At 42.8% G+C, this 243793-nt stretch overlaps 10 protein-coding genes across 29 annotated transcripts in view; 7 read left to right on the forward strand and 3 right to left on the reverse strand.

Annotated features, from left to right (window-relative positions):
- The window catches only part of CTNNBIP1 (catenin beta interacting protein 1), a 21704-nt gene extending 5907 nt beyond the window's left edge, over window positions 1-15797 (reverse strand). The window contains exons 1-5 of one of the 2 annotated variants that reach the window (XM_021537803.3): window positions 15710-15782; window positions 10135-10327; window positions 5311-5400; window positions 2226-2346; window positions 1659-1749 (exon numbers count right to left, since the gene is read on the reverse strand). In XM_021537803.3, the coding sequence (XP_021393478.1) occupies window positions 1659-1749; window positions 2226-2321 (187 nt within the window). In that variant the 5' untranslated portion in view covers window positions 2322-2346; window positions 5311-5400; window positions 10135-10327; window positions 15710-15782. Of the gene's footprint in view, window positions 1-1658; window positions 1750-2225; window positions 2347-5310; window positions 5401-10134; window positions 10328-15709 lie in introns of both variants that reach the window. The other variant, XM_021537804.2, reaches the window with a different exon arrangement.
- A 3074-nt stretch (window positions 15798-18871) lies between these two features.
- On the reverse strand, window positions 18872-27833 carry LZIC (leucine zipper and CTNNBIP1 domain containing). Of its 6 annotated transcripts, none has more exons than XR_013341142.1 (8): window positions 27049-27102; window positions 26331-26472; window positions 25230-25365; window positions 24610-24708; window positions 23865-23960; window positions 22107-22188; window positions 20890-21199; window positions 18872-19544 (listed from the first exon to the last, which is right to left on the reverse strand). XR_013341142.1 is itself a non-coding variant. In XM_077788099.1 (8 exons), exons 2-7 carry the CDS (start codon window positions 26429-26431, stop codon window positions 21141-21143), a joined length of 573 nt encoding a protein of 190 aa, XP_077644225.1. In that variant the 5' UTR covers window positions 26432-26472; window positions 27049-27102; the 3' UTR covers window positions 18872-19544; window positions 21137-21140. The 6 variants fall into 6 exon arrangements, 5 of the variants coding, with proteins under 5 accessions (XP_077644225.1, XP_021393476.1, XP_021393471.1 ...); XM_077788099.1 differs by having other exon boundaries at window positions 21137-21199; XM_021537801.3 differs by lacking the exons at window positions 18872-19544; window positions 27049-27102 and adding an exon at window positions 27793-27833 and having other exon boundaries at window positions 20809-21199.
- On the forward strand, window positions 27106-33149 carry NMNAT1 (nicotinamide nucleotide adenylyltransferase 1). Of its 2 annotated transcripts, none has more exons than XM_021537794.3 (6): window positions 27106-27167; window positions 27747-27882; window positions 29484-29658; window positions 30056-30239; window positions 30407-30549; window positions 30925-33149. In XM_021537794.3, exons 3-6 carry the CDS (start codon window positions 29541-29543, stop codon window positions 31341-31343), a joined length of 864 nt encoding a protein of 287 aa, XP_021393469.2. In that variant the 5' UTR covers window positions 27106-27167; window positions 27747-27882; window positions 29484-29540; the 3' UTR covers window positions 31344-33149. The 2 variants fall into 2 exon arrangements, with proteins under 2 accessions (XP_021393469.2, XP_021393470.2); XM_021537795.3 differs by lacking the exon at window positions 27106-27167 and adding an exon at window positions 27481-27505.
- A 605-nt stretch (window positions 33150-33754) lies between these two features.
- On the forward strand, window positions 33755-35460 carry RBP7 (retinol binding protein 7). The gene is made up of 4 exons (XM_021537759.2): window positions 33755-33847; window positions 34347-34525; window positions 34777-34878; window positions 35216-35460. Exons 1-4 carry the CDS (start codon window positions 33775-33777, stop codon window positions 35264-35266), a joined length of 405 nt encoding a protein of 134 aa, XP_021393434.1. The 5' UTR covers window positions 33755-33774; the 3' UTR covers window positions 35267-35460.
- Window positions 35461-38571: 3111 nt separating this feature from the next.
- On the forward strand, window positions 38572-72746 carry UBE4B (ubiquitination factor E4B). Of its 2 annotated transcripts, XM_021537806.2 has the most exons (29): window positions 38572-38736; window positions 44670-44856; window positions 47436-47571; window positions 48103-48190; window positions 49169-49313; window positions 49874-50102; window positions 50556-50960; window positions 51812-51925; window positions 54112-54253; window positions 54740-54840; window positions 55531-55645; window positions 57194-57277; window positions 58781-58837; window positions 59197-59313; window positions 59427-59525; window positions 59975-60088; window positions 60578-60776; window positions 60986-61124; window positions 63127-63226; window positions 63942-64069; window positions 64426-64524; window positions 64914-65149; window positions 65844-65970; window positions 66262-66406; window positions 67464-67598; window positions 67996-68187; window positions 70360-70534; window positions 70994-71140; window positions 71457-72746. In XM_021537806.2, exons 1-29 carry the CDS (start codon window positions 38713-38715, stop codon window positions 71513-71515), a joined length of 4038 nt encoding a protein of 1345 aa, XP_021393481.2. In that variant the 5' UTR covers window positions 38572-38712; the 3' UTR covers window positions 71516-72746. The 2 variants fall into 2 exon arrangements, with proteins under 2 accessions (XP_021393481.2, XP_021393480.2); XM_021537805.2 differs by lacking the exons at window positions 50556-50960; window positions 51812-51925 and having other exon boundaries at window positions 38577-38736.
- A 2605-nt stretch (window positions 72747-75351) lies between these two features.
- Window positions 75352-153516, forward strand: KIF1B (kinesin family member 1B). Of its 10 annotated transcripts, none has more exons than XM_021529815.2 (49): window positions 75352-75574; window positions 80556-80737; window positions 93974-94050; window positions 95157-95336; window positions 95689-95754; window positions 96531-96709; window positions 97364-97475; window positions 97602-97679; window positions 97844-97909; window positions 98666-98683; window positions 98846-98921; window positions 99216-99294; window positions 99584-99726; window positions 100864-100905; window positions 103246-103457; window positions 104471-104550; window positions 104916-104991; window positions 107375-107454; window positions 108799-108905; window positions 109359-109442; window positions 109606-109786; window positions 110166-110238; window positions 121278-121374; window positions 122154-122302; window positions 122510-122688; window positions 124149-124286; window positions 124995-125243; window positions 129753-129871; window positions 131515-131600; window positions 131743-131872; window positions 132193-132352; window positions 132955-133045; window positions 133575-133693; window positions 134217-134272; window positions 136883-136991; window positions 137588-137654; window positions 138416-138500; window positions 138762-138867; window positions 142144-142258; window positions 142795-142928; window positions 143448-143509; window positions 144195-144340; window positions 144593-144832; window positions 145247-145318; window positions 145887-146008; window positions 146767-146916; window positions 147245-147437; window positions 148011-148129; window positions 148898-153516. In XM_021529815.2, exons 2-49 carry the CDS (start codon window positions 80632-80634, stop codon window positions 148938-148940), a joined length of 5451 nt encoding a protein of 1816 aa, XP_021385490.2. In that variant the 5' UTR covers window positions 75352-75574; window positions 80556-80631; the 3' UTR covers window positions 148941-153516. The 10 variants fall into 10 exon arrangements, with proteins under 10 accessions (XP_021385490.2, XP_021385493.1, XP_021385496.2 ...); XM_021529818.2 differs by having other exon boundaries at window positions 103324-103457; XM_021529821.2 differs by lacking the exon at window positions 124995-125243.
- A 703-nt stretch (window positions 153517-154219) lies between these two features.
- PGD (phosphogluconate dehydrogenase) lies at window positions 154220-163718 on the forward strand. Its single transcript, XM_021529825.1, has 13 exons — window positions 154220-154424; window positions 154733-154808; window positions 155239-155418; window positions 155554-155619; window positions 156667-156785; window positions 157783-157852; window positions 158209-158343; window positions 158759-158948; window positions 160773-160903; window positions 161377-161510; window positions 161834-161933; window positions 162854-162976; window positions 163405-163718. The coding sequence occupies exons 1-13, from the start codon at window positions 154417-154419 to the stop codon at window positions 163522-163524; spliced, it is 1452 nt and encodes a 483-aa protein (XP_021385500.1). The 5' UTR covers window positions 154220-154416; the 3' UTR covers window positions 163525-163718.
- A 1190-nt stretch (window positions 163719-164908) lies between these two features.
- CENPS (centromere protein S) lies at window positions 164909-167092 on the forward strand. Its single transcript, XM_021529828.3, has 5 exons — window positions 164909-165064; window positions 165150-165273; window positions 165619-165652; window positions 165876-165942; window positions 166683-167092. Exons 1-5 carry the CDS (start codon window positions 164909-164911, stop codon window positions 166836-166838), a joined length of 537 nt encoding a protein of 178 aa, XP_021385503.2. The 3' UTR covers window positions 166839-167092.
- A 1013-nt stretch (window positions 167093-168105) lies between these two features.
- DFFA (DNA fragmentation factor subunit alpha) lies at window positions 168106-172002 on the reverse strand. Of its 2 annotated transcripts, none has more exons than XM_021529892.1 (6): window positions 171816-172002; window positions 171461-171622; window positions 171215-171345; window positions 170251-170440; window positions 169722-169876; window positions 168106-169066 (listed from the first exon to the last, which is right to left on the reverse strand). In XM_021529892.1, the coding sequence occupies exons 1-6, from the start codon at window positions 171910-171912 to the stop codon at window positions 168863-168865; spliced, it is 939 nt and encodes a 312-aa protein (XP_021385567.1). In that variant the 5' UTR covers window positions 171913-172002; the 3' UTR covers window positions 168106-168862. The 2 variants fall into 2 exon arrangements, with proteins under 2 accessions (XP_021385567.1, XP_021385568.1); XM_021529893.2 differs by having other exon boundaries at window positions 168960-169207; window positions 171816-171990.
- Window positions 172003-172185: 183 nt separating this feature from the next.
- Window positions 172186-240777, forward strand: PEX14 (peroxisomal biogenesis factor 14). 2 transcript variants are annotated; one of them, XM_021529830.2, is made up of 9 exons: window positions 172186-172241; window positions 176186-176233; window positions 204470-204554; window positions 225970-226092; window positions 232144-232229; window positions 232855-232957; window positions 234201-234298; window positions 237423-237514; window positions 238937-240777. In XM_021529830.2, exons 1-9 carry the CDS (start codon window positions 172206-172208, stop codon window positions 239400-239402), a joined length of 1137 nt encoding a protein of 378 aa, XP_021385505.1. In that variant the 5' UTR covers window positions 172186-172205; the 3' UTR covers window positions 239403-240777. The 2 variants fall into 2 exon arrangements, with proteins under 2 accessions (XP_021385505.1, XP_021385504.1); XM_021529829.1 differs by having other exon boundaries at window positions 172194-172259.
- The last annotated feature ends 3016 nt before the right edge of the window (window positions 240778-243793 follow it).

A 243793-nucleotide genomic window follows, 5' to 3' on the forward strand; every position in this document is an offset into this window, starting at 1 on the left:
GCCAGCCTGCAGCACTTTAAGGAACAAACAGAAACCTGCAGGTCCATGGCAAAGCTCTCAGAGTGCTCAGGCAGCCACTCATTCTGGTTTTCGGGACAAAATGGGGATGTGAAGTTAGCTTTGTGTCTTTTGTGCCTGCTGGAGGAAAATGGCTCTAAAGATACATCAGGGACACCCTGTCCTAGGAGGAACAAAAGGCTGTGAAATCCACTGAAGTGCTAACTTGGTGTAAGTTACTCCCTAAATAACACCTCTTTTTGTTGTCATGTAAGACGAGCTGCGTAAAGGAAAAAAGAAATCCTCCAGAGGAGATTCAATGAAAACAGAAAAGTAGGGGAGAAAATTCCTTTAAGCAATCTCGGAGCAACAGAACAGCGAGCTGTGGACTTGCAGGAGTTTTCCAGCACCAGGCAATGCCATCTAGTGGAGATGGGATCTCCCTTAGGGTGGCACATCCCACACTTAGGCCATGGTATTCCCATACTCAGGAATTCCATACTCAGCCCTTCCTGTTTCACCGACCCCAGGACCCAGCAGAGGGCACAGGCAGCAGCAAGCAAGGAGCATTATCATCACTGACTGGCAGAAACCTGGAGGGATTGCTAAGGAAATCAAAGTCCTGAGCAATAAAGAAGCAATAAGTAGCTCCTGTCTGTAGAGCACACTACAGTTTCAGCACCACTATCAGTTCCTACAGATGGTAGATTTGTCCCCTGGCAGGACTTCTGATTTTATCATCTTTTCTTAGCCAAAGTGCAGGTAATTCAGCATTGATTTCACTGGGAAAAATGTAACTTTTAAGGATCATGCTGGAAAATGCCAACTGCAGCTAAGTCTCTCTTAACTGAATGTGTCCACCTCAGTTTTTGACAAGAAACAAGAAAATTCTCACTTTAGACTGGCAGAAAAGCTGTGTATTCTGGCTCAGAATTCTTCAAGCATATCCACTTCCATCAGCCCCCAGCTATGCAAGGAATGAGCACAGCAAGTTTGTGCAGGTTGTGTTTGTAATGGATTTCTACATGCCTCAGATCTATACTAAATTTCTGCTCAGATCTTTCTGGCACGAGTCTCACAATGTTCCTTCAATTCCAAACTGCACTTCATGAACGTGATCTGGCACAAGGGCTGTGCAGGGGAGGGAGAGGAATCCAGTAAGAAACGTTCAGGTTCAGAAGAGATTAGTGGGCTCAGAGCAGCTCCACACAATTGTTTACCAAGACTTCTGCAAAGAATTAACAAAATCAGCATATCCCAGCCTGCAGGATGGGTTTCAGCAGGTGGCAAACGATTCTGGACATCCAGGAGCCTGCAGGTGCTGTTTTCTGAGGCTGCTGGCCCAGGGCAAGCAACTCCAGGGCAGAGGGAGGGCACAGGGGGCACTGGGCAGCACTGGGAGGGCACTGGGGGAGCACTGGGCAGCACTGGGGGGTACAGGAGGCACTGGGCAGCACTGGGGGGCACAGGGGGGTACAGGGGGCACTGGGAGGGCACAGGGGGCACTGGGCAGCACAGGGGGCACTGGGGGACACTGGAGGACACTGGGAGGGCACAGGGGGCACTGGGAGGGCACTGGGGGAAGCACTGGGCAGCAGTGGGGGGCACAGGGGGGTACAGGGGGCACTGGGGGACACTGGGAGGGCACAGGGGGCACTCACCCTGGTCGATGGAGTGCTGGGGCAGCTGGCTCAGCTGGCTGTTCACCACTCCCGCGTACGTGCGCAGGAACTCCTCCTCGCTGGCCGTCAGCTGTGGGCACAGAGGTGACAGAGGTGACAGAGGTGACACCCGAGCACTCAGCAAAGCAGAAGCCACCCCAGCTCCCAGGGACAGGCACCACAGCACCTCTGCTCTGCTCCTCACCACCTGCCCCACCCCTGACTTGTGCACCTCGAGCACCAGCAGGGACACAGCAGCCAAATGGGACATCAGGAACTCACGGGTAGGTTCAGTGCCACCTTAAAGCAACTGCTTTGCTTGGCTCCTTTGCCAGTAATGGAGAACTTGAAATAATTTATCTATATATGGTAGTTCCAGGCATCACAAGCCTGATAACATGTAAGTAAAAATCAGTTGTGTTCAAGTGATAACGGTTAAATCCAGGATGGCTCAAACAAATCAGCATTAAAGCCAGACCATCACCTGCCCATCTCAACAAGCACTACCCCAGTTAGTCCAAAGTTTCCTGAAAACCCACAAAGGGTGGGCTACAAAGTGCATCTTACGTTTGATCCCATCTTCCTGAGCATGAGCAGCACCCTCACTTTCTGCTGAATGTACATCTCCTCCGGACTCTTTCCGGGGACGCCCTCACGGTTCATTCCCCTCCTGCCAGCTCCTGATTTCCTGCAGATACAAAATCAGCAAAACAAACTAGAACAGCCAATGGGGTCTCACAGGAAATGGAGGAAAAGTTTCATTTGCAAAATACCTGTTTTTCACCAGTGGGTAGATCACTGAATATCCTGGGAGAGGGAGGAATCACATCCTTCCCCAGAGAAACCCTTAAAAATGTCAGCAGCTAAACTGGGCCTACAAATGCAACTGAAACATTCACAGAGGCTCCTGTTCACATCCACAGCTCATTATCTGTGGTTACATTACTGCATGAGTAGAAAAAGAATTCTAAGAACTAGATGAAAGAACCAGCCTGACAGAAAAGTCCGTGGCTTGGGGGTTTTTCCATAAATAAGCACAAGCAGAATGAAAACAGGATGCAAAATGCACAGCCATCAAGCCCACAATGGCTAAACAAAAGCTGTGTGAAACCTAAACTCTTAAGTCTTTCCCCTTTTTTTCTTTTTTCCTTTATATATCATATGAAAAGGCCACTGCGTCACTGTAAAAGTTATTAAAATTTATTAAATTATTTTGGAGACAAAGCATAACTAAGAGGATCAGGGAAAGAGTATCATTTAAAAGGTGAGTTTTTGCTTCTTATTTAAATAAAAATAATTATGTTACGGAATAAACAGACTGTGCCATCCAAATTCTATAGCACAAAGCAGGATTACACTATAATATGAGTATCTGGTAATTATTTAAGTTCCACAACAGGGTGTTTACCACGACAAAAAACAAAACAACGTTCAGGCATTCTCTTCAGCTACTCTTAAAAATCACCCTGAACCATGTTTATTTAGTCAACAATAGTAAAAACCTTAACCTGAAATGTAAAAAATAACGGTGCTTCAAAGAACACACAATTCCAGCAGCACCACAAACAGACCCAAACCTGAGCAGCACTGGGTGGAGAAGAAATGCAACCCCTGAAGGGACCCCACAAGGGAGATGGAGAGAGACAGGAGTGACAGCACAAGGGGAAAGGCTTCACACTTATGGAGAGTGGGTTTAGGTGGGATATTGGGAAGAAATTCTTCCCTGTGAGGCCCTGGCACAGGTGCCCAGAGCAGCTGTGGGCTGCCCCTGGATCCCTGGCAGTGCCCAAGGCTGGACACTGGGGTTTGGAGCACCTGGGACAGTGGGAGGTGTCCCTGCCAGGGCAGGGGTGGCACTGGAGGGGTTCTGAGGTCCCTTCCCACCCAAACCATTCCATGCTCCCATAAGTGGATGGAGGTGTGGCCCAGCCACTCCTGCATCACACACACATCAGAGAAGTGGCTCCAAAACAGGTCTTCAACAGCTTTCCACTGCCAGAACTGGGTCTGGTCCTGCACCAGCCTATAAATGTGATTTCCTGAACCTCAGTAATGAAGGGAACACACTACACAAGGCTTGCATAGGGAAGGCAGTATCCCAGCAGGTTCAAACACAGTTTTCCCAGTAATGCTGTCCTGCAGTCATTACCAACCTCTCCTCTCACTTCATTTCCATTATTACTTTTAAGGGAAAGTAATCTGGGTGTGGAAACCGTTTAAAATTACACAGAGGCCCTCCTGAGTGAGTCAGAAGTAATGCAAACTTCAGCAGCAGCTGCTGGGACAGGCTTTGCCACCCACATTACTGAGCATGGAGATAACAGCAGTAAAAAGTGAGAAAGATCCATCACCAGTCCTCCTTGTTTAAGTGGGAAGAGTTGATTTGCTATAGATGGCTCTGCTTGGAAACCTGCAGCCTGTACATGTGCAAGGTGATGACTGTTGGGGCTTTTTATACAACCAGCAAACAGCTCTCTGAAGGGGGAATAAACAATCCCATAATTTTGCCTAGTGTCAACTCAAGTAAGTAAACTGGATTATGCTAGGTATATTCTCCACAGTGCAATTTACTGAGTGCTAACAAGGGATGTCAATAGTAAAGCAATGAGCAAAATAAGATAGTGAGCAAGAGACATTAAGTTATACACGTCCAGAGACTGATAAAACAATAAACATTGATCAAGAAATCCAGTCAGTCTGAAAGGTAGGGACTGGTTCTTAGTATTGTAAATACATTTAAAAAAATATTGTACTTGAAAAGTGAAGCTGCTGAAATGCAGGAAGACATCTATTGTTTAAAAATGAAACAAAGTGGATGGGATATCAGTAGGTGGCACCATCCACAAGCACCAAGAAAATGCCACGGCTGCCCCCAAGCCAATAAGGATGACCTCACTTCAGCACTGCTCTGCACATCACATACTTCCTGGTTTGGTTACTATTCATTGTTTTCCACCATTACTATTAATTTCAAGAATTTAAAAAGGGGTGATGGGAATTCCTATCTAAGCCTGGCTCTTCTGAAGTAACCTTCAGCCAAGATGGGTTTGTCATGAAGCCACCTATTTAACAGGAAGGATAAAAATCCTAAAGCCCATTCAGTGAATGCTTCACGTAATTAGGAAGCAGCATGGGGGGGAAAAAGCACTCAATATGGCTCAAAAAATATGTACAGAGAGGTAAAATTAAACTTTCAGAGCAACAGCACTTTGCTCTCCCTGCACCACACAACTACCCTGCCACCACAGCTCTTCCTACTCGATGACATCGAAGTGGAAGGATAAAGGTCAGACCCCAGCATGAAAATGTGCACATATCTCTGTTTTCTTGTTACATAAAGCTTTCAGAAGACACAGTTTAGGATGACAACATCACCCAGCATATGCTACATGAGAGAATTTCCAAACCCACATACAAAGCTGCTCCATGCCCAGAAGACAGCATGATCCACATTTGCAAATGAAGGACTGAAAAATCTTTTCAAAATACTTACCAAGGTTGTTCTCTCCAGAAAGCTACATTAATATGCTAGACATTATGAAACACTCCTTAAGCAGCATTTCCCTGCCCCCACAAATCTTTCTGGCTCATGGATGAGTGGTCACTGCCCCATCCCCAACCAACAAAACACCAGATTTCTGTGCTAACGTACCTGCTTCTAGAAACCACAGGAGATCAGATAATCCACGTGTGCAGTTCTGATCAGAGACTGAAGCTGGGAAAAATGTAGGAGGGAACTGCCCTGTGAAAACAAATGAGCAAAGAATTACAGAACATACCCATCTGAACCCCAGAAAGATCCTTAATTCAACACACCTTCACTCCCAGTCTGCTCCAGAACACATTCTAGGTAAAATTCAAAAAACTGCACCATTGTCTGGAGCTGTAAACATAAGAACCTTCTTATGTTTAAAGTTTTTAAAAATCAAGCTGTTTTTCAGCTGCAAGATTTCCACCCTGACCATACCAGTGACATTTCCAATCACTTGAGGATGAATTGCATTCAAGCTTTGCATTCTTGAGGGAGCTTTCAGCACAAAACCCAACTGATACATCCTGGCCTCAAAGAAGTAATGGGATCTCAGCTGAATTTCTGGGAATGGCGTCCTGGATGCCTGGCACTGCAGGAAGAGAGGCCAAAGCTGGTGAAGCCATAGAGAATGCACTATCAGATCTGGAACTGGTCTCTCCAGGTAAGGGTGAGGCAGATGTGCAGAGCCAACAGGAATATTTGGGCTGCCTGTGCTTACCTCTGGCAGCTAAACCTGGATCTACTCCCCAGTTTTCCATTCCTTTCTCACAAAAAAGACTGACCCCGCATTTCAAAAGCTGCAGTGTTAGTCAGAAATGCCTGAATTCTTCACTAAACTCTGTTAAAAGACTAAATGCTTCAAGCTTGTCCTGCTGCACCCAACACACTGCAAATGGACATAACTGGGTCACCTAATTCTCCCTAGTTTGCCAGGCACAGGCAATGAAATTTAGTTCTCATTTATTTTTAAGATGATTCACATGACAGAATAATAAACAACAAAGATCTATATATTACAGCCAACACTGCCAGCCCAGCTTTGCCAAAGCAATAATCTGAGTTTGCAAACACTCCCTCCCCTTCCCCAGCAGCACAGAAAGCTGTCCTGCAGTCCAGCACCTCCCTCCCCACGCTGCCTGCAGTGGGCTGGGTGAGGATCCCAGGAATTCCTTCAGCTCAGCAAGGCCCAACATGTGGACTGGGCAGAGCCAGGAACGCCTGACATGCCCATCTGTCTCCTTCCACAGCCTGTGCTGGGCTGGGGAAAGCTGTGCAGCCCTGCCCTGGCACACCAAGCACGAGCAGCACCTTCCCACTGACCCTGGGGATTGGAGCTGCAGCTCCGGCAAGGCAGGAAGTCAGAGATCAGAGGAAGCCAGGCATGGCTTTGGAATGAGCAGCTGGAGGTACTTCTACACCTAAACACACCTGGGCTACTGTGCAAGGGCATTACCCAAGTAATGTAATAGCTAAATACTTCCAATTTTCCCACTAGCTTCCTCACATCTCCTCACTGTTACTTGTTCTGAAAACTCTAATGAAAATAAAATATATTTCTTCCCAAAAATGAATTAAAAGACCACAGTGGCTTTCTCTTTAATCACCAACCCCAGACACAACAGTACATAATGAAAAAAATACTGTAACTGCACTTAGCCTTCCCTTTTATTCTTTTTTCCTAACTAGGTTTAGAACATCGGCTATCGGGGTTTCACTTCAAAAAAATGTAGACAGGAGAAATCTGTACTCAGTCTCAGTTTAACTTGTCTGTTTTACCAACAGATGGAAACAGCTCCTCAGGAAACTCAAGCTTCACCAGCAAGAACTGTTTTGACTGAACGCCTTCAGAAGAAGATTCCGACACACAGCAACTGAAAATTAAAGATTTGTAGCTCTATTTCCTTCACTTCCACCTACACTGGTATGAATTCAAAACCTGGAAGGGACTTTCTGCTGGACAAAGCCACAGATCAGTTCATAATTAAGAACTCTTAAATTCTTCTGACTCCCCTCCTACCATATTTTTAAATAAACAAACATTTCACATCTCAACAGAAAAAGAGACATGCTTAAAAATGCATCTTTATAAATTTTGCATAAATGAAATTACTTAAGCATCCCATTCAGTTTTAAAGCCATGCTTATTAAATGCAATGAGAAAGCAACATGAGCTTTTGTTCCTTCAAATTTCATATTCCCCCTAACACTGTAGTCCTCTGTAATGCTGAAATTCCTAATGACAACATTTTACTGGTATGGGAAAACACAAAATGCAACTGAGGAATCTGCACAGCCTAAATTAAGGGGGCAGAAAATAAAAAGGCAGTAAGCTGTTGGAAAATGTAGTATTTTACATATTTAGTCTTAATAATTTAGGGTACTTAGAGCAGCCATCTGGCAAGTTCTTTAAAGCCTAAGTCACAGCTGACTACCTCTTTAATATCTTGTAGCATTTCCAGTTATAGCCAAAAGAAACCCAACAGGAGTTAGTTCAGCTACAATTTATTTTTTTGTTGAATCTGACTAGTTCTGTTCAAGGCAGTGAAAACCCTCAATTAATGGGAAAGGATTGTAAAGCCCAGTTAAGGAGTTCAGGTGAATAAACCCAAGCACTGCAGGTTCCCTTTGCTCCACACAAGTGGAGTTCAGAGCAGCAGGAAGGGTCCCTTTGACTCTCTGATATCTCTGCTACCATTAGCCAAGGTTAAGCCATTCCCCTCCACAGCCCCACCACGGAGCACTTCAGTGCCTGAGCACGGTCACACTGGGAAGCTTGGAAGTGCAAGGGGATGCTGCCCCTCACTTAAGCCTTGCTAATTTTCAAATGACATTTTTCAGAGAACAGTTAGAGCCCTAAAAACCTTCCAAGCTGGAGCCAGAAACCTGAAGTCAGGAACCAGAGTCTGCAAAAACCCTGCTACAAATTTCCCTCTAATTCATTCTGACTCGTGACCTTCAGTCACAGGCAGCTGGAGACTGGATTAATTCCCATCTCCAGAGGGATACAATGAAGAATTCATAACAGCTACCTATTTATAGGTGAACAGTATGAACTGAAATATTTAATATGGGTTTTTTTTGTCTTCGTTTCTATGTTCAGTCCTACCTTTTAGCTGACTTCAGAATCTGAACCCAGTGTCAGATTTAGTTTAATTTACTGCTGGAACTCTCAAATGTGGTAGGTTCACATCTCTTAAATGTCAGATTTAAATTTTTAACGAAACACTACAGTCTCCTTCTTGAAGGAGGACAGGAAACAGCCCCAAACACTGCCATTTATTCATGAAACATTTATGAACACAAGCAGGGGTTTTTCTCCCCAGTGCTGGAACACCTTTCAGAGCTTCAAAATGGACTTCAAAAATAGCAATGAAGTGCATTCCATAGAGCTTCCCGATATACCAAAACAGTTCTTACATCAATGCTCAAGCTGACCTAAAAAGTAAATTTTAAAAATCCTACTAGCATAGTCATCACTTTAATGAAATTAAAATTGTCTCCTGACCTTCAGGCACACACAAACCAGATGATTTCCCCCTGTTCCCTCAAGGACAAGACACCTCTCACATCTCATACAGCTAAAAGAGGCAGCACAGGGTTTTAGGTAGTTCATGTCAGTCAACTTGAAGCCTCTGAAATTAAACGTAGTAACAGCAACAAAACCTGAAAAAAAGCCTTTCATTTCACAAAGGTATTCACACTTCAAAGTTGAATGTGTCAAAAATTCTTTAAGAAGTGACACTACTTTATAAAGAGCAGTTTACACACAAATTATTGCATCCTAGTCCAAGAGACAGCTCCAGCAGAATGCTGCAGTTCTTTACTCACAATGGTCACCAACAGCTGGATGGACACTGCTGCTCTCCTCCCAACCAGGGGCATCCTTCACTGAGGCTCAGGCACCTCTTCTCCTATTTAAAACAAACCTACAAATCTTCTAGGCAGGAAATTAGGCTCTAATAACAGATAGCCTACAATTTAATTACTAGGTAACCCACTGAAGAATTAGTGCTAAAAAGTGTTCAGCATCCATCATTAAAATAGAACAGTACAGCCAAGCCTTGTAAGGATCTATCTGTCAATATTTTATTTCAGAAACAGAACATTTCTGGAGAAAATTTCAGTGCCATTTCTGAGTCAAACTCCCTGTGCTGGAGTGACCAACTTCTCCCAGTCCAAGCACACAGAAATGCTGGGTGCATTTAACCTGAAATGGCAGAGAGCACACGTGGTGGCACAGAAAGGCTTCCTCTCCACTGTGTGTGCACATATGTCTAAGTATTTTATAGATATATTTATAAGCATTTCTCTGGTACCCATCAACATAGGATCTACAGCCAGCCAGGTATTAATGAGAGCTCTCAATGTGCTGCCCTGTAATCTTTACTGACATCTGAACATCATTATTGACAGGTCAGACATTTCACACTGCAAATGCCTATAAATCTGTTAGAGAAGAAAGATTATGGCTAACTAGATTTTTTTAAAAGCAATTAAAATGTGAGCTGTTATTAGGTTGGTGACTATTTAGCATTTTTGTATTTTGCAAGAGTGTATCAAAGTACATAGTTAGGACCAGAAACTCTCAGATTAATAGTTCTTTATTACCAAAATTGTGTAACCATTGGACAGCAACATGAAATAGTGTTCTGGCCTCATACATCAATAAAATCTGCTGTAAAATGTGATAAACACAGCCCTTATGTCTCCTAGTTATCTTGCCTCTTTAGGAAAAAAAGAACCAAATTTCTGTGCTGCTTTCCCCATGGACGCTCTGAACAACGAAAAAAAGCAAAGAAGAGGTTTCAGTTCTGAATCAAGGCTTAATTTTCAAAACCATTTAAAGAGATCTATTATTAATAGCTCTTGCTGTGAGTTGAACTAAGAATTAATGGCTCTTTATCTACTGTGGCCACATGCCTCGATCACGTCTGTGGTACTAACCAGAACACAAACTCTGCCTCCTCAGTGATCCACGAGCAGCAGCAAGGTTCCTGGATAACATGGGCAAGAGACTTTTGCTCCTAAGACCTTCATCAAATAATAATCCACGAGACTTTTCCTAGATAGTGTTCCATAGGTTGGTCTCAGTAGAGTATGCCAAGCATGCCAGCTTCTCTCTTCTCTGAAGGACTTACTAGAAACAAAAAGCACAAGAAAAGGATTTTTGTTCCTTTCTTAGGTCACCAAACAAGACTGTGAAACAAGACTGTGCTGCAAAAATATCTGATGGACAGAGGAGGGAGTAAGGAAAAAAGTCCTTGTCAGTTGACTTTTAACATTCACTAGTTTAAAACAAATTCCTAATTACACACCAATTTTACCACAGACATTTTGCTTTCCCTGTGTTTTGGCCAAGTGGGATTGCAAGGAAGGAAATCTTGCCTTCAAGAGACTTCGTATTTCTCAGGAAAATGGAAGCCACTTCCTTCCTGCCTAGCCACAATTCTGAATGCTACCTTAATTCTGTGAGCTGTGACATAAAGCTGCAGGTCAGTGGTCTGGCAGCTGGAGAGTCCCTTCAGCACTGAACAAATACACGGGGCTGGAGAGAAAGAACCCAGGGACTGCAGGGGCTGAGGGTCCCAGCGAGTCCCCATCGCTCCTGGGACTGAGCAATTCCTGGGCACAAAGGAACAGTCACAGGCCAGACAAAACACACGGATGTTAAAGGCAACCACATGTAAAAATATTAATTTAGATTAATCAACCTGCAATACGTAACGACAGTAACAACAGGAGTTAGCCCAGAGACCATTCACAACAAAGCTCGAGAGTGGCTGATTCTCACACAAGTTAAAACCACTGCAAGATCCCAGATCACTGCAGGAAGCTCCCAGGAGCAGGACTTTAAGGCACAATGGGCAAAGAGAATGACTGAAGAGCAGCCAGATTTCTGCCAAACCATAAGCACAATTAGATACACCTCTATTATGGTTAGCTGCTCAACAAAAGGAAGGAGCTGATTGCAGTTACATCCAAAGCTGCAGCTTCCAAGAGCAAAGAAATGAATACATGAAAAACAAGGGGCCAAAACTGTAGTGCCTCACATGTGCTGTTTCACACAAAGTGCTTTATTTAAAGATTAAAATGTATTTTGTAAAAGTTCGTGAACTAAGACTCTTGACAGTGAAACAGCAAGAGAATGGTTGCAGCTTGATGTGAATTGTGAAAGGCTTATTTTACCAAGTTCATTGTAGCTGCTGACCAAGATTTCAGCAATAAAAAGTTCTGTTTAGCAAAACCTGCTGTTTCTAACCTCTGAAGTTAAGCAAAATCTTTCACGAATTCCACATAAACCAACGAGTATTATTTGGCATCTACAGACATTCCTGAAAAAGGCAGCTAAGAACATGTGAATGCTCCTATTTTTCTCAATTTGGCATCAGCTCTTGAAGTTAATTATAATGTAAGTGTTATTGCTGATTGGTTTTGCATAAACATTCAGTTAACTATGTTTATCTTGAAGTCTGATATTGCCTCCCCTGACCAACTGAGCAAGCTGCCAAGGCACAAAGAAATTTCCAGTTTTCTACATAAGATCCAACACACTCAAAGTCAGGTAACACCATTAAAATAACATTAAAATGGCACCAGGCACCAGAGATCCCTGCAGCTGCACTATCCCCTCCTCAGTTCTACAAAAAGCCTTCCTTCAGTAGTTCACCTCAAGCTGTTTCAGGATTTATATTCCTCCTTTACAGCCATTCTGCTGTAAAAATTTAGGTCACATTTCCTTTAAGGATGCACGTCCATGTGTACTTATTTAAAGCTCAAGGAAATTAATTAAAAGCTCCTCACTGACTTCACTGTGCATTGAATCAGGACCTGGATGAGTTCAGAGGCAAAACAATTACACTTTAATTAAACATCTCCACCTTCATGTGAAGTAGTCAACTAATTTTATGGAAGGATGAACTGAGTCAGAAGGTTTCTAAGCTTGGTCATGGTCATAAACAGAGTTGATTACCTAAGTTGTTTCCATATTTTTTAGCTGCCCTCATAACACAGAGAAAATGGACTTGGTGAAAAATCAAATAAATTCTTGGTGTATTTGCATGGAATAAAACAGAACATCCTGAAACAAGTGGAATGGTTGTACAAATATACTGACTCCGCCTCTGTTCCCCAATCAGTAGCTCATTTAGTCAGTCACAGGAATTCAAATAGTGCAAGAAGTTGAAATTATTCGGGTTTTTAAAATATTTTAGGCTGTTTGCATTTAAATAGCATTAATGATTATATCTATCTTATTTTTGAAAACAGAAATAGGCTTGGCAGATTTGATACTTGTAAAACCTTGGATGTATTTACCGAAAAGCAAGAAGTATGACTCCACTTTCTGAATTCAGACTGACATTTAAACCATACAGAAGCTCTGTAAAATTCTGTCAGATCACCAGCAGTGAGCAGAAACAAGAATGAGCTTTCCTCACTTTTTCTAGCATTTGTTATATAATGCTTCCTCAACTAAGGCTGAAAAGAAATCTGAGAGTCAGGAGAGTGTTCTCATTCTAGTACTAACTAATGGGTTTTGGTTAATTTGCTGATCTCTGATTTCTTCTCACCTCTAGTTTTGCTCCCTCTGCACTCTCATGCCAATGGAAGCTCATGGACAGAGCACAGCTCTTCAAAGGGAAAAAGATCTGTAAGAGTCCTCCATTCTCAGAGATGTAACACCGAACAAAGTGGTTTGGGATTTTTTCCCTAAATGAAGTTACTTGGTGAAAAGTTTTCAGCACATTTCAAACTTATTTACGTATCATTTCTCCCTCGTACTTAGAAGCAAGATCATTAAATTACCAACACTGGATGTAGTGACAATCCAGTCAGTGTTTTTGTTCCAATAATTTATATCTTGGGTGCACATCACCATCAAAACTGGGACTAGTCAGTCACACAATAGCTTTAGCCCAGAACATAAACATTTGGCACATTTGCCAGGATTGCAATTTTCCCAATCACTTCTGCACAATACGCCCAATGCTGTGGTGCAGCTGGAACAGCTGCCTCTGTCCTTGCTGCACTTCAGCAGGAAATCCAATCTGATGACAGCTTGCAGTAAAAAGTACAGTTTGGCCTGTGTGTGTACAGAAATATTTCTGATAACAAATCCTTTTTTTATGGAAAAAAATTCTCCTGCAAGTTTCTCCCGGCATCCCCAACAGCAGCCTCCAAAAGCCTATTGCCTTTCTGTGCACAGCACTTGGGTGGATGTTTGATGCTTCAAACTAGGTCAGATGCTCAGGAGGGTGCTTTGTAGTCAACAACCAACAACCAAGAAAGTGAAATACTTGGTAAAAAACATAAATGTTTGTGTTGGTTACAGATGACAAACATTTTGGAGAGGAAAAACTTATATTAAACACATATAAAATAGATCTATTTCTGACAAGCTGTTTCCGAGGCAAAGCATCAACCTTGAACAGTTTAACCACATCAGGCACTTTTAGGTGTTAGCTCTGTTTGCCCATATGCAGCTGCAGGATGATTTTTAATTTTTGGCAGCAGATACATATCACAGTCATTGTTAGTAATTACAAAATCTAGGTTTTATATCTGTTCACTTTTGGTTTTGTTTAGAAAACAACACAAATTATTTTGGAAACGTCTCTCTCCTCTCGCAAAGTGAAGCGCTCTCAAACCCTGGATGGGGAAAAGGACGGAGGGGAGCAGAAAGTGATAGAGCCACAGATTTCCCATAAAACTGGGATTCAGGACTTGTTTTCCAAAGATTCCACAGGATGTTCTGTCCCGTGACACAAGCAGTAACTGATTTGTTCAGAGAGGGACAGAGGCTCCCTCCCTGCCAGGGCAGCCCCAGCTCTGCTGCTGGCACAGGGATTGGCACAGGGCTCCTGCCAGCCTGGGAGATGGTTCCCCTGCTGAACATTTCACTGCACTCCCACCTGGATGGCAAGAAGAATCCTGAAAGCACCTTTCTGCCCTGTGTAACTTTTCCATAACTTGTTGCAAGGCTTACAATGAACTAAAAGAGAAAACTGCTTTAAAGCAGATTTGGGTCCAGCCCCTTACCAATTAAGTTTTTTCAAAATGGCCTTTGCTCCTGCATATGTTCAGTCCTACACATTTCTTCATAGATTTATTATTTCTATGTACCACATCAACTAGGACAGCACAGAGATCCCCAACAACTCTAAATTACACTGAGGGAGCTGCTTGTTTCTCCCAGGATGCCAAAGATACAATAACTGAGGATGCTGTTTCAACTAAGGGCAAAGTGAAGCAACAGAAACATATCTGAAGTACACCTGTCACCATTTTCCAGATTATCTTTTTGTCAAGGCAAAAGTAGCTTGTAGTTTGGTAGGAAAACCAGTCTCTATTTTTAAAAGAGTAATACGTAGCTTTCTGTATGCACCCTCACCTTGAATGCCTGTACTTTCAGAATAAACCCCACTGAAGTACATGTTTAGCCTCATTTTTTCACCATTTACATGGAGGTTCTCCTTTAGCAGGCTATTTCACATCACACATGAACTCCAAAAATAACCAAGGCCAAAAGAAATTGAAAGCCTGTGAGTTCAGCAGCCAAAAATATAAATATAGTATGATTTTGTAAACGTATTGAAAAATATGTTCTTAAATTTTTGCTAATGATGCCTCTCACCATACTGGAACCAGCTTAGATGAAGACTGTGAACTAGCACACCTAACTTGCCTCCAAAGTCTGCCAGAGTTTGGCGTTTTGTTTTTTTTTAAATCTTCACATCTGCAGAATGTCTCACGCTCATCTCACACAGCATCAAAGCTCATCCTGTTCAACATGCCAAGATGAGGAGTGGACAAATAAAAGATGATATACAACAGAGCAAAACATTCTCTTCCTGAAGAGAAAGCAAACCCGAGCCTGTGAGGCAAACCTGCCCGGATGAAGCAGACCTGGATGTTGAGCAGAAACGAGGATCACGTCTCATCTGTCTCTGATACATTCTGATCCGGAGGGTGATGCTGTCCCTCTCTCAGTATCTTCCCAACAGGTAAAAAACTAACGTGTGCCAACAAATACTGTCCATGTAAACTGAAAGTTACCCTCGGAGGCTCTAGAAACCCGATTTTTAGCCACTGTAGGATTCCCCCGGGGAAAGCCCTTTACTAAACGCAGTCCGGGAGGCGTTTCGCAGGCGAGGGCCGGGCTGCCGAGAGCATCGCGGGCACCGGGGCTCCCCGCGCGCGGCCCCAGCGCTCGGCGGCACCTGCCGCCCCTCCGGGCCCAGCGCCCCGCGGCAGCTCCCGGAGCGCCCCCGGCTGCCACGGCAGCGCGGGTGGGACACGGGGAGCGGGGCGCCTCGTGACGCGGGGTGACGGCAGAAAACGGAAAAGGCACCTCCCGCACCTGGCCGCGGGGCAGGGCCTGCCCGGGGCCGGGCGGCACCGCGGAGCGCGGAGCGGGGAGGCCCGGCCCGGAGCAGCCCGGCCCGGAGCGGCCCGGCCCGGAGCAGCCCGGCCCGGCCCGGAGCCTTTGTTCGCGGCCGCGCACAAAGGGCACCGCGCTCACCTGGTGCGGGGCCGGCGGCCCCGGCGCTCCGGCGGCTCGGGCGGCGGCGGGGCGCGCTCGGCACGGGCGGGCGAGAGCAGCGGAGCGGAGCCGAGCGGAGCCGCCGCCGCCTCCTCCTCCTCCGTCGTGACTCACCGCGGCGGCCCGAGGGAGGTGCCTGGGCGGCTCCGGGGGAGGGACCCGCCGCGTCCCGGCGCCCAGGGCAGCGGCGGCGCCGCAGGCAGCACCGAGAGCCGGCCGGGAGGAAGGGGCGGGCAGCGGGGCAGGGCCGCGCCGGGGAAGGGGCGGGCGGCGCCGGGGAAGGGGCGCGCCCGCGGGGCGCCGGAGCCTCTCCGCCGGGACAGCCCGGCACGCACTCACCTGGGAAACGTCCTCCGCAGGAGCCGGGCTCCCGCGGCTCCTGCGGGCCGGCCCGGGCCGCCCGACATCCATCGCAGCACGGCGCGGGCCGCGGCTCGGTAACACTGCGCTAAGAAAGTTAAAGACACTGCGACATCCAGTACAGCCTGAGCCAATTCAGCCAATGCGGAAAATGCCAACCTCCAACTAGAAAAAGTGGTCATTTGGTCATTGAAGCGCTCCAAAACAAAGTAATTCAGCCAATGCGGAAAATGCCAACCTCCAACTAGAAAAAGTGGTCATTTGGTCATTGAAACGCTCAAAATCAAAGTAATTCAGCCAATGCGGAAAATGCCAACCTCCAACTAGAAAAAGTGGTAATTTGGTCATTGAAGCACTCGAAAACAAAGTAATTCAGCCAATGAGGAAAATGGCAACCTCCAACTAGAAAAAGTGGTCATTTGGTCATTGAAGCACTCAAAAATAAAGTAATTCAGCCAGTATGGAAAATGCCAACCTCCAACTAGAATAAGTGGTCATTTGGTCATTGAAGCACTCAAAAATAAAGTAATGCTTCACCTACACTGACTGAAGAACAGTAAAAGCCTAGTGAACACACAGACGAATTAATTAAAACTAAAAGCCAAAGAAGACAACCCACCAAAGGCTCCTCACCCTGCTCCATCACTTATCTGTGTTATGGTTTCCCACTAGGTTAACAGCAATCCCGCTTCCTTACAGGGTGCATTGGTGAGGCCAGCAAGGTAAGTACAAAATTCCTGGAGATGAAAATGCTTTGTGAACCAAGTGTTACTTAGTAAAATGCATCTGTTTTCCACTCGGTATTTAACTTAATTGCATAAAGATAGTCACAGTAATGAAATAGGTGGCACTTCCTTTAACAGCTTGATACTTAATGACATCAAAGTCCAATGCCACTGAAATCCAAACCCTGCTGCCAGCTAATGAAGGGCTTAACATGAAAGCCTCTGCAAAGAGCAAACCCAAGCCTCTGACAGGAACAGGAATGGTGCAAATGTGCTGGGATCTGAGATCACTGGCACATACCCACAGCACAGCAGGCAGTAATGATTATTAATTATTTAAGAAAAGAACATAAGAGCTCCAGCATAAGCTGAAAAAAATATGCAGAAGCATTGCACAGGGATCCTCCAGTTGGATTACTGTTAATTAGCACAGTACATGAGTCTGAGGGAAAGATCTAAAAGCATCTTATGCTAGTGGGAGCATATAATTAAGCCATCATTTGCATTCTTGCAATAGTATGAATTTCCTTACTGATAACATCATGGGCACAACACCATTTTATGACTAAGTACTGTCTAGCTCTCCTAATTCAGCTGGCTGACTGTACAGCGGTGCAATGCAATCTTACACATCATCAATTTAACATCCTGCATTTATTTAGGAAGGGTTTTAGCAGGGAGACATAATACAATGCTTCCTCTAGCCTAGGAAAAGTTTAGATTTATTGTCTTAAAACTGAGCTCCTATCCCACCTTAGTTTATTCCCTTCAAGCTTACCGAGATGTTTAGCTATCAAGCAAGGTGACGTCTTGCCATCAGTCACTTGTATCATCATTAGACATGATGGATGCTCAAGAGGCCTCTCACCTACGCTAGCTCTGCAAGAGATAGAGTAAAATATTGTTCATGTCTCATGGGAATGCACGGAGCTTCCCAAAGCACACAGAACCTAGAACTGCACGTCATCAAATCCATTACCTTCCCAATCATCACGCTGCTTGACCTAACCCTCAGCAAGGGAATGTTAGAAGTTTAATTATCTAAAAGTTAAGTCTAACATTTTTACAAGCATTGTATAAAGACTTGATATTATTTAACAGAAATCTATCAGATTAAATGGATTTTTCATCAGCTTCTAATCTCGTTTAATAAGGCTGCTGTTTATTCTAGGAAGCCAAAACTTCACAAAACCTTTTCTTCCAAATCCCTGCTTGACTTAGAAAAATTTTCTCAATTCACCCTGTACTTCCTGATCTCCATTTCTTTCCTAATCAGCTCTGAAATTCATTTAGGATTCCTTCACAGCACAACTGCTTCCACCCTCCAAGTCCCTCTGTACTTGTTGGCTTCCCCCTCTCGTTAAGGACTTCCAGCAGCATGTGCACACACAATCCCTGCTTTCATTATCCATGATTCAACCACACACAACAATAATGAAAACTCTTTCTCTCCAAGATGTGTGTGGTACCCAATGAAGGGCTAGTTTTTAGTTTGGAATCTCTTTTTCTTTTGTTAATCTTTTATATGTCAGAATTAATCTGATAATTCAAATCCATCAAAATCATGTATCCATCCCATTTCAGCCACTAATGATACAGCCTGAACTGCCTGGCCATAGGCTGTCCTTAGCACAGAGCTCTCTATCAAAATGAACTTGACTTTTACAGGCAAAGTAGCATGAGAAACTAAGGGATCTCTTAAGAAATCTTGTAATATTTCTTCAACACTAAGGTAACTTGCTATTTTCCCATTCAAGATCAAAGAAGGGAAATAACACAAGGAGACAAAGATAGAAGAAAGAGAGGCATAATATTTGAAGCTTCAATTTTCTAACACTTTTTCTTTCAGATCAGTACAATCACTGAATTCACTCTATAGAGAAAGAAGATTAAAAAAGGAGGTTATATACGGCCAAAAAAGGACTCTGGGAACTTTGTTGATGTGTTTAAAGCTACTGTACTTTACAGTTCTTATTTCAGAAGTAAAATGATAAACAAAAAACAAAGCACTTTTAATCTTCAAAGCAATGTATGATCAATAACAACTTCACAGCACTCGGTATTTAAGGATCACAATCTGTATTTTACTCCAGAAAAGAAAGATGTGTACAGAATGAGTGATCTGCCTGGGTCCAACACTGAACTGGGGATGGAACTCACACATCACAAGCTTGTTTGTTAAACACAAACCCATGCTTTCATTTAGCAGTTGTTCTTTTGTTATCAGTTTTTATTTGAGGAAATCATTATTATAATAAATAATTTACTTTTTTTCCCAGCCCTGCAGAAACATTTAAAATGGTGGTAGAGGTACATCCCAGGATTATTTAGCAAAATATTTAGGACAACACACCAATTAACTTACTATGCCTGAAATCAATCTATTTCAAGAGGTTACTTAACTCTCTGTGAGGGTCAACACATGAATAGCTTCACATCAGCAGCAGCTTCCTTGTTAAATCACATTTATGGTCAGGGCATTCTGCAGGACAGCCAGTCTCTGGGCAGAGCTCTGATTTCTGACCCTTCACAGCTTCTGAGAAGAGAAGTCTGATCCAACACACTGAATCTTGCAATACTGGTACTGATCTCAGTCTCATCTTTGTCCATCCAAACCACCAGAGATCCTTTCAACAGCAGAAGCAGCAGGATGTTGGAAAGCTGTCCAGTCAAGGATCAATTTAATTGGAATGTTACAACTGCCCGCAGTACAGGTATTTGCAAAAATCCTGAAATATTTACAAACCAATTTTAAAAAGTTTCTCCTGGAAACTTGCACCTCTCAAACTACAAGGAAAAAGATTTACATGTCATTGTACTGTAAACTTTTTCTGAGTGCTGAGAAATTTAATTTACATAATAATGCTGCAAGCAGGCTGGGGGTGTATGGGGAGAGAGTTCCTTAGCACCAGTAATGAGCAGAAAGGAAAAGAAGGCAGCTCCAGTCCCCACAGACTGTTTTGCTTCCCATAATTTCAGAGTCTAATAACGCCTTTTAATAAGCTGCTCCCAGCTATGAAGCTGCAATCAACCTTTGTCAGAGAACACAATGCTGTCCCAGACAGGAAAATAGTTCTGCTGGCATGGACAAAAGACCCCTCCTCAATAAAGGCTTTCTAATAACAGGGAGAAAGAAGTGCTATCAGTGAAAAACAAATTATGTTATCTATATCATGTATTCTTTCATTTCTTAAATGCTAGATGTCAGAAGTGTATCTGTTAAAGCAAAATACAGTCTAGAAACATATTTTCCAGTCCCAGTTCACAATTAGACAAACTTGCTAATTTATAGGGTATTTATGCCTTGTAAATGCACTCCAAATGATGACTGACCACGTTAATTTTCTGTTTATAGTCAATGCCACCCACTTAATCTGAGCTAAAAATTCAACTACATGAGATTTCAAATCCTCCTAAGCCAAGTTTATTCAGGATCCAGTGGAGACACAGACCCTCTCCTCTCCAGAGCACCACCACTTGAGATTGAATAACCCTTGCACTGATCACAAAATGTGAGCTTTCCCCCTGCTTTTAAAACTTGTTTCTACTTGCAAGCTATTTCATGCCCCCTCTGAAGTAACAGCAGTGTGCAGTTATACACCAGAGCTGAAGGAAGAGCCAGAAGAGCATCTCATTGCCATGTCCTATCAATTCCTGTCCGTTCAACACACAAGGTTAAATGACTCCAGAAGCCTCCCCACAGGGCTGCCATTGTCCTCAGTCAGGGCTGGGACATAAAGTGCTCATTCATGTGCACAGCAAACAAGCAACCAAGGGCCAGTGATCAGCATCCAGGCTCATTTTGGGTCTTCTGCAAACAGTTTGTAGAAAGATGGCATTTCAATAAACTACATCCATTTTCCAAAGCTTCATTGCTTTCCTAGCACAAACTACTTAGTAGGGAGTCCAGACAAAAATTAAGACAATGTGAAGAATCACCCAAAAAAACCCATTAGGACCACTTCGTAAAAAGATCTTCTTGCTACAACCACATGCAAAAAGATTAAGTTTTAATAGAGAAATACACATTCAGAAAAGTTCCAAACAGCTGACTCTTTCCAAAGACAGACATACCATGCTTTTGTTTTAGAGTTCCACTTAGTGTTCAGCCTTAGAGCTTATATTACTTAAAGGGTAGAGACACCAAGGTTCCAAAGTGCACTTAAGGCTGTTTACTTCATATCTTCTGGTTATGGACCCAAGAGATTTAGGGCTTGGGTTTTTGTTTTGCTTTTTTTCAACATGTTAGAAATAGAAAAACCAAATGCAGTATGACTGAAATCCAATGCTTCTGATAACTGGAGACACAAGCCTCACGAACCTCTTCATTGTTTTGCCTTTTCTACTTCAACACTTGCAAGAGCAAAGACTTTGTCTCCTGATCCTGAGGGGGAAAAAGCATTTTCAATAAGCATTAGTGGAAATTGTCAATTACCTTATATACAATTTAAATAAAGCAAAACATTTTGAGATCCAAAGAAATCAAACCTACATGTGAAAACTAGAACACTTGACCCACACAGACTTGCCAGGTCTAGAGCAGCCATGTCCTGCTGGGCCTGGCTGGGATGGAGCTCTCTTTTCCCCAGCTTCTCCTGCAGAGCTGTAATTTGTGTTTGTAGCTGGAATGGTGTTGGTGACACCCCCCCACACAGAGCTACTGCCCAAGTCCCCTCTTGAAGGAAAGGGTTCTCACCTTCCTTACCCTTCCAGGGAGGGCAGAGCTGAAAGGTAGGGCACCCACACAGTTTATTTGTACCCTGAGTTAGTCTGGCATGTTCCTGCCATTCATAGCTCTTTCATCCCAGTTTCAACTACTACTACAATGAACTGTCATGCTTATTTAATGCCTTTTGTAACTCAACTCTTGATCTTGTCAACACAATCAGAGGTATGACAATCATGGCAGGAAAGTGCTTTAAAGCAGTATTTTGACAATGTGCCAATAACTGCCAAATTCTGTGCATCAAGCAGAGGACATGGCTCTCCTGAAGAGAGTATTTAATGCAAAAAAGATCTGTGTTTATTTCTAAGAGCAGCATCTCTGCTTGAGACAGACTATTCAAGCCTTCAGCATGATGGACACCCTTGGCATTTCATGGGTGTTTAGCACTGGATTTATTTTTCCTCATAACACTGTATCAGAGTTTCATTGTTATTAAAACATATTAACATTTAATGGCATGAATCTCTTGTTCATATATTCTCTTTCATAGGGGAACCAGACATACTTTTATTAATCAGTGTTCAATGAGGCAAAGGAATCAGAAGTTACAAGAATGAAAACTTACCAAGGTCAGTGGAGACTCTCTCAAACTGGCTCAGGGCTGTACCAGCATTTGTTGACAAGAACATCTCATCATCACCAGTGAGCTAAATCAAAAAACGCCACAACTGTGAAGCTGATACCTCAACTGTGCATATTCCCGCCATCTACATGAGCTAGGACAGATTATAGCAATTGTCCATTTGCAGCTTTTAAGTGGCAGTGTAATCTACCATACTGAAGCCTGAAACAAAAACAGAAGCACTGAATTTTCCCTCCCTGGGTCCTGTCAGCCCAGGCAGGACAGCATGTGCATGCAGACATGCCTGCACACGCCAAGTTTCAAGTTGATTTCCAGTGATCATTTTTTATTAAAAGGTCATACTGTACCTGTGTACCTGAACTGTGCCAAGTTGTCAATAACTTTTTTGTCACATGGTCAGTACGGTAATGAACTAAGATCTAAGCTTAATTCCTATCATCTACTGAGGAAAGCAAAAAAAAGCAGTTACGGCCAGCTTTGACCATGTTTAGAACCACTGACCTAGAAATGGTTCTCTTCCTTTACAGTGACATTTCCTCATGTATATTTTACTTTTATGTACGTGCTCTGATGCCTTGTGACAGATGCCCATAAAATATTTACAATAATGAAGCAGTAACCTACATTTGGAAGGTTCAGATATGCTAAGTTAAGTCATTTAATTAGCCTCAGATACACATCTTTATTACAGCAAAGCATGTGTGTCAAATTCTTCACAGTGTTTGCGTCAGTTTATTTATTAGAAATATAAAAATCAGGCACAGATATTCAGGAAAATATATTACTTACCTGGCTTTGTAAGCAAGCATACAGGTACTTAACATTTTGCAGTGTTGTGCAGACAAACACGCAGTATTTGCCATCATTGTTCACATCCAGAGCAGATGTGAGACCCTGTCCTAGCAAGCCCTCTGTGCAGCAGGCTGCTGATCATTTAAAAAGATTAAGAGGACAGGTCAGAGTGTGGTGAAGGGGTGACGTTGTGCTCCAAGAGGATTAGATACCTTCATGCATTCAGTTAACAATCTTAACTAGCCTTTACATATTTGCAAAACATTTTTTTTCCTCTGATACTCAAGCAATAAAATATTGGAAAAGCCTTTGCTTTAGAAACTACTCGGATTGCAGCTCCTTTAAGTACTGCACTTGATCTTTTCCATTACATTCCTTCATTTTCTAAAAAAGCTGAAGTACAGAGATACTGTACTATGTTTTCTTCATATACCATCCACAAAGAGAAGTAACTTCTCTTCCTCCCTCTGGTGGCAAACCCAGGGCTTTTTCTGCCAGTGATGAATCACTGAGAAAACAATGAATTTATCACTCATTTCTCCAATTTATTTTTCTCATACCCAGGCACAATCAACACTATAAAAGTGAAGCTGGATACAGGTCAGAGGTCTCGAATAGCTCCTGATGAACTGGTGATAGATGGCCAATAAAAGACTTGTTTTGTAGCTTTTATAAATACCATCACCTTGTACCAGCTGGTGTGTGATTCATGCACACAGCCTACTAAAGGAAGTATTAAAAGTAGAAGCAGCCATATAGGAAGGTACCAAACTATTTGATACGTGTTCGGCTTCAGAAAGTTTGGCATTAAACAGAAGGACATTTATGTAATATAACAGCAAGTTGCATTTTATCGTTTGCGTATAAAATTGTAATTTCTTATGTTAATTATTTCTAATTCCTCCTAAATAGGCAGAAAACTACTCACCTATCATACCAACCCCTTACCTTCTCACCAAGCTTTCTGAGGGCAGTCAGGATTTCCAGTTTCTGTTGGGTGTACAGGTCTCGTGGCAACTTCCCAACCATTAAGTCTCTGTCCATCTGTACACCAGGGGAGCAAAAGTCAAAATATATAAGGTTCCCATTATTTTACCTGAAACAACAGCATAAGAAATGCAACAGCCTAAAAATACAATCAGTAGTCACAGACCCACAGCAGTAAGGGACAGAGCTATCTATGATTTGAAAGATGTCTGAAGTTTTTCTGTACATTCAGCAAATACTCTTTACCGCTAACCTTAACTCACTTGATTTCTCCAAACTTGGATCTCTTTTTATCAAAGAATGATAATAATTTAAAATTATGTATTCACACATGACTGGTATATGGAGGAATCCCATTTGATTTCACTTTACCCGGATCTTCAGTTTAGATCTCTGAAACATTGAGTGCACTCTCCATCCCTCAGTACAATCACAAAATTTCTATCTGCAGTTTCTCAGTTCACTCTGTTAATCCCATTTTTGCTTTGAAGCAGGAAGATAGAAGATAATTCAAGAAATACATATGGTTGCCCCCATTGCCTCAATAAACATTTAAAACTGAACAAATACTGAAAGAGAACTTCTCCGACTCTTGGACTTTACGACCGCATTTTCCAGCACACTCAGTGCTTTCCTTGCAATCATTACACACTTGAATCAGTCTGCCTCAAATAAACAGCTTTTGCAGTAAAACAGAAGCTTTCACCTCTGCCAGCCTTGTCCTCAATTGCCTCGGCTGCTTCTTTGCAAACATTCTAATCACTTCTGGAGTTTTAAATGCTTGGCTGATGGCTGCTTGTATTGCCTGCAAGGAGAAGAGTAAGAATGACCAGGACTAACAGGAATCACAAAGCACAGCAGCAGGACAAGATTAATGAGGGCTGGAGAGCATCATCAGTACCCTCTGCATCATTTGATACACATAGCTCATAGCCATGGAAGTGAAATTTTTTCACTGGTTATTTTTCACATGGTTACTTTTTCGTAACCATGGAAGTTATTTTTTTTTTTTAAATTACCTTTATGGAGGGCTTAAAGAATCCTCTAATTAATGTAACTGGACTGAGAAAGAGCTGTGAAACTTTTCATTACTGTCCAGGTCTTAATCTCCTGTTAAGGCTGTAATTCATCAATGGATTTTCTTCCCTTTTAAAATGAAGACACCTATCCAAGTTTTTTACGTATACAAGTGTATTAAATTAGGAAATACATTATTTACATAGATCTAGATTTCACATAAAAATTATTGTGAAGCACTTGTATCTACTTGGTGTTTCATCAACTCCAGGAAGAATATGAAGTTTTTTAGCAACACATTGTCCTTACCAGTTGCATGCCACTGAGCTCATCCACCAAAGTCATATCTCCAGACATAATCTTCTTCAGGGAGTCATTGAACTCACTCAGCTGCTCTAGAGTTTCTTTTTTGGTCTCTTCGTACTCATCTGCATCCAGCTCCTCTCTAGGGAGGAGCCAAGAGGACACAGTGATTCACAGGATCCAACCCGAGACACCCCATGGGGCACAGGCAGCACCGAGGAGTTCAGTTCTGCAGCCTGCTCTGCTCCTGCCCAGCTCCTGCCCTGCTTGGGTTTGCACCCTCCCAGCCACTGCATGGTTCTGCACACACTGGTAATAAAAAAGCCCTAGTAATAAACGAGATACCCTACGCCCTGAGCAGTATTTAGAAGTATTTTTAGATCTCAACAAAAATTGTCTTGCCCAAAGCTGCAGTGAATGAGATTATCTGAGAAGCCTATCTCCTCACCCAAAGCCATCTACTTAGGGATAACTGATCCTGCTGCCTAAACCTTGCCCAATTCCCAGAACAGTACCACCACCCCTGAGCAGTTCTAATTGCTCTTGAAAAAGATACGTACTGCTTGGACAAGTTAGAACTAGAGTCAGAAAGCATCTAAACACAGGGTGTTTAAATGCAACTACTGAAAGAGATAAAGTCCAACCTTCTTGATAATTCACTGTCTCAAATTGAATCAACACACAGAAGACTAATAAAAAAATCACATGAAAAGTTAGACAAACTAAAAAGTAAACAATGCAACCCCCCCCCCCCGGCACCTATAATTGTAAGATAAACCAGAAGAGCCACAAAATCAATGCGTTCACTCCTATTAAAAATCCCATAGAAAAATTGTGATTTTTGTCAACAGCTATTAAAAGTCACACTGAAATATAGCATTTCTAAGAAAATACCGAGTATTTCTGCTTGCATTTTTCTCAGATATATAAAACAATCTTAATAAAGGCTTTTAAAAGTAATTTTACTGACACCAATTTCCTACCTAATTTAAAAACAGAAAGCCGCAGCAAAATACAAAAATCAATAAGCCTCCCCCCAAGATTTTTGAAAGGTAGCACTCAAAAAAAAATACTACCATATAAGAGGAAAGCAACTATTTTTATTACCTGCATTCTTCCAGATCTTGAAGTTGCTGCATTAATCTGTCCAATTGCTCCTCCAAGTTTTGTTTTAGTTTACTGGTCTCTGTTGTTCCTCTTGAAGCCATTTTCTGTTTTCACATGAAAATGTTGTTTTTACATGACACTCCTAAGAGAAAGTACAGTTTATTGTTTGTATCAACAACTTAAAACGTATTTAAAATGCTCTAAATATTAAAATTATGCAATATCTTGCTGATGGAATATTTAATCACAACACCCGAATATCCTTGCAGTGGAAATACAGAAATGTCAGGCTGGGTGCACAGAATTATCTTCACAGCAAGAGGCGGTTCACCAGGGAACTCCAACAGGCACAGCACATAAAATCAAGCGAGTGTCAAATCAAGCAGCAACTACTGAAACACAGAGGCCCCGCTATATGAAACAATAGGTTCGACTCCTCAACGGCCCTTGGAACGTGAGGCAGCCGGGTGCGGGTGTCCGGCAGCAGGGAGAACCAGCGCTCCGGGGAGCGTCCCGGGCGGGCAGAGCGCCTCGGCCAGCGGGGCCATCCCGGCCCGCCGCGCTCGGAGGGCCCGCGGGCCTCCCTGCGGAGCGGGGCGAGCGGCCGGCGGGAGGGCAAGGCGGAACTCGGGCGCTCCCCGGGCCCGCCTGCCCGTTCCCCGGCCGGGCTCGGGCCCCGCTCTTCCCCCTCCGCCCGCCCGGCGCCGGGCCCCCTCACCCTCAGCCGGGCAGGCCGCGTCAGGCCGGGCCCCTCCCGCTCCTGCGGCGCCGCTTCCGCCGCGCCCGGGCCAATGAGCGAGCGGCCGCGCGGGCCCGGCCGAGCGGGGACGGAGCGGGGTGAGCGGGGACAGAGCGGGACGGGAACAGCGGGGACAGCGGGGACAGAGCGGGGACGGGGGACAGCGGGGGAACAGCGGGGACAGAGCGGGGACAGAGCGGGGTGAGCGGGACGGGAACAGCAGGGACAGAGCGGGGACAGAGCGGGGACGGGGGGCAGCGGGGACAGCGGGGGAACAGCGGGGACAGAGCGGGGACGGAGCGGGGTGAGCGGGACGGGAACAGCGGGAACAGCGGGGACAGAGCGGGGATGGAGCGGGGTGAGCGGGACGGGGAGCAGCGGGGACAGAGCGGGGACGGGAGCGGGGACAGCGGGGGAACAGCGGGGACGGAGCGGGGTGAGCGGGACGGGAACAGCGGGGACAGCGGGGACGGGGAGCGGGGACTCAGCGGGGACAGCGGAGATGAGCGGGGCCCACGGGGATGGGCGCCGGCGGCGGGGACGGCTCGCTGTGCGAGGACCGGACCCCCGTGCAGGCCCGCGGGGACGGAGAGCTGCTGGTGGGTGTTAGTGAAGCGGCCAGCGGCGCCCACGTCGTGCTTGTGTTCTATATATACCGATATATAAACATTTGACAGGTATTTGTCTCTGAAACGTAAATGAGATTGAGCAAAGTGTTCTTACCTGGCCATCCCCGGAAGGTGACTGGCAGGCTGGGCTCCAGAGCCATCCTAAGACCTGCTATAGGCATATTTTGATGTCTTATATTGCAAGGTGAGTTTATGAGGCAATGATTGCCTGTTTCTATAAACTGTAAAATGAGGAGCATGAAAAGGGACACTTGACTAACTCCCGAAAAGGCACTCTATATTTCCATCTTAAATTTTTCTGGTTTTTGCACTTTTTTTTCCAAGGAAAAAATCAACCTTTTTCAGTTTTGCAGCATGTGTCACTTTGTTGAAAGTAGGATTTGTGCATTACAAAATCAGTCTAATTCCTCTCCTCCCTGTTCCCATAGTAACTCTCCTGGCCGTGCCCCTGTGAAGGCTGCATTTCAAGTACCACCAGCTGTTCCACTGCTGAGCTACTCTGCAGTAATGAAGAATATTTTAAAAGTTTGTGAAACTATTGAAAGCACAGAAAAGTACTAGCACTTACAAAATATGAACCCTTGCAAGAGTTCCTTTTATCCGCGGGCTGTTTGATGTTAGGACACAGTCACTGTTACAAGGTTTGGCTGTGATGGTGTCTCAGCACTGTGGTTGCTGTGAACATCACTCAGCCTCTCTGGAAAGGAGACACAGTGTGAGAGTGACCTCGTGGGATTTCTCCAGGTGGTGATGTTGCTGTAGAAACAATGGCAGATAATTCTGTGTTCCTCAGGGTGTCTCAGACATCTCACAAACAGCAACAGCCCATTGCAGCTCTCCTTTGTTAGGCCAGATGTGGGAAAACATCTTGGCAAGCTAGAATATTCTCAGGAAAGAATACAGAAACAAAAATGTGTGTGAGGTGCGAGGGGAAGTTAAATGATAAATAGTGAAACTTCCTTATTTTCAGCAATTCTTAAGTAGTTTTCTGAAACTGAAGCTCAGAATTGGAACAGAACTGTGGTATTTTAGAAAAGGGGATAACCCTCAGTATTTAATTGCAGCTTTTACTAAACTGTAAGTTCTATTCTCTCACCTTTTCCACTGGTACACCTAACACTTGCTGCAACACAAAGGAGACTGACTTCTCATCTTTAGTCCATATCACTCTCTTCCCACATATCATGCTGAATTATATAAATTACCCCCTTTACATTTTCTGTTTCAGAAAATGTAAATCCCAAATGAATAAATATTGATGCTGTTCTCCTTCAGAATTTAATACAACCTAATATGTGACACAACCTTGGTTTTACAGATCATGGTGGAAAGGGTCACTGTAGTTTAGAATAGCAACACTAGGAATGGTCACAGGATGTTCTATTTCTCCCTATAAGCACTAGAAGGAAGTTACTTAACAAGAAGGAAGTTGCCTGCTCACGTCTCTTGGCAGTTGATTGGCACTGGCATCTTAAAAAAGGTGCAAAGTTCTAATAAAGTTTGTCCTGCAATCAGGACAGATAATCTCTCCAAATTAAGTTTAAAAGCATGAGCTGTGTTTCTTCAGAGTGGGCACTACGCTGTCCTCTCTGGGCAAGTAGCCTCTTTGCAGTGATTTCATATTTTATTCACTTAGAAATTGGACAAGGAGGTGTCACATGAACAGTCACAGGCCAGGTTGATGGAAGAAAAATACAGCATTCAATTCAATCTTGAAATTTTATATTCTGCTTATTGGCAGCACAAGTAAGTAACAATATCTCTCTCTTATCCCATTTCTTGTAGTGGCTGGTACCTGGCACCAACACTGTCCTCTTGGCTCTGTGGCTGTGAGCAGTGGCAATGGAAGATCCTGACAGGAAGACTGAAGTGGTGCTGCTGGCCTGTGGGTCCTTCAATCCCATCACCAACATGCACCTGAGGCTGTTTGAGCTGGCTAAAGACTACTTCCATGAAACAGGTAGGATGGTAATTTATATCATTCAGAATAGATTTGTGACTGTGACAGATATTTAGCAAATGCTAATTAGATATTGAAGCTGATATGTGTTTATGTCTTATACAAAACCATGTAGGCCATTATGAGAGAACTCATTTATGTGTTGCTTATTACTGATTTTAATGAGCTAAAACACAGAGTTTATAGTTAATAGAAATATATCTTTCTAATACATCTTACTTAGTGCTCCATTGTGCTGCCCTGACAGTGCAGGAGTGTCCTGTATTTTTCCACAGGGCTGGCTATCAGCTGCCATTGCACTGCATAATGGTTATGTCACAGGTTAAATACAATGCAGGGGAAATAACATCTGCTCAACCACTTCTCATGTTCTTGTGTGCTATGTTTTTTCCCACAGGAAAATACAAAGTAATCAAAGGCATAATTTCACCAGTGGGTGATGCATATAAGAAGAAAGGTCTGATCAGTGCAAATCACCGAGTGACTATGGCAAAACTGGCTACAAAAAACTCAGATTGGGTGGAAGTTGATGATTGGGAAAGCTGCCAGAGCGAGTGGCTGGAAACACTCAAGGTTTTAAGGTATTCTTCAGCCAAAGTCTAAAAAGTCTCATGAACCTATAGAAGGATTAAGGATGGTGTTAACTCTAACAAGTTGGGATAATTGCAGAGAGAGGTTCTTTGGTAGGCCATACTATCCCAATTTTTTCCTACATCTTTAAAATACCTAAAATACATCTGTTTTGCAGGTATCATCATCAAAAGCTTTTATCTGCTGATGTCACTAATAGTCTGCAGCATGTGCCCATAACAAAGCTGGGACGAAAGAGAAAACAGGAACCAAACAGGCATGAGCCCGTTAAAAAGAAAAATCAGAGTCCAGTTGTAAAAAGTTAAGTCTGTTTGCAAATTAGATGGTTAATGATCTATGTTATTTCAAGAGAATTGCACCGATGAGTAACTTTTATGGTAGCTCTTGGTTCTGATGTCATTCAGTAACTTTATTCCCTTAGATTCCACAGCATAAGGCATTAGATCCCTTTAAAGAAGGGACGCCCATAACCTTTATTCAGAAAAATCCTGTGTTATGGCTACTAATTATAAATTAGATACTCTGAATCTTTTTTTTTAATTTCATTCCATTCTCTCATCTTAACCAAAGATACAGAGAGAGAGGGAGCCAAGAAATTAAATGTCCCTGTCAAGTTTGCTGAAATCTGCCAAGCCCCAAATGAAGCCCTATTTCTCATTTAATTTTCTCTTCAAGGTGTCCCACAGGTTAAACTGCTTTGTGGAAGTGACATGTTGGAATCTTTTGGAGTCCCCAATCTGTGGAAGTTGGAGGACATCACTGAAATTGTGGAAAAACACGGCCTTGTGTGTATCAGTAGGGCTGGAAACAACGTTCAGAAATTCATCTACGAATCGGATATTTTGTGGAGACACAAGAATAACATTCACCTTGTGGAAGAATGGATCACAAATGATATTTCCTCCACCAAGATCCGGAGAGCCCTGCGGAGGGGCCAGAGCATTCGTTACCTGGTGCCTGACGTGGTGCGGGTGTACATCGAGAAGAACAGGCTGTACAGTCCCGAGAGCGAGGACAGGAATGCGGGGGTGGTCCTGGCTCCCTTCCAGAAACATGCCAGTGACCCTAAGAGCTCACAGGCGCTGAGCAACTGACTTACTGTCTGCTGTGAAAAAAAACACATTTCACTACAGGAAAGTGTGTTTTCTAGGGGCTGCTTGGGGGTTTTTCTTAGGTAAATAGTGGCCTAATACTGTACACCTATAGTTAGTAATGATGTTTGCTGGACTCGGTGATGGGACCTGCATAACTTTTTTCAAGTGCAGTAGTAAGATTTTTCACTTTTTAATGCTTTGTCCCAGTGCACTGAAGTGAGTATAAGAATTCAAATTGGTACGTGAAAATTGCAAATGTGTAAGCAAAACAAATGAAAATGTTCTCATTAGTTTTAAGTCAAACTGCTCTGCTATTTATAAAACAATAACACAAATATTTTAAATAACTTACAGTGTCTTAACAAAGTTATCTGATTTCAAGATGTACCATTTACTTAGAGTGAATCTATGTAATTTTTTTTTTTGTCAACATGTGGTTTACCTCAAAAAAATTATTTATCTCTATCCTAGAAGGGAAGAATTTCCTCCTGGCTGAAGTGGTGCTAGGTATAGCATGCTTTGAGCTGCTTGCCTTTGAGATATGCAGCTGCTTGTTTGCTGTCATGCAGTGTGCTTCCAGAAATGTCTTGTACTTTACTTTTCCATTCATATTTCCAGAGCTATAATGTTAAGCTCAGTATTGTTTCTGATGGAAGGACAAACCTACCTCAGGAACTGGTTTAAAGCAATTGATTTAATAGATAGAAATTAATAATAGTGTCATTGCACTGATTTTCAGACACTTGTCCCTTTATTACAAATAATACATTTCTTTCAAAAAATAAAGTTTATTTTACTTTTGAGCCATAAGTAGAATATAATTATATATAGCCAGAATTGTTTTCTGTTACTAGTGAGAAAGTGGTAGGATATCAATACTGATCATAAGTGAAATATTTTTCTTTTCTAGAAATCTGGTTTTGAATCTAACAGTGTATTGTCTATATTATGTGAACCTAAGCTAGAGAGGTACTGTGACTGTTGTGGTGATAGAATTCTACCTCCTTTTATTTGATGCTATCTCATTTTTGTTTGTGTTATGTGCCTTATTAAGAATGCCAAGGTTTGCAAGCCACTTCTCATGAATCAACAACTTTTTAGAGGTCTTTGTGTGAGGTTTGAGTACTGATTTACAGAAAGAAGGGCCACATGCCAGACTATCTGCATAATTTAAATTAAAATGTTATATCCCGACTTTGGCACAGGATTTACCTAGTGCTGACTTCTCTTTGCTTGCAAGAGTCAGTAGTATTGCAACAGTGCTTTACTACCATAACCTCAGAACACCAAATTGTGGGTGAAATGTTACTATTTGAGTGGAGAGGAAACAGTAATTTTCATTTCTCAGTGCCGTTCTTGTTTTAGTGTAGGTTAGAGAACAATATCCAGCTGCATACAGGAAAGAAGCTTTGACGTCCTGAGTTCCTACTCACATGATTCTGTGAGTCATATGGATCAAACTGCCAGCTCCAAAAATGGAGCTAAACTATGGGGAAACTTCTTTGCAAAATATTATCCTTCTTATGCAGCCTAACACAAGTCAGTAAATAAATAAATGTAGTAGTATAGGTGTGTGTCCTCACCTCTAAATCCCTTATTTCCTCACTTCAGATTCCCTGAGTCCTTTCTCTTCAAAGTCAAGCATTTTTTATTCACTTTTTCAAAACAAATTGCTGGGTCCTCAGGGACTTCTCTCACTTTGCTGAAGGTGAAGTCCAACACAAGCTTACCTGCTGTGTCATGTGCTCTGCTGCCTGTGTGTTGTGCCACATGTGTAGCATCTAATAAAGCATCAGTGGGAACAGCTCCTTTATCAGCTCTTCTTTATGTGTCAAGAACAGAAAGCCAAGGCAGGAGCTACATGTCCTATATACACAAGATCACTTTTTGAATTCTGTTTACTACTCACTCCAGACATAAACCAACATGATATAATTCTTATCTCTGTGCCATAGGTATTGCTTTAAAATTTGTTGATATAATACAATCCACAGTTTAACAGTCCATCCATGTCTGTTCAAGTACAGCCTGTCTTCACAGGGGTACATCACCTTTTTGACAGATACCTGGATTTCAGATCTTAAAGCTCAGATCTAATAAACTTGCAGGAAATCTTAGTAATGACAGAATCAGTTCCTTTAAAGTATACAAGATGGGGAAAATGGTTTAAACCACTTTTTTGCTTGCATTGTGGCTCTTGGGCTGTTGACATTTGCTCCACACGAAGATTTCAGACACGATGAACTTTTCCCTCCAACACAGCTGGAGCCATTCTACAGATACCCTCTCACCCACTGGCTCAGCAGTAGCACCCTTCCCCTCCAGCAGAAAGGTCCTGTGATGTAATCCCACCCACAGGCTGCCCTATAAAAGACCTGACTAGAAAATTACATTTGCATTTTTGACTGGATCTTCCTTCTACTGTCTGGCAATGCCTGTGGATTTCAGCGGAACCTGGAACCTTGTCAGCAATGACAACTTTGAAGGTTATATGGTGGCCTTAGGTAGGTGAAATTACCTGTTTCTGTCCTTCCTCCCTTCTCCTTTAGGGGTCTTCTTGAATTTTAAGGACTGCCCTTCATTTCATCCTATTTAAGGTATAGAATGCCTTAAAGAGAGTTGTTGATTCTTTCACTGCCTTTCCCTGACAGAGGATGAGAATAGACACTCACCTCTTGCTAAGTGGGGATAAAATATGAAACCAAGTTTGGGTGTCTCTGTGGGGGAAGCCAACTGTCTCCAGGAGTCTTCTGGCTGAAAGTCCTGAAAATGTCGCATAGGAATTGTGCAACAACTGAGTACACTGGTTTAAAGAGGACAACTTACTCTTTGTAATATGCAGCTTTAAACAAAGCAAAAGGTTCCAATAAAACAACAAAATGCTGCATAACAGTAAAGTCAAACTACTGTAAGAAATGCTTCTGGTAGTAATAAAGGTTAATTCCAGGCTGCCAGAATTGCTGGTGATAAATACAACTCTGATGTTTCTGCCTTCTGTCCAAGGTATTGACTTTGCAACACGCAAAGTAGCAAAAATGCTGAAGCCTCAGAAAGTGATCAAACAAGACGGTGATTCATTCTATATCCATACCACTAGCACATTCAGAGATTATTTGCTTGAATTCAAAGTTGGAGAAGAGTTTGACGAAGATACTAAAGGCTTGGATAACAGAAAATGCAAGGTAAGAGGGAATATATGAGGCTGTGAGAAAATTAAGATGCCGTGATCAATCCAGATAATTGAGCTGAAAGTTTTTCAATAATATTTGTGGTGCAAGACAGCACTAGGAGCCTGAGTTACAGACAAGGAGTGTCACTTTCACTCGGGCAATATCCAGGTCCTCTTTGATCCAGGAAAATACACATTTTCTGCAAATATCTTGCAGAACTGAGACAGACATGCAGAAACGCCTTTTTGTTTCCTGTTCTATAGAGCCTCGTTACCTGGGAAAATGACAAACTTGTCTGTGTCCAGACTGGTGAGAAGAAGAACAGGGGCTGGACTCACTGGCTTGAAGGGGATGACCTCCACCTGGTATTGACTTCAGATTTCTACTAATTCTATCTCCATATGGTGAAAATTTGATTTATAATGTGGCCATGGTGTGCATATGCCTTCTAGCTGTGTAGGATGTGTAATGGATGGTACACTGTGAGCACATTCTGCTTTGAAACAGCTTCATTGTTTCACTGTCACATGAAGTTAGATTAGAATGTTAAGTGTAAGTTATTAGCATGGCCAGAACGGAGGCAAATGATCTATGTTCAGTTTTGGAAGCAGTTCCTTTGATTGCTATAGATATCGATACTCTTGGGTTTTCTGTTTATTTGTTTTTGGTTTTTTTTTGTTTGTTTGTTTGTTTGTTTGGTAGGAGCTTCGTTGTGAGAATCAAGTCTGTAGACAGGTCTTCAAGAGAGCTTGAGTCTGAGTGGTGTGCTGGGTCCTGCCTGCAGGGACAGCTCTGCACAGGAGCCTCGTGTCCTGTGAGGGCTCCACGGCCAACAACTGACTCCTGTACCTATGAACCCCAATGATCTGAAGTTTCTGGCTCAGGAAATAAGTCTGCTGTTGCCAGTGTTAAAGGTCTGATTTTTGCTAATAAATGCCCCAAACTAGTCTTGAGTACCTTGATTTTCAATATGTTTTTGGAGGGAAAAAAACCAACGCAAAACATAAGTGATGAGGCCTGGGTCTCTAGGTAATCAAAAGTCAATTAAAAGGAGAAAACCTGCCAATTCTAAGAGGCACTCAAAGAGGCAAAAAAAAAAAAAAAAAAAAAAACCAACCAGGGGAAATGGGTTGCTGATAGAGAAGGGAAGATAACAAATAATGAAGCCAACAAGAAAAGGTATTATTTTATTTTTCAAAATGCTTCTCTTTAAGGTGTAGACTACTTTACTTGCTTATGTCTTTCACGCTGTGCTATGAGGCGCCATATTGTGCCAGAGCTGCTTTGTTCTCAAAAATAATTAAGTTGAGCTTACCAGAGGAAACAAGCCTGTAGTCAAATCCCAGAACCATGAAGATAGCTCTGAGTGATCCACAAAGATTCCAGTCTGCAAAATAATTGAACTGTGTAAGCACATATACAGAGGGAAAACAATGCTGATTTAGTTCAGTTTTGTTTGCATACAACTGTTAATTAGATTAAATGTTTTTCTTTATGACCGTGTGCATATTGCATAGAAAAGTTTGTCTTGTGTGAACATATAAGTTGTCAGATAAACTAGGTAGTTACAAATTAAATGAGTTGCTGCATATATTGTAGAAGAACGTAGCTTAATCTTAGTAACTTAATTACTTCATATGAAAAAAATAGTCCCTGACATTTTGAAACCACCTTTCTGATATTTCTTACCCGTTCAAAATGCTTAAAGCCACCATCAGAGTCAGACAAAAATCTGTTGAAGCATGGAGGTCTTTTGGTTAGATTGATGCCCTCCCCTAATTACTAGACTTGTATAAACTTAGCCTGGTTTCCCTAATAAAAGCAAAAGACTAACAGCCTTTATTCAGTTAGGGAAATGTGGGGCCCAGCAGTAAAATGCCTGGTGTTTATGCTGTGGATCCTGACAGCGTCTTCCTTCTGGAACTGAGCGGCTTCATTTGTTTGAAAACAAAATTGCTGTTAGTAGAAATCACAAAGTGGGGCAGCAGCCCCGCTCGCATCGTTAACAAATGCAGCAGCAGAGTTTTCTGTGCCACGGGATGGCGCTTCTGCAGCGTGCTGCTCCCTCGCTGAACTTGGCAGGGTTCAAGGGTTAAACACGCAGATATCCTCAAACTGCTTCCAAGCTGCGCTCTCCAGTAAAAGCGCTGTCAGACGCAGTACAGAGAGGCAGCAATGACCTTGAAGGACAAGAACAGAACTCCCCAAAGAAGCACTTGAAGGGTTTTATTCAAAGGTGTTTCAGACCACTTCAATTATCTTAAAAAAAAATCCCAAGGAGATAAACACAAAATGAAGTGTAATCTAAAAATCAAAGGTAACAATGTACATCTATAAAAAGACCGGGATATATATTATGATCCAAGTATTGGTTTCCTTTCTGAGCACCCTGGTTAAGTCATCAAAATATTTTGTCCAAAAAAAAATTAGATCAATAAAGTACATTAAAGATGTATATGAAGACACAAGGCCAGATACCTTACCTGCCTCATCTCTGCATTTAAAAATGAATCAATTCTACTGCTATATAATTAATTGCAGCATGGATGAAAATATGTCCTAATAGCTCATATGGATCAGTTTAGTTCCATCTTGAGAACATCCAGCTTTTACGGGATGCTGTCCCTTGCTGACTCAAATCACAGTGCCCTGTGCACGGCTCGCTGTTCAGGTCATATTATTAGCGACTGTTCATCCTGAGCTAAAAACTTGCTGATGCAACCCTCAGTTCGTTTATCCTTTGCCAAAAGAGCAACTTTAAAAAATTATTTTCTCTTTCGTCTATGTGTATAATAACTCAAACAAGATGAGATGGGGGTGAACCTTTAATATACTTACATGTAAGCTGGCTGTTCTGTAGCTGAGTTTCATTTCGAGTGCGAGGGAAAAGATTAATGTCTTCCAGAAATACAGTATTTTGTGGTATAATGAGGGAATTGGGCACAGGAAAGTTTGTAATAAGGAAAAAAAAAATACTTCATGTTCAAACTACACTTAGAAAAGGCTGAGACCAAGCGCTCAGTGGGGTGTTGGTATCTTATTTTTTCCTTGGTATATTACTCAGCTGGCAACAATTAGATTTAGATCCTGTGAATTCTCAATGACTCGTCACTGAGGAGGGGCTAATATTTATGGGCCCATTAGAGAGGGAAGGCTTCAGCAGCTTGACCCTCCCTGGGATCGCTGCGTCCCGGAGCGGCAGCTGCTCCCTCACGAGCCGCGGGGTCCCTGACGAGCCCCTCATGAGCCCCGGGGTCCCTCACGAGCCCCAGGGTCCCTCACGAGCCCCTCACGAGACCCCCGGGGTCCCTGACGAGCCCCTCAAGAGCCCTGGGGTCCCTGACGAGCCCCCCGGGGTCCCTCACGAGCCCCTCAAGAGCCCCTCACGAGCCCCGGGGTCCCTCACGAGCCCCCCGGGGTCCCTCACGAGCCCCTCACGAGACCCCCGGGGTCCCTCACGAGCCCCTCAAGAGCCCCTCATGAGCCCCTCACGAGCCCCTCAAGAGCCCCGGGGTCCCTCACGAACCCCTCACGAGCCCCGGGGTCCCTCACGAGCCCCCCGGGGTCCCTCATGAGCCCCGGGGTCCCTCACGAGCCCCTCAGGAGCCCCGGGGTCCCTCACGAACCCCTCAGGAGCCCCGGGGTCCCTCACGAGCCCCCCGGGGTCCCTCAGGAGCCCCGGGGTCCCTCACGAGCCCCCCGGGGTCCCTCACGAACCCGTCACGCGCCCCCTCCGGGCCCGCCTTTCCCGGGCCCCGCCCAGGCCCCGCCCCTCCCGCCCCTCGGGCCGCTGCCATTGGCCGGCGCGGCGCGCGCGCGGCCCCGGCGTGCCCGGCCCCCCGCGGGGTCACGTGATCCCCAAGATGGCCGCCGCCGCCCTGTTGTTTTGATGAATAATCTCTGCGCGGGGCAGCGGCCGCGGGCGGGCGGGGGCCGGCGCCGGGAGCTCTGAGGGGCGCGGGGGCACCGGGAGGGCGGCTTCCCCTCGGCCGCGGCTGCAGCTGAGGCGCGGGCGGGCGGCGGGGAGCGGGCCGGGGGCGGCGGTGCTGCCGGCGGGCGAGGCGCGGCGTGGTCGCCCCGGAGATGCCCTTGTGAGGCGGCCCGGGGGGCAGCGGCGGCAGGAGAGCGCTGCCTCGGAGCGGCCCCGCGGCGGGGCGGAGGAACGCGCCCCTCCTCCGGACACCATTAAGAGGAAGGCGATGGAGGAGCTGAGCGCGGACGAGGCGAGTGCGCGGGGCCGGGGCCCGAGGGGCGGGTGGGCCGCGGGGAGGGAGGGGGCGCCGGGCTGTGCTGGGCCCCGCTCGGACCCCAGGGTGTGCAGGCAGCGAGTCTGAGCAGCTCTGCCTTCGCCCCGTGGCTGTGCTCCGTGTTTTTCTCTTTCCTCCTGTCCCCGGGCTGTCCCTGACCCGCGACCCCCCGGCTCGGCCATGGGGACGGGTTGCTGCTCTCCTGGTTAATTGTTTATTCTCTGCTTCCATCTGCTAGGTAGCCTTTGTCTGCAGCGTGTTCCCCCTCTGTGTCAATGTTCTTTGTGTGTGATTTGAAACACCCAACCTTTTAGCATAGTAGAACACTTGAAATTTTGCTTCCCTAGACTCTTTGCTGAGAAGCAAGATGGGTGTGTTCGTGGTCTTATATTTAGTATCATTTCTTCTTGAAGCAGCTTGAATCAGGCTTCTCAGTTTTCCACTGTTTCCTTTGATTTTCTTTATTTTTTCAAGCTCTTCGTCTTTCACTCAAGAATTTTAGTGTTATGCTGTAGTTGGCAAATACCTATAATGTATATATTCTATTCACATAGAATAAAGTAAACTATTCCTTGTTTCTTTCTTTTAAAGGATGCTGTTTCCCTATTTTTTAAAATAGAATAAGGTCTTATGTTTTGCCCATATATTAGAGGATTTCCAAATTAATTATTTGGGTTCTTATAGCAGGATCCAGGGAGTTTCCCACTGATCCTGTGTAATCCTGGAATGAAAATGTATTGTATTGGACCTGCTGCAATACAGGCTCAGTGCTGTATTTATATTCCAGGGAGGATCAAAAGAAGTTATTTTTATTCTGTCCATATCTTATAGTGGGATTCTAGAGCAGGGTGGCTGCTGTTGTCACTCAGATTTGTATTCCAAAAAGTTGGGATGTTTTTGATGATGTTCTCTGTCACGATTTAGCAATCCTGCTGTGTTGCATCATGATCTAGGAGAAAACACTTTGTGCTGTTTACTTGATGAAGGTCCTCATAGTCTGTGGAAGCACTGAGAAAAGGAGAACAGCTCCCATGTTAGGAGGAGTGGGATGGGACACTGGTGGTGTAAGTCTACTGTGGAAGAGGGTCTCCAGTTTTACAGGTGTGTTTCGTGAGTACTTTGTTTACATGCAGTTCTTCTCATTGTTAAACTGCCCTGATGCTGAGGTGTTTTGTGATTAATTTCAGAATTATTCAACCTATGTAGGCTTATTTGTGTCACTGCCTCAGCACGTTACTGACATCATCAAAACCACTGCATCATGGATCTGAGGCTGCAGGAAAGGAGTTCTCCAGTGAGGACTCATCCACCTTTTTGGCCAAATGTTTGTCTCGAGCAACTTTTCCACGTCTTTCTTGTCCAGTTCAGCAAGGACCAACCCATATGGTCTTTTAGGTGATTGCTTGTGACAATCTTTTATCATTTTTAAAGGAGTCACGGTGTCACTTCTTGTTATTAATGGGTCGCTCACTGAAAAGTCAGAGCCAAGTCAATTTTAATTTTCCTCCACATCTCCCCTTTACTGTTACTTGGCATGATGGGCCTGGATCAGACTATACTGAAAAATAACCTTCTGGAAATATATTAAAGGTGACTTCTTCAGATTCAGGCTTTTTTTCAGGCAATGACTGGAGGTGAAAAAATACTTAATGGAATTTTAATTGCAAGGCTCTAACAGATAAGGTTATCTTCTGTTATCAAGCCATAATTAAATATAACACTAACGGGTTGCAGCTTAAAAAGAAGAGATATACAATTGATCACACACGTTTTTTAGTTTCAAGAAGCTATTTTCCCCTCTAATTAACAGTGTCTCTCCCTGACATTTCTTGGTGTTCGCTTTGTTAATGCACTAGAAGTTGTAATTTGTTACAGACCATAGTAAAATTTTTAGGAGGAGGAGGAGAGAAAGAAATTTCCTTCTTAGTATGTGAGTTTTGGCACAGTAGATAGCACAAGATGAGAACAGGGACTTCACAGAAAAAAAGTAGAATCCAGCTACATGTAGCATAACGTGGGAAAGAATGATGTGAGTTTGTCATCTTCCAACATGGGCGTGATTTTTGAGTAGCATTTTCTGAGAACATGACCACTATGACCAGAAAAATGGAGCATTTCTTAAACCAGTTTAACATGCTCTAATGAATACAAGAAAAAGAAAGCTATCAGTTCAAATTACCATTTATTGTACAGATTTGGAACTCTTCCCCATTATGGTTGAGCAGGAAATTTCTTTACAGTCTCATTAAGCAATTGCCACTCTAACAGATACTGATACATGTTTTTTATAATGGGGAATGTGTGAGCCTGAGGGACTAGTATTCCTGGTTGTATCTTTATTACCTGGTGCCAAATTAAATTATCAGTCAACCATCTTTAGCAGGTGCTCTTTTTTTACATTTTTTGTTGTGGTGCATGCAGATAACAGCTTTTAAGAAGTCAATTTAGATCAAAAATGTGCTTCTGAAAACTGCTGTTTATAGATATAGTCCAGATGTGTCCAGCAAAAACTGTACTAGACTCTGCTAGTTAAAAAAAAATGTGCCTTTTCCATTCAGCCAATTAGGTTTTTCTTAAATTAGGCTTTTAAACTGTGTGTTCTGGAGCTGTGCTCTGCAGGGAAGATGGGCTGTGGAGCAAGCAATGTCCATGTAATAGTTAAGACTGAAAACCTTGTCACTATTAGGTAACATAATGGCACACAACAGCTTTGTCATATGTCACTGGTTCAGGTCTGAAATCAAGGGTTTGGGATTATTCAAATACCCTAAACTTCCCTAAAACATTGTTTGAGAGCCCCAGCTTTGTGCTGCTGGGTGGTAATTTGGGGCGTCATTCAGTCTGAAATGGGAACAGGTTATTGGAGGGAACTCCCACACTTCTGAGCTGAGATTTGGGGTCTCGTTTGTCCTTTGCTGGGCAAACAAACTCTGTCTCCTGAGTCCCCAGCTGTGTCCTCAGCATAAAGCCCATCTTCCCTCCTCTCCCTGCTGTTCAGCTGGAAGATACAGGGAATTAACTGGATAGAATGTGTCCACCAATTTTATACCATCTTTTCAAACTCGGCCTGTACTTGGCCTTTTTAGCATAGTATTTCTCCTCTTTTGTCTCTTACTTAAGACTTCCTAATTTTCAGATCAAACTTTAGATTCCTGTAATCATTTTATATAAGCGTGGAGGAACATGACAGCTTGGGGTATCCAAGAACCAGATCTGTCCTTTTACATGTGCTCCATGTACCCTCAGTTGTGAAAGCTGTAGCTGTCACTGGTAAAAATATTAAGACTCGTTTGTTTATATTTTAGCATTACTTTGTTCAGCAGTAAGGAAGGTAATTGTAATTTACCTATCATCCTTAAAGGGGCAGGGAAAAATATTGTATTAGTTTTTATTGCAATATCCTAAAGCAGCAGAAATCTGTGCAGATTTCTTGTTCTAGGCCCTCTTCAGACTATTTTGCAGGGCAGGTTACAGTCTGGGGGACTGGTCCCTAAGAAAGGTGGGTGCCTGATGGACTAAGAGTGACAGATACAAGGCAGAAGATTTGTCTGAGTGTCCTCCTGTTCAGCAGTGCTGACTGCAGCTGGATTTGCTGGGACTTGGGCATGGATCTTGCCTGGGAAGAGAAAGAATGCCAATTGCCACCAGTGTCCTCAGTTACCTGCCTGACACTGGGAGAGGATGAAGGGGGGACCTTGTTTGACTTATCAATTGGACTAGACTTGTGAATTAATTAGTAAATGTATTGGGTTATCATCTCTGTCTTTTTCTCCTCACATATATCCTTCCTTACATCTGATTTGGATCTAGCTAGCATTAAGCTCCCCTATTTTGCTTGACAAGGAGGAAGGATTAGAGATTTTATTCATAGCTATTTTTTTGAGTCTTAAAAAAAATTTAGCTGCCTTCCATGTTCATGTGGTGACACCTGTCGTGGAGGGAGATGTAGTTCCAGACACTGTTTTCCGACAGTTTTTGAAGTCTGATTTAATTTGACCTGTTCTTCTTCCTGTTGGAGTAGGTTTCACAGGCCATTAAATGATACAGGAATGTACTGTAGACATTGACTTGACACAAATCTTTTGTTCACTCTTTCAGTTGCCTGGCAGTTCTTTAGGACTATGAGCAGGAGTGAAAACTTTTAAGTTGTGTGCAATGCTTGAGTGTCATAATACAAAGAGAATAACAGGAATTGCTGATTTTTGCAGGGAGTTTACATCCTCAAATATGATACTTTTATCTGGGGCCTGTTTCAAGGCAGAGATGTAAGCTTTGGACCCAGATCCTGTAAGGCAGCCTGTGATAATAAATGATATATTTTATGATTTTTGTTTATGTGAAGCTTAAACTATTATAAATCTAATTTTATATGTTTTATTTTGTCTATTTCTCATGTATAATAGTAGTGTTATGTGATCACATACTAGTTTTAATAAGTAGGTTCATAGCATTTTTTGTAGATGGATTTTGAAGGCAGATGCTTCTCTGTCTTAAAAGGAACATGCAAAAACTGTTTTAAAAATTCTTTATGACGGACTGCCTCTAGGTGATAAGGGGATGTTTTTCACTCTGTCTTGTCTTGTCAAGTTGCTTCTGTCCAGCACACAGGATGCGTGCTCTTGGTGTTGTAGCTCTGTTTTGGATTAATTTGGACAGTGGTGGTCTTGAATAACTTTCAACTGGACCCTCTTTAGTGCGGCTGTGTTGGTATCATGTGGAGTGAAATTAAAGCAAAGGTCACATTCATGTTGTCCCTTTTATCACATTAACATGGTTTGTCAAGTGCCAAAGTAAATGGGGAGGACTGTTGCAGGTTTTGAAATTGCTGAGCAGTAAACATTAAACTGGTCTTACACAACCCCTCGAGGGACAAACACAGCATTCCCAGTGCAAATGGTTTTCCAAGGCAGCAAATACATACTTAATATTTGAACATGGAGGGTACTGTAGTGCTGTGACACAGAGCAGAGGAAGGGCAGCCAGCCCAGCTGCACTGAGCAGGCTTCAGGTAAGGCTCCAGTGTCTGCCTTTGCAGGAGACAGAGTGGTTCACTGGGCTCCTCTCCATGGCAGGGGGATTCACTGGGCTCCTCTCTGTGACAGGGGGGTTCACTGGGCTCCTCTCTGTGGCAGGGGGGTTCACTGGGCTCCTCTCCATGGCAGGGGGGTTCACTGGGCTCCTCTCTGTGGCAGGGGGGTTCACTGGGTTCCTCTCCATGGCAGGGGGTTCACTGGGCTCCTCTCTGTGGCAGGGGGGTTCACTGGGTTCCTCTCCATGGCAGGGGGGTTCACTGGGCTCCTCTCTGTGGCAGGGGGGTTCACTGGGCTCCTCTCCATGGCAGGGGGATTCACTGGGCTCCTCTCTGTGGCAGGGGGGTTCACTGGGTTCCTCTCCATGGCAGGGGGATTCACTGGGCTCTTCTCTGTGACAGTGGGGTTCACTGGGCTCCTCTCTGTGTCAGGGGCATTCACTTGGCTCCTCTCTGTGACCATGGTGCTCACTGGCTCCTCTCTGTGACCATGTACTCACTAGCTCCTCTCTTGACCATGTACTCACTGGCTCCTCTCTGTGACCATGGGTTTCACTTCTCTCCTCTCTGTGACCATGTACTCACTAGCTCCTCTCTGTGACCATGTACTCACTAGCTCCTCTCTGTGACCATGTACTCAGTGGCTCCTCTGTGTGACCATGTACTCACTGGCTGCTCTCTGTGACCATGGGGTTCACTTGTCTGTGTGACCATGTACTCACTGGCTGCTCTCTGTGACCATGGGGTTCACTGGCTCCTCTCTGTGACCATGTACTCACTAGCTCCTCTCTTGACCATGTACTCACTGGCTCCTCTCTGTGACCATGTACTCAGTGGCTCCTCTGTGTGCCCACGTACTCAGTGGCTCCTGTCCCCGCAGATCCGGCGGAGGCGCCTGGCGCGGCTGGCGGGGGGCTCCTCGTCCCAGCCCAGCACCCCGCTGACGTCCCCGCAGAGAGAGACCCCGCCGGGGCCGCCGGGCGCAGCCCCCGCGCCGGGGCCCTCGCACAGCCTGGGCCTCCACGTGCACAGCATGACCCCAGCTACCTCTCCCATCGGGGCATCAGGTAGGCTGGCAGCTCCCGGCTGCTCCTGCGTGTCTGTGCTCATTCCTCCCTCAGCTCCTCGCTGTGTGCTGCTGCTCCTGCTCTTACTGAAAGGCATTTTCAGAAACGTTGCAAAACGGTGAAGCAAGCTGCTTTTTGTTTTAATTTCCCAAGCAATAAGTGGTTTTCCAATTATTCCATTTACAGTTGTTTTCCAGGTGTGAGTAAATTCATGGCATTTACAATATGGGTTACCGGAGCTTGAAAAAGTTTGTAATAAAGTTTATTATTACACAATATTATGGAAAATCCCTTTCAAGTCTTGCAACACAGTTTCTATTGATTGGTTTCTAGCAATCAGTCTCAAGTTAATTTTTGATTTTTAGTTGCAGGCAATCAGCAGAATTAAAAATAGCAATCTGTGACTGGACATTGTCAGTGTAAGAATAAAGTATTTGCTTGCTGCTTGGTATTACTTTGCTAATTTCACTATTTACTGGAGGGAATGCAAAAAGGATATTTAGAAATTGTATTTATTTCAGAAGATGCAACAAATAACTGATCTGTTAAAATCATACAAATGCAGCAAGCAGGGGAAGTTGGGAGGCTTGCTTTATACAGAGTGCAAGACAAAATTAATGTATTTATACCACATTTGACCTGACAGCAATTAATTTTGATTTCAAATTATCTGACTTAGAAATCAGGACAAATTGGCATGTTTCCAGTATTGTGATATTTATCTGAAAACTGAAATTGTTTTGCCTGTTGTGATACTAAGCTTAGAGGTTCTCAAAACCATCCTAAAACAAATGTCAAGATGGTTCTAACCAGGTTTCCAATATGATTTCTGACAGTTTAATAAAAATAACATTTTTCCAGTGGTCGTTGAGCTTGCAGAATTCATTAGCATTTACCTATTTGCTTCTTGAATTTTCTGGTTTTCCCTTTGGCAGCTAGAGTATTTTACAAGCTTAAATCTTTTAGTTTAATTACAGTGCTGTTCAGAAATACCTAGAAGTGACTCCTTCCTGCTTGTTTTGTTTCCTTGCATCCAAAGCAGGACAGAGAAAAGCTATCAAAAGCATTTCCCGAGATAAACTCATTGCAGATGGAATTTAACACTCTGTATTGTCCTCACGATGAAAGGCAGCAATGCAGAAGTGGAGGTGACTTCTTTTCCTTAAGAACAGTGCAGAGTTCCCTCAGCCTGTGGTTACATGACTGTTTTAATCCACCTGAGGTCTGACTCTTGCTGAAAGGAGTATTTGTTCCTCTGCTGTCCATGGCAGCTGTGTGATGAGGGGAATCGTGGGCTTAATATAAGTGAAAACTAACCCAGGAAAAGTAAATGTTTAATTTTCAAACAGAAGAGGTCCTGATCCGTCCTAAGGCACAACTCTGGATAAACAAAACTGGCAGCAGAGCAGGAGGTGTGGAAATGTGTACCTGGAGGTAGAAATGCTCAGGTATTGGCAGACAGCTGTATTGAGGTTTGAAGTGTTCAGACAGTGAAGACCTTGGAGATTTCTGTTTTGAGAATTCCCCATCACATCAGGGAAAGAGCTTTGGTTAAATTGGGGAATGGATCAGGAAAAAAATATTCATAATGGTTTATCTTGTGTGTTTATGTAGCATAAGTGAATACTTGGCTAATGCTGTGTGGTTTGCAGCAGTTCCTTTCAGCAGCAGACTGAAGTGACTGCAGAAGATTTTAATTCATTTGGACACACAGAGAGCAGCTCCAGCAGAATAGTGTCCTTGTAAGCATCCATTGTTCTAAGGAGTTGCCTGGCATGGTGAGATCAGACATAGGAATCAATTTCATGGAAAATACCATTATTTTGTATGTATTTTGACAGTACCTTAGAAAGCCTAAAACCAGTGTTATCAGTGACAACTGGAACTTTAGATGTCAGGTATTTTATTGTGTACCTGAGCTAGCAAAGTAGAGATGCAAGTAAATTCTGGAAGATCTATATGAAAAGATGCTAGGTTGAGGAGGGCTGTTAATGAGTGCTGCAGCATCACTGTTAAAGTACATTTTCCTGGCTGTAAGAGTAAGACCCCCAGGGAATGCAGAACAATGCAGTCCTTTGCCGTGGTGGGTCCTGTTTGCTCTGGTCTCTTTTGTCCACTGACTTAGTTAGATTTTCTTTGGGAAGAGGGAAGAGGAGAGATGAAGAACTTGAAATATTTGTTGCCCCTTTGTAATTGATGATGTAACTCCATTGTAATGGCCCAGTGTTAAGTCCTGTTCTGATGGGACAGTCTTTAGAGGGGCTCTGACAATGTCTTAAGGCAGTAGACACAGCAACCTTGTAATAGATCAGTTTTTATAGGAGTGAATCTCTGAGCACTTCATGGATGCAAGTTTATCTTTGTTTGATGCAGGTAAGCGTTCCTACATTGGTGCTGCAAGGGGAGGTAGAAAATGTGATTATCTGTAGTCAAATGTGGTTATTAACTTTTATTTGCTAATGCAGTGCTAAGAATGGTTAAGAGCTGGATTGAAAAACAGTATTTCCTCTCCTTTTCCATCCAAATAATGCAGTGCCTTCTCACTGCTCACAGTAATCGTGGTGGTGCCTTTTCTTTAGGAGTAGCCCACCGAAGCCAGAGCAGCGAAGGAGTGAGTTCCCTCAGCAGTTCTCCATCCAACAGCCTTGAAACCCAATCTCAGTCCCTCTCTCGGTCTCAGAGCATGGACATTGATAGTGTCTCCTGTGAGAAAAGGTAAAAAATACAGCTTGTAACAGCTACCAAATGTGGCACAATGCTGGTGTTCAAACCTCTAACAGGACAAAGCTCTGCCCTCCCCACTCCCAGGTGTGTTAATGCAGTAGGGTTAATGCTTAAAAATCATACACTGATTAGACCACTGTAATGCTTTCTCTAGCCTGGTTTTAATGGGTATTCGTGACCTAAAGTGGTGGAAGACAACACATTATCTTAGACATTAACAGATAAGTGTGTCTGGTGGGGATAATTCTGCTACTCTATTTAAAAGAAAAGGATTGTGGGATGTGATAGCTGTGTAGTTTGTATTGGCTGCTGAAGAAATTTAGAACTCTAATGTAATATGAGAAACATTTATCAACCAGTGATTTTAATTGCTGTTTGTGCAGTGCTTTCTCTGCTGCATCTGCTTAAGATGACACTCTTAAGATGACATCTGCTTAAGGGGACACTCAGTCAGCATCTTACAGAGGGCTGCCTGCAACTTTCTACAAGTTAATGGGCTTTTTGTCTTATTTCCCCTTGCAGTATGTCCCAGGTAGATGTGGATTCAGGAATTGAGAACATGGAGGTTGATGAGAACGATCGCAGAGAGAAACGGAGTCTGACGGACAAGGTGAGTCTGGGTTGTGCTGCCTGGAGGAGGCATGAGCTCAGTTCCCTCCTTATATTGAACACATACTTTTGAGAGGGTGGAACTAATCCTGGAACTAGCCCTCAGGTGTCATCTGCAAACAATTTCTTCACTGCATTTTCTCATTAAAATTTGCCTGAAGGGAAAAAAAAGGTCAAAACTTCCAATATCAAAGCTGCATTTTGATGTCTCAAATTGGTTTGCAAAAGATATTTGAAAATGGAAGAAAATTATTTGGTCTATATTCTATTACAGAGTGAACCATTAATGCCCACATCAATTTTTGAATACACAGTAGGCCTGATGAAACATTTTTTAAGCAACCTTGAAGATTGTTGCATCTTACTTACATAGCGCAGGGTGGCCTACTCACAGAGTACTGCTTCAAATGTATGCTATGTATGCTGGAGTAATGTTGTGTAATAAGGTTCTCTTCTGGATATTAAAAGAAAATCTGTAAGAATTACCTATCAAGTTTTAGAGAGATGGCAGAACCCTTTAATGTAGAAATAGAAAGCAAGTACAAAGCTCTAATCCACTCCTCAAATTGTCCTTTCTGTCATTTGATTTTAAGGCTGATGTGAAATAGAGCCATAAAGAAATGAAACATCAGTTTAGTGAAGTTTCTACCACAAACTTTGCAGTGCTCATTAGATGTCTTTGCTCTTTCTGCCGTGTCAGTAATAAGGTCAGTTGGTAAAGCCTGGCCTGAAGCCACAGCAGCAGTGCTGCCACAGGATCCTCGGGCATCCCGAGCTGCAGGCAGGCACTCACAGCCTCCCCTGGGCACTGTGCAGCCTCCACTCAGTGGAGGGACACTCCTCCACTCAGGGCTGGGGGAGCAGGGAAGGGAGATCAAACCTTAGGAGTTAAGCTGAAGCCTCTTAACAAAGATCTGTACCTGATTGTACATGGACTAACACAAGTGTAAATCAGGTGCTGATTGTTTTGTTCCCCCAGGAACCTCTGTCGGGGTCGGAAGTGTCGGAGGAACAAGCTCTGCAGCTGGTCTGTAAGATCTTCAGAGTCTCTTGGAAGGACCGAGACAGAGATGTCATTTTCCTGAATTCACTTTCTGCCCAGTTCAAGCAGAACCCAAAGGAAGGTGGGTTCCTGAGCAGGAGGCACTGGCTACTTCAGTTTATTTTTTCAGAAATGTTTTAGTGAATTAAAGGATTGTCTTGTATCACAGTAGACATCTACCAGTTAATTTGATAAGCCAAAATTTCCTGATTATTTTATGTAATAGACTATATAGTCTATGTTAACTGTAAGACATACCAAAACAATTGTTATTTTGTGTGTGTGGGGTATGTGCATGTTTTGTTTTCCTTTCTTTGACACAACTTGCCCAGCTCAACAGCAGGGTGAGAAAATGTGAGTGGAACACACAAGACAACTTTAATAACTGACTATAGGAGCTTTAAGTCATCTATGATCTTCTGTGTTTTCCATAAAGGCTGTATTTTTTGTAGCTATAATTCCAGAACTTAGGTTAATATAGACAGTGATAATTACAGATGTGTCAGTGCATTGTTTTTGCCAAAAACAATGCTCAGTTCACAGAAGTCTGCTTCTGTCCTTTTTTCCTCTGCTAATACTTACACCTGACTCCTGTGTAGATGAAGACTGAGGTGAGGGTATTGATTCTTTTCTTCTTAACAGTGTTTTCAGATTTTAAGGACTTGATCGGGCAGATTTTGATGGAAGTGCTGATGATGTCCACCCAGGCAAGGGATGAGAACCCCTTTGCCAGCCTGACAGCCACCTCCCAACCCATTGCTGCAGCTGCCCGCTCTCCTGACAGAAGCCTGATCTTAAATATGGGCTCCAACCCTGGAAGCAGCCCCATGTTCTGTAATGTGGGCTCCTTTGGTTCCAGCTCGTTGTCCAGGTGACTTCTGATTGTAACTGAATGCTGATTTCACTTGAATTGGTAGACTAGAAGAGAGAAAAGGGCATAGAAGTGTCTCAAGAACAATAAATAGAATGGATTTTTAAAGTTTTTCAGTCTTTTTCATGTGAGTGTCCCTCCATTTCACCATTTTTGATTACACTGCTGTGGCTAGGAATATATTTAATAGATTCAAGCCATGTAACTGTTTTCTGCTGAGAAGTGTCCCTAACTCGCATCACGGAGGCCATGATTTTTAGAAGTGTGTAGATTGTGACACAGTTTTATTGAACAACAGTAGAAAAGAATAATGTGTGTGAGCTGCAAAAATATTGCTGAAGAGTCATCAGAAGGGCAAGAATTTCTCTTGCTCATTTTATCTTCTTCACCCTTTTTCTGCATATCCTAAATTGTTGCTTTTTTTTTTTCTTTTTCCCCCCGTAACTGGTTTAGTCTCTATGGGACTAGTCCAGCTCCTCCTACCAATTTCACAAGCTATGTACCAATGACTGGTTCATCTCTTACCCCACCAGCCAGTTCAGTTGCCACCCCAGCAGTGGCTCCCATTTCTGTCAGCTCTCAGCTGCCAGCAGCCAGCCCCTCGTGGACGCAGCCTTCCTCTGCGCGGTACCGCCCCTACACCGTGGCCCATCCCGGAGGCTCTGCTGCCGTCCCGCGCTCCTTGGGCATTTCCATCCCATCTAGTTCTCCAAGTCCTCCAGCCCTGGCTGCTGGCCCTGCAGCCATGCCACTCATCCCATCCAGACACAGGCCCGCAGCAGTGGTTCCACCTTTGTTTGCCGCTTCGCCCGGTGCCTGGCGCAGGCAGCCTTCCTTACAGAGCAGGATTCCTCCTAGGTATTGCACAAGAGCAGAGTGAGTTTGGTGTGTGCTCTGCAGGGTGTGGCATCAGCCTGCAGTATGGAAGAACTTACCTTTGTGCTGAACTCACCCTACTCACCCCGAGTTGATTTCTGCCTTTGGGTTTGTGCTAATACCCTGACTTGCTAACCAGGTGTCTTTGACCTGCTTGTGTGCCTTTGAGGTGTGATGTAATTACTTTAAAGGCAGCAGTATGGTTTTGATTTCTTCCTCTTCGTAGATCCATTCCAGTTAAACTATAAGTTTTCAGTTCAGTTGCTGCTGCTGGATGGTAAACCACATAAAAAAAAACTCCAGTCCCAAAATCAGCTTTCGTGGTAGGCCCTTAGTTAATTTGTTGAATGCTGTTACTTGCTGGACTGGCTTGGATTTGATTCCCTGGTGCATAGATTTAAATTACAGATCAGCATGTTTCAGAATGCCAGGATAAGTACCACTGCTTTTTCTCTCTTGGCTGTTCCTGGAATCCCTTGTTCCTGCAGGAGGGAGAAACAAAGAAACAAGATTTTGAGACCACAGCTTTAGAAATGTAGTATTTATTATTCAGTCATGTCTAAGCATTCCACTTTAGACATAATTTTTATTTGGTCTCCAAAGTTCCTTGTTCAATTTTTGAGTTGTAAATGTGTGCTGTTTATGATACCCGAATAACTTCTTGTAGTGTAACAAAGCATGTTAGTGTGGTCCTGGTTTTTCTAACATGGAGTTACCTGTTGTCTGCACGTTTAGAGAAGATGATTTTTGACAGACCTAAAAGAAAAGCTACCATTTACTTTTTCTCCTGGCTTAAAAAAATCTCATAGCCTTTTCCATTTTTGTTGTGGTAGTTTATACGACAACCCTTTCTCCCTCCTCCTTCTTGCTGTTTCTGATGTGTCTGAGGACAGTAGTGATGAAGAAAATGAAGACGATGATTTTTCTTGTGTCCAATTTGGGTCCAGGTATTGAAGAAATAGAATGTAACCTGCATGTTTGGTTGTTTAGGAACTAACAGCCTGTGTAGTGTCAAGTGATCTTCAAAGTAATTTGGGGAGCAACTGAAGCCGAGGATGTGTCCTGGCTGGCTCGTTAAGTTGGTGTGTAAACATGTGTAATGAGTGCAGTTAGCTCTCCTTTGGAGACATGACTAAGGGAAATAAATGTTCATCATACAGTCTTCTATGCCTAATGACCGTGGTTCTGAGATGTTTGAGTGGAGCTTCTCTTGGGCTGTGTGACTAGAAGGAACAGTATTCGCCCTTGGCTGTAATTTTACATCATGTGCATGTTTTCCTATGAAAAACTGGAAAATGAGAGCAAGGGTTAACATGCACCTTCCAAGTGCCATCTCCTCTTTTCTACTTCAGTCTGATTTCAGGAGAGTGAACTTGATAACACAGCTGTAGGGGGGCTTTGTGTATGTGGAATTTAGGATTATTTTCTCCACTGTTTTGTTTAGTTTATATCCTGTTGGTGACTCAATCCAAATGTTGGATTGAGTTGCCAAGCTTTGGATAGGATTTCTGCTGTGCTCCTGAGGTTTTAGTGTGTTTATTGTGTCCTGGCATTTTGCAGACAGCAGTAAGTTGTTAGGCTGTAAACACAGTGGCTGAACAGCTATGCAACAACTGGCATGCTGAAAACACCAAGGCATTCAATGTGTGTGAAGGATGTATGAGCTTTGTGTTAGAATAGTAGGAGTTATGGCTGCAGTGAAATCTTTAGCAGAACGACTGTAGAACTAGTAGATTTTCATATAAATTTATGTTCTTAAAAGAGTATTTATTAAGCTGGATGTGAGAATTCAAGAGATTTTAAAAAGAGACCATTAAAAAACCCTCATGTGCATGATTTTGTGGTTACTGAGCACCGTTTCAATAGAGCTGTGTTTTACATGGGCTAGTTTTAATTGAATAACTGAAAACATCTCTCTGCAAACAGATTGCTGCCATTAGAATGTTGTGTTTCTAAAGCATCTGGTAGCTCAGCATGTGAACAGTAATAACTTTTCCTGGATTTATTGGTTGGACAGTAAAATTTGCACAATAGATTTGTATGGCTCGATTATAGAAATGTAAATTACTTTACAGTTTAAAGGAAATTACAGTTCTGACAGTTTGTAGTTTAAAATATATTTTTAAAAGCTGCATTTAAGGAAACCAGTAGTCTTATTTTCCAGTTTAAGATCTGGGCTTCTAAATTGGTCTTCATTCAAATCTGTCCTGACTGTACACAGACTTTTCTTTGAGAATTGCAGCAGACCATCTAAGTCATTGCTATTTTTTAGATTTCCTTTACATGCAGTGAATATATCATGTCTCTAATCTCTTCTGTTAAACGAAGATGTTGTTTTTAATTAACTTTGTCAAGCATTTTGTTGAGATGACAAGTCTGAGATTCAGAGTTGTGGGTCTGTTCTCACTTTTGTGTTCAATTTCTCTCATCTCAAGGATGGTTTTGGTGGTGTGGTTTTCGTTTTTTGTGTTTACAATATCAGTGTTTTCCCCACTGAGGCTGTGCTACTTAATGAAATTATGTATTTTACTGAACTGCAATGAACTGAGTTGAAATGAAGTGGTCTAGAATGAGGGAGTGTCAAAAGCAGCAGCAGCTTGCATGTATTGCCTCTGTTGTATTGATTCTTCTTCCTTAGAGCACCAACAGTGGTTGTGTGTAGCCCTGTCAGCCCAGGTCTCTTCTCAGCAGTGGGAGGCTCCTGCCTCCTGTGGTTTGGTGGTGTTAACAGGATTTTGACATTTCTGCCATTCTGAGTGTGTCGTGGAAGGGTTGTGGTGTCCTGAGTGTCAGGTGGCACTCAAAGGCCGTTTGTTTTCTTTGCTGCATTGTGAGACCAGGATTTACTGATTCCCGGCAGAGTTATGCACCTTGTGGCTGTCTTTCAGGCACTGATTTAAAAAGGCATTTACAGCTCTGAACTTCAGGGCTAGACAAGCTGTTACGTGGAGAGCTCTCCATAGATCACAGCAATGACCTGAATTATCACAGAAACTACCCGAATCACTGAGCCATGTGTGTGATGAGATGGAGTGTTCAGAGCTTTGGCAGAGGAGTGTTCATGAATTGTTTGACTGTGCACAAGTGAAGAACTTACCTAATGCTTTGTGTCTGCTTTTTGTGTGTTTTAAAGTGTGGGAGGCTCTGGCAGCTCGAGTGTTTCCGATTCCTGCAGTGACCACTTCACCATTGAAAACTGTAAGGAGACAGAGATGCTGAACTACCTCATTGAGTGTTTTGACAGGGTTGGAATAGAGGAGAGAAAAGCACCAAAGGTATGTTTCAGATGAGTGAGATTGTGTCAGTGCTGTCACAAACACTCCTCTGACTCATTAGTGGGGAAAGTTGGTGGGAATGATACTTTTTCTTGATGGCTTTGTTGTAGAACTAGATTTATTGAATTTACTGACTCTTATTAATTCATCAAATTTGTGATGCATATATTTTATTTCTTAAATAAGCACTCTTAGAAATCATTCTTCCCCTTTCAATCTACTACATTTTATCCAGGTTTATTCCATGCAAAACATTTTTGTGAGACCAGCTCCCTGTCAGTGTTCTGTCCTCTACTCCAAGCTTTTGCTTCTGGGGAAAAAACAACCAACCAATGCTATTTATATATAATCTTGAAGGTTTTAACTGGAGTAGTTTTAATCTTAGTGTGCATATTACATTTATATTGCACAAATACATGTATGGTCTTTCCTGTGTGTTCTGTATTTAATTTCTGATTTGTATTAAAATAAAGTTATTTTTCTCAGATGTGTAGCCAGCCAACAGTTAGCCAGTTACTGAGCAACATAAGATCTCAGTGCATTTCACATGCTGCTTTGGTGCTACAGGGATCCTTAACACAACCAAGGTAAATCCAGCCGATGTTAATCATGAGTTACTGGCCCAGGGTCCTTTTCTCCTTCTGAAGATTAGAGAAGAAAACTAAGATCAGTTATTGGAGCAGGAGAATTATGTGCCAGAGGAATAGTTTGTTGCTTTACAAGTGATGAGTTGGTGGGGAGCAGTTTGAGTGCTTTATAACTGCATTTGTGTAAAATCAGCCAGGGTGATGTGAACAGTTTAAATGGGAGATCAGGAACTGAGAAGAAAAGAGACACTTCTTTCAAAATGCTAGGAAGTAGTTAAAAGTGATGTTAAAAGTAAGGATTGCATTAATTCAGAAAAGACTAATGGTATGTTCTATTCTAATCTGGAAAAACCCATGTAAAAAAATGCTGTTCCTTCACCAGTTGAACTGAACAAAAGGGTTTTTTTTTAATTAGAGTGTGTAGAAGGAGCAAGCAATTACCACAGAGAAGCTGTTGTTTTCTTCCAGCCTCGTTAACTGAAGTGTGATGCTGGCAGCAGCATCTGTTAGAGAATAACCTTTCCCCAAGTAACTTGAGCAGGCAAGATTAGTTACTTCTGAAAGGAATAGATGTATCCAGACATTGATAATGTGCTTACAGACACATCCTACATGTGACTGCTCTGACGTTTTTGCGAATACTACCGCAAATAATCAGTAGATTTTTTTTTTTTTTTAATACAAATTAAGGTCATTGCAGCAGCAGTCTCTTCTGGTACCATATATGCTATGTAGGAATCTCCCATTTGGCTTCATTCAAGAGTTGGTGAGAACAACTTACCAGGATGAAGAGGTGTTCAAACAGGTAAGGCATAGGTCAAAAATCGCTGTAGCACATGGTTTTATAGTTCGCAGTATCCAAGAGTGGATTTCCAGACATTTAGTCAGTGTCTTGTAGTCCTCTATCCATTACCTCCAGGGCTAGCAGCCTGTTAAAGCAATTGGAGTTTGGTTTTGTTCTTTTTTTAACTCATTTAGCAGTTTGTGAAAAGGGCTGACTTTCAGTAGTTGCTGGTTCTAAGTATTAAAAATGTATTTGCTAATGAGCAGCGACACTAATGTAGGAGTGGACTACTTGGAATGTGTAGGCATATATTGCAAGATTGATGTTGATTTTCATCCTTTTGTACAAATTCCTAAAAATGTACGTGTTAAGACAGCAATTGTCTGTAATCCTACTCAGATTTATGGTGTTTTCCATCTTGCAATATTTACCTTTCTTTGCATCTTTAATAATTTGTATGTAGGGTGTTAAGAGCACTTTACAAATCCTAGTCCATGTTTACAGAGAAAATGACTGAGAAACATGAGATGGTCTGTTCTGTGTGTCAGAGTAGCTCACTGAGATGAAAAATAATTAAGATACAAAACTAGCAGACTTCTAGACTGTATGCTTAAAGCAGATCAGTAAGATTATAATTGTCTGTAGTTAGCACTCCCATAGTATGGTGTGATTTGACTCTAAAGGGGCCTTTGAAATGGCATTTGACCCTTCCAGTTTTGCAAAGAATGACATTAGATAATTTTTATCTGTAGCGCAAGTAATTGTTAATAATTTATGTTTTTGTCTGGACTCCTTTTAGTAGAGGTTCATGTAGTTGAAAGTACATTTAAGACTGACAAAAAGCAGTTGTAAAGTGCTAGAGGTCCTGTCCTGGAGAAGAGAAGCACTCCTGAAGCTGAAGCACATGGCCATCTGTATAAGTGCTTTCCTGGAATATGTTTTAATAACATTTTTTGTCTCTTCAGAGGAGCAACACAATATACTTTAAAATTCAGTGGGACTCCTGTTGTTGTTGTTTCAAAATTACTATGGGTTTATTTTGTGAGGGTGCAGTTGTCAGAACAGTGTGATCGGGACTTACTAAATGGGTGTAATTACTTCTGATTAATAAGTTCCTGTCAAGTCACTTCCTCTTTCCTAACAACCCTTGATTGCTGCTTATTATCTTTGCCAACTTACACATCATGCAAAATTAGAGCTGTATTATTGTCCCAAGTGTACAGACAAATAAACTATTCCCCATTTGGGCAGTAGGTTGTTGGACACCTGTACAGAACCTGTGTTATCATTTGTGTCTACAGCACAGAGAACTTGCTTGCAGAGAAGATGCAGGGAACTCAATGGAGCAACACCCTATTGCTTAGACTACAGCAAACAAGTTGAGTTTTAGCTTTGAATACTCTCTAAAGCCTTCAGGCTTAACTGATACAGACTTTTAAAAAAGAATCTTAGTTTTTGTTTTGTGTGAGTTGCACTATTTGAAGAATGAACAGGCATTTCATGTTTTGTATGGCAACAGAGTAATTCGATTGCTTCCTGTTCTTGAGTAATTTACTTGTGTTTTTGCAGATCTTTATTCCCATCTTACAAGGCCTGGCTGTGGCTTCCAAAGAGTGCTCCCTCGATAGTGACAATTTTAAATATCCCCTTATGGTAAGGACTGTCCATTTCTAGAAGCAGTTTCTTTATGTTCACTGATAACATGCAGATTCTAAGCAAGATAACACTTCAACATTTTGGGAATTCTTTTTGGTTAGTGGATTGCTATTAAACTCTGACAGAAGATTAATGGGGCATGAGATGTGTAAAGAACATTAAAAATTCAGTAGAGTGTGAGGCCAATAATGTCTTAAGCTTAATGAAAACTACTTGTATAGTAGACTACTCAAATGTTTGTATGTATTGCTTTATATAAAATTTCCAAATGTATGAATATCATAATGCATAACTCTAATACTCTGGATGGCTATAAAATCCCAATAAACTCCTCTCCATTTAAGTCTGGGAAGTAACACCCAATATCCATACCATTGTATGTTTAGACTCAACTTCTGTATGTGAGGAAATTCAAATAGGTTGCATTAAACCCCAAATTATTTGGAGTTTTTCTACTGAGCAAAATATCTTCACATTACTTGGCTAAAAAGCTGAGGGGTTATTTTTAGTTCTAGGTCTGCTTCCCTTCTACTACTTTTATTGACAAAACAAACCAGTCTTTTGCAAAGTGTGTTTGGCCACCAAGGAGCAAGTTGGATTCTTGGTAAATTGAGCATTGCCAACTTAACAGCTTCAGAACCTTTTAGGATCTTCAGTGTATGATGCCAAAAAAGGCGGTTTAATTCATGCTTAGGAAATCAGCTGGACTGGGGTGCTGCAAATCAAACTGCTTAAGTAACTCCGGTACTTGGCAAAAGTTAATTTTTTAAATTTTGTTATCCTCCCAGTCTGTGAACTGCTACAAATTTGGCTGTTGGCTGCAAAGAAGGTCTACTTGAAAATGAGTCTGTGTTTTCCTTATCTCTGGTTGGCACAGTGTGCAACAAAAGGGTGGAATAGTAGTCACTCACTGTAGTGTAACTAAGACTGAGAACATGTAACACAGGACAAGTGGGACAGCCAGCAGTATCTTTGTGTTTCCAGAAATCTCTGTTATGACTGCTTGCTTCTTTCTGTGCTGCAGTTGAAAGTGAGCTGGAGATCTTGGATAGGATTCTTTGTTCCTGGGTTCTGTGTTCATCTGACGTTTTTCCACTCTGGTTCAGAAGACAAAGGCCTTGGTGTATGGATTAAACAATTGCTCTATTTATTATTGTTACTAGTTTTAATGGGGCAGGTCAGGAGTCCAGTACAGGCATTGTCATGTTTGAGCAAACAACAATTTGCACAGCTAATCCTTGAAATAAGTGCAATAATTTATTATCTTGTGAGACGTGTTGGCTTTTTTGAGGCAACTTGAAGCAGATGTAAAAGCTAAAATGGGAGCAGGGTGTGCTTTAGTTCTCTTTGGACATCTTCACTGTCATTGTGAAGTTTTTCCACTGCACAGCAAGGAAGGTTCTGGTCTTTCAGCAGTCTGTCATAGTAAGCTTATTTGTTGCAGACAGGTTATTTAAGAATCACTCAAAAAAAGTAATTTTTACTGGGATTTCTTTATAGGCACTATGCGAACTTTGTGAAATCAAGTTTGGGAAAACGCACCCCATGTGCAGTTTGGTGAGTGTCTCCAGTTTGAGTTTTTTCTAATTAAAAGAACCATTTCACTTATTTTGGTGTTGTACAATCCCTGTTGGTAATGTTCTCCAGAACTCTAAGTAAGAACTACTGGAGCCTCTCATGCAAAACAATAGTTTAAATTAAGCTGGTAGAGGGAGTCCTTTACCCTGAGAATTTATTAAAGCTGGGACAAACATGAGCTGCTTGAGTTGCTGGAATACTGAGCAGATGGTTCCATTTTGCCATCAGCATGACTGAGTGTTGCAGGTTCGAGGGTGTGTGGCAGACATTGGAAGGTGACAAAGCAGGATGGCTGACACAGCAGCTTTGAAGAACTTGGCTGTTTCTCCTATTTTTAGGTTGTCTCTTTGCCCTTGTGGTTGCCTAAATCTTTAAGCCCAGGTGCAGGAAGAGAACTGCAAAGACTTTCCTACCTTGGAGCCTTCTTCAGTCTGTCTGTCTTTGCTGAAGATGATGTAAGTGTCACAGAAGGATGTTGACAATAGCATGATGGGGTTCTTTCATTGTGAGGGTTTTTTACTGCCCCAGAACATTTCAATACATTTGCCACTATTCATCTTACTTTCAGAACAAAGTAGTTGAAAAGTACTTCTCAGGGCCTGCCATTACTCTTGAGAACACCCGGGTTGTTAGCCAGTCCTTGCAACATTACCTGGAATTAGCAAGGGTAAGTATTTTCATTCCTTAAAAAAAATGCATAATATGTGGGGTTTTTGGTCTTGACATAGATGAAGAATATAATGTAAAAAAATTAGCTTCTGTCTTAAACCACAAACCTTTCAGGACATGGCTGAAATGAATTGGGGAAAAAAATTAGAGTGCTACGAGTATTTCTCTGAGGATGTAAGCCAATTCAGAAAATATCAGATCAGTTAGTCATGAGTTACAGATCATGTTAAAGGATGAGTAAGTACACACTGTGTTAGTAGTGTGTTGCACTACTGTTGTATTTACATCTTTGGTTTAACTAATGTCATAACTAACACATGCATATAAAGGTGGTGATAAGACTATAACAGAAGTTTTACTGAATTTAGTGGATTTTGTAGAACACAAAAATACAGACAAACAGAAAACAGGACTGTGATGCTGAGAGGTATTTGTTTGCAATTGCAGCAAGAGCTGTTCAAGATCCTGCACAGTATCCTGCTGAACGGGGACACCCGGGAGGCAGCTCTCAGCTACATGGCAGCTGTGGTCAATGCCAACATGAAAAAGGCCCAGATGCAGGTAAATAAAGGGAAATGCTCTTCTTCTGATTCATCCAGCCACAAATAGCACTGGATGGCTCATGCAGTGGTGGTCTGGAATGGAGGACAAAAGAATTTTGAGTGCCTGCTACCACAGGCAAGAAGCCCTGCCTTCTTTGTTTCAATACATTTTCAAACATTTCTGAAATTAATCTGTTTTACCTATTTAAACAGTTTATTTCTTCTCTTAGAACTGAGATGTCACTTCATTAACAGGGTTTCTGTATTACATGTTCAAAGCTCTGTACTTGCCCTGCCCCATTTCTGAGAGCATCATTCCAACTGACTGTTTACCACACTGCTTTCCCAGCTGGTAAAGTTCTGGGCTTTGTATGGTGTCTGTAAAAGGAGCAGTGCAGACAGGGAATGGCCTGGCTCCAGTGAAACCTCAGGGATGGGATTTTGGCATTGTACATCTGCCTGTACTTCTCAGCTCACGTCCTCAGCCCTTTGCTTTCTCACCCCACAGACAGACGATCGTTTGGTGTCCACAGATGGCTTCATGCTCAACTTCCTCTGGGTACTGCAGCAACTGAGTACGAAGATAAAGCTGGAAACGGTTGATCCCATGTACATATTCCATCCCAGGTGTCGAATCGAGCTTCCCACAGATGAGACAAGAGTGAAAGCAACAATGGAGGAGGTTGCAGCCTGGACTGCTGAGCTTTGTTAGTACTCTTACTGAGATATGTTAAGCTTTACTGTGCCTTCTGATATGGAGGCACTTGATTCCAGCAAATAATTCCCTTTTCCTAAATCCCTTTTCTTGATGCTGTCTGCTTTGCCTCGTTTTGAAGAAAGTTGAATTCGAGGTCTCACCCTAGATAAGGCAGTTCATTTTAAAATTTATTCACCTGTACTGTTTTCTGTTTTCCAGACAGGGACCCGTCTCCGTTTTCTGAGCCGAAGTTCCCAACGGAATGTTTCTTCCTCACCCTGCACGCGCACCACCTGTCCATCCTGCCCAGCTGCCGTCGCTACATCCGCAGGCTGCGCGCCATCAGGGAGCTCAACAGGTTGGCAGCAGCTGCTGGGGGTGCTCCCACCAGGCAGGAATCAGATAAATAAAGGAAATGACAGTGACAATCTAGGTGAAACTGGTGCTGAGTACAGACCCCCTCAGCTTTCTGGTACTCTGCTGCTTTGAGCCCTTGGGAAATTTGGGTGCATTGGGGGACTGTGGCTTGAATCAGGAATTTGGGTAATAGTAAGATGGAGGGTATTGGTTACACAAGACAGCTCCAGTTGGTGAGAAGATGATTCTATTTGAAAGATAATATTTGAAAGATATTCCTCAGAACAATTTAGGATTCGTGGCACTACTTAACACTGTTCATTATAACTAATCTCTGGTGTGGTTGGCAGGATGTGGGCATCAGTGCCTCAGGCTCTCTGGCAGAGCTGGAGGAGTGTGTGTCTGATAATCAGGTCACTGTGCAGATGACTTATGGTTTCAGAAACAAGACATTGTGAGTTGTGCCTGTTTTGAACATCCCAGAAGATACTTACCTTTTTCCCCTCAGCTTCTGAAACAGAATTTGTCATACTCTCAGGACAGGGGGAAAGAAGTCTTCAGCATTGAAGGCTTAATATTGTTCTCCATATGTAATTCAGCATATGGTTTACTGTTTTCAAAATGATAAATACATTATGGTGTTAACATGAAGATACTCCTGTTTTCCATTTCTCTTGGCATAAGCCCAAATAGACTTTTACAGTTGCTAAACCTTAAAGAATACTCTGTTAAAATTAGAACAGATTTTTGTATCATCAGTATTTTCCATTGTTTATAATTGCACGCATTGCAATTTGGTAAATGTTCCTTGGCAGTAATGCCATGAGTTCATTACAGGATTTTTGGACTGCATTTGAAATGATTTCATTTTTAAAGCATATGCAGGCCAAGAACCTGGGAAGCAGCAGAGAGCAGAGCAGGAAGACCCAGTATATGTCAAAAGAAAAACTATTTTCCTATAAACAGCCTGTGGATTACTTGTAAAAAAGCCATATGTTGGCTTGAAAAAGGAATTGCTGCTTTTTCCTTATTTAGAATTGTTTCACAGGAGTTGCTGATGCAGCAGGCTCCATCCAACGGTGCAGAGTGAAGAGCTCTTGGCTTTACTGACAGCAACAGGAGCTTAGGCTTCAGCATTTTCCATGAATTGCTTAGTTGCTTGCAACACTGGAAATATCTTTACGTCTTGTTAGTAAAGAAATTACGCTGGATATTTGTCTGCTGTAGGCAGAGATTGACATGGAAGAGAATTTGTGTTTAGAGAAGGGATGAAAAGGGACTGTGTTCATGCAGTTCAGTGTATGAGATTTGTTCTAATCAGCTGCACGTCCTGAAAAGGATTAAGATATGTGAACGCATGGATTTTTTAAATGCAAATGGTTGTGTGTAATGTGCATTTAAGTTCTCTTTTCTGTGGGGCAGCATAAGAAGGTAGGTAAGGAAGGGGAGGAATATCAACCCCCTTGACCTTCTGGTCCTACTGTTCACATATTGAAATCCCCTACACACCTGAGTTTTCTTGGGAGTGAAGTATGAGAAGTGTAGAACAAAACCAAAAGAAATAATTTGCAGTAGTAGAAAGGGGGAAGATACACAGGATATAGACCTGCAACTTTCTTGTTTCTAACAAGACTTTGTGCTGGGCACCTTTTTCTTCCTTAGCTGATTTGTCTTCCAGTTTCCTTTTTGATACTAGAAGATGAATGAACTCTGTCTCATTGATGGAACCATAATTTTCTTGTGTTAAGGTTTAATTTTCATGTGTGTTGGAGCTAGTGTATGTGCTGCCTCCGAGTTCTGGCTGTGCAGGTGTTCAGTCTGCATTTACAAAAGCAACTTATTTGTCTTGTTATGATGATGGATGATTTCTTTGAAAATCATCAGTTTTTTTCCCCACTTCTCTGTATTTCCTTGGTGTTTATCAGATAAGTCAGTGAAATGCCTTGTGCTGGCAGCACATTTACCCTCTGTCATGATAACCAGTTCCTGCATCTGGTTTTCAGGACTGTTGAAGATTTGAAAAACAATGAAAGTCAGTGGAAGGATTCTCCTCTGGCCACCAGGCATCGAGAGATGCTGAAGCGGTGCAAGACACAGCTCAAGGTTTGTAAGTGATTCAATTCTCAGCTACACTTCAGTGGGCTGTGTGTGTGTTGACTTTGTGTCCCAATGTTTATGTACAGCTTCTATCTTATGCTGCTTGAAAACGGTGGGTTTGAACCTCTGACCCCTGAATGCTGCATTGGATGGTGGTCATGACAGAATATAACATCAGTGATGAATTTAAGATTCACAGGAACACCAATAAGAAAAATCTGTGTTTTTTAATTGGAGAGAGACCAAGCAAAGGGACTGGGCTTTGTTCAGGTGTAGCTGTGTGTGCACAGTCCATGCACAAGTAGGAGTACTCAAGTCACTGATCTCACACAGAATTCCTGCAAAGATGAGTAAGCTGGATTGCTCTGTTTTTTGAAGGCCTGTTCTGCTTAGATCTTCCTCAAAGAAATTGGCACAAATGTTTTGAGCTGTAGCACAAAAATGGGTTTAATCACACGTTTTCCCATTTTGATAAATTTGTTACTTCTTTCATTGTTCTGATAAAGCTTGTGAAAGGCACATCTGTCCCTGCAACTCTAAATTGTATTTTACTTGCTGTGTTGGGGTTTATGTGCCCTATTTTCTTGAAATAAGAGTGTAGTGTAAGAATAGACCATTGTGTAATTGTCGTGATTCACAGATATATTGATTATCTTGAAGAGGCTTCACATTTCTTTATGCTGTCTTGCCCTGGATTAATTTTTGTGTGCATGTTCTGCAGAAACTGGTGAGGTGTAAGGCTTGTGCAGATGCTGGTTTGCTGGATGAAAACTTCCTCAGGAGATGCCTGAATTTCTATGGCATGGTGATTCAGCTGATGCTTCGCATTCTTGACCCTGCCTATCCCAAGTGAGTGTCAGGTTTATCTGTGTAAATTGTATCAAAGATATTGCAGATCATGTTGGATGGCTCACTGAATTTAGTAGTTCTAGAATTAGTTTAATTTACAATGTCTGCATTGTTATGGGGTCAGTGGCATGCATCCTTGCATGGAATATTTCTGTTATTCAAGAGTTTAATGTTCACTTGGGTTGGGGGGCCCCCTCAGGTATGTTTGGTACCCTTGAAGTACTGACACGGAGTTCTGAACAGTCAGACTCTGATTCTTATACAGGGTTCCCATGGAATAATTCTGTAAGTACATGACACTTCCTGCTTAACCCTGCTGGTTTACTGTCTTGTTTCTTGTCTCTTCTGTTTTACAGCGTAAAATTGCCTTTAACTCCTGAGGTTCCGAAAGTATTTGCATCATTGCCAGAGTTTTATGTAGAAGATGTTGCTGAATTTTTATTTTTTATTGTACAGTAAGTAAAGTTATATTTGAAGGAAAATTGTACTACCACTTGTCCCTTTAGCAGGTGGCACATGCATAAATTGAGGGTGAAAAAGTAGTTTTCTAACTATCTGCAGTTAATGTTCTGGTTATTAACAGCAGCCATAAGGTTATGGCATGGCAGCATAGCTGCAGCTATAATGCACAGATGGCACCAAGGTCCCTTCTAAACTAGATTTTTCTTGGAAGAAACTTGAAAGTTTTTTGATTCTCTCCCCAGGAATTTTCTTTATGGTTTTCAGTGAGACCTTTTGATCTTGTGATATGCTAAATCATCACTAGAATAAGATTTTTTAAAAGCCATAGCTTAGAAGTAGAACATTAGGCTTGGGGGTTTTAATTTAGTTTTCCTGCTTCCAGATATGCTCCTCAGGTGCTGTATGAGCCCTGTACTCAGGACATAGTGATGTTCCTTGTTGTGATGCTGTGCAACCAGAACTACATCCGAAATCCTTATTTAGTAGCCAAGCTGGTGGAAGTGATGTTCATGACAAATCCAGCTGTTCAGCCCCGGACACAGAAGTTCTTTGAAATGATTGAAAATCACCCTCTCTCCACTAAATTGTTAGTCCCCTCCTTGATGAAGTTTTACACAGGTAAGTGCTTTGTCTGTAGCTCACTGAGTGCACAATAGTATTCCAAGCCCAGAGACTCTGTTAGCTGCTGTAGCTATTAAAAAAAAATCCAAACAAACCAAAACACCCCAAAAACCCCCAATAGATCTTGAGTCTTGTGAAGATCAGGCTGTTATGCTCAGGGATTGAGGCAAATAGAATGTCCTTTCACAAGCTGTTGTGCACTCACAAGTCCAGCAGTGTGAATTGATGATACAATTGTTTTTGTGGTCTTTAGATTCCAAAATTAAAGCTTTTTCTTTGCATTGTATCCAAAGGAGTATTGGAATTTTAGAACTCCTTGTTGTAGTTGTGCTAGTCCTGTAAATTTGAATGTTTCAGAAGAGTTTTTGCACCCATAACAAAAACAAGTATTTTTGTAGGCTACCCGAGTTTTCTTAGTGAGATTTTAGACTGTGAGATGAAGAGTAGAATAGAACAGAATGTTTTGGTTTCTGGGGGTTTTTCTTCTGAAATGAGGCTGGGTCTAGATTGGGAAATATATAGTGTTGCTTCTTCTAATGGGAATAAAGATGGAGACTTCTGAACAGGAATTGAATTTCATCTCTTAATGTTTCTCTGGGTGCTTGAAGCTCATCACATTGGAGGCAGTAGGAAGAGGTGTCTTGCCAGAGAATCCTGGTGGGAAAGTTTTGGGATCTGTTCTCTTTTCCAGATGTGGAGCATACTGGAGCCACTAGCGAGTTCTATGACAAGTTTACAATCCGCTACCACATCAGCACCATTTTCAAAAGCCTCTGGCAGAATATAGCTCACCATGGTACATTTATGGAAGAGTTCAAGTGAGTAAGAGGTTGTGTGAGGCAGTTTCCTCGTGCAGGCTGCTCAGGAGGGGGTCCGAGGAGCTCGCTGCCATTGGGACTGGGAGATTCTGCTTTCTGTTGTATCTTACGTGGCAGCCCCTTCCAGTACAACTGGGGTATTTCTAAACTGAGCTCTGGACACCACCATCAGCTTGGCTTGGGGAATGGGATCCCTGTTGGAACTGTGCAGTGCAGGAGTGTTGCTGGGGTTGCAGGCTGCTCTGCACACCCACCTGCTCTGCCGTGATACCTGTGTTTCAATGTTTTCAGCTCTGGGAAGCAGTTTGTGCGCTACATCAACATGCTGATAAATGACACAACTTTCTTGCTGGATGAGAGTCTGGAGTCCCTAAAACGTATCCATGAAGTGCAAGAGGAGATGAAGAATAAAGAGCAATGGGACCTGCTGCCCAGGGTGAACAGAGCTGTTTTTCAAAGTGCCCTTTACTTTTAATTCTTCAATACAAGACCATTAAAAAAACTTTTTTATAAGGAACAGCACCAAAGAGCTGCTTATGAGGAGCAGTTCTCAATGCTTTTTATGGCCATGGTCACTCTGGATGACATTTTGCAAAACCATCATTCTGCCTAGTTATGTTGTAGCTGGCAAAGAGAGTGGTGTGAAGTAGAAATAGTATAAAATTTCAAATTACTGTGCACTTAATTCTAAGTGGAGAAAAAGACACTTTAACCTTCCTGAAGGAGGTTTGGGAAGATGCTCGCCAGTTGAATTGACTTCAAGGAATAGAAGCTTCTACTCTGTTAATGCATTGGTCCTTGGTAGATTCGATGCAGACAGTTATAGTCCTGTACCTCAGAGCTTGGCCTGATTAAACAGTAATTGTGTGTGTTGACCCACCAATGTCAGGCATTTCTATTTTAAGGTTATTGATTTAAAAAAAGAAAAAGCACAAGAGGAAAAGCTATAAAAATCTTGTTTATTAAAGATATTCTGGTTTGCTCTTCTGAAGCCTTTCTTCCTGTCTCTGCCTACCAGCAAGGTAAAGCCATTGCTGTAGTTACAAAATGGGCTGGTACATCATCTACAGATTGTTCCACCAGGGAGTGTTTATTATTTATGATGGTGCATAAATTAGAGAGAATTAGAGAGAGCTTCATTTGACTCTCAGATCCCAAGCTGGTTTTGAAGTATTGACATTTGGATAGAAAGGAAGCATAACCCAGTTCTGCAGCTGTGAGGAGCAGTTAGAGGATGTAAATAAACTCAATAATCACAGGGGTTTGTTATGCTGTTTGTATTCATTCTGTAGTGTTGCAGAATTCTGGCAAATTGATGCAGACATTAGTACTAGGTAATAAAATTGAGCAGCTGTACCTTAGACTAAAAGATGTCCCACATCTGTATTTGAATTGTTGTCTTCCTTTTGTCTAGATGCCCTTAGCATTGTGGCTGTAAGGTTTTGCTGAACGATGGTGTAGGAGATGCCATGGACGCTGTGTTTATTTTGTAGGATCAGCAGCAGGCCCGGCAGTCGCAGCTGGCTCAGGATGAGCGCGTGTCCCGTTCATATCTCGCCCTGGCAACAGAAACTGTTGATATGTTCCATATCCTTACCAAGCAGGTCCAAAAGCCTTTTCTCAGACCTGTAAGTCCTGCTCAGATTTAAGTTGGTTCCCTGCTTCTCTAACATCTCTGGATAATAACCTGGAAATGTTTGGTAGCACTTAGTCTCTATTCTCCTCCCTTTTCTCCAGCTCATTAAAATATAATTGCTGTTGATGTTATTTGATGTTGAGAGCATTACCTGAGTCACTGAGATGGTGTGATCCTCCCAGACAGAAACTGTTTGCATGACATTTTTTAATGGCAAACATGCATGAAGAACAGACGCTTCCTGGGAGCCTAACAAATGAAATTTTATTAGTTAGATAGTTTCATTAATTGGAATGAATAATTCCTGATCTTGCTGTGTGCAACTCTAGAGATAACCTTCTTTATCACTGCCCTCACACTGTGATCTGTGTTTTACTTTGCTTTTGTAGGAACTTGGACCACGACTGGCTGCTATGTTGAACTTTAACTTACAGCAACTGTGTGGCCCCAAGTGCCGTGACCTGAAAGTTGAAAACCCAGAGAAATATGGGTTTGAACCAAAGAAGCTGTTGGACCAACTGACTGACATTTATCTGCAGCTGGATTGTGCTCGCTTTGCTAAAGCAATTGCTGATGATCAGGTGAGCTCCAGAAGGATGAAGGAGAAGGGCAAAAGCTCTGTGGACAAACAAGACTTTGCAGAACATTCTAGGAGCATTTCATCTTGCTTGTGTGCTGCCAGCCAGTTTGTCTTACATCCCTGCAGTTTGTTTTCTTTCAGCAGATTATCTCTGTTCATATTCTGTCTGCTCTTTGTAGATGGGCATTCCCAGTTATTTGCAAACCTGTAAACATACAGAAATATCCATGGCACTTCACATGCATAGGAAATTTCCTGAGCTTGATGTGCTTATTGCCTACAGCCTTATTGCAAATTAGCAGAAATACTTTGTCTCTTTGCAAGTGGGAGAACTGAGGCGGAGTTTTGACTCCCTCCCCCTTCCTCATCGAAACAGGCAGAGCTGGGACCAAGAGCCTCCTTCAACAAATCAAAGTTCATTCACTGCTTTACAGTTTCCAAATTGTATTCCCTCTGAAATCACTTTATTAAATGGCTCTGTAATAAACTGACAAAGCACAGCATGTATGAGACAATTAACGACACCTTTGAACTCATGTTAATAGTCAGAGCAAGATAAGCTATTGCAGCTGTGTTCTTGTAAAGTCGTCAAACTACTCAGTCACATCTGTCCATGCCCATGTCTTATAACACCAACTTCAAAGTATAGAGGGCAAGAAATGTTCACAGCAGCTACTTGAGATTCTAGTGGATGATGTCTTGCAGCACGTGAAGCTGTTTGCATGTCTAGTGAAACAGCAGTATTGGGGTAGCTCAGGATTATTTTTCTGTAGTTATTTAAGTTCTGATAATTGCAGATAATACCAGTACCACATCTGAAACAGACCTTACGTGTTTGCATGTATATAATGAATATTTTTATGCTGTTCACTATATATGAGAATGTTATCAATCATGCATCCATGCCAGCCACAGCAAATGCACAGACTGACATAGGGATTCAAAAGAAAGAAGCCTGCGGGTGTGAGAACTGGAAAAAAGCTTAATTAACAAAGTGGCCCTTCATCAAAAAGGAGTGAGGGGAGTGACCAGTCTCTTGGAAACTGTCAGTGACAGGAAAGAAACACCAAGGAAATGTGTGGCTGGTTAATGGCTACTGGTATTGGGAGAGAAAACAAAACAAACAAAAAGTTGCTTGATCATGGTGGGATCTCTCTAAAGCATTTTGAGAGATGTCCCATTTGCAAATCCCAGCACGCAGCAGAGGGAATCTGCAAACGTTTACAGAGCCCTGGGCACGTTGCCATTGTTCTGTTCCCTCTGGGCACGAGAAAGGCGTTTGGGTGGGCACTGTGTGTCCTGCCTGCTGAGTGGCATTGCTTGCTGCAGTGTGCAGTAGATGAAAGAAGTGGGGCTCTGTTGAACACTTTCAAAATCCCAAGGGAAATAGAAATCTGAGACTTAGTGTGTTTTGTTTTGCCATATAATTCAATCTTGCACTGTAAAGTACATAACATTTTGTAGTAAAAGGATTATGTCAAAACATGATATTGTGAACTTGAAAGAAAATGGTGTCTCTGTAGAACACAGACAGCTACAAAAGTCCTTCCCTGACACTTTTTCACTTGAAAGTAATGCTTGCTTCAGTTGCATTTGGTCTCTCTGGATAGTCCTACTGCATTGGGTGGCAAATTTCCAGCATTCACTCTCTCTGAGCTGTCTTACTATTTTTGCAACATTGTGGGGTGGGTTTTTTGTTAGTTCTTGTTTGGATTAGGAGAAAGAATCACTCCTTTCCCAGTACTGCCTTGCATATTATTGGAGGAGGTAAGAAATTCATTATATGCTGTATTTTCAGCCAAGGCTTGTGAGAACAGGGATACAGAAAGGAGAATGGCAAAACAGATGTTTTGTCTAAGAACAGCTCTTAATAATTAGTCAGCTTCTCTGAGCATCTTCCTCATTTTCTTTAGGTGATGTTGCCTTTTTTTTTTTTGGTCCTTAATAGTTCTACAGTGGTGATGACGGGTAAAAAAATCGTAAGTCTACCCCAGTGTTGACATTTTGGTGCTAGATGAATGCTACCTACATACTGTTTGCTTTGATGTAAGGTTGAGGTTTCATTGAGCCTTCCTTCTGCCATTTCAAAAATACATTAAATATCTTTACTATTTCTATGGCATGTAAGGACACTACGACTCATCAAAGTTGTCTTTTTGTGCTTTGCCTGTAGAGGTCCTACAGTAAAGAGCTCTTTGAGGAGGTTATCTCCAAGATGAGGAAGGCTGGAATCAAGTCTACCATAGCAATAGAGAAATTCAAACTGCTGGCAGAGAAAGTGGAGGAAATCGTTGCCAAGAACGCCCGTGCAGAGATTGATTACAGCGATGCTCCAGATGAATTCAGAGGCAAGTGGAGTCTTCTAAACCCTGCCTGTCTAGGAGAGAGGGATTTCATTTGTTGCAATGATTCCATATGCTACTAGAAACTATATATTGCTTTTCATAAAAACATCTTGCCTTGCATCTTGCTCTATTTCAATGACGTATTTAAGTAAATACAGAGCTAAGAGTTTTTTTAGTTTTCCCTGGGATTGTACTGTCCATGATTGTCCTAGCCATGCTTTGCTAACATGTACCTGAAAACAGTAACACCCCCCTACAACTGAAAATAGGGTGACAATAGGGAAAGCTTAGTCCCAGGTCAGAAAGGGGAAAGTGCTGTGAAGATTTATGTCCATTTAACCATTTTCTCTACCTTCAGCAGTGTACTGGGGACCCTGAGCACTGGTTTTGCAGTGTGGGTTGATGGGAGATAACATTTGTAGCTGTTTGCTCACTGTAATGAGGAGAGCCTTGTGCCCTCAGATCCACTGATGGACACTCTGATGACCGACCCCGTGCGGCTGCCCTCGGGCACCATCATGGACAGGTCAATCATCCTGAGGCACCTGCTGAACTCCTCCACGGATCCGTTCAACCGGCAGACGCTGACGGAGAATATGCTGGAACCAGGTACCGTGGGACAGCTGGCACGTGGGCTGGGGGCAGCAGCTCCTGGGCAGCTCTGTAATTCCATAGCACAGTGCTGAGGCCTCAGCAGAGGTGACACTTCTTTCATTTCAGCTTGCACAGAAAAGTTCATTCCCTCTCCTTTCCCTTTTTCCGGGGCAAAAAAACCCTCACAGCCTTGCTTTCTTAACTCCTGGGCTGAAATACATCATGGTATATAAATGGGAAAATGGCTATTAGTCATGAGGGACTTTCTTATAGTACTATTACCAAGTAATTTAATAATTCTTTTCTCTCTCTTTTTTTTTTTCCTTCCTAGTGCCAGAACTTAAAGAGCAAATCCAAGCCTGGATGAGAGACAAGCAGAATGACCATTAAAATTCCCTTGCAGTGCACACCACCACCAATGGGCAGAGCAGGGCGTGGGCTGCTCTGGCAGGAGTGCAGCAGACACACTTGGGAGCTGTTGATGGATTGGCATGCCCACGGCACTGGCTCGCAGTAGTGACCACAGGAGCATGTGGACGAGGAGGAAAGCAGCTTCATTCTTGTACATATATTTAAGTGATAACGATGGTCAATAACATGGAGGACAAGCTAGGAAGTTACTTATGTTACAAAACTGTCCTCCAATATGTCACATTTTGGAGTTTTTACAGCTGAATTATTTTAGCAAAGACAAATGGATCAGGGCAGCATCCCTTCAACCTTGTTTTTTACCGCCAGATATCCGTTAATTTGATTGTGGTTAGAACCTTGGACATTTTGCTGCTAAAGTAACTTTTTTCTTTCCCTTCCTTTCTTTCTGTTCCACCCATCAAACCTGCACTGCTGTCTTTTCCTTCTGTAATGCAAAAAAACATAAACCCTGTGAAAATCAAAATCATTCCCCTGCCCTAAAAAGAACATATTTTGTGCGATAACTGTGCCTGCAACAAAGTGTTCATCTTGGGATCGTATTTTTATATTACACATATTTGCCTATTTGGTTTTTAATTGGTGTTAGACACAAGGATAATTTCAAAAGAGCGAAGACTTCACGCGTGGATTTTAATTTACTTTCCTTGAGATGTCCCTTTCCTTTATGTTGATCAAGATGCTCTGGTACTTGTGAAAAGCCTTGAGATAGAAATGTGTTAAAACAGCTGCCATGAATGAGATGCTTGGGAATACCAGGATTTCAGTGACTTTAAAAAAATAAAATACATTCTTTCAATGCTGCAGATCAATGCTAACTGACAGTTCTGAGCCATTGGAGCTTGTCCACAGAGAGCAGATACCTTTATCCCTGGAGGCTGCAGTTTGAGGCAGGGGTCATTTTTTATGTTGCGTACCAATTTGTATCCATGGCTTGGCCTTACCAAAGCAGAAAGGGTGCAGGAAATGTAGAATTACGTTTTTAAAAAAAATAAAAAAATATTCACAAACATTTTTATATTACTGCCCCCTGCATATGATACTTGAATTTCCTTTTTAAAAAGGATTTGAAACCACAGTGTTTTAAAATTAAGTTGGAAAAAAAAGGTTGTTTTTCTTTTATTTGTTTTTCGCCATGTCTTCTGTTCAATTCCTGACTCTCTTGAACTACAATAAATGATACACACTCGCACAGGATGTTTCCTTCGTCTTTCTTGTAAGAGTGTTGGTGAAAATATAAAAATTAGAAATGATTGGGTGTCTTTGTTCAGGTTTGCTGATAGTGATTTAGGATCTGGAGATAACTTAGTAAATTATGTGGAAAATTTCTGTGCACACAGATACCAGTAATCCTTTACATTCAAGAATGTTCCCAAGCAGGTGCCACTGAGCACCTATTCATAGCTCCGTGACAGCTGGTGACAGCTCCAAGGGAAATTCTGGTTAGTTTGTATAGAATCCAGCATTGACCTTTTAGGTGTGCAAATAACTCTAAATTATAAAATGTGAAGGTACAGTTGTGAGTTGTATCTTTTGTTTGTTTGTGGGTTTTTCAGTGGTACTTCCTCTTACATCATGAATGTGTATTTCTCTATAAGGATGGGAGAAGATTCCAAAGCTTCTGTCTGCATCCACTGCTGCAACAGAGAAGCTTGTTTGTTGGTTTGATAATTATAACCTTCACTTCTTCCACAAATTCCAATCCCCCTCTTCTTTCTCTTCAGTAAGTTCCAGATCAAAACCTGCTCTGCTTTTACCTGCAGGCTCCCAGTCAAGCACCCAAACCCAGCAGAGATTCTGATGTGTTACAGGTTGTGCTGTGTGTTTTCTTCTTTAGTGAAGAGGCAATTTCATTCTATATAAAAGAAAAACTTACATATTCAACTGTCCCTTCGTTATTGAGGATTTTTGTAAGAAATCTCTAGGAATATCCCAGAGTTTATACTTTTTTTTTATGAAGGACAGCTGTTCTGTAGTGAATATGTGTTTTTACTAGAAGATGATTAAACTGGCTTCACCTTATGGGTTTTTTCTGCAAGTGCGTATCATATCTTGCTTCTATTGATAGATTATAAAGTGAAAATTTTATAGTTTTGGGTTTTGCCAGGAGGAAGTAGACATATTCACATTTGGTGTGGGATGTTTTAATCAACACAATGCCCTTTAGAATCTGAATTTATATTTATTGTGCCATTGTGTCAGACTCTGACCTGAGGAATATAAATAGCAAAGTGCATTACTGAAATGCTTTGTCTAATTATGGCATACATCTATCATTTGAAAACATGTCAGTGCAGATATTGCACAAAGGCTTGTGCAATATCTTATCAGACACAAAGGCATGATATAAGTGGCCAAAACAATTTGATCTGGGAAACGAGCATCAAGTATTTCAAAGGTGTGAGCTCAGACAAGTGTTCTCCCAAATTCTGCAACTGTGAGCAGAATAATGAAATGTATTTTAATACAAGCTGCTGAAGTGCCATTCTATTGTGAATCAAACCCCTGTCTTTCAGTGGGTAGTGGACATTTGAGTGACTGAAAAGCAATGCTGAAGCTGGATTAAAAATCAATTTCCCACAAAAGCATATCGGTTGTGTGACGATTCTTAGTTCAGTTAATTAAATGCTACCTGCAGTTTTTGGTGATTTCCCTTCCCCTCACTACTATGTCATTTACCTTTTTCAATCCAACTATAATACAGAGTTTATATGAGAGACCACAGAAACTGCAATACAGAGTTCATATGAGACATCACAGAAACTGCCAGTGGAGGGATTTACGTTTGACCACGTCCGTGTGTGTGCAGAATGTCAGTGTCTCTGAGCTGGGAATGGTTTACCCCAGCAAAGGCTAACTCATACTGCGTTACAAAGTGAGCTTTCCTTGGAATTTACTGTGGATCGCCGCTCTCTCCTTGTCCTGCAGCTCTACGCTAGAGACTGGAGAAGTTCCTGGGGCAAGCGCTGATGCTGTAGAAACACAATTCAGGACAATTGATTCTATTGTATCACGATTTATCCTTGTAATGGCCCAACTGACATATCTCAGTTCTCCCTGCCGGCAGCTGTTAACAGCAGCATGCCAGGCAGGTTAATTTAATAATTTGCCCAAAATACATTATGAGGTCTAAAAAAATGACTCGGGCTGCTCAAGAACCGTTTTGAAGGGAGGGAGGAAAGATTACTAATCCCTTCCCTCTGAGCTATCGCCCTTAGGCCTAGTTTAGGATCCAATCCCACTGAATACACGGAGTGGGGAGCTGGGGAATTCGCTACCTCAGACCCCGCGTTCCCACAGCGAGAGCGCACCGGCGGTGTCCGGGCATTTCATCCCGTTTGCCCGCACACTGGCGGTGTCCCAGCCCATTTTATCCCGCTAATCCTTATACCCCGCGGTGTCCCGGCCGATTTTATCCCTTTACCCGCACCCTGGCGGTGTCCCGGCCGGTTTTATCCCTTCACCCTGACACTCCCTCCTGGACCCGCCTCCCCTCACGGCTCGGGGCGCGCACGGACACAGCGCGGCGGGCGGTGCTGCGGCCCCTCTCCCGATAGGCTCCGAGGGCGCAGCCGTGATTTGCATAGCGGGTTCCGATTGGCTGGAGCTGCGCGGCGGAGGGCTCTGTTCGGAGGGCGGTGCCGCTGCGGCCGGGCACCGCCAGGCGGCGCCGGCGGCGCGGCCGGCTGTGATTGACAGGGCGGGGGCGGGCACACGCGGGCTCCGCGGAGCGCCATTGGCGGGCCGCGCCGAGGGGGCGGGGCGGCGCGCGGCGATTGGCGGAGCGGGCGCGCTCCCCCGCGGGGCGGGCGCTCCCCCCGCGCTCGGCAGTGCGGGAGCGGCGCTGGGCGAGCGCGGCGCCCGTTCCTCCCGGCGCGGCCTCGCTCTCCTCCTCCCCTTCCCGCTCCGTTCCCGGCCGCGGGGGGGTCTCCAGGCCTCGGTGGAGGCGGCGATGGGGATGGCCGGGTTTTTGTCGCTGCGCTGCCCCGCCGGCTGCTGACGCCGCACCGCCCGCGCCAGGTGAGGGGCTGCGCTGAGGGGCCTCTGCGCTGGCGGGGCCGGAGCGGGGCTGGTGCCGTAATGCGGAGGGGGAGGCGGCGATGCCGCCGTGCGCATCTGTGGGGCCCCGCGGAGGGCTGAGGCCGGGAGCGGGGGGGATGGACGGACGGATGGATGGGTAGACAGACGGAGGGATGGATGGATGCTTAGCGCTGGGTGCTCTGGAGCTGTCAGGGCAGCGGCGCAAGGGCGTGGGGCCCCGCTCGGCCTTGCCATCTGCCCGGTGCCATCTCCTCGTCCCCCGGGACGCTTCCCTCCCTTCCCTTCCCTTTCTTCCTTCCCTTCGTCTCCCTCCTTCCTTTTTCCCCGGGCGGCTCCTCGTGGGCTGGCTGCCGCCCGCCGCGCTCCCTTGGCTCGGATGGGCGGAGGCGGCGGCGCCGCTCGGGAGGGGCGCGCCCCGCGGGGCGGTGCGGGAGCGGCGCTCGGGGGCCCGGCCCGGCCCGGCACGGCACGGCACGGCACGGCACGGGCAGCCATGTTGGCACGATGAGCCGGCAATCCCCGTGCCCGGGCCGGGCCCGGCGCTCGGGGCCGCCGCCGCAGCGGGGCCATCGCCTGCGCTGGAGGATTCGCCAGAAGCAGATGGTGAACTTATGTCTGCTTTCTGGAATGTAAATGCGTTCATACCAAATTCTAAATTCTAGACGGGATTTCTCTTCGCTTCCAGCTCCTTCGGAGCTCAGTTCTTTTTGCTGTTGCACAATCCGCTGTTGGTAAATAGCCATGTGTGCATGTGATCAGGTTTCAGTGCCTCGCCAAGGTCTGCAGCGCTGTTCGATCTGGCATCTCCACCTGGTCCCGATATAGCAGAGCGTGTGTGTGAGTTCAGCTGGGGGATCATCATCACACTGTCAGCACTGCCCGAGCTTCATGCGGCACCTAAAATTGGCTCTGCTGGGGCCCCTTGGTCAGATACGCCTGCTGCCCCAAACAGCTGTTTTGCCAACTTTCCGTGTGCTAATCTCTGTCCTTGTTTTATTTCTTTAGAGCTCTTGCACTGATTAAGTTACAAGCCATTTTTTTGTTTCAAAGTTAGCACATTTTGTGATTGCAGATATGACACAGTTATCTGGTATATGATTAGTTCTCTTAAATAAAAGTGATTCTTTATTTATGATACCTGGTGGGTTTGGGTGGTTTTTTTTTTTTTGTTGAATGCAGTAATACAGATTTTGAATGTTGTTTTGTAACCACTTTGAGCTTGTTGCAGACTTCTCTGCATGTATAAATAATAATTTGAATCTAAATCCCTGCTCTGCTTGGAACTTTACTTAAATAAATAGCAATGTGTTCGTATTTTGACATTGCATAAAAACTGGTTTGCCAAAACTTTAAGATACATCCAAGTATTTCAAGTCTTAATGTTTATTCAGATATTTTTGTGAAAGCCCAGATCTAGTTGAGCCTGTGAAGGATGATTCATCAACACAATTGGGTTTGTCAGCTTGAATACCAATAAACACGAGATATTTTGATTATTTCTCTTAATGACACCTTTTAATATTAAAACCTCACCGTATGACTTACAGGATGGGTGTCTTTAGTTTCAAATAGTTGAAAAACTAGGATGTAGGATTTACTATTTGCTGATGAAGCTCACTAAACAACTCAAATGTCATCTACCACCTGTTTTGGAGCCATTGGTAGATCACCTCAAAGGCACACACGCAGTTCCCTTCTTGGTTCATGGCTGGATTCATGCAGACTGAACATTAAAAGAGACACAGCTAGTAGATTCCTTCCAAGACATTAGGGAGATGATTCATTCTAGCATGGATGGCAGCTTTCTAAGCCTCTAATGAACATTTTAAAAAATTGTCTTTTAAGAATATTGTTCTTCTAAATCTGTACCACAAACTGTATTGCACATTTTGCTTTTCTCTTTTCAAGTTATGTTTCCACTCTGTAGTCAGCGTTTTGTAGTAGGAAGTGGTACTACTGGTAAATGTGATCCCTGAAAAACCAGTTGCAGTTTATTATCTGTAATGCTGTGTAACTTGGGGCTCATTTTGCTTTATTTTACCATTCTGTGTGATGAGGGCAGTGCTACCTTTATAAATTGCTATGACCAGTTAAGATAACTGGTAAGTGAAAAAAACCTTCAAAACCCCAACAGCTTAAATGTATGGAAAGCTTGGCAAATTATGTTTGTTTTGGTCAATTTTCTTAATAAATTGCACAGTGAATTGATATTCAGAACATCTGAAATCCATGTGCAAATACGAGTAGGTGTTTTGCTTACTTCAGCTATGAAAAATAGCAGAGTTGAGAACAAAAGAGATTTTAAATGATACCACATTTGATTTTCCGTCAGCACAAAAGTTAGGGTTGGGAAAAATTGGTAACTGCAGAAGTCCAGCAGGTAGATTTTGATGTTGCAGATGATTTTGTGATCTGTTCTGTGAGAATCTCTTCACAGTTGAGTTTCAAACAAGTCTGTCATTTAGCCTAGTGCATATGGAGTCTCTGGAAATGTGACTTGCAGGCTTTCTTATTATGAATATTATGTTTAGAGATACTTGAGAACATAAATATATATATAAATATATATACATCATATATATATATATATATATATATATATATATATATAAATATATAAGTAGATGATTTCTTTCATCCCACTCTATATGTGAGCTTCCCAGATATATCTGCAGAAACTAATGCAGTGTTCTGAGAGTTGTTTTTATGAAAACATCAGAAAAAATTCTGTGTGGGACTCCACAGTAAGAAGGGAGGACAAACCCCCTGCATTTCATAAACAATATTGTAGAACACATTGGACAAATTAAATTGTGTCACTGTGAACTTGACAGAAATGGCCGTTTTGCACCTGACAGATTGTTAAATAGGGTTTCATAAACAGGGCTCAGCGTGGCCATGTACAGTGACATTGCTGTTCCTAGCAGCAGCCTTCAGGGTCGGTTGAATAATAGCTGTGGGATGTGTCGGGATTATCTTGTCACTTGGCTGTGGGGTGAGGGCTCAGGGACTTGTGCAAGGGGAGGGAGGAAGAGCCACAGCCACTGGCTGGGTTCTGGGGTGGAAGTTTATAAAGGACTGGGTGTTTGAGACTTTGTTCCACACAAAAGTTCCACAAAAGTAGGCACCTCTGAGAGAGAAAGTCTCCAGAACGACCCAGAACATCATGTGGATTCATTCCCAGTACTTTCCTGCACTGTGTTCAGGATTTATTGAAGCTTTTTAAAATTCCGTGCTAACCCCGAGCTGATGGTGTGGCTGTGTCATTAATCATTGCTGAACCAGTTTGCTGTACCAATGACATTGAGATTCAGTTGGCTTGCTCCTAAAGACATTCTTCTAGTCTGATGAGATACCTCAGGTACCTGTGAAAATAAGAAATACTTTAAATTGCTTTTACTTGGGGAAGTAATTTAATTTCTGCCTTTACCATGTGATGGCATTAATGAAGTATTGCAGTTTTATTAAAGACTTCTTGTACTGTGGGAAAATGTGTCATAATGTAAATTGAGCATATATAAGTACTTTTACCAGGTGTGGAACTTACTTTAGATCTGAAATGCATCTCCTTTATTTTCTGCTAGTAATTTCTGTACTTCTGTGATCACAAGCCCTGAAATGAGCATTTCCCCAGATATGTGGTGTATTGATAACCAGAGGAGATATCAGGATTCCTGGGTGCATGGTTGAGCAGAGTTGAGTTCTGCCCAGGGTCAGTCGGGTTCCAGATAGGAATGCCTGTGTTGAGTCAGACCAAGGATTAGTCCAGATCTGAGTCCTCTCTTCAGCAGTGGCCGCAGCAGATATTTAGGATATAAGGATAAATCAAACACAAACAATGTTTTCTCACTACAGTCATCTAGATTCTGTGTGTCTATGCCGTGGAAGCTTTCCTAGCCAAGGATAGGAGCTTTTTAGTAGAACTTATTCTTTGAATCTTGTTGTGTTTTGAGGCTGTTAGACTTCAGTACTGACCGTGTCCTGTGGCAGGAAGTTGGACTTCTCAGTAATGGATCAGCTGAAAACCTTTCTTCTAATGGAAAAGGCTGGTTGACACCAATACAATCAAACCAGTCTTTTGTAGCCCTACATTCCAACAATGTCTCAGACACGCCTTGAAGTTTGGATAGTGGGTGTCAGGGATAGTTCCCTGCAACGAAAGTGCTCCGTCATTTAGATGTGGTAGGATTTGAACAAGTATTTTGATAATGGAGATTAATTTAATGGTGGACATTTGCCTGAATGTAGATAGTAATATTTACCCTGAAGGCAATAATTCTTGATTCCTCCTTGTCCTTACAGTGTGTCCTTTAATCAGCAGATATGCAAGTAGTTGATGAGTTGTTATTTCCTTGGAGAAGAGGACTTTCCCAGGACTCCAAGAGGTTCTCTAAGGGTACACCCTTTTCTCTGGAGTCATATGTATTTAAAGTTAGTGTGCTGTGGCCCATGACACTTGGGTTAGTTTTAATATTATTGCTAAAGCATTGTGGCAGCAAGGATTGGCAGTGTGAGAGCCTGGGTATGGAGTATATAGTCATTGCCTCATGATGAAATTTAAGTAGCTATGTCTTTACTGCTAAAATTATCTTTGTTAGGTTAAGCCTAACACATGTTGTAACCAGATATTTATTTTGGTATTGGCATCCTTACTTTCTGGAAGAAAACCAAGTATTGGTTTTCTTCCAGAAAAGAAATGTATGAAATTGTGTGAAAACCAAATATTTGTACACTTCAAAAGAACTGCTTTAGTTGACAGAAACTTTTGACTAAGTAGACAGTGAACAGGTGCTGATAAATGTATTTCCAGTTCTGGCTTTGAAGTGACACCTTTTGGGGGTAAGGGAGGGTGATCAGCAAAGCAGAAATTGCATTTATGAAGTAACTTTGAACCTTCCTAATTTTATCAACATCTTGAATGTAATACCTGTAAATAACTAAATGATATTTTTCTCCTTAGAAAACACCAACAGGAAGGATAACTTGAAAGGCTCTTGGCCACTTTCAATTCCTTGACTGTACTGCCAGCAGCCAGGATGTCGGGGGCTTCAGTGAAGGTGGCTGTTCGGGTCCGGCCTTTCAATTCCCGAGAGACCAGCAAGGAGTCCAAATGTATCATCCAGATGCAAGGCAATTCAACCAGTAAGTTCATTTTAATTTTGTAAGAGTCTTTCTCTAGTCTCAAACTTTTGGCTTAAATATTTTCTTCTTTCAGACTGAGTACATTGTATCATCTAGAATTGATCTTTTATTTACTCTGCTTTTCTGAGGCTGTTATTACAAACTAGATTATCTCTGAATGTGACTAAAAAGTCTAAATCACAAGTATCTTGATTTTTATGGAGTTGTTCATGATGTTTGCATCTGCTGATCTGAAAATTCTACAGAAGGATTGAAGTACCAAAGTGAAAACCACTTCATGAACTTCAGTGTTTGGGAATATCATGTGGGTAGACAGATAGAAGGATACATTGCCACATGATAACTGTGGGGGTACGAGTCCTGCTTGGATCTGGTGCTTTAGTTCTTGGTGTGCTTATTCTGCAGTATGTGCTTTTGGCTAAGAACATAATTTGGGTGAGAAAGCTGAGATGAAAAGGGTATCAAGTTTTATGCTTTCCAGAGCGGACGTCTAAATGACAGCAAAATGACAGACTACGTAAAATCATCTTCTTTTCTAACCAATTAGAAGTATTAAGCTATATAATTGTTGTGAGTGTAATTTGGAGAACACTGTTCTGTGGGAAACTGTGTGTGGGCACACCTTTTTTGATTGTTGGGCAGGTTGTTTTTCATACTTGACGTCAAGGCAGTATTGACAGCATTTGAGGGAGTGGCGCTCTTCATCTGCAGACCAACAGCTCTGCCTATAAACTGCTCTTCTTGGGGCAGTTTCTCATTGTTAGGTAATCAAGTAGAGCCATCTTGTCTGCAGCTGTAGAAAGCAACACTCCAAGAGTACTGAGTTATTTCGCTGATTGCTTGAGTGTTTACTCATGCCTGTTAACACAAAGGAGGTTTCATACAGGCCTCTCCCATTTTTTTTAGCCAAGGTTGTATGTCAGCCTGCTTGTGCTTCTGCAATGGAATTTACATCCTGGTTGTGGTCACTTAAATTATATAGTGTTTATGGTTTCATTGGAAGCGAGGTGTCATAGAGAAGAGAGCTTGTTTTTTAGTGCAGAAAGTTCTTGTCTTTGGACCTTATGTGCAGTGCTACCCAAAGAAGCTTTTTTGTGATTGGATTTCAAAGTTTCCATTTAAGGTAGGGGTGGGAGGAGTTTGAAATCATCTCATGTAGAACAGCTGCTTGTATCCCATCATTGCATATCAGTGTAGAATGCAGGAACTGTAGACTTCATTACAGACATTTGTTATGGAAATTCCACCAAGCTCTGGGCTCCAGCAGCACCACTGGGTACCTCTGCAACAGCTTTTCTTGCTGCAGTCATCACAGCAGTAATTTTAGATGTTTAAGGTGTTTGAATTGCAGGAGCCTGTGGAAGCACCTTGTTCATGGCACAGCAGCAAGGGTGACCAGTCAGTGTCTGGCAGATTAGTTTGTCTGAGCTGGAGCTGTGGCCTGGACCAGGCACTGCTTCTGTTTCTGAATGCTAGAGCTGCACATCAGTTTCCAAGGAACTGCATCAGCCTGCAAGAGGTGGAAAATACTTCAGATTTATCTAATTGGAAATGTCTTTACAGAAATGACTTCTTTTGCTGTATTTTATACTCTGAAGTGCTCTAATCTGCAGCCTTTTATTTGAATGCTATGGCTCTGATCAAGCTGGGTGATGTGACAGATGGTTGGGTTTAAGTCATTGGGGACATTACAGGCTGTGAAGAGAATCATTGGTTGCAATAGTTAAACATTGTTACATTCTGTGTTTCCCTGTATTTCCATCTTAGAGGAGAAATACAAGAAAGCAATGGACAGAGGAGTAGTTTGAACAGAAGAGGATTGTATAATAAAGGATATGAATAAGGCATTGTTTGGTGGGGAAAAAAACAGCAGAAATCTTCTCTCCAAAGAATCTTCCTAACCAAGTTGTATGACACACATAACTTCCAGCTGAAATTCTTCAGCTGGTATGCCTTTAGGCTGTGTGTTGGATTTGGGGGGCATAAGTGCTGTTCTGCCAAAGATTCTTTCATTTTCATGATACTCAGTTTTTTGCAGCCCCGCAGTTACATTATTGAACTCCACATTAGTAAGCTCCAAACTTGCTGACTAAAAGCTGAGCACATAAAGTGACATTAGTGTCACTTTATCTGAGACTCATATCTGATGCAGCAATTTGAAAATAAAGGGAATTCAGTAGTAATTCTAGACTAAGGAGTTCCTGCTTCAGATGTGCCAGTGAAGTGATCAAGGTCTAGATATCTTGCCTCTGAGAAGGTTATTTTTTCACTTGTGCACTGATGAAGTTGACAGGAGGCAAACCTGAGAGGATGGTGATACACTGAGTAGGGACTATTTTAAGCCTCCAAGGCAGTTAAAGTACCCTTATCTTGGAATTAAAGCCTAATGGACTGTCGTGACACCGGATTGATGAGACAGTGTGAAGTCTGATAGCTGAGAAGGGATTTTGACAGTTACTTGAACTTTAATTCTGTATGTATTGATTGACCGTGCTGTTCTGCAAATCCTTGTGGGTCCTGCGTTTAAGCTTTGTCCAAGTCTGAGTTTTGTAAATGTGTTGGCAGAGACTACTGCATTACAGTGAAACTGAGGCAAAGTACTCAGAATTATGTTAAGGAAAACTGTATAAAGATACAGATAATAAAGTGTATGACAGGTGTACTTTATTTATTAATAGTTTTAGATGAATATGTGAAAAAAAGAAGTGTTTTTTGACATACATAATGAAGTAGGTTCTTGAAGTCAGAATGCCATCAGGCTTGTTGCCTGACATGCTGCTTTTGTTCGACAGTTTTTGTGTGAATTTGGCTGTTTATGGCTTTGGGGATTGCCTGTCATTCACAGGGTGCTTGCCAGCAAAGCAAAACGTCCCTCTGGGTTAGAAAGCTTATGCTCAATTTCAGTACACAGTTTCTTGCCTTAGAAGCAAAACAACATAATTTGCTTGTGCACTCCTACAGAATTTACTTGTTATCCTATCTGGCTTTAATGTCATTTCCTCCTAGGAGATCAAGACATTTAAACAAGATCCATAGTAGGTCTCTGTTTTTATAATTTCTCACTGTTTAGAAATGACAATGCACCTGAATACAGTTCTAGGTATGTCTTTATCTCAGAAAAAGAGAACTCATACTAAGATCTTTAGCCCATAATGTTAAGGACACTGTGTGTTACTGGGACTTACCTTTTTCTTCTGTGAGGATGCAAAATATGGGAATTTTGAAATCAATACTTGAACATCTTGTCTTTTTTTTTTTCTGTTCTACTATTATGCATCTTGCTCTTAAATTGTCAGTGTTTATGTCTTAAATAGATGTTTCAAAACTGGGATTCTGCAGTTGAGCTGAAGTCACGTGTGCTGACTGCATTAAGGGGCTGGAATTTGGCAGAAGGCCACTGCTGCTCGGATCATATCTATTTGCAGATGGGATCCATTTGAATGATGCTGCCAGAAGTTCTTCAGTGGGCACGGGAGAGGTGGGGGTAGGGGAAGAGAAGGTAATGGAGGAATCTTAGAGACAGGACAAGTTAGAAGCTGTAAAATTCTGCTAGTTAAGTTAACTTGGGAAGGCAAAATACTTTCCAAAGAAGAGGTAATGTCACCATCAAATTAGGAATTAAAAAACTCCATCAAAACAGTAACTGAGTGGGATTAATTTCAGAAAAGGCCTTCTTTTTAAATAATTATAACTTAGAAATCATCCTAATGAACATAAACTTTGTTTTCCAAAGCACCTGCTAAGCAAGTGAATTCAGTTGGCTGAAAGGATGTTTTCATTTGGAGTTCTGTTCTGAAGAGTATATTCTTTAAATTACTCAATAGGTGGCTTATCATGGCCAAACTCACAAGTGGCTTTTTGAAATTGATAATTAAGGTATAGATCATGCTTTTCAGGATATCTTGATTGAATATGTTTTGTCTTTAATTCCTGATATTTCCAGGTTTTTTTTCAGAAAGGTTTACACCAATGCCTCTTGCCCACAATGCATTATTAACAAGTATTAATTACTTATTACTGTCCAGTTAATTAATGCCTATTTTTGTGGCGAGTGGGAAAAAGATTCTGCAGTGTAATACATGAAAGCTGAGCTATAGACCTAAGAGTGTTTTGTGTGTCAGTAGTTCTTGTGCTCATTTTCTACGGGCTTTTCAGACGTAACAAATATAAACAACTTTGGCAGCTGCTGCCTTGGGTTATTGAGCTGAAAAAAGAAGCTGTTCTGTGCCTAAAGACTCCCCAAGCGTTGTGCTTTTTCTGGTTTGGCTTTTGTTTGTTTGAGGTATTTTTGTTTTGGTTTGGTTTTTAGGTTGGTTTGTTTTGTGTCTTTTTTTTTTTTTTTTTTTGTGGAAGTGATTTGATAATCTGGCCTGTAAATGTATGTAAATTATGCATAAATAAAACCAAATTAAATTGAAGCAGAGATTCAAACTAGTAGCTACAAGCCAGCATTTAGATACTAGTCACTAGCAAAGAGCCCAGCAGGCCTATTCTTTAAAAAAATCTAAATATGTGTATAAAAATGAAACAAAGAAATAAGGAAGTACTTTACATGGAATGTGTCTATTGCAATTGTGCACTAGATGAATGAAAATAGGGGTTAGCATCTTGTCTGTGCAAGTGACAGAGCAAACCAGAGTTCCCCAAGTATAGCTCAGCTGTGATTATTGTGTGTTCTGATTTGGCTGGGGCACAGCCCAGGTGTCCTGGCAGGGCTGAGGGCACCTGGATCCTCAGGTCAGCACTGAAATCACCTCTGGGGATTTTAGCTCAGCACTAGTCTCTGTGTTTCAGGAATGTTGGCAGGTTCTTTTGTGGCTGCTGAAGGTATTGGATGTTTAATAAAAATAGGCCTAGTGGAGTGGTCCCATCTGCCAGTAACAATAATCCCATCTGCTGCTGTGGACATATGGCTGTCAGCTTTTCATCCAGGCATCCTTGGCATCAGAAAACCTTGGTAAGACATTCTGGAGTTAATTTGTAGAGGTTGTACGGGGGAAAAGTGTATTTCTTCTAATATTGTTTTGTTGTTTGGGGTTTTTTTCTCCCTAAAGTGTATAAGCCTCAAATCTAGACTTAAATGTTCAAAGAAAAAAAAAAAAACAAACAAACAAATGCAGAAACATCTAATTTTCATTTCCCCTTTGTTTTGGTTATTTCTTTCCTTTTTTTTTTTTTTTCTCCTTTTAAGATGTGTTCTTCTTTATGCAGTTGTTCTGGGGCAAATTAAAAATGGGTGGAAAAGCAGGACTGAACTTAAAAGGCTTTTGATTTATTGCATGTTTGTCTAAATTAGTGGTACTTGAAATATAATACAAAAGTCAAAACTATTGAAAGGTTCATAGAGTAAGGTAACCTCATCAATAATTTAGCCATCTCATTTACTGAGATACTTTCAACTCTCAATCTGTCTTATGAAAATAATAATTTTAGATATCTCAGAAAAATAAGGATATTGCTTTTCTGATGCCTGTCAAAAAGCATTGGTTCTTAAACCATACAGCTTGGTTTTATTTTTTTGTTTTGTTTTGGTTTGGGTTTTTGTTTTTTTTTTTTTCCCTAAGTGTTTCTAGTGTTTTCTGCTGGTATCTTGCATGATGAGGTTGTCTTGGGCAAATAACCAGCATTGCAGGAATTTCACTTCACCCCTTCCCTGATTTTTCTGGTCTGTAAGTCCTTGTTAGTGGTGCAAGCTGAATGAATGCTTGTCAATATGATAATACTGCTGTGCACATGGTGGGTGTGTTATCAAAACAGGCTGTGTACGGGAAGATAAATGGTGTCACGTGGAGGATGCCTGAATGGTCTTGAGGTTGAGGTTTGAAAGACAAGTCAAAGAGGTCACAATAGCAGAGGTTACCCAAACCCTTCTGATGACTGTCCTCTTACCAATATGAGCATTACAGTTCTCTGTGTTTTGCAGCATTAGTGGTTTCTGTGTCCACAAGTCTGTCTTAGTCACTATCTCTGAATGCCCTGCAGTGTTGACAGCTCATATGTTTTGCTACAAGCCTGGAATGTTTTTTTTGAGAAGAAATAAAAATGTGGATTTTTAGGTGCTTGATTTTCCTTCTAAAGCCTTTCTCATGGTTGAATAAAAATAGCTTGAAGTGTTAATTCTGCACTGTTAAAATTTAGAGGCTGACTTTGGGGAGCTGGGGGAAGATGAACATTTAATGATCTTTAAATGCTAGAGATGCAAATGCTGGTTCTGGAGCGAGACTGTGGGATGATGACTCGGGTGTTCCAGATGATGTTAAATGCAGTTAGACTACATTATGTTAGCAAATTAGTATGGAACCATAGCAGAAGTATTGCTAATAAACCCTGAGCAGTTCTGGCAGTGGTGATTCTCCATGTGAAATGCTTCCCCTTCAGAATTAGTGCCCATTGACACAAAACTAGGCCTCTAGAGGTGATTCTTTTTATCAAATGCTTAAATAAACTGCCAGCTTTTTGTATGCAAGTAGGAGTAAAGAGAATGTAAATTGTTAATAGGAACTTCTATATTTTCATTAACTACACAAATTCTTCCAGAGACAACCATTGTTAAGAACTGACCAAACTGACTGAAGTAGTAGACTGAAATCCTTAAGACCTGGCTCCCCAATATTCCATCCAGTGACATGTGGTGTTCTCTTAACGTGTTGCTGGTGTGTGTCTGAAGGTGAAAATGGTCTCAGGGAGGCTTTGGTGATGTCAGGTCAGAGAAGGTGAAGGGAGATAGTGTTGTACCTGCCTTGAGGCAGAAGGCATGAGCCCAGAGCCCAGCTGGAGCACTGAGCCAGCCTCACACTCTGCTGTCTCCACCAGGGCATTCCCAGGCGGTCAGTCCATTGACAGGGCACGTTTGGGAATAGGTCTGGGTCATCCTTTCAGAGCAGAGCAGCCTGGTTCGGCTGGCTCCTGCCTGCTGCAGGGCCTGCTGGCGTGCTGTTCTCCAAGAACACCAGCTGGAGAGCTGTATTTATAGCTCCTGGATCTGTAAGAGCAGCTGAGGATGAGAGCAGCTTTCCAGCAGCTTCTGTGAGTGAAGGGTGGCCTTGCCCTGGTGCTGCCGAGCCTGACTCCCTCCCCCAGCCAACCTTTCTCCCAGTGCAGGGCTGGAATTCCACAGCAGGGAGAGAATCCGGTTGAATTCCAAATGAGCTGTTCTTAGCTTCTACTTGGTTTCCTTCCCTTTTAATGATTTGAAAAATGCAAACAATGCTTTGAAAAGCAAGCACTGCTTCATGAGCTGGAAGTGTCCATTTCCCTTCATTTATCTCCTATAATAACAGCCCTGAAAGTCTGTCTTATAAAAGCACTATGGCCATAGATCTGATTGCAGCGTATGCCTAGGAAAGAAGCCTGTATTAAACGTGTCTTTGTGGTGTTATTCACGTTCCAGCAAATAAAGAATGCCTGCTCCACCCTGCTCTCTGTAAGGAACATGTTCCCATTGTTGTCATTCTAGTCTACAGATGGTGCAGATATATTTTCCAGACCCATGTTTTTCAAGAGACTCTGGATTTAATGTTAATTTGGTCTTGTGGAATGAATTCTGAAAGCTCCAGATTTTTTTCATTGGATAAATTACTTATTCAAACATAATAAAACTACTGCTTATATTGATCCAAATAGAGCTTGAAAAAGGCATAGCAATTATTTTGTATTTTTCTCCCAGAAATTGCCCCTTCCAGAGTTCTGTCGAGACCAGAATGATTTTTGAAAATGTCTGTCTATTCCTTTACTAATGATTAAGGAGAGCAAAAGTGAAGACAGTGCTTTTCTTGGTAGCTGTTATCTCTGAGTGGTGGCATTTGGTAGGAATGTGTGCTTGAGCTAGAATAATGCTGCCACAGGGAGAATTGTTGAGGCTGGTGTTAAACGGTCTCTTAGTGAGAAGAAATCTAATTTTATTTCATATGTAGACATTAAAGAGGTTTTGTGCCCTCAGCATTGCCTGTTATGGTAGCAATACAGGAATGGCAGATGTTAACGACAAAGCAGGCTGTGTTGCAGATCTGGGAAGGTTGGTTTTTCCAGTTCCATACACGACTTTCATCATAATTGGATTTCATTTGTGATTAGGAATTGTTTGTTTGTTTGTTTTTGAAAAACCCTCAGCGTGTCTGTCCCTGCACCCCCCCCTTGCTAGCACAGCCTGCGTCCCAGCTAATCCCAGGATGAAGCCCAGGTTAATTCTGGCTGGGGGTGTTGATCTGCAGGGCAGGCTGCAGTTGGGCAGCTCTGTGGGCACCCGCGGTGACTAATGCGTGCCACGGCTGCTGGCAGCGAGCCCTGCAAGGTGGCTCTGGGCGCTGGCACAGGCGGGGCCGGGCACTGCTCGGACTCGACTTTAAACGCAGGGAGGGCGAGAGAATAATTGCAGCTCACCTCTGGAGAGCTCTGCGCTCTGCCTCTCTGTTCCGAGAGCTTTTCAGAAGGAATTGTGTGTGCTGGGCATCCCCAGATACTGAACTGCAGATAATTCCTAATCTGGCGAATTTGTGACAAACTGAGGAGGAGCACTGCCTGGGATGAGAGCAGAGCAGGCTTGGGCTGCAAATTCAGTGGCATAATCTGATAGGAGTTTGGAGTGGTTAAGAAGCAATTCTAGTCATTCTTTGTGCCTGCAAAAATATTTATGTGACTGAGTGGATGGGAATGGAATGAGGGGGCTGATCTTGGCTGAGTTCCCTTGCTTTTGTGGATTTTTTTTCTCTCCCCTTTGTAGGCTTCCCACTGTCTGTTTACTTGGTTAGTTTTAAAGGAGACTGGAAGTGTAAGTCCAGAAATGAAGGCTTGAAGTGGGAATGTGTTTGTGTGTGTTCAGAAAGGAGTGAGAAGACAGAATGCTGCTTCCAGTTGGAAATACCCTAGAAGATTTTAACTTTGCATCAGCTCTCGGCTGTGCTCCACACAAGGGTTATAATTGTAAAACAGAGTGCATATTTGACCCGTGCTTTTGGAATTTCAGCTTCAGAAATGAAAATTGCCTTATAAAGCAAAAAATTTGGGTGTCCAAAATGACAGTAGGAATGCAATATGGTATATACTATGAAATATATGGTACTATTTCAATAGTGGTCTCTCAAGTATTGCTACAGTGTTTGCTAAAAGCTAGGGATGAATTTGAGCTCACAGATTTGAAAAGTTGAAAGTATATGTTATTTTTGTGCTAGCTGATAAAGCAGATGGTGGATGGTATATAAAATGTTAATTAAGGAACAAGTGGGATGGACTGTGGAAATAGAAATGCCAAAAGATGAAGTTGCCTGTTTAAGTAAAGGTATGTTAAAATCCAAATGTTTTGTGGAGATTGGTCTGTTACTGTTGGCAGAGCACATCTAAAAGTATAATTCTTTCCTTTATTGTGCTCCTGCTTTCTCCTTTTATTCCTCTGTATTTCCCCTACTATGTACTTGGCCTGTACAAGGACCAATCAGTATTTGGGTCTTATATAATACTCAAAAAAATGAGATTATTTGGTGTGAAAATATTTCTTTTAAAACTGTGTGTACCCTTATCTTTTGGTCAGTGAGATATAAAATGTTTGTAGTTACAGGTATCAAAAATCCACCAAATTTAAACAGCTAAGCAGCTACAAAGACTTGTTTAAATTGCTTGAACTCCAGAGAATATGTGAATTACTCCTGCATAGAGAAACTTTGGATGGTGTGAAGCAGCTCAGCTTGGCTCACTGTAAGGGGAGACTCAGTTTTTAAATGCTGGCTCTGTCTCTAGGTGGGCATGGCAGTGGGTACTAAATCAGCTGCTTCACGTGGGTACTGCTGCAGAGCTGTTCACACAGTGTACTCCTGTTCAGCTCAGTTTATGACATGCAATTACTTTATATGTGTACAAAGGTAGAAAACAGATCTAAATATTATTTATTAAGGAGAAACTTACTATTAAAAATTCCCAGAAATTCATTATTCAAATAAAGAAAAGTAACAATATGGGCATTTATATCCCTCAGCCAAATCAATGACTTGTAGAAAATATTTTAATGCCATGAACATTCTCTTGCCTTTTTTTGGTTTTCCATTCCAAAGGTGAATGATAGGCATTAACCCCCACTTTGGTTGCTGCTCCCAGAAGAGGTTTCAGGCTCTGCAGCAGAGAATTATTATCTTCAGCTGTTTCATCCTTCTCACCTCAGGGTTCCAGGTGTGACCTGTTTGAGTAGCAGTGGTGTAGCAGGCAGTGGTTCTGTGAAATCTCCCTTCCAGTCTTTGGTGCAGAAAGCTTAGCTTGTGGAAAGCTAGAAGATACCCCATGACCTAATAAATTGGCTCTTGGTGAAGCAAGGGGCCTGAAAGAGGGATTTTCTCAGAAACTGGGTAACTCCAGCATTCAGAGCTGCTCCAGTGCCATGCTGATGGTAATTATAGCTGCAGCACAAAGCAGCAGTGTCAGTTTGCAAACAGAAGAGTTAATTGCCACATTGGACCTTTGAAATAGTAGATAAACAAATTTATTCTGTAAGATAAAAAGACTATTAATGCGTTCCTGCTGTGATTGTCTGCCTTATTGCCTTTCTCATTTCCTGAGGCTCTGTAATTAAACCATTAGTGTGTGGACCGTGCGGTGAGGCTGCTGTGGGGAGAGGAGATAGATGACAACCTTTTTCATGATTCACTAAGATAATTCATCTGGCCTTGCATGGTTTAAAAACCAAACAGAATAACTGAAAAGCTGTTTGTGGGTATTGGAGACACTGAGAACAGTCCTCTTTCCCTTGTTCAGCAGAAAATACAGCAGGCTGAGAAACATGGCACATAAAATCAGTGTTGCCAACTCAGTCTAATATCTGCATCCCCATTTCTTTTTTTCCCAATTTGGCACATGAAATTTTAGGATAAAGCTTACCTGTACTATAAGAAGTCTTCTAATTTCTTCAGAAATATGCATTAGCTTGCTTTAAAAGTAGCTAGATGTCATAGGTTTTCTTGTCCCTCTGAAGATAATGCATGGTGCAGTAGCTAACTTCAAGTGAGGTCAGTTATCTCTGTTTGAATTCCTTATTTCTTAGCTTGCCTCATCATCTTCCAGGTGTTTTACTCACATTATTACCTGCCTGATCACTGGTTTTAAACCCAGACCACATCAGACATCACTAATGCTGGCAGTACCCACCTGGTGATCTGTGTCCCAAATAAAGAAGGTTTCAGTCCAGCTGAAATCTGTTGAGATTGTAATCTTCTGTTTTCTCATCAGTCAACTCTGCTGAATTAATTTGTAGACTGAGGATTGTGAAAATGGAGGATGCAGCCTGCGTGCAAGAAACAGAAATAGGGATGAATAGACTTCAGGCTGAGTGCACAGGCTGTGTCTGGATCGCTGTGGAGAGGGGCAGCATGCAGAGTTCCTGGCAGCTGGGAGGTTTTCTCTGACCCTTTCCTGCTGCACTGGAAGGTTTTGGCCAGGCAGCTGCATTCCCAACCTCTGACAGAGCTGCTGTCCTGCACTCCTTTTCCTGATAGACTTCTCAAGATATGCTTTACAAAAGCATGCATCCTAAAAAGTGATTTTCAAAGTAGTGAGCTGGACATGGAAGTCTGTGTGAAGGGCTGAGGAAAATCTGTCTAAGAAAATAACAATAACAACAACAACAGTGGTTTAAAAAGAGAAAAAAAGGAGCTGAATAGAATGACTTGCATAATTACAGAGCCTGAACTTTATTTTTCTCCAATGTCATGGATCAAGTTTATGCTGGAAACAAGAAAGGGGAACTACTGGCAAGTTTGTGGTGCCTTTTCAGAGACTAAAGTGGAGATTCTATTATTTGTACTGCTTTTTTGGGTGAGGACTTCCAGGTACAAGGCATTATGTTAAATTTTTAAATGAGAAATCGTTGAGTTGTAGCAGTCTGGAATACATTGCAAAGAGAGAACTAATTTAAGTTTGGGGCAGGGAGTTGTCTTTGGGGTTTGTTTTTTGTTCTCTTTAGGATTGGTGGAATAGTGAGAGTGGAGCTGTACTGCTGTTTGGGCAAAGCTGGGAAAGGGAAGCTAAAGCCGTGGACGATTGCTTGGGTTACAGTTTGTTCTGTGTTGGTGCCCGCGTTGCTATCCAAAGCCACAAGCATTTTTGGCAATTTGATACTGTGCTGGTGCTTATAATTCATTGGCTTTGCATGTCTGTCAGGTTTTTTAAGGCAGGAATGTCAGCACAAGGTGCATCCAAGTGAAACGGAGTTGGCCAGGAGAAATAGAGTAGCAACTGTTGCTATTTGCAATCCAGGCAGTGATCTTTTCTCCACACTGTCATTTTGGACAACAGCCCTGCTCAGGAACACAGCATCTGGTGGAGGAATTATTTGATTTTATTGGGAACCCTGTAACCACATTTTCAGAAATTTGGTGAAACAAGATGCTAAGTTCATGTTTGAAATGGTAAGAGCTGTGGGTGATACAATTTTTATTAATCACAGAAGGAACGGGAGAAGCTCCCATCTTCCAAAGCATAAAGTAACTGGAAGAATACGTGAGAAATAAGCATCTTCTTTCTAGGATGTCTGGTATCAGGATGTAAATCATCCCCAGGAAGACTGCTGACACCTTTGTATGGCTTATTTCCTCGTGGACTTTATTTGCACACATCAGTTAATGTCTCACTCCCAGGAGCCAATTGCTGCTTTAGGTGCAGGGGCAGATGTGTAAATCCAGGGTGGTTTATCTGATACCCTCAGGACTATGCTTTTTTTGCAGTCCTACTTATACAGACAGTGTTGGAAAGAATAGATTTAAGTATTTCCACCACTGTAGTATCAAAAAGAAGGAAGCAGTAGAGATTCACTTCTGCAACAACGGCTGTGCTTATAAATTACCCTCCTTGGCATACAGAAACTGCAGGCATTGTGTTTGCCATTGCAATGAAGCTGGATCCATTGTGTATTGCTCCCCTGCAGGCAAAGGTTATACCAAGCAGTTTTGTTGCTGGGAAGGAAAAAAACCCTGAAGTACTAAACCCGCCAACCTCAAGGTATCTGGAAAAGCTTTTGTTGATTGTGTGGAATGCACAGAATTCTGTTAAGTAACAGCATATTTCTCCTAGGATTTTTTTTCCATGTCTTATTTGAAATGAATCCTACAGAAATAATAGCATTGAGTCTGTTACTACAGTCTTTCTACTCGGATGCCATGTGGCAACTTTGAATACTCAGATTCACAGATTGTGGGTCAGCCAGCTTATTGATTATGCTTCTAAGTGTCAAGTTAGCTAAGAGTTTGAATTTTATTCCTGTAGGTATTATCAACCCAAAGAATCCTAAGGAAGCACCAAAGTCCTTCAGCTTTGACTACTCTTACTGGTCCCACACATCGGTAAGTGCTTTCACAAGGAAACCTGGTTTTGTTGTCGTTGCTGTTTGGTTTGATTTAATGTTCTCTTCTGATCATGCCACCCCTGTCAGCTGTTTCTACACAGCCTTTCTCAGCCACATTCAGGTTAAAAGCTTGTCATTGTATGTTGTGTTTCACTGTTTGGGTGAGAGCAGAAGCTAAAACAACTTGTACATATTCAAAAGATTAATGAAAATGTTCTCCAACAATATTCTGTTCTAAATATTTTAAGGCTGCACATGTGCCACGGTTAATTCATTCTTTCTCTTGGACAAATGACAGTTGCTCGAGTCTTTACAGTTCAAGGGATACGTGGTGTGGGTTTTGTTGGCATATCTGGAGAAGGCAGCACAGTGATCCACGTTCCAATAGCTGCAAAAGCAATAAATTCTCATCCAGCTCCTGTGCCCCACCCTTCTGTGAATCGGTGCTAAGCTCTCACTGACTTCCAGTAATTGTTCTCCAGCAGAACTCTGTTCTGCCACCTCCTCCTCCCCTGCCTTGTTTTCTAAAAGATGTACAAATGAGGCATAATGCATTGCCCCCCAGATTAATTCTAGTAATTTAGATGGTGAAATAAGATTTAATATTTCTGAGGAAATTTGTGGTCAAAACTGTTTTCACAATACAATACTCGCCTCTGTTACTGAGTTTTTCAGAGCAGCACTGTTGATTATAGCCCAGCCACAGGAACATTATGAACAGAATGCATGAAAACTAGCAGATAAGCAGCATCAAGGAACAGAAGAGGTCTGATAAAATCTTGATCCCGACATTAGAATGTTAGCACTGCTAAATTTGTCCTGATTTCAGGAGCAGGTAATGTTAAAATACAGCGTTTCAGGAAGCAAGAGAATGCTAGATTAAGAATAAGATACACTCACAAACAATGCAGTGACATTGTCATTGTTGTTCTTCTCCATCTTGTTCTGCCTTGGGGAAAAAACTGTGTGTAAAAACGGCCTAACTTACCTCTTCCTAAGGGATTGACCCACAAGATAAAAGTATAAAAAAACCCAGTTGCTTTTTGAAATCTTACTGAAATGATAGGGGAAGTCGGTATTTATGCTGTTTTGGTGTCTTTCCAGCCTGAAGATCCCTGCTTTGCATCTCAGAGCCGTGTGTACAATGATATTGGGAAGGAGATGCTCCTGCATGCCTTCGAGGGCTACAACGTGTGCATCTTTGCCTATGGCCAGACTGGAGCTGGGAAATCCTACACCATGATGGGCAAGCAGGAGGAGAGCCAAGCAGGCATCATTCCCCAGGTAGGACCAAGCCCAGGAAGGGAATTTGGTTTTTATAGCATCCTCAGACACAGACTTGTGTTTTGTATTGCAGTGAGAGTTAACAGGACTAGAGCTTACTGCCAATGTCACAGTACAGAATAATGATACTGGTGAAACCTAGAGCAATTGTTGAGATACTAGACAAAATAAGGTTGATAGTGATACAGGACTGAGATGAATTATCTTCCCAGTGAGGCTGTGTGTGGTTAATGCATTAGGTTCATTTTCTTTCACTGCCCTCATTCTAAAGCCATTCCCATTACATGTTCTGATAACTACTTGTTATTTTTCAGAAAAGACTAATTTCTGACTTGGGCTTAATCTCTTTCAGCTATGTGAAGAGCTGTTTGAGAAAATCAATGACAACAGCAATGAGGAAATGTCATATTCTGTAGAGGTGAGTGTGCTGAGGGATCAAAGAATGTCTGTATGCTGGACATCAAACTGAGCTTAGCTGCTGGGTTATTGATGTTGCATTAACATGCTGATTTTTGATTTGTTTGGGGTTTTTGATTTTATTTTTTAAGGCTTTTTGTCTTTTCTCTTTTGACACAAATGTAAAAACCTTTCTGTGACTCTTTTTTACCCTCATTAGAAAACTAGTGTTCCTTTATCTGTGTAGTAATCCTGAAAGAAATGATGAACTGAAAAATTTAAAGATGCATTTACAGACTTTTTTTTTTTTACTAATAGCTGGAAGACTGCATGTTTATTATCAAATACTATAGCCATGATTTTTAAAATCAAAAGTTGCTTCTGCAGACAAGAAAGATCATTTTTTTTCCCTTCTTAAGTTTGCTTTGGTGGTTCATAAGAGAGATTCCTTCGAAGCAGACTCCTTTTACCATCTGTCTTGTTTGATGCTTGTGCTGTGTCATATTAAAGCTGTTAAGGTGATTGTGGACTGCAGTGTATAATTTTTCATTACACACCAACATTTTCTGAAATGGTTGAAGGATCTATACATGGATGCAGGGCCAGCAGCTTATGTTAGAGATGTGATGTAGGAGACTTCTGACTCTTGCCTCTGCCGGTGTTTAAGCTGTTAAATGACCAGAGACACCCACAGCTTTCCTGTGGTGGGCTGGGGGAATTTCTTCCACTGGCAGTCTGAAATGCTGTGGAGGAGACCTTCAGAAATCCTGAATTGTCTGTGAAAATTCCTGTTTTCAGGTGAGTTACATGGAGATTTACTGTGAGAGAGTCAGAGACTTGTTGAACCCGAAGAACAAAGGGAATTTGCGGGTGCGAGAACATCCTCTCCTTGGACCCTACGTGGAAGATCTGTCCAAGTTAGCAGTCACATCTTACACAGACATTGCAGACCTCATGGATGCTGGGAACAAAGCCAGGTTAGTGATGGGTGTGTGTTATATATTTTTATCAGTGTTATGCATTAGCACTTTGAAAAAACCTCTTGTAAGTGAGGAGTATTATTGAAATACGCACTGATCAATGCTGTTAAAAGCTGAAATTGCTTTGTGTGCTGAACTAGTGCTGCAAATCGATGTGTAGACATTTAAAGATTGTAATCACTTGAGATAAAGTCTAAATAATTATCTGGCATTTATTCTGCCTTTGCTGTTACTCTGTCACTATCCTAGTATAAAAACCTGTGTGAATAGTCTCCTCAATTCAGGTGGTTGGCATTCCAGCTTCAGTTTCTGGTTCATTATTAGTTGTTTCCATGCAAGCTGTTAGCTTCATTCAACAATGTGTGAGAAAGACTCACATAAATGCTGCTCAAGTGTTTTTGGGTGTTTGAATGTAAACTGGACTACTGAGTACACAGACTGAGAAAGCTCTGTTTAAACTGTGATGAAGGTGGGAGTAATTCAGGAGTGAAAAAATGAAAGGGTTTGGTAATGATATTAGGTGTGGCTGGATCTTGGTGACAGGGCAGCACATCACCTGTGCAGCCTCTTGCTCTCATTCCTCTGCAGCTGCATTCAGCCCTGCAGGTAATTGTCCTTTTTTAAACATACTCCTATCTGTTCATATTTTAGGACTGTGGCAGCCACCAACATGAATGAAACCAGCAGCCGCTCTCATGCTGTGTTTACAATTGTGTTTACTCAGAAGAAGCACGACACAGAAACCGACCTTTCCACAGAGAAGGTGTGTTACAGCTAAGTGGCTTTCTGACTGTTTTTTACTGATCTTTCCTGCACTAACTTTGTAGTTCTACCCTTGCTCTGATTCACCAAGAGCTCATTCTCCTGTTCATGTGCTTTCTCTCTTCAGGTCAGCAAGATCAGCCTCGTGGATCTGGCTGGGAGTGAGCGAGCTGACTCCACTGGTGCCAAAGGAACCCGGCTAAAGGTGTGGGGCTGGGGGGGTCTGGGGAGGGCACCAGCATCACATGGAGTCTTTGCTGGACAAATAATAAGTTACAAGTATGGGAAAATAGTTGCAAACCTGAAGACCTGAAGAGATTCATGGTTGAAGAGTTAATTACTATATAATACTGGTTTTTCTTTTCTCAGGAAGGAGCAAATATAAACAAGTCTCTCACAACTCTGGGCAAAGTTATTTCAGCATTGGCTGAAGTGGTAAGTAAAGCATTTCCTTGCCTGCAACAACCTTTGTGCAGCTGGTCAAATGGAAACAGTGAAATCCGTGGAGTACAGCAGAATCATTTGCTGTTCTTGGCCTTGCATTCCCTGCCCTATTGGCTGTGTGTATTTTGATAGATGAATAGAGTTGATACTATTCTGTGGGTGTCACACAGGCTGTCAACAGATGGAAGCATTGGTTTGTTTAACTGTGAGGGAGCCTTGCAAAAGAAGCCTGTGTTTATGTAGAAGACCTGTTCACATAGCAAGTTTTTAGACCTTCAGTGCAGTGCAGTAATTTTATTTTTATTTGAAAGAATAATTTTAGAAAACTTAACTGGAACTTTGTTATTAAAATTTATAGAAACACCAGTGCAATAATTTGATTCACTGTCTTTCTTTGCAAAGGCAAGACTTAATAATGTCTTAAGTGAGCATATATTGATCAAAGCAAAATACTGTGGGTTTAGAAAAGTACTTTGTCTTTTATTGTTGTACTCAGCTACTATTAAAAAAAAACAACAACCAAACAAATAAATGATTGTTGTTCCTTTTAAAAGTGAGTCAACACTTTGGACAGGTTGAATATGCTTAAATGTTTCTTAGATGATTTTTTTTTTCAATTGAAGTGATTCTCATTAATTTGGCTTTTCAAGAAAAGGAAGTACTGTCTGACATGGAAATAATGTACAAATCTCTGTTAAGAAGCTCATCCTTCTTCTTCTTCCTTTTTTCTTAATGCTTTCGACTTAGGATAACTGCACCAGCAAGGTATGATGGTCTGAGTAGGAGTAGATGTTGGTTTCTTTGCCTAGTGTAAGGTTTGCTGCTTGGAATTGCATTAGAACACAGAATTTAAATGTCAGGAAGATGTTCACATCTTTCTTACACAGGAAATCCTTCCATTTTTCATATTGTGTTGTTTCTTTGTAGAGCAAAAAGAAGAAGAAGACAGACTTTATACCCTACAGGGATTCTGTACTAACGTGGCTTCTTCGAGAAAATCTAGGTATGGCTCATTTGTCTGTGCCAATGGGGAAAGAAAGTTTCATTGAATTTCTTTACTGTTTTAAACTCACTTAAATTTGTATTGAGTATGATATTAAATATCTATAGTAGCCAACTCTGGGTCGTCATAGTTCCACCTTGTGTTAATGCTGTAACTCTTTCCTGTGGTTTTTGTATGTTTCTTAGTACTGTAGAATTTAGTTGAATTCTATAATTTATTGAAAACTTTTGGTAGATAGGTAGTGCCTAGAGTGTGCACTGTAGTTTCATCTGAAATCTTGCCTGTTCACTGTAGGTGGTAACTCCAGAACTGCAATGGTTGCTGCTCTCAGTCCAGCAGACATAAACTACGATGAAACTTTGAGCACTTTAAGGTACTTTCTCTTCCTCTGGGATGGATGTGGGTAGCTGTTTGCTCTAAAGGCCATACTTTGTCCTTTAAACCTTTGGTTTATTGTAAGTTGAGCTTATCTGTGGGGAAGAAGACTCTACTGGCAAGAACTCAATTGCCCTACAGAGGAAGCAGGGATTTATTGCCTACTCTTCTGACATACAGCTGCAAATGAAATATCTTCTGCGCTGCTGCAGTCCTGTGTTGCATATCAATTGTATGCAAGCAGTTCCGTGTTTGTGGTAAGGTTTCATTGTTTTGTCTGGCTGCAGATATGCTGATCGTGCAAAGCAGATTAAATGCAATGCTGTCATCAATGAGGATCCCAACGCCAAGCTGGTGCGGGAGCTGAAGGAGGAGGTGACAAGGCTCAAGGATCTCCTGCGTGCCCAAGGGCTGGGAGATATTATTGACAGTAAGTGGATTAAACACACCTCACTGTCCTGGGCTTGGCCTCTAGCAGAGGAGAGAGACCTGAGCCAGTGAGAGAAAGGGATTTAAAACGTGGATTTTAAATACAGGTGCTGATATTTTAAGTTTTGAACGTGATTTTAGAAATGGCAGCCCCTTCTGTCTTTGAACAACCGTCTTAGGTTTGTGTCTGGAGTTGACAAGCCACCTTCAGACTCTCAAGGAAGAATAGGAGTTTGAATTTCCTATTACTGTAGAAATGCTTTTGTGTGCTAGAAATTGCACGTTCAGGAGTTGCTCTGCTGAGTTATGGAGGGCTTTTTGTCTGGCTGCCAATAAAAGCTGAGATACAGAAACTCAGTTCCATACTGAGGAGAAAAGGCATCTTTCCTTCCTCCTTAGAGGGTTATTAGTTGATACCTGGCTTCAATGCCATCCTCGCTCACAAAAGAAAACAATGGCTAATGTTAGACAGTGCCCTGAGTGACAAATCATTTGTCATCTTGAAGTAACTATGCAACAGCTGCTTGTGAATAACTAATGAATCCTTTTGGGAGATTCTGAGTTTGGTTGGCAGAGCAGTGTTGTACTGATTTGCTTTGCCAGCAACCTCTTAAAGCACTAGTACACACTTGTGCCCAATTTCCTTGTCCTCATTCCAAACAAGACAAATGAACTGAAATTTTAGCTGCTACATTCTTCTACATACAATATGAACAGTGATTTAATTCCTAGTGAAGGAAATGCCCATTAAAGCACTGAATGTATTCCAGTGGATTAAAAGATTCTTTGGCTAAAAAAAATAGAAGTGTTGCACCAGTTTCTGATTTTTTCAGACCTTTTTGTTGGTGAAGCAGAAGTCCTGACTTAGTCACAGACTACTAAAGACATGCAACATGTATCTACCTCTTTGTTTGCTTGTTTTCAAGAGAATGGGGCGAGAAGACCATGAAGTACAAGTGTTCTTCATGCTTGTTACAGTCTGTGGGTTCTGGTTCTAAATCCAAACTGAAAAACACTGTGTTACTGAAAACTGTGTTTTGTTTCTTTAAACATCAAGTAGTATTCTCTTCCCTTCCTATGTCACTAGTGAACCTTCAGTTTTGATCCTTCTTGTATTTTCCCTCCTGCTTCCTTTCAGTTGATCCAATGGGAGATGAATACTCTGGAAGTGGAGGCAAATGTGTGTATTGTGTGGTTCTCTTTTTAACCTGCTTTCTCTGGGTCAGCTTTTAACAGAGCTTTGCATGCCAGCATTTCTCACAGGGAAATCCCAGACAGAAAACTCACTGGAATGCAGTGCAGGTTCATGAAAACCAGCCTCACCAGCACTTCTTAGATTGAATCCACAACTGAAAAAAGTGCAGAGTTTAAAGTGCAGCATATGTTCATTGTTACTTTCTGGCAGAATACAGAAGGGAGAGTGGTAATTTTCCAGTGTGTTTTCATGACAGCGCACGGTTTAGATTTGAACCAGAAAATCTTTCAAATCTCTTCCCAGTTACTCAGTTCCTGCTCACATAGCTTCCTGGCATTTTAGCAGCTCTTTTCCACTTTGAAATATTTGTTTTAAATGTTTCAGTTGATGAACTCGAGATGATGTATTACCAGTTCCTCCTAGATGCCACAATGTATTTTGTATAATCCTTAAACAAAAAAAAAAAAAAGCCGGACATCTTATACTGATGAAGGTCTCTTTTTTTGAGGTTAAATATACTTGTTGCAGTTGATAAACTTAATAGGGCTAAAACCAGTCAGCAAAGAGCATTTTATTTCTCTTGGTGTTTGCTTCTAAGAAAGGGGAACATAGGTAGTCTATTGCAAGGGAAACATAGTCCATGTAAATTCTGCGTTGGTAGGCTTTTTAAACTCTTTCAGTCAGTCTTTTTGACCCTCACTCAGTATCAGCTGAAAGAGATCTGTCTGAAATTTCCTGAAATTGAAGCAACTGGTGGTGTAAAGACTCATCCTGGCCTGCCTGCCATTCTGATGCTGCTTCCAGCGTGTGCACGTCGTGGTGTGAGAGCTGCGGCTGCAGGAGCAGCGTGCATGGTCCCGAGGGTTCTGGTTCTCTGCGGTCACAGCCGCCGTGGAGCTATTGCAAGTGCCACTTCCTTTCTCTGCAGGAGTGCATGGCCTTTGGAGACTTCACCCCTGCTCTGTCATGCCTGCTTTCCTCACCCTGGCAGCATTCCCTTCCCTTAACCTGCTTCTCTTCTGTGAAACTCCCAGCCCTGCCGCCTGTATTTGCAGATGGTGGTTTTCAAACTGACTCGGGGCAATCATCAGTTCCATGAGGCTGAAACAGCAGGTTGAGCGTGGACTGAACTAGGGCATAAGGCTGACAATGGCAGGATTGTTCAGGAGAAGAAGAGAGGATATGTAGGAGGACAGGGAAATTTATGCAATGTCTGGGCAAGCATCTCACTTTTGTAAGTGTGATGCCCCTGTTTCTAACTTGCAGAGTCTGATTTGACCTGTTTCTTTCCTGAAGTGACTTATTTTTAAAGATTTGTCTTTGAAATCAAATTTTAAAATATTAAAACCAAGCTATTCAGTTATCTGATATTTTCATGTTAGAAGATTTTTCTTTGGTGTGTGCTTATTTTGAGGATGTATCCAAAAAGCCAAGTTAAATTAATATAAATTTCCCTTGTATATTAGTTCTTAAATCATTCAGGCAGCTTTTCTTATTCTCTGGATTTCAAGGCAGCATTTTCAGGCCTGCAGGTTTTCAGACTACAAAAGCTACCTTGTTAAATTTTGGAGATTTTTGAAAGACCTTTCTTATTTAAACTAACAGCCAAAAAACTTTGAAGCACTTTCTGAAGTGTAAGACCCTTATCAGATATTTTGCTGATCAGATATGTTAGATTTCCATTTTTATTCAGATAAGGTCAAGAAACAGCATAATGTTATTGTTGTGAACTTAAGTTCTTTTGTCCCTGTCATGCACTGACAGGTGATTCACATCCTCTGGTGAGAATTTGAGGAGAGGAAATTCATTGTCTGTGTGTTCTGGGTGTTTTAGCAGCAGAACCACTGCTGTGATAAAGATTTACTTAATCATCATTTCACATTAAAGGGCTCTGGAATGTTTTCCTGAGCTTAAGGGGTTGGTCTCTCAGACTTCAGCCCACAATGTCACTGATCTCATGAGCATCTCAATCTGTCCTGCTCTGAGCTTCAGGGTGCTCAGGTTAGTGTTCAGTGAGGAGTAGGATGACTGCTTTTTGCCAAGGTGTCATTTATTTTTTTGTTTAGAAAGGTTTATGATGCAGTCTTTCCTAGTGAACTTCAGGGTCTGAGTGAGTTATTATGTTATTGTTGCTAATATTAAAAGATTTGTTTCAGAACTGCCATCTAAAAATTACAAAACTTGCCTTGTTGCTGCTTAAATGCTTTCCTCTTACACTGGTATTTCCTTCCTTCCTTCCTTCCTTTCTTCCCTTTTTCCTCTTCCTTCCCCCTTCCTGTTTTCCCATCTTCCTGCCTTCCCTCTGTCTGTGTGTCTCTCTCTCAGATCTGAAAGATTTTCAGAACAATAAGCATAGATACTTGCTAGCCTCCGAGAATCAACGTCCTGGCAATTTTTCCACAGCCTCCATGGGGTCCCTCACTGCATCTCCATCCTCCTGCTCTCTCAGTAGTCAGGTGGGCTTAACATCTGTGTCCAGTATACAGGAAAGAATCATGTCAACACCTGGAGGAGAGGAGGCCATTGAACGTTTGAAGGTGGGTATTAAGGAGGCTAAAGAATCATGAACCTCAGAGGACTTCCCTTCATAAGTATCTCCTGTGTCTGTAGAAATTGTCTGAAACCCACTTGGACCATAAAGAGGGCACTTAACTGCAGTGGGCTAGAAACTGGGTTCAGGCACAACCTTTCTTGTTAAGATTCTTTAGGTTTAATTGTAGCCTGAAGCTGCAATTAAATTATAAATTAAATTCTTGATTCTTACTTACAGGTCATCTGATGCAGTTGTAGTTATGGAAAATTTGATCATAAGTGTTAGAGGCCTGGTCAGCACTAGTGTGAGCCAAGTCTGACTTGCAAATGCACTCAGCTGTCAGAAAACCAAATTACCCCAAAGTTGAAAAAAAGGAGGAAGAATAATCCTGCCACTGTTGTCTTTGCCCAGCCCCCACAGATTAAAATGTGAAGCACAGAGTAGCATGTTTGGGCCAGACAAAGGCAGCCTTGTCGCAGTGCTGCACAGGATTGAACCACAGCAAAGTGCATCACAGTGAAGTATTTCTTGATTTTTATGAAAGTCCCCCATGTCCATGGGTGGAGGAGTGGGGAGAGCTGGCTGTGTTGAGTCTCTGCGACATTCTCATGTTTGCCCATCAGACACTGCCACAGGGCTGAACACACACTGCATTTCCCTTTCCTATTGGAAACCCTCCGTTGCCATGGCAGTAACAGTGTGGTCTCTGCATTTCTTTGGCATTCAGTTACTGAATCATGTCTGTAAATCAGATTTAGAAAAAAGGGAAATGAGTGGTTCAAAATAAAGTCTGACTGTCGTTAGAGATGAAGTCATCTTTTCTTCTCAGCTTGCCTTAAGGACTATCTACCCTTTTAAAAATTAAGGGAAATAAGTAAGAGTTTTAAGGTGCTAAGAATGCTTTTTATATGTGAAATTAATTTGAGGCCTAAACAGAACACAGACTTCAATTGCTTTGTGTATTAGGTGAAGAACTTTAGGAAGGATTATAAAACAGCTTTTGGTATTTTCACACAGGAGTCTGAGAAGATCATTGCAGAGCTGAATGAAACATGGGAAGAGAAACTGAGGAAAACAGAGGCCATTAGGATGGAAAGGTCAGGAATTGAAAGTGCTGTAGTATGGATGGTCTCTGGAAAGTGGAAAATGGAGAAAGTGACTCTGTTCAAAAGCAATGGAGAATGGTGTTAGGGATGGTTCTGCTGACCCTTGTGTTAGATGTAGAACAGCAGGGGCAATGCTGGGAGGAAGTCCTGCTCTTTCCTGGGTTTGTCACAGTTACAGGTGCTGTTCCATAGGCCACTCTCAGACTAAAGTTTACCAACCTGCCCTGGTGTGCTCTGAGGTGGTGACAGTCCTGGCTAGGCTGGTTCAAAGTCTAATGCAGTAATTACCTGGCTTTCATTAGACCTTACTTGGCTAAAAGCCTAAAACGGGTCAAGATCTTGCTTTTCTCTCTCAGGGAGGCATTGTTGGCAGAAATGGGCGTTGCCATTCGGGAAGATGGAGGAACACTGGGAGTCTTCTCACCCAAAAAGGTAAAGAAAATTGTTGACTATTGCATGATGTTTCCAAAAGGCTAATCGACCTGGGAGGAGGGTGATGAGAGTTGAATTATTTGGATCTTCTTTAGAAGATGCTGTGCTGCAAAGAGAAGCAGCTCCTTTTGTGTCTTGATTCAGTAGCAAATCAGAAGGTTCCGTGTCTTAATTCCGTTGCCATTTTCTGCAGCAGCTGTGTGTAACTTTTGTGTGCTCTACCTGTTCTTTTTTGAGATACCCAGAGAAGATTTAAGGCTTGTTTAGGTGCTCTTCTTTGAATTATTTGTTAATCCTTCTTTCCCTTGGTAAAAAGGATAGTGATCTAATGAACCAGTGAACACAGGGGATGCAAGGGAATTTTTAATTCAATACTTGCCATTAGTTCTATTTTCTGAAATTTGAAAGAAGCAGAACTGTGCAGGAAAAGGGCATAAATCAGTACTGTAAGTGTAAAATAATTAGGTTAGCAAAGAACCAGTCTCTGCAGGTAAAGCAGAATTATAGAAGTACAATGAAAAAAACTACTTTCTTTTATCTTAAAAATCTTTGAACAAGCAGCATGGGTAATATTTCAGTGTGCAAATGTCTAGTAAACTTGATCTAGGGTTAAGCAGGGACCTATTCAGAGACACTGTACAGAAATGTAGAACCCCAGAATTGGTTAAAATCCTTCAGTTAGAATAGTGTTTAATCTTTCAGTTAGAATAGTTGGAACTGGTAGAACTCACGTTTGCTTTTGGTAGCTACTCCAGGAGTGCCTGAGGTTTGTAAAGAGGCCGATTCATTGAGTATTCTTGACATTTCTTTCTCTTACATTACGGATCCTCATCTCCTTTTAGATTTTTCCTCAGAGGCCATCAGCTCTTTTTGATGATTCTTTTGGTGGATTTTCAGCTGAGCAGGTTTGTGTATAAATGCCACCTGGATACCTGGATAAAGTAGTTGCTTGGGTAATAGATAGTATTTATTTTTACCTACATAGGATTTATTAGGAGAAGTGAAACTCCCACCCCATCCTGTCTGCTTCTGTTCCTTGCTGTCCTTGCAGTTCCATTAGCTGTCCTTCTAGTAACTGTGGTTGTTGTGGAAATTTAGGAGAGGAGAGCTTAGACAGAAAATGTGAAGTGTTCTGTGTAAAGTCTCTACACTCCTGAGGTACCAGTATGTATCTCATCATAGGCAAGGAGTGAACAGTTGGGTGTGCCAAGCATCATCTCTCCAGCTGTGGAGCTTTATTTCTTACAAAGTATTCAACTGGTGCAAGTTGTAGTGGTGTTACAGCAGTTGACTGTGTCTGGGATTTGGTTTCTCTTATTTTTTTCTTGACTGAAGAGCTTTAAACAGCTCCAAGTGCTGATTTGTGCAGTAAACAGCAGTGGCAGCATGGAACATCTTCAGCTGCAGCTTTGGGTCAGCCCTGGATTTTTAGGAGTGAAAAAGCTGTATTTTTTTCTCACCCTTTCTGTCCTTATAGTTAGATCTTCCAATAGGCAATGTGACAATCAGAGTCCTTCATTCAAAGACAAATTCATCATGACTGTCCAGTAGTTTTTTAGCTTCTGTAAACACGGTGCTGTTAAATGCTCTAATAAATAAACATTCTTGCATCTAAGTGGATGGAAATTGTGTTCGAAAGGAATCAAACCAAATTTATTTATTTTTCCTAAATTTATTCTCTTTGAGGGTAACAAAGGGACAAGTGGTTTATTAACAGTTTTGTTGTTCTTTTATACTCTTTCTGCTTTGCTTATGTTTAACCATTTTTGCCTTTTCTTTTGTGCTTGTGCTTACTGCCATCTCACTGGCTAGATTTTCACACCAAGGCCTTGTGACTTGTTTGCTGATTCCAATGGGGTTTTTTCACCAAAGAAGGTTGGTTTAGTAACTGTAGTGGATTTAAATTTAGAAGAAGTTTAGATTAAGAGCTTCTTAGCTGTTGGTATCAGAGAATATTGGTAGTTTTAGATCATGTTTTGATGTTAACAGACTTTGCCAAATAAGCACCCGACCTGTGCCCAAGAAAAGCCAAAGCTGATTCCATATCAGTTTCAAAATTTCACTGTAGCAACCTTTTCTGCTCTTGGACTTCCTTTATCAAAGTTTCCAGAGACTTTATAAGGACAACTTTTTCTCCAGCTGAAGCCTTTCTTCCTTCCATGGATTGATATTTTGGATAACTAAGCAGTCTGAGCTGTATTTCACTGGTATTTTGTGATGCTTTGCAATACTTCAGGAGGCTCTGTTTGAAAAAATCCATTATGGAATAACCTCAATACATGTGGCAAAACTGCTGGATTAAAGCACATCCTCCACAGCTGCAGGAAGGAGCCTGAAAGCAGAACCTCAGTTCTTAATTAACTTTTTCTTTTTGTTCTTTCAGACTCCTCATCTTGTAAACCTTAATGAAGATCCACTCATGTCTGAATGTCTGCTGTACTACATCAAAGATGGCATTACAAGGTGAGAGTTGGTGCTCACACACTCTGGGGTTGCCTTCTTTGCTTGCTTAAATCCCCATGCTGGAGACAGCGTGAGTTTAAATAATACTTGTGCCCTGAGCTGTTGAAGTTGCAGGTGCAAATGAAGCATAAAGAAAGTGCAGAAATGCAATTTCCTTTAAGTTGACTTGGTATTTAAAGTAAAAACACCAACTAACAACAAGTAACATGTTCAGTCACTCAGCTTTAAGAAATCGTTACTACACCTGGGCAGTAAAAGAAGGCATGACATCCCCTCTTAAGTTTGTAGTGGAAGTGCATGAGTGATTTTGATGCGTGCAGGATTGAAAACCATAGCAACTGGAATATGGCTGAATGTTAGCTTTATTGTTTAAATAAGTTGTTACTTGTAGTACACATTTAATGGATTCTGCATTCACAGGTACATGATAAAATTTAATTGCCAGACTTCGAATGAAAAATTTATTTTATTCCAAAACTTATTTGCAAAACAGCTGGAAGGGGAGAGGTGATTTTTTTTTTTTTTTGGAGCACCAAGTTGTGTTTGGTTGCTTAGTTTGTATATTCCTGGGGAACAAATGGAAGAGAGTACACCAACAGGGGCTGGCATATGGTACCACTTTAAGGTGCATTAAGCCCACTGAAAGGACTGTCAAAGTGTAGAGAATTCAGCAGAGAATGATGGCTAGAATACCTTGGGGTTTAAGAAGTCATTATAAGTTCTGAGCCTAGTTCAGAAATGTAATGTAAATTAATAAGTAGAGCAAGTTCATAAACATTAGGGTTGGAAATGAAGTTGTCTGTACCTAGAATTGTTCAAACACTTGGGTTTGAAATGGACATACATCTTTGTGCTCCAGGGGTACAGCCAGCCTCTCTGTCTAGATGCTGGATGAAACTGCTTGTGGCATCAAATTATTCAGCAAGAGCCTCCTGAGCCATTTGTGCTCCTTTGTTCAAGTGCAGAAGGTGATCAGTGGGAGGGATGGAACACACCACTGGAAGTTCTTGTTGGGTTTTCCCCCCAACTTTGCATCCCTTTCTAAAAGGAGAGGGGTTTCACAAGAGGGAAGGAATTGCATTGAACTCAGAGGTATTTAACATGTCAGTTCTCCAAGTGACATTTGTAAGGGAGAGACAACTTTTCTTTTGCAAACTGTCATCCTCCAGCTCACGGCAGACCAGGCAGGTTCTCTGCCGTGCAGCGTTAAGCGCTGCTCCAAGCCTTACATTTGAAGGGTAGTGCTGATAGCTCAGGCTCTCTCTGGCTGTGTGGGGGTGGTGACCAGTGCAGGGCAGTGCGAGGTGCCTGGTGTGCTGCTGACACGTGGCCTGTCTCACGCAGGGTGGGCCAGGCGGACGCGGAGCGGCGCCAGGACATCGTGCTGAGCGGGGCGCACATCAAGGAGGAGCACTGCGTCTTCCGCAGCGAGAGGAACAACAACGGCGAAGGTAAAGCTGCTCCTCCGAACGACCCGCTGCTGAGTCTTCCACTTCCTACCGCTTCCATAGCTGGCCAGGGAATCCTGGGATTTGGAAATCTTCTGACCTCAACAAAAGGATCAGTTCTGACTTTTTTTCTTGAGTCTTAAGGAGAGAAAGTAAAATTTGTTTAAGTGATAATAGCTTCAAACTGTAGGCTGCAGCCATTATAACAGTTAAATTCTTACTCTGGTTAACTATAAACGTGAAGAAAAAGTAGTTTCCAGCTGCTGTAGATAGAGAAGTCATTACTGTTCATTCCGTCTTGGGTCTTTATTTTAAAGCAGCATGACATCCAGGGGTGATAGACTTCCTTGGTGTTAGTATGAACATGGGCAACAAATGAGAGGCCTCTGGGGCTTGCACACTTCTGTTCCTCTACAGGACTCTCTAAAGTCTAACTCATCAATGTTTTCTTTGTAGTTATTGTTACTCTGGAGCCTTGTGAACGATCAGAAACCTACGTGAATGGCAAGAGGGTTGTGCAGCCTGTGCAGTTGCGCTCAGGTAAGAAATATTACCATGGATTTTTTGTAGACTCTCTGTATGTGACATTGACATCATATATGGGGAATGCTAGGTGCTGTTTAGGGACAGTGTCACCTTTAGCTTTTAAATGGAAGTTGGTACCATTCTTCTGTCAGCTGCAGTTTTCTGTTTCTGTTTCTAGGAAATCGGATCATCATGGGTAAAAATCATGTCTTCAGATTCAACCACCCAGAGCAAGCACGAGCAGAAAGAGAGAAAACACCATCAGCTGAGACTCCCTCAGAACCAGTTGACTGGACATTTGCTCAGAGGGAGCTTCTGGAGAAGCAGGGCATTGACATGAAGCAAGAGATGGAGAAAAGGTAATAAAATAACTCAAAGTTTTGACCTGAAAGAAGGCAGAGTCCGCAGCAGATTTCTGGGTTCTGCCACATAGTATCTGCTACCGCTTGTGGAAGTTCAGAAAGCTTCCTCCTCAGTTTACTGTAGTGTCTCAGTGCTCCAGCTCCTTTAAAAATCACAGTGCTGGCCACTAACGCTGCAGACCTTTTGGTGAGGGCTGAAATGCAGCTTGCAGGGTTTCACTTCTGTAGTACTGAATAGCCAGAGAAGTTTCTTTTAAGGACAGTAATTGCCTTTTACTCTTGTAACTGTAATTCAGGAGACTGTGCATGCATGTAGAGTAACACCAACAGGAAACTAATGACCTCTGACTATTTCTGTTCTTTTGTTCATCTTCAGATTACAAGAAATGGAGATCTTGTATAAGAAAGAGAAGGAGGAAGCTGATCTCTTGTTGGAGCAGCAAAGACTGGTATGTGTCCTTACTCCTGATTAACTATGCCTTTGGCAAACAGTAATTCCTGTCCTTGCTTATCTGAAAGTTTAGGAAACCTGCTTGGGTTGTCTGCACAATGCAGTTCTCCCTTTGCTTTCAAATTCTTTGTGTCTACAGTGAATTATTAGCAGGGTGAGTGAGCTCCTTCAGGTTAATTCAGAGATTGTGATTGACAGTAAAGAGGCTTTAATCAATTCTTGTTGGGATAGATCAAATTTCTTGCAAGTTAACCTGAAAGAAGGGCATTTTTGTGCTCTGTGTTTTCTGGAGTTCCTTTTCAGTAGTCTAAACAGCTACTCCTTGGGATGTTTACCTTTATTTTTGTCTTGGGTCACCAGAACTTACTAATTTTGTGCTGCCAAAGAGATTTCTAGAACATTGATACACTAGGTTTAGTTTTTGAATGACGTCTGAAAATGTTGCTGCATTGTGCATGTTTTAACCCTTCTCCCTCCCCTGCATGGAGTTCCTTGTGAGGGTCTTGGTGGTACACAAGCCAATGGTGGGGTTCTGGGTAGGGAGCAGTGTGTTAACTCATTCAGAGCACTGGGAATTCCACCACTCCACGTATTTGTCAAACAGGAGGTCTGATAAGTTAAGTCTGATATAGGAAGACTTCAGTCTCCTCACAACAAATACCTCTGAAGTGCATTACAAATAGAAATCCATGTAGTCTTCAAGCACCCTGTGAATTTGAAAAACAAGACCAAACCCAGGAACGACGTCTAGATTTCCCTGAGAAACCTGAGTCTCCTGATTCTGCTTTAGCTGGTTGTCTTTAGCCAGAACACAAATGTAGTTGTGCCAGAATTCTGATAAAAATTTAAAGCTCATGATTTATGTTTGTAGTATGAGATGGAGACCACTGAAAACTGTGGGTTAAATGCATGCTGGACTTTGCACTGTAAAGCTCTTTCCCTTGTCCCCAAACCAGAATGGAGCAAAGTACTGTGGTTTCCATAGGCAGAAGCTACAGAATTTTTAAAAAATTCCTATTACACACTTGGAGACTTCTGCATCTCTAATTATTTCATCACAAGGGCCTAATTTCTTGGATGGAGAGGAGTGGCTGCAGACTGCGACCAAGGCAGTCATTAGTTCAGAAAAAAAGCTTAAATGTGACTAATGTCATGTTTCATCTCTGGAATTTTATAGTTAAAATTTGGGTAGCAAAAAAATAGTACATTAAAAATGTGAAAATAAAAATAGTGTGAGTATTGAGTAACTTTTGGCAGTGTGTCAAATGAGATGCAAGTAATGGAATTCCTTCCCTAAATTTTAGCTGACAGGCACAAGCTAAACTATTGTATGAATTAAAGATGTGAAATTGGCTGTCTGGGAAGCTGCTTCCAATAAGGCTGCATTTATAAAGTGATGTGAAGGGAACTTATTTCCCCAAATACTTCAGATTAAGGGAAAATACTTTAGAGAGTGGAGTGGTTGATATAATAAAGATGCTGGTTTCTTCAAGTTTATTTTGTTCTTGTTGCTTTCAGTTAGTGGAATGCTGCCCTACATGCCTCAGCAGAACCTGAAGGACACCTGTCCTAGTTGTGAGGGATGGTATCAGATGAGATCCTTGGTCAGGGAGCAGTATCCTGCTTATCACAGTGCTCAATAAGAATATTTCAGGTGACAGCAGAGTTTGCCAACACAGCTCAGGATTTCTGTGTTGCTGTGTGCAGAGCCTGGGATGGACAGGATTAGTGCATCCATGCAGCACAGCCGAATAATGAGTGGGAAATCTGGGAGTGCACTTCATCTTGTGTACCTTAAAAGTGTTTACATTGCTGCCATAGCCAGCTGCAGTACCAGGTTCTCTAACTTGCTGCTGCATGAGACTGATACTGGGATATAAATATTCTTCTTGGTCTAAACTGGAGTGTCATCTCAGATGTAAGAAGCTAGCCAATCCTGTTTACCGGATTGTTTTGATTTTATGCTGAGATTCCAACCAGTCTGGGTGTTTATTTGTTAGATGTAGTGTACAAAAAACCCCCAATATCTCTTGTCCCCCAAAATTACCAATTAAAATATCTTTGCCTTGCTAGTATTACTAAGGAGTAGAAGTAGTTGTTTTCCATTTTACAAATTGATTGTGAAAATGTGTGTAATAGAGCTAAAATGGTCATAATGCCTCTGCAGTAGCCAGTTGATATTGGAATTATGATTATAGCTGCACTAATTGGTTTGGGTAACCTCTAAGTGCACACAGGGCCATGATTCAGTGTCTCTTCATCATCTTATGATACGAAGACATCCTTTACCCATAAGTAGTTCTATGGTAGTTTTGTAACTATCAGAGTCCTGTGGAACTTGTGACTTAATGTTGGAGTAGTTCATGTTTTGCCTTCCTGGTCGTATCCCTGAGTGGCCCAAACACACTGGGGCTTCCTCCAGGGAACCTTTGGTTTCCACTGCAGTGTGCAGTTTGTTAGATGCTGTTTCCTTAGGCCACGACTTTTGTCAGCTGTAAACTCATAAAGAGTTTCTAAAACCAGTGTTTTGCTTATATTTTGACCTAAACTAGAAGTTGGTTCTCTAGTACTATTCTTAAAACGACATTAAGTCACAAGAAGCTCAATAATGTGAATCTGGTGCTGGCTCAATGACCTAGGTTTCCTTTGGTTTTAGAGTAAGTGGCTGTTACTGTTCCAGGTTTCTCATGTGTTCTAAATCTCCATGTGGAAAACAGGGATGTTAGCTAGAGCTGCATTAGACACTGACAGCTTGTTGAAGGTGTTTGGATCACAGTAATACATAGGACTTCTTGCTTGTTAAAGAGATGTCTTAATCGGCCTTTAAAGAAAAGTGGTCTGATTTTAATTCCTGGTTGCAGTAAGCAGTGATGGATATTCTTAACTTGTGGTGGCAGTTTATCTGAACAGACATTCCTAGCATATGGAAACCCGAGGCACTGCTCATTAAAAATCATTTAGCAAAAGGTGGAAAACTTGTAATGAAGAAGCAAAGCGCATAATGCTTAGCAAGTGTGTGGAAGCTCCAGGCCTCTAGGGTTTGAGAAGAAGACAAATCAAGGATACCAAATAGAAAATTCATATTAAAACAATTAAAACCAGAAAGTCATTACTCTGCATTCTGCTGAAACTCATTCTTCGGACAGACAAGACTGATAATGTTTTTTTTTCTTTAAACTAAACAACAAGGTGCCAAATGGAAAAAAATCAAACAAACCACAACCCACCTCTGAAACTCTGATTCTGGATATCCTTCTAGCTTGTAGCAAGTCTTGGAGTATGAACCACTGTCTTCGTCTGTCATAGTGGCACTTACAGTCCTTTTAACACTGAACCTTTCGGCTGCTTCTGTTTCATTTTTTCTTATCGTCTAACACTTCTCTGGCTGCTGTTGTAGTGAAATGGATTCTAAACTTGAGCATCCCTGCAACCACGTGCAACGTTACTAACCAGTGTTAACCCGACTTACTCTGGCTGCTCATGACATCTTCTGTGGCTGCTGTGCTCACCTTCCTGGGGAGGATTTGCTGAAAGAAGCAACAGCAGTCACCAAGGCAAATGTGTGTGGTGGGGATTTGCATGTCTTTGTAGCATGTATGAAGTGCAGTTTACACTTGGTTTTAAGATTTAAAACCAGGAACTTGGTTTTAGTTGGTCTGTTTAAAGATTTTGGAAGGGTTTGGGAGGGAAGAGTTCAGATTATCAGCTATTTTGAGGTGACAAGACTTAAATATAAGGTTAATCTTTGTTTAGTGAAGAGCTCCAATTTTGACAGTCCATGGCTCTTGAAGATGCATTTTAATGCCCTAACACTCAGTCTTCAGGGACCTCCTTATCACTTGTTCTGTTTTGATTTTTGATTTAGTTTTCTTTGCCTGCTACTTCTTGTTTAGCTTTTCCATTTTCTTACAATTTTAATTTTGGTTATTTTGGGGCCACTTCTTGATTTTTGTTTTTCCAAAGGATGCAGACTCTGATAGTGGGGATGATTCGGACAAGAGATCGTGTGAGGAGAGTTGGAGACTGATCACTTCCCTGAGAGAGAAGCTGCCCCCCAGCAAGCTCCAAACCATTGTAAAAAAGTGTGGCCTCCCCAGCAGTGGGAAGAAACGAGAACCTATTAAAATGTACCAGATACCCCAACGCCGACGCCTTAGCAAAGACTCCAAATGGGTCACCATCTCAGACCTAAAGATTCAGGCTGTGAAGGAGATATGCTATGAGGTAGCACTCAATGACTTCAGGCACAGTAGGCAGGAGATTGAGGCTCTGGCCATTGTTAAAATGAAAGAGCTTTGTGCCATGTATGGGAAAAAGGACCCAAATGAGCGCGAATCATGGCGAGCTGTTGCTCGGGATGTCTGGGATACAGTAGGAGTTGGAGATGAAAAGATTGAAGATGTAATGGCCAATGGTAAAGGAATAACTGATGTGGATGACCTAAAGGTGCACATAGACAAATTGGAAGATATTCTGCAAGAGGTGAAGAAGCAGAACAACATGAAGGATGAAGAGATCAAAGTTCTCAGAAATAAAATGCTAAAAATGGAGAAGGTTTTACCCCTGATAGGCTCTCCAGACAAAGCTCAGTCAACTGTAGCTAATGCTAAGTCTCCGAACTCTGCCGGTGCAGCGGATTTGGATAAGAAGCCCGCAGATGAGGCAAAGAGAAGCGAGAACGATGATCTTGCCAAGGAGGAGCGTGTGTCTCAGTTAATGGCGGGTGATCCGGCTTTCAGACGTGGGCGTTTACGTTGGATGAGGCAAGAGCAGATTCGATTTAAAAATCTGCAGCAGCAGGAAATAGCCAAACAGCTTCGTCGACAGAATATGCCTCACCGGTTTATTCCACCTGAAAATCGCAAACCTCGGTTTCCCTTCAAAAGCAATCCCAAACACAGGAACTCGTGGAGTCCGGGCACCCACATCATTATCACCGAGGATGAAGTTATCGAGGTTAGAATTCCGAAAGAAGACGACAAGAACAAGGACGAAGGCAAAGAGAAAGAAAGCAAAGCTGCTTGTAAAGATCCGCAGCAGCTGTGGAATGTGTACGGGCCGCAGAGGAGCCAGGATAGCATCCAGATTAACCGGCAGCAGCTGGGCACGCCGCCGCAGCCCGGCGGGCAGCCGCAGCCGCAGCTGCGCTGGAGGAGCAACTCCCTCAACAGCGGCTCGCAGAAGGGGCTGCGGCGCCAGGCCTCGGGCTCCTCCGAGGCGCTGCACCCGCCGGGCGGCCCGGAGCCGCAGGGCTTCCAGCAGAAGCGCCACCTGCACCAGCACCGCCAGCCCCACGGCGCCCACGAGGGCGGCGGGCCCCGGCCGGCCGAGCGGCCCGGCCAGCGCGGCCCCTTCGTGACGCCGCCGCGCATGAGGCGGCAGCTCTCGGCCCCCAACCTGAAAGCGGGCAGGGAGACGGCGGTGTGAGCGCAGGGGGCACGGCGGGCACCGGCTCCGGGCACCGGCACCGGCTCCGGCACCGCCCGGGCTCGGGGCTGCTCTGCCGGCACAGCCCCAGAGCCCGGCACAAGCGCCACGGACCGGCCCTGCGGCCCGGCACTCGGCCTGGGACTTGCTTGCAGTTTATCTGCACCCTTGGAAGAATATTCTGAAAAACTGTAAGAACTTTTCGCATAGACTAGAAGACTTGGAGGGAGGGAGGTGGAGGGGAGAACTTCCCACTAGCTCATTTACCAATTTTGTGTGTGTGTGTGTGTGTCTTGAAGTATTTTTCTAATGCTGAAAATATTGTCTGGAACTTACCAAGTGCTACCTTCCTCCAGTGTTTATGTAGACAATCAAAAGAGGAATTTAGTTTCTAGCATTGAATGTTTCTTGTGACTTTTTTCTTAGCGATAAGGAAACTGACCATCTGTTTATGAATGGATCTGGTTCTTCAGAACAGTATTTTCCACTCTTAACTCAATTTTTAATAGTAATAATAATCTATAAACCAAAAGTTGTCAGCTGACAAGATACGTGTCGCTTTTTTATAAAGAAATTAAGAAGAGCTCTTGGGTCACACTGCCTGGCTAGATGTCTCTTCTTCTGCTTAAGTTCATAATCATTGGTATGAAATTGCTGTGACAGTTAAACCAGCCTGAATGGAATTTTATGTCAGAATATATATATAATGCTGAAACAATTATTTGGAAATAAGCTTTTTCTAATTCCCATTGTATCTCTAAATATAATAGATTTTAATTATTATACTGAGACTGTGGAAAGGAACTAGGATTTTTCAACACTCTGGTGCACTCAAAAAGCTAATTCTTTTATGTTTTCAGCTTTCTCAGGCATAAGTCTGGGAGATGTTCTTGAAATAGTTATTCTTAGGAAGATTTATAAATCACTACTTTGTATTGGCTGAATTCTCCTGTGAGATGGGAGAATTGAACTGTTTCATCTTAATGTGATACCTCATGTTAGTGCCTCTGGTCTTGGATTAAACTTGAATTCAAGACTCGTTTAATAAAGGAGAAGGTTGCTTTGAGGAGAAAATAAGATTAGTTTTCCTTCTCCCCACACTCAAAATGCGAGTTAAAATCTTTCATGTCTGTTTTGCTCTGAAGGGGTTTGCACTTGCAGGTGATTTGCTGTAACACAAAGGCTTGCTATTCCTGCTTCAGATTGTTCCAAGCAAATTGCTGAAAAACTAGTGATTAAGGAATAGGCTTTGAGGTTTTGTCTCAAGTGGAGAGTCCCGACCTGAATGATGCATGGTTATTTTCCGAGTTTCCAAAAGTGCAAGACAAAGTTGCTCTTACTTTGGAAAATCCATGGCCTTAACTGTAAGCCAATAGAAATATTTGAGGACTTATTTTGCTTTTAAATTTAACTTGAATAAAATTTTTAAAGCAAAATTGGACACTCTACCACATTTGGTAAGGTAGGTCCACTGTGCAGTGTATTTGTGCTGTTTTGCACAAGTATCCTGAATTTACTTGAGGTTGCTTATTTTTTTATAAAATATAAGCCCTACTGGTAATTGTTACTTGTGTGTGGCTCAGCATAGCTGTAGGTAAGTGGCAAGTGTCTTAAGCTTATTTTCCATATTTTTTTTTGTCCTATCCTACTTTTCCCCTGCCTCAGCTGGGCATGTTGTAGGTGCTGCTGAAACACAGGTGCCATTTACATATAAATTAACCAAGTGTCAGCTCTTAATTCTCAGCACATGTATCACTGATGGGATGGTGGCCTCTGCTGCAGGAATACAAAGTCAGTCCTCCAGGTTGTAAAAGAATAAACTGGTCTGATCACTTGGGAGTTTTGCTTTATGGCAAGTCTAGTTCTGTGTCCAGATCTGGCTTTGTAACTTGCATTTGTGTCATGCTTTGGCCTACTTGAACAAAGGAAATAAAGCATTACTTCCAAAAATGCCTCGATTCTTAAAGAAAAGAAGGCTTGTAGATGAGCAGGACTTTCTTTGAGCTTGAGTCGAAGCTACAAAATGAGTTTTGGGCTGCAAGTAATGTTTTGCTGTTGTTTTTATTTTAGAATCCTTTTTTAGTAGTGCATTGCACTTCAGTTTTGTGCACGTCAAGCATAATGAGTTCTTCTCTAGCCTCAAAAGGGCTTGGACTCTGTTGAGAATGCATGCTTGGGAGAAGCCTCTCAGTTCTGTGGGGCAGCCAGAGCTGGGATGGCAGGGCAGGGATGGCTCGTGGCAGGAGACCAAAGCAATCCCATCTCCTGCCCCGTGTTCGGGAGATTGTGCTGCCTGTATGAAATCACCACGTGTGATTGATGGAGGAATTCTGAGGTCCATGGAGCTGCGTGTACTGACACGAGACTGAAACTCCTGCTGCTTGATGCCTTCATGCTGAACACTAAGATGTTTGTGCCAACTTCTTGCAGCTTAAAACTCAGGACAGAGCTCTCTGTAAGTGCCTGGCTGGTGCAGTAGGTTGCCATCAGTCTGTCTTACCCCGCTGCACTAGTGCAGCACTGGAAGAACAACCCTGCCTGTTCTGCTGTACAATTTGACAAAACAGAGAAAGGACAGTCAGGGTCAGAATGGAGTCCAGTCTGCTTCAAGGAAGCAGCTTTTTTCCTGATTTTTAGGAGGATATTTAAGAATTTGATCTGAATTGCAGTGCAGCACTTCATCTGGTAAGGGAAGCAGTGTGAGAACTGTGGATCTCCTTGCACTATTCAGGAATGCACACAACTCTCACTCCAAACCCTGTGTTAATGGAGTCAATGAACAGTGAGACAGCTGCTTCCATTGATGTCTGTGTGAAAAAGCTTTCAGGGTAATGGAAATGTGGCATCCATGGTGGAAGTGCTCTTTTACTAAGGTCAGTTGCCTTTGCCAAGTGCTGCAGTGCTTTGGCAGCTGGCTTGGATCCACCTGGGCCTTGGGGTTGGCTTCTCTGGGACTCACTGGGACACTGGGCTGGGGTGGGATTAAATGCAGATCACTAGTGCTCCTCACTCAGATTGACTCCAGCATCCTTCCTCAAGCAATCTGAATTTAGGGATTTGTCTGTTTTATCAATACATTCAGCATAGTTCCAGTATCCCCCTCAGTGTGTCCTTTACATGTTGAAATTTGTTTTTTGTTGAAATTTTTCTTGGATACTTCCCATTAAATCTCTTCAGGAGCTGCCACATGAGAAATCTATGCTGTGTAACTATTTGTACTGTAAAGGAAGCAGTGAGCTGCCTTTGAACTAAATGGGATTTTCAGATCTGTCTCTTGTTTTGGATTGTCTTAAGAGCAAGTATCTGCCTTGTGTAAAGCAGAACTGGTTTGTATTGTAACAAGTGCTCTTTCAATAAACTATGGAATACTCTTGTAAGTGTCAGAGTTGTATCAGTGAAATAGAAATGAAACTTGACTGGAGGCTTGTTTTGCTTTTATTTTTTATCTTGGGGTTGGCCTTGTTCCAGGAGAGTTATAAAGGTTTCTTTAATTGTTCCTCAGTCTGATTCTTGTAAGTTCATCCACCCTGGTGTTTCTGCTGTTATGTGGAAAGCAGCAAAGCAGACTTGTGTCCCTCTCAGGCAGCTTATTTAAATTCAATATAAAAGAAAAGAAGAGCTTTTTGTACACAAGGAGCTATAAACCATCCCCGTCTTCAGTGCTGTCCCATTGTACCATCCTGTGTGCTGTTTATTGAAATTCTGGAAGAAAACACAGAGCTGGCTGTTCTCCCTTTGTTTGCTCATTGAAACAAAAGAAATGGACTTTTCTGTGCACCTCAGATACAGGGGAGAATCACACACGGCAGGTTGTGCTGCAGTCTTCTGCTTTAATTGTCCAGTCTGGTTTAAAAAGCTTTGTCTAGTCTTGGTGTATGGGGAGTGGGTTTGTTGGTGGGTTGGGGTCTTTTTCTTTCTTGTTTCCCCCAACTCCCCATTCCCTCTCCAGCTTTTCAGTTTCTCCAAAAGAATTGGGAAAGATTCTATTAAAACACTACTTGAAGAGCTTTCCATTTCTACAATTTAGCTGCTCAAAATGACATTACTGATTTCAGACTACAGGAAAAGAAACTATTTTGCCTTTCCTTGCATGAGAAGTCTCATGGAGTCTGGAATAGATTTTTGGTGGATAAGAATTTCAGAATGAATATCAAAAGAAAGGATATGTATTTGTTTTATTTGCAGTACTTATGCTGCTGGGTTGAGGTTACTTCCTGTGAAAAAAAGTAGCCAACTTAGGGTGAATGGAGCAGAAAGAAATTAAGAAGGAGCATTTTAGCCAAATAAAACATTCAAGAGGAAATCAGGAAATTAAAGCACAGCCATCATATGAAGGCCATACGAAGTTCAGTTTTGCTCTCGGGGATATTGAATTTGTGGTGTTCAAAATCCTGCGCTTTCTAAGGGCACAGTTACCATTTATTAATTCTATTTTCAGAAAATACTACTTATGAACCTGAAGGAATGTTCTGGAGGTGCATCTCCTTTCCAAATAGAGTCTAAAGCCTTTCTGACTGAAGCTGACACCAGCATGTTGTGGATAAATGATGCAGCTGTTTAGGTGGGACACTTAAGTGGGTTGGGAGGAAAATGTAAAGCTTTTATTCTGTAGCTCTTGGACTTAAGAACCTATTGCAAAGTGGGCATTAGAGAAGAATTTTAGGATTTTGAACTGTGGAAGAGACAAGGTTGAAATACAAGATGAGTGTCTTCAAGAATTCACCTTAAGAACTCAGCAACACCCTTAGTGAATTGTAATTCTTGTGTAAAAATCTTGAGAAACCAGTTTAATTTGTGTAATAATATGTCAAAGGTTTATGTTAAAAAAATAAAATACCCTAGTGGGATAGGCTTTGAGACCAAGAGCACTGTGACAGAGCCTGTTCTAATCTGAATTTGTTTTACTGGCAAGTAATAAAAGGCTCATTAGGTTTTAGTAGCATTTATTTCAGGGCATGATAAAGTCTGAACAGGAAGAAAATGCTGTTCTACCAGAAGCTATTGCTGAAGTGTTCCTTGTGGGGAAGCCACTGCACAGACTTCTCTGCCAGGGCCGTGGTGGTATTTTATCTTCTGATGTATTAAATATGCATGTGAGAGGGTGGTACATGCTATGGGGAGAGTCTAATTGAAAACAAAGTGCTTCCCCCACTAATATTTGAAATTATTTTTTTTTTTATAAAAAGGCAAATTAGTGGTGCTGTTAATCCTTCTGTTTGAGAAAATGAAAGTGAATGATTCTCCCCTTCCAAATCTATTTTTGCGTTTTTCTCTATTTTCTGCTTCTTTCCTACATCTCTGAAAGCAGCAGGCAGCCTCCAAATTTAATCCCCTTCTTCCTGTTTTTAGCAAAAAATCCCACCAAAAGAGCATCCTAAACCTTTCCCTTTCTAGACACTGTGTACATGTAAATGTGGTGATTTTAGAGAGCAGCTCTGCTGTCTCGTGTTGCCTGTGTGTTCTCTTTGCAGGGATTGCATTCCAGCAGTGCTGCTGGGAGCGCTCGGCGGTGCCCGATGTGATCTGTGTCTGTCCCTCTGAGCTCTTGGCATCTCTCAGCTTCCTCCTGGCTCTTGTCTGTCCCACACAGTGTCTCCTCTCTCCCCACAGGACTATGAGAGCAAGCTGCAGGCACTCCAGAAGCAGGTAGAGACACGGTCCTTGGCAGCTGAAACAACGGAGGAGGAGGAAGAGGAGGAGGAGGAAGGTGAGCTTGAAGCTTAAAATAATTTGGATATAGCGAATCTAAGGGGACAGATGCTGTATCATCTCTTGTAATAGACAGAAAACTTGCTTTGGAAGCTGCAAAACACTGCAAGTTCTTGATCTGTAATCCTCTCGGCAGTACAATTTCATATAACTATTTATAGAACACATTCCCCATGAATGTGGAATATATATTCCATGATACACGTCTTCAAATACAACTGATGCACAAACTGGATTAGTTTTACCCCAAGCTTTGATTTGGTGCTCTTGTAGGAATCTCTTCCTGGCACTAACAGAGCTCAGATTTCTTAAAGAAAATAACACTGTTGCCTTTGTTTCCTTGTTTTGATCTTGAAGTTTCTCTTTCCTCCTTGCTAGGAATTCTTAGAATGCTGTGACATGTCTATATAGCTCCATTTCTGGACAGCAGATAATTTATTATTGTCATTATACTTGCTCTCATTCCACTCTTTCAGCATTTAATAGTTGCTTTAATAGTTGCCAAATAACTTAAAATAATAGGAGCAGAAAAAAAATTTGTTTCCTCTGTTCCAAATCTCATTTACGTGATCATTAATCTCCACTGCTGATGTTGAGGAGGTTTTGAGTCCAGTTTTTCCATGATGAATAATGAAAATGTTGGGTTTTGTTTTCTGCTCTTCCAGAAAAATGTGTTGAGCACTTGATGGCAGAGTCAGCAGAGTATTGGATACTACATGTGATGGTTTTGAGAAGAAGCCACATGGTTTTATTCCTCTGTTTCTTTGCTCTTCCCAGTGCCCTGGACACGCCATGAATACGAACTCGCCCAGTGGGCTTTCAGGAAATGGAAATTCCACCAGTTCACTTCACTGAGGGACCAGCTGTGGGGAAATGCAGTATATCTGAAGGAAGCCAATGCGATCAGTGTAGAGTTAAAGAAGAAGGTAGGGACATGCAGAGCCAGTTTTTTTTATTTTCTGACCCATCAGTTTTGATTGTATAAATCCTGCTGTAAATACTCTGAGTTTCTTGTAGTCTTTAAAACTCTCCGTCTCTTGCTTATTCATCTGGGCTGTAAAAGGGTTCAGAAAATTGTGAGTCCTGGCTTGGGGCTTCTGTCTGAGCGAGCGTGGCGTGTCCCTTGCGTGCAGGTGCAGTTCCAGTTTGTCCTGCTCACGGACACCCTGTACTCGCCCCTGCCCCCGGAGCTGCTGCCCGCCGAGCCGGAGAAGAGCCGCGACCGCCGGCCGTTCCCCCGCACCGTGGTGGCCGTGGAAGTGCAGGACCTGAAGAACGGAGCAACGCATTACTGGTCCTTAGAAAAACTCAAGTATGTCAATAGTATTAGAGAGCAAAATCCCCTACGTCCAAGGAACTTCACGCAAAAATTTCTTCCTGAGCTGTTCCTTACCGATTTCTGTTTTTAGTCTGTGTCCTCCCAAACTTTCTAGGCAGTTTCAGATGTTCTAAATACCAGCTTTTCAGATTGTTTGAACAAGTGCACTTTCCTCCAGCTTCTCACTTTAGCTTCACACCTCATTTTTGTAATTTGAGGTTAGACATTATCTTTTGAATGCAATCAGACTCATTACAACTCATCTCTCTCTATTACTTTTTTCAGTCCTTCCACTGTAATAACTTCCTTACCACCTGCTTTATATAATCTGGCAGTATAGGACATAATTTAAGATAAATATCTTATACAAAGAAGATTTTATTTCTATCGAAGTTATACTGATTCTGTCACAAATTCTGACTGCAATCTGAATGATTTTCATCACATGTAAATGACATTTCTTTTTCCCATTCTCTAAATATTGACTGAAGGACTTTTTTCCTACTAATAACTTCCAGACAAAGGATCTTGAAGTGTGAAACACTTGTTTTCTTCAATAAAATAAATGGATAGTTAGACTCTATAATGGAATCAGTTCACTTTTGAATCAATTGCCAACATTTCTGGAGTGGAATGCAAAGAACTGCCAAAATTACTCAGTAACATGGTCTGATGTAAAAATTGAAGCAAAAAGTATGCCAGAATTAGATATGAAAGAGGAATATTTAGAAGTGAATTGAAATCCAAGATTTATGTAAGCTTCTGCAGTCACCTTGCCTTGTGCTTAGAGGGCTTAGCTGACAAAATATTTCCCAGGCTCACTAACATTTTCGGGAATTATTGAAGCACCCATCTTAGGGTACAGCCTCCTCTGTTGTTAGGTGTAATTTGGTAGGGTGAAGGCAGTGAGGTGAACACCTTCCTTCGTGTTCTCTGCCTACATTGCTGCCTCTGCTGAGGTCTTCACTGCTGTCTCCTCAGGCAGAGGCTGGAGCTGATGCAGGAGATGTACAGCTCCTCCTCTGAGCTCTTCACTGCTGTCTCCTCAGGCAGAGGCTGGAGCTGATGCAGGAGATGTACAGCTCCTCCTCTGAGCTCTTTGCTGCTGCTGTGTCCACAGGCAGAGGCTGGAGCTGATGCGGGAGATGTACAGCTCCTCCTCTGAGCTCTTCACTGCTGTCTCCTCAGGCAGAGGCTGGAGCTGATGCAGATGTGCAGCTCCCTCTCTGAGCTCTTTGCTGCTGCTGTGTCCACAGGCAGAGGCTGGAGCTGATGCAGATGTACAGCTCCCTCTCTGAACTCTTCACTGCTGTCTCCTCAGGCAGAGGCTGGAGCTGATGCAGATGTACAGTTCCCTCTCTGAGCTCTTCACTGCTGTCTCCTCAGGCAGAGGCTGGAGCTGATGCGGGAGATGTACAGTTCCCTCTCTGAGCTCTTCACTGCTGTCTCCTCAGGCAGAGGCTGGAGCTGATGCGGGAGATGTACGACCGGGCCGGGGACGTGGCCTCGGGCAGCCAGGAGGAGCCCGAGGGCTCCATGACGGGCAGCGACCCCTTCTACGATCGCTTCCACTGGTTCAAGCTCGTGGGCAGGTACGGACAGCACCTCGCTGCGGCTGCGCTGGCAGCTCTGGCTCCGCCTGCAGTGCTCAATAAACCATGTGGCCTCCGTGTCAGCTGGGTCTTGTCTTTCAGGGTTTGGAATAGATTTTAAATACAGTTAAGAGTAGAACATGCTCTTTAGAATGTTGGCAGTTCAGGTGTCTAGCAGTAGAATCTGCTTTGAGTGAGCCTTTAGTAAGCTACAAATTTATTTTAAAATAATATAACTGGCTACGTTGCATCTAAAGTCACTGGAGTAGAGCTGTGAGAATACCAAGAACACTGGAAAAACGGTCCAGAGTCTCTCATGTGAGTGGTTCAAATAGTTTGGTCATACCATAGGGAAGTGTTTGATGGGATTCTTTAATATTTCCTGCTGTCGGCCGCACCTTTATGATATTTTTATTTGCAGAACTGCTGTGTTGGAAATAAGAAATGTAGCTCTGTTACATGGATGTCCTCTCAAGTTCTATATGTCTGCTATGTTTCTATTCCTTTTTCATTTGCTTCCTGCTCCATTCAAGGACACTCTTTTCCCTGACTTTGTTGGCAGCCCCCTCCCTCCCATTTCGTTGCAGTCCAGGTGGTTTGAAGCCGTTGCTCGTTGTTGAGGGGTCTCTGTGCTGATGGCAGCAGAGAGCTGTTGCTGAGGTTCTGTGTGCTGACCCTGTTAATCGGTGTCCGTTCGCTGATGTGCAGCTCCCCCATATTCCACGGCTGCGTCAACGAGCGCCTGGCCGATCGCACGCCCTCCCCCACTTTCTCCACGGCCGACTCCGACATCACTGAACTGGCAGATGAGCAGCAGGATGAGATGGAGGACTTTGATGATGAGGCCTTTGTGGATGACACTGGCTCCGACGCTGGGACTGAGGAGGGATCAGACCTCTTCAATGATGGGCGCGACCCGTTTTACGACCGATCCCCTTGGTTCATTTTAGTGGGAAGGTTGGTGAGGTTACTCTGAGAATGGCCAAAAGGGACCAGCTCTTGCTGCAGACTGCAATGGCTTTGCCTTGTGCTACATAGATGGTCAGTCTAGCCAAAATATCCATGTCCATGAATTGGAATTGCCAGAGAGTGAGTGTAGTTCAACATTAAGTTTTGAATTCTGTGTCTGGAGCCATGAAGACCTAAGTAGTGATTGAGAAGATATCCCTTAGATGCAACAGCGTGAGTAAATCTATCTCTAGGTAACTGTTGTAGCTTGGAATGAACAGGGGTTTGTATACAGAATTTAAACCTTTATAGAATTCCCTATTCAGCTGTTGCAGGGTCACTAAGATAGAACTGTAATGTGTTATTTTCTTCCATGGAAGAGAATCTGTCTGTGGTGGGAAGTCTTTCAGTTCAAACCCAGAAATGCATTTTCTTTGAAAACAGGTTTAACATCTGCTGCATATGAAAAGATGGCATGAGGAGAAAGAAGAATGGTCCTTTCTGGATGAGGAAAAGAGTGTTCTCTGAGATGATTTGACTTCTCAGATTATGCTTGACTCTCTGTAGCCAGTCTTACACAGTGAAAGTTCACCAACATTGATATTCACTGTCTCAGTTTATCAGCACTTTTCCTGGGCACTGTGCTTGAATTCCTGAAACAAGTTTGCTTGGTGTATTTTACAATACTATTGAGCTTTCCAGAACAGAAAGAATTAGGGCATTACCAGACCTGTCTGTGATGTAGACCCTTAAGGACAGCAAGTTACATTAAAGAAATGTAGTTCTTCACACTGTTTCTTAGTAATAGTAATGGCTAACACATGTTTCTCATTACAAGAAACAGAAACGTTTTTATTTAGTGGCTTGGCTCCTGTCTCTGCTGCTTCCCTCTCCCCTGATGATGCTTTGTGCTGCCTTGCTTACCCTGTAAGCCAGCATCCTCATTAAGGTGCTTGCCACAGGCATGGTACAAAAAAAGGCTCCATGGCCAGCAGAAGGGGAGAACAAAGGAAAAGGGACCAGAGGCTTGGCTTTATCCTTCTCTGTGAGTATAAGCAGGAAAGACTTCAGAGTCGAGATGGTGGCATCTTTATGCAGTTCCTCAAATGCAGGACACTTGTTTGCATAATTTGTGAAAAGGAGAGACTGAGTTTGCTGGTCTTAATCAAGCTTTGAGTTCAGTTTAGTGTGTTTGTCTAACCTCAGGCATTGTCTGTAGTGAAACTTGGAACTTCTTTGATCCTGTCCTTTAAACAAAAATTACTAAAGTTGCAAGAAATTGCGTTAATCCTCTGTGGTCTGTGAATCTGTGCCCTTATGTGCAATGCTTGGTAGCAGGTTTTAAGCACTGATTATCTGGTTCGGGTGGGGAGGCAGTTTGGGAAAGCTGTCTGTGCTGCCCTGGGCTGGCTGTCAGCTCCTTTGAGCCCAGGGCTGCCTGCGTGCCCCTGGAGCCTGGGAAAGAGCTGAGCTGTTGGTGCTCACTCACAGACAGCTCAGGAAACACAGCACGAGCTGAGCACATACAGTGAGCCATGAAAACACTGGTGCTTCCTGGCAGGCACACAGATTCCTGCTTTGTGGAGAGTTCTGAGCTCTGTCTGTGGATGGGCACGTGAAGCTGCAGCACTCAGGCACCGGCCTGCATGGTGTGAGCTGCGTGTACAGAGCTGTGAATGTGCTGAGGAATGAAACTTAGTTCCTATTATGAGGCTAGAGAGTGGCTTTTGCTCAGTTGTTGGTTTCTATTGTTTCTATTCCTGTTCTGTTGTGCCCATTCTGTCAGCAGAGGCTGTTAGAGTGTCCAGCACCACTGAGCAGGAATCATTGTGAGTCCTCTGTGTCTTCCAGTGTGAGAATTCTGCTTTTGAGCAGTGACTTACAAGCACCAGGGGTATGTCCATCTACATAGGAATTGTCTTGAGCACAAGGTCGTGTTCAGTTTGTAGCAAAACAAACTGAAAATTCTTTATCACTTCCAAGTGTGTACTGGTTGATATGTTATTGAATGTGAAGGACAAATAAAACAATTTTTAGTATTTTTGGGGGTTGTCAGCAATAAAAGTGCAGGTCATGAAGGAGAGGAGGAGAAATGGAACATGTAGTTATCCAACTCCCTGGCCATCACAGTTATTTTCTTTTCTCTCCATGCTATGACTGCCTTTTATTTGTAACTCTTACAGAAAACAAAAAAGAGCTGGTCCCTTTAGCCATCTCTTCTGGCATGCTGGGTTTCTTCAAGGTTGACTCTGTTTAATGGTGTGACATATCAAGCATTTGCTTTGTTTTTAAGGGAGGTGGGAGAGGACTATGGGATATTTTTTTAAAATCGTAATGTATTTATTTTAAAAACATCTGCCATCATTTTGAGTTCTGTTGGTTTTGTTTTGGTTTTTTAAAGAATTGTGTTTGTTAAATTTCATTTTTAGTTTTGTTGTGAGTATGCCATTTTACCTCACCAATCTTTCTGCTAATCCAGCTCCCCTCTTTCAGTCTGCTGGGCTAAGTGCAGGGGGACACTCAGGGGCTCCTTGGGGAGTGGGAGCAAATAAACATGTATTTTTATTTTTTATTCAGGTGTGCTGTCACTTTCCATTAGTTTGGTTTATAGGGAGAAGGCTTCTGCAATGCCTTACTCTTTTTAGTTCCTGAGACTCCTACTCTGTGCACGAGTGCAAGACTCCTTGGCTTCTGTTCTGCTGGGAAATGTCTGTTCTCCTTGGGTTAAAGTGTGATTTTCAAACTGGGTGTGCTTTTTGTGTTGAGCACAGAACCACGTACCTTTTGGAACTTCATCCCTGATCCAGTCCAAGTAACCATTCCAATTTCAGGAACTGTTTGCTTATGTGGTTGGATGCTAGTTCCTCAGATGAGCATCACCTGAAATTCCAAAGCTAAAAATGAAAATATTAGGGGGAAAAAATAAAATTCAACTTCTCATTTTGTTACTTGAAATTTAGTCTCTTTTCCCTTCCCCTGCTGTATCAGTGTTTACCTCACTTTGAAGCAGACTGAAAAGGAATTAAATCCTAATCTTAGTGAAGTGTTATGTTGCAGTTGTTGTTTTTGTTGTTGTATGGTTTTATTTTCATTTTTTTTCATTTTTGGTTTTGCTACTTTATAGCCATATTAATCATCCTCTTCTCTGTTGTATTTTGTCACCACTGTTTTTTAGTAGCATTATTTTTGTGTTCTTGGTTCATGACTGACACCTGTTTGACTTCTTTGTCATTTCAAAAGAATTCATTCACCTTGGAAGGGGCGTGTGAGTCCGAGGAGCAACACTTCCCTTTCGTCATGCAGGGCTTTTCCTAGGAATTCAACAATAACAGTTACAAATTACAGAAATTAATAATACATAATACTAAAGACTAATAAGAAGAACTTTAAGGAGGAAGTTAGTAAAACAAATGACTGTTGTTCAGTATAATTTAATGTGCATAAATCTATTAAAATTGCATAATTAGTCACTTTAAATTTACTGGTAAAAGTATTGGTTGAAGTTCTGTGCATCTCAGTACTCTCCTGAACTCTGAAACAGCTCATTTAATAAATAAAGTCTGTGTTGAGAGCTGTTCTTTAGCTGACTTGTTCAGCTTATCAACATTAATGTCTTGCTCAAGTTAATCCCACTGAAGTGTGATGCTTTAAAAACTACTGCAGTTCATTGCAGAAACATAAAATAACTTAATAACTTTAGTCTGACTTTTAATTAAAATCTATACAATTAAATTGGTTACCTTACTGCTCCAAAGCAGACCCTGCTTGTATAGAACTTAAGAGTTAGTGCAGGGCAGGATTGTTCCCTATGGGGCCCAAATGCTGCTTTTCCTTTTGGAAACTGTAATTCTGAGTGGTTGCTCTAGAGTAATGCTGTCATGTCTTATTTGTTATGCTTTATTTTTTCAAAGAAATAAATCAAATACTCCTAAAGATACTTACCTGTGAAGACTTTCAGTCTTCTACCATCTGTGCAATCAGTGAACCTTCCAAGAAACCTAAGTGATGACTTAGAGTTTATTGTGGATTTCTGGTTATTCTGCAGACAGTGTTTTCAAAGGAATACAGAAGAGAGAAAACATTCAATCTGTTTTTAAAAGAGTGATTTTATATGTTCAGTAAAAAATTGAGTCTGTGTGAGCACAGTAGATCAATTCCTTTTTAATTTATCATTTCCAACGACCTCATTCTTTATCATCAGTAGTTCCCTGCTGGATTCTGTCAGCTTGCTAACAGCTCCATCACAGCTGCAGTGCATCTCTGGTTACCTTCCATCCAGCCATCCTCTCCCTGTGTCTGTAACTCATTCCTGTGAGCCCTGGCTCCCACTGAGCTCTGCCCGAGAGCCTTGGGGGCTGCCCTGGGCTTGGCCAGAGCTCTGTGTGGGCAGGAAGGACCCGGGACCTGCTGCAGGTGTGGGAGACGCAGAGTCTGAGATGTGACTGTTCAGAGGCGAGCCAGGCTGCAGAGGGGTGTGCACAGGGTTCTAATGCTGGCTGTGTTTCTCTCCTGTCGCAGAGCGTTCGTGTACCTGAGCAACCTGCTGTACCCAGTGCCCCTGATCCACAGGGTGGCCGTGGTCAGCGAGAAGGGCGAGGTGCGCGGCTTCCTGCGCGTGGCTGTGCAGGCCATAGCAGGTGAGCACGGCTCCTGCCAGGGCCAGCCTGGCAGCCACGCCGTTCTTCCTCCTGCTACTCAAAACTAACAACTTCCTGTTGCAAAGAGCACCTGCTCTCTGTTGCTATTGAAATTACTGCATTCGTTGTTTCACCATATGGGCTGAGCATGAGTAAGTCTTGAAATCATCAGGCTTTAAAATGATGATGATGTTGTCCACTGGAGTTTATGCCTGGCAACTAATGCAACACTGCTTTTTAGGACAGTGGAAGATTTAACTGCTGTCAGTAAGTCTGAAAACTAAAACTAAAACAAAGCTTTTTCTTTGTGGCACTCAGTATAGACAGTAGAGAAGGGTACCCGGTTTGATAATTTTGGTGACCTGCATTAAAGTTAAATTAACAAGTTTTAGCTGGGCTCAAACTATCCCTTTAAATAATGCTCAGAAATGTGCTCCTCCGGGGCCTGGGGAAGAGCATGTGAAGAAGTTGTTAAGGGATGGTTTTCAGCATGGTGTGAACAGAAATAGCAGCAGTTTCCCCCTTCATTGCCTCACTAAAAACATGGAGACCAGAAGCTGCTTGAACACAGTGTTTAATCACCAGGAATTCTTTTCAGACGAGAGGAGTGGATACACGGGGTGGTAACGGCCTCGCCCAGTGCTGAGCTGCCATTGTGTGTGTGCCAGAGTTCACTGCAGGTCACTGCTCAGTCGCTGATGTTTCAGACTTGCTCAGTGTGAGGTGGGCTGGTTGGCAGGGCCATGCCTTATCCATGCTGCTGGGAGCACAGATCCTTCCCATAATTTGCCCTTTCCAGCAGTGGCCAACTGCCAGCAGTTCTTGCTTCTTTAGGTAGGGTAACCCTGGAAGCTTCACTCTCCATGGGAACATATAATGAAACTCAGACTCTGAAGATGTGTAAGAATCACCCTGGCAGCGATTAAAACAAGTGAATTAAAATCTGGTTTAATGTGTACAAAAGCCTAGTTTGGTTTGGTCTCCTTAGCATTGACTGAATATTTCCAAATAAATATTTATCCTTCCAAATGATCCGAATACACCATTGCTAACAGAAACTGAACTGGGGGCATCTCTTAAAAAAGGCCCATGGCATCATTTGATCCCTAAGCAAAGCGCTGGAGCACATTCTGAATCTTGTGATTTCTCCTGTGAAAAAGCCCTGGTATTTAACCAGGCCCTGTTGTTGCTGTCTGTGAGGAGGAGGAGGTGAAATGAGCAGACTGGATGGACAGATCCAACTTCAGACTTCCAGCATGTCCTGTTGGAGCTTTGCTAGTGTTACTGCTGAGTTCATGGCTACAGAATTTTAGATGTTTGTTTACCTCAGTACAATGATCAGAAGTAAATAAATAATGAAAATTAGTACTGAAGTTGGTTTGCATTCAAAATTCTGTAAAGTTAAGTATTTTCAGAATGAAACTTGAGAGCTTGTCTTGTTTTCCCACCCCTGAGTTCCTGATGGATAAGATTCTGGCATGATCTTTTCCAACACTTACTCCAGCTTGTAACTGTATGACTCTTCTGTTTTCCATTTTGGTTTTTGTTATAATGAAAACTTCCATTTGGATAGCTCTGTGGGGGTCTCCCTTCTCTTCCCCATCATTTATTTATCTATCTTCTTTTTTCCCTGTATTTTTTAGCTGATGAAGAAGCTCCAGATTATGGATCTGGTATTCGACAGTCTGGAACAGCTAAAATTTCATTTGACAATGAGTATTTTGATAAGGTAAGAATTCTTAAAATTCTTAGGTATCTTTGAGTGTGGTAGCTTGTGCTTCTAAATAAAGAACACGTGTTAGGGAAGGAAGGGGATGGCAAACTCAGAAAGTGCAGAAGTCTGTTACAAGCCTCTATATTTAATTTTTCAGAGTGATTTTTCTTCAGTTGCAATGACTCGGTCTGGACTGTCCCTGGAGGAGTTAAGGATTGTGGAAGGGCAGGGACAGAATTCAGATGTTACCACTCCTCCAGAGGAGATCAACAGAATGAATGAGCTGGGTAAGCAAGAAATTGGTATTTGGAGAACTTCTGGGAAATTTGTGACACTTTCAGTCAGTCATAGAAAGGAGTTCTGAGTGTCCTGCAAGAGTGTCATGGTTAGGGAGAGGTGTTAGCAGTGGGTTGAACATGAGAGATTCATATGAAAAACTATGCTGAAAAACTTCCCAGGTATTTGGATCTCTTGGTTATCAGCAAATTATTTGGGTTTAAGAGGGAAAAAAAAAATGTGATGGGACTAAACTGTCTCCTGAAAAACTATTTCAAGAAAAGAAAGGAGAAAAAAAATTATTTCATGTGGGATTTTTTTTCTCTCTAAGACTTGAAGTCAGCCACTTTGGATGGAAAGATGACTATGGAAGGATTCACTGAGGAAATTGGTGATCACCTGAAGCTAGGCAGTGTGTTTACCTTCCGTGTGACAGTGCTTCAAGCCAGTGGCATCCTGCCTGAATATGCAGATATTTTCTGCCAGTTCAAGTAAGAATCTGTCTTTACTTTCATTAGGCAATTAATGGTATGATAGAGAGAGCAAAGAGCAGTGGGCAGTGGAACCCTGAGAACTTTTCAGATGGGTGGAGGTGCTGTTCAGCAGAACAAAAACACCTTGTCACTTACTGGAGTTCTGTTCCTCACTTCCTCTTAAGCAGATATTAAGGATTAAAGTTTTACAGAAAGGAATTAAAGGATTCAAAGTGGACTCATAAGTTACTAGTTTATAGGTATCTTAAGGTTTTAAGCTTTCAATGTGAAAAATTCAATACTAGATTGTACATACACTCATTTGAATGAAAGCTGCATGACCCTGGAGGAAATCAGTTCTTCTCAAGTGAAAGTGGTTTTAGGCTTGGGTTCTTAAGGAAGAGAAAAGGAGTAATAAAGACATAAAACAAGTACCACAATTGTGGTCCCACAAGACTATGGTATGCCCAGCTTTAGGCCATCACTCAACTGCTTCTAAAGTTCCAGCAGAATACATTTCTTTTAGGGTTTTAGGATTTCCTTTCAGGGTTGGATTCAGAGCACAGCAATCTTCATTAAACCATTCTGTGGTGGCTGATTTTTGGTTTATTTTTTTAAAGCTTTTTACATCGACATGATGAAGCTTTCTCAACAGAACCTCTCAAAAACAATGGCCGAGGGACTCCCCTTGGGTTTTACCATGTTCAGAATGTAAGTAAAGCTTTCCATGAGTAGTAACTTCCTCTGTCAGCACTGGGAGTTGTGAGTGTCCCTCAAGGCAAGCAGAATTATTAATAGCAGTACTAGGAGTGATCAGGTGAATTATGTAATCCCCATCACAAAACAAAACATAGAATGATTCTTTGTGGCAAATTTAACTCTTCTTTCATCTCTACTTCCTGCCATTGAGTTCTGTGTTTCCTTTCCAGGATGAAAACAGTCTAGAATTCAGGAAATAAAATATACATGTGAATAGCAGTGCTGAATAGCAGTGCTCATGATCTCAGATGAACTGGATATATCTATTTTTATTAACTGTGTAATGCTTTGGTTACATGCAGCCTCCTCTTCTCCTACTTGAAATTTTCTCCTTTATTGGAGAGTAGAATTAATGCCTAAAGCAGAAGGGAATGCACTTGCTTTTACTGTGAGTGACACTAAGTGATACAAAAAATACAGACTCCTAAAAGAGATTTCCTTTTTCTGAATGTCTCCTTTTCTTTCCTTACTCTTGAAATAGATTGCTGTGGAAGTGACAGAATCGTTTGTGGAGTACATCAAAACAAAGCCTATTGTCTTTGAAGTCTTTGGACATTATCAGCAGCATCCTCTCCACCTGCAAGGACAGGATCTCAACAGGTATTGGTCACTAGCCTGGCATAAAGGCACTTGGGGATCATGCCCAGGTTATTAAGTTTTTTGTACTCCTGAAATTGTGCACCACAGCCTCACAAGCAGAATTCCTGATGGAGATAAAAGTGCTAGCAGAAGCCTGTTTACCCAGTGCAGTGACTGATGGAATTGTTCTACCCTGTCAGACATGGAAAGCTGTTCTGCCAGCCCACCCTAAAACATGCTGGTGACTGGAGCACTGCACTGGGAATACTGGGAACTTCAGCAGTGATCTGTGGGCTCTGGGAAAATCTCAACAGTGCTCCTAGGCTTGGTTAAGCTAGAATAGAAAAAGAGCATAGATTAGCTGAGAACTGTGCTGAGCCCCCTTGTTTTCCTGACAGGGGATACTCACCTGTCTTCATAGAATTGTGAGGATACTTTCAGAGACAGCAGTAGGTGTGTGTACACAAAGATGCATGTGTGTGCATTTGTGTATATTTCTTACGTTTAACTGCCTCTGTATTGATAACTCTTCATTTCTCTGCAGCCCTCCACAGCCTTCTCGAAGATTCTTTCCTCCCCCTATGCCACTGTCAAAGCCAGGTGAGAACAGCTTTCTAATTGTGACCATCACAGGTCTGCTACTGCAAAGGGAGGTTGTAGTGTGTTCCTGAGGTATCCAGGACACCGAGAAATGGAAATAGAGTGAGTGGTATAGGGGGCACTGAATGTCTTTGCTGGCTGTCTGGCCTCATTATGTTGTATTTTTATTTCTTCTCAACCTCCTCTGCAGGAAGTGCTGCTTAGTTCACTAGGGGGTAGAATTCCATTCCTGAGGTATTGACGTTATTCCATGAGATCTGGCTATGGCTTTCCTCGTGCTTACTGAGCACTTAGTGACTGGAAATTTGCTTATTCATTAATTGCTTCATCTTTTTGCTCTTTCATGTTCTTGTTTAGTGAGTCAGTTTTATTGAAATGATCCTTGGTTTTCTTTGCTTAATTGGAATAATGCATGCTGAACTCTTCTGTGATTTTTTTTTTTCCATTTCACCTTTAATGTCCTCCTTCTCCCTCTTTCTCTCACCTGCATATTTCTACCATCCTTTCTTTGTGTGTGTTGCATTCCCTCTGCAGACCATGAAAGGAAAATTGAGTTGATTAGGTACCTTATGTCTGGCTATGTAAACGTGCATGTGCTGAACACGCTGTCCGAGCATGCCAACGTGCTGGCCTCCTCTGCCGTGGCTGCTTTCCAGGATGGAGCTGACCAGCTGCCACCTTTTCTCTTTCTGCCTGTTCCCAGTTGTCAGAGTGAGAGGGCTCCTAAACGAGATGGTTAGTAGCCAAACTTGGTCTGTGATAGATGTAGAAGTAGTTCCAAAATATACTTTGAAATTCCTTTTTCCTTCATCCTGTAGTAGTATTAGGAGTAGAAGCTGCCATGGTTGTGCTCCTGGAAGGATGGTGCTGTGTTTAAATGTAAGGCTTTTTTAGAAAGAACCATAGAGACAGTCTGTAGACTCCAGTGTGCTGGGAGTCACAGATTTTTGTGTGTCACTGCATCTGTTCCCTGAAACTTCCAGAACCTCTGATTTTTTTCTGCTCTGCATAGAGTTTTGTGATTCTGGGATGAGAGATGCATATGGCAACACAGACAGGTATAGGGGAAACATTCTGCTGTGTGTATAGGCTTCCTTTTCACTCATCTTCCTTTCCTGCCACTAGCAGTGCTGTTCTCACTTCCATTTGTATTCTCTTTTATTTAACTCAACAAAAATCATGCTGATTAATAATTGTACCAGAGCAAGTCTGTGAGAACATCTAGAATCAGGCTTTCATGTTTAGTTACATGTGTCTTTCTGCTGTTTTTCTCTTCTGATGCTTCTGAGTGGTTCTGCTTAGCAATAACCTTGAGTGACTTGTGTGTTTGATGTTCCTCTGGCTGGAGTGAGTTCACGTGCAGCTGCATGAGGTTATGGGGTGTAAGAGAGTTACTACTCTGAGTAATGTATGGGAAGGTAAATGATGAGCCTCAAGCTTGCTGCCTCCCAGGGTGGAGCTGTGCTGTGAATAACTGATTCCTGTAAAATCTGTCCCTCTGAGGCAGCTGCTATTTTACCCAGAAAAGAAACAGATCTCAAAAGAGAGCACCTAGGTATTCCTGCAAGAGCCTGTTTTAATTGGGGGCTGTTGTGTCCTTCCATTGTATGGGAAATTAAGTCATGGTAGAAGCCCAAGGATACAGAGATGTAAAGGTGGGAGAACCTAAAGAATACCTGAGCAAGAGAGGATTGAGTCTTGAGAGATAGAATGGAGAATAATTATTTGGCTTAATAAAAGCAGTAAGGTTAGTATGTGAAAGGAGAAAAAATCGAAGATCAGAGTTACAAAAATCCCAGTCAGTGTGTACAGGAACTAAGCTTTTAAAATGCTTCCATTTACAAAAGTATAATGAGTGAACAGATAAGAGAAAGCATGTAATGGCAACTAAAAGGTATGATGTGTGAGGGAGTATTAGGTTATTTCTAGAATTTAAGCTGTCTCATTATTTTTTTTAAACATGGTTTATCCCTACATTTGAATGAAAGGAATTAGAGGGGATCTGGCTGGTTATACTCACTAATGCCAAGAGATAAGGAGCCCAGAAAAATACTTAAGCAGGATTAGGGCTCTGGAATAAATCTTGTTCTGCCTTTTTACATACACAATATCTTAACCAAGTGGTGCAGGAGTCTGGCAGTTTTGTAACATGAAGAAGTGAAGACTGAAGTCTTAAGTTCTATTCTTTTCCTCTTGTGTGGGGAAGGTGAAATGTACTTTATGGGTGAGTAATGCTGCAGATGAACAGACCTCAGCAATTCTGAATCACCAACTGTCAAACCGTAAAGCAACTGATGCATATTTGAGGAACCTTCTTCTCTGTGGATCTAGAGGGACTTTGTATTTTTCCAGGCTCTTTGGATGCACTTTTGTTCCATTATTTGACTTCAAAAAATTTTTTATGTTCTAGTAATCTAGATTTAAAAACACTTAGAGAAATCACGATTGCTGTAAGCAACATCATTTTCATGGTAAAAGCTGTGGTCTGCCTATGTACACAGAATATGTAGGACCTCTGAAATGGAGTGTTTCTCTGAGTCCTGAATAAGCTTTACTTGTTCAGTTTTTGTAAACTGCTCTTTTTTTCTTCTTTATTTCTTTTTTTTTAAGTGCCAGCTACAAAGCTGAATACTATGAGCAAGCCCAGCTTGGGCCAGAGTGTGAGCAAATACGACCTCCTGGTGTGGTTTGAAATCAGTGAACTGGAGCCAACAGGGGAGTAAGTCCTATATTAATATTGTGATTAACATTGTGTTTCAAGAACAGTGGTTTATGAGATTTCTGAGTTTTTTCCCCTTTGTTCTGTTCAGATCAGGTTGATGTTTAGCAGTCACCATGGTGGGGGCCTGGCTGGTTTGTAGTAATGGGTGTCCAATCTGCTGGCAGTAGCTGTCCCCATTGGAAGGGACTGAAGTGATAGAATGACTTTCTTTCACACTTGGAGGGGTTTTTCCATGGTGAAATTCCAGACACAGGCACAGGAAAACTTCCCTGTGTAGGCCATCAGTTTGGATTCTTTGGGACACTGGAGATATACTCCAGTCATGTAGCAGACTCTGTTTAGTGTTCATCTCTGCTACAGAGGTTTTCCCCTGACAGGTCATTAGGGGTTCTATTGAGAAGCGAGCTCCACAGTTTTCCATTAGTACTGCAAGTACAGTGGGTGATATTTCCACGATCCACTGATCCTGTAATGCCAGAAGGAGCCTGTTTGTAGAGTAGGTAGGAAGACACACTCTTGCATCTTCAGGAGGGGAAGCTGCTGGCAGCAGAAGCTGCTGTGCTGGTACATCCTTGGTTCCCTGTCTCACACAGGTACATCCCTGCTATTGTGGATCACACCGGGGGCCTGCCCTGCCAGGGGACCTTCCTGCTGCACCAGGTACCGATGGAAGCTGTGAACAGCCGGTGTCAGCTCTGCAGGGAGGGAGGGGATGCTGCTGGCTGCTCTTTGCAGCTCCTTTCCCACACAGCCTGCAGTGCAGGCAGCATCTCCCACCTGTGCTGGGTTGGCTTTGGGCTGTAAGGTCATTGCCTGGGCCCCAGGAATTGCTGTTCCTGCCCTATCAGTGGGCATCCCACTCAGGAAAGAGGAAAGCCTTGTAAAAAGCAGGAACCTCTGGGACCAGATTTGTGCCTTCAGTGTTCTCCAGCATCTCTAAGGACACAGAAGGATCATGTGGACTCAAATGCCATTTGCTCTCTCTCACTTCTTGTCGTTATGACAGATAATCTATGAAGTGACTGTATCTCAGTGCATCTTAAATTCCTCTCACCATCCTTAATAATATTTTGTCTCTAGCTAGATTATAAAGATAATCTCAGTTAAATATGGTTTATAGGTTTAAAGTTACATTTTTCCTACTCTGTCTTTGTGGAGTGAGGAGGGGGAAGCATTTAATTTCTTTTACATATGAAAATATAACATGCCTTTGAAGTGAATTTTAGGGCCCTGAAACAAAGAGTTGCTTGTTCAGTTACAGATGATGTGTAATGATATTATTTAAATCACTTAAATGATATTAAATTATATTATTGATATTATTTAAATGATATTACTGACTTCACTTTTGCAGTATAAGTGCAAAATAGACAATGTGTGTGTGTGAACACTTCAGCATGTTTTGTTTCTGAACTCCACAGGGAATCCAGCGGAGAATCACAGTCACCATTATCCATGAGAAGGGCAGTGAGCTGCACTGGAAAGATGTGCGAGAGCTGGTGGTTGGTGAGTAAATGGTTTTGTGTTTTGCTCTGTAGGGAAGAAATTACTACTACTGGTAATTTCTCTTTGTATCAGATTCTGTCATTTTTATGAGTGCTGCTTGTAGGAGGAGAATTTTAAAAAGATCCAGAGGAAAAACTTAAGTTTTGCAACTTCCCCTTACAGCTGCTTGTTATTCAGCTAGTCTGAAATTATATTGGGAAAACAAATTCCTTGTGTGTTGCAGTTTGAACTTTAATTGATTCCGCCTCCTCCTCTTTTTAGGGCGTATAAGAAATAAAGCAGAGGTAGATGAAGCTGCTGTGGATGCCATTCTGTCTTTGAATATTATTTCTGCAAAATACCTGAAGTCCTCTCACAGCTCCAACAGGTAAGTGAATGAAGTGAGCACTCCAGCAGGAGTGGCTGTTTCCAGAGCAGAGGAAGGTTTGAGTCCACCTCTGCTGCACCTTCTGAATGCTGGAGTTGGGATCCTTCAAGCTCTGGAATTCTTTCTTCTCTGTTAGAGGCCTGGACTTTGGGACACCAGTGGCATTGGAATGGATTTGGGCTGCTGCTCCTGCCTGTGGGCTCTCTGCCACCTGTGTCTGTAAAGGCAGGCAGGGACTGGGGGATTGGCAGTTACTGCCTTCCACTGAGAAGTGGGTGTTTTAGTGTGTTTGAATTAATGGATCAGTATAACTGGAAAACAGGGAGACTCTTGCTGGTTTCCTGTCTGATACTATTGGATTTGCAGTTGGAAAGCACTGTGCTTTCTGGTTTATTTCTGTAAATTCCTCTATATCTCTAGTTTTCTGTAAGGTGGGCAGCTTGGGTGAAGGATGAGTGGGATGAAGCTGTTGGCCATCTCGTCCCAGAACGCCAAGGTTTAAGCTGTAGGATGAGCGCACGGCAGTGTGATGGAAGGGACCTGAGGCCCTGCTAAGGGATATGTCTTTTGTTTGCTCATTGTCTGCAGACTTGTTTGCTGCTTTCTGTGGGGTTTTTTCACTTTGTTTTGTTTCTTAGTCCACTTGTTCTGTTCCTCTCAGCTGTTGCTTTTCTGTTGTGCTTTTGGCTGCACTAACTGAAGCTCTTTCTATGTTTTTACAGGCTCTTTCTTGATAAGGATATGCCTAGGTATTTTCTGTTTGCTTTCTTTGTACATAAAGATTCTTGAAAATAGAATGCTTTATGTCCCATTTGTATTGCTGCCACTCCCCTTAGCTTTTACTGAATTCTGTTAGCACACCTCTTAGCTCTTCCAGAAGTAGTCTTCCTCTTCCTCCTTCTCCTGCTCCTCTTCCTCTGTGTCAGAGGGTTATTCAGGTGCACTTCACTGGGGGACTTGTGAAGGTGAGCTTTCCTTCTCATGTGAGAGGAGAATTTCCTTTGTGCAGTCTTTCCGAGTTTCTTGATGTGCTGTCAAATACAGACCCTTTCTGTATTCCTTGCTATTTTCTTCCCTTGTTCTGTATCAAAGAACTAAATTTGGAATTTCTCAGTGTCTCTGACACTGCTTGTTTGAAGGACCAAGCCAAGGACGAATTATGGTTACTTGAATTGCTCTGATCAAATAGCAGTGGCTACCAGGTGACTGCTATTCAGCCTCTGTTCTGGGGCTGGAGTTGCATATGAAATTTAACCATGTGGGTGCCACTCCTTAGTTTACCAGCTGGCAGACGAGGCAGACATGCAGTAGCTGCCCATGCTGGATTCCTGTTTCAGCTTCCCAGTGGGATCACAGCCTGGCATGGCAGCTGCACAGTCTAGGGCACTTTGCACTCTGCTTTCTGTGCTCTCCCTGTGGAAAAGGGGAGACAGAGTCTTCAGTGCTCCCAGTTCACCACTTTTCACTGATGCTGAGATCCACTTCAGAATTAGTTTTAACTACACATTTAACCTGTCTCTCCTCTATTCCATGCTTTGTGTGTTCCGTGCTCCCTTTTCTTCCGTGTGCTGTTGGCTGTGTTGAAAGGAGTTTGCTCACCTCTGGTTTTTGTCTCACTCTATAGCTGGTGTCGAAAATTCTGGTTTGGGCAGGCAAAGCTGTGTATATTTACCTTCCTGGCTAGAAAAGATGCACTAAAATAATTGCCTCAAAGCTGTGCTTGACTTCATCTTGGTGTTTGTCCAAACATCATTTTGCTCAAGAGGGTGGTAGTATTTCTGCACTGAGGAGCATTTACACCTGTGTTCTCTCTGCATGAGAAATCTTGTTTGGCAAATGGTGCAGAACTGATGCCAGGACTACATAAAGTGGTTTTTCCATCTGTGATCAGACGGGTTTTACTGTTTTCTTTTCCACACTGAGAGTAGGTTTGGAATTTGCTAGAAGTTGAAAAAATTGCTTGCTGCCATAACTAAGTCATGGTGAAAGTTTAAAACAGAAGGACTCAACACAGATGTGTAAAGGCTTAGAAGACAACTGGGCTCTTTGCCTAATCTAACTGAAATGAGGATTATTACTTTACAGTCCTTCACAGTGTTTTTAAAGCTGCCAAATACTTGGCCTTTAGATTCTGTTTCTCTGTATTTTTAATAGAAACAACATATTTAGAAGTGGTTTCCTAAATATGATTATTTAAATTCAAACAGTAGTGTTCGCAGTGTTCTCACTTGACTGCAGTTCATGGTGCCTTTACGTATTAGGTTGGAATTACGTAATTGGTATCAGAGAAAGGGGATTCTTGAGAGCTCTATTTGAGGTCAAACTCTTTGTTTCTGTTGTCTGCTCTTTGGCTGTTTCATGTTTCTTTTTGTTTCGCCTTGTATTTTCTTACTTCTTCTACCCCCACTCTACTTTTTGTCCTTTGTCTTTAGTTTCATCTTCTGTTTTTCTGAGCTGGGAATTAGGACAGAAACTCTTCAGATATATAACTTACTTGAAAAAAATAATATACATGAAGCACTTTCTTACTTTTAGTACTACATCAGTTGGACTCAAAATGGGATAAAAATAGCAAGAGGATTTGGTAGGGAAATTATATAGGGGTGATGAAGAATGAATGCCCTCTGGTTCTGTCATCAGTGTGGAAAGGTGTGCTGAGTTCCTGAATAGGAGCGTAGGTCTTCTTTCCAAAGGGACCTTCCTGAAATCAGTCACTGCCTGTGAGAAAGGAGAAAGTTCATTTCCCCAAGCCCCTGCTAGAGAGGGGAGAGTATAACGATGCCTTTGGATATGGTGATTGAGCTGTGCTGTGTGTGATGCTGTCTCTCACTTTTTATTTGACATTCTGGATTGCTGGGGTAGACCTGTGGGAGCTTTCAGCTGCTCTTCCCTTGTCCCACACTGAAGAAATGTCTTACAGAAGTCCTGCAATATGGTGTAGAAAGAATCTTCCCATGCACTTTTAAGATCCAGCTGGGCTGAATTGCAGTAGAAATTAATTTTCTCTGTTTAGAAACAACTGTTCAGTGCAGGCTTCCCTGTAGAGCTATGACAGCTTTTGTTTTCTGCATTCCCTCTTTTCTCTTTTAGATAAGTCTTCTCTGTAACAGGCAGTGGTCTTTATGCCACACTAAGGTAGAAGTAAATGATCTTGGAAATAAAGAGAAGGTTTTTGCTTCAAGTAGTTGTTATCTTCATCCTTGAAGAAGAGATGCTTTACACTGAGTGATGAGAGGGCTGCAGAGGAACTCTTACTATTGACCTTTTTCTTTCCAGAACTTTCTACCGGTTCGAGGCGGTTTGGGACAGTTCCTTGCACAACTCCCTCCTCCTCAACCGAGTGACGCCGTATGGAGAGAAGATATACATGACCCTTTCTGCCTACCTGGAGGTGAGACACCAGTGCCTTCCTGCTGGCTACAGATTATTTGAGACAGGACACGGAGTGTACCCAAGAGAAATAGATTCAAAAGTGATTTGAATCCTGAAGCCAGTAAGAGTATTTATTTATTTCCTGAGAACTGGGTGGAAGAAATGTACTCATAGTTAACATCTTGATGTCAAGGCAGTTGCAACTGCCTTGCAACACAAGAGATACTGGTGGTATCCTAGTTTTCGTGCCTAGTTTTATCTATCTTTGTATCTGAAAAGCCACTGGAATCAGTGAACATTGCTGTGTCAGTACTGGTGTTAGAAACAGTGGCTTACCTCTTGGCTTGTGTGCAAGTCACTGTTGTTTTGTGTAGTATAATAATTTCATGGGATGCATCAAGAAATTTGGCAGTTCTCTTTCACACATACACATATGAAAACCCTTCACCAAAGATCCCAATAAGAACAAATTTCAAAAGCTGCCCCACTAAGGGCAGCAGTGTAACTTGGCACAGTTGGCTGCAGCCATTCATTCATTGCTGGTGTTCCTCTTAGCTTGACCACTGCATCCAGCCTGCAGTGATCACGAAGGACGTCTGCATGGTGTTCTACTCCCGAGACGCCAAGATCTCCCCACCGCGGTCCCTGCGCAGCCTCTTCGGCAGCGGCTACTCCAAATCCCCTGACTCGTAAGTGCAGTTACCGTTTTGGTATTGACCTTTTTTTGTCAGTATTTGTGTTTCCTCTTAGAGCATGTAGTTTAGTTTTCTTAATTTTTTTTCCTTGAAACTTTACGTACTGAATAGGTTCTCCAGTCTGGTTTTGAATGTTCTTTCTTGCATTTATTTCAGCGGAACTTGGACAGCTTCTCTTTTTACTGACCTCTTTTCCAGACTGACAGAGTTGGGAAGAGGGATCCACTTTTCAAGCTTGCACATAGATGACCTTGATCCTGACCGTGGAATTTACTGCAGCATGTGCTCTTCAATTCCAGTTCAGGGTGGGGGGGGAACATGGGGGAAATGCCTTTTTTTGGGATCTTGCAGTCTGTTCTGGCTGTTTTGTGCAAGAGCAGAATTGAAATATAGTTCTAACTAACAACTATACTTGAAATTCTGCTTTGGGAACCACTGAGCTAGAGCTGAAGCACTTTATTTCTGAAGATAATAAATAGCGTGTTTTTGTTTCTTCTGCTTTCTTGTGAACAGCAATCGAGTAACTGGGATCTATGAACTGAGTTTATGCAAAATGGCAGACACAGGAAGTCCAGGTAAGCAGTGACTGGGTGTTCCAGTGATAAATATGAAATACTGCAGAAAATTTCTCAGGCAGAATGGAATAAACATTTCTGTCCTGATCAGAAGCAGTTCTTGTGTTTCATAGGAGCAATGGAACGTTGTTATTCCATAAAATACTTACTCAGGCTTTTACTTTAGATTCAAATCTGTGTTTACCATTGGTGAACAAGGATTCATTGGAAACTTTATGTTTTCTGACATAGGTAACTCAGGGCATTGAGTGCATGTACCTGAGTCTTAGGGGCATAATCCATGGCTCATAACTAACAGTTGAGTCTGGGTTTTGCAGCAGTAGAGCTTTTTCTTGTCTTTTGAAGATGTTGCTGATTTCTGATGCTTCACATCTGGAAGGAATGTAGTTCATGGTATATCTGTGTATTTTTTCTTCTAAGATGTAGAAACTGAAGTCCTTGTGTTAAATTAAACTGAACAGGAGTTTGCATTATATCTTGGTCAATAAAATATATTTTTAAAAAGTAAGAAAGCTGGACTAAATCAAGTATATTTGGTTGTGTATTTGCACGTAATTAAATCCTTATGTTGTATATTTCCACCAAACTGCAGAAGTGCTGGTTCTTTGCAAATTGCTGATTATTTCTCAGTGACACCTCTCTGGCTATGGTTTTAACATGTCTCATGTTGTTTTTTACTGCTCAGGAATGCAGAGGAGGAGGAGGAAAGTCCTGGATACTTCTGTGGCATATGTGAGGGGAGAAGAGAACCTGGCAGGTTGGAGGCCCAGGGGTGACAGCCTCATTCTAGAGCATCAGTGGGAACTGGAGAAACTGGAGCTGCTGCATGAGGTGAGTAAGAGATCAAAGTCAAGATTTAAATCAATTCTCCTGGCAGAGAAGATACAAAGTGTGTGTCTGGCTGCTGAGTAGAGTCCTCAGCTCAGTGTATTCAACACAGGCAAATTCAGTTTCCAGTGCCACTGTAAACTCCCTTCCCTGGGGAAGGTTACTGGCATGAATTGTAAAGGATTCCTAAGAATTCAATGTCTGTAAAATTGGCACCTTTCTGGAGCAGATGATACTGATTTCTTTTCTTACTAGGTGGAGAAAACCCGACATTTTCTTCTGCTTCGTGAGAAGCTTGGTGACAGCATCCCCAAGTCCCTGAGTGACTCGTTGTCTCCCAGCCTGAGCAGTGGAACCCTCAGCACCTCCACCAGCATTTCCTCTCAGATTTCGACCACGACCTTCGAGAGCGCGGTGACGCCCAGCGAGAGCAGCGGCTACGACTCCGCGGACATCGAGAGCCTGGTGGACAGGGAGAAGGAGCTGGCCACCAAGGTATGGCACAGGGCAACCATCCTGCTGGCAGCTGGGGTGCCAGAGGGTATTGCAGCTCAATCACGAGCTTCTCAGGTAGCTTGGGGAGTATCCAGTAGTGTGAGAGTTTCATTTGAACATCTTGGTTAGTGAAATAAAGCACTCTCACTGGCCAGTGCTGCTGGGGAGGTTTGGGCTGTGGCTGCATCTCATTCCCCTGGGTTAGTGGTTCTATAAAAACTTCCTCATTTTATCAAGTGAAGTGATTATTACCCTCTTCTGTGAGTTTTCATAGCAGTTTAGAAATTGTTTTTTCTTTCATGACCTGCCAAGTGTGTCTTGGCAAATCACCTCTTCTGTTCAAGTTTCTCTGAAAATCTAAATATAAAGTTCTTCTCTGTGTCTCATTTGTTTTCCCTCATGTACCCCCTTTAGTGTCTGCAGCTTCTTACTCATACCTTCAACCGGGAATTCAACCAGGTGTACAACAGCATCAGTGATTGTAAGGTAAATATTTCATGTAATATTTAATTGTAATACACTCCATTTGTAGTACAATAGCAGTGTATTTGTGGGTCATGCAATCTGCTCATATTATGGAAAGAGAAATCACTTTATATTAATGTATTATTTTTTATTTTCAGTCCATTGGAAGCATTTGGCTATTAAGCATCGGGTTCCAAAGGCTATGGCAGGAATAGGCAATGGTGTGGACTTGCACTGTAGTACAGTTCCCACTTTATTAGCAGACTCTTTCCCTATGTAAAAGCGTAAATTGACTCTTAAAAATTTTGCCTGTAGGCAGAAATACCAAGTTTCAAACTGGATGATGTTTTATCCACTGAAGAAGTCAGAGTGTGAATAATCAGAAGTGTAGGACATTGATAATAACAAGCTGTGTCTGCATAAATGCTGCTCTGTTTCTGCCCCCACATGGGTTTGTGGTGGTTTGGGTGAAAATTTGCTACTGAGCAGGGGAATGGCTGATGAAAAAGCCTTTCTGTTTTCTGAGCCTTCCCTGCTGAAAGGCATTCTCAGCTACAGCCCAGCTCCTGTGATGTGTTTGTGCTTGCAGCTCTCGGATATTTCTCCGATTGGGCGGGACCCATCCGTGTCCAGTTTCAGCAGCGCAACCCTCACCCCTTCATCCACCTGCCCTTCACTGGTGGATTCCAGGTGCAATTCAGTTGATCAGAAGTGAGTGTATTGTGTTAAAAGGAAACATCACTTTTCAGTGCTTCACAGATCTCTTTGCTGTTTTGTGATTTGTTTTTCCTCTTTTCTTCCTTTTCCCTACTTTCAGATATTTCTCTGTACAGCCCCCTTGTCTTACTTCTCCAGTCACTCTGCACAATTCTTTTCTGCATTTTGTTCTTTTGAAGTGTTTTTTTTTTCCCTTGTGTTGGGAGAACAGTCAGATGCTTGTCATTCCAGTGACCAGTGCATCTACAGTGTGCAGAGTCCCCAAGTTTTTTCAGTCTGTTGAAAAGGTCTACTAATAACAACCCAGAATAAACCAGTGTGGCCATTAATCTCTGTTTATCTTTCTCAGCTGTATCTACACAAGATACTTTTGATGAAATTGGGAATAACCATGTAGTGAAAGACAATTTGTACCTTCTCAGTTCAACATCCCCGAGGGAGGAGTGCTGAGGAAGTAGAACATTTTGTATCAAACAGTAGTAAGGAAGTATATCTGTGTTGTGACTATGTTTAGCAAGAGAAACAAGGTAAAAGTAGTGGGGAAGCAACTTACTAGCAATTATAAGTTTTATTTCACAGATAACAAGGGAAAATGCTATTCAATATTGTACAAAAGGATATCCCAGTGTCATACAATAAACCTGGGCTGGAGGATGGAACTTCAGGCTGGCCTGAAGATGCAGTTTAAATTCCATTGGCATATTCAGTTGCTTTGTTGTGATTTACTTTTCTTTCCTCTACTTTTTTTAAAGGACACCAGAAGCAAATTCTCGTGCCTCCAGTCCCTGTCATGAGGTGGAGCAGTTCCAGATAATTCCTGCAGTAGAAACTTCCTACCTTGCCAGAGCTGGAAAGAATGAGTTCCTAAACCTCGTTCCTGATATTGAGGAAATCAGACCAGGGTAAGTTTTTTCTTGTTGTGTGATTGTGACTTCCTGAGAACCGTCACAAGGACTTTCTGAGATTTGTAGGTTCTGTGCCCCATTTGAAGAAGGAAAATTAACAGGTGATAGCAGAGCTGCAGAGTCCTCTGTGGTGGATTGGGGAAAACTGTCAGACTTTTGCATAGTTGTTGAAAACACCATTCAGCTTGTTTTAGAAGAACATTTTCAGAATACTGTCGGAGACAAAACATATTAAGGACCAAGTGTCTTACACAGAGTTTTGCAGTTAATAGGGATAGTCAGGGGAAAATCTATTTCTGTTTTGATGTGGGTTTGTTTTTTCCAGCTCTGTGGTGTCAAAGAAAGGATACCTCCACTTCAAGGAGCCACTGTCCAGCTCCTGGGCCAAGCACTTTGTGGTGGTTCGCCGTCCCTATGTTTTTATTTACAACAGTGACAAAGATCCTGTAGAAAGAGGAATCATAAACTTATCCACAGCTCAGGTGGAATACAGTGAGGATCAACAGGCAATGGTGAAGGTCAGTCTGAGAGCTTTGTTTATCCGTAAAACAAGAACATTACAAGTAGCAGTGCATCTGTACTATCAGCTGTGTCACCTCTGTTCCGAGGAAAATGAATCTGAGTCGTGGAGACATTGATGATGCTGCCCACAAAGTTCCCAGTTTGCTCAGGGTTTCTTATGGTTTTGGACACAGTTGTACCAGAGAGTGACTCTTGACTGCTGTCACACACCAGATTAGCTTTTAGGAGCATGTGTTGGTACCATCACCCCGCATGTTGGGGTTTTGCAGCTCCCTTTGTTTGTATTTTTGGGCTTGTGTGTTTTGTTTTTTTAAAAACAAAACCCCAAAAAACAACACATACAAACATCCTGCAAGGAATCAAATGAACTCTGCTGGTCCACCTCTTAAAGCCCACACTCAGCAGCTGAGACTCTGTTTTGTAGAAGATAATGACTAATAATACCCTGGAAATCTCCAGTGAGACATCAGTGAAAGAGGGATGTGACAGAGCAGATTCTCTCAGAGGGGAAATGTGCATTAGGCTCTGTGCTTGTAGACTTTGTATTTAAATTGTCCTTCATGTTCCAGACACCCAACACGTTTGGAGTGTGCACAAAGCACCGTGGAGTCCTGCTCCAGGCCATCAATGACAAGGACATGAATGACTGGTTATACGCCTTCAATCCTCTCCTTGCTGGCACAATTCGGTAAGAGGCAGCTCCTGTGCGCTCAGGGCTGCGAAGGAAGGTGCTCAGACCAGGAGGCAGATTTTGGTCACAAATTTTAGTTTTGCTCCGAGGAATTTGACAAGATGTGGGAACTGGAGGAGGGAAGAGAGTAGGCAGAAAAAGCCCCAGAACAATCAGAAAACAAACCTGCCCTGTATTTCAGGAACTGCAGGGGCTGCTGTTTTGGCTTGTGATGTTCTGAACAGTCATGTCCAGTTTGAACTTGTGTGGGATGCTACATTTGGAGACCACAAGATGGTTTCCTTGTATTGCCATTTTACAGATTTATAAAGTTTCTTACTTCCTCTGTGCTGGACTACCTTTTTATGTTCTTGATTATAAGCTAAAGCAGAAATTACATTCCCTTTTTATAACTTCTCTGGCAGCCTTTCCACTATCACAGACAGCCCCTGCTTACTGGACACATCTTACTCCACTGCAGTAGCTCTTCCTTTCAGCAAAAAACCTCAAAACCTTAGAAATGAAGCTGTCACTGTATAGCATCAAATAATTTCTGAACAGTGAAGCCCTTCTCCCATTAAAGAAGCAGAACAGAGAAGTGAGAATTCTTTCTCATTTCAGCCCTGGATACATTTTACTTTCTTAACATATGGAGTAAACTAGGACTGTACCAAAGAATTAAAAAAAAAAAAAAAAAAAAAAAAAAAAAAGGTGGATAAACTTTGGAGAGGGAGAAAAAATGAACTTTCAGAATTCACCAACTGCTTTTTCTATTTTTTTGTACAGGTCAAAGCTGGCTCGAAGACGCACGGGCCAGATGAAGTACTGAGTCCATGTAATGTTCTCATCTGTTCTCCCCACTCACCTTCCCATAGATAGTGTTACCTCTCATTTTCTCTTTGTGACTCTTGACGGTTTCTCTTGTATGTAATCCTGTGGCTTAACATCCCCCACCTTCCCCACTCCTTCAGCACATTTTCTAGGTATTCTAACCCTACCTTGTTTCTTTTCACCTGTACCTGAATTGTACTAGTAGCATGTGGCCAAACAAAAAGAGAAAGAAAAAAAAAATCAAAAAAATCGAGTGATTATGCACGACTCTAAAAAGAAAAAAAAATTTTTCCTATAAAAATTGTTTTCCCATTTCAGCTGACCTTTTGGTGTCTGTCCCACTGTCCACTGTCTGTCTAGACTGCTACAGGGTTTTCATTCAATTTGTGACTTGGCAGTGGGCATTGGTTCCCTCAAGGCAAAGTTCCAATGCCAGGGTAAGATAAATTGTTTAATGGAGACATTACCAGCCAGGAACTGCAATAGCTCCTCAGGCTTTCTGGATCCAGCCTCGAAGTTAAACTCTGTTGAAAGCTGATATTGGACAAATCTATCTGGACAGACTGGATTTTGGACTTTGTGCAAGTTTCTGAGTTTCCAGGGTCCAGCAGGCTAAGACACGAGCTAGGAAAAGTTAGGGAACAAACCAGGAGGGGCTGGCTAGAACAATCTGCCTTTAAACTCTTGCTGTGGGGGCTGCAGGTGAACAATACTTGGGTTTAACTCTTACCCAGAAGAGCTTCCATCAGCACGCACTCCTCAGCCATTGAACTGAGCTGAGCAGACTGTGCTGATATGAGGGGAAATAGACCACAGACTGAAATATGAGATAAAATCCCAAAAATTTCAGATTGGCTCAAGCTGTGTATTTGACAGATAGGAAGTGTTAAATAGAAATGAAAATGCAGTTGGTCCCTGGATCACCATGGAGGGCAGATCCCCTCTTCCTCCTTTTAGTCCTGACTTCCAAGATGTGTAGGAACAGTTCTCACCTCTCTGGGAAGAGGTTTAGGACTCCTGTGGCTGTGTCAGGGTAGCAGCTCTGTGGTGTCATTCCCAAGGGCCTGTTTGTGCATCCCTTACCTGTAATGCCACCCCACCTGTCCGTGGGAGCATCCAGAGCCTGTGGAACACTTCCTAGGCCCAGCACATGCAGTGTTCTCCAGGGAGCCGCAGGACACTCTGAATTCCTTTTGAAGTAACTGCTGAGTGTCTCCTAATTTCCTTGCTGCAGTTTTCATCAGTTAAACTCCACGACACCCAGAGTTAATCCTTCCTGGGGAATAGAGCAAGTGGATTCTGGTCCTGGTCAGTGGAATGTCATAATTGGCTTCTTGGACATCAAGTGGGTGGTGTCAGTTCTTGACCTACAGTATAAGTTCTTCTTGTGGCCAAAGCTTTGGTCCTTGCCCCGAGGAAGAAGAGCAGAATGAATTTCCTCTCGGGGAAGTGAACTCCTGTCTCTCAGTCAGGTGTTGGGGAGGTTGGGGATGTTGTGTGTTCTTTCCTGCTGTGTTTTCCTTTCTTGCTGTACCCAGGCACTGCTAGGGCTGGCTGTGATCCTGGGCAGTGCAAAGGGATTTCATCTGGAGGCTCCAGCCTGGCAAGGCAGAGGTGAAAGGGTTGGTCCCACTCTTGCAGTAGGCACAGCAGGCACAGTGCAGCCCTGGAGGCTCATTTGGGTTCAGCCACCAGCCGGGCAGGCCACACGTGCGTGGGACTGGAATCTGCTGAGAAAGGTCTTTGCTTGTGGGGCTGCATCGTTCAGAAGAGTGCAGTGCACAGTGAGACCTCCTAACAGCCTGGAAGGCAAAGGAGCAGGGAGATGGAGGCTGGCACTTGCTGGGACATACCTTTACATATCTCCAGGTAGTTCTCAAGCTAACTCATATGCTCATGCTGTCTCTGTGGTCCTCAGATTTATTTCAGAACTGGAAGCCAGAGTGAAGGAGCATCCTGGGGACCCAGGAACATGATAGGGATAGGGTTTTGGTTTTCTTTTTTGTTTTTCTTTTTCCTTCTGTTTTCGTCTTGTTTAACTGTGTGTGACTCCCAATACAGTGATGATATTCCTTTGTTATGCAATGATGATAAAGCACTTCCAGTGTGTGGATAAAACTGCTTGTCCTGCAGGAGGGCTCCTCACACTGCAGCTAAGCTGATCTCAAGAATTAGGTTAATTCTAAGCATTAAGTTATTGCTGCCATCACCACTGTTTGTAATGACAGTGGAACCTGTTTGAGGAGGCAGAGTGATTGAGGTGGTGGTAGGTTGTGACACACTGAGAGCATTTTAACTTTTATCTGTTTCTTTTTTTTTAACTAGAAGAAAACTAGTTTTCTAAGTCTTTGCTTTGGATAAGCCTGAGAATGAACCAAGTGGTTATAGGCATTGCACAAAATCATGATTAAGGGCTCTTCCTTTAAAAGCAGGAAGAGACAGATGATTATCTTATAGAGAGCTTGAAGTGCTACAGTTGTTGCATAAATGTCACTCTTCTATCTTAAAACTCCAAGCAAATTCTGGTGACTTGAGGTCTGAGTGGATAATGGATCATCAGAAGAACAAAAGTCTGGTTTTAAGCATCAGCATCTCTTAAAGCTGCATAATCTGTAACAAACTAGGTCCTTGTTGTATGGAGTTCAAATGGACATTACAATTTTCAAGTCTGACATAAGGGCAAAGTTTTTCTGCAATTACTGAAGCCTGCTTTGAGACATTTGGGTTTCCCTACTTAAAACTGGACTGAAACTGGACTGAAATAATTCCAAGTTTTCTTTAAAGAGATAACAAACCAAACAAATAAACAAAAAAAGTGAGTTTCCATTCACTTCAAAGCTTGGCACAACATGTTGAAATTTCTTTTGGAAACAGAATGAGGAAGGGAAAATCTGCTAAATTGCCTTGTTGTGACACTCTAAAGCCCATTCTTGGTTACCTGCTGTGTGTGTGTGGAGTCCAGGGTCAGACAGCTCTGGGGACTCAGCCTCTGTAGATGAGGCATCCTGCTGTGGGCCTGCCAGCCCATGAGGACATGCACTAGCAGGGAGCTTGGTGGGCATTCCCTGGGAGGAACGAGTGTCAAACTGTGCTGTGTTTGGGTTTTTATGTTCCTCGCCAAAAGGAAGAAGAAAACTGTCCTTCTTGTCCCTTGAAAATTATGTTGGATCTTCCTGGGTATTGTAAAATTAAGCTAAACCTCCTATACTGTGTCTTAGAAATGCACTTTAAGTACCTTTTTAAAGAAGATTCCTGTATTCTGGGAATATGGAAGAGAAGGGAGTACTATTTCCAGAGAGTATCATTTCCAGACTGCCAAGAAAAGGTCTTTTGCGTCAATGTCTAAGAGTCCTTATTACTGATTAGCATGGTATTTCAAAGCAAAGACTTTACTTTTGCTGCTTGTTATCTAATTTACAGGGATTTAATTTTATGTAATGTATTGTATATTTATACATCTGTAATTAATTGCACATTAGTAAGAAAGAGGATTAGCTTCGGTCTGACACCCACTGGTACTAAACTGCCTGTGCACGTGGATCTGCCTGTACTCCGCACACCTGAGCTGGTGGTAGCTGATGCTGTGGTGGGTGTTGTGCTGAAGGTGCAGCTGTTGTCCTGCTGCTGGAGGAGAAAGGCTCCTGCTGCTGCTCGGGAGGGGTTTGCTGCCTGTCCCTGCAGACGGCTCTGACGTGTGCGTTGCATCTCTCCGTTGTGGTCACTAACCCAGTCTGTGGTCTGGCTGTAGTGTCTGTAGCAGGATCTATTAACTTCGTGCTTCCTTGTTTCAAAACATCAGCCGTTCAAAAGCAGGACTGACTTTTGTTCAGAAGGCCATTTATGTGTTCCGTGTATTTGAAATCAAAACTAGTCCAACACTAACCAGATGATTGTGTCCAATGTTATTTGGAACAGGATTTAAATTGCTGGGATCAGCTGTGTATTCAGAAAACTGGTGTGGAGCTCCTAAGTCTTCAGTTCTTAATATTGCCAAGTGAATGGGCTGCCCCTGAGCAGTGCTGAGTTTACCTCTTGCTTGCCTGGAAACCAGGGGCTGGAAGCAGAGGGAGTTTTGAATGATCAGCACTTCCCAGGATCAGGTCTGAATCTTCCACTTTGCTTGTTCATATTTCATATGCAGTTGGTTATGGCTCCCGAATTTGGACATCAGACATGCTGTCCAATGGAATACATCCCTTGGAATTGCGGTTCCCATGTCCCTGTTAATCTCTCTGTACACAAAGTATACAAGGTAAATGCTGTATAAGTGGCCTTCTTGAACAAATCTCTTTGCAAACTGATTTCATCCCAGCGAAGGAGTGTATCAGCAACACTGTACATTAATTTCAGGTTTTCATTTTCTTATTTTATTTTGTAAATATATCCGAAATTTGGAGCTTGAGTATACAAAATGTAAATATAGTTCATGTATTTGTACTAATTCTGATCCATTTGCTGTATAGCCTTAGGTGTGCAATGCAGATATCTAACTGTGTATGGTAACCTTGCACCACTGAATTGTTAGTGAACGAGGTGAAACAATAAAGGTACAACCAGTGCATTAGCAGATAGAATGTGTGTGCTCCTTCGTCATGATTCAATTACTTGCATCTTATGTTAATGTTATGTTATGTTAATTGTTTTTAAAACCTGTGCTGAACAAGCTGATGCTCTAATGAAATTTATCTTGACTGCTCTTGAGAAAGAAGGAGTGCCCAAAATTAAGGTGAACCAAAAACTTGATGGGCCAGATTGCTGCGGGTCATCTTGTTTAGAAAATAACTACTATAGAATTTAATAGCACTACGGTCTGGAAGTGTGTGTCCGGTAGGAGCGAAGGTGGGGCAGCGGCTTTGTCCTCCTGGGACAGACAGGTTTGTCAGCTTTGGCCTGGACGCAAAAAGACAAACAGCGGGGGCACCTGAGGGGCTGACTGCCCGCTGGGACAGTGTCCAGCGGCAGAGTCGAAGCCAGTTGATAATAATTCCTAATAATAATTCCCAATGACAAACTGCGCAGTTCCCGGCGGGCGCAGGAGTGCGTAGCGCTGGGAAGCGGCGGCACGGGGCAGCTGCGCGGCTCCTCCGCGGGCGGGCGCGGCTCCTCCGCGGGCGGGCGCGGCTCCTCCGCGGGCGGGCGCGGCTCCTCCGCGGGCGGGCGCGGCTCTCGGGCTCCTCGGGACTCGCAGGCGGCGGGGAAGCGCCGGGACCGCGCGGGGACCGCCGCGCCGCTGCCGCTTTAAGGGGGCGTGGCCTCGGCACATCGGGCCATGGGCGGCGCGCGGAGCCGCTTTGGGAGCCAATGGGCGCGCTCGGCCCGGCCCGGCCCGGCCCACGGCTGAGGGGAAGCGGCGCGCGCCGCAGGCCGAGCCGGGAGACCGGAGAGAACCGGGAGAGCACAGAGAGCACGGAGAGCACGGAGAGAACGGAGAGCGCAGAGAGACCGGAGAGCAGAGAGACCCGAACGGCGCTGCCATGGCCGAGTGAGCGCGGGGCGGGGCCGGGGCCGGGGCGGGAGCGGGGCCCGGCGCGCCTGCAGCCGGCTCGGGCGCTGGGAGGCCCCGATGCGCTGTTGCGCTCTTCGCCGCGGGCTCTGCCGTGGCTCCGCACAGCCGCGGTTCCGTGCTCTGCTGCAGTAAAGCTGACGGAATGAACTCGGGTTGTCCCTGCTCCCTGGGGAGGGATGGGCTGCCCTGGCAGCTGGCATGCTCAAACAGCCTGACAGGTACGGGTGCTGCTGCTGGATCACTGCTCGTGACTTCCCTGGCACTTTTGTTCTTTCACATTCCAGAGCTGACATTGCTTTGATTGGACTGGCGGTGATGGGCCAGAACCTGATTTTGAACATGAATGACCACGGCTTCGTGGTAAGTGAGGAAACAAATTTTTTTAGGAAGGCTTTCTAGTAGCATATGGGATTGGAGCTGAGCATTTTGCGGGTGCTTCCCCCCCGCAATTGTGATGATCTAATGGGTGTTATTTCCTCCTTTTAGTTACCTGCGCTGGCCTTTGTCCAGTTTCCAGAGAAGAACAGCGGTGCATGCCTGTACTCAGCTGGCACTTGATATGTTAGTTATGCATGACTTTTCCCTGAAGTTTGCCTTGGCCTTGCTATTAACCACAGATTCCGAGGCACTTGCAAAGACATGCTCAGGTTTATCCCTGCCCTGGACCTGTCACAAAGGTGGAAGTGGGAGAGCACAGGATGCTGCACCTTGCTTGTATAATTTGTAGTCTGAGCTAAAGTTACTGTTCCATTGGTGGTTTTTATTAACACGTTTTCTTGCCCTCCCCCAGGTTTGTGCTTTTAACAGGACAGTTTCCAAAGTGGATGATTTCCTGGCTAACGAGGCCAAGGGAACCAGAGTGATTGGTGCTCACAGCCTGGAGGAGATGGTCTCCACGCTGAAGAAGCCCCGTCGCATTATCTTGTTGGTGAAGGCTGGAAGTGCAGTGGATGACTTCATCAATAAACTGGTGAGGCAGACACTCATTCTACCTGAGACTTCTTGCTGTCTTTTGGAGGAGTTTCCTCTGGAAGTTCTTATTATTCATCATTAGTGAGGTTTTGAATTTATGGATAAAACTGAAATGCTGATTTATTTTTGACAGGTGCCATTGTTGGAGACTGGAGACATCATAATTGATGGTGGGAATTCTGAGTACAGAGATACCACAGTAAGCCTGTTTCCTACCTAAAGTGAATGAATAAAATGCACACGACTTTTCTGCTTCTGATCATCAGAATTGTCACTCAATAAGATGCCATCACCCCTGTGCTCTGGAAAAGCCAAATTGATTTCTGCAAAATTAAATAATGCAGCCTCTTAAAAAGCAATTAAGCACTGCACTATAAGAATGTTTTTATAGACGTTACCCAGATTACCAGAGAATATTTTTTTCAGTGTGTTTTAAAGAGTGAAGAATTCTCTTTAGAGAATTTAATTTTACCATCTTAAAGAGTTTTCGGGGAGATTTATAAGTCTAAGGATATTTATAGATTTGTTGCTATTTCTTAATCCTTTGTGATTGCAGGACAATCCAGTAAGACAGAACTGCTGGTTTGGCTGTCTTGGTAGTGGAAGCAGCAGAGTAATTATCTGCTTGTGAACAGGCTGTAACTGTAGAAGTTACAGAAGCTACATTAGCCTGTCTGGGGTGCTCATGTGAAAATACTGCATTCAGATTGGTATTTCTCAGTCTGGAAGAGGTGCTCAAGTTTGTGTTCCTGCTCTGACATCCTGATCTTGGATAAGTGAGCTGGCCATGCCAGAGTGAAAAGCTCAGTGAGGGTCGATCCCTGGGGATCTCGGCCTGTGCCTCTCTCTGGCTCAGAGGTAATTACTTGCCCTTAGATTTTATTGTGCTTGCACCTTCACTCTGCAATGAACTCAGCAACTCCACCTTGGGCCTAATCTGCCTCCCCCACAACTTCACACAGTATGTGTCACCTAATTCCAAGCCTTTTCTGGCCTCAGTGCTGCTCATGTCTATTTGGTGCTTATAAGGACTGGTTTTTTCACCATGTCACTTTTGCAAGGAGCCAAAGCAACAGGAAGTTTCCTAATGCTCACTTTGGTATATGAACAAGCTTTCTTGAGGCTGGCTTCTAGCACATCCAAAGCAGAACTGAAAACCTAATTTTACATCTGAATTGCTAGCCTTTGTGTGTAAGGCTCTGGCATTAAAGGAAATTAAATAGTGCTGCTCTGCTCTTTGTTCCAGAGGCGTTGTAAGGAGCTACAGGCAAAGGGCATCTTGTTTGTGGGAAGTGGAGTTAGTGGCGGGGAGGAGGGTGCCAGATACGGACCTTCTCTCATGCCAGGAGGAGCCAAGGAAGCCTGGTAAGCATGAACTGCTATATTTTCCTGTTCAGAATGGTTTGCAACAATTCACATTGTGCACTGAGGGAGGGAAAGAGGAGGGTGTGGGTGTGGAGAGAACAAGATATGTTGCCATCTCACTTCCTCAAGGCTCCAGATTTCTCAACCTGGCTGGGGTCATGGGGCAGTGTTAAGCCTTCATGTAAGGCAGAACAAAGGCAGGCTTTTCTTCCAGGAATCCACAGGCAAAAGTAGGGCCTACAGACATCTGAAGGGAGAAGGGAACTTTGCTTAGATTTTAAACAAGTGTTATTTCTTGTTTTTTTCTTTTGAGGCTGTACACACTTGGGAAGCTGCAAACTATGGCAGCAGCAAATGGTCCTGTAGTGACACATTATAAAAGGAACTTCAGTACATATTTGTACTACTACTGAATGCATAAATTTATTTGCTAGTTTCTGCATGCTGCTGTGCCGTTTTGTACTCATGCCTCAGTAAAGGACTGCACATCAATGCTCATTCTAGGTTTTATCCCTGGTTGCCCATTCTCTGTATAGATGTGGAAAGACAAGGTGTGTGTAGGCTTTAAGCGAGCTTTAGTATCTCTTGAGTCCCTGTCCATTTGCATTAGTGTTTCATACCTGTATCAGCCTGTTCCAATTTGATAGCACAAAGCCATCCACAACAGTAAGTTTCTGCCTGATCATCTTTTGCCTTGATCAGCTAAGTAAGGACAGCTTCTGTGTTCAGATGGAGAGGGTATTTGGGCTCCTTGAAGTGCATTACGCTTGTCCATAGTGTTGGAAGCATGATTTTATTGTTCCAATGTCTAGCTGGGAAAAACTTATCTAAATGACATTGCTGTGTGGATGGGTTATCAACCTGCCAGCTACCCTCAGCCCAGGCTGCCTTTTGGAGGTTACAGAAGGAGGCATCATCCTGGTAGATTTTATTTGTTTTCTTGTGTGGTGTTTGTATCCCCTGCCTGGCTGCTAAGGTGTATTCTTTCTCCCCACAGGCCCCACATCAAGACCATATTTCAAAGCATTGCTGCTAAAGTGGGATCTGGGGAACCTTGTTGTGACTGGGTAAATAGTCGTTTGATACTGACCCTAACTTGGGGTTAGATCTGTGCTTAGGCCCTTTGCTTGCCGAAGCTCATGGATTTTTGCCCACAATAAACACAGCACCATCAGTGATTGATTTTCTGGCTGTGTTCATTTCCAATCTACCACCTTTGATAACTCATACCATGCAATGGAAAGACAAAGTTTTGTGGCTGGGTCATGTGCTGGGGGAGCTAAATGGACCTGTGACCCACTGGTTTCAGTCAGCACTGTCTTTGATTCCTTCCTGTAGGCAGAAGGAAGCCACGGGCAGGTATTAAACACTGGAAGTGATGACGATGCTGTTGCTGAGGAGATTTTTGGATGTTTCCGAACAGGTGGGAGATGAAGGAGCTGGACATTTTGTGAAGATGGTGCACAATGGGATTGAGTATGGAGATATGCAGCTGATCTGTGAGGCCTATCACCTGATGAAAGATGTGCTGAGCATGGAGCACGATGAGATGGCAAAGGTGATTTGCAGTTTTTAACGGCTTTCCTTTTTTTGTGCCATGGTGTCTGTCTGCCACTGGTGAGGTGCTGGGCTTGGGTAAAGCTGCTGCATGTACATGAAATGAATTTTTCTGACAAGCCTCCTGCAAGAGTGAGGCACAGTATTCCTCATGAGCTTTACATGAGGTAGGAGCAGTGAGCACAGACAGCTGAATGCTTACAGAAGTTGTCTAAACCTCTTCCCATGCTACAGTTGATTTCCCTCCAGGAAGCACCTTCATGTGTAGAGATGTGAGCTTCCTTGCCTGAAAGGAGCTAGTGAAACACTGAGCATTGTAATCAAGCAGGCAAAGGATATACATTAATCAATTAAAAGATAGAGACATAGCAAATTGTGGTGTGTATGAATATGTATATACGTTTCTCCTTTTTCAGGTATTTCAGGAGTGGAATAAGACAGAGTTGGACTCTTTCCTGATTGAAATCACAGCCAATATTCTCAAATTCAAAGACAGTGATGGCAAATACCTCCTCCCAAAGATCAGGGACAGTGCAGGGCAAAAAGGCACAGGGAAGTGGACGGCCATTTCTGCCCTGGAATACGGAGTCCCGGTCACGCTCATCGGTAACTGGTGCTTTTATCTTTCCTACCCCCATGTACCACATCACAGTAAGGAGCAGGGGAAAATACAGTCTCAGAAGTGAGCCCACAGCAGGGCTGGGCTGGCAGAAGAGGCTCCTGTAGGTTTAGCTGTTCCAGCTTTTCTGCTCTGATAGCTGTTCCTGGGATTTTTTGCTGGGCTTGTTTTTACCCTGTTCCTTCAATGTTGGCAGTCCTGCTGTCACACCTGTGTCTGTGGTGTTTGTGGTGCTGTGAGGACTCAGATTTTCAGGGGAACATTAAGTGTTGTGCTCATAGTGTTGTAATACAGAGGAGCTGGAACACATCAGCAACAGATTTAGAGTGTCCTAATACTCAGGTCTAGAGCAACCTTCCTATTGAGTAAATTAAATGAGTCAAAAGTTTCTTTGCTCTCAGATTTGCTTTCATTTCCATGCTCTCTCTACCTCTTTTTCCTTTGTACTGGCTGGTCAAATCCTGAGCATCGGAATAATTATATTCAGTAGCTGAAAGAAAGTAACTGGAGTGTAGCTGTCAAAGAAACATGGCTGCATTCCAGCAGCAAAACAGTTCTCTAAATGGTTTTAATGTTCTACCACTCCTGTAGTCCTTCAGTTCCAGGTTTGAAACAGTGTTTCCTGCTTGTTCTGCTAATGTTCTCCTCTTTGGGGTGCTTGCAAAGATCAAGGGTGGAGGAGACACTCCCTGATGAGTGCGCTGCAGTGCCAGGGAGCACTGTTAGGTAATGCTGAGCTGATAGGGAAGTGTGTGCCATAGTCCTTGTGCAAACGTGGCCGCTCTCAGGGCAGTTGCTCTGTGGTTTTACTGCATGAGCATGACTTGCAAACTTCTGCTTGTGAAAGCAGAGTCATGCTACTCCTGCTTTTTCCTGATTTTCCTACCATGCTCCTCCTCCCCACTGCAGAAGGAAGTTTTTGCAGAAATGGAAATTAGCCTATTCTGATTTAGGTGAGATATGTCCTCCTGCTGTAGGGAGGATTCAGAGTCTTGTGAAAACATTACTCACTCTTTTTTAAAAATTGTTGTTGATTTTGGGGTGTGGATTTTTTTGGGTTTTTTTGGATATGTCACAACTCAAAAGGTGGAACAAAATGATAGTATGAAGGCTTGCTTCTCATTCTATCAGACCCTGGAAAGCAAACTTTTTTCTCCCTCATTTTACAATACTGTCTTCAATTGCAAACAAGTACAGCTTAAACCAGCTTGATTAGGAACTCACTGAGCCAGCCCGACAGATGATATTTAGTGATGTTAGAAAACATTCTTACGGACTTCTGAATACTACCAGATTTATGAGTCTTATTTAATTTTACAAGTTAACCTGGTGATTTATTATTGATTTTAATTGCCCTTATTTTGCATGTGTGCATTTTAATGCACATCCATTTAATGTAAGATGGCATTTAAGGAACAGCTTTTTATCTTAATAAAAGCATGATACAGTACTTGGTGAAGTCTTCAGCCTCACTGTTCCCTAGATTGCAGTGCAACACTGTCTGTCTCTGATAAAATAGGAAAAGATTTTTAAGTAAATTCTCAAAATTGAGAGCTGGTAAATGTTCCTGAGGATAAATTTTCATATGGATGACTTGTGGCGTTTTTCTTTATCATTTGAAAGCTGTATCAGTCAAGACTTACCCAATGGTAGTGCTGAGTGGCAGTGTTGCCCCTCAGGAGTGCTGTTGGAGTAATTCATTTGTGCCCCAGTTATTTTGCTTGTGTGACACTCTGTGGTGCTTGAGTATCTCAGACTGAACAGGGATGCCCAGCTCTCTAATGATCTCCTCTTTGCTGCCATACCCAAAGGTGAAGCTGTGTTTGCACGGTGCCTGTCTTCCCTCAAGGATGAGAGAGTGCAGGCCAGTAAGCTGCTGGAAGGGCCCAAAATGACCCAATTCCGTGGGGACAAGAAGGCCTTCCTGGAGGATATCCGCAAGGTGAGTGCTTGTGCAGGGTTAGAGCAGGTTTGGGATGCTGTGAACCTGGGGAGGAGCTCTTGTGTTCATATTTCATGAGAACTGGTTCCTGCTTTCAGCACTGTGCATTGTCTCGTGATGCCCACAAAGCATAATATGACCCATTCCTAACCAAAGGAAGGTTAGGAAGGATCCAGAAGGAATTCAACTCTAAACTACAGGGGAGAGTCAACTACATGGGTTACAGAAATCATAATTCATACACAGGAGCTTGTTCACCCCTCAACACTCCTGCCTTTGCCTGGTATTGCTCTCTCTGTTGAAACCAAACTTTCCAATGAGAAAGGCTATTTTGGGGCTCAAATAACTGGAATGTTGCTACTGTACTCATCCCTGTTGAGATGTGGGCTGAACAGAGTAGGTATCCCATGAAGTTTGTTGTTCAACTTTGTGAGACTTCTCTTGGAACGTGAATTTGATTTTTTTTTTTTTAGGCCCTGTATGCTTCCAAGATTATCTCATATGCTCAAGGCTTCATGCTGCTGAGACAAGCAGCCAAAGAATTTGGCTGGACACTGAATTACGGGGGTATTGCACTGATGTGGAGGGGAGGCTGCATCATCAGAAGGTAATTGAGATGAGGGAGTAACCTGGCTGCTGAGGGGAGAAGAGCAGGCAGTTTAGTTTATGAGGTGCTTGGCTGCCAAACCCAGAGATTTCCTTGGAAAATCCATGGAGTTACTCTGCTGCTAAGATTCTGAGAGGCTGTAGACAACACCAAGGGTTACCAGATGAACCCACTATTCTGGTGGCTTAAGTGCAGAAAATTTTTTTAGGCTTTGTCATATTTGGAATCTTAGTCTGGCTGAGTCAAGTTTTGGCACTGTAAGTTTTGAATTCTGGGCCTTTGTTGGGAGCTGTGACATTTATTCCTGCTTAACTTTTGCCTAGTGTGTTCCTGGGAAAAATCAAAGATGCATTTGATCGAAACCCTGAGCTCCAGAATTTGCTGTTGGATGATTTCTTTAAGAGAGCTGTAGAAAACTGTCAGGTAAGTTCCCAGGAAAGGAGAGCATAAAAACAACAATTTACAGCCAGGACTGTCATGGTTTTTCTCTTTGATACTGACCAAGCTATGACTGGAAACTGAAGGTTCCCATTTTACTGGTACAGAGGAGCCTTAGGCAGATATCCAGCAATTCAGAAGGACCATAATAGGAGGAAAAAAGGCCTGGCCTGTGTGAACATTCTCTTCACTGCCCTGTGCCTTGTGCCTGCTGTGCAGTTGGATTTCAGCTGAGCAGACCATAAAGCTCTGTTCAGCACCATTGTTTGCAGTAGCCCCAGAACAACAGTTCCAGACCCACCCATTCTTTTGGCCTGTGTCTGTGCAAACACTGTCCTGATTTGGATGGAGCTGATGGGTGGAATTAAAACCACACTATCTGGCCAAAAAAGAAGTCTCATATTATCATTAATAGTTCTTATAACTGAATCTGAATATTCCATGAAAATTACTAGACCAGATGAACAGTTGAACTGAGGATTGATTATCCATGTGTGTCTGAAGTGTCAGTGCTGCCCTCTTAGGCCCTTGGGCAAGCTTTGTTTTGTGCTTGGTGAGAGGTGCTGGATGTGCCTCAGAGCTCAGAACATTCCCTGTTCCCCACCGAGTTCATGCTTTTGAGATGTTTATGTGAAAGAACAGCATCCTTGCTTGAGGCTGTGGTTTGACTGCATGTCTCAACTCTTCTCATCCTGCTGTTAACCCTGTCTTACCTGCCATTATTTTAGATCAACCTGGTTTATGTAAAATCAGGAACCTGCTGCTGAATTTGTTCAGCCTTGGTTATTGGATTTCACAGAATGTGAAACAGCACCCACAGTTGTACTGAGTAGTTTGTGTGCCTGCACATACCTGTGAGTGAGCGTTGATCCCTTTCCTTTCCCCTCTCTTTTCCTCTCTCCCAGGAGTCCTGGCGCCATGTGATCAGTACTGGTGTGCAGACTGGAATCCCTATGCCCTGCTTCACCACAGCACTTTCTTTTTATGATGGATACAGGCATGAGATATTGCCAGCCAACCTGATTCAGGTAGGTACTGAAATCTCATCATGCTGTTATTTAAACATTGCTGTAAAGGTCTCAATGGCAATATGTCCTAATCATTCACAGTACAGATTGCCTAATATATTTCTGTCGTACCTGAAATTCACGTCAGTGAAACACTTAGAGACAGCTGGATAAAGAACACCAGAGATACTGGTGCAGCAGTGCCCTGTGTGTTTGTATTCCATCTGTGAACCAAGAGTAATGATATCTCTGAACCCAAATGGTTTGTAGAGTTATACATTTTTTGTTGCAGTGGTTTTGCTAATAATGAAAAAGCATTTTGAGTGTTATAATACTGGAGTCCAATCTTACTTCTGTTATTCCTCCTTAGGTAACAGTAGGTGCACCTTCTAGAACTCATATGATACTGACATTTGTGTGTCTGGTTTGTCTGTGTGCTCTCATTCCAGGCTCAGCGTGATTACTTTGGTGCACATACATATGAATTATTATCAAAGCCAGGGGTATTTATCCATACTAACTGGACAGGCCATGGAGGAAACGTGTCCTCTTCTGCTTACAATGTCTAATGGAAATCGTTCCACTTAGAGCCCAGATACTGTAGATCTCCAACATTTCTTCTAGAATATCACTTTTTACTGTACTTCACTAGAACTTGTGTTTGGACACTTTTGTAATAACTTGGGGGTGTATTTCATACCTATATGTATATCTCTCTATATGTATCATATTAAATAACTAAATAAATTTAGTTATAAATGTATTGAGGTGTTTTCTTTCCACTGGTGCTGGCCAAAACTAGATAAAATGTTTTTGTGCAGTCTTTAAAAGAATTTATAGTCCTGTTAGGTTTATATTATTGTAGTGCATAAATTCCTAGGGATCAAGACAGAGATGACTGCAGTTCAGGAATTGCTGAGATGGAGAGTGGCAGACAGCAGTTTGGCTCTTACAGATTTAATTCCTGGGCATTCAGGTGCTCAGGCTGTCACACTGAGCTCTGTGCTTTTGGTGGGATGGGTCATGAAGAAACAAAACTTATGCTCCTGTCACCATTCTCCCTCCAGCTGTTTTTCTCGGTTTTAAGCTCTACCATAAACCCTTTGCATTGCTGTGTGCTTGCACTTTCTCCCCCCAAATCTCCCTGATTCTTTGCCTCTTCTCCCACCGGGGCAATTAAAAATACCCACAGCAACGTGCAAAGTTGTCTCTATTTTATATCCTCTCCCAGCAATGCTACTGCCAGTCATCCTCACGACATCTAAAAAGTCACCTGTGTGTCTGAACCTTCTTATTTCTCAAACTGTTAAATTTTGTGCTGTGTACACTGAATTTTTTATTAATTTTTGGCCATGTATATTCCTGCCAAGACAGCTATCAGTCACTAGCAGAATATCTATTTGAGGTAAAACGTAACTTTCAGTCGCAGGTACCTTTTCTGGAGATGACGCAGTGAGATTTGTGACTCGGCGAGACAAACGCGGCTGACAATGACGCCGGATCGCGGGGCGGCCGCCCGTCCCCTCACGGCGTGGGGCGGGCCCGGCATGGCGGCGGGGCGGGACAGCGTGAGGGCAGCGATGGCCGCGGCGGGGCGGGAAACCGTGAGGGCAGCGATGGCCGCGGCGGGGCGGGACAGCGTGAGGGCAGCGATGGCCGCGGCGGGCGGGACAGCGTGAGGGCAGCGATGGCCGCGGCGGGCGGGAAACCGTGAGGGCAGCGATGGCCGCGGCGGGGCGGGACAGCGTGAGGGCAGCGATGGCCGCGGCGGGGCGGGACAGCGTGAGGGCAGCGATGGCCGCGGCGGGCGGGAAACCGTGAGGGCAGCGATGGCGGCGGCCCCGCCCCGCCCCGCCCCGCGCGCGGCGGGCGGGAAACCGTGAGGGCAGCGATGGCGGCGGCCCCGCCCCGCCCCGCCCCGCGCGCGGCGGGCGGGAAACCGTGAGGGCAGCGATGGCGGCGGCCCCGCCCCGCGCGCGGCGGGCGGGAAACCGTGAGGGCAGCGATGGCGGCGGCCCCGCCCCGCCCCGCCCCGCGCGCGGCGGGCGGGAAACCGTGAGGGCAGCGATGGCGGCGGCCGGCGCTGAGGAGCGGCAGGTGCTCGCACAGGTACCGGGCGGCACACGGCGGCCGTGAGCGGGCTTTGGTGTCTGGGGCGAGGCCGGTGTGTCACTGCCGGCCTTGCTCCATGCAGAGGCTGAAGGCGGCGGTCCACTACACGGTCGGGTGCCTGTGCCAGGAGGTGGAGGAGGACAAGGACGTGCAGTTCAGCAAACAGAGCATCGCGGCCATCTCGGAGATCACCTTCCGGCAGTGCGGTACAGCGGGGTTTTCTCCGGGTGCCTGCTGTCACCGGGGTTACCGCCGCGCTCCGTGTCTGCTCAGCAGCCGGCGCTGGAGGCGCAGGCCTCCAAAAATAATAGCGCCCAACTCGGTCTCAAAGCGGCGTTCTCTTGCGTTATTTTTTGTTTTTATAAGTACAAGAAATACTAGTTCGATTTTTCAGACCATTTAGATGTATTGTGTGGCTACGTGCTTGTGTACGAGCGGTGTCTAATAGCCATTTGTGGTCACTTCTCATAACTGACTTGGATAACTTGTGTATTGTGTATCTCTTCCCACTCAGTGTTTTAAAATATATGACATCTTTGTGTTTTCTCTAGAAATCTTTGCAAAAGACCTTGAAATGTTTGCAAGGTATGCACTGCACTGATTGTTACAAAGGCTTTCTTTTTTTTTTTGTGTTAGCTCCTAGATAATCTTTAAAACACATCTTGTAATTCAAGCTTTTAAAGGGCTTGGTTGGCTACTTAAATAGTGTGTGAAATTATGAAATAGAAATTCTCTGTAGGTACTTTTTGATCGTGGCCTCTTACGGTGTTGGCAAAAATGTTAAGTAGTGTTTTTTGATGTTATGCAGGCATGCAAAACGAACCACAGTCACTACAGAAGATGTGAAGCTTTTGGCTAGAAGAAGCAATTCTTTGGTAAGATGCACTGCATTTTCTGTCTCACAACATTCTTAAACCAGTTAATTCCTAAAACTAACTTAATTCCTTAATTTTCCTCAATTCCTTTGAATGAAGGTTTTACATGGTGCAGCAACTGTTGCATAAGCAATTTCACTGTCTTCTGAGGTAGATATGCACAACCCAGTGATTTTAAAATTTTCATCTTAGTTTGCTTCTTGCCGTTCTGCCTCACTGTGTTGTAACACAGATCTCATTGCAGTTCAAGCAGCAGTCCTCTCCTTGCACCATGGCTGCTGAAGTTCCAAGTTCAAAAGTGCAATATGCAGACACAACATCATGAATCACTTTGCTTTTTCCCAATGTTCCTTCTAAGGTCAGGAATAGCTTGAGTCTGCCTCAAGGTGCTGAGTCTTCCAACAGGGATCACAGGATCATTGCATTCTCTCCTGTGCTGATCTACATGATGTTCAGTGGATAAAACTCACTAATCTGTTAAAACATGCCTATATGTTGATCTATGAAAAGTGCTTCCAGTACTAATTTTGCTTTTACGTTAGGGGATTTTTTCCTTCCATATATGATTTGAAATACACAACACGAACTTGCCTGAGAAGACAAAGTAAATGTTTTTTGGAGTCTCTCATTTTGTTTGTAATAAGAATTTGCCCTGTTAATTTCTCTTCAGTATTTCTTTCAAATGTCTTGTGAATTAATGAAATCCCTCAGTAGAGGACTGATTAGCTTATTGTTCCCAGCTAAAATATATCACTCAGAAGAGTGAAGAGCTTGCATCAAGTAACATGGAGCAGAAGGAGAAGAAGAGAAAGAAGTCCAGTGCAGCTAAGGGAGAGAGAACTCCTGGGGAACAAGAAGCAGCTGTGACTGAAAATGAAGATTCCAACATGGCATGATTTGTCTTTCGAGTAACATTTTAGCTCATCTTCTCTTACTGTCCTAGAGAGACCAGAATGAGCCTATTCTTCTTGCAGGTTGGCTCCAGTAATGAATCTTTAGCTTTTCGGGTGAATGCGATCGGATTTTTGCCGTTCCAAAAATGAAAAGTCTGTCAGAATTCAGTAAGCTTACAGCCAAAGTGCCTTAATTGCTCACAAAAGGTATGTTATTAAAATTGAAATACTTTAAATAAAGAATTTGAAATAGACAATTCTCACTGCACAACTCAGTATGTGCAATACCCTTCATTCTGCTACTTTCTTTAGTAAAAATTTCTCTTCGACTTTTTCCTTGCTTCCAGTTTTGCTATTTTTGCTCAGACACTTTGAATATTTTGTTCTTACTAAGCCATCTCTCGCTTGTTGTCTTGTTTTGTGTGGTTCCCCCCCTGTGGCACTGCAGGGGTGTAGTTGTCACTGTCAGTAATTCCCATTTTCAGGTGGCACCATGGCCACAGGGATCCCACTGGCAGAGCTTTACTCAGTGCAAATGAACTGTACAAAGAATGCAAATAATTAGTCAAAGAAGTGGATTTCCAGGGGTAGCACAGCCATCCATGTGATTACAGAAAGACTGCAAGAAAAAAAGCGTGCAGTAAGTACCTATTCTAACACTAGGAAACCTTTTTACCTGCCACGGCCTGTAAGGTTACAATCTGAATATTGGCAGAAGCAAAACAGATAAAAAGAAGTTGCCTGCAAGTGTCTCCCCTAAGTCCAGTAAATTCCCATCTGGGTAGCTTCACCTGAAGGTAGCCTGAGTAGTTTTGTTTATTGGCCTAAAATCACTGAACTGTTTAGAATATTTATTAGTTGTACTGTCTAACTCTAACTGTGCCATAATTAAGCTGAACTGTTGCATACAACGGGTTCTCCTGGACATGTGCTGTAGGAATATTTACCCTGGGCCATTTAAAGCTGTGTTAGATCAGAGGATTTAGCATGCTGCTACAAAATACATCTGTACCTACTAAAACTTTCTCAGAAGTTTCATCACATTTGTCAGATGTTTTTCATATGCATTTTCTGTTCTCGCACAAGAAGAGCAGATTGTGCCAGGTGAGAGTTCAGGTGCAGTCACCACGATGAACACGTTTTGCCTAAACACTTTGTCTAAGTTAAAGACAGTACTTGTGTGTTCAATTTCTTCATCCTCTTTCCTTAAGGTAATACTGTATTTATCAGTATTATAGCAGGTGGTGGAAATATCAGAACTAGTCCAACAGTAAGATAAAAAGGTTTTATTGATGTTAGAAAAAATACTTTTAACAAATTTAAAAATAAGCCAGTTAATACAAAAACATCATGATGCTACACTAATGATTAGGAGAATAACACAGCAGGCCAAATGCAAGTCTTCTGTCACACAGCCTTACAAAGCAATTATTTCCACCTTTGCTGTGTTTTATATGATAGTTCATACACAGCATCCAAGAGGCAGAAGTTCCTTACAGAAAAAGCACTGAAGTTGAAGGACTTTGAATTTACTTTAACTGATTAAATCAGTGTGAGAATTCAAGTTCCTAGATCCCAGCAGGAGCTCAAAGCCAGGCAGCAGCTGGCTATCCCCTCTGTCCTGATCACTGACTGTGCCTCAAAGTGTCTTCCAGAGAGCCTCCATCCTTTTTATACTGAAAATGGTGGGAGAACAAAGCAGGCAAACTGCCTGGGGCTTCAGAAGCTGTGACCACCATTATCACATGGAAGCTGCTGGCTACCAACCAGGTATTGAAAGCTGAACACTTACATGCTGTGCTTAGCAATACCATTGTTCTAGCATTCTGCAAAAAGTCAGAATCCCTTTGCTTACACAATTCAGATCACCAGAGGAATTTAAGCCTCAGGACAATGTCCAGATTTCGATGTTCTATAGCCAGACCACAGACCACAGTATGACCAGCAAACTGTGGTTCCAGGATGTGTCTTTGATTGTATTGATCCTAATGCAAAAGCAAAACCTAAACTGCAACAGCATTGCAGTCCTATTTTTTGCGTTTTGCACTGGGCCAGTCCCCCCAGGGAAGCGTTTTCTTGCCCTTGGAGGTGCTGCGTAGGGAGTGCAGAGTCTGCACTTGTCTGAGGCGCTTGGAGAGCTCCTGATCACAGGCTTCCTGCAGAGCTCCAGCTTTCTGCTTGTCCCATCCCAGAGCCGAGGCCAGGGCTGCTGCATCCTCCTTCAACACCAGCTGTAGCAAGACAGATTGTTAACAGACTTTTCTGCTGACTCCTCAGGCACCAACCCTCTGCTGAATTAACAGCAGCAGGAACCAGGCACTTTGGAACTGGAGATGTTCCCAGCAATTTGCAAACACTCAATGCTTGAAGCTCTGTTCAGGCGTTCAAAGGAAGAGAAAGCAGTTACTTACTTTCTACAGCAGGGAAAAGCAAGAGTAGCAAGTTCACAGCTTCAAAGAGCACCTTCCTAAATGGTTACAGTTTATCTAGATTTTCCTTTCCTATCTATATTTACAGTTTTTTCCAAAACAAGGAGGTTTTATTTTGATTTGGGATGTATAAAAGAAACATACCTAGATGCATAACCATATAAAAAAAAAACCAGAGAACCTTGCTGGTAAGACACCTGACTGATTTGTCAGAGACTAAACCCAACATTATTTTGTGGCTTTTCAGAGGACAGAGCAGAGTGTGTGGACCAATGTCGATTACAGAGGAGCTCCAAGTCAGGGGTAGTGTTACTGAGGAAGCAAAATTAATTAAATTTCAGCACTTTGAAATTATCTTCTGACATCAGAGCCTCCCGAAGCAAGGACAGCTTCCCCTATAGCTTCTCTTTTGGAGGGAGAGCTTTGCCAGAACATGGTTTGTGTCATTCTCACGCACCTCTAGATCCTGGCTGTCCAAGCAGAGCTCTGGAGCACGTTTCTCTTTCAGAGCAGCAAGGACCTGGCCGCTGAGTGCTGTTGTGGCTGAAGTATCTGTGCTGCTGGTACCTGTGTCAACCACATCCATCTCCTTCCTTGCTGCAGCCTCAGGCTCTGAAAAGGAGCAGACTCAGTACAGCCCACAAACAGGACAGGAAAAGCCAACAAGCCTGAACTGCTTTGATGGTTGTGAGATTAATAAAATACATATCCAATCTAGGTGCATGCTGGAACTTAAGAAATCCATAATGTTAAGGAAGACTCCAGAATCTAAGCTTTTCTCCCAGTATTCTGCTTCAGCCTTTGTGAGAAATGTGACACAGCAGTGAGAGGCTCTCTGGTCAGAGAATGCTTGAATTATAAACACCACAACTGCTCCTGTATCAACCCCATTTAACAACAGCTGATCAAATTACTCATTCTACTTTATTTATTCCATTCAGCTAGGAGTTGAAAACTTCCTTCTCTAGCATACAAATGCCCCCTACCTGCAACTTTGCTTAAGATACTGTCTTCAGTTTTCAAGGCCTCTAGGTAGAGTTCCAGGAGCTGCCTTGACTGACGCTCTTCTTCTCGTCTGTCCAGCACCTGCTGCAGGGTGTCCTGCAGCACTTGCACTTTGCTTTCACTTTGGGCAAGTTCTTCTCCCAGGTCTGAGCATGGCACATCAATCAGCACCTTAAAACATTGAGAGGGCTCCTGAGTAACTAATTTACTGGCACTTATTGCAGTACAAACAGAATGTACAAATCCTCCTGAAACCAAGCGTGTTCCACAAGTTTCTTGTCATAGCAAATCCTCTGAATTGCGAGAGGCTGTAGTGGCACTCCACCAGACAGCATTTTTTAACTAAAAGCCAAAAGGCATCCAAGGAGGTGTGGAATCATATGCAATTTTAACAGAAATCTTGAAAACTAATGGCAAAGCACTACTTCTTCACATTGCATGGAAATATTCAAAGGAAAGGCAGTAGCCTGGCACTTGGGAGGCTGCACAGTGGGGAGAACAAGAAGGGACAGTTATTGTCATGCCTCACCACAGACAAGGTGTTAAGCAGTCAGAAACTTGAATCAATCAGCTCTGGAAAGTGACAGGAGTTCTTCAAATCCTTCTGGAGCAGATAGACCTGGCTTGCTGCTCAGCCTCCCCTCTGGACATGTTACACAGGGGTGGTGGTTTTGCATAATATGTGTCTGGCTGTAAGGAAGGAGTTGCCATTTGGCCAAATCTCAACTTTTTGCCAGAACTGGAACAACACACTGTGAAGGATAGTTGGGGATTAAGAGCATCCTTGGATGTTAAATGTTTCCCTTCAAAGAGAAGTTTGATACCAAGAGCCAAAAGCAGCAGCTGAATTCAGCCTGAACTCTTGTTTACTGAGTCTGTTCTCTACTGAGATAAATGGATGATGGGCAGATGCAGGGACAGGGACTGGGGGTTTCTCCACTGTACCTGGAGGTCTTCTTCAGACATCAGGATGATGTTGGACAGGTCATCCTTCAGCTGCCTGGCCAGTTGCTTCCACTTCTCGGCAGCACTGTCCACTTCATCCACAGACTCCGAGAGCCAGGATGTTCCACTGTCTGACACAAGAGCCACCAGTTTCACGGGTCATTCCTGACCACCTGACCCTGCCTAATGTCACTAGGTGTATTCCAAACACACCTCCCCTTCCATGCTTCCTCACTCACAGCATACCTAAGCTTTTGCTGGACCATTTCTCATCCTTGGCCAGTGCCACAAACTTGGTGTTAGCTGGCAAACACAAGAAGTAATCTTCATCATCCACAATGGTCCCATCTTCTGCCAGTACCAAGGTGATGGGTTCCCTGGCCTTGTCAATAGCCAGAACACCACAAGCTGCAGAAGAGAAAAAAATACTTAACAGAACAATGACCTAGCATTGCCATTTATTACCCCCAGCACAAAAGACAAGCAACTCTCAGTGACTGAGACAAGAACCTGTCTCCTTACAGTGCTGCACAGGGTTCCACAGCAGGACCTAGGGGGTCCCACACCAGGATCTAGAGGGTCCCACAGCGGGCCCCCTCACCTTTGTCGCGCAGCTCCCGCAGGCAGGACGCGGCCACGCCGTGCTGCTCCGGCCCGTCCCGCCGCCGCACCACGCAGCGCTTCAGCCGCGCCGCCATCGAGCGGCGATCGGCAGCGGCCCGAGGGCTCTTCCAGCAGGCGGGGAAGGCGCTGCCGCGGCGGCACCGGCCCGGCCCGGCCCGGCTCGGCTCCGACCGGGCACTCGCGGTCCGGCCCGGCCCGGCCCGGCCCGGCCCGGCCCGGCCCGGCTCGGCTCGGCTCGGCTCCGGCCGGGCACTCGCGGCCCCGGCGCTCCCGCACCGCAGCACCGGCCTTCGACTCGCCGTGTCTGCGGCGCGGCGGCGGGGGCGGTGCTCGCGCGGTCGGGGATGGACTAGCCGCGCCTGGGAAGATGGCGGCGGCGGAGAGAGCGGAGCAGCCGGGGCAGGTGAGGCGGCCGGGGCAGGTGAGACAGCCGGGCCGGGCCGGGCCGGGCCGAGCCGGGCCGAGCCGGGCCGAGCCGGGCCCGGGGGCTCCGGGACCCGCCCTGTGCACCGCCGCCTCGGGGCTGCACCTGGGCCCCGCGCCCTGTGCGAGCAGGGGCTGTGCGGGGCTGCTGGAGGGTGTGCAGGCCCAGGGCACAGGCGTGTTGGCATTGAGGGTTTGTGTGTGCAACTCATCAAGCGCTTGAGTTGGAGAAGAATAACTACAAACACGGCCAGAGAGAAAGGAGACGGTGTGCAGCTGGGTTATAAAACTCTGTGGAGCCCTGTGCAGGGTAAGAGTTGGACTCGATGATCCAATGATGGGTCCCTTCCAACTCAGACTATTCTGTGACTCTGTGACTAGTTAGACGAAAATATTGTCTCTGCCTTGCAAATGCGAGGAACAGAAGGAGCTCCTTGAGCCAAGAGCATAAAAGGACAAACCTGAATGGGGAGAGCAAAAGAGAAATGTAAGTTTACTGGTTTGAGTGCTCAAGAAACACTAAAAGCTTAAGATATTTTTAAACTGGGACACGAAATGAATGGGGGAGCCAGAGGAAAAAACACAACCATGATGGGGTTGTATATAGTATATATTCTTATTTTCTTGAAGGCCTCTTCCAAGCTGGGTTCTGTGATTCTGTAGTGTAGGTGTATAGACTGTAGGCTTCCTCTCACTCACACTGTCCTGTTCATGCTCTAGAGTCACTTGTATTTCACTTCAAGCTCAACCCACCTCAAATTCCATGATGTCCTGGAGCTCTGACATCTCACCACTGTCCCAGACAGGTTCCTGAGTGTGTGCTGTCAGTGGGGTTTGATAAAGTCCTTTCAGAGCCCCCAGGGTCCCACTACAGCAGCAATAGGGAAAAGGTCTGGCTGTGTGGGCAACTGGGAGGAAAACAGAGCAGCCTGCCAGTGACACATTGTCACTCAAATCTGTCCTGATTTGGCAAAATCACCATGAGCCTTCTGTTGAGCCCTTTATTTTGGACTGAGGAGACTGAGTTTGTAGAGAAGGCTATTGAACTAAACTGAAATAGAAATAAATTACATAATATCAGCACTCTTGGCTAACCAGCACAGATCTGGGTTGTGAAAGGCCGAGTTACCAAACTCACAGGAGGCAGGGCAGCTTTGCATCACTCAGGTGTTTTCATCAGCCCCAGTCTGAGGTGCAGGCATTACAGTCCATCCCTCACACTTCAGGTGAATGCTTCCAGAATGAGGAAACCTGAAACAATCTGTGACTGGTCCATAAGGCACCTGGGCAGTCTACAGGGCTGGAAGTTTCTGAGGAAGAAGTCTGATTAATTGGCAAATGTGGTTGCCTAAAAACATTCAGGTTCCTTTAAGTTTGGATATTGTATTTTCCCACTGCACACTTAACCCCCCTATTTATTTATGTTGCTTTACTTCAGAATAAGGTTTGATGTTTGGACATGGGAGAGTCTTGCTTTTTAACCTCATAAATGTAGCCAGAGAATGCTCTGGGTATTAAAGGTAAAGATGAAGAATCAGGCTCTGTCCCGTTGCGTGCAGCAGCGCTGGATCCTCAGGCCAGGATGAGTTATTTGCACCCTTTTTGGTGTCTGTCCTGCATCCAGTGTGTGAGGAGCCTCCAGCCCAGCTGCTGGGCAGGGCCCTGATCAGTGGTCAGGAGCCTCTGGGCAGGGCACTGGTCAGGAGCCTTTGGTTCAGCTGCCAGGCAGGGCACTGGTCAGGATCCCCTGGGCAGGGCACTGGTCAGGAACCTCTGGTCCAGTGGTAGAATGGGGCTCTACCCTCTGGTCCAGCTGCTGGGCAGGGCACTGATCAGTGGTCAGGAGCCCCTGAGCAGGGCACTGGTCAGGAGCCTCCAGCCCAGTGGCCACACAGGGCACTGGTCAGTGGTCAGGAGCCCCTGGGCAGGGCACTGGTCAGGAGCCTCCAGCCCAGTGGCCACGCAGGGCACTGGTCAGTGGTCAGGAGCCCCTGGGCAGGGCACTGGTCAGGAGCCTCTGGTCCAGTGGTAGAATTGGGCTCTACCCTCTGGTCCAGCTGCTGGGCAGGGCCCTGACCCCCAGCCCTGACCTCCCCCAGGAGCTGCTCTCCATTGCTCTCCTCCTTCCCCGCCGTGTGCCCATCAGGGGTTTTGGGCCACTCCTGCTGCCCCAGCCTGGCCATGCCTGCTGGGGACAGATGTCCCCATCTGGTAGAAGGTGCCCCAGCCCATCACAGGGGTTGGAATGACTGGATCTTTAAGGTCCCTTCAACCCAAACTGTTCCGTGATCCTGTAACTCTCTTTACCATCTCTGCGGGTCTCACACTGGTGCACATTCCTCAGCCAGAACTCTTGAGAAGTGTCCAGTGCTCGCAGGTTCTGGGGGCTTGGATGGAATTTGAGAGAGTCTTACAACTTTGCCTGGAAAAAAGGGAATGTGATTGAAGGATATATATAGTACACTGGGTGACTTTTCAAGGGGACAATTTTGGAATTAAAGAAACCAGTGAAAATATCTTTACGAGTCTCACAGAATGTAAACACCGCTCCTCTTACACAGCCATTGCAGTTTTGACACTGTTACCAATGCTTGTAGAAAGTTGTCCCCATTGCACTCTAAACGTTTAGAGAATCTGATAAAATATTTGCTTTCTGCCCCTGGTCATGTTTGCTTATTTATTACCAAACTTTCAGCATGAGGCCGTGAGTAGTGGCACTGCCTCACTTAACATGTTTATGTTTGGGCCCCATCATGTTTTCTATTACAAATCAAGTTAATTTAGAGGCTGAAAAGGGAGTGTCAGATGTCTTATGGCTTATTATCTGTTTTTCTTAGTTTAATTTTCTCATTCTCATGAATTAATATATTGCCTCAAGCAGTGTGGGGAGAGGGGAGTACTGCAGCTCAAATGAAATAATTTATGTAGATAGAATTATGTTCTAAAGGCAATAAATATTTCTAACAGAGATTTTTTTTTGTTTTGTTTAGAAATCATGTTCCTTGGGCCTTTAGCAATGTCTTTACTAAAAATAAGCAAAAGAAAAGATTCTGTCTCTCTGTTCCTGGTTTTTTTATAGTAAAAGAAAGAGAAAAGCAAGATGATGGTGTAGCCTGTGAACAGGATAACCAATTTCAGATTTGTCTTGGCTAGCAGTGTTTCTTCAATGCTAAATATTTTGCTCTGGGAATTTCCTGAGGATATAAATTCAGTGGTAGGCCCTTTCTTCCTTCCTCCTTCCCACCCAGAGGTTATGGCAAGCAATCCCAGAGAATCCCTGCCCACCTGTGAGGTCTGGCTGGGTCCTGGTGATGATCCTTATCTGGATGCAGCTGAGTTGCAATATATTTGAGTTTCTGGCACCCTCTTGTGGTACCCTCTTGTGATAAATGCTTATTTTATCTATATTGTTTTTGTGTATTTTGCAAATGGGAAAAAGAAATGTTGAGATACTTGAAGGTGAGGTATATGCATAAAAATGAGGAATAGAATTGGAGGACAAAATTTCATCTCTTAATTATGTGTGGGAAGCATATAGGATGGTTCTGGTACTGCTGAAAGTTTGTGAGGTTTGGGTAAATCATGGTTATTTAGAAATCTTTAGAAGAACGATTCTAAAAACAAAGGCTGTATTACTGGACCCTGGAAATGGGAGAAGTATTTAAAGATTTGTGTGGCCACTACACTCATGCCATCCCTCAGGAGTCTTGCCAGCTCTCGCTGCCGACTCCCTCAAATCAGTTCTGCAGGTTCTGTTAATTCCCTTGTTTTAAACGGGGAATAATACATTTTGCTGGGGTTCTGACCGTTTTGTCTTCAGTCCTGCACAGAAATTGCTGCTAGCACAGACAAGTAACTCCGGCTGCGTGTTTCTAGCGGTGCCATCGGGTGGCAATGTGACCTCACTGTTTCTCTGCTCCACAGGCTGGCTCCTGCCCTGCGAGCGAGAACGCCGCGTCTCGGGAGCCGCTGGTAAGTTCCCCGGGAAGCAGCAGAGAATTTCTTGTTGATAACACACGGGTTGTTCTCTTTGCCGCATCGTTTTGCAGCCTTTGTTTTGCTTTTCTGAGGAGCTGGTGCTTTGTGGGAAAGATGTAAACTGCCGCGGGTGGCCCTGCTGTTCACCCTCTGAATTCTGATGAATTCTGAGCTGTGGCCACCACCTCCCGTTAGATGTGGGTCACCTGGGCCCTGGCCTGTCCCGAGGATGTGCTCTTCTTCAGAGCTTCTTTAGGAAAGAGTCTGAAGAAGGCCCTGTGCAGCAGATTCGTAGTGCTGTACACTTACAAAAACCCCTCTGCTGCTCAGAGTCCTCATTCAAACTGTCTTTATATTCAGAGGCACTCGGAGTGAGCTTAGAAATGTTTGTCAGCTGGCAGTGCACGTAATCCAATGTTTTTACTCTAGAAGCATTTTGGAAAGGGCCCTGGGATTTTTTGTGTATGAGGATAATAACTCAGAGAACCCTGTTTTGTTTGCTCTTTTATGGTGATGCAGAGTGGGAAGTAAGCCACTACTCCTGGAGCTGCAGTATATGGATTTTTTCCTTCCTTCCTTCCTCTTCAGCCAAAACCTTGCCAAAATTCTTAGCCAATGCTTTCATCCTAAATATATAGATCTCTAAATTTCTTCTGCGGCTTTCATTTGTTGATCATAGCTATTTGCAGGGAGAAGACTCAAGTGCTTGTGACACTGGCCACATCCAAGTATGTAACTCTGACCTAGAGAGCCCAGGAGATGATTTTTTAAAAAGAGAGATGTGAGTAAAGATTGTGAACTGAGAAAAGTCAGTATAATGCATCTCATGAAAGGTCTGTTTGTGAATTCTGTTGCGGTGGCAGTCTCTCTAATGACATTGTGCCATCCCTTAATTGCATGGACATCTGTACCTGAAGTTGTTGACTCCATGTGCTTTGTGGTGGACTTGGTGGTTTGCTTTTGGAGGAGTTGGTTTTCCCTGCCTTAGAAAGGTCAGGGCAGGCAGCAGATCATCACAGCCTGTGCTGGTCAACAGCTTGTTCTTTCTCAAGGCAGGTTCTAATATTACCTTAGATATAAATAATTTCTTAATGTATATATGACTGCAGAATTGCTCAGAGGAAGTGTATAGCAGTTGTATATCTTTCTGTTTGGGTGGATATTCTAACTACATAAAATTATTTATACACTTAAAGAACTTCAACATAAACTTTATTGTCATGATGGCGAGTCTAGCATGTGAGCTAATTAGAGCCCTCTGAAAAGTGGAGGTTTCCTTCTTATTTTTTCATTAACTTTTAAAAAATAATAAACTCTTACAGTCTTTGTCACATTTGTTTGGGAGTTCACATTTGTTTAGGAGTCATTATTATTTCCATCTGCTCCTCTGTAGACGCCTTATTAAATGAGCAATTCAGGTCTGTGAGCCAGATGACCTGACTTCCACCATCCTGCTGTGGCTTCCCCGTGGCCAGGATCGTGCAGGCTCCCTTCCACACAGGCAGGAGGTCCTGGCCCATAAACCAGAGAAGGCACATGGTGCTGTGTCATAAAAGTGTTTAGGAAAACAACAAGAGAGCCCTGGCACAAATCCAGCAGTGGGCTAGGTGGGGGGCTGTGTGCTGGGGGTATCATCCTGGACTTCACATTTGGGGGTGAGCAGTTGAAGAGTCCAAAGGAGGAAGGAAAGAGTCTCATGACCGAATTATGCTCTGCACCCCTCCACCCTTATTGACTTTATTGGTGAGTGGAAGGATTCTGTGCTTCACAGGACTGACCTGTTTGGATCACACCAGCACACAAGAATGAGAAAGCAATAGAATTAAACACCTTGCATTGTATCGGCAGACGTTCTTACAGTCTCCAGCTGGTTTTGTATGGGATTTGTGATTGTACTGGACACTAAATAGTGCAGGGATTTTGCCCTGTGCACAGGGACACTGTGTCTACCCTGTACCCCTGCCTACAGCCTGCTGCTTTCAACAGGAACACAGGAGAAGCCAGGATTCCTAGTTGTTTGCACAAGGACTTCAGCGTTCTCCAGGATCCTGTAGCAGACCCAGTCTGACACATCACATTGTGTCCTGCATTTGGGTCTTCCAGGGTACCTTGCAATGGTTTATGGCCCTACCGAGGCCTTCAGAATTCAGCCCTACAAACTCAAGTCACGATCCCAACTGCTCTTTCTCCCACCCACTTTTGACATTTTGAGCCGCCAAACTGGAGATAACAGACTCCACATCCACGCCATTAATCCCTTGAGTTCTCCAGTGTCCTTCCAGCAAGCAGTCCCAATGGAAAAGCAGTCCCCAGTGGAGGTCACTGCGTTGGAGCAGTGGCAGTGGCAGTGAGTGGGAGGGCTGGGCACAGCCATAATTCTGCAGCAGAGGGACACTCATTTCCCCGCTGTCGGTCGTGGCCCATTAAAATCTGCCGTGTAGCTCCTAGTGGGAAGTGTAACCTTGTGTTCACAGAGTGTCAGCATCTCGCTCTGCTGCTGTTTACAGCCACGTTTGTCATCGCCAGCACGGGATCAGCTTCTCCTTGAGCCCGGCTTATCAGCGAGCACTGCTGCATCCCCTGCTGCTTGGAGCAGCCACCTCTGATAAGCCTCTGAGCACTTGTGGAATTGGAATAGGTTTGTCTTTTTACAGCCGCTCAAAGCAAAGTCCTGGAGTGTGCAAAGGATGTAACTACATAGGACGAGCTCTTTCTCTGAGGTTAAACCAGTAGAAAATGCCCTTTAATCAGGAATCTATTCCCTTGGTCTAATATCTCTCCAGAATGTATTTAAATCATCTGTTTACTTGTTCTGTTTCATTGCTAGCAGAGTCTTCTAGCTTTTTAACCATCCTGTGCTGCTTTTGTGGTGTTTTCAAGAGCTTGAATGTTTTTGCTGTTGGCCTTTGCTTTCAGCCCAATCTGCTGCAGCCTAAATCACAGCTTTGAAGGTTGTGCCTGTAAGAGCCTCCAACAGGAACCTGGGCTGTAGGGAGAACCTAAGGAAGGAGAGTTGTCAGTGAGGCCTTTTGACATGCTGTTTGTTTGTTTGGGTTCTTTTTTTTCTGTCACAAAACAGATTCATTCCCTAGCTGCTGCTTGGTATCTGGAAGAAGTACTAGTTGTAAATATGAAAGTACTGATTGTAAATGTAAAACACTCGCTTGGTTGCTCACTGAGTTACAAAATCCCTGGATCAGGATTCTTTTGCAGATTATTTAATTTTTCTTCTTTTATTTTTAGCATGTCCTGTTTCTTGCTGTTTCTTGCTGCAGATGAGAGCAGTTAACACTGAAATGTGGACATTTTATTTGTTTTTTTACAGGCTGTCAAAGGTACAAGTTAACAAGAATTACTGCTGCCTCTATAGCAATTAGTGTAGAGTTTGTTGGAATGTGCTGGAGCCCTCGTGGCTTTTTCCCACCCTTTGTTAAATTGATTTTCAAATATTTAAGGGTCAGGGCAATGGCCAGAACACTTTTAATTCCCCTTTTTGTGCAAACATCACAGGGTACACTGCAGTGAGTGACAGACAGTAGAATTATTAAATCCTTTCTGGTTTGTTGTCTCATTTTACACCTTATCTGTTCTCTGAAGCTTCCTTTCAAGTAGAGTGTGAGTACAGAACATTTCATTTAGGTTTCTGAGAAAGGAGCTTTGCAATTGAGATTTTACTTTTAGCTCTAACTGTTGTAACCAGAAGTTGGTGGAGAATGATTCTAACAAATACTGTTATCTTTACCATTTGAACAAAACAATGAGTGGGAATGAGGAGAGGCTACAGATTTGTGTCACAGGATTTGAGGGAACTTGTCGGGGTTCATTTTAGCTGAGAGTACTCCCCATCACACTTCTGTTTTCCATTTTCCCACCCTTTATTGTTTAAGACGAGATTTATACCTGTTTACTGTACAAATTTTCTGTCTGCCACAATAGGTTTGTTCCTAGTGGTGGCGTACACGGAATGATTCTCTAAAGGTAAATCTATCCAGAGGGGATTTCCAGACAGCCAGAGTCAGTAGGCAACTAACTTACAGCCCCCAGGGAAACATTAGTCAGGGTAATTTACCACTGTCAGCAGGAGAGGGAGAGAGACCTCAGCTCCAGGACCTTCCACCCAGGCAGGAGCCTCGTGTGTGATGATGCTGCAGAAGCTTTGGGGAGGCCCTGCAGGTGCTGCTGTGGCATCCCAGTGCTAGCCAATAATTCCACCAGGCTGTGAGGGCAATTCCTGTGCAGATTTTGGGTTTATTGGGCCACAAACGGAGTCAGAGGTGTGTGACTGCCATGCACAATAACCTCTGGTTTGCTGCAAAGAGAGCTCTGTGATTTATTAAGCAGAGCTCTCTTGTGTTTGACCTTCTGATAAGTTCAAGATTATTGGGTTTTGCCAGTTTTTCTCTCTTTCTTCTGGGTGTTCATTGACTTCTTTCATCATTCATGCAAAATGCACTTGCTTAATCTGTCGATTCCTTTTACTCTGTTGATTTAGACAAATATATGAATGTGTTCCAAGCACACAGATGCAATCTGACTCACTGAGCGTAGTTAAAGAAACACTGTCATACCAGGTTAAACTGCTCATTTGAGGTGGCTGGAAAAGCTTAAATGACACTTCAGAGTGGTGGATTAGGCAGCATACCCAGGACAGGGACAGTCTTTCTTGGTTAGGGGGCATGACTTAGTAGTTCATAATCTTTTTTGTGCCCTTTGTGCAGGAACGTTCTGAAAGCAATTTCTACTTGCTTTTCAAACAAGCCATCACTGGTCAGAAGACTTTTAAAATGGTTTTTAAATAGTTGTAATACAGTAAGTTGTTCTTTATGAACACACAAGGAAAATAAAGTTCAGGGAGTTAGGTTAGAGTGTTCTATAATGTTAGGTATGATTTGATTTCCAGAGATCCCAGGTCTCTCACTGAGGGTAAAATGAAAGTTACAGTGCTTTGAGACACTGGGAAAACACACAGGCACACAGTCAGGAAATACTTAACACTTGGTATTTTCCCCTTGAAAAAACCAATTTTTTATGTTCATGTGATGTTTTCAGTGTCTCAAGGTGCTACACCTACAAACAGTATTTTGCAGCTCATGTCCTGCTTTACTCAGGAGGATTGGGAGCCCTTTGCTGTGTGCACCCCAGCTGTTGGCACGGGGCACAGCAGAGAGGTACCTGCACTGGGAATGGATAAATTCCATAATAATGTGGGATAGAGGCATGATTCCTGCTCCAGATGTGGGAGCTTTGCTATGTGCAGAGCAGCTTGTAGAGGGCAGCAATTGCCCACAGTTCTCTGTGCTTCAGGAGAGGAGGGACTGAAGAACTTCACCAGAGTGACTGACTGCATTTTTAGCTTCTTGAAATAACTTGATGCGGGAACTTGTTCTTTGGAGTGCCTCTTGACTCCACAGTATTAAATTCCTACTCTGAAAAATGTTGCTAGAGATTGTTAATTCCTCTCCTGCCTCTAACACCACCAAAGAATTGGACTCCTTTTGCCCAGGCACTGCCGGTGTTGTTGTCACTGCAATCAAAACAAATCTGGAGACAGCCTGGGATCCATGTAAGATTATAGCTGCCTACATGGGATAACCTCCATCATTTCTTGCCTTCCTCCTTCCTTCTTGGTCTTCATCTCCTACTTTTACCTGGGAGATCATGCCAGTTGAAAACACTTGCTGTCTGTGGCATCTTTGTTGTGCCTCAGATATGTTCATCACATTAAAAGTGAGTTAGCAGGGGCACAAAAGGCAGAATATTCAAGAACCTGAAAGAACCTTTTCTACAGCACACAGGAATACAATCTTCAGATTCTTATGATGCCAGCACCTTTATAACCAAGATTTGCCAAGCTAGGAAGTCGAGAGTTAGTATAAATCTTGGATTTGGAGTCCCTGACCCTTGTATTTTAGATGGAATTTTCACTGCTTTTTGTATTTGTTGTATTTCTCTATATGTCACTTACATTGCAAATCTTTCCAAACAGCCTAATAAGTTTTGGGTTTTTTTTATTTATGTTTGTTTTGTGTGCACATGTACATAGCGTCCCTCTCTGTTACATTGTACAAACCATGTCCTCTTCCCAGCTGTCACCCTGTAACACACTTCCACAAGTGTCAGTTGGGAAAAATAACAAAGAATATATGCATGGCTTTTTAGTAAAGTGATTCTACTGCTGGAGAGAAGCAAGAGAGTGTATTCACAACATGTGCCACTTCCTTACATTACTTGTTTCATCTTCTGGTTAGAGCAGAATTCTCCTCTGCTGTCAGTTTGGTGTTTTGTCAGGCATCTGAGTGGCCTGAATGATGGTATTCTTTGGGATACAGTTCAACAGTTGAGGACATTGTGCTGGAATGGAGATTCCCAGCTATACAGTGAAAATTTCCTGTGTCTTCCAGCTTGCTTCTGTTTGTTTTGTGTGCGATCCTAAGTGTTTCCTTTCCTCCTTAAGCATCTGCACCCTTCAGATGTTTGCAGACAGTTATCACATCATTTCTCCTTCCCCCCACCCCCATCCTGATCTCTTAGCCAAGCTCTACATATTTAGCTCATTTAATCTTTCCTCATAAGTCAAGCCCATAATTGACAGCTCTGACACAGGGAGTCGCATTGGTTGCACATGATGCCAACAGGATATAAATACTTTCTGTGCAGTGATTGAGAATTGCAGACAAGACTGAGATGAGCCTGCCCCCAGCCCCCCAACACTGCGTTTTTGAAAACCCCCTTTCTTGACTCAGGTTGCCACAATTCCATAAAGATGGACTTAATTTCCAGTCTAATGGTCATCTGCCAAACACCCAGTAGGCCTCAAAGTAGTAGAATCAGGTCCCTTGGGAAGTTCAGGACTGGTGTCCCATGGGATTCCAGTGGGAATTCTTATGGTGGTGGTGCTGACATCTCCTCCAGGCATGCAGGTGCCTCAGGCTGCTGAAGGCCATTCCTTCTGGGAAGGCAGAGCTGAGCTCCCTGAAGGGAATGGGTCCTGCCCTGGCTGTGCCAAGAGGAAGCTCAGGTGGCACTGATCCCATAGGCATGGCTGTGGATGGGTTCAGGCTCCTGCAGGAACTGGGAACTCAGGAAGGTTCCCTCTGGAGGAGGAGGCAGCTGCATGTCCATGCGTTGGCACACACACATTTGTTTCCAGGTAAACGTATTTGGAAGTTTCTTTATATGACCTGTGGCCTCAGGTTTGTTGCATTCTCCTGAAGATGATGGGTGAAGATGAAGGAAAGTTGTGGAACTGGTAAATGAACTGCCTGGCTTCTGGTGTGTGTTGTGTGAGGTTTCATATGCTGCAGCTTCCCCAGCGGGCTGCTTCACAAACATCACATGTATTATTGCCAAGCATGCAGCATAAAGAGAACATTTATGAAAGGGAATATCAGAGGAAACATTATAGCAGGGACCTTATAGCCTTTCCATTATTATGGTTTAAATCTTGACGTGGTCTTTATTTGCAGTGACACTGGGACCAGTAAAAAGTGGTTTTTTCTCTTCCCCCCTCTCCCCTTTCTCCCTCCTTTTCATTCTTTCCTTCCACATCCTGTTCTGAAGCTGTGGTGCAGAGATACAAATCGTTAAACATGCGAGTCCTCGGAGAGCCAGGTTTCAGTTTGTGTGGAATCAGCCCCTTTTGACTCAGAAGTTGGAAACCAGATGACTCACAGTGATGCATGTTTGTTGTTTTTAATAACTGTCATTTTGCAAAATATGGTCAAAGCTTCAAACCATGACTTCTGGAGTAGGGGTGGTGTGTATTTATTTTTAATTTGGGAGGCTATAAGCTGGAATTAATTTGTTGCTGCCATCTTCCCTTCAAATCTGAAGTAGAATTACAGCATTGAAAATGTGAAAGATTTTAGACACAATTTTTTCCTGTTACCTGCAAAAAAATTACTTTCTTAATCAATTACTTGAAAAGGCTCCAGGTGCCAACCATCTGGTGGGATTGTAGGCCCCTGGTTTATGTTTATGTTTTTTAATATATACCCAAAGGGACGGGTTTCTTAAAAAGGAAGCAGTCAGATGTTTTGAATTTGTAGAGTTTTAAAAAATAAGTGCAAGTCCTGCTTTATCATTTCTATTTCTAACAAAATTGTCTTCTATTTCTTTTCATTTAAAGTAAGGTAGCAAATGTAGTATTTTAGTGCCAAAATTCTCTATTGGTAAAATCTTGTAGCAGTATGGAAAATATGAAAATAGCTACACATTTAATTTTCTAGAGATTTATTACTGCTCGTACAGCAGTTTGTAAACTGTAAGCTCAGTATTAAGTGCTTTATGAATTTTTTGTGTGTTTTACTTCTTAATTTGCCTCAAGAAGAATGGTAATTTGTTGAAGTTGTGCAGGTTTGTTTTGCAGGTCAGTTAATTTGAAGTGTGGATTTACAGCCAGTAGAGGGGTACCAGGATAAAGATTTGACTCTGAGTGTAAAGTGGCCTTGTGACAGAATTTGTCATGGCCATGGGTTTTCCTCCAGTTCAGTTCTCAGATTTGGGTGCTTTGTAACCATGTCTGTCATGATTTATATTATGGTCTGTTGCAATTGCTGTTGCACAATGAAGGGCTGTGCTCCAGTCCAGGGGAGGCAGACTCAGCCTATCTCAGCCTGTTGCTTCTTGTTAGAGAGTGAAAAAGCAGCTACTGATTTAAAACGGAAAGCTTTGGGTTCTGCTTTTAGGCTGAGATGGGATATCTCTCTAGTGGTTAAAGTGCTAGTAAAAGCACATTGCCTTTACTCTGAGGAAACACTCATCTATGTGCTGGCTACTGCTGGCCAGCTGTGGTCTGATTCCTTATTCCTGCCAGGAAAGAAATAGCTTTTGGTCTTTATTATTTTAAAGAAAATGTACTTGCTTGTGAAAGGTAGGCTTAAATTGTCCTCTCCCTGAAGCTGTGGTAGCAGCCGAGCAGGATTCCCCTCCATGACACGGAGGGACGCCCCTCGATCCCAGGAGACCAGAGTGAGTTCAGTCTCTCACCCATTCGGTGCCTGACTTCTTCCCTCTGAGGCTGCCAAGAAGGATGCCAATTTTTCCATTTAGCTGACTATTGTATAGACCTTAAAAGGGAAGGTTTTAATGCAGTTGGCTGTGATATGGACTGTTAAAGGGAAGTTATTTATTTTAACTGGCTGCTGTATGGATTATTATGAGGGCACTCTTTCAGCTGCAGCTGTATATTGACTGGTGGATGTGCTGGGCTGTATTGGTAGTAGCTGTCATATTGACTGCTACAGAAAAGATCTGTATTTAAGCCATAACACTGCACTGGGATCTCCCAGGCAGGATATTAATGCTAATTCATCTGCTCACCCCCTGCTGTGAGTGTTATTTGTTTAAATCTGTAGAATCCCACAGCGCATTTATATCCTCGCTAGAGTGAGCTCCGCTCCCTGTAATTATTTAACATTATATGCTGATATAAATTGTAACAGTTAAAGAATGGTAATGAGTAGCAAAAAAACACAAACTTAACCTTAGAAATGGCAGAGTCAGCTCTTAAAACAACAGCCAGCAACTTTCACTGTTCCCTGTCTTTTCCCAAGTCCATATGCACAATATTGTGCATACATTATGTGTGTGCGTGTGTGTTCATGCTCGCACTGGCAGCGGTACCAGGCAGGGCTGTAATTATGCAGAATGTACTGTGAAACTTATGCACACTCTTAATTACATACAGTGCCTACGTACAGCAAGTTTTATCTCTCTGCAGCTCAGCTCCTTGATGAGTTGCTCTGATAGGTGATTGGAGTTGGGGCCACCACGTCGACAGAGGGAATGGAGCCCCTGGATTCTCCTCCCAGGGAATTGTGTCCCAAGGTTAGGCTGAAAGCCATCGGGTGTCACTGTTGCTCTGTGTAGGCTCAGTTGGCAGTGGATTTGTGTGGCAGTGAAAACTGGACTTTGGAAGTAGTATTTTTGGCTATAAACATCCAAGGCATTTACACATGATTTATATATAAAGTGCAAGTCCATACACACCATTTAAGTGTGGGTGGAGTGAGTGGAGGTGGCTCTGTTGTGTGTTAGCTGGCTTTTTTCTTTGCAGTTTCTGTTGCCTGCTGTAGAATTCACGTCCCAAAATACCACACAGGATGGGCAGCTACTGCTGAATAGCTCTGCATTCTGCTCTGGAAGTGACTGTGGTCCAGCAGTGGTGGTGACCTGATTTCTGTATTTAATTTGCCTGTGAACATGGACCTGTGAGCAGATTTTTTGATTTATGATGTGACAACTGTGATGTAGAAACAGTAAAATTATATTCGGTTTAGATTTCTTAAGAGCTTTGGAACTACAGGGATTAAAAGGTACTGTAGACATTTTTAAGCTGTAGTGTGTGTGTCAAAACTCATTGAAAAATCAGGTTTGCATTCAAACAGTTCATCAATAATATACAAAAAATTTACCAACTTAAAATGGAGATGACAGAGAAAAGCTGTGTAAATAGCAAAGAAAATGTGTTCTAAAAAGACTTTATGGTCTGTGTCCCTTCTGATTTCAGGTTGGGAGTAGAAGCTGGAGTAAGAGGAGCTGAGCTTGTGCTTGATTTGCAGAGTAGCGTGATGGTCGGTTGGGCTGCGTTGGCAGCATGGACCTGTGCCAGACTTCACCACAATTCATACTGTGTCAGTTTAATAAATGCACTACTTAAATTATGAAATTACAAAAGAAAAAAGAGAATGCACTTATTCAGACTCTTAATACATTAAAAATAAGGCATTAAAACACTGCCTTTTTTTTTTTTCCTTCCAGAATCAATAATGAACAGGAAGGGTTGTAGACATTAACAGTCATGGACATTCAAGCTCTTATACATAAATTATCTTAGAAAAATGCACATACGACTTGAATAATGTAAATACATTAATGCATTTAATAATTTAAACATTAAAGCGCATTCAGGAATTCGTGGCAGAAGCTGTTCTGAGATAAGGAACGGTCCTGGAAGTTGTGTGTCCCGAGATCGATGGCTGGCTTCTCCTTGAGAAAACTCTCTGGGGAAGCCAGGCTGTGCAGCGGCAGTGACCGCCTGTCCCAAGAAATCCCAGGGCATTACCAGCTCTTCTGCTTTCCTCCTGCTGTTCTCTCCCTACCACAGGCACGAGCACTTCCCTACAGGACATCTCAGTGTCTACAAAAGGCCAGGGTGCACTTTGACATTTTGGTTTTTTCTGTGAAAAAAAATAGCAACAGCTGTAGGTGAAGCAGCTTCAGAGAATGAAAGTTGGTAAGAGCATCAGTTGGAGATAGTGAGTTTTGGGGAAGGAGTGTACTCCAGGAATGCTTGGCTCTTTCTTGAAGCCCTGGAAATCAGGAGGTTGGCTCCACTGTAATGATAAATAAAGGCATTTATTCTGTTCTTGCCCCTCTGCTTTGTGGATTGAACCACTTTCAGCACTGCAGAAGCACCCAACAGGAGCACCAAGGTCTCCTCACACAATGCATTTTCCTGAAGATTTTGTGCTGTGTTGTTTTGCTGATGCACTTAAATTTGGAAGGTGTTGTATCCACCCCTCATGCCACTTTTCCTGGGTTCAAAGCCTTGCTTTTCCTGCCTCTCCTGCAGGCAGGTGCTTTGGAGGTCATTTGCACCCTACAGCCCCACTCATGGAGTGGTATAAGGTATCGTGTTTAGGCCTAGATACTGATGGAGCTAATGATGGATCTAATAAAAAAGAGCTTAGTCTGATCCCAAAGGGAGAAGAGTTGGGTTGGTTAATTAAAGGAGCCTGGCACAGAGCACCTAGTAATTATAGGTGCAAGAAGTCTGAATTTGAAGAGGATGGTGCAGCTGGAGAGGGATAGGGAGGCACCCAGAGCTCTTCAGGCTGTGGGCAAGAATGCAGCAAAACCAGATCTGGAAATCAGACCAGGGCAGAATTCCTTAGTGAATTCTTATTTATTCCATTTTTTAATGAGGACCTGAATGTCTCGTTATGTATTTATGTTTTTGCATGCACATGTGTATGTACAATTCTAGTTACACCCTATGGCTGGGAGGGTGATTTTATTAAAGACCAGAAGATTGAGAGACAGATGTTTAAGAGACACAGGCCTTGCCCTATAGTAGTTTGGGATAATTAATGCTGACTGCTGCATTGGTTGTATTATCAATGCTGCTGGGTTGTTATCTCCAGCATCACACCAGCACCCAGGAGCCTGTATCACTGTGGGGCAGAGGGGCTGGTGCCACCAGGACCTGCTGGGAAATGACTTCTGGACTCTTATGTAGGTGTAGGGTGGGGAGCAATGCTGTGTCATCGCGCTGTCATCACCAGTGCTGTGTCTCTTTATAGTTAAGTTCCTTAAAGCAGAATTTCTCAGACTTAGGGTAGAACTCCAAAGGGATGCAAAGTCTTCAAAGGAAGTCACAAAGTCACTCTCCAGTAAACAACTTTCTACTTGTAATTACTATTTGGGGCTCTTTTCCTCCTAGTTTGAAGAGGTAGCATTTACTTCAGTAACTCTTATTTTCCTGAAGGAACTTGGTGTCATCTCAGCTGAGGAATGTGGGACGAGCCACCACAATAAATGAGTGAAAAAGGGAGTCAAGCTTGCATAAATTTTGAGAAGCAGTGCTTTAGCAAATTTTATTTTCTGGGGTTAAGTTCTGGAAATATTGCTCTGATGAAACAGAGACAATTATTTTGTCCCCAGTGGGTTTCTCAATAGACCCCATCTGGGGAAGGTGGGACTGTCTGTGCAAAATGTATCATTAGTTTTAGTGCTTAGGACTAAATAATCAGTCAAGGAGGCTGTAGGTTTTCTTCTGTCCTTTCAGCTGGTGTGCTGTATAGTGATGGGTGGATCGGAACAGAAAATGAAATGTTAGTTCTAGGGAATTTAGAACAAAAGATGAAAAGCACCAGTTTTTCCAACTATAGGAGAAGATGATGCACAGAAAAAAACTGTTCTGAGAATTTGACTTGTGTGCTGACCGTACGTATGTGCTCCTTGGCTGTCCTAAGTGAAAAATACACAAATGTTAACTTAAGACACCTTTTGTGAACTGTTGAAATGAGGAATGTTCATGGTCGTTTTATCCAGTTCTGGTGAGTCTGTAGCTCTGATAACCTGTGCAAAGGCAGAACTGAAAACCTCGAGTAGGCAGTGCCCCTGTGTACAGGGAATAAACCTCAAGCCTCCCACACCTGCAAGGGCACAGCGTCGCTGGTGGTAGGAAGGGGTGTGTCTCTTGGATGTGGGAAGCTCCTGCAGGGGATTTTTCATAATCCTGCTGAGGAAAGGACTCGAGTGATGGGATGCTCTGGATGTGGCCTGCAGGGAAAGCAGAGGAGTGGGTGGGGATCTCCCTGGGCTCTCATGGCTTAACAGCCATGTTTAGCTGGATTTAGGAGGTATAAGCATTTATGGTAAATTCTACTGTTGTATCACAGCCTGCTTTCTGCTTTACTAGCTTTGTCTCCATGGGCCTTTTCCATACATTATCCCATTTCACAGCCTGAACTTTTCCCCCTACTTAGAGGATTACGTGGGGCAGAGATGTAAGAAGAAAGGGAATCTTGACACTACTCCACCTTTTTATCTCTGTAACTCCATGTATATCTATCTGTCTGCTCTCACAGGGGCCAGGCCTTCTGCCTTCCAAAACCCTGCTTGGAAATCGCTGATTCAAGCAGGTAGCAATTTTAGGGCTCCTTATGAAATAAATGTCTCCTGTGTGCTCCCCTGGTCCTGGGATTTCCTTTCTGATTTATCCTGCTCAGGTCTGCTAATGTCCCTTGAATAAACGGGGCATGGTGTGATGGTGTGAAGGTCATTTTCTATATGCAATATACATTTCTTCAGTCATGGTGGGAGGCTAGGACATCTGAAGCAGCGTATCCCGCTGGGAAAAGGAGGAAGAAAAGGATAGTCTGGCTCTTCTTTTCACAGCGTCTTGTGGTGGGATGAAGGTTTTGACAGCCTAATTCAGCATTTAGAGAAAGAACCAAGCAGAAAGATTCCCCCTCACCCACTCCTTGCAGCCCAGCTGTGACAAACTGACAGATAATTAACAAATCAAGACCTCCTATTAGCCTTGTCCCTGATGCATTAAAGCAGCTCCTATGTTGCATGTGTCCTTTAGCTAATGCCTGTGCTTTCTGGCTGCAAAGTGAGGTAGGTACATCCCTTCAGAAAGGCACAGATATTTCCAGGAGTAGAAGTAGTCTCTAAAAGGAAGCAGTGGACAGCAGGTGGGAGAGCAGTACCATGACTGCTCTAATGGTGCCGTGTGTCTGTGCAGTATCTTTTGGGAATATAGGATTGAAAGGGATGTATGGAATTATTATTGAATACTTCTTGTTTTTACAAAAAATGACATGAGTTGAAGCAGCAGTTGACAGGGCAGGTTTTTTGACTGGGACTGACCAAGCCTGTAAATATGACATGCCAGGAAATGTGGTAGAAACAGACCTGATGTTAAGATCTTAATATTACATTGTGAGCAGTGAATGGTGCCAGTTCTTCTCTGTCCTTAAGTTGCTGGAACTGTGGGTAAGCCCCAGATAAGCTGTTCTCTTCACTTTAGCTCCTCTCTTTTGGAGAAGAATGACAAGGAGTGTCAATATCCCTCTAGTTCAAGATATTAAATAGACACAAGCCATTGGTTCAGCTTAACACATGTTAAAGGAGAGAGAGATACCTAATTGCATCAAAGCCACTCTTAAGTTCATGTATGTGGAGCCCATCAAGCTGAAAGCATCCAGACAGCATCTGCTGTTATCAAATCACTCTTGAGTCGAGCTAATTAAAATAGAGCTTCATTTTTCTGAACCATTGTTTGGCAGGAATTTGAAACAGGTCTAACCCAATTTCTGTGTGTTTATGAGCCTTTATTATATCAAAAGTACTTTTCTGTAAATGTACAGGGCAGTGTTAAATGAATTGATCCGCACTGTATCACTGTAGATGCACTATGGGCTTCCTAATGATTTCTCTTTTAGCTTTTTCCAGATATAGCCCAGAAAAGCTTGCTTTGTCCCTTATCGTGTCATCTTCCTTCTCTCTTTTCCTTTCTCTCTAACTCTCAAGAAGGTAAATGTCCTTGTATTTCTTTCTTTCATATCCTCCTCCTCCTCCACTCTATTGGGATTTTTGTATTATTAAAACATTTACACATTTGCTGCCACATGCAAATTCAGAATAATAAACCAGGACTCTTTATACTCCAGACAAGAGTAGGAGGTCTCTCACCACTGATTTTCACCCTGTTCTCATCCCTGTTGGTTACAGGGGATGGAGAGGAGGGGAATCTAAATGTTGCTGTGTTGGATCTGTTTGATACAGGAAATATTTTCTTCCATTTTTTATGTTAAACATTTTATAAACATTTATATTTCAGTATTCAAATTCTGGGTATCATATTCCTCTTTGTAATTTGCTACATACCAAGTACAAAAGTTAAAGAGATGTAGAAATTTCTCCCTAAAGACAAGTTGCACTCTGTGGCATGTGAAAGCTAATTCATGAATATTCTCTGCAGAAAGGCAATACCACAAATATGGCCAGTCTGTTCAGAACATTTGAGCAGCCCAGGGAAAACAGTAAAATGAGGAAATAACTATTTTTCTGGTACCCAGTACAGCTCAAGTGGTTAATATGATATTCTTGAGTCTTAAATTTATTTCTGAGCAGTGGATTCATATTACAAATAAAGAAAATTAAGGATTAGCATTAAGTAAAAATCTGGACAGTGATCTGTCATGAAATATCCCTGCAAAGGTGATAAAGACTTCAGACTTTTAAGAATAGATAGAAAAATACAAAATAAAACCTATTTTTCTTTATAAACTTCAAGGAAGTTTGCTCCTTTTAACACAGTTAATTCACCTTGGAATAGAATTTTAGTGCATTTTGCATTTAATGCAGTCTATTCTGGACATGGATCTTCAGCTCCTCTGTGCAGTTTGAGAGCAGTGCACAGAAATGTGTACTGGGGGCAGGTGAAATGTTCTGCTGTGTGGGGAGGGTTCTCTTAGAGGTCCCCAAAATTGTGAAATATTATTGTCTCTGGTTCTGTGCTTTTAGAGAGCTTATTACTCAGAAGTTTGCTCTTGTGTTCATTGACAGTGACTCTCTCCTGATTCCTCTTTTAATACATTTAAGTGAATTTAATGCTGGCAGAAAGCAGCAGAGTCACAGTATTCAGAGGGCACAGCAGGGATGTTGTGCTGTGTGCTTTTTCTGTAAATCTTGTAATCAGACCTAATCTGAGGGCCCTGCTGCTGGGGCTTGCCTGATGTGTTTGTTCCGTTCCCATCTCCTTTTCTGAGCCCATCACGGGTACTTTCCTTTCCAGCAACCATCTCATCAGTGTGGCCCCTTTCCCAGCCAAGGGACAGGGCCGGTGGCTTTGAGGGAAGAGTTTCTGCTAAAGCACAACTGTACGGGGAAATTCAGATATTCTTACATGCAGAAATAATTCAAACAACAGCAACAACATTTCTGCTCACATCATGGTGAGTACAGGATGAATGTCCCAGATCAAAGGATATCCTTATAGGCTTTCCAGCATTTCCTGGATGTGCAGTTGTTGCTGTAGTTTCTACTGCAGAAAGAAGTTTGCTGTTCTAGCAAGAAATGCTCTTTGTGTTTTACAGCACCACCAACAAAGTCAAGCATTTGGTCTAAGGATGCAAAAGCCCAGGAAATGCATCTCTGGGGTTCCTCGTCAATTTGGGGCCTAATGAAATATAGAAAATACTCAATAAAAGCACCCTTATTACTTTAAATGTTTAAATGTGGAGTTTTTAGCCATCAGGTTAATGTTTTTGTATCTTTTTTTGATTCGATTGTGAGCACTTTTCCAGGTATCTCTGCCACTTGAGCACTAATTGGATTTCCACAGATAAACGGTGCTAGCTGCAGCCCTTACATCACAGTGTTTTTACTTCATCATCATTTTATTTGTTTTTACTGTAAAGGTTAATAAATCTTGGTGTGTTTAGGGTATGAAACAAGGCAGGCAGGCAAAGAACTGCAATGTGAAGGGGTGAAGTTTTATATGCTGCTTTCTCAAGTCAGAGGGGTGGGAGGAGGAGCAGCTGCCCTTTGTGGTGGTTCTAATGGGCTGCTGGGTGTGTTAGTCACCCAGGGAGTGATCCATAATCCTTAAGATAAAAAGCGTTGATCTCTCCACTAGTTCTCAGACAGAGCTCTAAGGCATTTGAATTGGGTTACCATTGATTGAAGGTGGGGAGAAGACTGTACTGTGGGTTTGCTTAAAAAGGGGTATATGGGATTTATTTAGCTTATTTAATTTTTTAAAAGAATATTGGAAGCCTTTCAGTGCAAGTGTGCCAAGTTCCCTATGGATTCTCAATGAAATCAGTATAGTACTTTGCCAGTATTTTAGGGAAGAACTTACTGAATGGCAGATTTTAGTCAAAATTTAGGCTGTAAATAAATTTCTGTGAGAATTTATCAAGGTCCCAGATGTTTGTTGTCTCATTCATTTGTTCAGGAAAATGTGCATTTTTTACCTTTCTCATGGTTTCCTGGGAAGGTGAGCTTGACTTCCTACCACAGCACAGGTTTTCCAGCCACGAAGGCAGTGTGGAAGCCCTTTTTGGCCCTAGAGGGATTGAAACCTGTGCATTTCAAACACCAAATTTTGGACTTTGTGGCTTGATAGAAATCGATTGACCGGCCTGTACTTGAGCCAAAGTAGCATTAAAGACTGAACATACTTTTTTTCTGATACAAAGATAGTAAAATGCTTTGTAGCTCCTTTGGATCAGGTGCAGACTCCTGTGAAGACTGCGTTACAGCCTTGGGTTTCCAGTCGTTCCAGTCTGTAGCAGCAGTGGCCGTTCTTTCCTTGGTGTTCATTCCCTGCTGTGGACCCAGATTTCAGAGATATTGTTGATGCTTTCTGCAGCATTTGTCAAGGAAATGGCTGCTTTCTTTTTTTTTTTTCCTGAAGTGAGTAATTGTTTATTAATTTTTCAGCACATAAAGAGCATAATTATAATAGTCCCTGACATGTGCTGGCTGTGCCAAGGTTTAAGAAAAATAAAACCCAGTAGAAGTGCTGTTTTGAACTGTCTCTGATTTTTCAGGCCTTCCTGCTTTGGACCCAAATTTCTGCGTAGGAATTTGGGACAAGCACACAGGCATCAGTTTAATTCTCCGTAGAATTAATTCTCTTGGATGTTTTAACTCAGTTTAGGATGGTGGGATCTTACCCAGGTGCTATGAGAAAGAAGAGTAGGTGATCAGTACGCTGGATTTTTTGGCACGCACAATTTGTTGGTACGCACAGTGCAGGTTGAGCAGCATCCTGGATTTGTCCTGACACTTCTGTGCTTTGTTTCTTTAAGCAGTGAATGTAACATCCATGAACAATGCTAGATTGACCCCAGGGGAAAATGAAGTGGGCCCATTGTTTGCAGAATATTTATGGTCTGGACAGCTACCATGGAAATGTTCCTTATGTTTGCCATTTTACTGTGTTTCACCCCTGTTATAGAGGAAGCAACCTAAGAATTGACAAGGAAGCTCAGTTGCTTTTGAGGCTGGTCATGCAAGTTGCTAGATTTGCAGGAGGAATTGTGTGATGTGAGTTCCATTCTGCTGAGAACTGGACAAAGACAAGGGACGCAGCTGCTTTTGAATCTATAAAATTATTCCACTTGCAGTCCCCACAGACGGGGCAGCTCTGGCCAATCAGGCTTCTTGCCCCTTACTTCGTTTTTCCCTTAATGGGGCAATTAACAGCAGGAACAAAGTGCATGGTCTGCTCAGTCTTTATTATTATTTGTGTTGTAATAAATGTCGAGGAGGCCAGTTGCAGACCAGCGCCAGGGACTGTGCAAATGCAGAGGAAAAAGACCATTCTTGTTCCAAAGAGCTCTAAGTAAAAAAATAAATTTACAAAAAGGTCTTACAGTATTTGAAGTCCTTCTCCTTTTGCTATTTCTTTCCAACTGCTGTGGTTTGCATGATTTATTGTGCACCTGTCACAATTTCCAGCTTCTTTAATGTTTTCAACATGAAACCTTTTGTGTGTTAGATTCTGATGATCCAGGTAGTTTCCTCCAGTACCTCCTATATTTATTCTGTCATTCAGATCTTCCTTGTCCTAACGTCATCCGAACTTCAGCCCGAATTGTTTGGGGCTTTATTGCTGAAAGGAAAACATTAATTCTCTATTCTACATTTCCTATGATTTAAAAATTCTGTTAAATGGGGTTCTTGAGATAGGAGGTTCGAGGAATAGTAACTTGATGTTTTTTCTTGTAACTTGAGTCTTTTCAGTCTAAAACATCTTTATAGCTTCTTCTGCAGATGGGTTCTACTTTTGATCCTCTTGGACTAATTCTAAACCACTGTATTACTGGTTTTGTCCAGTCCCTTGACTGTGGAATTAGAAGGATCTGAAAAAGTGTGAACAGTGCTCCTGTTCTGGTGCATCTCTTTTTGATTCAGCCTTCTGGAGTCTCCCATTCAATGTGATTTTAAGTACTCGGCACAATTGTTAGGTGTGACACAGACTTCTATCCTCACATCACTCTCCAGCTCCCTATCATGTGAATGAACGTCCTGCAGTCCTTGTCTGCCCTGCAGTTAAAAGAATGAAAATGAAATAAATTACAGCTTCATTGGTTTTACATTCTACACATGTGAAGGGAGCAGGGTGAGAGGGATTTCTTTTGAAAGCTGGCTCTGCAGTAATGGCAAGGGGGATAGAGAGAGGAGTGAGGAAGGTGAGAGTTGGGAGCTGCTGTCATCTGCTCCCCTGGAACCTGGATCCCACATTTTTTTCAGTTGTGGAGCCAGAGCCTGGTCCTAGTTCTGCTGTGGTGAGCATCTTGGACACTAGGTTCTGCATTCCTTTGGAGCAACTGAGCTCAAACAGCATTAATTTTACAGCACAGCCCGGTGATCCCTAAGCTTCCTCCGCAAGAAGGGAGAAGCAAGCTGAGGAAATCGGGTGCTGTCACGGAAAGTTATAAAAAGCTGCTTCTCTTCCCTGAGCTTTGCCTGCCTGCGGTCTCTCCTGGGTGCTGTGGGCTCGGTTTGGTGGCCCTGTGGTGGCTCTGGCAGGGGAGCAGCTCTGTCACCTGCGGCGGAGACACAGCTCAGCCAGCCCCTGTGCCACCCTCGGGCACCCGCCGGGCTCGGCGCTGGCGCTGCTGCCCTCCTGGTGTAAACACAACTCCAAATAATTGCTGCCAGTTGGATTGCAGGCGATATCCCCCCGCACCCCCACCCTGCTCATCTCACTGCAATTCCTTCTTTGGTGGTACTGGCGATTGCAGGGAGCTCGCAACTCCAGCTTAGGCACAAGTACAAAAAGGGATTTTTAAAGTTTATTTTCCCTCCGAAAGTGAGATGATTTCTCTTCAATAAAAAGTTAAAATGTTTGAACTCTAGAAAAAAGGTTCATGCTGCTCACTGGTTAAATTTATTATGGCTGCATTATCAGTTTAATACATCTAGTTTGCTCTTCTGCTCATATTTCTTGTAAGATGTTTTTCCAGCATCTATCACTTCCCTGTAACAGTTTTTATTGTGTTAAGCCTGATGTTATGAAGTCTCATTTGGAGGTGTATTTCTGAAGTAAAAAAATACATATCTAGCACATTTTCTCGGCAAATTAAAATAGTTATTGTATGTTTCTTTTAATGTATGTGTAGGAGTTTCTGGTTCTTTTTAGACTTATGCGTGTAAGTTTAGCTTGAATATTATTCCTCTTAAAAAGACAGGAATTTTGTCAAGATCTCCACTGTGTTCTCAGTTGAATTATATAAAACTGAAGATGACAGATATTTCACTTTGAAAGGTGACTACTACACAGATGAAGTTGCTACTTTTCATAAGGGTTTTTACTCCATATATCAATGTGTTTTAAGAGAGACTTGGGTCAATAATACCATGCTTTAGAATTCCCTAAATACATATTTACACAATAGACCTTAAAATATATTAGTCTATCATGTCAGCTCCTGTACAATTCTATCTGGGATGTTTTATGTCCTTAACATATGATACAATAAAACTTTATTTTATATAGCATTTTTCATACAAATTGTATCCTAAAATGTATTGTGGGGTTAAATGAGACTTTCACAAGGTTAAAATTAAAGAAGCTGAAGGGTGCAGGAAAATGAAGGGCTTTGCCTGGGACAGATGTATTTAATTGACCAAAGGGAACCTGAGCGGAGAATACTCCGAGCTGAGAGCGGGTAAGCGTGATTGGAGCTGCAGAGCAGGATCCCTGGAAGTGCTGAGGTTATGTGAGGAAAGGCTTATTCCGTGTGAATGAAGGAGGTGGAAAGGTCACGCCTTCAGGAGCAGCTGGAGGAAGTGTGGAGTAGCTCCTGAACAAAGAAGTTGAAAGCAGGGGCTGCGTGGAGTCACTTCTTTGTGGTGGGAGCAGCAGAAGGGATGAGGGGAGAGTGCTGCAGGGGAGGAAGGCAGGCGAGAGCGCGGTGTGCCAGCTGAGCTGCGGGGCGGACGGGTGGCACCGGGGTGGCAGAACACCGGGGATCTCAGCTGCTCCATCGCCGCTCGCTCCAGCCTGGCCCCGCCGCTCCGCAGGCACAACACACTGACAGCTCACATGCGCTTTTTTCCTGGCTTTTATAATTTTCTTAACATTTTTTTTTTTTTTGGTCACCCTATTCATGTAAATTAAGTAAGGCTTTTTTGTATGTGATAATTATAGATAAATGTATTTAAAGTAGATCAGGATTTTGTAGTCCTCGGGAAAAGAGGAAGAGCAATTTTTCCCCCCGTCCCTGTCATGTGTTCGTTTTAATGAGCAATTTTAAAAAATTGAAAATAAAAGAGGAAAATGAATAGGTGTTGAACCAGCCTGTGATATGTAAATGCCAACTAGTAATTACCTAAAACCTCAATTTTCTTTCTGTTTCATCTTGCAAAACATTTCATTTCCACTGAGTGAAAACACTTAATTTGGGGCTCTGACGGCGGGAGCGCGGCGGCGGCAGCGCCGCCAGGGGGCGCGCGGGGTCCGTGAGGGAGCCCCGGGGCCGTGAGGGAGACCCGGGGGTCGTGAGGGAGCCCCGGGGGTCGTGAGGGAGCCCCGGGGTTGTGAGGGAGCCCCGGGGCCGTGAGGGAGACCCGGGGTCCGTGAGGGAGCCCCGAGGTCCGTGAGGGAGCCCCGGGGCCGTGAGGGAGACCCGGGGTACGTGAGGGAGCCCCGGGGCCGTGAGGGAGCCCCGGGTCCGTGAGGGAGCCCCGGGGCCGTGAGGGAGCCCCGGGGTTGTGAGGGAGCCCCGGGTCCGTGAGGGAGCCCCGGGGTCCGTGAGGGAGACCCGGGGGTCGTGAGGGAGCCCCGGGGGTCGTGAGGGAGCCCCGGGGTTGTGAGGGAGCCTCGAGGTCTGTGAGGGAGCCCCGGGGTTGTGAGGGAGCCCCGGGGTCCGTGAGGGAGCCTCGAGGTCCGTGAGGGAGCCCCGGGGTTGTGAGGGAGCCCCGGGGTCCGTGAGGGAGCCTCGAGGTCCGTGAGGGAGCCCCGGGGCCGTGAGGGAGCCTCGAGGTCCGTGAGGGAGCCCCGGGGTTGTGCGGGAGCCCCGGGGCCGTGCGGGAGCCCCGGGGTCGTGAGGGAGCCCCGGGGCCGTGCGGGAGCCCCGGGGTCGTGAGGGAGCCCCGGGGCCGTGAGGGAGCCCCGGGTCCGTGAGGGAGCCCCGGGGCCGTGAGGGAGCCCCGGGCCGCGGGCTCTCGCCTCACAGGGTCGGCTCGGAAAGATCTCCGGGCCCATGGAGTGCAGCCTGGCACCCAGCACTGCCCTGTCAGCTACGCCAGAGCACTGAGAGCCGCGTCCGGGCTTCCCCTGACCGCCTCTCTGGGCAGCGCCTTCCAATGTCCAATCACCCTGTGAGCAAATTCTTGCTGGTGTCCAGCTGAGCCTCCCCAGATGCAGGTTAAGACTCTACTTTGTCCTGTCGCTTGTTTTCTGGGGGAAGAACCCAAATCCCACCTGGCTACAACCTCCTGACTGAGAGTTGTAGAGAGCAAAAAGCTTCCCCCTGAACCTCGTTTTCTCCAGGCTGAGCAGGACCCATGGCAGGGACACGGCAATAACCAGTTTCCTCACCCTTCATATGGGTGCCACTGACTTAGGTGTCACTCATAGTCCAAGTTCTGAGCACCTAGGATTTCCTCTTTTTTTTTTTTTTTTTTTCCCTTGGTTTGGTGTGTTTTTTGGTTTTGTTTTTTTTTTGTTTTGTTTTTTTTCAAATTTTATTTTACTTTTTTTGGTTGGTTTTTTCATGTTTATTTTGTGGCTATTTTTAGTTGGTTTTTTTGTGTGTGTGTTTGGTGTTTTGTTTTTTTCTTTTCTTGGCTGCTATTCTGTATTCTGTTAGTTCCAGGTTCTTCATCTCAGTTGTGGCTCAAAAGTGTGTTTCTTCCTCGCCTTTGTTCCCATTAATCTGCTTTTCTTCCTCCCATGAACCTTGCTTTCAACTGTATTTTTTCCCCCTCACTGTTTTACATGAGGGCTTTGCCATTGTTGTTACAGCATTTTTAAACTTTCCTCCATGCAACTTTGAGATTGCCGAACTTTGCAGGTTTCTAGGTTGTATCTCAGCCGAAGTGGTTCCTGGGGTTCTGTACGTTTTCGGGTAGATCTCCGTGCAGTCCCGGGCGCTTTGGAGCCTTCCTCCCCTGCGTGAGCTGCAGTCCATCCCCTCACAAACGCGGTGTTCGGTGCGAGGACAGCGCGGACAGGGCTCGTCCCGGAACGGGAGCAGCGCTGGTGCCCGGGAGCGTGGCTGGGGCGCCGAGCGCTGCCTCCTTACTGAGATATACGGCTTCATAATTAGCCCCTTGCATTTTTCCCGAGTGCTGGCATCAGCGTTCTATGATGTGTTTCCCTGATTAACAGCTGCTTTGCAACTATTTCCGTGTGCCACTGATAACCATATTTGTCAAGTTAGTCCTGGCAGGGCACTGATTTCTTACTAAAACACAGCGTTTCTGTTGCAAGGGGTTTTCTTGTTCACCGTTGTGCCAGGCTTTTAAGTCAGCCCTTGTTAAAACGTAAGTTGGCTTCATCCTGATGCTTGTTAACAGGATTCTGGGTATCTCCTTTAGAGTAGGAGTGCAGAAACCTTTCACAGACAATTTAATCTTCCAAGCCTTGCAAACATACAGCCGTACACTGAGGGGGTGTTGCTGTAGGCTAATATATTGATCAGTTCCATTTGCCCTATAGCTGTGGCCTTCTGCTCTGGCTGAAATAGGTTGAGTGTTTGTTGATACTGCCATATTATTATTTTTTAATACACTGGGAAAAAATTAATTCCAACTTCTTTTACATACGTCATGTATATTGCCAGTGTTGATTGCTTCCGCACATGTAATGTAAACTGTCTGTGCATAGTTCATGGCCTGGGCCGCCTCTCCTTAATGAAAAGAAGTGTTGCTTTTAAACAGATACAGATCCACTCAGAAAGACAAAATACCATCCCTTGCAACGTATAATTCAGACCCAACCTTTACATCACAGGTCATCTCAAAGTCTCAGTCTATCAACAAATGCTGTTTAGTAATAACCTACAGAGGGTTCCCAGTATTAGGAAATCTATTAGAGCTCTTACAGGCTGCGCTCCTGGTGGCTTTTGAGTCTGTTTTCCATGTGGAACTCTCTTACCAAATCCTTTGTAACTTTTATTGGTAAAGATCTTTTACATTTCTGTTATTTTGGTTTTTATTTGAGTTGGTAGAGAATAGCCATTTGCCACAGTATTTTAAATTTCGTGGTTTATCTTTTTAATGCAAGCAACTGATAAAGTAGCTTAGATTGCTTTATTGGAAACCCTGCAGCTTTGAGCACAATAAGAAATAAGGCTGTCTTTATCTTCCCCATTAACATAAAAGGGAGGGGAATTCGGAATGAAGGGCCTTGGCTGCTAAGTTAATGTCCAAGTGCTATGCTTTGGCCCAGAATTTTGCCAGCCCTCTGCTCTTCTATAGCATCTGCAATAAACTTCCAGACTTCATTTTATATTTTTGACATTGAAGTAGAATATTTGGCCTGAATTTATGTCATTTGTCCAGTTGCAAATATAATCTATGAATAGTGACATTGATCTTTTAATTGGAAAATCAAACTGTAGGACATGACCTACTGCAGGATTCCACCCATCTCTTCCCAGTCAGAAAGATGTCTTTGTGGATCCTATCGCTGCAGGAGAGGTGATAGTGGGAAAGCAAGTTTATGGGATTGACTGGCTTTTTAAAAACCAAATACACTTTCTTTCTTTACTACAACTACCCGATCCATTAGATAAAGCCAGTCTGCTCGACAGTGCATGCTGGCAATCTAAGAATCAACGCAGTGATACAATGCTCATTATTTGGCAGTGTCCTAATATCATAAAAATTTGGAGAAGTGTTACAAATGCTACAGAAATAGTATGGAACAATGTTAGCAGCTGAGTCAGAGTGCTATTTGCCACATGATTTTTTTGGCTGTACATAGGACTGCAAGTCTTCTCATCTTCCTCCTCCTTTTTCTGTTTAAATTATGGAGTGCAGTTGCTCTTGTTTGTGCAAGGAAAATGATCCATAGAAGGTAGGGAAATTCTTGTGTATGTTTGTTGGAAATATTGGCATTTTGACATGGCCAAAATTGCTTCGTAAGTTACTCGTGTATACGAGATAAATTATAAAAATGAAGACATTTCATCTCAGCCTATAGGAACGAATGTTCAGAGGTAAATGCAAACACAGTATGAGAAACATGGGATTACTGGAGGGAGGAATACATGTCCAGGATTCTTTTTATGGAGTTGTTGTTGCTTGTAATTTCATTTTGTTTTAAGATTAAAAAGGCTGTGAATACTGGAGGAAGTAAGGCAGGGGAGAGATAAAACAGAAGTTTATTTTGGACTGAAATTTACTACCAAAATGTTTACATCTTTATAAGGCAAAAATAAGCTTTAATAAAGGGTTAAAATCAATGAAATGTTCACATGATCGTGGTTGAATTAGCACAATGAAAAAGGCTGCTTATTTCTCACAGGTTTTGTAATACTTAAAAATTGATAATTAAATAGAAGAGCTTGCAGAACTGCAAGTCTGCAGGCCGTTTGTGTCTATATCACTAAATGTGGGAGGGAGTGTTAAGGAGTATCTGAATACACAAACAAGTAATTATTGTTAGAAGGAGAGTGGCTTTGATATGTTCACGTGTCTGTCGGTCTGCTCATTTGGGCATCTTTCTTATTCAGCATATTATCTTAAGGTTATTAGTTTGGGCGCTTTATATTTCCGCATCTGGCACAGCAATATCAGCACAGTTTAAATCTGCGATTTGCCTGTCACCTGCATTTCAGCTGGAGACAGATCAAGTGCACATAAATGAAGCCAAAGTATACTTTATGTGGGGTGGTTTTTTCCTCTGCTGTTTTGTGGCTCAAAATCACTGAATGGAACTTAAGGAAAAAAAGCAGGAAAACAAGAAAATGACAAGAATTAAAAATACCCCATTCATTTTATCCTCCCAACTTTGAAGTGTGCTGGGACTTTGTCAAATTCCCGTTAAAATAAATATGTCAATTTCATCTCTCTTCCAAATTCATTTATCATGCTTTTTTAAAAGGTGTTTTCTGCTTTACCTGATGTTTAAATTGGATTCGCTCGTTTATGCTGTTCTTTGCTGTATCCCCCATGTTTTTCTTAAATGAATTAGTAATGACAGCGTACTCCATCATACCCTCTCTACAGCCACTTTAAGGGAAGCCTGGTGATCTAAACCTTTTAACCTATTAAAGATGATTTTCCCCAATTGAATCAGACCCACCACAGGTGTAATAACTAATCATTTAAACTACACCTGCTATTATGTATTTTTAAGCCATTATGCATGTTGGATAGATGATAATTCATGTTTATTGCATTGTCCAATGGATCCGTTTTGCCTACACTAGCCTGATTAATGTATTTAAAGAAATAAGAGATGCAATTTAAAAGAAAAAAACATTGATGGAATGCACTGAGGAGTACATTGAAAGTGCCATTAAACCCATCAGAACTTTGCTCTCTGACCAGAAATGCATATTCCAAGTGTTTGATTCAAACACAAAGTGAAACTTAGTGATTTCAGGAGTGATGCTGTATTTTCCCTTCTTTTTCTGCTGTCAAAGTTTTGGAAACCTTTTTGGAACTGAATTCCAGAAACTGTATTTTAAGGTAAACTCCTAAAGACCTGAATAACATGGGTCTAGCATATTAGGATGGTTAATTTTAGCACTAGAGAAGGGAAGTAATCTCTTCCACTAGTTCACATGGATGTGCTGTTAGCACATTATTCCTCATGATGCCACAATCAGAACAGATGTTTTTGCATAAAAGTGGAGGGAATCACTGGTGCAGTAACATGTGATAACATGTATAACAATATAGGGAAGTATGTGGGAAATGGAACTACCATATGAATAAAAAATTGAACACCTTTCACTGGCACACGGAAATGTAAACATCTCGTGCTGTTGTTGTTGATGCCATGACTATTATCCCAGACTTTACCCTTTGCTTGTATAAATGCTCTGTTTTAGGTGCTCTGTCACCTCAAAGAAGGATGTAGAAGTCAGTTTGTAGACAGAAGTCATCTGTGGCTTTTGCTGGTGTGCAATATAAATTTAACTACTTGCCTACCCATTTGTGTCATTCCAAGTGACTTTTTTGATTGTTATTATGTGATCCAAAACATGTGAAGTCGCTTACTCTCTAGTCATGAGAAGCTGAGGTTTATTCATTGCTTTCAATAAATTAGAATGATGGCAGAAAAGGCCTTAATCTCTTAGAATCTGCAGGGAGCTTTAAGTCAGATAGAAGGGGAGTAGTCTTACAATAAGCCAACTGTTACAGATCACATGCACTAACTCAAGGCTAGCTTTAACTACAGGAGTCAACATAGGTAAGAAGATCACAATGTAAATTACAGAAACACGTAATAATCTTAAAGGAGTTTTTTGTACAGGTAGAGCTGCTCCCAAAGTAATTAAACAAGAAACTTCTAGGCTAAAGACCATAACTGTGCTGTCTGTTTAGAGTTAAACCACAAACTCTGATACTTGTTGAGCCATTTCTGGAAGTTGGTGTTGTCTCCAGACCATCTCATGTGATGGATGTGTTGTCTTACCTTGCAGTCCACAGTGCTTAATATAAAATAGGGATTTGACCATACCTAACTTTGATCTTTTCTCTCTTCTTTTTCTCCAATCCTCCTACCTTCCTCAGATTGTGACAGCAGTGAAATTTTTACAGAATCCACGGGTCCGCCAAAGTCCTCTTGCAACCAGAAGAGCATTCCTGAAGAAGAAAGGTATGAACTCTTTAGGTTGTGATCTCAGTGATAATGAGGGACCTTGAAGTAGTGTAAAGTCAAAACGTATTGCTGTGGAATATTAGATGTTATGGACAAAGCAATTAGTCTGTCTCAAAAGAAGATCTGTGGTTTATAAGAATTATCAGGCTCTTTTCTTCCCAACTGACTAGTGCAATATTTGCACCAGATGTGGAATTGTAGAATACAAAAGACACATGGGAAATTTCTGGTTAACTGTTATCAGATCTTTTCTGCAATGAGGACAGTTCATAGTTGTGGACTAGCTGGTCAGTTCAAACCTTACTGACACGGCATTAGAATGGCCAATCTCTGGGTGAAAAGGTCAAATGTTACCAAAGAGAGCCAGAGAGAGGCAAAGAACCTGGTAAAAGTCAACAAGGTCAGGTTAAGGTCAAACTTTGGGTCAACCTGACTTTCAGACTGAAATGGTAAACTACTGACTGAGTTTAGCCCTTTTCTATAGCAGGGCTAGAACAGATCCTGACAAATCCTATATCATCTTAGTGAGGTGCAGCATACTTTGGTCATTGCCTACAGAGAATTTATTTTACTTTCTGACTCATAGTGGAGCTATCTTTTGTTCCTATTTTATTTCTAAAGTTTTTATTCCACAACTTGCAGTGCATTCCAGGTGATGTTCACTCTATATTTTGCTGCAGTCCTGGGACCACATTGCTTACCACAAGACATAAATAATGACAGTTTTAACTTGAAGTTAATTACATGTGTTGTGGAATACTGTAAGGTGTTGAAATGATACTGAAAATACAAATTCCAAACTTCAGAGGGGAGTGACCCACATACACATTGAAGTCGCAAGTACTTCAAGGTACATCAAATTCTAGAGCTAAAGATCTTGAGCTTTAAAAGTGGGGAAGCCTGTGAAATACGTGTTTTTCTGTTTGGAGTTAGGAGCTGCTGATTGAGATGCCTGAGACCTGAAGTCATGAGATGGAGAGTTCAAGTGTATGCAGCACTTTGCTCGTCTTGAGTAGTGGAGAACCTAGAAGGGAATGGCAGCCTTGTGTTTTGGCAGTGATGTCATGACAAGCAGTTCACGGGCACATCATTTTGAGTGTGATCCTGTTGCTGCTTGTCCTAGTGCCAGTTAGGAGGACATTCCAATCACGTAGGGATGTTGCTTGCCCTGCCCTGCCATCAGGATGACATTAAAATTTGGAGCCTGTTGGTCGCTGTGCGCCATGAGTTTTTCCTTGAAATATGTGGACCTACGGGGAGTAATTAATCATAAAAGCTTGGGGATTTCAACTCTATCATCGAAGCAATGAAGCAAGGGAAAGCTGAGCCTAAAAGCCGTGCTGATTACCCGGGGTAACCTGATACAAAATCTATTGTTGCCGAGAGATCCTTAGCCCCCAGTATATCGTGCAATATTATAACTGCCTGATCTTCTTCTGTGCTGACAATGACCAGTTAGTCCTCATTTTCTCTCTCAACACAGCTGGGTTAGAATTTCATTTGCAGAAGGTATTTAGAGCAATTTAGAGACAAATGTCTCTGGTGTTTGCTCTGCACTTCCCCACCGCAGGCTTCGCTGAACAGTTTTTCGTATCAGGAGCTCCATCTAATCTGTTTAATTTTAATAAATCCCTGACTGGGAGAAGAGGAAGGGTGGAGAGATGGAGGCACAGAGAAACTGTGGCCGGACTAATACTTCTTATGAATTACTTGGCTAATAATTACTAAAGAGCAGAAATGGTTTGGTAGAACTGTTTGTTTGTTCCTGTGTGTTAATTATCCCTCCTTCCCTCTGTGCTAATTATTTTTTTTTCTAAAATTAACCATAGGAGATAGGAAGCAGTAGGGTCCAGTAGTGCCTGTACCCAGCAGCCCATATGGAATGTGGCCTGTGTTCAGTGCTGGCGTGGTGTCTCTGTGGTCTAGCAGATGGAGTCAGCTCTTGAAACATAGATGTTGTGGCTGGTTTAGGCCTGAGTAGATGAGGGACTACAGGGTTTGGTAGGCTGTTCCCTCTATTCTCTGATGTACAGTCCCTGTCATCCCAGTGATAATGTTTATTCCCAGTTGAGGCTGTCTGGTAGAGAGTCCTCATTGCCAGTTGAAAAAGGTCCTGCAAGCCTGACTTGGCTTAAGAAATTTCACTTCTGAGACTCACAGAGGTGGTTCTGCCTAGAATTACAGTATTTTCTTCTTTTTCTGTAAGCATCTCCTTCCTCATAAAGGCCAATCAAATTTTATTTCCTTCTAGTATAGGAGCTGGATTTGGTTTAGTACATTTCAGTGAGATGAGAAATGAAAGTTTCTGCAGGATTATCAGCTGGACTGGATTTGGTGAAACAGTAGTTGTAGAGGCTGAAATCAGGTGTTCCTGGTTCTGTGCAGTTCAGGTGGTGCTGAACTGCTTTCTCTGGCACATGGGGTGATAGAGTGTTGATGACAGTTTGGTGAGTGAGGGGATCCTGGATTTGTAAAAGGGCTTTCAAAAGTCAGATGAGATTTCTCTGTTGTCTTAAGCACTTTTAAACTCCCATATACAGAGGCATTAATGAGAAACATGAAGTTATTAGAATCATTTATCATTTTCTTTGAAGCTTACACTGGCATTTTGTGTAATTTATGACATTTCCTCCTTTTTATCATGAACTTCTTCAGATGAAGGGAAAAACAGCTGTTTCCCCTCAAAGTATCTGAAAGAAAAGAAAGAAAAAAAAGATGCTGTTTGTTTTTTGTCCAACTCGCTGATTCTGCTGATGACATGCCACAGAATCAGCGGCGCCTTGGGAGTAATTAGACAGCATGTGGGGCTTAAACCCTTGTGGAAATGTGTCTGTCATTTAACTGTTGTGCCTCAGATGTCCTGCACTGCTCAGTTACCCATCCGGTAACTCGTGTGGCTTGTTAATTTTGTGTGCTCTGAATCTCTTTAAGTTCTGGCAAGACAGAGAGAGGGGGTGGAAATGCACTATACATGGGAAGCACTGTTTTCAGGGTGCTGGGTTTTTGGGGCAGAGAAGGGGAAAACTGTGAGGTTACAGACTTGTGTCATCTTGGATGAAGAACTGTTTTCTTAGTTGCTTGTTCTCTTCATCTGTAGAATGACTCCAGAAATGCCTTTCCAGAGTGGGACTGTGGGAACTCATGAAAGCATATGAGGAGCTCAGAAATAATAGTGATGGAAGAACAGAGGTGCATTAGAGCAAGTTAAAATACAATTGTTGACTTATGTTGGGAAAATGTCCACTCAGAAGGTTTTCTGCAGTCCATCAATGTTCCAGAAAATTTTTCCAGTGTCAAGATGCCACACTATGGTGATTTCTGAAGAGATGGAAAAATTATTTAATTCTACATGCCCTTCCCAGTCAGAGCTCAAAGGCACTTGATCCCCTGGAAATAAATGCTGTCAGCCCCAGAATCTCCAGTAGAAAACTGACTTAATTTTCTTCCTCTTTCTGTAGTCTGCATTCTTGGAAGTTGAACCTGTCTTTTCCCCTTTGTCAAAGAAACCCAAGTGAATCACCTTCAAGACCTGAGGAATGGGGGCACAGCCCACTCTTGGAGGGCTTAAAAAAAGCAAATTCTTCAGCAGATTTCAATTTAACCCTCTTTTATTGCTCCTTTTTTTTTTATAATTTAAGTTCATTTCATGAGGCAGTTTGCATGTCCTTGAATGGAATCTCGTTACCATGAAAGCTTTTTTAGCATTGATTTCATAACAGTCTTAATTTAATAGTGCCGTCATTACTGAGAAGCTCTGAGAGTGAGGCCCCAGCTTTCCAGGTCACTGACCTTTTAATTACAAACCTTGTTCTGATGGCCAGGTTATCGACTGGACAGCTCCCAGCTCCTGCCCCCAGCATGAAGATGAAAATAACTGCCTTTCCTCCTCCACTTCCAGAAAAGGGAGGAAAAGTAACCTCTTGCGTTTCCAAAATTAATTTTCTCCTTCAGCTTTACTTTGTAATTAATTCTTTAACATGTCTCAGTGATGCTCAAACAGTTTTTGCAAGGGCTTTTCTTGAGAAAAAAAAAAATACAATGCAAGCCAATGGAGTCCAGTGCAACTCAGCTGGAAAAATAGAGTTAGTAACCTATGGTGTCAAAATACCTATTTAGGCCAAACTGCTCTGGCTTTCCAAACGTTACTCTTTTCTAGAAAGTACCATGTTTGATGCACAAATGTGGGATTAGACCAGAAGTGTTGACTGTTCAAGGAATGCTAGGTGACTTGTCCTTCTCTTCAAACTTCCTGTCAGGATATGGAATTGAGAGATGGTGAAGAAAAGGAGTAAAGGCTTTATTTCACTCTTGTGCTGGTGTTGGCTTCTCCAGAGTGGCTGGTGTGGGTGATGCTGTGATGGGTTTGTGCTGAAGATGGTGTTGGTAGTACAGAGGTGTTTTAGCTATATCTGAGCAGTGCTTGCACCTAGAGCCAAAGCCTTTTCCACTTCTCACCCCAGCAGGGAGGAGGCTGGAAGTGCACAAGAGTTGAGTCAGCTGACCTCAGCTGACCAAGGGAACAGGTATAATCTGTTCACTGCTTTCAGCCCAAATCCAAAACATAGCCCCATACTAGTTACTATAAAAAACGGTGCACTATCCCAGCCAGACAATTGCACAACTGATTGTGTGAGTGAGGCTTGTCCTGTTTTGTCCTTGCAGCTCAGGTAACTTGTTCTCTAGCTACTGGCACCAATGCTGGCACAGAACTCATCACTTGCACTTGCAAAACTACAAGCAAGACCTGGAATTCAGATACTGATAGCCAAAATTTATTACAAGAATATGCTTCGTGTTTTAAGCTTCTAGTACAAATCAACACATGGCAAGAGAAAGTTCACTAGCATAGATAGAATCAGGGGAGGTACTCTCTGGTTATTTAAGAATGCAGCAGGTGTTCAAGTAGCGTAAAGTAACTCTAACATCTTGTGTAGACTTTCAGAAATGCCTGTAGAGGTTGCATGGAAGTCAGCACGTTCTCATTTTCATGATGCTTTTCATTTCAGGATTTTGGAGCACATTGCACCCATTAAGTATGGAAATTTTGCAGCTAGTTGCATGGAGCATGTTGGATAGTGTTTATAGGGTTATCTATCATTATCAGAATCCTGGTTTGATCTAGATCTCACTGTGCTTCCCACTAAAAAGCATCCACCTCTGAGGTAGACAACAGCAGCTGTTCAACATCACTTTGTGATTTTTAGGAGAGGAAATGAAGAATACTTTATCTAAGTGATCTTGCAGAGGGAGCTTTAGGGATAGAGAATGTAATTACTGAGTAAAAAATTTGCTAAGATTCTTGAAAAGCACCATGGGATATTTAATTACTAAAGAAGGTTGGGCCTCTGTTTATGACTGTGCAAGACAGCTAGTGTGCCTTGTAATATTTTGCTAGGTTAAAGAAAAATATGTCCTACACCTGTCATGCAACCAGTTTGTTCTTTAGGTGCCTCCTATCCAAGCTTTGGCTCTACACAGCCCTGCATAAATGGGGAAATGTGATTGTCTCCCAAAGATCTTATTAGGGAACTTAAGAACGAAGAGTGAGAGAATGAAAGCTGTCATTGCTAACATACTCACACCAGTTCTTATCTAAATCAGCATTAGGGGTAATCACATCCATTTGTGGCACTGCTGTGTTTGCCCAGTGCTGATAATGTTCAACTTACAGATTTCCACTCCTGGAGTATTATAATGCAGAGGAATAGATGTGCTTGTGATCCAGAAATTAGTTCCACCTTTCTGTGTTTTGTATTAGTTGCCTTCCTTTTTCTTCCTGAAAATGATTGAGAATCACTATCCATCTGCTGAGAAGGAGATGTCTTCCTGTCCTGCCACTCTTTTGCATGTGGATCTGTCACCTGCTGTTCAGTACTAGCCTATTCATCATGCTGACTCTTCTCCCCCATCAATTTTGCCACTGGTTGTGGTGTCTGAACTTTACATGAACTTTACGGATTTTCTTGGCTTCTTTGGTGACAAGGAATGTACAGTAGTGCTAACAAAATGTGGTAAACTGTTTGGCCTTAGGACATCCTGGGAATAGGATGTGGTGCTTCTTTGGAGGGTTTTGGAATGTATATAGTTGAAGAAACCCTTCACTATCATTCCTCAAGATTTGCAAGGAAGTTTGGAAAAACGAGTCTGTTTAGTCCCTATACACATGGAGAAATCAGTTTATTGCTTGTCTCTGACTCTTACCCAGTCACTAGTCGTTTATGAGAGGGCAGAAAACCTGACATTGGGTTTGACATAACTGCCCATGTGATGCAGTGTTCAAAGGAAGCCAATCCTTTCTTGGCTTGAAAATTATTGATAAATTGGAACAGACTGGTTTGATGCTTAGGAAGTTGTGCATGCTGCAAAATGCTGTTTGTAAGCTTAATTTTAAGAAATAATTGGAATGTCATGGGTTTAATGATGTCTCTCCACTTGGCTATCTGACAGTAACTATTTAATGTAAAAGAGCCGTTAAAAATGGCTTTGCAAAATTAACTCCTATTGCTCATTGAGTGTATTTTGAGTCATATCTGCCTTGTTTACTGACAAAGCAATGTTTCCATTCCTGGTAGTACTGAAAAAACAATATGATTACAGCAGAGTGAATTGAAGTCTACCTAGAAGATAATGCTAAAATAGTCAATTATATTGCAAGGCCTGAAATGGTTAGCCTTAGTGATGGGCAAAAAAGACCCAGCCTCAAAGTCTGACTTGTAAATTTAAATATTTATTTATAATGTTTTTGAGTGAAAGTAAATGCCAAATCCAAGAGAAATTCACTTCAGTCGTTACAACCTAAGAGCAGGCATGGGAGATCTGAGACATGACTGCTTCCTTGGCTTTGGGTAAATTTCTTATTTGCAGCTTGCCCATCTGTAAAATGGGGTTAATTACCACTTTTGCCTTATTGACTCAGTAAGATTTATGTTAGCTATGTTCATAAAATTCTCTGATATGCTTGTTTCAGAGTTCTTGGTGCTGCTGTATGTGATTTTTGAAGGTACTGTAGTAAAAGCCACACTTTCAGAGAGATTAGGAGTTTACTTCCATCAGCTGTGTATGGGAGGGGAAAGCTGCAAACTTTAGAATGTCAGGATGTCAAGGCTCAGGCAGATTGCGTGCAATCCTAATCCAGCCCTGCAGTTTTGACCTTTGAAGAAAGATTCACCTTGAGATGGTTGAAGAAATCTATGTACGTTTGTATAAAAATATTTCTGTGACAGAAGGAATTTGTTTTTCATGGTTATCCAGCCCAGGGTTTCCCCACAGTCTTCGCAGAACAAGTAAATGAATTCAGCTTCTGACCTGCTCTGAGAATGAACCTGGTATTCTAAGTCTAAGGAGACAGCCTTCTGCCTTGAGACTGAAAAAAAGGAGCGTAGTGAGGATAATCCGTGGTGTTCTGCTGAAATCCATTTCAGACCTAATGATACTTTCCTGCTAGGAAAGGTAAAATAAGTTCCTGTATGAGATAATTCTCTAGGATCTCCTGGACAACATTTCTGTTCTGTTTAAGATTATGTCTTGGGTCCCCTTGAACATGAAATCCTAGTTTGCTTTTCTGCTGCACACTCTTAATTTTCGTTTAGAGTGCAATAATTCTTTTCTTTACTAAGAAGTTAATTCAGTTTTTGTTTCATTCCTTGCTATTCTTTCTCCTGGAGCCTAGTCCAGGGGACTCCACTTTTTCAGGAGCAGAGCAGAGAATTCATTCTCATGAAACCTGAGGCGCTCTGAAGTAAAAGCTGTTGACTTTGTCATAGTGTGCAAATGTGCATTGCTTTTAGCAAGACAATAAAGGGTAAATGGGGTGATCTCTGCTCCTGCAGAGAGGTCAGGTGGTTACATTACACAATCTTCTAGAGCATCTTGCAGCAAATACATGGGTTATATTAAAAGTTGCAATCATATCATTTTTTAAAAGTAAATTGCTGACCTTATGCAGTGGAATCAGCTTTATTGAATTTCGCCAAAAATGCGTTTATAATCCCCCCACCCCTGCATACACATGATATTCATGTCCTTGCGCCCATGTGGAAATGTCCCTTTTTACGGTGATAAAATTAAATTTGTCTTTGTCTCTGCCTTGCCTCACCTTTTAAGATTCCATCCTTTAGAGACACCAGTGGATATCCATACAAGAGAATGAAGATGGGCAATATCCCTGCATGGCTGGCTAGCTGATTGTGAGCCAACTGCCACGGAACAAATAAATAAGCATTTCACATTTAGAGGACAAATAAAGCTGAGGAGAGTACAATATGAGTATTTTTTCTAGGAGTGTTGTGGCCTTAGCATAGGTAAGAATTTATTTTGACTTAGAAGTACCTACACTTTTCTTCTGGATTTTTTCTAATTGCTATGCAATATAAAATGTAAAATCCACTAACAGTTGTTGTGTTACTTGTAGCACTGTGTTACATGCCCTTCTTCAATAATAACTAACCATAAAAATCTCTGAGTTTTGGCCACCTACAGTCTCCTTCCTGAATTCACTTGAGAAAAAGGTGTTATGCAGCATGCTCAAGAATTTAACACACCTATTTCCCATATTTCCATGCCACTTTGCATCTTCAAAGTACTCTACAAATATTAGCTGACAAAGCTTGTGACACCCTTTATGAAATGGCAAGATTATAATATTAATTTAAAGCACTTCAGATTACATTTTTTCTTCATTAGACCTTTAGATTCTTGAAACAGTTTTCAAACTCCACATTTTAGTGGGAAACTGAGGAATTTTAGGTGGGGACACTGAAGCAGATGTATTAACAGTTAGATCTGAGATAATTCTGACTGCCAGACATAGATCTATAAATACAACCAGTGCCAGTGTGATATACTGTATAGAATTTTCAGTAAAATTACTTAAAGCATTTTCATGTTTATCCACCATTCCAACCTCAGCTGCTTTGAGGGTTGGTGGAAGAAATTAAGCTGGTTTTATTCACTAAAATAAACAACTAAGTAAATGAAGGGGCAGATTGGCCTCTGCAATTAGCCTGGATCCCTGCTTGCAGCATCCCCCAGCTTATGTTTTTTATGTAGTGTTTAAAAGACTGTTGCTCAGAGGTACTGAGAAGAATATCAGAATATCATTACTCCTGCTCTTCAAGTAACCAGGAGAATGCAGCTGTTAAACTCAGGATATAAAATGCATGTTTAAAAGATGACTCTGTATGTGTTTAAAAAAGAGAGCGAGAGAGGATTCAAGGGAACCAAAAAATAGCAGGTTCCATTACTGTAATTAAATGGCAGCATTTAACCTATCAGGCCGTTGCGTGTATGTGAGAGACGAGCAGGGAGCTGCATTTGAAATGATCTCTGTCTTCCTTGGGGGATAGAGCAGTTAAATAATTTGTTTGCGAGGTGTGAGTTTAGTGTCGGGTAAAGCAAGTGCTTGTGTGTGTGTCTCGTAAAGCTGGGATAGCTGAGAATGGCATTTAGCAGTGAAAGCCCTGTCAATAGGAGCATGAGCTGCTCGTGCCCATTTGTTGGGTTCTCTGCAGTCAGGGCCTCACCTGCTCCCACATATTTCATCATAAAAGGAGAGCTTTTTTCACACCAGGCCACCTGAGACAGACAGCAGCAGCAGTAAAAGAAAACCAGGGAGGAAATAGAGGAAGGAAAGAATCAGAGTCAGTTTTGTGAGCTTTTTTCCTGTGGTGACTGTAAGGGGTGAGTTGTTGTATGTGGTCATTGCACTTGGTGCTCAGGAGTTGGGGAGCTGTGGCATCCCTGGGGACCAAGGACAAAGCTGCTGCTGGGGGATCTGCCCCTTGGGCAGCACATCAAGCAGTGCCTTCCCCTGCACAGAGCTGTGCCTGTGCCTGGGGTGCTTCCTGGGAGACTCGGGTGCAGAGCACGTGGGGAGAGGGACCTGCTCAGGGCAGCCTTGGCCCTTCCTCATTGACCTCGACTCTGAACAGCCCTGGGGCAGACCTTACGCTGATCTTGGTCCACTTTTGGGCACCCCAGAGAGGAGACACAGTCTTATGTAGTGCTCAGAAGGGAGTGCTCAGAATCTTGCCATTTTTATTCACTCCCTTTTTATTTGTACGGTGATTCATTTCTTGAGGGAGTATTTCCTAGCCCAGGAACTCCAAGAGCTATCCTCATACTTTGAACTGCTTCAGCTGCTTCCCCTACTGATCTGACTTGTGTTATATTGCAGGAATGTGGCTCTAAGTGTTTTTAATGTTCACTCCAGTTTCTGTGTGAATTCTGTATAGCCACTCCCATTTTAATTTTTGTGACGCTTTAGAAGACAACAGACAGTGTTAAAAATACAGATATTTCTGTATTTCCTTAATGAATATTCAACCCTGGTGACTGGATTTTGAGGGCAACACTTGACTAAAAGGAGACCAGGGAAATGCCCTGTACTTTAGCACTTTAGCACCAGTCAAAGCAATGCAGAAATTTGAGTCCTTGATGAGAATTAGAAATCTGAAACTATTTCCATAGATGATCTACAAAAAAAAAAAAAAAAAAGTATAAATACATTATTTGAATAAATTATTTGTTGCAAATGTCTTACCTAAGTAAGTGCATATAAGGCATGTATAGATTCTCAAACCTGTCAGTCTTTGCACATTATGATTGTGCCAGTCTGAAATGTTTTAGAAAAGATACAATATAATATTATTTCTATTTCACAGACGTAGAAACTGAGGCAGATGGAGGTTAAATGGCCTACACAAGGTCAATAGCAAGGCTGGGAATAGAACACAAATGTGTAGAGGCTTTTTATTATACTAATAAGGAAACTCTGGAGGTGTGTTTGGCATGGTAATCGGAACCCCAGAGAACTAGAAGCAGTTAGTATGTTCTGTGCATGTCCCGAGGGAGCAATGATGAAACTCCTTTTCTACCTTACCACTCCAGTTCTCCGTGTGTGGTCACCGTAGTTTTTACACCACTTAACCTCGTTATTTTTAGTATTGTTAGCATTAGTCGTCCTTTGGGCGTTTAATCCAGGCTCTTTAATTTTCTCCAGAGCCCTGAAGAGGCCCTGTGGAAGCCACAAGGGGAGAAAAAATAAGCAATAAACAAACCAAAAGATGAAAAATGATCTTCTGAAACTTCTTCTATTTTGTTGACTTGTCCCCTAATGTTTTTTGTCTTTGTTGTTCTTTCATCATGAAGGACCCTGCTTAAATGTCTAATGTTGGTTTCTTAAAAGTTAATTTACTATTGTTTTTTTCTTCCCCACCCAAGATTAACATCCTGTGTGATGACATAGATGGTTGTTGTCTAAATGGATGTGATGTAACCAACAAAATTGTGTAGGGTGGGTGGAGAAATATTTATATACTTGTGTTAAAAATTACAAAGTAGGTTTGTCTTTTAAACAGAAGGTATTTCAACACTGTTACTGGCAGCATTAGCCTTTAATTTTACAGGTGGCTACCTTTCCAGTAGCATTCAGCAAATATTTTAATGGCATGTAAAAAATTTCTCAAAAACAGAGTAACGAGGAACGAGGGTGATTTATAATCTGTAATGGATTCTTGCTGACATTGTCTTTTTATAATAGTGTAGTAGCATTTCTGTCTTTCTGGGGAAAGTGCAAACCAAATTTACCTGAAACATTTGTACCATAATAATCACATATGTAGCATTTAGATGTAATTTTCTTAATTCAGCTTATCTTCTTAGTGTGATGCTACCTGACTCACAGGTGTCTAACGCTAATTCCATTTTATAGAAATTGAGTTAGAGGAGCTAAGATGCTCTGTGAGGTTGTGAGAAAATACCTGTCAGAAAAATGCATGTGTTCTTGGCCCTCACCCACTGTTGGTCTCTTTACATTTCCATATGTTTTTACATACACACTTCTATATGTTTTTACATTTTCTTAAAATGTGCAGCTATAGCTACAAGTTCTCCATGCCACAGCAGCTTCCTGACAGAGAGAGTGTCCAGTATGCCCTGTCACACTGTTCAGTGCTTCGTTGTGTGTTCTTCAAACACTCAAACTTCATTTATGGACACTTAATATGATTTTTCCTGTGCTAAGTCTGTACAAATGTGTTTGTTTTGTTCTTTTCTAAAGTTTAAAGAGGAAATAAATAGCATTGAGGCAAGTTGCTTTTCACACTGCAGTTCATCTTCGTCTGCAGAGGCTGCTCTGTGACTGGTTTTGTCTAAGGTAGAAAATAGCCAGGTGCTCTTGTAAGTGTGTTTGGGGTAATCAATAATTCCAGAGTAATGCAAGGAAACAGAAATGGTGCATCAGGACAGATTTCCCCATTCTTATAGATAAAACAAAGGCATCTTTCAGATATTCTGAAAAATCTGGTTAAAAAATTTCATATAATGGCTTGAAATTGTTCTTTTACCTGTTTCCTTTCTTTTGAATGCTGATTTGGACAGAAGGAGTGGCAGGTTCTAGAATTGCAAACCAGCCCAGTCCAGTAATCCCAGATCAGCAGTGACTGATCCAGAGTTCCATGTAGGGCTGGGCATCAAGATCAAACCTCATACAGTCTGTGTTTGCCCCTTTCCACTGGGGATGCTTCACTGCTGTAACAAAGGAGCTGGAGTTACAAATGTCTGCTCGGCTGCAAATCCCCCCTGGCCAGCTCCTTCTGGATCAGCACTGGAATTCCTGTGACATGCTGGTTCAAGTTGTTGGAAATACACTTTAAAATTGGTGTTCCGAAGATAGATCAAAACCAAACCTCCTGTATTGCCGGTGTTTTGCCTTACTCGAATTTAAGACCACCTCTGCCTTTCTATTTAGAAGCTCCTAAAGATAATATCACAGATCAAAGAGTAGCCAAAGGCTAATAATTTTGTTATTATTGCTCAACAAGCTGCTTAACAAAATATATTTTGTTCACACAAAATAAATGGATCTGAAGCACAAATGTTTTCTGTCACTGCTGCTATTAAAATATGTGGTAAGCTTTATAAGCTATGGTAGTGCATGGGTTTCTTAAGGGCCGTGTATCAAACTGGGCTGCTTTTGGAAATGAACATATAGAATAAATTAATATTCTTTCACCCTTACAGAATGTTTCATGTTGTAGTTCCCAATTTAATAGGAAATTGCATAGGCCTGATGTGTACTCTGGGCAAGTTACTTTATTTTTGTGTGCAGGGTTTTTCTTTGCAGCCTGTCTTTCCTTCACACTGCTTGTTGGACGCTTTGGGTCTGACTGCCTTCTATGGTCTGCACGGTTCCTGGCACCATACCTGCCCAGTGAATGCCTTTTGGGATCTCTGAGGAGTATTATGATACAAATAATGAGGATCAGGAACCATCACTGTGAGACTTGTTTCTCTGCAGGAATAGCAGCAGGAATTTACAGGTCACAGGTTGGATGTGCTTGGAAATGTACCCGTTTAGTTTACCTAATGCTTGTTTTCTCTGAATGCCTGGTCTTATTTCTAGGGAGTTGTCAGTTGTGGTAACGAATCATGACAGCACTATAGTTACTGGAGTAGTGTCTCTGCCATTAGCTGGATTTTTTGCTCTCTAAGGACTTCTTTTAAACATATGTCAGAGCCCTGGTTATGTACTATTCTTGATAAGCTACCTTGGAATCCTGGCATAGTCTTCAAAGCCTTCAAACCCCAAGTAGATACTAATTTGAAATAATTTCAAATAGGCAGAGGTTTTAGTTCTTATGTAGTGTTCTCAGATCATGAACTCGCTGAACGTTTGTCCTGTGTTCCTGTGTGGCAGCACTGGCTTCCAGCTTAGTCACACATGTTGTGTGTCCAGCCCCAGCCATGCAGCAGGCAAGTGGACATAATCTGCAGTGTCCACTCAAAGGAGGCTTTCCATCAGGTACTCTGCTTATGCTGGTGTGATAATAGGAAGGAAAAGCTGGAGGCAAGAGACCTAAAAATAAAAATAGCACCATCACCAATGATGAGAAAATAAAACTCCTTCAATTTCTAGGAGATTTTTATTTATGTTACAGAAAGACTTGTTTCTTCTGTCTTTTTTGCTGACCATGGTGTTCTGAGAATGATTCTGTAATAGACAGGTCTTCAGAAGAAGGTATCCAAGTTTGAATTTATTCTGTGTTTTTGTATGTACTTGTTTGGGTAGGAATGTAAATGGACTTTGTAACAAACTTCTGGTTCTGTAATTCAGGTTGGTGAGGACTTCTGGACCTGTCTTGCTTGATTTAGAGTCATGTTACTGTCTCCTTTTTTTTCTCTATTTTGAACTATTTGTGGAGCAAAAGTTATACCTGTTGAATTCTGCCTGAAGATTTGTTGTAGATTAATTCAAGAAAGAGGTGTCCAAATCCTGTTGAGGCTGTGATAGCACTCCATCTGCTGGGACTTTGGCATTGCAGAATCCTGAGCATGAGTCCTATTTTCATCCTGCGTGTTGTTCCTTGAATTCTCCTCTTAGTGCCTTGACCCCTCAAATGTATAGCTTAGTATTGGGAACTTCTACTAAAGGTCTTTCTTGCTTTTTTTCTTCTTCTTTCATTCTTTCTTTTGTTGTTTCTTTCTTATATGGAACAGAGATAACATACTTCATATAAGCAAGGAGCTTACTTTACATTAGAAGAGGAAGACCTGACCTCTCTTGCTGCAAGTGAAACTGTATTTTCCCTGCCTTGAAACTACCAGTGAAATGCATTTTGAACTGACTTATTATGCTGTGATTTATGCTGTGGTATGCTTTGTGATATTACAATGTCCTTTTGCCTTTGTGTTTGATTTTTTTTTCCCCTCTGATAAATTTTACTGGGTATTTACCCAAAATGCCCATAGGAGAGTGAGGCATTCTCCCTGCTGTTTGCTGCCTCAGAGAAGGAATCCCATGTTTTTTTCCCCTCCAATTAACCTCACTGCAATTTCTTTTTTTTTCCCTCCTTGTTTTGAAATACTATTAATATGGGAGATATTTTTAATTAGAAAACTGGAAGAAAATATGTTTCTTATTCATACGTATACACATGGCACACAAATGTGAATGAGTGACCAGAAGCACCTTTTTCATTTTCTATTTTGAACTTCTCATATATATAAAACTGAAAAGAAAAGTTGTAGTACTTGTTCTGTTTCTTCCATTCCAAGACATGCTAAGCAAGTTACTTGTCCTTCTTTATTCAGAGTGAAAATACTTTGATCCAGTTTTCTGAAGACAATACTCATTTCATAAGAATATTTAATCAGTAGAAAATAGAGAGGATTTAGTTTGTTTGTTTAGTATTTAACCAAGTGAATAAGGCAGATTAGGGGAAGGGGGGACACTGGACCCATAAACAAGGTGATATATAATATTTTTTTTCGTTCTCCTTTTAAATAAATACCGATCAGCTTTATGTTCAGAGACAATAGGAGCCGTTGGCTTAAATTTGCAGTTTACTGTATTTATGGCTGTAATATCAAGGTGCTGCCGTCGTAATTTCATGCCCCAATGAGAAGAGCAAGGTCGAAGCAAATGCTTCCATCGGCATCTGCTAACACACTAACTCATAAACAAGGCCCGGCTGGATCAGGTGGCACGGAATAATACAGGCTAATGAAATACAGCACAGCTTTCCATTACTGTTAGTTTTTACAGTGTCGTCATTACGTGTAATTTATGTTTAAAAAATTCAATTTTATACAAGGCTCTGGGAAATAGGGGTCTGCAGGTCACCCGACGACTTTTAACGGCTCTGAGAGTCCTTATTGCACTCTACTGTTCCAACAAAATGTTAATAATAAATAATAATAAAAAAAAATCCTCTTTTACTTTTTCTCTGGTTTGCATATCTTGCTCTGTCTTTAATTACAAGTGGCTAAGGAGAGTTTGGGGCTCTAGATGATGTCAGGAGTTATCCCCTTTGCTGGTGCTCCCAGAGGGGGGTTACTATCTGCTTGCTTTTCTTTTGTCTGTCTATCAATCACCCGGGATCCTGTAAATGGAGTAAACACAGCTGAGGAGAGGGTGATACTTAACAACCTCTCTCCCAAACCCTCACCCTCTGACATTGCCCTCCTCTCCTCCATTACACTTCATTTTATTATAGACTCCAAAAAGCTTAGCTAGGAAGAGAAACTGCTGCTGTATTTATTTATTTATTTATTTACTTATACTTGTTATGCCAAAATACTTTTTATTTTAACCTTTTCATTCCTGGCTGACTCACTGTGTAATTCCTAGCATTGTTCTGTTAGTCTGATTTTCCTTCCTTATTTCAGTGCTGTGCAGATGAGGTTAGAGCACCTTATCAGTTCTGATTGCTGCTTAGTCACCCTGATGGGTTAAAGTGTATCATGTTTCTGAAAGATTGCACTTGCATAATTAACAGTCTTGTAGATGAATAGAGCTGTAAGAATTCAAAGCTCTTTCAGCAACTTTTCAAATTACTTTATTTCTGAATTTCTCAGCCTGACAGTTGAGACCAGTCCATGTTCCTTTGATGTGTGGGTTCCTTTACTAAAGTTTCAGTTGGAAGTGCAGTAGCAGGATTACATTCAAATGCAGTGTCTCAGTGTAAATTGAGGGGAAAAAAATCAGAGTGATGTTTCTGAAACCTTAGGTTTTGTTCAAATACTGGGTTGGGCTCAACCTCGTGAATGACTGTGTGTGAAAGAAAACGGATCAGGAGACTTTGCCTTTTTGACCTTCTTGAAATACATTCAGCTAAGCACAGAGTAGAACGTAGGAGACAGATTTGATAACAGTCACCCAGCACTGCATGTAACTGACTGAACAGGTGGAATCATTAGTCTGGATCAGATCCCAGAAGGATTTTATGATGATTCTTTTAAAATGTGGCCATATTCTTTCTGAGCAGAGTTGACTCAGTGGCTTCCAGGAACAGAAGTGTAATGTCATTTCAGGGTGCCGACCAGCAGATCTTCCTTTTAGTCATGTGATGGAGGCACCGACTTCAGGTGGTCGCACAGTTTGTTGTAGCTACACAAGTTGTCCTGTCCTACTTTGTTTTACCTTAATAGAAAGTGTGTGGGAAAAAGCCAGCAGCTGCCACCCCCTGCCCCACACCCTCTCCTGCCTTTTGTCCCTGCTGAAGGGTGGGTGGGGGGTTGCTTCAGGGTGGTCTCCTAGAGCTGTAATAAAGCTGGCTTTGGAAACCCACAAAGAAATGGATTTTTTCCCACCACCTTTCCTTATTATGGCAGAATTCTTAATTTCACCTAAACAGAATTGTCTCCTCAAAACTAATGTAGCCTTCAGGTTGTGAAAATCTTGTATGAATTACTGGACTGAGCAATGTAAGGAGGAATATAATGAAAAAAAATACATTTTCAGTGCCTAGGACGAGAAGAGGGTTGTCACTAATACGCCAGAGCCTGTGTCAGAAGAAGAAAAAGCAATGGCTCATCTAGTTAAGTTCGTGGAAGGGTTTTACATTGCAATTATTGCTACTGTGTTTTGACAGAAAATAGGTAAAACTTCTCCTGAGTTTTATTTTCTGTCTGCCAGAGGTTCAGTTCTGACCTTGGAGCACTTCTCATGTCCATATATCTCACCTCTCCCTCATCTTTGAAATACGGGTAACAGTACTGTAAGTACTCCTCTACTTCAGAGTGAGCATAAGAGGAGCAGTATTTTGGTGTACATAAGGTCCTTAAATAGTTAGAGATAATATAAAAGGACATAAACAGACAGTCAAGTCTTAAAAGTTCTTGTACAAGAGAGCTCTTTATGCAACACCCGAGGTGCAGGCACTAAGAGATGCTTTTGACAGCGCATTTCATCCTCTGACTTGGTCTGTGTTTGACTACAGCTTACAGAGGCTGAGTGATGCCTGCAAATTGAGTGGCAGCAGTGACAATCAAAACAGAGGGTCAGCAAGAGCCTTTGAGAGCAAAACAATCACGGGTGCTGGATTATTCAAATCAACACCCTGAAGCCTGAAAAGGAATTTTTAAAACTTTGTGAAAATTATGACTAATTCCTTGCAATGGCTGTGGTGCTGTAGAGGGATGGCTGGGGGAAGGGAACAGGTTTGCATTCTGTGGGGCTCTGAAGACAGTTTCCGTGCATCCTTCTCCTCAGCTCAGTCCTTGCTCAGTACCCTCTGCGGTTAGATTATTCCTTGCAGATAGCAATCAACTGGAAGGAAGTGTGTGTCTAATTTGCATGAGATTATTTAAAACAAAAAAAAGGTCTGCATTAGTCAGGGTGATGGTAAACAACGCAAAGAGATGCCTTTTATAATATAGCCGTGGCTCAGCTTTCAAAGCCAAATATAATTCACTTACAATTGGCAGTTTCCTTTATTGTTCCTTTTAACCTTTTGCATTCTGCATGGACTTGATCTTACTGCAGCCGCAGAACAACGGAAATGTTTGTTTTCCAAAGTGTTGGAAAGTGGATTTAGAGCAATTCCACTGTTCAACGGAGGTGATTTTCTTGAGATACCTGTTTGAGAGCTACACTAGACACAAAGCCCCATTTTCTGTGACACTGCTTTTGCATCCAAGGGCAGTGGTATTATTTTTGGGTTGCCAGTTTCCTGCTAGAAAAGAACAATGAATGAACATGTATACTTTTTCATGTAGTGCAGTGATAGGACTGTGATAAAATAAAGCAAGATGAGATACTGAAACAGATGACACTTAGATCTGGTTTAGAAATTCACGCTTTTGTATGTAATTAATATATCCAAATTGAATAATTTGGGCATGGAAAATTCATACTGTGTGCATATATAGGTGGTGAAAAAAAAATCATTGCAAAAGGAAATGTGATGAAGTTAGCTATAATTGCCTGAGGAGAGCCTTAGAAATCTTGTCCATTTTTGTTACTGTGTGTGAGAAATGACCAGCATGAAGACAGGTTATTTCTGAGTGCAGAGATGACTTGTCATTACTGAGTGTCCACCGTGGAGTATATATAATCTATATATATGTTTAAGGAATCAGGTCCAGGACTCCTTTGATCTTGAGGCCAAGATCACAATGCCTTAAAAGCATCTCGTCCAGATGAAAGAAGAGGTTTTCCAGCCAATCCCAGTCTTCTCCTCTGATAATTAAGAAGGGATGTAGTTGTGATGTTCTTTTGTTTATTGCCACTAGTACCATGGGCAAGACCACTTCACAAGGCAGCAGAATAGTCCAGGGTAGTAGTAACAATTCTAATTTGCACTACTCAAACCAAGAATTGCAGTGTGAAAGGCATCCTATCATTTTATCATTCACATCAGCTTCTTCACAGCACAGCAAGGTTTAAATGGAAACACTGATACTTGTCCCTGGTTGGCAAGTAATCTTAGAACTGCATTTTATTTGCAAAAGATTTTAGCTTTTTTCTCAAACAGGATGAGAATATGGTATGTTTATGAAACAACTGACATTGTTTTCCACCCTTTTTGCAGAATGAAGACCTGATGTTTCTCAGTGTTAAATATTATCAGATTTGCATGGAAATAGAACAAAATGCCACATTTGAAGCCAGCAACTAATGTTGTCTCCATCTTTATGAAATTCAGTAGTTGCTGGTGATCTGCAGTGTTGGCATCTGTTTATGGGTTCTACATTGGATAATTAGTAGCTGGCTAAAGCAGTTTCTTTGTGATTGGACTTTGCTTTTTAATGTGTATTAGACATTGTAAATACTGCTTTTGTGAGTTGTGTTTATTTGCCTCTTACTACTCTCACTGCAAGTCTTGTTTTGTGTGGTTCTGGTTCCTTACTATTTGAGCCATGCATCAAATACAAGTCACAGGGTGATTCTGTAGGATTGCAGGACCAAAGATCAGGAACTTTCCATTTCTGACACCGTTTCTTACGCTGACAGCATTTTGTTGTTAGAGAAGTCACTGAACTTTTCTGTAATGCTCGGTGGAGTAGATGAATAGTGTCTCACAGGAACTCACAGTTTCTCACACGCTCACGGGAATAGAAGGAAGATCTGTTAATAGTTATAAAGCCTTCTGAATACTACAAGCACTGTGTTAGTGCTTATGCTCTTAAGTAACAGTTCTGAGACAGACTTGTCTATTTATTTCTGGAAATATTGTTTGTGCTACAGATTATTCTGTCTAGACCCCCCAGTATGCAGTGAAGTAAAAGATCCTGAAAAAATTTCTTGCAGCTTAGCTAATATGCCCAGTGGCCTGACCATTTTCTATATTGCACCTCTCTGTAATATTAAAAAGCTAGTTTTAAAAGTATTAAGTTCAGGAATTTCATCCATCAGCAGTGCTTTATGGATCTCAAGCAGGAGTGATGGAGAGAAAGTATTCCCCCATTTTTTTCCCTGTGCTGTCCTGTTCATACCGTTTTCCTCACTGTGCTCAGTCCCTTCAAGAATCATGCGAGAATCAAGTGGTGTGCCTCTTATCTTCTAAATCTCTTTCCTTAAATCCATATTCTCACTTCCCTCTTTCTGAGTGTTTTTGCATGCCTTGGATGGATGGTGAAAGGTCCCAAATCACTTCACGTGTTCCTCGTAGCAGGGACACTGGGTTTTTATGTGCTTCTGTGCAGGAGACTAAATGATACACAGCTGTCCAGCTCCCACTTCATGATTGCCATCTGAGTAGTAAATTCTTTTTCTAGAGGATGTTTTCTCTCGTTGGAAAAAATAATCCAGCTGTGCTTCCTTCTTCAGAGATGCTGGTCATTGTGCATCTTTAGCTGCTTTTCTTTTCCCCCTTGTTGGCCAAATAGTTTCCATATGTTGTGGCCAATTACAGATGGTCATCCTGGCATTTCCTGATGGCAGGAGTCACTGCAACAACATGTACCATGTGTGCAGTGTTCCTCCAGCTCTGTGTGGAATGAAAACCAGGCTGCCCTGGGGCAATCTAATCATGCACCAATGGGCCGGGGCAATGCTCAGCTGAAAGTTGGGCTTGGCCTTGTTTTGATCTGTTTTGTTATAGTTTTATTTCCTCCTTACATTCTGTGTCCCATTCATACTAATCACAGTCAGTCCTGATTTTTTTTCTTTTTATTTCTGCATTTGTCATAAAATAAAGCAAATTATTCCCGTCTTCGGAAACGATCTAGACTAATTAGTCGTCTAACCCAATAATTAGTTTTTTGTTTCCCTGTCTGTTTTCATGCATTATTGTTAGTTTTTTCCCCTCTTTTTTTTTTTACACCATTACAGATTAAAATGAGCCACATTTGCAGTTGATGGTATCTTTTTTTCGGGGGAAGAATGGAGAATTGCAATAGAAAGCTACTTCAAAAGCAGCAATAAACTCAAGGATAAATTAAGGAAATTGAATGAGCCACATTTGGAAGCAGCGTTGAGGCTAATATTCTGTCGCTTAAGGTTAAATTGCAACAGAGAAAGAGAGAGGGAGACATTCCAGTGAATCCAAAATTGGGGAGGCATTACTGCTCAAGTCAGTGCCAAAATTCTTTGCAGCTTGAAAGGGTTCTGCCTGGCTTGAGAATTTAATTATGTGTGCATAAAGTGGGTAAAGGTGCTAAACTGATTTCATTTCCTCTGCTCCCCCAGGCCTGACAGATGAAGAAATCGACCTGGCTTTCCAGCAGTCGGGCACGAGCGCGGATGAGCCGCAGTCCCCAGCTCCTTCCACGCTCCCGGTGCCAGCTCAGCCTCCTCACCCCGTGGTCTATAGTAAGTGCCACTTGGAGAAATACCTGCTCCCAGTTGCTTTCTGCTGTGACTCCTGCAGCCATTCACAGATTTGTGTGCCACGTCCTGGATTTCAGTTCAGCTGATGACATACTTTTTGTCAGAATCAGACACCAAATGTTACTTTGAATGCACTTGGTGGTTGTTGATGCCTGTGACAAGATCATGTTACAGAAGGAAAATGAGATACAAATGATCACTGTCTACAAACAAATGTCATCCATACCAGCCTGTGACACCTCTTGACCTGAAGGTGGAAAGTCAATGCAAATTAGATTCTGACACACTGTAAGACATCAGAAAAGCACTTTGTCCACATGGGACTCAGTCTCCCCTTCTAAAACTTGGAAAACTTTTCTCTCTGATCTTAAATAATCTGAAGTGACAGCAGAAATTCTGTGTAGACTATGTGGATATGATTGCATGATTTTTGTGTACAAAATGTACTCTTAAAGAAATTGTAGAGTCCCAGCATAATCTATGTAGACTCAAAATTTACATATATATTTGCATTTTAAAACAAACCTCGCAAAAAAGTATCTAAGCTCCAAACAATAAAAACCAAAGTACACACCATTAAAAATCCATCAAAAGAAGCTGTTCAGCTCACATGAAAATCACTTCACTTACCTGCCAAGTATAAAGAATAGGGTTTTGTTGCTGCTCTTAAACAGCTCTATGGTAGATACTGACTGATGTATCACTCCACGTAGAGCTGTGTTTATTAGTTTATGGTACAGGTTTGCTATTGCTGGATACAATACTAGACTTACTTTTTGAGATTTTAGCTGCTCTGATTTGGCACAGTTTGAGACAAAAAACTTCCGTGATAATAGTGGGCTGAGAACTGGGATGTTTATGGCTGTTGTACTGTGTGTGCTGGTGATCTCTAGGGCTGAATTCTGCCTCCTGGGCTAATTCCTGTCTGCTGTAGTCTGCAGAAAATGCCAGGAAAGCAAAATCTGCTGTCTGGCTGTAGAAGCAGGGCCAGATCCCTCTTGGTGCTGTCCATTGCTCATTCTGATAACTCTTACCACAGCCTAGTACTGGAAGAGTTAATCTTCCCTTATTTCAGTGTTCCACCAGCATGAGTAGAGCAGGGAAGAAGCATGCAGTTCAGCCTGGGAAACACCGTCATCACTGTTAACCCTGGCAGCTTTATCACTCTTTGGTTGTTTTCCTTTTGCTATTTTGGGTTTCCTCAAAGCAGCAGCTCCCATTTTCTTCTTGCTAGGTAAGAATCTTAACAAAAATTTCAACATCAGAATGTTCCCAGTAACAGCTTGAAAGAGAATTTTGAAAGTATGATTCTGTAATGCTTGGAAATCAAAGGTGACTAAAAATAACACCAAATAAAAGCCTTCACAGGGGTTCTAATTGTAAACTTGTGCTGTAGCTTTGTGATCTGGTTGGTGCTTTTTAAATAATTTGAACCCAAAGCTTTTCCCTGTGAGGCAGTCCTTTTCAGCAGCCCCAGAATTGGGGAAGGGGTGACAATGAATTCATTAGTTATTGTTCCTTCCCACTCTAGCCATTTGTAGTAGACCTTCCATTTAAGCTTAACCTCTAATGGATGCATAAAATGAATAAATAGCTGGACATACATGGTATTTGTTTCACCAAAATACTTGTTTTGATTAGTTCTCATCTATGCCCTCTTCTAGTTCTTGACTGGTGTAGTCTTAGTGGGTGTTAATGATGGATCCATCTTTGTTGTCTTCCTGATAAGTGCTTTCCATGGTATCAGAGCTGCAAAAGGAATATCTGAATTTTTCTAGGCCTGATGGATGAGACTCTGCAGTGGCCCAGTGCTCCTTCAAGGTGTGTCGTTTGCTGTAGGTTATTGCATCACTTGGATGTTAATCCTGTAATGAATACTTCTGAATTGGTCCAAATCTGCTTCAGGACAGTTTTTTCTGTGATAGTTTATTAAGCCACTTTATCTTTCACAGTCTGGCCCAGGGTTGCCATGTACAGAGGAAGATAGATACTACTTTTTCTGTCTATCTGTTATGCTTATCATCTCACAGAGTGTTTGTGACACTGTGCTGGAATGCTGCTAGATTAGAAGTTTGAAAGAATATCTAAATGACTTAGAGAGACAGAGAGGCTGCTCAGTCTGTACACTGACTTGGAGATGGGAGCGCTCCTGTTGAAGAGCTTACATTGAAAAAGACTGCAAGCTATATTTGCCTTCCCCAAAGAAGACATTGAGTTTCTTGTGAAGAAACATCTGATCCACTAGAGTTTAGGTCTTCAAGGCTGTGAACCACTTTGTGTTTGATATCTTTGGTTCTTTTTAAGTTGTTTTTTTTTTTTTTTTTTGAGTAGTTCTGGCGCCTCTACACAAAACGCAAAGTAAGGAGGGTTTTGTGCTGAAAACAGAGGCTTGTGTTTCTAGTTTCTCTCTGCACCCTCTTCCCACAAGGTGTTGCTGCTTCATGTTTAAAAATTACATTGGAACTGTGGGTTGCAAGTACAGAAGTTCAGGACGATTCAGAACCTTCTCAGGCATTTCTTCAGCAGGGATGAAGCAACAGCCAAGCTGGTGATGTTGCCAGTATTGCAAATGTGAGATGCCCACTCTTGTGAGTCACAGCAATAAATCCTGGGTACCCCCTTTGAATCTGCTTCCCTGATCTCCTGCTGTTGTCACCACCATTTGTTCTCTTTCTTTAATTCATACCACTTAAATACTTCCTTTTGTACAATTGAACTTAATGTTCTATTGTTTTATTGGAAGTATCTGTACTTTGTATACATACTTCCTAATTCTTAAAGAGTTTACAAGAAAAAAGCAAATTTGTAAACTATCAGATTAGCATAGGTCTTGTATGCTGAACCCCTTCTGGGTTTGGTTGAAGAGAAAGTATAACAATTTCTTTGGGGAAGAGACAATAATTAAATTTCTAGCATTTGAGGTCAATACCAGCTCTAATACTTCTCCTCTTGCTCTAGAGGAGTAATTCCTTCTCTCCGGTTTGTACTTTTGCCAAGAGGTGTCAAAACTGCTTAAAAAAAAAGCTTAAAGAAAGCTTGAATTTGATTAATATAGAGAAACAAGACTTTGCCTGACTGATAATAAAACTGATAAATGACATTTGAATTACTTGTAGCAGTAATTTATTACATAAAATATCTTTTATTTGACATGCGATTAGTTGCTGGAAGCATCACTCAATCTGACTAGTTTAAACATGCTCTAAAATGAACCCCCAGTAAAAAAACAGGGCTGTCTGCTATTGGTGTTATGAAATACACTAATCCAGCAGTGAGGACAAAAATCTGACTTTAAATATTTAAATGATTAATTTGTTGTTTGTGTTTTTGGGTTTTTTACCTTTCTAACCCATATAATTACAAGCAAACTCAGGGGAGTTTCTGAGCAAGGTGTGCAAAGCTGCATGATTATCATCCAGGTATTGTCTGTGTTGTTCCCCATGGTATTTATAGGCTCCATTTATGGGGATTTGTGCAGATTTTACGCCTGCTTAAAAATCAGCTCCAGTGACTTTTTTCTTATCATTAGGATCTTCTTTTCCCATCTTTTTGTCTTCATTATGTGGAAGTATGTAGAATACAGACTGTTTTCTCTTACAATTAAACTAGAATCCAAACTCTTCTTTTTTTTTTTTCCCCAACACCTTTCCATGGGTTCACTGTTTTCGTTTGAAAAATCACCTCTTCCAGCATTGGTTTCTACAGTTTTAAATCCGAATACTAGTGAAGCTGACCTTAAGTTGGATGTACAAGGCGTAATTGTTTGCTCAGTGTCTGCTGGGAAAATTAAATATATTTAGCAAGACCACAGATTTATACCTGGAGAAAACATCTGTGTCCCTTCCATTTGACTTTTGAAGGTCTCTTAGTAGAATGGTTTTGTTACATCTGCACTTCCTAAAGTAACTGGGCTGTCAGTGCTTTTTTACTTTATCTGGATTTTATTTGTTTTACAAGTGGAGAAATTGAGGATATGCAAACAGTCAGTATTGAGCATGGAGCTTAAAATGAGAAATTCCTAAGCCTCTCTTCATGCTTTAGATTAGAGAATTGCAGAGGAAAAGAAAGGTTGAGTGAGGAATTTTGGCAGAGCTGTGACATTCACTGTAACACTGTGAAGTTGCTGTGGTCAGTGCAGAGCCTTTACTGCATCCCTCGCTTGCTCACTTCTCTCCACCCCCTGCACTTTTTTTCTTTTTGTCACAAGACAGATTTCACACATCTCTAAAATGAGTAAAATGGCATTTCAGCTTCTTGTCTTTATAGACTCTCTGAACTTTAGGAAAGATCATTCTGGTCCCTTTTCATTAATAATGAAAACCAGGGGGCAATAAAATGTTCTTAGCTCAAGCATTATAAGGAATGGAGGGAGAGATGAGTGAGGTGAAAGGGCAAAGCAGATGGATTCCTACAGGTGTGTCTCCTTCCTGCTCGGAGGTCAGTGGAGCTGGGAGGGAGTTTGGGACAGCCCATCAAGGACAGCCATGGGCAGGATTCACAGACCCCTGAGATAATTAACCCTGTACAACAGCAGCTCAGCCTGCAACAAATTGCGTTGTCATAGAAGAGTATTTTTAGTCAGAAGTTCAGGGGAGAGAACTGGACAATCAAGAGATTTCAGATACCAGAAATGACAGTGGGGGCATAGCACAGAGGGGAAGGTGGGAGAGATGGCTGGGGTTCACAGCAAGATTTGCAAGAGATCATTTCAAATCCTGACATGTACACAGCCAGTTACTGCAGCTTAGCTGACGTGTGTTAACTCATTAAGTTAAAAAGTTATGATAATTTGATCATGTGCCTAAGCTCCAAAACTGCAACTGCAGCAACCCAAAATAATCCTGGTGACACTATTCACCAGTTGTGACAGAGATGCCTCAGTTTGTTCAGATTTCTAGCCAGAGGATAATTTCAGGAGCTGTGTCCTAAAATGTAGCAAGAAGCTCTGAGAGTCAGACCCAAATACTCTGGACCCTAAGTGCTGGGATTAGGGGTAACTTTTGGAATGAAATGCCTGTAGAAGAATTCAGCAACAAGCAAAATGGCAATAGGTGAGCAAAGCAGAAAGATCAGAGGCTACCTATTTCAGCCAGTTAAGCCTCCTAAATTGAGATTTTGGAGAATATAATGCATTTATGAGACATTGTAGTCATTGTAGATTTGGAGACCACACCAGTCTCCCATCTCGGCAGTTCTGCCCACATCCTGCCATTGCACTTCAGGCAGATCATCCTGCATCCTCTTTATTATTAAAGAAAACCGGGGGCAGTACAAGGTTCGTTCAGAACTGCGAGGGAGGTGACAGGATAAGTCTGCTGGAAAACTACAGGTATCTTCTGATTCTGCTGAAGGAGCAAGGCATACCGTATCTTTGCTTTCCTCTGTGGAGCCTCTAAGCTTCTGTGCACAATTGTGTGTTAAATATCTCAAGCTTTTATCTACTTCTTTACCTCTCTCAGTAGATACTTAATTGCATATTTTCTCTCTGCTCTTTATGTGTGCTTTGGTCCCTATTGTAATTTAAGCTCGAAAGACACTGGATCCTTCCTCATTGAAATGGTCCATAATTGCTGACACAATTTTTATAAACCCATTTATTGCCATGATAGATTTCTTTTCTTTCTTGAAACACTCCCTTTCTTCCTTCCTTTCTCCTGCACTGTTTTGGGTCCCTGGTTCTGTCCCCTTTTTCAAAAATTGTGATACTGGAGAACGATATTCAGGTGAGCAGTATTCAGGTGAGGAGTTAACCTTAGCTATTACCAGCCCCAGAGACAGTTACCTGGGTTCAGAGTGGAAAGAGTAGGGCAAAACAGCTTGATGCACCCGCTTTAATTGCTGCTGTAATTTTTCTCCCTGTGACACTACAAGGCCAGAGTCAGTACCAGAGGTCTGGCCAGATGTTTAAATGTCCTCAGCCAAAGGCCTGCACACTGGGTGTTAAGAGTTATTCTTTTCTCTGATAAAATGGATGTACAAAAATGTTGTCACCTGCAGTTCTGACTATGATTATTTCTTGATTCTGAACTTTAGGTCCCCCTGGCTCCAGATGGCGAGATTATGGGGCTTTGGCTATCATAATGGCAGGAATTGCCTTTGGATTCCACCAGCTCTACAAGGTAATAGGTTCCTTGCTACGCCCACGCTGTACTCTTAAAGAAACATGTTATGCTGCTTGTGTGCAAATGCTCATGTTGGTTCCAAGCTAGTGAAGCATCTCTGGTCTCACTGGCACTGCCATTGGTATATTTGAGAAATGTAGAACATAACATGAAAATGCAGAGTCAAAAAGTGGCAAGCAAACAAAACTAGTTTTTAGGTGTGGATCTCAAACTACTAGAAGAAATAAGGTAATTTCCATTGCTTTGCTCTCATTGAAGCATATTCTGTTCCAAGGATGCAGCTGCAGAAGGTTCCATGGTAGCTAGAGGAGAGTTGTGACCTTATTAAATCCAGTCCACCCTCTTCAGGGGTGGAATGAGGCAGATTTCATGGCTGTGTCCAGACTTAGGAACTGGTTTTCAGTACCCTGACAAATGTAACCACAAAACTCTTCTTCTGCAACTTCTTTTAACACTTGCTGTAGAGGGAATTTCTTTTCTCAGCCAGATGTGTGGATAAATGATCACCGACTCTGTGATAAGGGCTGAGATTTGGGGGGTGGGATTTGAGGATGTTTCAGGTAGATTAGAAATAGCACTTTGCACATCGCTGTTTCCTGAAAAAGTTTTTATCCTCATGCAGAAATACCTGGTCCCTCTCATCATGGGAGGCAAAGAAGACAGGAAACAACTTCAGAGGATTGAGTCGAACATTTCTGAGATGAGTGGCAGTGTGACACAGACAGGTAAAGATTAATGACTCCATCAATTCACCCCTCAAAGCTTTTCTCCCTGTATCCTCCATTCTGCCAAGACCCCCACCCTTTTCTCTCCCTCCATCTCCACTTTATGTGGTGACTTCATTTATCTGCTCTGAGAATCTGTTCACATTTGCAAATGAAGCCGCCGTCATTTCGGTTTAATTTGAAATTGCTTGTTTACTGTCGGCACGGCCTCAATTAATTATGTTTTTACGGAAAGGCTCCCAACCTCAGAATATTAATAAGGGGAATAAAATGACAGCCTTTCGGAGGGCTGTAAAGTTCATTTTTAATTTCTGCTTCTCTGATGTTTTCAGGGTCTTTTTTTTTGGTGGTTTCTCCCCACCTTCCATCTGAAAATCCGAGGAAGGGTCAGGAGAGTCTGTAATTACTGTGCCTCTCTGACCTTAGCCACCTTCTATGTTATTGACTCTATAGGGTGTCTGTTCATTACCCAAAGCCCTAATGATGGTCTGGATTAGCTGTTACCTGTCACACCAATAGAGTTTTTAATTTTATTTATTTTATCAGCTTGTTTATTCCCTGGAAGCTTTGGATAAAGTGCCAAAGTAGAAAAAGTTCTACAGCTGGAGTCCAGCAGAAGTTCTTCAGTGTTTTTTGGGGTGAAGGAATACAAGGCCCTCTCTTAAAATTAAAAAAAGTGCAAAGTATATTCAGTTGGGATGAAAAAACTATGATTTTCAGCAGTAAGTTTATAAAGATATTGGGGTTGAAAGAGCTGGTAGGTTGAGAATGGAGGATGCTAATTATACTTTTCATTGAAGGTGAGAAGAAAAGCATCTTTCATTTCTCATGATACCCTGAGGTCAGCCCTAAGAGCAGCCTCTTCCCAGACTGGAGTCAGCCTCAGTGTTTGCCTGCAAGAGCCCCGAGATAGATAAATGATACAAACATTGTGTAAGTTCAGGGAGATATACAAATCATAAACCAATATAATTAAAAGGGAGAGGTTTTAGACGGATATACTGTGGGCTATAGACATCTATACAATGGAAAGATAAACTAGAAATACTGGAGGTTAGATGCAGTGCAGGTAGATTACCCGTAGTGCAAATAAATCATATGGATTAAAGTGAGCAGGCGGGCATAGATAAATTAAATATAGTAGGAATAGAGGCATCTTTGTAGCTAGACAGCAGGAAAGGCGTGGGTGAGTGTGTATATGTGGATGCATCTCAGTTTAACTCTTCTGCTTTTTCCCTTGCAGTGACTCAGTTACAGACAACCTTAGCAGCTGTCCAGGAGCTGCTAATCCAGCAGCAACAGAAGATCCAAGAGCTCACCCAAGAACTGGCTGCTTCTAAGGTACCAACTTCCAACTCTTCACCTTTAGAACGCTCAGTTTTAGAGCATGCATGGCTTCTTTTGTGGGCACATGGAAAGCTCCTATTGGCTTCACAACCCAGCCATCAGCTCTACCATATCCCCAAACAGTTTCTCTGCATCTGACTTCTTCATGGGTGGTGTGGTTAGAGCACTGGATGTGAGTTGGGCACTCACAGAAATATACCTGATTTTGGAGAGGGCTTTACTGTTTTGGATGAAGCTCGTGTGTCTGAGGCCTCAGACCCCTGTTCTCAGCTCTGTATCTTCTGTGCTGCATTTGGGATGAAATTTTTGTGGAGTTAGTCCACTGTCCAAAACAGGCAAAGACAGTTGTGCAGAGAATTTTTTTGTGTATGTAATTTTACACATTTGTATTTCTCCTGTACGTTGTACATCCTGTTCAGCCAAGCGTACACTTGAAAGACTGTATTTAATTCACTTGTTCAGATCCAGGTAATGGCCAAACATTCTTACTATTTGGGTTTTTGTTTCAATGATTTTGGTCAGCTGAGTGTAACAGGTGGCCCCATTACAACCCTGTTAATGGCACACAGTGACCCATTCCCCTTGACTCTTGACTTGACCTTGGCAATAAAACCATCAATTCTGACTAGTTTGTGTTGTTACATGTGTAAATAAAATAACCACTTTTAACCAAAATTGATTTTCTTTCTGGCAATGAGAATTAGTGCTTTACTCCTTGGCCCAAGCATTCTATCAGCCAGAAACTGTTGACATGTGAGGCAGGGTGAATGTGAAGCAGTCATGTGGAGATGAAATCTTCCTTTGACTCACAAACTTGGATTGTTCAAGGCTAAGGCTGTTCACAATTATCTTGTGGTGTTCTCTGTACAGGGAGATTTTCCTGTCAAGTCCTTTAGGCAGGGTTACAGCCCTTTACCTGTAGCAGGAACAGTTATCTTCTCCCCTTAGTAGGCTTTAATCTGATGCAGATCCTTTGATGGTGTGTAACTGGTGGGCCACAGCTGACTCAATGCTGTGCACACTGTACAGGAGGAACCCCTCAGTGGCACAGCTGTAAATGCAACCATGAAAGCCAGTTTATGGTCACAACACTCTGCTTCAATTTTCCTTGGGAACTGTGGCCTGACAGTGGCCTGGAGCCAGTCCGGAAATTGGAAAACTGTTTTCAGGTCTTAAGTGTTAAGATTAAGAACACATGTTGAGCTTTAAGAAGGAAAAAGGCCATAAGTCTTGGTGGTTTAGAGAGTCTTGAAGAAGTTTTCCTTCCCCCCTCTCTACCCCCTGCACTGAAATGGTAGCACACATTGTTATGATATCTAAACCTCATGTGTACAAAGAAAAACTTGGGCAACCCCACAAACCAAAGAATAAAAGCTGTGTTTTCTCAGCTGTAATGTAAGTTTTTATATCTGCTTTTCAAACTCCTACTGGCATGCTGTAAAAAATTAAAAAGAGGGACTTTAAGTAATTAAAAAACGTACATAAAAATTCAAGGCTTGAATTTTCTACAACTGTTTTTAAAGAGACTGGCTAAAAAGCCCCAGATGTCAGATTTTATTTCTAAATCCTAGGCATCTGGCACCATATGTGTTTTGGAAATTTGAGTCCTTTGCAGGCCAGTGAGTGGAAATCACTCCCTTGTTAATGTGCTGCTGTAGCTTTCAAGGTCTTAGAAAGCCAGAACAGTGGCTCCTGCATTCTTGCTGTCTGAGGGCTGGGAGTGTGAATCCTGAGGGAACGCATCTGTGTAAAACAGCTACTACAGCCTGAGCCTCTCCCAGCCCTTTGGGTTTGAAGCCCAGAAGTCACTGTGAGCAGCGCTGGCTGCAGGGTTACTCTGCAGTAGCTCAAGTCTGTTGAAGAGTAAGTAGGAACAAGCAGTTCTGGCTACATCTAATGGGAACTGCTGAGGAAAAGGTTTTAGTTATTCCAATTCTAGCTTCCTTTGGTGGGGAATTTATTAGAAATATCTCTGCAGTGATACTGACCATTGTTCCTAATGGCTTTTAGCAGAAATTACTGTGGGGCGTGCCAGGCATGAGTATTCTTTGGTCTCATGGCTACAGGAATTACTGGAGCAAAAGGACGGGGTAACCATAGACCATGATCTGTGTTTAGAAAACTCACATTTCTCAAGTTCCCAAAAGGGTTAAAAGAAAGAGTGCCAAAAGTATTGTCTGCAGCATGTTATCCTCAGTTACTTAGTCTAATTTCTGCCTGATATCCTGTGGCAATTCTGATGCAATTCTGACAGCAGCTGTACCAGGCTTCCATGAGTTACTTATCCCCACAAAACTGCACTCATTGCCTTGAAATATCCAAGAGGTGGTGCCTAGTCCAGCCCCTTCTGGAGATACGACCTGGTAACTCAAGCATAGATCTAATTCTTAAGAACAAGTAGGGAAAATCTTTGCAACTTTCAAGTACATATTTATCAGCCCACCTCTAAATGCCACAGAATGCAGATAATTGAGTCTTTCTCTCATGATTTAGGAGAAATGAGCAAATGGTTTTAAAACAGTTGTTAATATATAATATTCGAATCTGTTGCCTCAGCTAAGTTCAGTCACTTGAAGGACTAAAGGACCTGATTCAGTGCAACTCCCACTGCTGTTCAGGATTCTAGTTCTAGTTCTTCTCTACAAATCATTCAGTAGGTCAGTGCCAGATGATTTGGTTTGTCTCTCTGTGTACTTTTCTCTGTCTGATATGTTGGTGGAAGACATCCAGTGTTGGCCCAGCTGTGCCTGAATTCTCACAAGTGCTGGCCTCCTGAAAAAAAAATGTCCCTTGAGATGCTTTAGCAATGGTTGTGCCTGGGAGGCAAGACTGGAGACAAGATGAATTAGTCTCCCAAACACAAAGCAAATATTGAATAGTCTTGGCACCTTGAGACAATTATTGTTTCTGGTCATTGAGGGGATCTGTTCAAGTACTTCTTAGTGTGGAAGTTATTTTGCTCAGATCTGAGAGATTTAAGTGATGGAGCTGATGTATGTTATCCACAGGACTCAAAATTCCCACATGGGAGCAGAAGAACAACACAGGAAAAAGTGACATAGGTGAACTATCTTGCAGTTCAGATATTGATCTTTATATCTTGTTTTTCACGTTCTAGGCCACAACTTCCACCAATTGGATTCTGGAGTCGCAGAATATTAATGAATTGAAATCTGAGATCTACTCTTTAAAAGGACTTCTCCTGAACCGGTATGGATGCAATATGTGAGCAGACTGTTGTGGGGGAAGTGCTGCTTTCTGGGATTCCCTCAGTCATGGAGAGGAAAGGCATTTCCAACAGGAACTGCCTCTATATCCTGTTACTGCTATTTTAATAATACCATTTTGCACTCCACTATCACTTTCTGTTTTTGCAGGTCTCAAAATGCTTTTCAAACTGGCCTTAAATCACAGAGTCCTTAGGGAATTGATAAGATTTTTCCTTTTTGTTTGCACTTCCCCCACAATCAGGCTGCGTCTCACCTAGTTTGAGGAATTGACTGCATCTGCACCTGTATTCTGTTTTAGAAAGTCACTGCTGGGTGCAGTTCAGCTGCCTTGCTCATGGTCAGGGCATAGCCAGGATGAAAGGAATCGTGCCACAGCAGAGCAGTCACAGAGGATGGGGTGAGCTCAGCCCAGTTCTGCTGCCCAGTTCTGGGAGAGCAGCTCCTGTTCCCACCTCAGGCAGGGAAGGCAGTGCCGAGTGCGAGCACTCGGTGCTGGAGAGCAGCCAGCTCTCCTTTGCTCTGCTCTTGTTGGTGCCACTTGCCAGCTCTCCTGAGGGGCATGAGGACCCCCTGGCACATGGCCTTTGCAGACCTTGATCTGACACCTCTTCAGACTCCCACTTTTCACATACAGAGGCAAGGATGCATGGGAGTGCTACATCAGACATGCTTCTGTGCTTTACCCTTCACGATGGATAACTCTGTGAGGGCACCAGTGCTCCCCTTGCACTCATATTTGTCCTGTTTGGCACTTGGAATCTCCTGTTAGTACTGGGCATTAGCCTGCTAGTATCATATCCTTAAAATCCACCTGGCAAGGACTCAGGGCCAGCCTTCCAGCTGGTGCAAGCTGGTATGACTCCATTCAAGTCAGAGGAGCTGAACCAGTTTGTGGCAGCCAGGGCCTGGCCCAAACATGTAAAGTGCATGCTGGAACTGGGAGAAAGGCTCTGGATTGCAGTGAGCCAGAATGCAACAGTGGTGTATCACAGGGAGGTGAGAGCCAGGTGCTGAAATTCCCTGGCTCAAGCACCTGGTGTGTCTGACTTCTTGCTCCAGTGGGAATTTTCTCTACCAATTAATTAGTGATTGTCTTACTTACATAGGGGACACCCATGTCTTCTCACAGGCAGCGTTCCTGAGTGCTAGCTTACTTTGTGAAATTGGCCAAATCAGATTGTTTTAGTGCTTCAGACTGCCCAGCTGGGATATTTTCCTTGTGTACAGGCTCGATTTCTGAGTTCTTGTAAAGCACTTTAAAAATCTCTCTGGAGAAGTGAAGTGCTGTGGTTTTGCTCATTTATGGCAAGGAGACTTGCAGTTTCATTCTTGATGAAACCCCTCTAATATTTATAACAAAAGCCCCTTTCTTTCCTTTTCTTTCCCTCTTGTCCTCCCCAAGGAGGCAGTTCCCTCCCTCCCCTTCAGCTCCTAAGATCCCGTCGTGGCAGATCCCCGTGAAGCCAAGTTCACCCTCCAACCCTGTTGTTGCCAACCACAACAGCAGCAGTGACATCTCCCCGGTCAGCAACGAGTCCACCACGTCCTCCCCAGTGAAGGAGAACCACAGCCCCGAGGGCTCCAAGGTCAGCTGCCACCTGCTCGGCCCCGAGGAGGCCGCCAAGGCCGTCATCGACGTCACGAGCCAGGTGCGGATGGAGGTGCAGGGCGAGGAGGAGAAACGGGAAACCAAAAGGAATGAGGAGGAGGAAGAGGACGATGAGGATGATGATGTTAGCCATGTGGATGAGGAGGAATGTCTGGGTGTCCAGACTGAGGACCGGCGAGGAGGGGATGGTCAGATTAATGAGCAGGTGGAAAAGCTACGAAGACCTGAGGGGGCCAGCAACGAGAACGAGATTGACTAAGACACCCTGGCCTGCTGCTGCTGCTGCACATCTTCCCCGGCCTGCTGCACTGTCCCCAGTGCCTCTCCCATTTTGTGGAGAGAAAAGCTACCATTCCCTGCAGTGATTCCCTCTTGATTGGCCTTGAGCAGGGTTGTGATTGCTCGGTGAACGACGTGGTTGTCCTGTTTCACCACAGGGCTTTGCAGTCTTGCAGTGGCTCCTTCTCCCTGCCCAGCCCTTCTTCCCTAGCAGTGAGCTGGGGTCACTGCTGGGCTGGCAGACCAATGGCCTTACCGTGCACCACAGCTACAGATACGCCTCCTACAGAAGCAGTTGGCCTCTTGCTGTATCCTAGAGCCCTTCTATCCAATTTCAAAAACCAGTCTGTCCTGAGCTCCTTGATTTCACAAGCCTTTAATCCCACATGAGGCCCAAACCAGTTCTCTGTTTCCCAAAATAACTCTGTTTTATTTCTCAAACTACTTCATACTCTGTTGCAAAAAGAAATCCCAACCAACCGAAAAAAAACCACCAGAACATTTTAATCTCAGATTCCTCACCAGATCTCAGTCTTGGCACTTCCAAGATTTATGCCAAGCCCCAAATTGCTGAAACTACCTAGTATGTAAAAACACTAAATATCTGTGGGGTTCAGAGAATGCTATTTCCACTCCATATGCTTACATTGATCAGAGTGGCCTGTTGGTAGGGACCAAGTACAGGTGTCATGGCCACAGTAAAATCCATGAGAACAGGTGGCTTTGTTGATGATTGCTCCCCAGTAAAAGGCTTTAGAAGAAGTTGACTCCACTCATCCCGATTATTACCCTTCCTCCTCCAAAGACAAGGAGCTCACAGTTTTTGACACCTTCTATTTTATTTATAGCTGCCCTGAATGGATGAATGAATCAACAAATTAATGGGGTGAAATCTGGTGCTGAAATAGTTGGTTAATTCTGAATATTTTCAATGGTTTTTAGCCTTTTTTTCTCCCTAAATGAGAAGAGAAATGATCATAAATGGTACCTTTCCAGTGACAGGCACCTGCTTCAGCAAAGCAGTGTCTCTAGCATAGAGAGCAGCTCCAGTTCTGAGGTTTAACCACTGGCCCTTCTTGCCCAGTCCAGTCTTTTTTGTTTGCCCCAGTTGGGCCGTACACAAACCAGTGAATTTTAAACCTCTTGACGGTTTGCAGCATTGTGTTTGCAGCTGGTGAAATGGTGGTGTCTATTCACTGCATCAGAGCATCTTAGCAGAGCAATTCTTGTAACAACTGAGTCTCACTGTCTTCACCAAGCAAGTGTGCTCGTCTGTGTGATCATGTATAGATTTCAAATATAAAATACGATTGTATATAATTGTAATAAATATGAGTTACCACTATTTAACACCAGGTTATTACTGGATTACTGTGGCTCTTGTTTTCGGGAGAAATATGCATGTAGGGTGGTCAAGGAAGGGGATGGTTACAGAAATCTGGTCCTTCTAAAATGTTTTCCAAAGGACATTTGTGGTTGGTTTTCTGAGTGCTCCTGGGCAGTATCAGCAGGAGGCAGTGGTGTAAGGGCAGTGTCAGGCACACTCCAAACAGCTCCAGGAGCGTGGCAGTGATGGTGCAGAGGCTGGGATGTACCCCGGGAGTGCAGGGCAGTTCCTCTGTGCCTCTGCTCCCAGCAGGAGGCTCTGCAGGGTGTGGAATAATGCTTCCTCCTGCTCCTTCCACCAGCAGCAGGAGGTGCTGAAGGGAGCGTGTGAAATATCCCATGGCCCCTCAGCCTTATCTCCAGGAGGGAATGCTGTGCTGGATCCCATGACTGGTCTAACCCTGCCATCCCAGTCCAGAAGCCACCAAAGGAGATGGTGTGCAGCAAGTAAATCGTAGCTACTACAGTTCCATCATTGTTCAACAGAAAGATTTGGCTCCCTTCTGAAAAATGAGGGATTTACTTGATTCCCAAGTATTTGGGTGTCTGGTACACAGTGACATTTTCCTACTTGGGGGAGTGAAAGGGACCTTCATATTACTGTATTTAGACCTGCTGCTGAATGTGATGATTTCTCATGCCTTAAATGGACGAATATCTTCCCCAGGAGTGAGTGTGTGTGTGTCTCTCTCTCTCTCTCCCTCTCAGTCTCTCTCTGCACAGTTTAACGTTCACAAAGAACGTCACGTTTAGCTAAAACGGGGAAAATTCAAAAGTATTTAAAAAGAAAGGCTTTTCTTAAGAGATGACACTTTTCATTTCTCCAGGCCAAGAATCCTAGTGAAAAGAAAACACAACAACACAGGGATGTGATGAAAAAGTATTGTCCTGCCTGTATACATTTTATATACATAGGAGCTTTTGAAAATAGAAAGTGTCTGGACAACAGCAGTTGGTGAAATGTGGAAAATATGTTGCTGAGGTATGTGCCTTGCAGAGTGACTTACAGGGTTTACAGTACAAGCATCCCTGTGGGTTCATTTTCCCCCCCTTTTCCTCCATGTTGCTAGTGTCAATTAATTTACCTCAGGATTTCTGGTGGAGAGTAAAAGGCAGTTTTCTTTAACTTTGGTTTTTGTGTCCTTTGGTTTTTCTTTTCTACCCTACTGATTCTGTAGGTTTTCTGTGTATTATGCCAGTTCTAAAGTTTTTCCTTTCTCTAGCCTGATGAATCCCAGAAAACTTCATCAAGGTTATTGTTGCTCAAAATATGTAACTCTGTGCCTGTGGCCGTTGATGGGGTGCTTTTGTATTTGTTGAAGAGATCCAACCCACCAGCAAAGAATTTGGAAGAAGCCAGGCCTTCTAACCTTCAGGTACAGTCATGAATCACAAGTTCTGTTCCTCTGTGTTGTGTTCCTTCTCTTTCCAGCATAGCAGCAGTTGCAGGAAGAGGATTTTGGTTCTCGTAGCCTGGCTACTAACTTATAATTTTTTCTTCTTTTTTTTTTTGCTAAAAACAAATTTCTTAGCTCAGCTGCCCTGTGAAATGCTTACCCCACTGGCCTGTTGGCACTGGCAATGGCATCCTATTAACTGAAAGATGACCAGGCAGAGAACTTTTATCTGCAGAATGAGGCAGCAGCTGAAGCTCCCTACCACCTGGCTTCTTCAAGTGCTGTTTTACTGTGTACTCTACACAGAAGAATAACACAGCAGAGAGCTGAGTTCAGCTCTGTATAAAAAAACAGGTGAAGGGAGCTTCCTCTGGACAGTGTCATCTGGATAGTGAATACCTGTCACCCTGCGCTTTCTCCTAGAGGAAACAGTATCAGACTGGTACTTCCCAGTAATTTGAGAATATAAAAACTTCCTTTTCAATAGCTGCAAGAGTGGGCTACTCAAATGGGAGAAAGGGTTAAGAGAGATATTTTCTGATCATCTCCCTCCAACCTTCCTTGTCCTCAGCTGTGCCAAATTGGTCTTACGTGCATCTTTGTCAAAAGCAGGAAGAATCTTATTTTTATTGTCATTTGTGTGTTGGTGACATAACCAAACAAACCAAAGTGTTTGGGATCAGAAGGAAGAGGATGACTTTGCCAAGTATTTTACTTGTAAGTGTGGCTTGGCTTTCACGTGTGATGGTAGAAAATACTGGCTGATAGAGCTGTGACACAGACAAGTAGCACCTTTGGGGTAGATGTTGTGCAAGGTCCTGCAGCTTGTACAACCCCCAGCCCCACGAACTCTGTGCCCTGGAGTGAGAGCCCCAGCCCTGTTCTGGCCACTGGCCCTGAGGCTGGGCTGTGCAGGTGTGGGTGAAGAGCTGCCCAGCACCTCAGCCTGCCCTGGGACACACACTCTGCCCTTGCCTTGCTGCAGCCTGGGTTCCTCTGGCAAGTAAGAGCTCTCCTCTGTTCTTTCTTAATTTTGTCTTTGGTAGAGGGAAGATTTGCTGAAGGTCCATCTTGGTGTGTGCTGGTGGAAAAAAGTGTGGAAAAGCCCAGGTGGTGTCTGCTCCATTGCTGGCATTTGCAGTACTTGCTGCAGGAACAGAAGCTCCCTGCTTTTCCTCTGCTGGGGCAGGGCTGTGCTTGGGGAAAACAAAGGCTCAGGCAGCAGCTCCAGGCTCAGGCAGCAAACCTGTTTGGTTAAAGTCAAGGTCTCCATGCTTGATTAAACCCTCCTGCAGCAGGCTGTGGAGATCTAAGTGTTTGCCAAGGGCTTTGACACAGGAAGCTCTGGAAGGTCCTTTCTGTGTGGTGGTCCTTTGTGTTAAGCACAAATTGTTTGTGCTTGGTGACCCTGCACACCAAAAACTGATGATGAGCTTAAGCTGTGAGTTTTCCAGCCCTCATACCATTGGGTGCTGTGCAAGTGCAAAGCAAAAGAAGGGCCTGATCTCCAGGGGTTGTAAACATAAATAAAGGGGTGCTGGAAGGTGAAACAAGGGAAATTATTTACTGAAAGGAACAGGAGAGAGCT

The sequence above is a fragment of the Lonchura striata genome, chromosome 24 (genome assembly GCF_046129695.1).
Source record: "Lonchura striata isolate bLonStr1 chromosome 24, bLonStr1.mat, whole genome shotgun sequence".
Taxonomy (NCBI): domain Eukaryota; kingdom Metazoa; phylum Chordata; class Aves; order Passeriformes; family Estrildidae; genus Lonchura; species Lonchura striata.

What these genes read in the sequence shown, in the direction of transcription:
- LZIC (XM_077788099.1), bottom strand. Translation starts at nt 26,431, where the DNA reads ATGGCTTCAAGAGGAACAACAGAGACCAGTAAACTAAAACAAAACTTG. An exon ending in TCAGAAAGCTTGGTGAGAAG is followed by an intron (nt 22,189 to 23,864) that starts GTAAGGGGTTGG and finishes TTTTTGATTTAG; the next exon opens with CTCACTGGTGATGATGAGAT. An exon ending in GAGAGTCTCCACTGACCTTG is followed by an intron (nt 21,200 to 22,106) that starts GTAAGTTTTCAT and finishes TTTCCCCCTCAG; the next exon opens with GATCAGGAGACAAAGTCTTT.
- NMNAT1 (XM_021537794.3), top strand. Translation starts at nt 29,541, where the DNA reads ATGGAAGATCCTGACAGGAAGACTGAAGTGGTGCTGCTGGCCTGTGGG. An exon ending in AGACTACTTCCATGAAACAG is followed by an intron (nt 29,659 to 30,055) that starts GTAGGATGGTAA and finishes TTTTTCCCACAG; the next exon opens with GAAAATACAAAGTAATCAAA. An exon ending in GAAACACTCAAGGTTTTAAG is followed by an intron (nt 30,240 to 30,406) that starts GTATTCTTCAGC and finishes TCTGTTTTGCAG; the next exon opens with GTATCATCATCAAAAGCTTT.
- RBP7 (XM_021537759.2), top strand. Translation starts at nt 33,775, where the DNA reads ATGCCTGTGGATTTCAGCGGAACCTGGAACCTTGTCAGCAATGACAAC. An exon ending in AGGTTATATGGTGGCCTTAG is followed by an intron (nt 33,848 to 34,346) that starts GTAGGTGAAATT and finishes CTTCTGTCCAAG; the next exon opens with GTATTGACTTTGCAACACGC. An exon ending in AAGGGGATGACCTCCACCTG is followed by an intron (nt 34,879 to 35,215) that starts GTATTGACTTCA and finishes TTTGTTTGGTAG; the next exon opens with GAGCTTCGTTGTGAGAATCA.
- UBE4B (XM_021537806.2), top strand. Translation starts at nt 38,713, where the DNA reads ATGGAGGAGCTGAGCGCGGACGAG. An exon ending in AGCCTGGACTGCTGAGCTTT is followed by an intron (nt 60,777 to 60,985) that starts GTTAGTACTCTT and finishes TCTGTTTTCCAG; the next exon opens with ACAGGGACCCGTCTCCGTTT. An exon ending in GGAGAATATGCTGGAACCAG is followed by an intron (nt 71,141 to 71,456) that starts GTACCGTGGGAC and finishes TTTCCTTCCTAG; the next exon opens with TGCCAGAACTTAAAGAGCAA.
- KIF1B (XM_021529815.2), top strand. Translation starts at nt 80,632, where the DNA reads ATGTCGGGGGCTTCAGTGAAGGTGGCTGTTCGGGTCCGGCCTTTCAAT. An exon ending in ATCAAAGATGGCATTACAAG is followed by an intron (nt 107,455 to 108,798) that starts GTGAGAGTTGGT and finishes TGTCTCACGCAG; the next exon opens with GGTGGGCCAGGCGGACGCGG. An exon ending in GGCTGTGCAGGCCATAGCAG is followed by an intron (nt 129,872 to 131,514) that starts GTGAGCACGGCT and finishes TGTATTTTTTAG; the next exon opens with CTGATGAAGAAGCTCCAGAT.
- PGD (XM_021529825.1), top strand. An exon ending in AGCACGATGAGATGGCAAAG is followed by an intron (nt 158,344 to 158,758) that starts GTGATTTGCAGT and finishes CTCCTTTTTCAG; the next exon opens with GTATTTCAGGAGTGGAATAA. An exon ending in GGAGGCTGCATCATCAGAAG is followed by an intron (nt 161,511 to 161,833) that starts GTAATTGAGATG and finishes ACTTTTGCCTAG; the next exon opens with TGTGTTCCTGGGAAAAATCA.
- CENPS (XM_021529828.3), top strand. Translation starts at nt 164,909, where the DNA reads ATGGCGGCGGCCCCGCCCCGCGCGCGGCGGGCGGGAAACCGTGAGGGC. An exon ending in AGCGGCAGGTGCTCGCACAG is followed by an intron (nt 165,065 to 165,149) that starts GTACCGGGCGGC and finishes TGCTCCATGCAG; the next exon opens with AGGCTGAAGGCGGCGGTCCA. An exon ending in CTAGAAGAAGCAATTCTTTG is followed by an intron (nt 165,943 to 166,682) that starts GTAAGATGCACT and finishes TATTGTTCCCAG; the next exon opens with CTAAAATATATCACTCAGAA.
- DFFA (XM_021529892.1), bottom strand. Translation starts at nt 171,912, where the DNA reads ATGGCGGCGCGGCTGAAGCGCTGCGTGGTGCGGCGGCGGGACGGGCCG. An exon ending in ATGGTCCAGCAAAAGCTTAG is followed by an intron (nt 171,346 to 171,460) that starts GTATGCTGTGAG and finishes CTCTTGTGTCAG; the next exon opens with ACAGTGGAACATCCTGGCTC. An exon ending in TGGACAGCCAGGATCTAGAG is followed by an intron (nt 169,067 to 169,721) that starts GTGCGTGAGAAT and finishes GTCTTGCTACAG; the next exon opens with CTGGTGTTGAAGGAGGATGC.
- PEX14 (XM_021529829.1), top strand. Translation starts at nt 172,206, where the DNA reads ATGGCGGCGGCGGAGAGAGCGGAGCAGCCGGGGCAGGTGAGGCGGCCG. An exon ending in AGCATTCCTGAAGAAGAAAG is followed by an intron (nt 204,555 to 225,969) that starts GTATGAACTCTT and finishes CTGCTCCCCCAG; the next exon opens with GCCTGACAGATGAAGAAATC. An exon ending in AAGAACTGGCTGCTTCTAAG is followed by an intron (nt 234,299 to 237,422) that starts GTACCAACTTCC and finishes TTCACGTTCTAG; the next exon opens with GCCACAACTTCCACCAATTG.